At 38.9% G+C, this 288,358-nt stretch overlaps 4 protein-coding genes and 1 long non-coding RNA gene across 21 annotated transcripts; 3 read left to right on the top strand and 2 right to left on the bottom strand.

Annotated features, from left to right (window-relative positions):
• Positions 1–78,288: 78,288 nt before the first annotated feature.
• On the bottom strand, positions 78,289–154,678 carry dysf (dysferlin, limb girdle muscular dystrophy 2B (autosomal recessive)). 12 transcript variants are annotated; one of them, XM_079605188.1, is made up of 57 exons: positions 154,330–154,678; positions 146,386–146,441; positions 146,156–146,247; positions 144,553–144,658; positions 142,311–142,425; positions 141,914–142,131; positions 140,714–140,842; positions 140,545–140,607; positions 140,409–140,459; positions 140,171–140,201; positions 139,326–139,441; positions 139,081–139,207; positions 138,899–139,002; positions 138,029–138,097; positions 137,910–137,953; positions 137,502–137,584; positions 136,439–136,471; positions 136,042–136,157; positions 135,227–135,340; positions 134,939–135,116; positions 133,801–133,925; positions 133,587–133,693; positions 133,304–133,499; positions 132,136–132,282; positions 131,891–132,022; positions 131,049–131,215; positions 130,822–130,936; positions 130,550–130,655; positions 130,293–130,435; positions 128,315–128,488; positions 126,577–126,664; positions 126,410–126,487; positions 118,530–118,711; positions 117,422–117,562; positions 116,939–116,968; positions 116,379–116,414; positions 116,215–116,256; positions 113,513–113,614; positions 113,190–113,351; positions 112,329–112,494; positions 111,885–111,958; positions 103,872–103,928; positions 95,445–95,543; positions 93,061–93,189; positions 90,294–90,449; positions 89,613–89,704; positions 89,126–89,296; positions 88,149–88,291; positions 86,497–86,636; positions 86,244–86,332; positions 86,061–86,156; positions 85,636–85,777; positions 83,617–83,716; positions 82,596–82,768; positions 81,580–81,689; positions 81,285–81,432; positions 78,289–80,534 (listed from the first exon to the last, which is right to left on the bottom strand). In XM_079605188.1, the coding sequence occupies exons 1-57, from the start codon at positions 154,415–154,417 to the stop codon at positions 80,481–80,483; spliced, it is 6,345 nt and encodes a 2,114-aa protein (XP_079461314.1). In that variant the 5' UTR covers positions 154,418–154,678; the 3' UTR covers positions 78,289–80,480. The 12 variants fall into 12 exon arrangements, with proteins under 12 accessions (XP_079461314.1, XP_079461311.1, XP_079461309.1 ...); XM_079605185.1 differs by having other exon boundaries at positions 128,315–128,485; XM_079605183.1 differs by lacking the exon at positions 154,330–154,678 and adding an exon at positions 151,889–152,274.
• A 3,983-nt stretch (positions 154,679–158,661) lies between these two features.
• Positions 158,662–164,694, top strand: LOC306994584 (zinc finger protein RFP-like). Its single transcript, XM_079605182.1, has 7 exons — positions 158,662–159,578; positions 160,102–160,682; positions 161,093–161,188; positions 161,346–161,579; positions 161,660–161,816; positions 163,244–163,636; positions 163,727–164,694. Exons 2-7 carry the CDS (start codon positions 160,104–160,106, stop codon positions 164,293–164,295), a joined length of 2,028 nt encoding a protein of 675 aa, XP_079461308.1. The 5' UTR covers positions 158,662–159,578; positions 160,102–160,103; the 3' UTR covers positions 164,296–164,694.
• LOC306994585 lies at positions 160,146–165,437 on the bottom strand. Its single transcript, XR_013796705.1, has 4 exons — positions 165,284–165,437; positions 163,710–163,770; positions 160,473–160,653; positions 160,146–160,261 (listed from the first exon to the last, which is right to left on the bottom strand). It is a non-coding gene; the product is annotated as an uncharacterized lncRNA (long non-coding RNA).
• On the top strand, positions 164,922–260,083 carry LOC306994582 (uncharacterized protein). Of its 5 annotated transcripts, none has more exons than XM_079605177.1 (6): positions 164,922–165,083; positions 169,502–169,618; positions 227,379–229,022; positions 255,920–256,042; positions 256,178–256,250; positions 257,258–260,083. In XM_079605177.1, exons 2-6 carry the CDS (start codon positions 169,598–169,600, stop codon positions 258,265–258,267), a joined length of 2,871 nt encoding a protein of 956 aa, XP_079461303.1. In that variant the 5' UTR covers positions 164,922–165,083; positions 169,502–169,597; the 3' UTR covers positions 258,268–260,083. The 5 variants fall into 5 exon arrangements, with proteins under 5 accessions (XP_079461303.1, XP_079461304.1, XP_079461305.1 ...); XM_079605178.1 differs by lacking the exon at positions 169,502–169,618 and adding an exon at positions 166,334–166,529; XM_079605179.1 differs by lacking the exon at positions 169,502–169,618.
• Positions 260,084–262,949: 2,866 nt separating this feature from the next.
• mtm1 (myotubularin 1) lies at positions 262,950–286,891 on the top strand. Of its 2 annotated transcripts, none has more exons than XM_079589640.1 (15): positions 262,950–263,093; positions 266,310–266,398; positions 275,592–275,664; positions 276,186–276,280; positions 277,360–277,470; positions 278,192–278,293; positions 278,501–278,584; positions 278,798–278,947; positions 279,691–279,876; positions 280,326–280,511; positions 280,591–280,794; positions 281,020–281,112; positions 281,718–281,831; positions 284,359–284,535; positions 285,260–286,891. In XM_079589640.1, exons 2-15 carry the CDS (start codon positions 266,336–266,338, stop codon positions 285,440–285,442), a joined length of 1,821 nt encoding a protein of 606 aa, XP_079445766.1. In that variant the 5' UTR covers positions 262,950–263,093; positions 266,310–266,335; the 3' UTR covers positions 285,443–286,891. The 2 variants fall into 2 exon arrangements, with proteins under 2 accessions (XP_079445766.1, XP_079445767.1); XM_079589641.1 differs by having other exon boundaries at positions 262,963–263,093; positions 266,313–266,398; positions 285,260–286,790.
• The last annotated feature ends 1,467 nt before the right edge of the window (positions 286,892–288,358 follow it).

Here is a 288,358-nt window from a genome sequence, read left to right as displayed (position 1 = left end):
TACAAATTATAACAAATGATATTAAAATCTTGCCTTTATAACAATGTGAAACCCCTGTCAATGTTGTACTTAGATTTTACTTAGTCTTTTTATTTCTGCTATTCCTCTGTGCAGGATGAGGGCAAAGAAGGTGCCAGTGGTCACCCCCCTGCAGCAGAGCAGCCTCTTGACCAGACAGACAGAGCAGGAGCAGAGCTGAAACAACCTCCTTCCAAGAAAACAGCATTGGAAGATCTCCTTGGAGGGACTTTCGATGAACCAGTTGAACAGCACATCAGTCAGATTGATGCAGAAATTAATAAGTACAGAGCTGAAACATCCATTTCCCTCAATAGCTGTCCACTCAAGTGGTGGAAAGAGAATGCTAGGCTATACCCACTGCTATCCAGTATAGCAAAAGCATATATCACCACACCAGCCACCTCTATAGTGAAAGGGTTTTTTTCCAACAGCAGGGGACATTGTGAATGTGCAGAGATCTCAGCTTCTGCCAGAAAATGTGGATATGCTGATATTTCTTTAAAAAAAACATGTAAAAAAAAAAGAAAAAAAAAGATTCTAAGCTAGGAAAGAGCACTGGCAAAGCCTTAATTTGTTTATATGAAAATATTTATTTTATTTGTATTATTTATTTTATTTGGGATTTGTTTTAATATTTCAATTTAGTTTTGTTATTTTGACAAAGATATTTCAGTTTCAGAAAGAAATGTACAGCATTTTGTCTGAGTGAGAATTAAATAATAAAAGGAAACTTTTTCATTTATCTGTCTTAAATCTCATTTTGTACAAAAAATATTCTCCTGCGTGTTCTCCTTGTTCATTAAAAGACTCTTTGTTTATCTTTGACTTGTCCGTGTGTGACTACACGTGACGCCATGCTTTCCTGAAAGATCTGTCCTATAACGGCGTAATAAGAAATATGTTAAAAAGACAGTTGACGTTACGTGACAACGTTAGGGCAACTACAGACAATTCACATTGTGTGTAATAAACTTCAGATTGCAGTACAAAAAATCCTAATAAATTCCCGAAAGTAAACCCCGGAAAGTTGGTGAATAATTCCGATACAGGAAAATACAGGGGTTAAAGAGTTTTTCTCATTGATGCTTCATGGTATCACTTCTCTTCGGACTCTCTTTGTGTGGTCGCTTTTGAATGCATCAACCTTTCAGTGAACCTACAGAGTCGCACCTCAGTTTCCCATGTTCAGCAAAGTGTATCACACACACACACCATCTCCATCTCTTGTCCTTCTGATACGTGTATGTGTGTGTGTGCCTTTCTCTAATGTGAGGGAAAAGTAAAAGGAACGTCACCACAGAGAATCCGATAGAGCCGTACAAAGGGAAAGTTGAGGGACAGATAGAAGACAGGAGAGAGATACAGGGCGTGGAGTCAGGGGAGAGGGAGAGAAAAGAAAGTAGGGGCTCAAAAGCAAGAGGGTCAGAGAGATAGACAGAAAGAAAGACAGGAGAGATGAATGAACAGTAGAAAGGCGTCTGGGGTCTCAGCGGCCTTGAGTAGCTCTCTGTCTCCGAGCCCAATTAAGGGCACAAAGATAAACCGGTGCTTCTTTTGTAGAAAAAGAGGGAGGGCAAAAGAAGGGGGAGAGAAGAAGAAGAGGAAGGATCTTTTTACAGTCTGGAGACAGTTTTTATCTGCTAACTACCCCACTTTCTAAAACAGCCCCATTTGCTGTTGGCCTCCCCTTCCATTCAGCGTCTTTCTCTCTCTTTCACTTTTTGGGCTAGAGTGTTTGTCTCCGCATGCCCGCTGTCCTCTCGCTGGCTCTGGTTACTCTTTAAAGGGCAATGGGAGAGAAAGGAAGAACACGGTAGCAAGAGCTTAGATGATAATACAACCACTTAAACCTTGTGAATGAAAGAGAGAGATGTGCACAGGAGACACAGTGACCTCTGACCCTGCTTCTTTCACTCATTTCTTCCACAATCAACTTTGTCTTGCATGCAAGCATGCAGTTACATTTTGCCCAAACTAATTATTCAGTGCGATTATGTCTGATGTTTATCTTCTTTTATTTTCAATTATTAATGAAATGTCAATTATCTGTAAACCATAAATGTCTCAAGATAAATGACACCACAATTAAACTGTCTCTTCAGTGCAAAAAAAAAAAACAAGTTGATGATAATGTGAGGGACAAAAGGCATAGTAAGTACCAGATTGAGGAATTACATCTAGATTTGTGAAAACAATGGACATGACAAAAGCACAAAAGACTGCATTAGCGCCATCTCATGGTATTGAGGTGGAACAAAGGTAAATTGCAGGAAATACAGCAGCATGGAGAGAAGGTGTCTTTTGAGAACAGTGAATATGAATGAGAACTCGACTTTAATTAAGGGTTTACTGAAGGTTTTTTTTTTTTTTAGAAAATCAGTTAGAAAGTGTAGGCTATTAAATCTAGTTTAGATACTTGATTTCAAAAATATGAAAGGCGTTTTCTTAATTTACACCTTTTTATGTAAACATTAAGAGTAAGTAGGTACTCTACAAACATTTTAATGAGTGAAATAATTGGTTCATCTGCTGTACAACACTGGGTATCACTACATTTCTAAACAATAGCTTTTTCTGCTTATGAAACTATTTACAGGCTTACTTTAATGGCAGTTACACTCGTGTATCATACTTGAGCAGATACATTCAGTGGTTAAATTGAGGTTTATGTTTATATCCATGCTTTACTGGGTGTAATTTGTACTGTTTTAGAGGTGCATGTCTGTTGAAAAAAAGTGTGGCGCCTTGTAAAGGCTAATGAAAGTCAATTAAAACATTCAGTTTGATTACATCTAAGCTGTAAAGTTTATGGGGTGGCCACTGGACAAGCTAGCTAAGTAATATAACACACCAGAGAACGGCACTAAAATACAACTGCACTAGAACTATAGCAAACCATGACATTACATTTTTGCACAGACATGATTTACATATGGCAGTTTAAATGTATTGTCTGTGCAAAAATGTAATGTCATATTTAAAATACATCAAATAAAGCAACCGTGTTTAAGTCCACATTAATTTCAAGATTACTGCTGTTCTAGCAATTTCTTTCTGAGATAAAGACTGTAACAAGTTTCTTGAACTCCCTGACACACACACACACACACACACACACGTCAAAATTTTAAGTTTAGGATTGGAGATGTTTTGTTGCTCCTTTCAAGTATTTTGCAATAAAAAAATATTTCCTGAAAGGGTTGGTTCACCCAAAAATGAAAGCTCTAGCGTAAAGTTCTGCCAGGAAGACTCAAATGTTATGTCACTCATTACTTTCTGGTCTACCTAATCACTATCTAATACTTGGAGCATAAAAGATTGTTACTTGAGTTCGCAGATGATGACGCAAACATTTTCTGAAGAGACGTGATCATGTTTATGATGAATGGATTTAATTTAGGCTATTCACATATAAACATTGATTAGCGAACATAAACAGAAGCTCAACAGTACTTGCTTTGAAACTATGCTGGAGGATATAGAGAGCCTCAGCCAGCCTGACGGTGAGAAGAAGTGCAAACATTCTAGACAGAAACAAGACAGAAGCGCAGATGTAAGCATATGAAACGTTTTTGCAAATTAAAAAGAAATAACACATCCACACGTGGTCTGGTGTGACTTGTTAAATATCCTCTGGAGCAAGCCTCTGGCTTATTTGTTTACAAGATGAGTTCAGTCAAAGCTACGGAGTTGATGTTTAAGAGGGTGGCATTCTTTGTAGTCACCAACATGAAATTAAAACAACATTATGTTCTTACCACACAAGAATTTTTATGCTCACCCATAAAAGAGGTCAATAAAAGAGACGCCTAATGATTCCTGCACACAAAAACGTATTCATATACACACCAAAAATTCTCTGTACACACTAGATGTATACTTACTGATCTCAATTCTTTACCAACGCTTGGGATAAAACATTTGGAAAAGTGATGGTTAATGTGAATTAATCTTCGATATTGATTTTGCCTGTTCAGATGAAGGTCTAATAACCAGGCACATTAGAGTGGTGGCTCTAATGGTGTATGTGTGAGCACATATGTGTATTAATAAAGCTGAATAAAGTGACTCATTACCTCTCTGTACACGTGCTTGTTCATTAATTCGTTCATACCTTTCTTCATTTGGTCGTTCACACATTGGTTCCAGGTGTGAGAGGCAGGGCTGAATGTGGGCTAAGGTATGAGAATGTACTTAGTCAAGAATGTGTCTACATATGTGTGTATGTGTGTGAGGAGTCAAATAAATACCATACACTGCGGGGGCCGGTTTTTGTGGGTACCAGGGTGTTTTTTAGCCCAAGAAAAGGCGTCTGTACCGAGCTTAATTGCCCCTCATGCCCTGAGGGAACCTAGTATCCAATGTGGACATAGTTTGGTGGTCTGGAGGGGGTGTACAGTGTGGAGACACAGAGTGGGGTACTTCCGTTGGCCCCTGTAGTCCACCAGAGTGGGATCAGTGTGGGATGCCTGTTCGGGCATTGGGCCCCTGCTTCTGAATATCCCACTGCTACATAGCCTAAGGGTTCAGCGACACCTGGCTAGTGAAGAGAAATATGCGGTTATATGGGTGTACACACCAGAAATCTGCTATAGACGCTGTTCAGACTGACATGGGCACGTAAAGCACGTAAACAAACTTCAGTTTCAATCAGAAATACAAACTGTAACCCTGTAATACTCAATGAATCAGAGTATTAAACCATTACTATCACAGTAAACCACTATTCCTCAATTGAAAAAAAAAACAACTTATTGTGGGCCAACCACATGCGCGCACACACGCCATTGCAGGCCTGAAAAGTTGCTTGTGTGCATTGAGGCCGAGTGAAACGCGAAATAGCCGCATCGCTCTAAAAGAGCACAAATAAAATAAAGTGTACCTGAGTGTAAGTGGCAAGAGTTAATGATTTCCATCACTCCTCAGATCCATCCACATGAACCCGTCATCAGTTAGCGAACTCTGTGATGCTCCCGCTACGCCAGAGAAACTAACCACTCGCGATTAGGAGCGATATCTGGATTCCTCCTCAGCGGATTACTTCATCACGGTCTCCTTTCCACCAGTAAGCTGGTGTGTGGTGGGCGTTCTGGCGCAATATGGCTGCCGTCGCATCATCCAGGTGGATGCTGCACATTGGTGGTGGTTGAGGAGATTCCCTCTTCCATGTGAAGCACTTTGAGTGCCCAGAAAAGCGCTATATAAATGTAACAAATTATTATTATTATATAATAAAGAGTAAACTTCATATAATCGCATCTTACTAAGATACAAGTCAGTATTTGAACCGCTTAAATTTGATTTTTACATTTCTATCATTAGATATTTGAGTAAGTTGAAACCCAATACTTGGATTTAAAAAGTGTAATTTAGCAATTTCTCAAAAAAAGAAAAAAAAGTCCTGTCGTCACTGGCGCGATGAATTCTGGGGTAGACAATGCCTTGAGGGATTCATCTGTTGTATTCTTCATTTAATGGGAAACGAAGGCCGCATCTGAATTGGGACGCAGCTCACGAGTATGGTTTTGATACAGCAATCGGACTACACTGGTCATGCTGCTATATGTTTTTGACTCAATATAAATAACTGGTTCAGTTATTTCTTTGGGAAACGGATTGCATCTTTCCAGCTGTATGCTTTGCTTTGTACTGTAGATTACACAGCATTTATTAGTGTAGGGGGAACTTCGGGGAAGTACTACATTTTTTTAGTATGGACCCACCCAATTAATTAATTATTTTCTAGAGTGTCACAGTAAAGCACAATCTCTCAGCATTATCAGACTTGCATGACAAAACAAAACTGGCAGTGTAACTGAGCCTCTGCGCCTGAGAAACATTGGGAACTGTATGGGTTTTTCTCTCCCTTTTTATCAGCGTGCAGCACACACACCGCAAGATCCCACACCCCTGCTTTTGTGCTCTAGATCTCAAACTTTTTCCAGCGCCGGTGGCTTAACGTCCCCGGCAGCGATCGTCCATGGCACCATCTGAATGTCCCCTTTGTTCAAAAATCCCAGTTCCAGTACACACAGACAGAGACACACACATATATATATACATACACACACATATACACACATATATACACATATATATACACACACACACACAATTTAGAATTATGATTATATGTCAAGGCTTAACCTGAATTGGAGAAAATTAGATCTAGAGCATCATACTTCAAGAAAAACCCATAGACGCTTAGGAAAACCAATCATGCAAGACAAATAAAGTGGAGTTATGATATTTTCTCTGGCTGGGTAAATGGAAATGCATTATGTTGAACGTGTATGATGCAGTCAACAACTGGAGAGCTATTTGTACTCAAGGAGCCTCTTACTGCTTCACTATTGTAGTGTGCTTGGATCTGCTGGTGTTCATTGTGTGCCCACAAATGTTGTATTTAAACCCAGTCAAACACAGTTTATAAAATATATTAGCAGACAAATAATCAATGTGCTTATAACAGCTGTGACGGCCTGTGTCTTTAATGGGGTTTTCCCTCATCATTGGACGGATTAATCCACCCTCCTACCTGATTGCACCGGTGACACCTGTTGCCAACTTCCCTTTTCACCTTTAAAAGAAGCAAGACGGATGGCAGAGGCGGGTGGCCTATTTGATTTGATTGCTTTCGATATTTGTTTGGTTATGTTTCTTTTGCATGCATCATGAAACTAAAGCACATTACATGTCCATGCATTCATCTAGCACGACACTACTGATACCTGACTGTATAGTTTCCCTTCTGTTAATAAATAACTTTTTTTTAAAGTTTGGCTTTTCAAAATTTTCCCAATTTTGTTGCATCCCTTTTGAGACACGAGGCGTAACAGCACAGGCATTGTCTGGTTTTTTTTAGGGTGTGCTAAATAAATATAATTAAATGTTTCTAGGGGATGCACTGATATTAAAATTCCAACAAGCCAATTATTATTTTCAAGAAATGGCCAACAAATGACCAATGGTCTAAACAAAAATGCTGTATTATTTTGTAAAAAAAAGATTTTTAAAAACACAAAAAAATGTAACTAAACATTTTAAATGCTAAATTTAGGCATTATACAGTATAATATGAAAAAATTATATTTAATTTATCAAGATGTTCTGCCATGAAAGCCAAGACATCCATCTGACTGATTTAATTCATCATATCTAATTACGCATTGCCATGACAACCTAATGGACAGATCCAACTGAATGTACCCGGCTGCTGGATATAGTACACAGACACTGATGATATTCATCAATGCAAAGAGGTATGCCTGTCTCCTGGCACATGGAGGGTGAGATCACACTGTTCTGGTTTCAAACCTTTATAAAAACATACTAGAGACCATCTTTTGTAAAATTATGTGCATGCACGTCACTGTGTGTGTTACGTGAGTGGTGAGAAACAGTGCTAGTGTTAGAAGAAATTGGACAGACGTTGCTCTTTCTGAACCAAGCACCACTGGATCTGTATTTTCTTTTTTACTCATCTTTTTCTGTTCATTTTGGATCTACAACCGGAAAATATCTGAGAGCAGGTAAGTGACAGAGAATTTCTTCAGTGAATTTTAGATTTAAATAGGTCTCAGCCTTTACCCCAAGATCAATGGTTTGGGTTTAGTTGTTTTGTATACAGTATATGGGTGTGCAAGAGAGATGGAAAGCATATGAAAATTATAATTAAATCTAGAGTCCAAGCCTGCCTTTATGTCACACTTTGTGTTCCTGAGGGAGAACTACCTTCACTTTCTTTTTTTTCTGTTTTTGTCTTTCTGTGATGGCTGCGATTTACAACATAGCAGCTCCCAGTTTGTTTTGCTATGTTGTTGTATTGGTTACTGGCAATGGTGACTCAATGGAATTGAATAAAAGGGCCACTTGTGGTTCTCTTTACAAAGCGTGTTGCTGTTCAGGCTTAATTTATTGCTACAGACCTCTAGTGTTGTAAGGCAGTCAGCACATTAGATATATGCCATTTGGTGGTCTCTATTACACTGAATTATTTTCAGTCTGTGAGGACTAAGATTAGCAAGTTTATTTCTGAATATTAAATTGTGCTGAAACACAGGCCTTAATGTATTTACTAGTTAAACTATTTGAAAATGCAAGTCACTTCAGGTCAAAAACATCAATTACATCAATTACACCAGCCCACAACAGTAATGGTGGCTCCTTATGTAATATGTTATTGCCTTCGTTGCCAGATTAGGATTGCCAAGCGCTGCAAGGTCTTTCCTTCAAAAATGATCTTTCATCTCAGGGGACAGCTTGGTTGGAGAAAGGTTACATAAATAGGTTAAGTATGAATAAAATTAAGCATTAGCTTTAACAAGGCCTCATTCAACGGTGTCAAGATTTTTTTGGAACCAAGAGGGGAAAGAGTCAACAGCCTTGAGTAACACGGCAGCTCTGGGCTACGCAGCAGAGAGTACGGGCCTGGTCTCCAGTCTCCACTAGGTCAAGGTAAATCACGTCCACATATGATTTTGATCTGAATCTGGCAAAAAAGATGACATAAGAAAGGATTTAGAGAAAAGGCTACTTTCTTTTGACTCAAGATGAATTCAAGGAGGATGGCTGTCATGGTAACCCCATGCAACAAACATGAACTGAACTCTCTGCATCTCCTAGATCTGTTAGCCGCAGTATTTTATAGTATTATATGGTGGTGTTGTTGTTGTTTTTTCAAAATCTAAGAGGAACGCCCTTAATACTTTTGTCATCCAATGTGTTAAAGGTCCTAGAGAGAGGATGAGATGAAATATGCATACAATGTTTTTTACAAAATAAACACTGACGTTCAGCTATTCCCATATACACATACTTGTAACAACAAAAAAGGAAGACATATCGAGAGCGAAGAAAACATAGATGTTGAAATACAATGATTGATATGATTTTTGCACAACACAATATCAATGCTTTAATAATCTTACTCAATCGTTTTTGCCTTTAAATTATATAAATACAATTCTATAAATAATATTATTTTAGCTGTCAGGACTATGTGTTTAGTAAAAATCTAATTGAGGCCTACTTAATTAGTATTTGAAATGAGCAAAATCCTTTTTCCCCCAAAAAACATTGATCCGTTGATATGCAAAATCAGTCTAAGTACTTTATTGAAACACTGAAATTTTTTTTTTGTAAAATGAAGATTATTTAAAGGGGTCATGACATGTTTTTTTTTACTTTATTATTATGTTCCCTTAGGTGCAATTATAGTATTACTATAGTTTTTTTTACAAAAAACTTTTAAAATGTAGTGATTTATGACCTTTTCTCACCCTGTTTCTCATCCTCTGATTCAAACAGTCTGTTTGGGGGGTGTTTCCCCTTTAAGAGTTCAGTGTTAACGCCCACTGTTATGATTGGCTAACGTCAGTGCCTATGCATCAATTATTAACGCCCCCACCCAGAACATTTGCGGATTCGGCGTATTTAAAAAGTAGTTTAAAGTTTTAAATACATTACTTACAGTTTGCGTCGTCGTTGTTGAGCCCAAAATAGTCGACACGGACTTATCTTTGAGCAACAGTTTTCTGGCAAAGGCAGCATCATTTTGGGATTTGTTCTCAAAACAGTCATCCTTCAAATGTATAGAACAAACGCTTAAACTAACACTGCCGTGACTGAGACGTCCGCAAAAAATAAAGTGCATCCATTTTCCCCTGACGACTGGATCTTTCGCAGCGTATTCAAAGATGTTGTTTGTCCACAGCCAGGAACAGCACATCTGCGCGGCATCTTAATTTCCCTGTACACAGACCCACTCGCTGTCCGTCGACTGAACATTTGTGAGGCGCACAGCGCGCGGGCGCGACAATGATACGAAATGAGCGTAGTTGCCTTGCGCTTTAAGCGTAGTTGTCTTGTGCCTGGAGGCGGTCATATGCAAACGCTGGAACGTCACTTTGTACCGTGACGTCACTTCTTACCATGGATCCAGAACGAGCTGTATTTAGAGCTTGATTAAATAAATGATTCGTTTATAATGGGGAGGACGTCTTAAGCTATGAAACTTTCAGGACGTTTTAATGGTACAAAGACCTCTTATATACCAAAAGATCAAGGCAAATTTGGTTTCTCATGTCATGACCCCTTTAAATATATTACTGTGGCAGGTTAAATCATTGAAAAGACATGAAAGATAAAAGTCAATATATTGTGTTTTTTAATTGTACAACTTGATTATTTTTGTTTTTGACCTAATGCCATGCCAGCCCTAATAAATAATATGCTAACATGGCTTTGCCAAACATGATGTAGCCTCTCAAATGCTTTTAACTGCTCAACCCAAAATACAACCAAAACACCACATGCTGTGTTCCATGGCGTCGCACGTTCATAAACGCCTTGTGCAGCGGGGTTCAGGATCGCATGTTTTCAGTGCTGATCTCATGCAGGCTGTCTGGCGGAGACGGGCAGCGTTCTATGGGCTGTAATGTTTCAGTTTGACCAGAAAATATGTGGGAGCGGGAGCACTCGCCGCGGTTTCACTGCCATGGCACTCTACCACAAACCACTGGGGCGGCTGTCCATGGCACCAGAGCCAGAGCGGTGGCAGAGGCTTTCCCCTGTGGAGCACCTCCATGTCGGGCACGCAGGCCCACGGAAGTCCTTATGCCATTGGTGGAATTCTGCCTAAAACTTACCACTTCAAAGATGAACCAAACAGCTAAAGGACAACCTCCTGGTAAAAAAGGACAACCTCTATGTTTTCATACAGGTCATTTTACTCTCCCTGATGTCTTCCCCCACTTATTCCCGGCGTATTATTCCCCTCTCAGAGCTGAAGAGATTTTCCATGGCATTTGAACTGGAAAGAGTGGCTTCAGCCAATCCATCAAAAGAATGTGGTTGAAAACCGAATTTGGCTACTGGGAAAACGAGGCAGTCTGATAATTTAAATGTGTTGTAGCCATTATATATTTATTTACCTATGCATTTCAGTGAAGAGATTATAAAGAACATGGTCATGTTACCATGGAGAATGCATAATAATCAGTAGAGTGTAGTGTTCAGAATCTGTTTTATTTCTTTAAACTCAGTGGCAGACTGTCTATTTATTTCCTTGTCCTGAAGACTTTGACACTAGTATGTATCAAAGCCTCTTTTTGCAATTTAAATAAACTTTGGTCCAAGTTTATAAAACCTCAGTATGTGTCTGTGTGGTAACTAGGTAATAGAGAGGGTGAAATAATGAAAAGATGGAGAATCTATGTTCATTTTAGGCTGCACAAATTAAACTCAGAATGTAATGTAACGCAAGGAATTAAAACCGAGAGAGGACTTTGAGAGATCCAACACACACCGTTTAATTTGACCAACTCACTGACGTTAAGTACACAAATGTAACCAAAAAGCTCTTCTAAATCTTCTAAAGCATTTACCAGAGATTAATGATTCATTAAGAACACATCAAGTCTTTTTAAGGCATTATGTGAATGCGGCTTTTATAAAATGTTAGACTGAGAATATGTCTGGAAAGTGTGAGAGAAGACAGAATGAGAGACAGAAGAACTAGAGGTAAATAAGGAGATAAATGTTATAATTACACTGCAGCCACAGCATAATTTGATGCAGTCAAGTTAATCAATATGGGTTTTGTTTTTTTAAGTCAAGGACATAAAATCTAGCATGTGCTTTTAGCTACTGGGTCCATGGGCTGCCAAGTGCATGTAACCACTTCTGGAAAGAGAACAGGGGCCTTCCCTCAATTCCACAGAGACAGCCTCTGATGCAATGTGGAGACCTTAATACGACAAACCCACACAACCACTCAAACGACGGTAAACAAAACTTTGGTGACTGGTAATTTGATGGTGAGCGCAATCTTCCAAGATAGGCCCAGAGGATTCTGTCATGTTTCTGGTTAGTTTTCATTCAGGGTAAACGGCACGAAAACAGGCGGAATGCTTGACCCAGAAACTTAAAATTGGTTCTTCACATCAAACTGGATGGAAATATCCTACTTACCAACACCGTGATGGTTTGGGAGTGATGACGATCGAGGCAAGACGAGTGGACGAAATTGAGCTGTGACGTAGTTTGAGGTGTTTGCTGTGGAAACCATCAAAGGGAGAGTAAGCTAAAATGCAAAGCTGTGGCTTGAACAGTGTTATATAACAGCCGGTCAGTTTTCTATCCATCTTCATCTGTCTGTTGAGGAGTAGAATGACATCACAGGTCATTTCAGGGTCAGTAGAGCAAAGTTACACGGACAACTTTCACTGTAAAATGTTACCAGTGTACACATTATTCTGCTGTTTCAGCCTAATGTATCATTGTCTACTGCAATTCAATCATACTCACAGTTAGAGAATGCTTCATGTGAATCATTATGCTAAATACTGATGCATAAATGCACTTATTTTTAGAACAAATCCTCTCCAGAATGCAACAAATTCTTTGGAGCTTTTCACCACATTGTTTTGACTCAATGAGGGAATGTCTTTGTCGTTCGTTTTGTCGTCGAGTGATGTGGCCTCTTGGCTTAGTGTTTATTTTAACATATAATTACAAGTGGAGAGGGCAGCGGGTGAAAGAATAAAGAGAGACACAGACAGACAGAGAGAGAGAGTAAAGGGAGCATAAGAAAAAATAATTGAGTAATATCACATTTCCAGCTTGCAACAATCCATGGAACACACATATTTTGTAAAAGCACAAAGACGTTGTTGACTGAGGGATGGGATGTGCCAAGCTACAATAAACACTATTCATCTTAGATCTTGAGGACTCAGACTTCTAACTCATGAATCCTTCCCCTTCCTATTTCCACAGACTATTCCAGATCTGTGTGAAAGAAAGGGATGAACGTACCAAGAAATATACAGTGAATGCACTAAGAAATATACAGAGGGATCCAAAAGACACTAGTGAAAATACTTTTATGTTGCCCTTTTCTGATTTACTGCATTTTTTCCCCCCATTTCCCCCAATTATAAACATAACAATTTGAGTGAAATTTGAGATGAATGTCTAAGTACTCACCATAAATGTGTTTATTTGATTAGTGACCTAAAAATAGTGCAGAATAATATATACTTTTTTTTACATCCTAAATCGGTTTTAAATTTGTAAAAAAAAAAAAATGAAAAAACTGCACACAAAAAAACAGATTTAAATAAAGATTATGAAGGCCAGATTTCCAAAGTTGTCTCCCACTCTACTTCCCAGTTTCAAAATAGTGTGTGGAGATTCATTGTTTATGTCTTTGGGTTGGGATAAGTGCTCACTCTTTTCCTCAACTTCAGACAGGCTCTCTGCAGGGTATCACTGAGTCGGGGGAAGCCTCTGGAAACTCGCCTCAGCTCACTAATCATTTCTGACGGCTTTTTGGAAACAATGTGGAGAAACGCACTACCAGTGCATATACTGTACGTATTCAGATATCTTAAAGGTCCACATGTTCTTTCAACTCTTTTCACTGTTCCCTTTCAAAAGCTACAATCGATGCTGCGCTGCTTAGCGCATTGGGAACGTCTTTAATCGTGACCTGCTGTGAATATAGTGTGTAAACACGTCGATGGAATCGACCGGAAGTAATATAGCCTCGGTCGGTGACGTAATCGGCGCGCACCCGCGACGCGAGGCTATAATTAGATGAGCCGCAGGTGCATCGTCAGGTCTTTTGTCTTCAGAGACCTCTCTGTGTTTGGTGTGCAAGCATTTATCTCCTCTCTATCTACTACAGATCTTTGTTAGGAGTTATTTAGTTTATCACTGACAGTGTGCAGATTTTCTCTTTCTCATCTCTCTACGATCTAAAAAGGAGTTTAGAAAAAGTAAAGGAGAAAGAGAAATGTGTCAAGGAAGTGAGCGCTGTGTCCCTCCATGTTTTCGTCCTATTCAGAACTGGATACACACGCTTACTGCTTTGTTTGTTTGGGAAAGAGCATGCTGCCCTTGCGTTTGAGCATGGTGAATTCGAGCACAGTGGAATGATCACAGTTAAAGTGCTTCGCGTTCGCTTTGCTTATTTCAAAGGGGTGGCACCCACAATGCGATTGTGGGGCTCGCGTGTCGATCTGGCTGAGGAGCGAGAGACGGGTGCGTCCTTTTCGCTTGCTCTCTCTCCAGATCGCGATGTCCTTTTTGCCTGACTACCGAAGCGTGCCTCGGCGCTTCTTCGGCTCGGGCAGAGGACATTTAATCTCGTGAGTTTGCCGCCTACGAGCGTTCCTCCCGTGATAATAAAAGGAGAACTGCTCGGGGCGATCGTTCGTGCAGTGGCCAGACTACACTGATCACAACAAAAAGACACTCAAAGATTATAAATAAAGATGTAAATATAATATATATATTTAAACATGACGTGTCTTTGTGCCCTCGACGTCGATCAATTCGACTATCGCGGGTGCAAAGGCACGCGATTATATGATGCGTCTCAGATTGGAGAGACGCGCGCGAGCTTTCTCTCCCCTGGGATCGTATTATCACATGCATTTTCAGCGGGTCAGGCTGGTACTGCGCTGTACACTACAGGCATACCAGGCTGATCTTATGAAGGATTTAAATACAGCCTGTCATCCAGACCGTGTCTGATTGATATTTGGCTGTATTTATTGCTGATGAATTGAATGATGATGAGAAATCAGATATTCAATGCAATATATCAAATGCTTGTAATAATTTATTGTCTGGCTGTTCTTTGGCCACATTTAATTCTGAGGGATTAAATATTGTAAAAGCCATCTAAAAAATATATATATATATTATGATGGACTTTGAGAGTACTGACTCCGAGCACTTCTCTCGTTATGATAAGCGTGTGAGTGGTTACTCGAGTTGGTGACTCGTGCAGTGGCCAGATTACAGCTAGACTGTCCTCCTTGAGGATCTCCATGACGTTAACTCGTGCATGGGGAAAACCTTATTATTTGTGCCCTTGACGTCAATTTATTAGACTATCATGGGGGCATGTGCATACGATGATGCGCCAGTCCGAAGAGACGCTCGCTGGCTATCTCTTCTCTGTGGCTCATCGTCATTTAAGGAGTCAGCACTCCCCACCATGCTGTGTATAAGGACATCCACGCTGGTGGGGGTCAGACTGGTGCTGCTCTGCACACTATGGCAGTGTTGCAGGCGTACCAGGCTGATCTGATTTAAAAAAAAAAGAGGGCTCAAAAGCAGAGTGTGGCGAGTTGCGTTCCCCCTCGTAATGACTGGGGACCGGTTTGTCGCGCTCAGCAGCCTCATAATATACCAGAGACAGAAATCCTGAGTTTTTTGTCCCAGGTCTGTGGGGGTGTGCCCCTTCAGGATAGGGCATGTAAAATGCATCAATCAGCTCCTACCTGACACCCTCACGAAACCACTGTTACATCCCTGCCACCTTTGGTGATTCAGGGGGTAGCGGTTTCCAGCGAAATGTTGAAGGTTCTGTTGTTTCCTGTTATCACCCAGGACACAGAACAGTTAACATTCCCCCAATTCGAAGTATTAAATTTGGTACCCTTTAAAGAGACTTTGGCAGCGTGAAAGCTACTGCCGGGTATCTCTTTTTGTGTCCTAAAGACAGTAAAAGGAATATGTTGCCCTCCTCGTTTTAACGGTGTGTTCCCACTACCATAAAACAGAAGTAGGCGCATCTGCTGTCACAAGAAGAAATGGGGGACTGCGTCCGTTTTTAGATCTTTGAGGCTTGAACCGTTCCGTCAGAACGCTCAAGTTCAAGATGCTAACTATCAAATAGATCGTGTTGCAAATTCAACATCATGATTGGATCTTCACGGTCGATCTTAAAGACGCATATTTTCACAGAAATATTGCCACAACACAGGAAGTTCCCGAGGTTTGCTTTTGGGGGCGAAGCCTACCAATATCGGGTTCTTCCATTCGACCTAGCCATGTTACATAGACGATTGACTGATACTGGCACAGTCTCAGGAGCTTGCGCTTTCGACATTAATATCGATCCACGCTTCTTTCTATGGGGTTGAGTTGCAACGCTAAGAAGAGCGTTCACTCTCCAACGTGCTTGGGGTTTAAATGGGACTCTGTCACCATCGGGGGCACAACTGTCCCCCGCTTGTCAAGACCATTTTTAAACACCCTAAAGCAACATCTGGCTAGGTCAGGATAGGTCTCATGGCAGCTGCGTCCACAGGGATCCCTCTGGGCCTTTTGCACATGAGACCACTTCATTTGTGGCTCAAATTCCCCAAGGGCAAATAGAGGCAAGAGCACGCATTGGGTGCTTTGTGTCCTTTCTAAAAATCCATGTTTATGGTAAGTCACGCGCTGAACGCTTCGTGTACTTTCTAAAATCCATGTTTATGGTAAGGGTTACGCGCTGTAGCTTCGTTCCCTTTCTACGTGGTTCAGACCCCGGTTCCTCACCTTGGGTCCCACTCTTGGTGCGTCTTCTCGTCGCATAATGCTAACGACAGACGCCTGCCTGTCGGGCTGGGTAGCGGTCTTAAGTGATCGTCCAGCCCAAGGGTTTGGGGAGGCATCATCTTGACTAGCAAATCAATTGCCTCAAGTTGATGGAATATGTATTTCTGGCCCTGAAATACTTTCTCCCTCAGTTGAGAGGCTGTCATGTCCTAGTGCTAGAGCGGCAGCCTCTTACTTAAATCACCAGGGAGGTCTACGCTCACGCAATCTGTACAGAATAGTGAGGCAGATTTTCTCTGGGGTCCGGAAAAGTTCCTGTCACTCAGGGCAGTGTACATTTCCAGGGCATCTGAATGTGGGAGCAAATTTACTGTCCGGACAGAAATTACCAATGGGGGAGTGGAAATTCCACCCAGATGTAGTAAAACAGATCTGGACCAGATTTTATGAAGCGGAGGTGGACCTCTTCGCCGCCCAGCGGACAGCGCAATGTCTCCTCTTCTCTCTGAGTCACCCAGCCCCCTGGGTCTGGATGTGATTGCGCACACATGGCCCAAAACGCGCCTGTATGTGTTTCCTCCAGTGGCTCTGCTCCCAGGAGTTCTAGCCAGAGTTCGCCAGCAAGGGTCTTGCCTCTTACTGATAGCGCTGCGTTGGCCGAACAGAGTATGGTTCTTGGAGATATTTCTCTCCTCAACGGCTCGCCATGGGCGATTCCGGAGAGGAGGGATCTTCTCAGGCGGAGGGTACGATATTCCATCCCAGGCCCAACCTGTGGAATCTTCATGTTTGGCCCCTGATGGGTACCAACTGAGGGACACTGGGCTTTCGCCTGCCGTTATTGAGACCATTCTAAGTGTTAGGACTCCCTCCACTAGAAAGAGTTATGCCAACAAATGGGGTGTCTTTGAAAGGTGGTGTGTTGTACATAATGCAGATCCGGTCAACTGCCAGATTGCTTCAGTTCTGGATTTCCTGCAGGAAAAATTATCAACAGGTACATGCCCCGCCACTCTCAAGGTTTATGTGGTCGCTCTTTGGCTTGCCACGCCTTGGTTGACGGGGTGCCACTCGGGAGACATCCTCTGCTCGCTCGCTTCAATATTGGGGCCAGATGACTGAGGCCTCCCGTAAGAACCAAAGATCCCTTCGTGGGACTTAGCAATAGTCCTAGAGGGTCTGGTTGAGACCCCCTTTTGAACCTCTAGAGTCAGCGTCTGATAAACTTCTGACCATAAAGATGTTTTTTTCTTATGGCTATAACCTCTCTAAAAAGAATCGGGCACATGCAGGCTCTGTCAATATCGCCATCCTGCTTAGACTTTGCCCCAGGAATGGTGAAAGTGATTTTGCATCCTCATCCTGATTACCTGCCTAAGGTACCATTCTCGGCTGTACATCCGGTCACTCTAGAGGCCTTCTGCCCTCCACCGTTCATAACGCCGGAGCAGGAGAGATCTCACAGACTGTGTCCAGTCCGTGCTCTTCAGGCCTACGTCCACCGCACTAGCCAGTGACGTAAGTCAGAGCAACTATTCGTTTGTTATGGGGGCAGCAACAGGGGTGCTGCCGCCACCACTAAACAGACCATGTCACATTGGGTCAGGGATGCTATTGCTCTTGCCTATGAGGCGCGCGGCCAAGCTTCGCCAACGGGTCTAAGGGCTCACTCCACCAGAGGGGTCGCCTCCTCTGCTGCCTTGGCAAGAGGTGCCCCCTTGCAGTTTGTTTGTGATGCGGCAGGCTGGTCCTCTCCGCACACATTCATAAGATTTTATAGTTTGGATGTTCATACCACTCCGGGCTCTCACGTCCTTGAGTCGACATCGCAAGCTAATGTCTAGGGCTTTCCTGCGTTTCTTGTGAGCACACCTACACAGCCGTAGGGAGTCCAGACACCTTCAAGCACGGCGGCGTGGGTATTCTCGTTCCCAATGCGCTAAGCAGCGCAGCATCGATTGTAGCTTTTGAAAGGGAACGTTCCGGGTTACTTGACTGTAACCCTGTTCCCTGAAAAAGCGGAACGAGATGCTGCGCTACTTTGCCGTGCTGATGATGTCCCAGGACTGCTCTTCAGACAAAATATCCTGACGATGCACCTGCGGCTCATCTAATTATAGCCTCGCGTCGCGGGTGCGCGCCGATTACGTCACCGACCGAGGCTATATTACTTCCGGTCGATTCCATCGACGTGTTTACACACTATATTCACAGCAGGTCACGATTAAAGACGTTCCCAATGCGCTAAGCAGCGCAGCATCTCGTTCCGCTTTTTCAGGGAACAGGGTTACAGTCAAGTAACCCGGAACGTTTTCTGTTATTAACTTCACAGAGAAAGTAAATTGCACCAGTCAAAATCCTATAACATTTCAGTGAAAGCTTCAAGTGAAACAGACAAGTTGACTCATAAAAGAATCATACATGCTGAAGCTCAAAAGAGTTCAGAATGAAAATGTACTCCATGGCATAAAGCAGAAACAAAGACTCTTTGAGACCTATTTTATGTTATGTGCGTTGGCAGTGCCAAATATAACAGTTTATGGCACAGATTACCAAAGTCAGACCTAAACTTCTTGCATTCAACAGTTCAACAGTTCAAAGTAAAGCTTTTCCATTACCAGTGAATGACTTGCGGCATCTTTTTCTGTTGCTTACTTTATTTTTGAAGAAAGTAGGCTAAGTGCATAGACCAATTGCATGCCTCAAATCAGAAAGATATGTAAAACTATTACTAGTAATAGATCCCCTCCTCTGAAGTTATCATCATTGCCTTGGCGCTGATGTTGCTGGCCCAGTATCATGGGTAACAAACTGTGCTTGGGAGAGAGCTACTGCTCGACCTCAACTAACACCAGAATAATACAGGAACCAGAATAATAATATTCTTCTCATTCTGTAAAGAGCTCCTCACATCCAGCACTAATGCAGTGCCTCTCCGTGGCAACCATGGCAGCAAGTGAGCAGCCGATGGTATGGGGGTGCCAGCTTGGTGGCACGAAGACCCCCCTGTGGTCAGAATCCTTCAGAAGATCGGCCGGGTAGGCCTGCAGCACTGCCATGGCTTGCAGGGCACCACCAGCCAGGTCCGCCAGCCGCATAAGCCATGACCACAAGACGTAATGTAAATTGGCAGGGCTTAGAGGGCAAAACAGGAGCCTTCCAGGAGGAAGCCGCACCAGCAGAGGGTAACCAGCATGTGGTTTCTCCATCTGGGGCATCCTCACATACCCGTTCATCCAACCCCTTCACGTTGGAGTAATTTGATGAAATGGGTGGATAAACATGTGCAGAGAATGGTTTCCCCCATGATCGCGACACTTCCTTGTAGACATCAAGGAGAAATGCTAGGCTTGTGGGGGGTGAACATCTGTTTTTAGCATATGTGATGCACACTTTTGTAACGAATCATTCGAAAGTTATTTACTTACTTTTTATTTGTATCTGTCGTCAGACTATCTGAGACGTTGTTGCCATAACATGTTGCCGTTGCATCTTGCTTCGGATTTGAGTGACAGATTGGCTTTCTGACACTGCAAGCTTCATGCTTTCTTAGGGATGCACCGATATCAATACCAGTATCCGATACTGCGCTCCTCTACTTGTACTTGTTAAATGCTCCGATATCAAAAACTGATACCACACAGAGTGTGTACAGTACAGTGTTTGTGTCCAGACAAAGAAACATTGACAAACATTGACAAACACAGAGCAAACATATAGCATAATGGAGATATCAGAGAAAGCCTAATTATCCTAATTATCAGAATATTAAACAAATGAAATATTAACACATAGCTTCTGTTTGCATGTTGATCAGTGAAAGAGCTTTTTGAGTGCACATCCCTTTTTTACAGACGTCCCTGGAATTTGGAATGTTTGTAGTTCGGGCAGATATGTCAAGAGCAAAGAAAGTCAATAAGCAACATATTACTAATGTTAACTGACAGTAAAGAAAGAGCATGCGCTCACTTCTGTTGCATGCTCTTGGTTGCTGATCGTTCACTCAGCACACATGCGTCATTTGGATTAAAACTAAACCGTATATGAAAGTAAAAACATGAACTGTTAAGGCCAATTCACACCGCACAGACAAACACCAACAAACATGTGTGTTGGGTTTTGTTGGTTACCCCTGTTGGTGTTGGTCGGAGTTTGTGTTCACCTGACTTAACATGTTCATTCAACATTTGTTGGTGTCTGTTGGGGCAGTGTGAACATGAGTTATTTTTCATAAAATTCTAAATCCAATGACCAACTTGTTTGTTGGTGTGTGTCTGTGCGGTGTGAATTGGCCTATGAGTGGTTCCCTACATTATTACAGGAAACCGGCACAGTAATCACATGACGTTTTCTGTCCGCAAACGAAGCGTGCACCCATAAAGCTGCTTCTCAGACTGAGTGCAAATAGCCTACTGTCTTTTACGTCTTCTTGCACCTAAACGGACAAATTCTGAAAATTCGCGTCACACAGCCGGTTAAATCAACTTATATTTAAGTGAACATAAACAGTTCAGAAAGAAAATGTGGAGATATGTGCAGCTCTTAAAGTGCCAGCAGCATAATAAACCTACTGCTGTCTTTGTTCTTATGTTCATTTATCAACAAAAGCCTAAAAGAAAAATCACCCACTGTTCTTGACCGAATAACTTCTGTAGCTTTGATAAGGATTCATCTAGATTTCATTTATACAGTGAAGACTATGCAGTGTCATTTTACATTTGATTACTTTATTCAATAACCTCAAAAGTGTAATATTTCACATGTATTTAAACAAAAAAAATTATATGGGCCAATTCAAATCCCTAGCATTGAGCCCTGCTGGAGCAGTATCTTGAAAAAAAGATACAATATGAAAGAAGGAAATATCTATTTGCTAAACAAATTAAGCCAACTAATTTGATTCATAATCTTCTGGTTTCTCTACCCAATATTTAAAAAAATTACAAATGCAATAAATATACAGGTATCGGTACTCTGTATCAGCAAGTATCAAAAATGTAAGTATCGGTATTGGACTCGTTCCGGAAAAAGTGGTATCGTCTGCAAAGTTACGACGCTCAAAGTTCAATGCAAAAGGAGATATTTTATTTTACAGAAATCACTTTTTAAGGACTTGGAACACACAAGCAACAAAGGGGGTGAGGCAGAGTTGAGAAGAAGAAGAGTTGTAGTAGAGCACATTTGGAACATCGGCAAGTCGTTGGAGGCGCCGTGCGATACAGGACTCAGCGACAGCGATTTGCGTGGACAGAAGTGGAATATTCGACAAGGTAAGATATTTTCTATTTTTATAAATGATTCAGACTTCAACATCAACTGTTTTTATCATTTAATCAATCTGATTTAATTAACATCTTAGTTTCCCCTTGACTGCACTTCAGACGAATTAACTTTTTCGGCCTTTCCAATTATATAAAGAGTAACGTTAACTGATCTTTTTTAAGATTTATTGTTGACTGACTATGTGCATCATTTTTGCATTTAGGCAGATTACGCGTATAATTTTTGATAACGGCTCCGTGATCTCGACGTGCATTTTACGTAAATATGCCAAAACATTGCACAAACACAGTCAATCGAACATATCCCTATGAAGGTTATATACAGGTAAAATTGTATAGGAATTCTTATTAAAACAAATATCTTAAATATTTGTAACTTTGATAATTTTCAGATATAGGCCTACGGTTGATGGACTATATGAGCATCATTTTTAATAACAACTTGTCATCTCGACATAAGTTAGGCCTACAGTACATTTTACTTTGCTTGAAAAATCCTTTGAATACGCCAAAACGTTGCACAAACTTTGCTCACTCAATTACGGTATGTGTTTTTTTTATTATTTGTAAATAAAATTCAACTTGACTTGTTTAATTTCTTTGCAAAAGTGTGATGTCTGTTTTCTCTCTCTCTCTCATTGAATTTCAGGTATGTGAGTTTTGGGAATGTGGCAATGTAAAGTGTGTGGCACATAATAATCCAGTAGGTATTGAAACATTCTAAGCTTAAACATGGACATTTTAGGGCGTGGTTCAGGAATCCTTGTGTATAATTGTCCTTGCACATTTAGGACAATTGGTGTCTGATTTACAAACCAGGTGGCCTGCACTGTTCACAGTAAATGAAGTAGGCCTAATTGTTATTCATATACACAAGAATAAATTGTAAATTACTATAAATTCCTCCACAGTAGGCCTATATTTCATGCCATCTTTATTTCCCTTTTTTCCCCCAGATAAATGCAGAATTGATGCGGATAACAACTGTGCCACTTATGTCAAAGTTATTGGCGCAGCTGGACAGATATACACTGTTAATCTACACAAGGTTTTCAGCAGCAAAGGTGGTGTTTCTGGACAGAAGATATCACACGTTATGGCAATTGCAGACAAGGTGTGGTAAACTGCATTTTTTTTATAACCAATTACAAATATTGTATATATAAAATATACTATAATCAGTGTATTTTTATATTGTCATAATTGTCAGTGTGATGACATATACATCAAATGAGATTGTGTCATAAAAAGTCTGTGTGTGTATCACAATGAGGACATTACAACACTAGTCAAAGACATTGAGGTTTGTATAAGTACTTTTTGTAATGACCTAAACATATTGCCAGCCTGTATGTTACCAACATTTCAGTGAAACTGAACAAGGTGTTATTTAAAAACAAATTTTTTTGGGCTTAGGACTGCAATCCTGAAGAAGCAGAGAGAGGAATTTCTGAGACCACTCTGGGACTTTTTGTGATCCGTAAACAAGGTGCTGGTGCTGAGGACGAGCCAGAGGATGTTGGAGTAGTGATAGAGGGCGTGCAGCTGCTACAGCACTTAAAGAGTGTTTCCTTTGGATTGGTAATGCTGTTCGGACTGATCTACGCTCTCAACTTAAGCTACCCTCAGTCTCAAATTCACGTTTGAATTCTTTCAAAAGGTACTGATGAATTTGGATGGCAGCAAGCTTTCCCCAAAGGTTCAGGCACAATGTTTCAGTGAATAGGACATTCACGTCCTGCCCAGATGTTTCCAACAACTGAAGGGAGATTGAAAACTTTTAAACTTTTAAGACAGGGATGCCCTGAAAGGAATTTATCGACGGACTGATGACACTAACTCTAGCATGCAAGAGACTGCACCTAATGCACCATTCCTGCTTTTGTAGCTCTGATACTCTTGACACGAGAGATGTTAGACCTAGTGCTATTGGCTCAGTCCAGGATCATTTGAGCTCCTGCCCCTGAGAAACTCTGTACAGCTCTGTATACATTAGAATGATTTTAAAGGTCCTATGACATGCTGCTTTTTGGATGTTTTTATAAAGGCCTTATTGGTCCCCTAATACTGTATCTGAAGTCTCTTTCCCGAAATGCAGCCTTGGTGCAGAATTACAGCCACTACGAGCCAGTCCCACAATGAGCTTTCCTTAGGACGTGCCATTTCTGTGTCTGTAGCTTTAAATGGTAATGAGGAGGAGAGAGGCGGGGCAGGGTGGGGGTGTGGCCTTGACCAGCTTGCAGCCACGGTACCATGCGCTAATGTTTACAGTGGATGTATCGCAATGGCTCGTAGACACGCAGTCGTTCAAGCTTTCTAGTTTGACCCAGAATCTGATCCGGATGGAGAAGCACCTGAAGAAGTTGCAACTCAGCGGCTACAGCAGGACGTCTCTATAATACTACTACTTCTCTTCATCCCCTATGGCACATAAGGCTTCAGTGAGCACTCTCCATTGCATTCGGTCCCTGGCAGCATGTTGGGCCTCTCCCCATGACAGGTTCATGTGTTCCAGCTCTTGTGTCACAGTTCTGCGCCAGGTGGTTTTGGGCCTCCCAGGTTTTCTTTTGCCTGGTGGTGCCCGAATGTCTCCGAATGGTTAGTTTAAAATATTGTGTCTGGATACGTTACTTTAGTTGGTTTGTTTATGTATGCTTTTACAGTTATTATCATGTAGCTAACGCTAGCCTACGTTGTTGGCTTTTCATGTTGATCTGATTTGCTATCGTTCTAAAGCTGTATTAGCATCTATATCAGTAATCTTTGTAGTTTAGAGAAAACTATACTCTGGCTCATTTTTTTATGACAAAGTTCTCCATGTCCATGTGTATTGAAGTCATGTTACTCATAACCCATGATTTACTCCTGAAGATTTACCTCTAAATGATATAGTGCAAATAATGTATTCACATTAATTGTAAAAATTGAATGTATATGTGTGTATAGACACAGTGGTTCATGTACCGGTAGGTTGTCTACGAACCGGAAGGTTGGTGGTTCTATCCCCGGTTCCACCTGACCAAGTGTCGAGGTGTCCATGAGCAAGACCAAGAGCAAGGTCAGAGCATTGTGACCTAACCCCAGCTGCTCCCGACGAGCTGGATGGCGCCTTGCAGGGCTGACAATGCCGTCGGTGTATGAATGAGTGAATGAATGGGTGACTTTGTGAGGCAATATCTAAACCGGCCATGAGTATGTTAAAGCGCTATATAAATGCAGTCCATTTACCGTGTGAGTGTAATAAACATTCTCCACCACATGTTGCACTCTATACACTCTCATATATTGGTACAACAGCATGTTTCTCTACAGGGAGATTAATAATGGTCACATAACAGTAAGGAAAATAAAAATCAATGAGGGGAAATGGTACAAATAAGCCATTTTACAAAGTAAAAAAATAATAATAATTGAACAAACAGTTCATGTTTTGTCATCTATCAGCAGTTGATGGATGAAACATTGGTTGCACCGTCCTTCTATGAACAGAAAGGTTATGTCTGATATTGAGCTCATGAGGTTAGGGAGAATTCTTTGGAGCTTGTAACAGAAGCTTGAGTTTTTGGACATAATTTTCTTGGAGGCTGTCATCTCATGCAGACTGGTCAAGCTCCAGGCTCAATATTTTCTCTCATATCAGTCAGAATCAGAACCCATATCTGCCAGGCTTCTGTCTAACAGAAGAAAGATGACGTGGGTTTAAAGTCAAACACACCTTACTGTCCAAAGCATATATTCAGGAGGCTTTAGTGGCCCATGAAACGTGAACTCAAGGGTAATGGCCGTCACCAGGGTATTGGACATTCACGGCGGTTGAGGGCTGTGATCCGGGAAATATGTGGCGAAGCAAAGAGGAAACAGAGTATTGTAATCTGGAGAGAACCATGCAGAGAATTTGGACACTTCTTTATTCTATTATGTAGGCAGAAATTCCCCGAAAACATTACACATTTAATTTATCTTAGTAGGGGTAAACATGCAAATAATACCATCAGTATTTACAGTATGTACCATTAGTCTGTGTGGCCAAATTGAGGGATACAAGCAAAAACCTTGTTTCATGCAGTTTTGTGTGCGTGCGCGCGTGTGTGTGCTCTTGTTTACGTCATTTATGAGGACACTATTTGTATAATGACATGTGTATTACACTGGTAAATTACAACTTTAACGTGGTTTATGAGGACATTTCATGAGTCCCCATAATTCAAATAGCTTAAAAAACATAAAAAACAATATTTTATTAAAAATGTAAAAATGCAGAATGTTTCCTGTGATGGGTAGGTTTAGGGATAGGGGCAGTGTAAGGGGATAGAATATACAGTTTGTACAGTATAAATATATATATATATACCATTACGCCTATGGAATGTCCTCACATGTGTGCCCATAAATAGCCCATACTTAAATATTATCTTTGTGTACATAACTGTAACTTGACACAGTATGTAACAACATTCTAACTTACAGTGGTTTTGCAAATTTGATTACTGACACATCTCTGGCCTAGTAGTGTAAAATTGTGGTAACTCTCAAGGCCATTTGTTTCTGCATGGACCTAATACACCACTCCTGAGGCAGCTATAAGAAACTCACTGGCAGTAAGTGAGTCCCAGAAGGCCACTGAAAGCCTTGACTCTTCCACCCCCACCACTCTTTTCTTCTATTCCATCTCTTTCTTCCCCTTAGTCATTTTTAACAGGACTGTAAAACTTCCTTGCAAGGGTGTGAGGTCGGCTTACTGGTCTCCTCATCAGAGTCATGAGTGTTTACTTATGCACTAGTCGCTTGAACATAAGTTTGTTACATTCAGGGTATCTACATCTATTAATTAGACAATAATACCACATATTACAGTTTGAAATTTGTCACAGTAATTAAGATAAAATGTTTAATGTACGATTAAGCAATGTAATGAAATTTCTGATCTTACCCTACATCCAGCATTTCATATCACCGGCACACTGAAAGCATCAACTCTAAAATGTCAGAAGATGGAACTATTCACAAAATATTTAGTTCTTCAAATGACTCAGCCTGGCAGGTTAACAGGCTTTACAGCATGGTATATTATAACATCCATAAACACGCTAATTACAAAAAGCAGCAATGATTGTGGCTTAATCATACCCGTGTTCTTCTGTCCTCCATGGCTTTCCATTGACCAGGTAAAGCTTTTATGAAGATACTAGGACTCTTTCACTGCAGTGGAAATGATGGCCCTAAAAGTAGCCATCATGACAAAATAGTCCAAAACATCTGTGTGGATGAAGCCACTCGAATTATACTTCATCTACAAAGTTGCACTGAGACAATTAAAAGTTTATCCAAAACACAGAGAGAGAAATATGATAGAATAAATGATTTTTTCAGACCATCAGCGTAAGTGATCTTGTCTAACTGGGTTGAGTTAGTGCCTGTCAGAATTACTAAGAAGCACCGGTCCGGCTGCTGTTGGGCCCAACTTCTGGTTTGGACTGGATAGGGACTGAGGGCGGATACTCAACCCGGTCAGTGGTTTCATGCCGCCTGCGGTCAGTCTTCAGTCCAATGTATTGTAGGCTGCAGTGACACACAGTGTGTGTGTGTGTGTGTGTGTGTGTGTGTGTGTGTGTGTGTGTGTGTGTGTGTGTGTGTGTGTGTGTGTGTGTGTGTGTGTGTGTGTGTGTGTGTGTGTAATCCACAGAGGTCCCTGACCACCCAAGCACATCCATTCTCAAATGAGCTGAGAAATGTGTTATTGTCTGTCAAAAATGATACACGTTTGACAGATTCGAGGTTAACGGAGGTTGAAAGCTAAAGCACGCAAACTCCTGGAAGTGCAACGGCTGTTTCCTGTAACGGTGTGATACTTTCTTATTTCTCATGACCAAATCAGGAAAGTAACAAGCCAGGTTTAATAATTTCAAAACGTCCCCGAAATACTTTAAACATACGATTTTGAAAAAATAAACTTTACTGAAAATAAAGATGTTCAGTGTTAGCATTAGCTAATGACAACATTATAGTAATGTAAACTGATGTTATTTAAACAAATCCTAAAAATAATCTTACTTTAGTCGATTATTATAATCTTACTTGTACTAACTCTACCTCAGTTCATTCACATTTTTGTAGGGAAAAAAGTCAATTTTTTTTTCTTTTTTTCAGTGGGTTTTTTCCCCATTAAAAAGTAAAAAATTATGGCATTTATTTGAAATAGAAATATTTTGTAACATTATAAATGGCTTAACTGTCACTTTTGAGCAATGCAATACATTCTTGCTAAATAAAACTATTTCATGAACTATAAACATCTTTATAAATTAACAAATATAGATGAATAAATATTATTTATTAGTTCATGATGCACTAATGCACAAAAAGCTAAATTAAATGAATTGAACGTCATTCATTGCCATATTACCAATGTTTATTAAGCATGTACTACCAATTACTAAACGTATTACCAATTTGTTTACCTATCTTACAGTACTGTACATCTTGTATTACTTAAGTAAATCAAAACAGGCAGCTCAAAGATTCATACAGTAGAATAAAAGTTATGGTTGGGGGCTAAAAAAGACAGTTGTAGAAATTAAAGAGGTGCATGATGTAGCTTATTGTGCGGTCAATAATTATTTAATTCTCTAAAACAGACTTAAATGACAATTTACAAAAGTAACCCTACTGTTTTAATTCAGCCCAGGGATAAAATGAGTTTAAATTCAAAACTGATTTATTTTACTTCTGTGAAATTTTGAAATGCCTTGGGAATGGGTTTGAGAATGCCTGAATAATTATATCAACTTTACTACAGTCAGGGGACAGAGGAAAACAAGGATGAAAGAACATAGCGTAATCAAATAGTAGCAAAAAAAGCACATACCAGCGGTGAGGAAAAGGAAAGGATATCTTTAAACATGTGTCACTCTGCTCCGGACGTGTGGGAGACACAAAACTTCCCACCACTGTAAAACGAGGGTCCTTTTCTGTAAAATCTACAGCGGCATTAGTCAGTCCAAGAGTGCATGTTTTTGGAAGGAACACTTGGCCTTGAGGTCAGAGACCTTTTGCCCACACAACACAGCTTCATCCTGTACACGGCTCAAAATCCCTCTGTATATTTTTCTCAGACATTTATGACCGCAGTTAACATTGCATGCAGTGAACGCTTACAAATGCCGCATTGCTTCCCATAACACCAAAGTTTATGGGCCCAGTCTATGAAAAATACACTAAACATTGGCTCTGACGGTAAAAAGTCACTTCCGAGACAGAAAGCTGCCCTGCAGCCTGCCACTCAGATCAGAGGTCAACTGCTCTAACCGGGATTGTTACAACACGATCGGTTAGACTTACCGGAGCAGTTGTTAAAAATTAACCAATTACTCAGACCTAAAAATCACGGCTGCGGGCTTCCATAAATATGACCTCTTCACCTCTCCAAACAAGCTGTTTCATCCCCTCCCTCATCTCTCTCTCGTTTTTTTCTAATGAGAACAGGGTGAAAAGTGCAAAAACATACCACAACAGAGCAATAGCGAGTATTTACTGTGAGAACACAAGCCATTATTTTAAAGCACAGAGGCCTGTGAAATTCTGCCAGAGGACGATGGCGATGTATATATGCGTTTGTGTATGCGTGCATGGGGGGGGGTAACAGATTTACAGCTCGAGTCAAACGGCCCCAGTCTCTCATTAGTCCTTATACACACATGCAGAGAGAGCGTTCCTCCCCTGTGATAGTTTTAACAGACCCCGGCTGTATGAGCCTCGTGAGGGACACCCGTGGGTCAAAGGCCAAACAAATTTTCTGTCAGATTTACAGGCGGAGCAAGGTTGGTGGCGGTGCAGTAAAAATGTTCAGCACAAGTTCAGCGGTGCAACCCGACCATGCAGCCTGCAGAGGCAGATGGGGTTGGGACAAAGAGTTTTAACTCTAAATAGATCCGTTGCGGCATTTACTATATGGATTTACAGTCAAAATGGCTATAAAGGATGTTCATAGAGTGGAAAGTGCATGTTGGGTATCATACGAGCATGGGTGTTCTGTATGTTAACATTATGATTATGAGTTGGTGTCTACATTAATGAGCGTCTGGTGACCTGCCTTTGACCAGTGGACCTCTGATTTAGACACAGCCTATCGCTGACCCTAACACACACACTCATGCACACACACACACACAGATCTGTTAATGGAGTGCTGATGAGGACATGGGTATAGTGTTAACCTATCGCTGACCCTTGCCAGATTTCTCTCATGGGAAAGAGTAACACACATGGACACTCACACACAGACATTTAAAGCTATAATCAAGACCTCTGCAGTAGTTTTCATACTGAGATAAACCTAAAGGGACATTATTAAAGGGATAGTTATATAGATATGTGTACGTAGACGCCACATTCAACTATCCCAGACACGTCAACGTGGGACGGTTGGAACGGTTAACATGACATCACTCACACTTACAAATCAATGAATTTATCGAAAATGAAAATACAGCCCATGGCTGTAAAAGAAAATCCAGACAAAATGGGATAACCATTAAGAGGTGAGAATTTGCTGCTTTGTGTCATCCATAACTCAAAAAAGCAATATCATCCATATGCAGAATTATCACATTAATGATAAACTAAATGCTGTGAAAATAATTTGCTAATGTCTATTGCAGATATAGGTATTTATTCATTCATGTGAATAACTAGGTTTCAGATGCAGTCAACTTGCTCTCAAGTGACCACGGATCAGATTTGACCGTTCCAATATGGAGGGCAGCTTACATACTGTATTGCAGCCCATAGAAACTGAGGAATCTATATCTATGAATAGTAGTAATAGTAATCATAATTTAATTTACTCACCCTGAAGTCATTTTATGTTATCAAACTATTTTATCTTACAGTAGATTTTTTTTTAAAGATATTTCAAAGAACGTTGGGGTCCCAAATTTTTTAAGAGCAAAACAAAACACAGAGAAATTTTCTAACAGAAAAACATGATTTGGCCAATGTATTGGGTATTGACACAAATGTCATGATACGATTACATTTCGATTCACATACATTTGGATATCAAGTACAGTACATGGCAAATTTTCGCAAGGATAAAAACAAAAATTCTCAATTAATTCTGTACACTACACAGGGAGTCAAGTTGTTACTACATTACAATAATAATTGAAGGGTAAAATTAACTGATTTGTATGCAAATACTTAAATTACACACAATAAAGGTTTGTATAAAAATAAAGTTGTAATACCAACTTAGTAAAAATGTTGTTTTTACCCCAATTCATTTTTTAAATATAAACTTTTTCAAACATGCATTAAATACTGAAGAGCAGTTAAAAAAATGTATGAATAGTGTATATATTTAGCGAAATGTTCCTCTCTTCTCTAGAAGTTAATTTTTCTAGCTGACTGAGTTTATGGTCATTGAATGGCTTTTCTGGGGTACAATCTGTTTTTTCATCAACTGAAAAGAGCATAGACTAAAATATTGATTATTGGGATTTAAAGGTGATGTATGTAACATTTTAACTCTACTAAAGCATAAAAATACCATAATATGTTTGCAGATATTTAGGAAACATGTTAAGTTCACATACTCGTTTCTCTGAAAAACACTTCTACAGCCAGTTATTTTACTTACGGTATTATTTTACACATTCCCTGTTGTCAGTCGGTTTTTCTTTTGGTCTGTGTGATCTCGCCCACTGCCAGTTCACCCAATAGTATTTCGACACTCTGGGATGCCAGTTGGCAGGAAACCCAGCGTACTGCAGCCTTGGAAACGAGCAAACAAACTGGGTCAGAGATTGCAAATTCCACACAACCTAAAAAGCCTCGATTTCCATCTAAAAAAATGAACGAGAGCATATTAAACTGCGGATAAATAAACTCATTAATTACAGTCTATAAGTCTCCTTTGCTTTCGTTGTAAATATCGCTCGTTTCTGTTGCATGTCCTCAAACTGGCAACCCATCGAGTCTGAGGAGGAGGGGGCGGGGGAAACAACAATCTCTGATATTTAGAATTTGGACTGCAGTACCTATTTCGACCAATACGCCTTATTCAGCCTGCCGCCATTTTGAATCCAGAACGAGGCTGTGAGGGATAGAGCATTCGCAATGGCGTACTGTTGTGTACCGGATTGTCGGTCGTTCAGCCGTCAAAATAAAGAAAACACATCTTTTCACAAATTCCCACAGGACAAAGACCTTCGGAAAACATGGATTATTAAAATCAGACGTAACATTGGACCTAATTTTCAGGTAAGATTAAGTTACTGAATTGTTTATATAATATCAGTTAGCATAATAGCTAATCGCTCATTTCTGTTTTAAGCAAGTTTACCTTCAATTAAACACTAATACATTGCTAGTTGCTACAACATTATATTTTACAACAACTAAGTGCAAATATCTCCTATTCGTATAGATTACAAAAAACACAAGAGTGTGTTCCAAACATTTTTCTCCGGAGAGTCTTTCAAGAACATTGACTGGGATCAGGAAGCTAAAAGACGGTTCAGTCCCGTCAGTGTTTACATGGGCTCGACAATCGCGTGAAAGGACATCCATGCGATCGTAAGTAGATATATGTTTTACAAATTATATTATATAGCAACAGTTGTTTAACAATTTGCGAAAAGACTATTTAGCTACAATCGTTATTGCCGTTCATACCTTTTATGGGATTAAGATAAACATTTTATCAAAACCATAAACATGGGACTAAGTTTATGTCTGTAAGTTAATGCAATATTTACAACAGCAGTTCTTCGCATCGAGCGAAAGGACCGGGCCCTAACACTACAGCCTGCTTCGTTTCTCTTCACTGTAAACCACAGGTATCACATTCATCAAATACTACAGTTAACTGTATTTGAATGGGCTAATATTGTCATCACGTCGGTACATACTTTCAGCATAGTTATAAACCCATCAGACAATATTACGTTAGCTCTGTCAGCTCGCTAAGCGCACAAAAAAGCCAAAAAAGTAGATTTTACCTTCAACATCGTGGATATACCCCTCAATCCAATTGCTGTATCCCTTCAGGAGGATGGACCTAGGTATTTTTGAGTCTTTGTCCGCCCATGACTCCACTAGGTTGATCGTAAGAGGAGGAAGAAACGTTAAATTGCTAGTCCACACGGCCATGTCCTGTTGTTGATATTTCCGGTTTCCCCTCACAGCCTCGTTCTGGATTCAAAATGGCGGCAGGCTGAATAAGGCGTATAGCTGTCATTCTTACAGACAGCACCTTTTATGCTGCGTTCACACCGAACGCGAATTGAGCGTCAAATTTTCGTATAGCGTCTAGTTGGACGCTTGAACATTTTGAATCCACTCGTGCGTCTAAAGCAAATTGGACACGCGTATAAAGTGAGCGTTTGAAGCTAAATAAACGCATGTTCGAGGTGAAATTCGCTTCTTGTGGGAGGGGCAAGTGCTAGGCGGTTGTCTGTTTGCAAGATGGCTGATGTTGATCAAGCATTCATCGAGAGAGTCACTGCTCTGTATTTGCTCTGGAGATATATAGCTCCGTATTACTGCTCACTGCCAATCTCAATATGTCGAATGAGTGACTTTTTTTATTCAATGCCACAAGAACAAGAGGTTTTCATTGCTTTTTTGTTTTTAGTTTGTTCCAAAAGATGTACATATAATGTAAAGTCATTTATAACATTTGGAAAATTTGGTTTACCTTGAGCCCACTTCTTTTTATGTACCGGTATATGGTATTTCCCAATAAAACACATAACAGTATAATATGTTGTTCTTTATGAATTTGTTGAATGAGTGACTCCGGCGGGCCTGCACCCATTTATAACGTCACTTCACCACGTGACAGCAGCAAGCAGGCTCCTGCTTGGTTAATGCGGCGCGAACAGACGCCAAAGTTCAGATTTTTCAACTCTGGCGTCAGACGCGAATTTGCTTCAAACGCGTGAATGCACAAAAAGCACCAAATAAAATCACTCGCGTGTATCGCGCCAGACGCTCAATTCGCATCTTTCGTGCGAACTGGACACGTGAATGAGGCGAAATCGCGTCGCAGGACCTCCAGACTGGAGTCAACGCGTCTTTACATCGACTTAACATGGAAATCACTCGCTCCAGACGCTCGGATTTGGTGTGAACACAGCATAAGAATTGAAATCGGTTCATAAAAAAAGAGAATCGATCCAGCACTAATTTCTAATTTAACTACAAATGTCCTCGCAAGTTCGTTTTTAACATGTTTTACTTTTAGTGAGGACATTTTCAAATATTTGTCCATCACATAAAAAAATGTACCTGCTCATTTGAGTTGGATATTTTATTCAGTAAGAACTAAGAAGACAACTGCATCAACCATGTTCCTGAATAATAATAATTTTTAAAAAGTCATGTGACTTTGTGTTCAAGCCGACCGCTAAAAAACAAGTTTGTCAGAGTACTCTAACTGCAATTTTTACTTTGCATTGAAGCTACAACGACTTGCAATGAACAGGAATGTTCTTTAATAGTTAAAAAAAAATCCTGTAATTAATACACAACCACATTGAGCTTGAGTTTCCATCAAAATTATAAATGTTGATATGTGTATGTTGTTTATAAATGTTTTGCATTTGTTTCTATGCATATCAAATAATGAATGTGTGGTGAGAATCCTTTTTTTATTGTCTTCTAGTTAAGCTCCGACCACTGTTATGCTGACTGGGCAGGCCAAAGTAAAGACAGGAAACACATTTCCATTGACGTCAAAATGCGAATGCTTCCTACAAACTGTGGTTTTGTTGTGGGATTCTTATATACCACCATTATTAGGGGTTTTTGGAAGGGTGATATATATGAAATAAATATATAAATAATCAATCCTGCAGCCAAAAGCCACAACAAAAGGCTCTCATTAGGAATAGAACAAAATGAAGGAAATCAACGTCGCCAAAGTCCATTTCAATTATTGGTAATTGGTAAGTGCAGGAAGAGTTCACATGGGATGCTGAAGTCCCAAAGGATCATTGCGTGAAGCATGCTGAGCTCATCAAATACCAATAGAAGAAGGAACTTCAAATCAATATGGCATGTTATCTAGATGAGCTGAGCAGTACAAGCAAATCTGTTGTTTTGCTCAGACCTTCGTCTTCAACAAAGTAAAATATATATATTTTAAATCCTTTCACGCAACCAATCCCAAGAGGATTTTATATTGTATTTATTTTTTGACACTGGTCTACGCTAAGATTTGTGTTGAGTCTATTGACTTCTAAAGACCCTGTAATCACACTGTCTGCAATTGACAGACTGTCTGATAAGTAGTATCACCTGTCAACTCCTAAACCAGAAGGCTAATAAGAAAAGATTGACCTCTGTGTTGCTCTGCAGTCCTGGGTCCTCTCCTCAACTACCTATATCTGACTCTCACACCTGGGCAAGTCATCTTTACATCACTCATCATCTTGGCATATTACTACCCACCTGCTGAGTCTGATCAAGACAGCTCATCACAAGAAGGTTTCATTACAACCAAAGTATTTCAAGTCAAACACTCCTCTTTGATCACTAAGAGCATGGATTTTTTTTTTTTTTTATGTCAGCACTCCAGAGATGGTGAAAGGTACAGTACATGCAAGGGGCTGCCAGGAATGTTTTGTAGGTGAGCAGGTGGAGTTGGAGCTGTATCACACCACACCACACACACACACACACACACACACACACAGTAAAGCCTCTGAAATCCTACTCCACTTACACCCTGTCAGCCTGCCCCCATCCCAACAGCCCATGAGGCCTGGATCCAGCATACAATCAAAGTCACTGGGATCCACTGTTTTTTTGGACAAACTGTGATATTACAGTGTATAGGACGGTGTAAAAAAAAACACACCGAAAGTTATACAGGTTTCAAATGGCGTGATGGAGTAAATAAATAATGACATTTTCTTTTTTAGTAAACGCCACAAACATTTAATTACATGGATTTAATTAAGTAATTTTTTTTGTTTTTGAAAAAAAGTATCTTATGCTCAAAAAGGCTGCATTTATTTGATCAAAAATAAAGCAAAAACAGTAATATTGCAAGACATTACTACACTCTCTCAGAATGTTAGTACAGTATTAGTAGACTGGTAGGGTTGGGGTTAGAATAAGTTGACATGTACTTACAGTCAGAATGTCTGTTGGAGGACCATCACAATAAACAGTTAGCAGATATTAAGCAGACTGTCTGCTAATACTTAAATGATGTTACAGGTTGGGTGGCTTAGAAAGTGCACGACAAAGGAGATGGTGACAGATACAATGTCTTTAACAACAACAAACACAGGACGATGATGACCACGTTCACACAAACAATAACCGCCAAGGACTGAACAGAACAGGGAGTATAAATACACATAGTAAATGAGGACACTAAACAGGAACAGCTGGACAGAGATGAACTAATCAGACACCATGGTTACTAATGAGAACTAATGCAGACATGACAGAAAACAACTAAACACAATATAATTGTGACAAATGAGAGTTAGTTGTACATGTAGTTGCAAAGTTACTTATAGTAAACAATGTTCAAAAGGGACCATCAAAATAAAGTGTTATTGATTCTAATATGCGGTTTTGGTGCACAAGGTTAAAATTCGTATTTTTACCAATTGAAAACAGTTGTGTTGGTCAATATGTTTGTGGAAACCATGATAAAAAAAATTAAGGATTCTTTGATGAATGGAAAGTTCAAAAGAACAGCATTTGTCTATAATAGAACATTATAAATCTCTGTCTTTTGATCAATATATTGCACCTTTACTGAATAAATCTCTTCTTTTTTTATCTTTTTTTTATCTTACTGACCCCAAACGGTAGTGAAAACTGACATTCCCAAAAAAGTATTAAAGTTACAAATATAAAGATTTCTAATTTTGTTGAAAATTGTCATGTATATTTGATGTATATACATTTGAAATAAGTTAAGACGTTTTTGTGTCTGATAAACAGGATTTGTGGACAAGCACTAAACTTTACAGTCTCCTTCAATCCTCTGTCATTACGGTTCAAGCTGCTCTGTTGTTAAATGTCTGCTTTGGACCTCTGTTTGAGGAGAAATGGTCAAATGCAGCCAGCAGATCTGTTTACTAGCCACTGCTTACTATCAACTGGGAAAATGGGAAATATGATGTTCAAACAATTAAGCTGTTTGGATGATAAAATCTTCTTTCAAACACTCTTTTAAAGTGGTATTTTAGGAAATTAGGCAAATTGTAAACAAGCATAACCTCCAACAAGCAAGCTGCATTATTTAAAATCTGAAGTACATTTAGCCAAGCGCAAAAGTCCATACTAGAAAATGGGGGTAACGTGTTTTATGAAAGGTTTTCACCACAGTCACATGAAGAAAATCTTCCTTGTAACATCATAGATCTAGATAAGATAGAAGCTTTAACACACACAACCTTTATTTACAGAGATTACTAGCAGAGCTATCAGTTAATGCTCTTAACATAATTTAACACAGGGCATCAGGCACTGAGGATTTACAATCCCTGTTTTAAGTGAAGCAAGGAATGGAAGACGAGTGAAGTAAACGAATGGAATGTTTTAATTATATGGCTCTGATTGGTTCGGTAATGAAACCACAACACAATATTATGGCTGGCAGCAGGTCAAGGCACTGATGACCTAATCCTTGAGAGCTCTGACTTATTTACTTTCCTCCTCCTGTTTCAGGATTGAGGGAGATGGAAATGAAGAGAGCAATGGAGCGCCAGGCACCAGTGTTGCGGAAGCCCACCCTATAGCTAAGGCCATATTGCATTTTTGAACAACAGACAGTTATTCTGTCAAATGATGCTCGAGTCTACAAACACTGGATAGTTTCTTCCAAAAGCTGCTTTCTGATATTTGATTCACTTGAAATACTGAAGCTATTCTGCTCTTCATAAAAGATTCCTCATCAAAACACACTCAGGCCTCTTGATGACGGATTGCAGCGTCACAGCTGACTTGAAGAGAACGTCAGACTTCTGGTCCTGGATCTTTTCAGCGACCACTCCATAGAACAAATTAGAGATCAGAGGGGATGAAATTAGTATGAGGGGCAGATTTTTTAAAAAAAGAGGAAGGGTTCAGAAATAGCCTGGGGAGTCTGATGGAAAAATCAACAGAAGTGGTCTACCAGAACTCCTCTAGATGTACAATTAGTGCCTGAACAAAGGTGAGAGGGTTAAGAAATTCCAGTAAGAGGAACCTTGCTTTTAATAACACAAAAAAACTATAAGAGAATTAGAACTAAAATGGTCACTCATACTGTATAACAAAAAAAGCTACAACAATCATTTAAAATGGCAATAAAAAAGGCCACAGGAAAGTTTTGAACGAGTCTGCTTCGTCAAATATCATATTTCAAAATTCATATTATTAATATTTATTAAAACTACACGAGTGTTTGTGAAAATATTACTCTAATAACAGGTTATTTTTTTAATTAATCAAATGAATTAAATTAATGAGTCAAATTTACTGTCTTGTTGTAAATATACTATAAAGAAAGATGCATATTTACAATAGAATTTTGTTGTATAAAATTCATTATGGTATTCTATCAACCTTATTTTGCAACGCAGTAGATATTTTCTCTGAATGTGCAAGACTTCAGATTCAGTAGCTGCCATAGGTAAATAACTAACTAATGTGTTTATGATTTTGATTTCAATTAATAATATGATCATAAATACCAGTTTGCAACATCAAGTAATAGTGGTTCCCAAACAAAATACTTTAAAACTCAGTTTTTTTCCATTCCTTTAATTTTACCCCATCTTAAAATGATTTTAAAACGGAGCATGTATTTCGAACAGACAAAATGCCACATTTAATGTAAAATGGGAAAATGGTAGTGTCGTAAAAGGCCAAATACAAGACATCCAATCAAATTACCTCATCTTTTGTGGGTCAAAACTTACAGCATCCAAGCAACGCACATATGATAGGTTTGCGTGCAGACTACGCTGCCTTAGGAAATCACGCTACATTACTGCCATTCTCGACAACGTACCTTTGTAAAGGTGGGGATTTATGCTAATAGCATGAAGAGACAGACACAGAGACTGCATAAAGATCAATTTAAGACTCAAACTCTCTGCGATACAGAAATATATGTGTGAGTTCTTGTTTTTAATGTTGATCATATATTATATATTCAGGCCACCTCGGAGCAGCATTAAACGGTGTAAATGCATCTTGTGCCAAGATGTCTGTACTGGTTTCATTGATTGAAATTATTGATTTAGTTTAATTTATTGCTTTATTTATTATATAAATAATTACATTAAGGGAATTTTTGTTAAATGCCTCAGGGGGTTTGCCACTCTAAAAAGTTTGGAAACCACTGTAGTTGCGTAACGGACTGTTTTTGTACAGCTAAAATAACTTGCCGCTAAGAACTGAAGCCTTGTACAGTCAAGTTACAAATGGCCGAACCCACTTGTCTCTTATGTTAAAAATAAGGTGGACACTATGGAATTCTAAAATTCAAATATTTTATAGAAAGGTCTGGTTCCAAAGATATTTTCTGTACAGTATGACATGAAGAATATGAAAGGAGGACATGACGAGGGCAGACACTGGACAGCACCACAACCTAAATGTAAACCAGTTTTATAACTTCAGAGGATGAAGGTTCCTCGCTGGAGCCTTTCTCTCTCTCTCTCTGTGTCCTCTCTTCCTGCAGGGTTCTGGAAAGTTCAGGTTTAATGCTTCATTGACTGCAGATGTTGCAACCATTGCGAAATCTGGAATCTCCTTTCTCTCAACGCCAGCACATCTCCATACTTAGTCTGGTTTGGTCTCCTCTCAAAGCTCCTCTGAAGGCTGATTGAGCTCATCCCCTCAAATCGATTCTCAGCTCGTAGGATATGTTGTTGTGGTAATGATGAAACAGCATGTTTGCTGTTTCAAGTCTTCACTAGCTAATGTGATTCTGGTAAATGAAGCCACAGGCCTAATTAGGTTCTTTAGTCTGTATAGGTCATCTTGAAGTAATTTGTGGACTTTTGAAGAAACTGTATTAAAAAATGGGGGGAGGGGGGGATTGAACAAAGCAATGCTAACTCTTTTTAAAAGAACATTTGAGTTGAAATAAGATGGATATGCAATCAGATAATTATCCCAATACAAAAGGTCACATTTACAGTATTGGCAGTGTGTGTGTGTGTGTGTGTGTGTGTGTGTGTGTGTGTGTGTGTGTGTGTGTGTGTGTGTGTGTGTGTGTGAGAGAGAGAGAGAGAGAGAGAGAGAGAGAGAGAACTATAATGTATGGCGGAATAGCACTTGGAGCACTTCGACTCGGCGCAGTAATATCATCACTCCTGATACATTATAGTTATCCTTTTTAACCCACTTAGAAAAGTGCCACGTTTTATTTTGTGTCACCATACTTGGTCGTGTAACTACTCGTGTAACTGTATTTAAATAGGGAAAACGTGGAGGTGTTTGGTCGCTTCTAACTTCAACTCTGTTTGGTCCCTATGAATGAACTGGGCTAAGCGCTATCAAAGTGTCGCGGGCCCGCGGAGCGCCAGAGCGATTAAGCGCATGCACTGAGATGAAAGAGATATGTATCAACTCGTATTAGTTAAGGGAATAACATAGTTTAATATGAAAAAACGGTGGAGTATCCCTTTAACGGACACATGCACGCAGTAGCCATTGTAAGTGTGCCATTTGGGACAGGGCCACTTTTCCGAAATGAGGCATGCAGCCAACAAATGCAACCTCTGGAGGGCACAGCCTTCGAAATGGTACATAGCAACTGTCAGCTATTCATTATTGTAAAAATCACCGGGGGATCTTGTATCTTCCTGTGTATTCGAAAGGGTTTATTTTGTAATAATGACCAGATGACTTGACATTACCCTACTTGTAACATGGCTACTCACTAGAGCCGACCAATTTATCAGTCTGCCGATTTTATCAGCCGATATGAGCCTATGGCAGATAAATCGGCATCGGCGTATATGACGCAGATATTAACTTTTTTTTTTTTACTGAACATATAACGCAGATTAAATGCTTGTAAATTGTGTAACTATGTAGTTTGTCTTGCAGAGGGCGCTCCATTGTTTGCTACTGGCGACCCAGGTTACTGTAGTGACACCAGCCAACCCTTTCACTTCAGTAAGGAGTTCACACTTACAAATTAGTCAGATAGAATAAATAGTATGCATATTTGGTGTGCTGTCCGAGGAGAGGGCTCCGGGCTCGGTATTTGGACCAAACCCAGAGTACTCCCCCCGTATTCCTGGCTGTGGAAGGAACAAGCCAAGAGTGAGGTGTCGTGGGTGGTGGAGGGATGCTGAAAAACTGTCAAGGAATGTAGGTGAGTTGACTGAGTAAATAAGTTTCCTCTCATGCTGATGGGATAGACATGATGATTGTTGATGACAAGTCAATTGGATTGATTATTTGAACGTGCTCCTCCTGAACTTTGTTTAATGAAACATCAAGTCCCTACAGACACAGTGTAAGATGTGCACACATTAGCTTCCACTCCACTGACAAGGTGTGAAACATGGCTAGCTAGCTAATGTAGCAAACGAGTTGTGAGTAAAAGACGGGGACATTGTTTATTTAATTTATAGCATCTCACCAGGTGACAACGTAGTGTTAAAGGGCACCTATTATGGAATTTTGAAATTTACCTTTCATGTAGTGTGTAACATAGATCTAAGTGAACAAAAACATCCAGCAAAGTTTGAGATATGAAAGTGCACCGTATATAAAGTTATTGTCTTTCAAAAGTAAGAGTCGACTCGGAGTCATTTTTATGAATCGTTAGAAGACCGAAGCTTTTTCTCTGACTAGATGACGTCAACTTGTCAAGTTATTTGAATACGATACGCCCACTTATTGCGCTCCAAGGCCAGGGAAAACATCAGGGCGACGAGACGCTGTGTTCTGAAGTGCGACTCAAAAGCCAACTTTTTTCATCTGCCCAAGGAGGAGCATTTGAAGACTAAGTGGCTACAATTCATATATACAACCACAGAAGTATAGTCCGAGCCTTGTGCTTTGCTCGCGCCATTTTGAAGACGATTGCTTTAAATGCGATCAAGCTTGGATTCGCGAGCCGGATGATATTGAAGGAAGGTTCAGTTCCAAGTGTATTTGCATCAGCTTCCTCCTCCGTATCACAACCTGTAAGTGTTATTAATAATTGTTGCTTTTATGTTTTATGTAGCATGCTTAATTATTTTGTTTGTTGAGTAAGCACCGTTTAGTTTTTAGGTATTCAATGACAATTGTATTGAGATATGTGAAGTGTTTGTCGTTGTTTTCGGAGTTGTCTTAAAGAATAGAGTAATACCTCGTAGTAACGTAACTGCATTTTTTATTTTTTTATTTTTTTTTAAACGTTATGTTTATGCATCGGCCTAATGCAAACAAAGACTGATTGTGCTTACAATATGAACTCTGGGCTATGCTCGCTAACATAACATTAAATTCTTTATCTTATTTTTAGTTTTTTACTACAAACTACAAAGCAGTGGACTATAATCATTATTATAACACAATTTAATTGATAAAAGCATCATTGAACTCCGTGTTAAACAATAGTAGAGTATAATAATAGAGTAGAGTAATAGAGTATTATCTCTGTAAACACTGCTGGGTCATCTGACCAATCAACGCAGATTAGCGTCGCGCAAAGGAGGGGTTTGGAAAAATGAGTCGTTGAACGAATCATTTGGGAGTCGGTGAGCAAATCAGGTAAAAATAAATGCATATTATACGACAACAAAAGTGTTTTTTGTCATTGCATGCATGTAAAACTGTTGTTGGGGACTCCCTAAACAACATTAGGAACATTTTAAATGTCATAATAGGTGCCCTTTAAAACACCATTCAACAGACTCAAGCCACCACCGCACTGGTAACTAGTTAGCAACTTACCTTTAAGGTACCGCTTGAATGAATAGTTTCACATTTAGTACATTAAGCTGACTACTTACTTATTTAAAATAGTATTTAAGTAAAAGTACTGTACATGTAATTTAATCATGTTTTCATTATGGTATTATAACTTTTACTTTAGTAAAAGATCTGAGTACTTCCACCACTGGTAGAGAGTAGAGGAATTAAGATTAATAATAGAAGATAATAAGGTTTTGCCAGTGACACTTTTGATATATTTATTGATACAAGTTATTTTTTATATAACGTGACGTGACTAAATAAAAAGACAAAGTAGTTAGTGAAGATAATGCATACCGTATTTAGAATATAATATAGAAAAGAACATGCAATGCAAACTAGTTTGGTTACAGCTCAAATGTATCATTCTATCATTCATCCTGCCTCCATTACATATCTTTGTCACAAGTGTTTTATCACCACATTTGTGATCATTGCAAAAAAATGTGTTTATATATATATATATATATATATACTCGGTTTATGTATACTGTATTCTATATAAGGTACCAGTCAAAAGTTTGTACACATGAATGGGAAAGTGTGGCCAATATGTACTATAATATACACATAAATAATATTGTTACTGTATTATGATTAACCCAAATAATATCAGCTGATATATCGATATAGGGCTTTTTTTTATCGGTATCGGCCCCCAAAAATCCATATCGGTCGGGCTCTACTACTCACAAAATACCAGTAAAACTATTTTATTTTAAATATATTTTTTTTAATTAAATAGGAATTATTATTTTAAAATTAATTTATTTTATTATCTAATACATTGGTCCGTAATATGAGAGCCACTAAATTCGGTAGCCAAAATGGTCTGTATAGTTAAGCACCATTTTACAAAATTTTACCACAGAATTCTGTGACTGACAAATCAGAATCAATTTTTCCAGAGAGCTGTACGTAATTAAAATATTTACAGTAATGAAGACTTGACTTTTGACATCCATCTGGTCTAATAGCAGTTTGTGTGAGAGTCAATGAGAAAAAGCATTACCTCACACTTAAATGCAGCCCCTTAAACGATACGATAAACCTTCTTTGACTCTAGACTCAAGTTGGACTTGATCTCACTTTCAACCCTCAACAGCTTTTGTAAATTCCTCAGTACCCCCTTCATAGATGCCACCCTGTACTGAATTCATTTATTGGCAGAACGCCTTTTGTGTTTTTAGATCTCTCTCCTCTCTTCCCTTGGCCTTCTGGATGTTGTTTTGAACTCAACAGGGAATGCTGAATTTTTTTTTTTTTTTTTTTTTTTTTTTACTGCAGAACATGCCTTGAGCACATTGTTAGCGAGCAAGATTTAAAGGACCCTTTTAATCAAACCCAGATCACGGTTCATGGCAGGGTCAGCAGTCCTTCTCTGCAGGGCACTCAGGACTACACGTCTCTCAGAATCTGCAAATCTGTCCTTCGGTTGGACATTCAGGTGTGAGGATGAGATTTTAGGTCATAAAAGCTGCTGTGCACCACCCCGCCCAACAGTCCTATGAACTGAAACTCTGCAACTATATAGCTCGACTAATTACTGCCTATTGGCCTAGTATTTTATCAGATGCATTTTACAAACCATATTAACAAGAGGTGAATAAAAAGGAAGAATGTTAAAACGACAGTAAAAAGAAGTGCTGACGGGCTCCAGCCGCTAATGAAGGTACAATTTGTTCTAGTTGACTATTTGTGGGAATTTTGTAGGTGTCAAGAAGTTAACAACCAGATTTACTGTAACCACTGCAATGAGAATAAAGATTAATTATTTTTCATCATTTACGCATGATATATGCAAGTAACCCACATGAGCACCTTTCAAAGGAATTAACAACATTTAGTATCTAGATTGAGGATAAGCGTTTGCTTACTTTGCTAATGTGGAGCACAAGCAACAACGGTAGCTGTAAGTATATAAACAGCTCCATAAATATACTGAGTCCAAAGTGAGTAAAATAATAACTGCAAATGTTGTGCTCTCTACTGGTGTCACATTCCTCACCTCCAGACCCTCCTGGGTGAAGCAATGTACTAATAAAGAGTAAACGAGATCAAGCCGCTGGAGCTGGACACTTTTCCTGACTGAACTGCGTGAGATCCAGATGCCTGGAAAGCCATCAAATGGAGATGGTCATTTAGAGCAGTATTTCTGAAATGGTGTCGTGACCCAAAAAAATGGGTCACAGTAGAGCTGCACGGTTAATCGTTAGATTGCAATCTTGATTAAAACACCCACTCATTGGCTTCATCACTGTCTCCTCTCCACCAGTAAGCTGGTGTGTGGTGGGCATAATGGCGCAATATGGCTGCCGTCGCATCATCCAGGTGGATGCTGCACATTGGTGGTGGTTGAGGAGATCCCTTCCATGTAAAGCGAGTATAGTGCCGAGAAAAGCACTATATAAAATGTAACTAATTATTATTATTATTATTACTACTCAATGATTCTCCGGCGCTGCCACAGAGAGAGCAGTTCGTCATGTGAACAGCTTCACACACAGTCTTTTCAACCACACAGTAGCCTATCGTTATTTCTGTTACAAATTTAAATGATCACAGAATTAATTGGATAAAGTTTATAGTTCAGATTTAAAGGGCACCTATTATGGAATTTTGAAATTTACCTTTCATGTAGTGTGTAACATAGATCTAAGTGAACAAAAACATCCTGTAAAGTTTGAAATATGAAAGTGCACCGTATATAGTTATTGTCTTTCAAAAGTAAGAGTCGACTCGGAGTCATTTTTATGAATCGTTAGAAGACCGAAGCTTTTTATCTGACTAGATGACGTCAACTTGTCAAGTTATTTGAATACGACACGCCCACTTATTGCGCTCCAAAGCCAGGGAAAACATCAGGGCGACGAGACGCTGTGTTCTGAAGTGCGACTCAAAAGCCAACTTTTTTCATCTGCCCAAGGAGGAACATTTGAAGACTAAGTGGCTACAATTCACTATACCACAGAAGTACAGTCCGAGCCTTGTGCTTTGCTCGCGCCATTTTGAAGACGATTGCTTTATCAACTTAAATGCAATCAAACTTGGATTCGCGAGCCGACTGATATTGAAGGAAGGTTCAGTTCCAGGTGTATTTGCATCAGCTTCCTCCTCCGTATCACAACCTGTAAGTGACGTGTTATTAATAAATTTTGCTTTTATGTTTTATGTAGCATGATTAATAATTATTTTGATTGTTGTGTAAGCACCGTTTAGCTTCTAGTCTTCAATGACAATTGTATTGAGATATGTGAAGTGTTTGTCGTTGTTTTCGAGTTGTCTTAAAGAATAGAGTAATATACCTCGTAGTAACGTAACTGCATTTATTTTTATTTTTTTTGTAAAAACGTGTTTATGCATCGGGCTAACGCAAACAAAGACTGATTGTGCTTTTACAATATGAACTCTGGGCTATGCTCGCTAACATAACATTAAATTCTTTATCTTATTTTTAGTTTTTTACTACAAACTACAAAGCAGTGGACTAATCATTATTATAACACAATTTAATTGATAAAAGCATCATTGTACTCAGTGTTAAACAATAAGTATTATCTCTGTAAACACTGCTGGGTCATCTGACCAATCAACGCAGATTAGCGTCGCGCAAAGGAGGGGTTTGGAAAAATGAGTCGTTGAACGAATCATTTGGGAGTCGGTGAGCAAATCAGGAAAAAATAAATGCATATTATACGACAACAAAAGTGTTTTTTGTCATTGCATGCACGTAAAACTGTTGTTGGGGACTCCCAAAACAACATTAGGAACATTTTAAATGTCAAAATAGGTGCCCTTTAAACATTTATGTCTACAGCAGCGATCAAAATAGAGCAAATCACCTTTTAAAAGTAACTTGGCGCTTCAAATAAGGATTGTTTCGATTACATGACAAGTGACTGAAAACAATTATTTATCATTGAATCATTCATTCAAGAGATTCATTAAATACGCTGATTCATCCAGTAATGAAACAAGTGAAGTATTTATGAGTGAGTCATTGAATTATTCATTCAAAATGATTTTTTAAAAAGAATTAATTTAAATTAATTACGTAAAGCATTTTAAAATGACTGCAGCAGTTAACATTTTGTCAGAACCTCTAGTAAATTACGTTATATTTTTGTCTGTTCAGAATCATGGGAGAATCGCAATCTCTATTTGAAAAACAAAACAAAAAAATCTAAATTTCCAGAATATTGTTCCTCATTGTTCGGAAAGAGTTGTGAAAAAAATTGTGAATAATGCTAAAAGCAAATAATAAAATAAAACTAACAATATTTTCATGCATGTTAAGGTAGCAAAATAAATAGGCTTAAATAGGATAAATAGGAGAAAAGAAACTGCTTAATGTCATTTAATGTCAAATATTCAGATTTATGACCACCTGGCCCATCATGTGATGATGATGATGGATGATTATTATTATTATTTATATATAGGCAACATGTTGCAATAGAGTAATACAAAAAAGTTGATTTTGGTGGTTGCTGTTGTGTGTTATACATAAACTAGAAAACATTTAAAGGCCATGCTCCTTAGCCATGTTTCTGCACTTACAAATATAACTGTGGTTGTAGTATTATGGTAAAGTATCAAATGGTGTATATGCATGCATGCATGCATGTATGCATGTATGCATGTATGTATGTGTGTGTGTGTGTGTGTCACTGAATGATTAACATGCCATGCCACTTAGACTGTGCTCCATTCATAGAGTACTGTATTACCATGGTGCCAGTAAAACAAAGCATTTCTTTCTACATGCACGAAACAAGGGTGAGTTCTAGTAACCTAAAATTGCCCTCTTTGACTACCGTCCTGATCAATCACATATATCGCACACCTTAAGTAGGGTAAAACTGGTAGACTGAAGATATCTGAGATGTTAAAAAATCGAGGTAAGAGAGAGAAATGGAAAAAAAACATTCATTCAATGTTCTTTCTAAATCTGCAATGTTCAATCGAGAACAGGCGCCTGTGTCTCAGGTATCTTGGACAGTATAGTGGAAATGTAATACTTTGCCAAACTGTAGCTATATGAACATGAATCAGAGATGTGGGTTTGAAAGCTGCATGCAGCTAGAGTGATGACAGGTGGAACAGAAAAGAGGCATATGGATCCACATGGAATCTTGCAAAGTTCTCAACACAAAGAGAAAATCCAGCAGTGTAACTTTCCTTGAACCCTAAGAGGAATATTGATTCAAAAGCATTCTCAAATGCTAACTATCCTCTAAATCAGGTCTAGACTGAGTCCTGTATCGTTGGGGGATGTAAAACTGGAACATTAATTTCGTAAAATAAAGGTGCAACGTTGATCATATTTCGCAGGATATGTTTAGATCATTAGAGTAAATTCTAGAAATGTATGATTATAAACACACACAGGCACAGTATCCGCCGTCATTACAACCTCCAAAAACATGTTGTTCGCGCGCAATGGCGTGTATGCCCGTCCGTTGTGGGCCAAGTTTCAGTACAACACAGGGTTGAATACACTAAACACAAAACTAACCGAGCCTATCGCACTCACAACAGCAACAACATCCGACATAGCCAACGCGTAAATTACCCAGTTCAATGTAGTCAAACCTGAATCTGAATCGGCTTACACAATATTATATAAACCGCATAACATACCTTTAGTTGCAGGATCCACATACGGCCATGTGATCGTCCTCAAAATATCCTTTCATTCGGTTGTGCATTAATCTCGTCCTTCTCCAACTCCAGCAGAACTAACTGGGCTCTCTCAGTTGCCGTAGAATCATAGATAACTTAAAATCGCAATTTAACTGACTTCGGGCTTGATTGGGTCTTAGTAGGCCGAATCGGTGAACTGACTGAATAATGACCCAATTTAATTTATGTGACGATCTGCAGAAACAATAACCCTACAGTAATTTTTTTTTTTTGTCAATTTTTAAAAAATATGCCTATACTATTATGGATCAAAAAAAGTTTAATTACACTAATAGCCGGCTTTTCATAATAAACAAAAATAAAAATCCTAATGGCTCCTAATTTTATTTTGGAGGTCTTCTAGGTTTACATGTATCAAAGGTCAAAACATTTTTTCATAATAGCCTATTTATTGCACATTGCATTTTTCACCAGATGAATCAGATCGCCTTGTCCAAATAATACCCACACTTTTGCGGTCTTGACCATTTGAGAGCGTGTGTAGTGTGCACGCAATCGGATGTTAGTGGACAAGACTCTCTCATATCTAAAAATGCTAAAGTACAGTGCCATTAAAGGGATAGTTCACCCAAAAATGAAAATTCTGTCATCATTTACTCACCCTCAAGTTTTTTCAAACCTGTATGTGTTTCTTTCTTCTGCTGAACACAAAAGAAGATATTTTGAAGAATGTTGGTGGTTGATGGACCCCATTGATTTCCATAGTATCTTTTTTTCCTACTATGGAAGTCAATGGGGTCCATCAACTGTCTGGTCACCAACATTCTTCAAAATATCTTATTTTAGCGCTTCAGAGCGGTATTCGAGGCTATAAAGCGTATCCCATCATGCATTATGTTCGGAACTCATGTGCCCTGAAATTCGCCTTTGGCTAAGCCACACCCTAGAATGTAGACTGGCCAATCACAGCGCAGCCAAGAACGAGCTCCCACAGAGGTCCGACACTTTTTCACAGCGCTCCATTTACTTTAACACAGGCGTCTCATATTTTTGGTCTCGGCAGGCTATTACCGTCTTAATTGATAGTTTTATCAGAAATATGGTTAAACGTTGTGTCTGGGGCATTTGTAACACAGATACGCGTTTCCCAGATAGGTTGAAGGGGGGTGTCTGTTTTTTTCCCTTCCCAAAACCGAAGTAAAATACTGACAAGTGTCGTTTTTGGATTAAACTGTGTGGACGTCCTCACAGTCAGCGAAACCCCTCAAGGAACAACAAGCTCACTTTTGTGTGCTCTAAGATACATTTTGCTTTTAACCTTACTGTGAAGTTATACTAGTTAGACAGTTTTATGCTGGTTTAGTTATGATTTCGGTTCTCTACCGTAATTGTTGATACGCTAGCACACGCTGCTAATAAATACAACTTTATACTCGCGTAGTCCGTTTGCTTTGTAACAACGATTATAGAAGTGAATAGAGACCTACCCAGCTTTGCATGAACAGTGTTGCTCATTGATATTGTTAGTCCCAGCCTCCATCTCGATTAGGATATGCGGTGGTTAATTTTTTGACTGTGACCATTATGCTTTTGCCTCTATTTGGATGCCTTGTTGTTGCTTGCGTTTCACCGGTATGTCTTGAATATAGCCTTCAAACGCACACTGCAGCCCCTTTTGCCTACTTCTATCGGACACTTTATTTGCTGCTTTATAAAATTTCAAGAGCTGTCACAGCATAAGCCATGTTGATACCAAACCAGAGCCCAGATGAAGTTGATGGACGTAGCAACACTAACTAAGGGGGGCGGAGCTTAGCCAAAGGTTAAATTAATTAGATGCATATAATTTGGTAGTAAAAACGTAAAGTGTTGCACATTTAAATTTTGTTGTGACAATGTTTTACAATGTTTTTACAATGACAAATAAATTATCCTGATTCTGACATTTTATTGGTGCAAAGATGGGTATGTGTAGGCCTATATTGTAAGCTACAACATTTGCAACTGTTTTTATCACTTAATTAGAAGCACCACAATTTTTAATTTGTGTCTTCTGTTAGTTACATACAGGTAGCCTATATCGACTACTGAACAGACATGTAGAAGTTTATTTTAAAATGCACAGTATTGAAAATATAATAAATAAAAGCTCTGTAAACACTTGCATTTTTTGCAAGACTTAAAGTGTGTCCCATTGAGTAAAATTTCTACACACACTTGCAGTCTTTACGCCTACTTGAACACTTGGGCAAAATATACGTCATGCAAGTAGACAAGTGATCAAGTGTGGGAATTTGGACAAGGCAAGTCTCTCTAAATCCTTCCTTTCCACAAGCCCAGAGCCGTACTCTGCTCTGATTGGTCAGATGACCCAGTCTGTTGTGATTGGTCTACTGCAAACAGCGCGTGTTTCGGAAGCTAAACGCCCATTAGCCACCATAACTGTGCTTCAGCTCCGTCCTCCTAAAGTTCAGCGATTGTACACATCGTAAAGACAGTAGGCCTAGCGATGACGTCGACTTTACCATATCAATCCGAGTGCGAGTCCAATGATGGAACATTGGAAGAACACTATTTATTCAACTCGAACCTCCATCGCAAGGATGACTTGAGCAGGACGTTTCCAAGTAATACGCTACTCATTTTGAAGTAGGCTACATGAGATGTTGCAACTATAATTCCTCACCGCATAATCACGTGTATGTTCATCAACAAACCGATGTGACTAATTTATTGCAGTGCACATGCGGGAACTGTCAATAACAGCGCATACATTAGCCCAGCACTAACGTGAATGACTGATGTAACATGTTTGTAAAAACAAATCTGGCTCCATCCTTTATCTTTACTCAAAGTAGTAAGAACGACAGACAATCTGCATTAATAGACACAGTTTTAGGTAATAGTGGCACACAGCTGATTAGGAGAAGGATTTCAGTAAGACAGTAATAACGTGAGTTAGCCAGAAACGTATAACAATAATATAAAACACAAAACTACGTATTTTGAGCACCCGGTAGAAAATATATACATCAATAATTATTCATACTTACAGGTTGTGAATCTGAGGAGCATGCTGTTTCAAATAATCTACTGGGTACTGATAGGTACTGATACTGACCCATTGATAAAGAGCAAGCATTTTGCAAATCCCACGTTGAACTCCGACATTTGATAAGCAATCGTCACTGACGTTTGAGGGCTTGTCAAGTTGTTCGGGGGCGGACAAAGTACAACATAGGAGAGCATTATGCAAATCTATTTTCTAGTGGCATAGAACCGTCACCCAGTAAAATTCTAAATACAAATGACTCACATAGCCAGGCGGTTCAGTGTCGATTCTTTCTTTTGGGAGACAATAACTTTATTTATTGTGCACTTTCGACTTTACAACTTACAGCAGAACATTTACATTCACAAACTATATTACACTGCATGAAAGGGAATATTTGAAAAACCATAATAGGGGCACTTTAAACTATGTTGCGTCGATAATAGAACATTCCAATAATAATGACTGAAGATTAGAGATGTGAATTTTGATTCAGTGAAATCATTTAAATCTGTTAATCGAAAACAATAAGCTCTGATGTGACACTTTCTGCAGGGCACAATGTTACAGTACATCAGTATAGTGGCGTGTGAACGTTTGTATTTTATGAATCAATAATTGATTGAATCATTCACTCCATCGATTCCTTAAAGGGATAGTTCACCCAAAAATCTAATTATTTCATCATTTACTCACCCACAAGTTGTTCCAAACCAGTATGAGTTTATTTTTTATTTGTTGAACACAAAAGAAGATATTTTGAAGAATTCTCTCATACAGGTTTGGGACAACTTGAGGGTGAGTAAATGATGGTAGAATTGTCAGTTTTAGGTGAATAGCTTTTTAAAAACAAAAAGTGGGTGCTTCTTAAACGGAAGGCTGCATATCTCTGCTGCCACATCATCAAGCACCGCTGAAGGCCGTCTCAGTTTGAAGGATCCTTGGGCACTGTTTGAGGAGCTTTCGTTTGAGTGGCACCCAGCAGTGTTTAAAAAAGAGTCATAAGAATGATTCGTTCACTTAAAGGATTTGTTCATTCATTCTGATTCATTATGAAAGAAGCAACCGTGCAAGCTCAGCTCACGTATCCAGTTCTGGCCTGGGCTCTGGTAAATGTTCCCAATTAGCATACATCATCTCTGCGCCTTGTTGATTATAATGGGAGATTTCAGTCAGCAACCAACAAAACACTAACGTTTGGAATTATGCTGAGTGGATTTCTTCTGTGTTGGTAGACACGGGTAAATAAAGTTTATTTTTGGGCATCAGTTGCTGTCTTAAAGCACTCATTTTCATGTACTGATCAGCACACAGAAGGGAAACATCATAACACAATGTGGATCAGATGATCTGCTGTGATTACAGCTTATAGACCTATTAAACTGCCTCTGATTAGTCATTGCATTCGCACGAACAACAGATATGTCTGTGATTGGTTACAAATCCTAAGAAACATGTTGTAAATAGAAACCTTTATGCCAGGGCAGGAGGTAAATTGAAGGCTTCAATCCACTCACAATTAATTAATCGCATGCAGGTGCAATCTTAATTTTGCAAATAGGCACTGACAACTAACTCTGAGATTATAACAGATGACCTTTAACCAACCAATGACATACTGCACTTGTAACCCTTAGAATGTAGCACTACTTTCTCTCAGACAACCATAATCACTTTTTTTAGAGCTCCAGACACTCTTCTTGTCTGTAAACCGATGCATTTGACTCATAGAACATCAAATGTTTCAGACAGGTACACTGTAAAAAATTATCGTGATTTTAACGGTAAAAGGCTGTAAACATGCTACAGTGAAAAACTGTTAATTGGTTAACAGAAAGTTTCCGTACTATATACGGTAAATAACTGTGATAGATCTAATGGTACATTTCATGTAATTTTACTGTAAAATACCGTTAAATTTACAGTTTTTGAAAGTGAAAAAGAACAACTCATTGTATAATTTACGGTGAAAAAACGTAAATTGGCATTCCCAAAATTCTCTGTGACACTTCACATTTTATGTATTTTTGTTGAAATAACTATGTTTCTTCGTAGTTTTCTTATTTTTTTCTAATCAGGTATTTACATTAGGGTTTTATATTACATTTAATGTTGTTAAATTAATGTTTATTGCATTTTTTAAATTTCATATGTGACCATGATGGTGTTTAATGTTTGCGTGAATGACACTGTGCAGCTTCCATGTAATAGTATTAACTTTCTAGTGGAAGAACCAATAACGTTGCCACCGTATTTTTGACGGTAAAGTTCTGGCAACCACAGCTGCCGTTTTTTTACCGTAAAAATCACGTTACATTTTTTACAGTGTACAGTACAGTTTAATGGTTTTATTTACATCATCTTTATACATCCTTGAATTTACTAATGCCCTCCATTTACACACACTTCAACCAATGTCTTACCTGGTGAACTAAAGTCTGCAGTCGTGCCCATCTTACTGTATGTGCATTTTTCATTCTTGACTATTTCGTTTTTCCAAACACAACTGGAGTTGAAGGGGAGGACACATTTAGCCCACAGGGTAAAGGATGGGGACAAAGTCCAAATCACCAGACCAAATGGGTTCAACCACTGGGATGCACAACGTCTCGGAACATTTAAAGAAGCAAGAAATCAAACAAAGCCACATCTGACTCGAGTACGGCTTTTACAGGGCCCTCAGGAGGAGTTTGAATCCATACAACAGTGTGGTCTGGAAGAGTGACCATCCAAGAGAGGGATTCTGTCATTGGTGGAGAAAGAACGGAGAACGTGAAAGAAAGGGAAAAGCCATAAATCATCCTTACAGGGACAGCCTTTGTGGTTCAAACCTGATGGGAGACTGTAATTTATCAAACATTTTATAGCAGAATGATGGACCTGTGGTAGGCTGAGGAGTTTTAATGGCTGATTTTACTTTATACATTATGGGTGTGGTTTCAACCTGTAAACTAGAGGACAATTGACTGAAACAAATGGAAGCCATTGAAGACATACAAAATCTTGGCATGAAATCTGTTAAGGATTTCAGATCAGTCATAAATAAAGACTTCAAACTCTGTAGGTCAGCACAGATGGAGACAATAATAAATGTGAGCTGAAGGTCAACAACCTCATAATTTTTCACATAAAGTCATCATTGTTACTGTGAGAGAGATGACGATATACATGATATATGCATTGTTTGAGTGCATAATTGTAATAAAATAAAACAATTTTTTGTTATTGTGTTGGTTGAGCCGGATTTCTTCATCAGGGCGTCAAACTCTGCGGTGCCCGAAATACACTGTAAGAAAACAAATCTGTAGAAACTGGATAATGTCCTGGCAGAAAATAATCAGTACCTTATTTTCCGTACCCGACATTTCCTTCAACACAACACAATGCAATGCATAACTCAAAATATGGATAAAACAACTGAAAAAATCAAGACAATAATATGCTGTAATGCAATGTAAAAAAAACTTGGAGCAGGAGGTATTATTTTGTGTTCATCTGAACAAACAATTTTATGTTAAACAATGTTTTGCAAGTTCCCAGCAGACATTGCAGCTGGAAATAATTATCTATTAAAAATTAGCATTGCTTAACATTTATCGGTCTTAATTTATACTGCTGCTGCTTCATATTTGTATAACAGGCTAATATATTTTCCTCTAGTTTTATGAGGTAAATAATGTCATGTGTGGCTTTGAAAATCAAACATAATGATGAGAGAATGAGATTTCTAGCTCCTTACATTGTAAAACGCTAAACAATCTTTAGTTGCATACTTGTCTTGACAGAAATATTCATGGTCATATATGAACAAAAGTTTTTAGTTGTTAGTTTAGTTAATAAATTGACTGTTCTAGGTTGCCATATTTTTAAAGTTACAAATCATAATTTTTAAGTGTTCCTGACTGTGCATCCTAATTAAAAAACGGAGAGAGAAACTGAGATGAATGAAAACTGAAAAGTCAAAAAAAAGGGATTAAGGACTAAAGGGGGGAATTGAAGAAAAAAAAAATGTTAAAGTTCAAACCTCGCACAGACAGAGAGAGGCGGTCAAACCACTTGCAGCGATGGTAGAATTTTCCATTCTAATTTGTCTGTGAGAATGACAGCTAATAACTTTTGAACTGAGGCTGTGTGCATTCACTTACACACACACACAGGCCAGTTTTTAAAAAAGACTGTTCTCTAGTAATGGAACTGGCTGATGCGTGGTCATAACCTGCTCCAGCTCTTGTGTTTTTCCTCTCTGCAATTATCATCCTCAATTCAAATCCACTCTACTCTCTCTTCTGCTTCTTCATGGGCCTGTGCCGCAGCACCCGCAGCAGTCCATGTCTGGTTACCATATGGAACAGTGACCTGCTAATATTATAGTTCAGCCAAATACAGATCACTTCTTAAACAGTATGATAAATATCCCCTCTTTTTTTTTTTTTAAGCCAAGCACAGTGGCTAATATTGTTGTAAATCTTGGTAAATGACAGATATTGTTCCTGCATCTCCATACTGGACCATCACTGTTTTGTTTTATCTGTGAATCATAGTATCATGAGGAGGCATTCGGGTCAGAGGCAAGGTGAGCTTCTGTACAGACATGACCATACTTTACTCACCTTGAAGATGGCATCTGATCAGAGCAGTTTAAAAGTCCTTAGTCTGCCAAACAGATGCCAGATGCCTGAAAACACCAGAAAATATTCTACACCAGTATTTAGCACAAAAAAAAACTGAAAACCATATTCTATAAAAAATAGGGTAAAATACGGACATTTATGTTTTTTTAAATCTCAGATTTGTTATTTAATTATTCAAACTGTAAGGTTGGAAATAATCCAAGATTATTTCAAAGGAACAAAGACATTTGCTTTTCACTCCGACATGTTCAACACAGCAGTGCTGATAGTGATTTAGGCCTGTAGGCCAGAGGTTTTTGGACCATGGGGAAGTTGTGATCATCTGATTGGTCAGTTTTGAATATCTCACACCTGGGTGTTAGTCACATGGTCGGGGGAAAATGACAAAAGAGGATTTTAACGGTTGTTCTGTCTCTTTCCTTTGAATCCTGGGCTGTTCTTGAGACAGAGGCTCTCTGCCTTTGGCTCTCTCTTTCTCTCTCTCTCTCTTTCTCTCTCTCAGGTAACATTTTACATTTATGCTGGGCACAATTAATGGTTTAAATGATCATTTCATTACATCCATGTTGTAACTATTTTAAGTGTAAACATAACTTATTTCACATTGAACCTTTTTAATTCATGGAATCAGATTAAAACGAGATAATTGCATATGAGAACGTGTTTTATTTAACCAAATTACTTTGAGACGCTGGAAAGACTTGAATATGTGTGTCCTTCACCGGCTGGTCGGAAACCGGAAATTGGGTTTCCGACCAGACAAGAAAAAATGTATGGCCGGACTGGATTCTGTCCATCGGGAATTGATTGGATGCTTGTGGTTTTCTATTGCTGTGATGTCATAATAATAATACATTTCATTTATATAGTGCCTTTCCCAAGCTCAAGGACGCTTCACAATAACAATAAAGAACAAACAATCAGTTCACACATAAATGGACAATAGACATTTGCCCAGTCCAAGAAAATGAGCGATTGCAGTTGCATATCGCATTACATTTGGAATACAAACAAAAATATATCATACTTGATACTAGATACTTGCCCGTCAAACCACACTGATTGAAGATTTATTTCCAAAGTCCCCAAGCAATGTTATCATGTTTCTATGGTGCTGTAGCTGATGAAGGTAAAATATAGGGAAATATAGGGAAATAATTCATTAGTTATCTTCAAGTTTCCTAAAGGAAAGATCGACTTTTCCCTTTCTGTGAATGAAAAGAATTACAGACCTGGAAATAAGACATCCATCAGTAAGAGGTAGTTTGGAAATAGCATGACTTCATGGGTGTGTATACTGTCCTGGGCCCACTAACTTCACCAGGAATGGCATGGCCTATAGAGAAAGACATAAAAAAGACGTGGAACTGAGTGTAATGTAGACCTTGTCTGGGAAGGAGGTAAATTGCACACGTCTGTTCGGAGCACTGTGACCAGCTTTTATAAGAATTCACCCGAAGTCTTGGTTTTGAAGGAAGGCTGCATCTGGTGCAAGCCTACAGGGATAAAAGTGTGTATGATGCACTTAAACTTTAAGGTACAAAGTAGCTCTTAGAAGGTTTACCTCTGTGCTGCTCTCTTGTGGATAATGCATCACGTGAAAGACTGGCTGCGTCTGAAATCACATACTCCCTTGAGTAAGTACTTATTCTGAATAATTACTTCATAATCCAGTAATCCAGACGTACAGTACATTCGCCATGTTGTCATTATCATGTGACCTTCCAGCGTCAGTGGCCTTATGGGGTAGTAAAGTGTCCATGTACACTTCAGAACCTCGCCGGAAGGTCATCTGGGTACTTTTGCCCACTCTTTTATGAGTTCTGTGAATTAGGACATACAGTAATACTTTTGCCACATACTGTTTTCCCCCTACTATATAGGGAAGTATGCAATTTTTAATGCAGCTTACAGTATGTGAGGCTGTGTGGGTCGTGGCACAGTGGCTCAGTGGATAGCACTGTTACCTCATAGCAAGCCAAGAAGGTCCCCGGCTGAGCCAGGAGTACTTTCTGTTTGCATGTTCTTGCATGGTCTGGGTGTGAGTCCTAAGCTATGTGGGGAAAGACCTGGCAACCTACCCTGAAAAAAAATAATTGTCAAGAAAATTCATGGACAGTCTGTGGCATGAGATGGCTATACAGCTTTGTCCCAGTAGTGATTCATTTTATGATTAGTATTAAGATGGAGTAAATTGCTTTAGTGTGATTTTAATGTCTTGTTCTGTTTATATGGTGTTGTCGTTTATATGTTTGAGAAATAGCCTGAACTTGTTCTCTGGAACTTAATTTACCTACGGGTCCAAATAAAGGAAAATCAAACCAAACCAATAGAATCATCAAGAGTCCAAGATATGTCCATCACCAAGATATGACTGAAAATAGTAACAGATTGATGTGTAGGTATGTAAATATGTAGATATGTGTGCAGGGAAACATTTATTCTGTTTTGTTTCACACTCAAGGTTTGCCCATAAAGACATGCATTGTCACTTTAAAAAAATTGACAATTTACATATTTATTTATGGAATATTGCAGTATTTATTATAAATAACTTATCTGTGCACATTATTATCTTTTAATTTGTGTGCCCTCATAATCTGTATTCAAATGAACTTGCCCTTCCCCTTGGAATGACATCTCTTCTCTGATGATGTTTTTTTTGGCAGGACAACCTGTCACTCACATGACATCACAGCAATAGCAAGCCACAATAATATAGTGATCAAATCAATTCCCCTTAGACAAAATTGAGGCCTGTCCTACATTTTTTTCTAGTTTGAGAAGCCATTTCACTCGTAATAGAAAAAAAAGACTATTGCAATTTCCTTTTCATGATGACTTTAAAGGACCATAAACATTAACTGTGTTTTTGCATTTAAAAGTCCAAGGCACATGTCAGTGAAAAAAAAAAAAAAACCCAGAAGGTCCAGACTTTAAAAGTTGAACTTGTTTTAACTTGATTGTTGTGTTTTTACAATGCAGCATGCCCGAGAGTGACAAGACACTACAAAAATCAATGGTCAAACATGTCCATCTAGCGCATGTTTATGCATGTATAAAGCTCCAAGATCACTTAAAATTTTCCATAGGTTATGTTGTCTGGAGTTTTGCATCTACTGAAATCATTTGGAAATATATTTTTGCTGTATTTCGTCAGCAGAACAATAAAAAAAAACACAGCTAACAGTTCAATCCACTTGAGAGATGTATGTCTATCCTCACAGTCTCGCTGTCATTTGTATTAAAATTCAAAGATGTCTGCTGTGAATACAATCTATTGACCTTTATCTTTAGTCCGCGTGTCGTCACATCCGGCTCGGATCACTAGCGTAAACTAATTTCCGCCTGCATTATTGTCAATTGACAGACGCCAGTTTTGAGATAGTTAGAAAACGTCAATATTTAAAACTGTTTATTTAGACTCATATGATACTCTGTATGTCATCATCTTTTATTTTATTTTGTAACATTATCTGAGAGATGTGATATATGTTAATGTTATTTTGTTTATTTTTGCATTGTATTACCACCCATTTTTGTTTACAGTGTAATGCTATCCAATCATTACACTCAAACATGGAGGACTCGCTTACGATGATCAAGACAGTTATTTTTTAATAATCGTATATGGGTTGGAAATAAAACTTTATTTAAACAACTTCAATTTGATTTAATAATTGATGATTGCATTGTAAATGAAGTGTATAAAAATGCAAACATTACAGTTTAATACATTTCCCCCCCAAACCTTTAACTTTATTCCCTCCAAAGTAGACGTTAGTTGTAATTCATATTTTAAGCTGTCTTATTCTAATACTCTTTAATGTGATTTGTTGTTTGTATTGTATTCTTTCAGTTCTGTAATAAAATAAGGTGATCAGACTCTGAAGTATTGTGCATACACAGTATGGCTTTAATTAACGAAATATGCGTCTGAATATTATGATTTTTTTCTTTCTCTCACAATACTCAATTAATGATTGTAAGTTGGTGTCTTTAGAATAAGAAAGGGCATTAAAACAAAACATTTAATAAACACGCCTTAAAATGGAAGAAAAAAAGTGGCATATGTGTAAAAAATTTGTTTGAAAAAATGTTGCTGGTCTACCCTTAATTTTTTTTATTGTTCCTCAGTACAGGAATGCAGTCTGCTGCTTGAATAAAGAAAGTATTGTTCTGCTGAATGTGGGTGGCTAACAGGGACTCCTACACCCACATTGCCTTCACTTCCCCACAAAATGTAAAAAAATACAAAATAAACAATATTGCCAAATTGTGAGGGGAAAAAAACTAGAGAATGAGGTAGAGGAATGAAAACAGACATCCAGTAATATAGCGTCAGAATGACATGTTTTGGGCTCCATTCTGAAGCAAAGTAGCCTGTAAAAATGGCAGGTCAGGTTTTCTTCACCTCTTGGTTTCATTTTTGGAGAACATTGGAGTGTATGGAGATGAATGAAAAGAGCAGAAATTGGCAAGAACGAAAATTTAACATGATACATAAAGCTGGAAATGCACAAGCTGATTTTCAACAAATGTTGTACCTTCAATTCATGCATATAGAGGGTTATCACTACACGTCATCAATCCGGAAGTCGAACATTTTGGAGGCACTGAACGTAAACAATGCCACTGAACTGAACGGACTCGCAAATTTGGCTGATTATTGCTGCTGAAAAATGGTCGAGTTTTGGTCTGTACTAATCGGTCGCATCGGGAAAAAACATTTAGAGTTCTATAGACTGTCAAAAGTTAAAGACAAGAGTGCAAAAAACTGATGAAAGAAGGCGTTTGTGGTTGAGAGAGGTACAGCATCAGCCACATGTGTAAATGAAGCGTTGACAACGGGTAAAATGTTGACGTAGTCAACTATGGCTACATTCACACTGTCAGTCCAAATCCGATTATCTTTGTATCCGATTGGAATCTGATCTAAAATGATGTCCACACTGTGTATCACAACTGTTCAGATCCGATTTGTGTGTCCGTGCAGCTGTTTGGCAATATGGCAATGACGTTGCGTTGATGGAGGGGTTTGCATTTGCAATAGAGATGTTGTCTTATTCAAATTTTACAACATGGAAATGTGCATCCGCCGCGCTGGACTACTGCGTTTTGAGCCTGCGGCAGAACTGTAGGAGGCTGTTATGTATAGCTTTTTTTACGCGCTCTTGTCTGCGCCGGTTTCAAAATAGGTTTCAAAAATAATCATTTTCTGCTCGTCCGGCACTTTGCAACAACACAGCCTTGTTTCGGCAGCGACTTTCAGCATGTTCCCTATAACAACGTCTGACGTTTACATTTTACGTGGCGCATAAAAAAAGAAAGTCACATACCACGCGAAATCCGATCGGAGCGTTCAGACTGAAGCTGATGTCCTGATATGCGATTTGAATAGGATTTCGAACCACATATGGATGTAGCTTGAAACGGATTTCATGTGCTTTTTTGGACTGACAATCTGAACGTAGAAATATAAAAAAATATAAAAATATTTTATTATAAATATTTATCCATGTGTATTTTAGGCCTCCAGCATATTCTTTCTATTTAAGAAAAAATCACTTTTCTTCTCATTTATCAATTCATAGCTTCTTCAAATATTGTGTGGGAGGCAAAGGACTGTGTTTTCTGTTGCAGTTCTGTTGTTTCTTTGATTTATAGGTATTGCATCAGCACAGCCTTCTTGAAATACCAAAGTGCAATCGATCATATCATTTCAGACACTTTGTGTTTAAAAAAAAAAATAAGGCTCCCTATTGGTTATTGTGTAGTTGTAAATACAAAGCTTGACTTGATGGCTTGCCATATTAAAATTAAAAATGGTGAATATAATGAATGTTCTGCACTTGGTTTGACCTTAAAAATACATGCAAGCAGAGGCCCAGGACACATTTAGGAAAGCAACACTTTATTACCCAGACATCCTCAGGGTATCATCAGTCACTACATGACCAATCGATCACCTGCTTTTGGCCAGAGTACCTTTCCCTTTCCACACACACACACACACACACACACACACACACACACACACACACACACACACACACACACACACACACACACACACACACACACACACACACACACACACACACACATGCACACCTACTGTACGTATTACATGTATATGTATGTAGTACAAATAACCACATAGACACACTGGCAGCAGAGGACTAATCAGTTGTTGCGTTTTAGCACATAAACTCGTCTCCATCGTTTAGACGCACATTACTAACACACGCTCAGACACACACACACACACACACACACACACACACACACACACACTGAGTAATATCTCAGCATTAATATTCCTCCTGAGACACGACCTTTCTAAGTGGAATAGAAAACAAAGGCAGCGCTTATGTGCGCTCTCTTGTCCAAGTTTCACATGTGATTTATTGTGATAACAGCAAAAACGTTCGACTTGGCAGTCTCCGCTTTACAATTTTACAAAGGTGATTTTTTTCCCTCCGCTGTTTGTTTTGGTCGTAAGCTAATAGCAGGGCCTCCAACCAGGGTGCTTTGAATTTCCAGCTACTGAGAACATGAATTCAAGTATTTTTCTAACTGCGCTGGTTTCTATCAAATAAATGATTATTTTTAATAGCCATTGTATGAATTTAATCTTATTTTAACTTTTTTTTTTTTATTATTTTTTTTTTTATGTTCCCAATATATTACTTTTTGTTTTGAGAAATCAGATACTCTACATCTCAAAGATCAAACAAGGAGATGTTTTCTACTGCCACACATATTTGATTTGAGGTTAGAACTGAAATAGTTTTATTACGCTGATGACATTTATGTGAAAACGTCTCTGTGGCCTGAAACATGAATGTTTTATTTATTACTAAGCTGGAGTTCAGACAAGCTTAAGGTTTAATTCCAGAAATTTACAGCCATTCTAATATTTCATAATTTCTCAGGAGCTAAAGTATTGAGAGAAAGACTGGGAGGTCCTGCAAAGAACCATTTTTTTTAAAAACTTAAGACAGGAAGAGAATGACAGGAGGGATGAAACTGAGGTTAGTGCAAAGAGACAAGTCTAGAAGAGTTGAAGTAACGCACATCCGCATTAAAATCGTGCCATTAATTCACACCTTTCTCGATTTACTTTTACTAATGTGCATACATATTAGGAAACAATTACTGCATATCTTCTAAAGCCTCAAAAGTTGAAGTTAATATTCATTCAGAATTGATTCAAACAGCTACTGCAAAGTCCCTGGAGTTCTGCTTCTTCCACTCAGTGCGCCCTGGCCAAACATGAGAGCGTTTCAACAGGCCTGATTGAACGTGGTTTTTTTTTGAAGATTGGTTTTGTTTATGCTGGCTTTCCATTCATCGTGCTAATGGTCCATAGTGAAATAGCTGAAAAGACGAGGGCATGTTCCAGACATACTGTAAGACTAAAGTGAAGAGAAATATGGTCTGAAATAATGATTTTCTTAGCCAAATGTTCTGTTGCCCTGAACTTGTGACATTTCCAAAAGCTAACAGTGATGTCTGTCTTGTCACTCACTTTTCGTGGTGGTACATTCATATATATTCTATATTTCTCTGCAAAATGTGGACACTTTTTCATCATGTGATCACTGACGATCATGGATATGGAAAACTTTTTGAATTAAAGCAACAGTTCTACTGAACATGAGAAGTCATCTTGCTCCAAAAATGTGTTGTGTGGTTCGGTGGTACATGCAATTATATGAATGGAGCCCAGAGCTTTCAAGTTACAAGAAAGGACGCAAGCACACAATAAAAGAATCACTAAAGTGGTCCACACTATATTTCAAGTCTTCTGAGCTATAAGCTGTGAGATATACATAAAATACTCATGTCACACATTTGATAGCCTTTTATCATTAACAGACCAAAAAGTCATTATTAACTGATAATCAACTGTTAACTGCTGCGTACGGATTGAGTCAAATAACTGAGTTGAATTCGAGGACCAAATAGGTCTGATTTGTGAATGAATCATTTGCATCTGATTCATTGCAAAGACCTGTCTCAAAAAAAAAATTTGTTCTCAGATCAGGTATTGCATGAATCATATCGACTACTTTTATGATTGTGCTTTTTTTGTCATTTGTGTTGCTTGACAGCTCCAGTTCTTATTCACTTTCATTATATTCAAAAGAGGGATCGAGATATGCTTAACAAGTCTCCTTTGTGATTTACAGAAGAAAGACATACATGTTTGGAACGACATGAAGGCGTTTCCTTTTTTGGTTGATCAAATTTTTCTTTTTGGTTGATCTATCCCTTTACATGCTGCATAGTTCATAAATAATACAAATACCAATGTCAAAAAGACCTCTCATTATTTGTATAATTTATAGGCTAAAACACAAAACAATTGAAAATGCATGCCATGGTCCAAATCAAACATACAGTAAAAACTAAAAATATTTCCTTTTTCATTCTTTGTAATGACCATGCTAATCTTTATATGTCTAGCATATAATGTGAATATTATGACTCGACTGTAAAAAGTCCACACCCAAAAGTTTTAGCATTTACAGAGCTGTAACAGATTAACTAAAATGTGGCTTAGCACTGAACTCTAATAAATGCCTACCTTATTAAGAAATTGCTATTTGTGAATCGTTCCAGAAATCCAGGAGTACCACCCTGTGAGAGGGCAGTTGCTGGGACTATGAACACGACTGTGAACCTTAACCCTGGCACCCATGTTGATTGCTTCTCTGGGTTGATTATTGGGTCTCTGCCAGACTGTAAAGGACCCTGTTCTGCACAGTACCTCGACTTCTAACGTTTTTAGCCCAGCATGCAATGAAATGTTTTGTGGCCTTTTGGGAACGACTTATGGAAAATCAGAGGAGGCGAGTGGCCATTAGGCCTGCTTTGCAACCAACTGGTGCCAGAATCATGGCTTTAGAAAGGCAGAGTGAGACAGCAAATAGATTTTTCTAGTGCTCTTGGGAGCTGTTTTCAAACCCCTGCACTGGGACCAGGACTGGGAGTTGATTCTCTTCCTTTCTGGATTCAATTCTTTGTGAAAAGCTTGTCAGTTATTTTATGTTTGGCACTAAAGGTTCATCTCACCCTCTCTTTCCCATCCCTCATGTTTTAACATGCGGTAAAAGAGAAGCTGTTGTCATAAAGAATTCTTGCAAATTTTTCCATTTCAATAGCCCATGGCGTCATTGTAACCACACAGATTCTTGAAAACAGAATGTTAAGACTAGTACGCTGTTCGAGATGGTGGGATCAGCATTGCTGGAGGATGATGGGCTTTGTTTTAGATTGAGGGGGACAAGACAGCGTTGAACTGTGGTTTGTGTGCGTAACACCAGCCCCGGGAGAGTTGCGAGTAGGATTGGAAACCGAGAAACTAGTACTTGTTCAAAACCGCGGTTCCGTAAAAAAATAAAATAACAACCGTATTTTTTTAATGACGTTCGGTCCGTTAAATGTTCTCCTGCGCGCATTCTTCATGCTCCATTCGTGCTATAGTGCGAACGGAAAGTGTTCTTGGCATTAATATTCAGCGTGAAACAGACAGCGCAGCCAGAAAAATCTGATTTCCGAGCTAATGATGCAGTCATTTTTACTAAATAAAAAAACTTATAGTGCCGCCAGTGGTGCCTGATTCCAGAGTTAATTACTCTTATGAGTCGCTACTTTTTAGTGAGTCAAAAACATACAACGTGATAAGTAATGACAGATATCCAAGCAAAAGTCTTGTAGCCTAAGAGCTGATACTTTTTAGTGAATCAAAAATATATAGACTGCTGAATTATGATTATGAAAAGCCATGGATTTTTTTGTGAATCACAAATGCTGCAAATTTCCATATGAAGGAAATTTCCATATTTATTTTTCACACGTGTTTTGCCCACATTTTGAGTTATGCATTGCATTAGAGTTAAGGGAAATGTTCATCCTGGCAGAAAACTACCAGTAGCTTTTACATTTTTCTACAGTTTTTTTATGAATCAGTTGAAGCAGTTTCCCAATTAATCTAACTGAACTGTAATTTATTAATTTTGTCATGAACCAATTGTGTAGTTAAAGATACAAATCATGGGTTTTGTCACTGGTTGTACTAAAATAAACAAATGAATGAAATATATTTGAAATAACATTTTTGTTCTATGTTGTTTTACATTTATCAGGCTATTGAAATGATCCCAGCATTTGGCAACTGAATTGCCATTTTTCTTCCCTAAAGGTTCACAATGGAACATGGAATTATTCAATTTGCTATGATTCCCTTTCCAATTCTTTGTTCTTCTAATGAACAAACATATTTGTAATTGGTTCCAAAATTGCTAGCTTTACCTGTTTTGACAGACAAAAAACAGTTTTGATTTTTATGTGGGATTTTATTTTTATTATGTGCTCATGTGGCTAGGATTAATGAAATAGCTTCTGCTACAAAATACGCTCATGTCTGTAAGGTACAGTTGGCACGCAAAATATGGCTACTAAGCTTTTTTTATGAGTGTAATTGACAAGAGCAATTACAGGGTGCTTTATAAGGCCTAAGTCTGTATGGCGCAGCTCACACATTGCTTTCATTCAATAATTATAATTTGGAAACACTCACTGTAAAACAGTATTAATATATGATGGTTGTGCAATAAAACCACGCAGAAACACAATGGAGCTCTGGTGCAGTTTTGGGGGACCAGCACTACACAAATTCCATCTGGTTTAGCATTTTATAAAATGTGTAGGGTCTATTGGATAAAGCTACAACCCGGAGTTAATCTAAAATGCTTGGCTGATAAACTGCAATGTGAATCGTTACTATCAAGATGCTGAAATGTTTGCACAAAAAGTAAATAAATAAAGAGATAAACATCTGGTGCAACATGGAGCAAGACATACAAGAAAAAATCATTTGGACAGTACAGTATTGTGCAAGTACGGACATGATAATTACAGTGAGGGGTGTCTCTCACTTCTACTGCAAACAAGTGTAATCCCATTATGGTTTTAATGGAATTTAATTTCATTCTAAAGACACTGTTTGATTGTGCTTGGTAGAATCGAGGACATGTGCGCTGTAGATTTGGGATTTTTTTTAGTTCTACATAGAGCAAAGAGCTACGATTAGCAGACACTCTCCTTCTGAGCTCAACGCTCCTACAACTCATACTTTTGATGTTTGAAGCCAGGAAGAAAAAAAACGTACTCCTGGTTATGATTAATAACCTCTGACACGTAAGGTGTTAGTCTTTTTCATTATGGAAGCACTGGCTCAAGGCGAATTCCTTTGCTCGGGATTCAAAGGAATTCTTTACAGGTCAAACACTAACTGTTTCGAAAGAAGTGACAGATTTTGCTCCCATTATGGAATCAATACCTTGTTTTTGATCATACCACGTCTTGAAAGTATTCTTTGAAAGTCAGAAAATGTTAACTTTACAAGCTCCACATACCAGGGCCTAATGATTCTGAACAGGGAAGAATACCAAAGGATTTTCCCCCTCTAAAATGAGGGGTTCACTGGTTGGCAGATGCAACACACAAATCCTAAATTAATTTATTTTATGAAACATAATAATCACCACTATAAAAAAACAGAAATATTGTTTTTGACATTTTTTTCCCGATACCATTCCCCTTCGGTTTTATAGAGGTGACTGAAAGGTTGAGGAAATTTGGAGGGAACTGCATTCTGCAGAACTGGAAACAAATGTGAAACAAAAAAAGAACATCAAACAGCAACAGGATATTATATCACAAAGTAATGTGAGTTGCCAGTCATTTGATCTATTAAAGTGTTTTGCGATGCTATGATTCATAAAGTTCATAGGTCATCTCTTTTTGGAGGCAGCATGCTAGAAGAAAAAGTCACAGAAACTGTAATAAATTGATTAGAAAAATAAAAAGTGAAATTAACATGGCTCACAAACTTTTCCAAGCCACATTTTCAGACCGGACAGCATTCCAGCAGATTCCAGTATTTCTCTGAATGGTAATAAAGATGTTAACCACGTTATTACTTGAAAAAATAGTTCGCCTTCGCCACACTGTATAATTTTCCTTGTTTTACATCAGTAAAAAATGGAATGATGAAAATGTCCTGTCCAGAACTGATTGCAAAAATTGCTAGTTAAACACCACTCATGCCATAGTCTTTTGTCTTTGGTTTAGGAAAGCTTCTCAGATCATAGTGTGGTAGATTTGGAAACGTCATGGTGACCAATCTTTAGGTCATGAAGAAAGCCAATGGTATATTAATAAAAACAGGTACCAACGTGTAGACACAAGTCATCATTACGAACGGGATTAGTCAAAAATGTAATTTTTCGGCTTCTGGTTCTGATTCCTCTTATTGATAATGGTGGCCCCTTAATTGTTATATTAACTATTTTAGTGCTTCTAAGCAATAGATCTTTTTTTTTAAACATTACTAAAATATTTGGGGGGAAAATACAATTTCATATTGCCAAATGATGATGATATAATTTCAATAATAATTTAATTTAAAAACATTTTCCAAAAGGACTTTTTCCAGAGACGGCATAATTGTACTCAAATAATGATTTGTAGTCAAATAATTGTACTGCCTTTAAAGCCGCCCGTGTTTGATTCACTAACAAAAAACGACTTCTTCAAGTCATTCTTTCAATCAGACTACACTGGTTGCGCTGTAGGTTTCTGATTAACTTAAAAGATCTGGCTCAAAACAGTATTTTGTTTGTGAATCAAATTACTCTGGTTGCACAGATTCAGGATTGTGCCAAACTCTAAACTCTGTCAAGATACTTTAAGGCTATGTTCACACTGCAAGCCTTAAAGCAGAGCTATGCATTTTCGGGAATTTCTTCGCTGTATTCTTGCTTTTTGCTCACAGGTTTCTCTAAAGAGCTCCCCCTACAGCTTCGGAATAGATAATTGACAACACTGTCGAAAAACTTGTTGTCGACTCTCAGATACCAGAGGCTAATAGATCAACGATATCAAAGCAGACAGGACATTCTTTAAAACGTCTTCTCTATTCGGGTTCGAACAGCGTGAGGGAGCGCAATAATTACATAATTTTAGCAGATTTTTTTTGCCGTAAAGCAATTCGTTACATCGTGAGACCTGATATCACCCGATACTTCCTGACGCTGTGGCCCGCCGGCCCAAAGTTGCAGGGGTGGTTTTTCCAATGGTTATTCCACTCACAGGCGATAGGGGGTGCGAGACGACAACCATTCAACCCGAAAAAAGTAATATAACCATTCCAATGACTCCGAAGCTGTTCAGTTAAGGTAAAAAACCTGCATAGGTCACCTTTAAAGGTATTTTTTGGATAGTTCAGCCAAAAATTACAATTTGGTCATCATTTAATCACCCTCAAGTTGTTCCAAACGAGTTTCTTTCTTCTGTTGAACACAAAGGAAGATATTTTTGAAGAATGTTGGTAACCTGCAATTGACGGTAGCCATTGATGTCCATATAGGAAAAAAAATACTATGGAAGTCAATGGCTGCAGTCAAGTCTGGTTACCAACATTCTTCAAACTGGCGGTCTTTATGTTCTAAAAAAGAAACACATACAGGTTTGGAACAAATTGAGGGTGAGTAAATGATGACAGAATTTTAATTTTTGGGTAAACTATCCCATAAAAGCTCAATTCTGATTTATTGCTCAGATCAGATCAGATCAGATTTTTTTTTTTTTGGCTGGTCACATTATCTTTTAAATGTGGACAATATCAGATTTAAGTGTGAACTGGTTACGATCCTGAACTGACCGTATGCGCAAAGGAACGATAACAAAAAAGGCACGCAGCACGCTGTCATCTGGAAGTAAACACAGAGGTTACTGAAGTCATCATTAATGTGTTCTTTTATAAGGTGATGTGCCACAGAAGCCAGTGAATTTGTGCGCAGGCAATAAGGAGGACGCAGACAAGGATGAAGAGTAAGAGAGCAACGGCGTCACCGTAATACTTATGAGTTTAACAGCTCCCGTCCCTCGATTAACTTCGCTGCTGCCTTCCATATTCAAAGAACTGCCGGGATATATAATCTTTGGAGTGATGTTCATCAGCACAGATTTGTGGCGAATGTCTATCTAGAGGGACGTAAGTGTCACATCAACTCCAATATGATTGTTCAGGCTGAGGTCGCTGACCTGTATCGGATTTAGGACCACATATCATATGTGCAGAATCGAAAAGATCAAATTCCATGTGGTTTATGGTGTTCACACAATCAGATCGGAGTCGCATATGAGCACGGATTTGGGCCACTTTTGTCTGAAGTGTGAACATAGCCTACGTTTTTCTGTCCTGAAAAATTGTGAACAGAACTGAATGTCATTCATAATGGGTTTTGCATAAGTAGTAGATTAAAACTAGACGACACTAGAGGTCATTTTTATGATTTGTCAGTAGAAGTACAACATGGAAATGACATACTTTCTCCCTCCCAGCTGATCGGAAACCACCAGAATGTGTTATGAAGGTTTGGTCAGCTGCTCAGATGTTTCCCTAATTAAAATAAAATCAATGTGAGTGTAATAGAGGGCTTTCAGCTGTAATTGTAAATGGGAACATTATACACTACTGATGCTACATGTTATTTAGCACCCTGTTTTGCTGGAAACAAAAGAATTGTGGGCACATCTAAGCATGGGTAAAATGAAGTGGTAAAACCAAATACCACTGGGGACGACAATGCAATTTCCCACAACAAAGGAACACATTGTTCTAGCTGGAGAAGACGACCCAAAGGGCTACATGCTTAAAGCTAAGAGCTTAAACTCCCACATTACAGCTTCAAAGAAAAGGGCATTTTTCACTTCCTGTTAGCTGACCTTTAATGCTTCCTCCTGCTGCAATGAGAGGAAAGAGGCCGTCTGTGTGGAGTTTGGTTCCCAGGCATCATAATGTGAGACTGATGCCTTTACATCTGAAATACAGCCAGTAACAACGAGTGGCCACAAGCCACACACTTGTCTTCCATCACTAAAGGTCCTGTAAGGACTCATCTGAGCTCATCTTTCTTGTTGTCGTTCAACACCCTCGGCTCCTTCCGTCTTCATAATCTTGGAACCACAAACGGTTAATTTAATGTCTTAATAATCAGCATCCCCCGCGTTCCGCAGATTGCGTTTCGGTGACTGTAGATGTGATTTTCCCAGCAGTTTTCTCCTCTGCTCCCTTTCTTTTTTCTCATCCTGTTCTCTGCCGCTTACTGTCAGGCACTGTGGTAGGTCGAGCTAATAGCCAGTTTGGAGGTTTTGTGGATGAGAACTAGGCAGACCTGTAGCAGGAGCTTTTATTGTCATGGTCCAAACTCAAGGATAGGCTGTGAGCCAGACCCGTCTCAGTAGGGCATCACATGTGTGTACCACCCTGCTGCTTGCAGAATGCATGGAACGGGGCAAACAATTATGCATACTGCTCCATAAAACCACCTCCTTTGTGGTTCCCATGAGTGTACAAGGGTGAGAGGGCACAGTAAGGCCACCTGGGAAGAACTAGAATACAGAATGAAGTAGGTATTTATATTGTTAAAGCACATTTGCACGTATGGATATGCTGAAATGTACAATATGGACATACTGACAGCATCTGAAGCATATTTATAAAGTAAAAAGCATCTACATATGCATAGAAACAAAAATCCAAACCCTAACCCTAACCTATATACAGTTGTAATCAATATAAAATCTACCCCCATTGCAAAATCAGGTTTATTGGCCAAATTTACAGATGTTCAGCTGTTTGCAATGAACAAATAAAATAAAAGTAATTGAAATAGCTCAACACAACAACTGTTTCAAGTGGTTTCCCCAAATTCAACTGAACATGCAACTTTTAATCACTTCTGCAGTCTCAAAATTGTTTAGCCCCTACATGGCAAGCATCTTTAGTACTTACAGTTTTTTTCAATTGCTTACACACAAAATTAAAAATTTGGCTCATTGTGTCAAAACTCAACACACAAGATTTATTGACACAGCACTTGGAGATCAACATCTAACTGCCAATGCAAAATAACATTCTGCAATCAAAACATAACACTTTAACTTGAAAAGGCCCTCTTCGGATCGATAGGAAACACACATGCACATGCAATATAAACAGTCAAAGCAAACACAACACACAGGTCAACTGTACTCAAGACACTGCCTACATTTATAGTCTGTAAACCGTGTTTATTTCCACAACCAAAACTCAGTGTACAGGTGCAGAACTACTATAAGTATTGAACATCTGGTGTAGGTGTTTCTATTGCAGGTCCATGTCAGGGATCTCGTCGTCGATTAGGGTCGGGCCACAGCACCTCGTCCACATCACAGGCAATGTCTTCCCTTGCCAGGCAACGGGGAAAATATCTCTGTGTGTGGCGTATCCACCCATGGATCGACCCCACCTCGATGTCCCCACATGCCTCCTCCATCGCTCGCAGGAGCGGCACGCGTACATGTGGTAGGCGGTCATAGACCTTCCACCGCCATGCCGAAAATAATTCCTCGATCGGATTTAGGAACGGGGAATAAGGGGGCAGGTGCAACACCATGAAATGGTCGTGGTTGGCAAACCAGTCCCGGACCAGAGCAGCCCGGTGGAAACTGACATTATCCCAGATGACAACAAACATGGGCTGCCCTGGTCTGTCCTGTGTGACCACATCATGTAGTGCATCGAGAAATGCCAGTAGGTGTGCAGTGTTGTAGGGTCCTAGGGTGGCATGGTGATGGAGGACCCCTTAACCACTAATGGCGGCACACAAGGTCATGTTGCCCCCGCGCTGCCCGGGGATGTTCACGATGGCCCTTTGGCCAATGATGTTCCGGCCCCGACGTCTGGTTTTTGCCAGATTGAACGATTGATTAAATTACAGTAACACTGGAAAATGTACTCTAACACTAGACAATTTGCTGTGTGGGTACTGTGCAGTCCTTTGGCGTTAATTCAGGACATACCTGTTTTCTTGTCGGTATGTCCGAATGATGCTGACTACCGTGAAGCGGCTGAGGATGGGCCGGACCCTCTGCCCGGCCTCCCTCATAGTCAGGCCATGGTTGATGACATGGTCCACCACAGTGGCCCTGATGTCGTCAGTGATAGTTGTGCGTCTGCCTGGTTCCCGTTCAGGTTGGTGCCATTCTCCTCTCCCTCTTCCCACGTCTCTTCCTCGATCTCCTCTCCCTCTTCCCCCATCTCGTTCTCCTCTCCCTCTTCCTCCATCTCTTCCTCCATCTCCTCTCCCTCTTCCCCCATCTCTTCCTCGTTCTCCTCTCCCTCTTCCTCCATCTCTTCCTCGATCTCCTCTCCCTCTTCCCCCATCTCTTCCTCGTCTTCTCCTTCCCCTTGGTCCTTCGGCCTCTATATTCGCAATTGTATCACGACAGGTGCGCATACCTGAGTTCTATACCTGAGTGCTACAGCTGTGACTGATTGGTGTTCAATTACCGGTTAAGTGTTTTACTGTGTGTGCGGGGGTGTTGCTATTGTCGCATGTGTTTTTATTATTGAATGGATGTGCTGTATGCAAAGTGTTTCCTCATTTTCAACCGTGTGTAACATACAACACTCTGTGTGTAGTGTTTTGCACCGTGTGTTGCACAATTGTTTGCAGTGCAATGCCTACAATGTGTTTATTCATTTGGTGCCTGTGTGTAAGACATGCATGCAAACGGTACGGTTTTGACGCTTTGATCTGGGCATTCACTTTTTGTGTTTTAGCAATTGGGAAAAACTGTAGTAGAACACACTTTTGCTGCTCTGACCTGTTGCAGAGATGTATAACAAGACAACAGGCGTGTTTCTGAGGAATCTTGGCCCATTCCCCATGAGCAATGGCCTCCAGTTCTGTCATTATTTGGTTTTGCGTGCTGCAACCGCCTTCTATAAATCCCACCAGGGATTGTCTGGGGTTCAAGCCAGGTGACTGATGGCCACTGTAGAATCTTCCAGGACTTCTTCTGAAACCAAGCCTTGGTGGAATTTGAGGTATGCTTGGGATCAATGTCCTGTTGGAAGGTCCAATGACGCCCAAGCTTCAGCTTCCTCACTGGCGGCATGACGTTTTCTCCTAGAATTTCCTGATACTTCAATGAATCCATCTTGCTTTCCACACGCTACAGGTTTCCAGTGGCAGAGGATGCAAAGCAGCCCCAGAGCATCACGAGCCACCACCATGCTTAACTGTAGGCAAAGTGTTTCAACAAACACTTCATTCCTCTTCCTCCAGACATACCGCTGATCCATAGGGCCGAAAAGTTCCAGTTTCATCGCTCCACAGAACAGAATCCCAAAACTTCTGTGGCTTATTTATATTATTTTGAGCAAATTGAAGCCACATTTTCTTGTGCTTTTAGGACAGTAATGGTGTACGTCTTGGAAGTCTGGCATGCCTTTCTATGCCTGTTGCCACCAGGGAGGGCAGTGGTATCTTCTCTTAACTTTTTGGACAGTCTTTTGACTTAGCCATATTCCTAACATGCAGATTTGTGCTGTTGTAAAGGATTCTATTCAGGGGGCTGAATAATTTTAAGGCTGCAGAAGTCATTAAAAGTTGCATTTTCAGCTGTTTTTGGGGAAACCACTTGAACATTTGTTGTGTTTAGCTATTTTAATTTCTTTTGTTCAATTTGTTCATTGCAAACCACTGAAAGTCTGTACATTTTGCCAATAAACCTGATTTGCAATTGGGGTTGAATAATTTTGATTACAATGGTATTTGTAAAGTTACATTATATTATTATTACTCTTTTCATTGAATTTATGAGCCTGTACGCAGAACCTGATTTCACCAAGTGCAACATGTTGCTGGATCAATGTCTTTCAATCAGACCAATCAGATTTGAGGGACAAGTTTACAGTTTATGTCAACTAGGCTTACAACCAGGGTTAGGTGCTTCTACATCAGTGTCCTTCACCTATAATTTCCCTCTGATTTCAGGTATAAAATCTGATGTTTTGTCCCTCTGACAAAATATATTGACCCAGGAACGTGTCTAATTTGGCAAAATCAGGACATGCATGCATGACAATTTTAAGCAGGAATTTTGTGAATGTACCCATTATATGAAAATGGGTAACATACATTTGATCATTAATCTTGATTAATTAATTAAACAACCTATTAATTTCATAAATGTAATATTCTTGGAACCTACAAGACTTTTCTAAGGTTTATATGTCTCTAAAGGTTTAAAGGTGCTGTCAAGACATTAATAATGTAGGCTATGGTTGAGTGTCTTTGCACATTTACAAAAATGTAGAACCACACTTTATGTATATGATTACTAATTAAATAATGTTTGATGATTGAGTAATGTCTCGAAAATATTTCTTTATTTTTTTAAAGTGAATTATTTCACTATTTAGAGAGAGCAAACATGCTAAAGCTCAGGCATTGTCAAAACAAGGGCAAGAGAAACAAAGGTGACTCAACACATCAAAAATCTAGTGATTGCTCAGCTTGTAAAATTATATAGCTTTTTCCACTTCGCAGTTCAAAATTCCACCTTGTTTATTCAGTTGATAATTAAGTGTAAAATGAGATAATACATATGTATATGCTTGCAAAAAAAAAAAAAAAAACGCTTTAAGAGGCCACTTAGCAAGACTATTATGTCGTTAGCTGCCATAAAGGCAGAGAATAAACATGCAACAAATGCAAATCCAAAGATGGCTAATTATCGAGGACCCACGTCCAACATCATCCATTTCTTACAGCACCCATGATGTTCCCATAGTTCTGGGGTTATTAATCCATTAATTCTGTCTACGTGGATTTGGTCTATGGACGTGAGATAGTGGCTGGGGGCGATCTTGGCAAGATCAGAGCAGCCAATGCAGATGTGGTTTTATAGGAAAGGCTTTTTGATGTTGATTGTCTGAATTTTTCCATGTTCTCACTCAAGAAACATTAAAAAATAAGTTCTGTTAAGCCCAATGATCCTTTTCCATGTGGAGAACAAGTCACGCCTTTCCCACAAACATAGTAAACTTCATTGCACATTTGAAAAGGACTGTATCTAAGGCCTATTCTAAACTATGCTGTTATTAAGTATTATGGATATCAGCGTCAATTTAAGCAATATTTCCATATTTCCTAGCTGCATCCAGAGCCTAATTTATAGGAACCCCTCAGCTGGTGACATCTGATATTTCCCCAAAACAAAGGAGAGACCAAAAGTGGTGACAAGGGTCTGGCTCCTGCCTCCCACCCATGCAGAATGTGGACAGCGGTCAGGGAGCACAGGAAGTTCACCAAGGCTGAAATAACACACCCAAACCAAGCCTGACATTCACGTGCCTGTTATCTACACAGGGTGAAGTGTAGAAAGAGGGAGAAACGCAGCAGCAATTAAGGAAAACTAGAAGACCGTTGAAACAAAGTTACAGTCAACGTTTTGCAGACTTCACAAGTTCACATACAGGTCGGTGAACAGAGAATGTTATTCACTTCTTTTTGCTGTTTAAGAGAAGAGTTAATTGTCTTGTAAGATTGACATAACTATGATGTCACTTCCTTTACAGAAAGATGGTGCACAATTCAATGCCTGAGCAAAATTGAGTTGATTTGGTCCATGGGGATATTGCTTTTTTCTCCTATAGAAACAAAAATATGTCCTTCTCTTGTTCGTATTTATAAAGTGTCAATGAGCACGTTTTTAAGCAACTGAATATCAACTTTTACATTAATAAAGCTCTCCTCGAGCTGGATTTAATCCTAAATTCCTACATTAAATGCAACAAATAAATAAGCATGTATAAAGTCAGAAACTGACATGGAATTTTTTTTTATATGTTTGCCGAATTACTACTTTGAATACTAGTCTGCCAATAATGTGCACTGACCTGATTTTCTGATTACTTTTAGTTCTGTCATGACAACTCTCTTAGGGACTACTAGCATGGTAATGGCAATGGATATGGCAATGTTTATGTATTTGGTCTTTGCGGAATAGATCTGTTATGCTGCTGCTGCAGAGCAAGTACAGAGACTTGCTACTGCTAACACATTCACAGACATTGCTGTGAGCATGTAATACAAGCTGCTGCTGTTGCACATGTAATATACATGAATAACCCTCGTAGCAGATCTATACAGGTGGAGCTAGGGAAGTGGAGGGTTTCTGAAAGCGTGCTGAAGTCTGCTAACAGCAACACTACCGGTATTTGTCTGAATGTTGAGCCGCAGCTCATTGGCCACTGATGCAACAACAACTAATCGGCTGCGCTGTGAAGATGATGATTCGATCGCTACCAAATGACTTAAGGACCTATCAGCCTGCGCCATCTAGAGTTTCATTCGCAAGTGCGTGTCTAAAAGTGGACTGGAACGCAGCCATAGTTGCGCCCTTGAAGGGCACTTCGGGAAAGGGGATGCCATTTGTACTAGGGGCGTTCCAAACAAGTCTTAAATGTAATGTGAGAACACACAAAGTTGACAACAGATGCCCCTTGTGGAACACAGTTTTGAGATTCCAGCTTCACTAACTGTCTGTGACTTCACTAAACTAAGTAGAAGAGGAGCTCATGACCTGTTCATGGAGAGAAAATTATAAACAGCAATGTTGCGTCTTTGAAGGGCACTTCGGGAAAAGGGGATGTCATTTGAAGAGGTGTTCCAATCGAGAGTGAACAACTGAATATGCCCTTCCTCAAGTCAGTTAGTGAAAGATACGTGTGATGCTTACTTCAAGTATTTTTATCGTTTATGGTCATGTGACCCAGGGTGGCGAATCCTCGTGATTCATAGGGATGCTCACTTCCGATTGGAATTTGTCTTATACAGTATATAAGTTGCTGAATGTTTTGCAGCCATTACTCCAGTCTTCAGTGTAACATGACCCTTCAGAGATCATTTGAATATGTTGGTTTTGTGCTCAAGAAACATGTATTATTATTATCAATGTTGAAAACAGTTGTATACTGCTTATTATTTTTGTGGAAATGGTTATTTTATTTCAGGAATCTATGATGAAAATAAATTGTGTTCTTTTGAACCTTTTTTTAAACAAATTTAGTATTTACTGCTTTAGTGCCCTTGCCGATTAATGTATTAATTTCATTAAAAACATCATAATGACTACAAACTTTTGAATGGTTGTGTGCATATATAATTATATTCATGTAGATACAAATATTTTCACACATATACACATGAACTTGTGTCTCTGGTCCCATTCAGATGGAGCATTACGCAGAGCTACACTGTAAAAAAATTTGCTGCGATTATTTAGCACAACTTAAAATCCAACATTGTTTCAACTTTAAAAAGTATGTGTTCAAGCTTGACTTAAAATATTAAGTTTAGTTAACTTAAGTTTAGTTTGGTTAAGTTGGATATTTAAGTTATCTCAACAAATTTTAACTAATCGCAGCCACATTTTTTACAGTGTACAGTGAGGATGTGGTGCCAAATCCACCACTCTGTTAAAACTTGCACTGGATACTATAATATGGCTATTTCTCTATATGGTGTAACCTAGTTACAATGAGTGAAAGAATACGAGAGCGACACAGTGCTCCTTCAAACCAGTGTACTCACCAGATTTACAATGTTATAACATTTATAATTTCCTCCCTGCACTGTTATGAGTTAACAAAACACATGTAAGAGCACCCTACAAGAAAAGCGAACCCAGAACACTGTATTATTGTATCAAAATATGTGCTGCATAACTTTTTTAATCACTCACTTTACCGAACAGCTGGTAGAAATGCAAGAGTCAGTTGCCGTTGGCTCCATGAATCCCTGGCTAGGCACTGGAGTGCTTCTAATTTGCTCTCAAGTCAAACACCCTGACCAGTCTGTTGTGGTTTGGCTTTAAAAGGTTAAATCTTCACATAAGGTGGTCTGAGAAAAAAAATCTAATCAAAGCAACACGGTTCTTTAGAATAGACTTCAGTTACATATGACTCAAAATGGCTCAATCAGAAAAGATCAAAATATACAGAATAGAATATATATAGGTATATATTTGACCATAGCATATTACACAGTGCTCATGAGGAGATACAAATACAGTCGATTTAACCCAGTGAATTCATGATAGCAGAAGCTTTAAGGCAATTAGGCGGCATGCATCATTACAGTAAAACGGCAAAATATAATTCTTAAATTCAATAACAGAAATATCCATCTTGATTGTTATAATTAAGAGACTTCTCGTGAAACTTGTATATGAATGACAACTTTTCATAGATGCTCAGCATTACCAGAGAGGATTTGTGTTTGCATAAATCCAGTTATTCAGCTATATACTGTACAGTGATTTGGCAAGAGAGTGTGTTTGCTTCAATGCAAGGATTTTTGGTTGTGATGTGCATAAAATAGTTATAAACAGAAAAAAATTATAACTTGAAATCACTCTTTTTGTACTTTCTAGGAATAGGACAGGAATGCATTCTCTTTACTGTCAAATCAGTGACGTTTATGGAAACATCAAATCCTTTCTTCTTTACATTTACCCAACTTTTTTTAAGAATAAAATGTAAACATTTCTGGAAATCCTAGATTATGTCAGATTAACCCAGATCTCCGGACATTTCCTGTTCATAGAGGAGATAGTATGATTCTTGCCATCAGATAAATGTAATGTGAGAACGCACAAAGTTGACAACAGATGCCCACAGTTTTGAGATTCCAGTTTCACAAACTGACTGTGACTTCACTAAACTAAGTAGAAGAGGAGCTCATGACCTGGTCATGGAGAGAAAACAAACAATTTGTGTATTTTGTCATGTAACAGCTCGTTCACAGGCATGTTTAGATGTCTGGCAACTTCTTCCAGATGCGTCTGTTCATTTTCATACTTAACAGAGTAAAAAGCAAAAAGGCACAAAGGCACCGGGCGCGAGCGTAACATTTACACAAATAAACAAGTCTTTTTTTTCTCTTGTTCTCGTTCGCAGCCCACATTCCACACACGTACATACATTCACACACATGATGCGAACCCACAGTTGACCTCGAATCCATTTAGTAGGGATTTCGCTAAAGCCAAATAACAGAGTTTGATAGTAATCAGAGAGGTGGGCTTGCTGACAGCGGGGGCTCAGCTAATAACCAGCCTGCCTTGGACCTTACAGCCCAACTGTACAAATCACGGTAGAACCTAAAGGAAGGAAAGGAGAGGAACGAATGGATGGTGGTGCGACGCGGCTCTGTCTCCCTCTCTCTGCGTGAAGGAAGAAGAAAGAAGCATCTGGCTGTGAAGAAAGAACCCTGTTTTACAGGAGACATGAAAAAGGATTAAAAAGGCAGGGAGATGAAAGTGTAAGTGGGAGTTAAAGAGAATACTGAGAGAGTTCAGGACCGGGTCAGAGAGCTTGATGTGTAATACATGTACAAACACACACACAGACGTTATGCAACTTTCATGCATATAGGACTAGAACAGGCTAACAAACACATGAAGGCACACACACACACAGACTTCATTATTTGAAGACTTCAAATAATCTCGGCCTGTCTTCAGCTTGCACATGTGCACGAGAAAGCCAGATCTCTCCAGCAGGATTGAGTTGTGGATTTTGATGGATTTTTGGTGAGGTTGGTTTTGAACGTGAGGGTCTATGTCCTCTTTCTCACAACAGTCTTACTGTGGTCCCTTTCCACTGAAGGGTCCAACCATCTTCATAGCAGCATAGTTCTGTAAAAAATGATAATAATATTTAAAAATACTAAATTCTGACATGGGTATATTTACATGTATGCATTTCATTAACGTTATACAGAATTAAATGAAATCTCTTAATATAATATACACTACAATTGGAAAGTTTCAGAGTGTTTTGGGGGATTTTTTTGAATGTTTTGAAAGAAGTATCTTGTGCTCACCAAGGCTGCATTTATTTGATCAAACATACAGTGAAATTACTCCAGTCTTCAGTGTTGTATGATCATTATAATATGGTGCTCAAGTACATAGCATTTCATTATCAATTTCGAAAAAAACAGTTGTGCTGCTTAATTCTTTTGTACAAACTGCATTTGATTTTTTTCCAGAAATATTTAAATAGTTCAAAAGAGCAGTTTATTTTAAATAGAAATCTTTTGTTACATTATACATTTCTTTACTGTCACGTTTGATCAATGTAATGCACCTTGTTGAATAAATGTATTAATTATATACTTCAGTACACATTTTTTTTTTAATTTAATGACAGTACATGGAGTAATATATTACACAGAACTGTAGGAAATGTCTTCAATGTGCAAGACTCCGTGTGTCTGCAATACTGAATAACACATGCCACATTCCTGAACTACGATCAGAGACACACATCTCTGATCAAACATTTCATGGTCACAGAAACCCCCATTTTCACTTTAATCCTCTTCATTCATTGACACAATTACTACCATGAGCTTGTACACACACACACACAGAGATACTTACAGGGAAGGCGTAGAGAAAGACTCCAAGGAAGAGAATAATGAAAAAGAGTATAAAGAAGCCCAGAATAAGCCACTTAAACCTCCTCCACACAATGAACCTAAACGTCTTATATGGGGACGAGAACCAAAAGAATGAGGTCTCAGGACGCCTGGAGAGAGATACAGACACTATATTAGCAACCTTATATTTCATTCTATAATTCCCACCTTGAGATGAGGACCAATAAAAGTGCTAATACTGAAAGCAGTTTTTTTTCTCGTTGTTATTTGGTAAGAGGAATGACTGCTTGACTTACTGTGGCTCTTCTAGATGAGGATTCATGTTGGGCTCATCTCTACCGTGTCCAGCAGGCCTCTCATCCTGCTCCTGCTCCGAGACGATTTCCAGTGACATTTCCAACTTTCCCTGAATGACAGAGACAGAGAGAGAGAGAGAGAGAGAGAGAGAGAGAGAGAATACTATAATATTTTTAAATATTTAATATTAATATTTAAATGTTACTATATAAAATTTAAAGTATTTCATATTTAATATGTAATAATCTTATATCAAAATATTGAACCAAAATAAAAAAATCGACTAAGCTAAGCAAACTATAAATGTGTATTACGCTATAAATAAATAACATATAATAGTGTCCATAAGGGATGTCCGGCTTAGGAAAATTGCCATTTTCACCCTTTATTTGAATGCTGTTAAAAATGAGTTAAAGGTTTTGTAAGCATAACGCATAGTTGTGTTTGAATCAATTGTTTTATTTGTGATAACGTAATGAAACATGCCAAATTGTGTGGACATCATTTTTGTTTAGGCTGTCATACAAAGAAATTATGAACATGAAATTGAATTTTGTAGTCAGTGTATGCTTTTTTTCCAGTGAGCTTTTTGCTTTTCAATTTGTGTGTGTTTTCTTTTGTTGCATAGTAAAATAAAAACCTGTAACTGTAGCTTGCATTTTTTTGACAAATAATGTTGTTGTTTTTTTGTTTTGTTTTTCAAATATTTGTTAATATTTTGATGGATTAACTGAACTTGTAGGCTTATTAAAACAAATATCCCTTCCGGATATCACCTTTGGCCTCTACTGTATTTACAAGAAAATGACTTAAGTATTCATACTTTTAATCAGTGCATTACAGTCTGATTGAATTATTCTTCCAGGTGTAGTGTATGTTGTATTGTGTCAAAAATACAACAACTGCTCAAATAGATGTGATAGGGCTGAATTGATATGATACCAGACATTTTCTTTTTGGTATGTAACAAAATTTCTCAGCACAATATTAACCCTGCTTTGTGTGTAACTCTTACAGCAAGTATCTTCTCGTTTTCTCTGTCACACACGCAAGGCCACCAGCCTTTCATTGTCTTCTGCTCAAACAAAGACACCAGTCTGTCCTGGGACTGAGAGAGCATGTCAAGGCCACACTTCTCTGGAGACTTTGCTGGACTCCGCATATGGTTCAGGTCCATCTCCAAAGAGCCTTAGAAAGAGGGAGACAAGAAATTAAGCGCCACAACCCTAAAGTTCAATGATACACTAGAGCAGTTGACTTCACCTAAGACTGCACAATAAATATAAGAAAAGAGAATGTCTGTGAATTTAACACAAGAGGAAAAAAGAAAATGTATGTCATCTATGTAAAATAACAGTACAGAAGCAAAAGTTAGCAAGCATTTGATTTTTTTTCTAATCGTTTCAAATAATATCAGTCAGAAAAAGTGTTTGTCCTTCAGACTTTGCTGCTGGCAGTCTGTCTGTAATTTACTTTGAGGTATTCACATTGTGGTCAGATGCTAATTATTTTACAAATGTACATAGATCAGTGTATTTTATAGAGGTCTCTAAAGAGTCAGGTCATAACTTATTTCTCTTCTAGTTGTGCTGACATGATGGAAATTAGGTTCAGCTGATAATAATAACATTAGCAGCAAAAAATGTTATAGAGGACTCGTGTGGTCTGAATGATGTATTTGCGTTAAGGTTGTTAAGTGCATTTATGCTGACGGTCACGCTTCACAGCAATGTGGTGGGTAACCTCTCACAGGTTAAGGAGGTTCAGGTTTTGGTAACCATCTCCCTGTGCACTCATGTCCATATACACAGACGTATAGGTTAATGACAATAAACCACACACAGGGTACTATCAGTGTGGTCCAGTCCCACAAAAAGTTTTTCATCTGTCATGTCAAGGATGAAAAATATGCTTGAAATACAGCCTTGTGGTGCTGTGCAAGGTTAACACGGCTGAATTTGCTGAGGGTGGCAAAGTATGGGAGGGAGTTGAGGAGTGATCTGGCTCAAGGGACGACTATTAGGTTTTGGTCTTACCAAGGAAATCGTCAAAGGAGAACTTGTCGTTGTCCCAGATCTGGATAGTAAGTTTAGGAGGAAGTTTTGTTTCAAGTTTATCCAGACTCCAAAAATGCTCCTGCAGAAAAAGAAACATGATGAGATTCACAGAAGTACAATCAGAACTTGCTAATTTGTCATTTTACTGGTGTAAGTGTAACCGTTCCTTTCATTGTGTGTTACTGTAACCATGACACGTGTAAATTATTTTCTGTTGTAATCGACATTATGCAGCAAATGCTGTCTAGAAGCCTAGCTTGTATTGAACCTGAAATGTTCCTTTAAGCAACCTGGACTAGGAGCTAAAGACCAATATTAACATTTTGGCTGATAACGTTGAGCCAATAATTGTTTTCATGTTGATATATAAATGATTATCCTGATTTTATATACTGTGTGTATTTATATATATATATAAAATATTATAGAATTGTAGTATCTATCATATACATATATATATATATATATATATATATATATATTATATATGATAGATACTACAATTCTATAATATTTTGTCTAAAAAACTAAACATTTTAAATACTACAAGTGAATTTAAGCATCAAAACTTAACCTTGTTCAATAATTATTACATTAACATAAATATTAGTCTTTTAAATATTAACTTAATGGATTGTTAGATAATGGAAAAGGTCATATAAATGTAGAAATAGGGTAAATGAGCATGCACAATTAAATATCCAAATTTGAGTGATGCCAACCAATTAAAGCATCATTAAAATCGACAGATAACTATGGAAGCATGTTTCCGCCAAGGAATAAAATATTTAAAAGATAATTCCGACTTTTTCTCTCACAATGACTTTTTTCTCAGAATTGCGAGATATAAACTCGCAATCGCAGGTTATAAAGTCAGAATTGCGAGATATGAACTAAAAAGTTTATATCTCTTAATTCTGACTTTATAACTCGCAATTGCAAAGTGCCTTACTTGTGAGATAAGACCCAACAACCTTTTAGTTACCAGCCCTAGAAATGAGCTACACCACCTCTAGGAGAAACAGAGAAGCAGAAATAAACTGACAGACCAAGACAACGACTGAGAAAGACAGAGCGAGGAAATGATGGCGTGAATGTGCGAAGCAGAATTAGAAAGAGGGTGAGAGACAGAGAGAGAGTGAGAGCCACCGAGAGCGACAGAAACGTCCCAGTCAGAAAACAGTGTTAGCGACTCCCACTACAGCCCTGATTCTGCACCCCACCGCCAGACAGGATTCCATCTGCGTGACAGCATTCCTACTGTACTGTACCCGTGATGGATGTGTGGACAAACACATGGAGGATAATGAACTCCCGCTTCACAGAGCTGAACTGCTGCCGTTCATCGGTAAATAGGCCCCGTCGGTTTGCACATCCTGCCTGACAACCGCATACAACTCCATCAAAACAAACACTGCAAATAAGGAATCACTTTCAATTATCACTGAGAGCCGCGTTTCATGCAAGAGAATCCGTTTCACCGTGTATCGGTTCTATTGTGTGTTGCTTCCAACAAAGCTCAGCCAAAGCGGATCTATCGTTTGACAGCTGTTGCGGGCCGCCCTCGGTTTAATGGGTGGAACCGCTATCTTCAATCTTACTATAACTGATCTCTTGCCTGCCAAAACCTCACTTTAAGTGCCTTGTCCATCACAGCTGTTTTCCCTGAGCTGGCTTGGCTGAAGTCTGGACTGTCTTGCTGTAACAAGATGTTCATGTACCACGTTTGGTAAGTGGAAGCGTGCCAGATGCAGCCAGCAACATATCTGGGTTTGAAACATTGCATTAAACACCTGCCAACTGCAGTGATATCCTTCAAAATGTGGGCGTTAGACAAAACCTCTGCAAATCACGCAGGGTGACCTGGGGATCACCTACTCAGATTCAATCAAGGCAGAAGATTTTTGGATAAAGTGTAAATGCTGACAGGGTTTGAGTTTCCCTTTCATTTCTTTCTCACTTGTTCTTTGTTTCCTCTAAGCCTAGATCACACCTCACCTTCTTATCAATGGTGCAGAGCTGTTCTGCAGGTAAATAGTGGAAGGGGTAGAGGAAACGCCAATTAAAGTTGCCTTCACCTCCCAGCGATCGATAGTGCACGTCTGTTTTCTGCTTGTTCTCTTCGTGGCCGTGCATCCAGCTAGGATTGAAAAAATAACATTCGCAATTACCCGACACATCATTTCTAACACATTAGAAGACAATGCAGCTTAGCTGTAATTGACCTACAGCTAGGGTCTATGGTTGCCTTGCAACTGTGTGTTTGTAGCTACTGATCGATAATTTTTGCATGCCGTTGTTACTATTGGTCACAGTGGCAACAGACAAGCAACAGGCCCATGACATGGGAAACAATAACAACTTAATCTATCCAGAGCTCATATACACAAACCCAGCAACCCATTTATGACACCCAGATGTACCCTTTCACATAAATGTCACTCATCTTCTCCCCAGTAACACTGACATCATCCAAGATAACATCTCTCGTGTTCCATATAATACAGCGCAGGAAGAACCTATGGGAGCAGAAAAATTTACATGTTATGCTTCTGGATGTGTTTCGAGACAAAATGATAGATATTAAACAAAAGCGATGAGTTTACTTTTTAGCTTTGCGTGGTGTGATGTTAAATGGAGGTCCTGGTGGACCTAAAGATTTAGGGAACAGGTCCAACCACATCTGTAACCGCCCCTGTGTGTTGGAAAAAATAAAACAACTCCTTGAAGACTGACAGGGCAACTCGTAAAAAAACATGAAAAATAAAAATAATAATTACATCAATATAAAATAAAAAGATAAAATCATAAATATAAAAAATATGTTTTAATATGTTTAATATGTTATGAGACTGTTACCTGTTCTATATCTGGCTGCAGGGGGCTGTAGAGGGGTCGAGTCTCTACATGTTCAGGCACCAGACCCTGCCTTCTCAACACCAACAGAGCCAGACGCTCCAACACTGGTCCCAGGTTAGGGTTCAGAGGTTTCCCTTCATCTGAGGGCCAACCATAAGGTCATTGTAGATTATATTCACACTGACGCAGAAGGACCCAAATATAATTTTTTAGCTTAAAATTGTTTAAGTTATAAGGAAGATTCATCATAATGTTATTTTCCATTAAAACCATGAAATGGAACCACTATTTAACCTTTGATTTGATATGATGAACATTTGGGCATTGGATTTTATGAAGTCATAACCGAGAGCAGAAAAGAGCCAACATTCACGAAGCATTCCACTTAAATAGTCGGAAATGTTTATCTTTCCCCTTTTCTCAGATGATGCGTTGATTTCATTGCTGTTGATCTAAGAAGAGAGTTTCCCCTTTCAAAAAGCAAAAAGAGAGAGCGAGAGAAGAAAAAAAATAAACGTCCACTGTTGAGTTTATGGTTTGAAACCCTGTGTCATGTCCCTGAGGGAAACATGGTCGGAGTGTGGAGAAAAGAGGAAAAAGACTGAAGTGGAGGAAGATCATTTCTGCCATGAAGTTGGATGCCCGAAACGGCCACCTGATAATTGCTTTGACGCGCGGGTTGCCGCAGTTACGTGGGCCAAACAAAAAGTCTAAGATGTAGTATTCCTCCGCGGCGAGACACGGGAGCGGGAGGCTGAGAAGCCCGCCACAGTGTTGACCTTGGCTGAACATGCTTATATGCTAGTTCCCCATAAATCTGAAGCCGGCCTCATCCCAAAGCATCATGGAAGGGAAAATGACTGGAGGGCTTGGCTTTCTGTAGGCCCTGTGTGACATCTGACTGGTAGAAAGACGGCCATGGGACTTTAATGGCTTAGAGGTCAAACCAGAAGTGTTGGGAGGATCTGATCAACATAATACACACCTAATGGTGAACTAGCATTGTCATCCCAGGGGCACACTTTAAAACAGGAGGGGACGTCAGGTTGCTGTGGCAAGGAGTGATATATTTGCTGTGAATGAATGACTATGTCAGAGGTGCTGTATGTTTACACAGGTCCTTCGTCTTTACAATATCGCACTTGTTTTTCTTCACACAGAGGAACAACTCATTCTTTCCGCTCATAGCGCCCGAGCAAGAACAGCCAAGCGGCCTCCCCGACAGCTCTGTGATCCCACACACACAGATATGATGTATGGCACAAGCCGAGACATATATCGTTATTCTTTTTCTGTCAGTGTTTTCACAGAACCGCAGCCGATCTCGTGCTCGGCTCACTTTTTTTAATGACGGAAGATGTGATGGAGTCAGGCTGCTGCTTTGATTAGCTCTTACTCGTGACTAATGCTTTCAGCAGCTCCAAAGAAAAGACTTCCACTTTCTTTTTTCGCCGTCCAGCCGGCGGGTTTGATAGGTCATGATGCCAGTGTTTATTCGTACGTACGCGTTCATGTGCATTGCTGCGCACAAAATTCTCCAAGAAGCCGCTCTTTGGGAATGACAATCGCAGAATTAACGATCAAATATCATGAACATTAAATTGACTGGTAGGAAACTAGGTCGACTTGGAGTGTGTGTTTAGGACACTGACCAAGGTCTGCGATGGTGTACTCCTGTCCTCTGAAATAGACTCTATCCTGCTTGTAGACGGGCAGTTTGTAGTTTCTCCTCTCGCACAAACGATGAAGTAACTGGGATGGTTTTAGCTGATCTCGCCACTGGTTAACTCCCGACCTAGAGTCGGGACAGAAACATAAAGAGTTCATTTATTATGCAAAACCAATGGTGTTTCTGAGCCGAATGTGTTATCACAGTTGTTGTGACAGCCAACAGTTACAATTGTTGTTGTTTTTCTTCGGGGTTTTTTTTACATTTAGAAGATGATTACTCTGGTGGTTAGCTGGTCTCCTAACCAGGCCAAGCTGGTATGTTTTTGTATAACACCCCATTAAACAAGTTATATGAGACAGCATGGCTCTGCAAAATGGAAAATATGCATTACATATTTAAAATAAATAAATACAATAAAAAATGTAAATAATAAAAAATACATAAGTACATAAAATAAGAAATAAAGTAAAATATGCAATTCTTATATTTAATATAAATAATTTAATTAAGATTAAAAATATAAAAATGATGTAATTTGGGGAAAAAGATTATGAGACTGTGTAACCTAAACATGTCAAAAACCAGATTGCCCAAGCAGGATCACAACATGATACAGTATTCAAACATATATTCAAACAAGGTGGTTTGCTGGTCTTCGCAGCTTAGGGAAACTGGCTTCAACTTGTTTAGCTGGTTGTCCAGCATCACAGACTAGTCTTAACTGCTTGACCAGACTAGAAGACCAGCTAACCATCTTAGACTGGTTTAAGCAGGGTCAGAGAAGATGGAAGTCAGGATCTGAATATGACTGAATCCGATGGGATTCAAAGGTCAAAGGCTAGGTCACGGCTCCAACATGGCTTTAACATTAACTACCTGTTCTTTACAGATTTCATAATCACTACTAATAACTGTGAGGTGAAAGGAAATAGAATAAGAGACAGAGGCATTTCTTACAGACAGTAGGACTGTGGCAGCCCGCAGCGAGCGCCATGGCGCGACAAGAAGCGATTCTCCAAATCAATGACGGTCTCTCCGATTTTCTCATCTTTAGTGACCATGTCATAATCATACAGCATGATCTTTAGGTCCTTCTCAAGAGGCAGAGAACACGTCAGCTCAAACATCCTAAATGAGAAGCAAAAGACACACATTTCAATCTTCCATCATTTTCAGAAATTATTTTGCTTAAAAGTTCTCCAAGGTAACCATCCACATGCTCCGTATTCTGTCTCTGTATCATTTATCCACCAGATCACTTTCCTTCTTGCAGGTATCCGACAGCAAGACTCTTAAAATCAGGGGGGTCATCATTATTATGAGTGTGGCGACCCCTGCTGGTACAATCAATCCTTGCCATGACGTGTTTCTTTATGTGTGTGTTAGAATCTGTTCAAAGAGACAGACAGAAAGAAAGAGAGAAAAAAAAAAGACAGATACTCACTTTCCAAAGACGGGGTCCAAAGTACAGGGTATGTAATTGTCGTGGTCATCGACTGATTTCTTGCCAAGTGTGATCTTAACATAGGGGTCACACTAAGAAAGAACAAGAAGTGCTTGTTAGTATGTGTTAACATAGCCACACACTCACACATATATACTATAAGCAACAATATCCAAAACAGCACGCCCTCTTTTTGTACTTAAAACAGCCGCTCTTTGCTCTCGCGGTGGAAAAAAGCATCAAATCTCTGTGATCAGTGCGTGTTTCATAGGCAGCGAGTACATGTGTGAAATGTTCCATATCATAACTCCTGGCCTGAGTAAGTGATGAAAGGACGTCATCTTAGCATATTCGCAACTAATGAAGGGAAAGCCCATCTGACGCAGGGCCAGCGTTGGTGGCGTGTTGGCCCGGTCTCGGGCAGCGATTGAGAGTTTATGGTTGTGGGTAAAAGGGTGGCTCCATGTTTTCATAAAGCAATTTCTCGGCTCTCTTATGACTCTGGCACTGCAGAGACTTCGCAAAGGGCTCGTCTGGCTGACGAAGATTTGTGAATGCATGTACTGAAAATACAAGGGCTGTTGTATACAACCCTGATCCATATACAAGGACACTGAAAAGCAAACTGCTAGTTAGCATGTTCCTTTCCTTTTTCATGTATTTTGGTTGTGTCGTACCTACCTTGCCATTGGCATCTTTGGGCTGTAAGCCATAGGCCTGGATGATGTAGACGCGTACCAGGCACTCCTCTATTCCGTTCGGGGGGAGCTTGGAGAACCGACGTGGGGGTACAGAGATCGAGGGATCGTCAGGCAATGGATAGATCTTAAATGAACCCTGAAGGAGGACGGGACAGGAGTCAGTGTAACTCATGGTGCAATTTAGTTTTACTTTTTTCTGGAGACCTGCTGTCTGGGGCCTCCAGACAGACCTCAAATTACACTTTAATCCCTCAAATTTAGTTCCCTCAAATCCTACTAGAACTAAACCAGTTGTAATCCAAATAAACCATGAAAAAGCATCTACACTCTTCAAATTAGAGGTTCCCATTAGAATCAAAATGGGTTTTAAAGCCATATGCCAGATGCCATAGGAGAGTATTTTTAAAGGTGCACCAAAAAATAAAAATCATTTAATAAAAATGTTTTTTTACAAAACCAAACGTTTCTACCCAATGTTATTGTCATTCTTTTTGTTGGCTCTTGCTTCTCATATGACCGATCGCAACAGATTTCAACAGGATTGAACTTCAAATGAGATTTGATACTGACAGCCAAAGGGAAGATTATCAGTGAACAATGACTTTTACTTGTTTGGTTTTGACACAAAAATATTGCAAGCTATCTTCAGAAGACTTTTCTTGTAAAGTATATAACTTGTGTAAGTTTTTTGGACTACTTTTATGGGATTTTTTTGTTATATATCTATTTTTGTTGTATGGAGAAAAGGGTGTTATGTGTTGTATTGTTAACTGAAACTTTTCATTCATTTAAATGGAGCAAAATTAAAAGCAAATAACAATAAATATATATAAATAAACTTTACTTACTATAATAGTATATAAATATTACTAAAACAACACTAGTCTGAAATTATATAAAACATGACCAATTGTTTTCCACAGAAGACATGATGACAAAATTAAAAAATGTGTGTGAATTAAATTTTTTACAAATGTTAAATTAAAAAAAATTATAATAATTTTTAAGTTCCACAAAAAAACAAACATTTTATTCGTAAGTTCTTCAGAAACGATCTATGTTCTGGTGCTTTAAAGGGACACTAAGTAGGAATTCCTCCCATCTAGTGGTGAATTCGTATTTTGCATCCAAACTAATTTTGCTCTCCAGCGCCTCGCTTTTTCAAATGCGCATTGCATCTACGGTAGGCGATATGTACCAAAAAGCTTTGACAGGATGTCTTCTAATAGCACTTCGTCGAGGGGGGGTGTTTTGAAACATTGTTATTCATAAAAATAAATCATGAGAACATGAACTTCATCACTGCATGTGCAGGAATTGTAAAATCTTTTTTCTTATTAACTGAAGTAGCCTAACGCAATATTTTTACTCTAATAGCTTATCTTTCCCCACACATATGAACTGTGATCATGCAATAACGTTAACTTTACATCGCGATGCTGAGCTACAGTGAAATGATAGAAAAGACATTATCTGTGATAGCAATTCGCCTCATTCGCGCAAACTGGAGTAGTATGAGGCTCGCGTCTACCGAGCCGCGCTAAACACCGTGCCGCAGGACCTCTAGACGCACATAAACGCGTCTTTACATTGAAATCACTCGCGCCAGACGCTCAAGAGTGAGTGAGTAATCATTTTAAAATAAAATTGACTTTAATCAAACCACGGATCCGTGATAAGTTTTGTGATCCGTCTGTTAGCACTATGATCACTTTGAGGGGAGGATAAATTTATCCTATAAAAATAATTAAGCAGAGGTGGAACTACAATAAAAGCTGGAAATCCCACGCATTTTACGTTCTATTTTTGACTTTTTTGGCGACGATGTTTTTTTTCTCCTGTGGCGCGGCATATGTATGGTCCATAATAACAATGCAATCCAGACTTTTAAACTTGCCGGTGCAGTTTCAAGCGCCTCTCACTGCTCTGCACCTGCGTTTCTGCTGGTTTCGGCTGGCTCTGAACGAAAACGCGTTGTGGAAATGCGTTGGCTTAGTACTTTTTGTCCCTCTCTGCTATTATAGTTTTGCAAGATGGCGGAACTACATGGAAGCCTCCGTGGACCTACCCGTCCCATGTATATAAAGATAATTAATTCTTCATTTAGAAGGATAAGTCAGATAATTGGCCGAGGTATTTGTACACCATTGAGGACATATTTATGAATAAAAATATTGATTTTAGATAATAAAATACCTAAAAAGATACTTAGTGTCCCTTTAAACACAGAAACCAGTACAATGACCCGAGGAACCCAGAATGTATCTTCAAGAACATTTTAATCTCCAATAAAACCATATAGCCACCCCAAAAACCCTGTACAACATAACATGGTTCTTTATAAGAGGGTTAAGGTTAGGGTTACCTATAGGTCCTGCAAAGAACTATTGAAGACGCTCTGTATTTAAGAAGCAGTGTCTGTAAAGAAGGCAAGGAGACACATTTTGGGAGTTCATAGTTCACCAAAATAATGGCACGAGACTCTCTGTTGCAGAACGCTCTAAATTAACAAATTATTCAAAGGTAAATTTGACAAAGAACAAACTGAACCTGCCAGATGCAAGTATGTGATCTGTTAAATAGAAGGCCTGATTCAATGATTTTTATTGGCTCAGCTAATAAGCATCAACACCCATCCCTTGCATCATCTGGCGACGCCTGAATGTTTTCCCTCTTGAAGACTGAATGAGAGCACATGTGATATCAGACAACTGATAGTTATAACTGAGATGTTATAATGACCCTACCTTGAACTCTCCAACAACAGAAGGGTCTTCACTCTCATTCTGGGTTCTTCCACGGTAAAGTTTAAACGTTTGACAGAAATCAGCAAACTTCTCAAAGCCTTCTGTTTTCTCCAGTTCTCTGTCATACACCTGAGATAGGAAGCACAGGAGAATGTGTATTTTGTGATATATGATTTGCATTGCAGCTCTTTAAAAATGTGCTTCAATCAACTCAAAGGGCTGAAAGGACACATGCTATATACAAGACATCCATTGTTTGTCTTGCCAAAGCAGTTTTCTTTAAGAATCTTGGACTCTGGGATCTTTAATTGTGGGTTTAACATTTCAGGCACAAGTCAAACTACCTCAAATGCACCATTAATGCAAAAAGATCTGGCAATTCCTGATTATGAGAATGTTTAAAAACTCCAATAAAATGCGCAAAACCGATTTGTGCCCAAGGAAAATATGCTTTGCCGTGACATTACACAACTTTTAACTAGCGGCGCACAACTCTCCAACCAAACGGCCACCCAGGAGACAACTTAGTGACAAAAGTATGAAGGAATCCTCGTAAGCGAGTCGATCTGTTTTTCTAGTTGACTCACTCAGGCCCGGTCCCTGAACGTGTGACATGACACACATCACATGAAATCCTCTCCCAGTCTCTTTTGCTCTTTCCCTGCCTTCAATCTGTCCCTCAGGCAGCATAAGCCCAAAATAACAGCTAATCTCAGCAGTTTTAGGGAAAGTGTTTTTGTCTGCCGCTCCTCCCGGTGCGTGGGACACTCTCACACGGTGGCAGCCAACAACTGGGCCCGTTCCTCGCAGGTAGCCCTGAGACCCGAGGCCCCTGCCAGATGACTAACGGACACATTATAGATTGGAAAGGTTGGAAAGAGTGGCTAAGGCGAGTAGAGAGAGAACGTGGTGACAGGGGAGATCGCTGACAAACCGGCCAAAGATCGAGGGATGATAGGGAGGTGTGGGCTGGGGGGAAAATGGCTCGATGACGTCAGTAACGGAGCCCTTGTCTGCACTTGGTTATCCCCCTGCGGCAACCCCGACATGAATTCATCGGAAAAGTTGGGAATCTGGCAGCCACTGGCTCTATTATAAATGGATAAGTTTGTGGGAAGTGGGCTGGAGTGGACTGGAGTCGGGGTGAGTGAGCATTTGAAAGTAGGCATATGCACTCCCTAGGGAGACCGCAGGGCTTTGAAGTTCGGCTGTGTGTGGAGCTGATGTTTCTGCGACCTCGGATTCTGGCATCCTTATGTTGGTTTTGCTTGGGCACTGATAATGTCACTATAGTTCTGATGAACTTTTGCTGTTAATCTCCATGTACAGATTTCATACCGCTGGGATCATGTTAGACGTGCCAGTGGGAAGACATGAGCATGAATAAACAATGACAAAATGTTCATTTTTGGGTGAATTATTCCTTCAAGTTCCACAAAGAACTTTTTATTCTCTAGCTCTGTAGGAAACCATGAACTGGTTCTTCAAGAGGATAGTTCCTCCCATATTGAAAGTTACTCATGTTAATGTCGAACCAAACCAGACTTTCTTTCTTCTGTGGAACACAAAATAAGGGCTTTATCTATTAAACCCTGGGTAAATATCATCCTGGGTTAGTTTGTTTTTTACGTCTCACACTCATACCTTATCCAGGGTTAAAAAATAATCCTGGGTCCTCATGTGGTGAAGTTTCACACTGGGTTAACGTTCTTATCTGCATATTTGCAGTGTCAGAGTCATTGACTGGAAGAACACAATAGCCTACGTGACCTGTTTAAATAAAGGCTCTAGCATTGTGTATCGTCGTATTATATATTGCCCTGTGACCTGTATATATTGACCCATATCAAGTCTGTCCCGAATTAGACTTTTTGGACTAGAATTAAGAATAAAACAAGTTTCCCCTCAAGTATTGAAACAACACAACAACACAGTGTTTCTGTGACTAATACTATCCAAAGCATGTGAATATGAGGCATGCAATTTGGCATGCAATCACAGTTTCTAGCTGTGACATTCTAACATAGCATTGTTTCACACTGCACAAGTTTGGCACCACAGAGTGGGTTACCATTGCAAACGTGGTGCTCACACGGCTCCCGGAGTTTCTTAACCCCAGGTCAAAAGGAGTGCAAACCCCGCTTCACAAGTGTGAAACGTTCTATACCCTGGGTTAAAAGCAGAGTTTAGAACACCTACTGTATACCCCAGGGTTAAGTTCAGTGTGAAAAGCCTTATAGTGTTTTTTGGGGGGTCTAATGTTGTTTTGAGTCCCATTGACTTTCATTGTACGAACAAAAATCTTCTTTTGTGTTCTGCAGAAGTATGAAAGAAAGTCACGCATTTAGAACAACATGAGGGACAACATTACTGTGATGCCTTACCTGCAGTGTATCGAAGCCCTTCTCCATATAACTTCCACACTTGTTCCTCTCACCTGTGGAGGCATAAAACTTGCTCCACCAGTCCATAAATTCATCCTGCTGTAGACACAGAGGAAGAAAATAAGAGAACAGGAAGATTGAAGCATTACAAGCAAGGAGGGTCTATACATATCTGACCCCACATCTCTCATTCAATAGACCTTTGCTTAATTAAATCGGTAATTTCATGAATAGGAGTGTCTAGTCTGAAAGCAACGAAGGCCTTAACTTACCCACCGCCCCATCTAAAGCATGTCCGACAAATTCAACACAAACAATAAGACAAGGTTAGAAAAAGTGAAGACAGAAAAAGAGTCAAGAGAAAATACCCTCAAATGTCAAAACATTTTAAGCAGAAACATGCATGAGTGACAGTGACACCATCCACAGACCAAACGACCAGTGGAAACAACCCTTTCCATAACTTAATCTTTTCCATAAGTGACTGATCAATCATTCCTCTGCTGTAATGCTGGTAATTGTAAGCATATCAAATGAAACTAGAAAGAAAGCGTTCATATTGTCATTTTTCTGGTACTTTCACGGGTATGAATCAGGAGCGCTGATGTTCTGCAGCAATTTGATGTGCTAATCACCACTGATACTGCAAGTCTCGCCAACGCTCACTCATTCCACGTGGAAAGTGTGGGAAATTTTTCAAAAAGGTACAATCAGGCAGTTCCCACCTCAGCCAGCACCACATTCCCATCCAACCAAAAGACAAAAGAGTGTTGTTAATGAGGACACAAGTGACACTGCCTCAAAACAAGACACAAAAGTGTAGTCTGATTATGATGTGAGTCTTGGGCAAATACATGTGTGTGTGTGTTTGACAGATGGATGGATGGATGAAAGACAGACTGACCCACCACGGCATAAAACACAGTGTGTTTGGAAGAGAAGAGATCCCTCCATTGGCTGCACCCACACACACTTCTCTCTCTTCTAAAAGGCCAGTTTCGACTCACCCTGAGGAGAGACTCCAAGTTTCGCTTCCATCGTTCTTTTAACTTTTATGATGAGAGAGGAAAAACAGTAGTGATGGAGCAATGCCGGGATATGCTGGGTTTTTTCCTCGTCTTAGTGGTTGGGGAGTGTGGCGGAGTGGCGTGCATTTTGGTGGCCAGGCAGGGGGGGCCGACAGTGTTGTTTAATTAACCCACATGCCACTGCCGTGCCAAGGAATGTGCGTGTACTCGTGTCAGAGTGTGTCATATACTGTAGGCTACCCCTGCTGTACATGATTATGTGTGACAAACTCTGAATAAAATCTTTCATAAATACAGTTTGTTTTTAATCAGTCATAGTCTGCGAAAATAAAAAGGCAATAAATGAGAAGAAATAAAAAAACTTTCTGTTCAAAAGTTTGGGGTCAGTATTGTTTTTTTATGTTTTTGAAAGAAGTCTCTTATGCTCACCAAGGCTGCTTTTATTTGATCAAAAACAGTATAAACAATAATTATATAAATATAAAATATATTCTAAATCAAAAATAACTGTTTTATATTTCTAGACGGTTTTAAATCTGAAAACTCCAAAAAGCAACGAAATTGTCAGACATCCATTAGTGCATGTTCACAGAGGAAAACAACTGAAATACAGCGCTGATTGTTCTCTCGAACGATACTCGACGACAACGGCGGAATCCAAATGGCAAGTTCAGCAGCTGGAATTTGGTGAGGTGAAGTGACGGCTAACCGGCTAGCATTTACATCAGCGGGAATCCTCCTGTCACTCAAAAGTGGACACACCCTTAATTTAACAGAACTTTAAATATTAATCAACTAAACGGGTGAGTTATAAATAAATTAACCCCCCTCACAGTTGTTATGAAGGGCAAAATTAGCTGTATAGACCAAAGCCACATAGAGAACCAGGCTGTAAACATGTTTTTTTCTGCTGCAAAGTTGGGCATTTTAACATGGGGGAGATACAGATTTGACTCACTTCTGCAGCCAGCCTCAAGCGGCCAGTCGATGAATTGCTGTTTAATTCGCTTCCGTGTTGGTTTCAAGAGAGAGACAGGGAGGTTGCCGCTTGGTTCTGTCATGAAACTCTATATGGCACAGGCTTATTAGTCCTTAACTCAATTTTCTTGCAATAGGGAACCGCTGATTGGTTCCTGGTGTATCAGTAGCCAATGAGCTTGCTGCTCAACCTTCAAATTCGTGGTCTGCATAAGCGCGCTTACAGAAACCCTCAACCTTCCCCAGCTCCACTTGTATAGATCTGCTAAGGGCAATTCATCTACGCTATATTGTACAGCAGCAGCATGTCTTGCTTGCTCACAGCAGAGTGTCGTGTATACATGTATGTATCGGCAGTAGCAACTCTAAAGCAGCAATAACCAACAGCAGCGTAGCAGATCTATTCCGCCAATACCAAACATATCAATATAGTCATGTTAAGCCTTTACTGTAACTTTTGATCAACTTAACGTGTCCTTGCTGACCCCAAATTCTTAAATGGTAGTGTATTTCACTCTTAATAACTTATAAGATGCTAATAAAGCTATAGTACTTGCAAATAAACAATCCTATTAAAAAACAAGCCTTAATATTAATATAAACCAATAATAAACTAATAATATTTCCGGGGAGATACTGTAGTAAGATGAGAAGAGTCACAAAACAAAGCTCCAGAATTTCTCAGAAAATGTGAGACTCCGTAAAATTTAAAAACAACAGAAATTTTATTTCAGTAACCTGAAGTCAGAACAGGTTAAAGGACTATGGCATGTTAGGAGAAATTAATCAAATTTAAAATAAAACAAAATTAGTAAGTCCAATCATTTACAAAAGACACAGTACTCAAAATAGGCTGAAGGGCTGTAACCTGAAAGCTCTAGAAGTTAGAGTTAGACATTTTGGTCTCAGTGCAGAGATTCTGAAAAGAACGCAAATTTATGCAATTATTTCAAGTCGACATAACAAAGGAGAGAAATGAATGACTCAACAACCCATACACAGAGAGAATGAGAGATTAGAGCGTCAGAGAGATGAGCAGGAAGGTGAAGGTAACATGAAGGGAACGTTTTTACGGGGGAGTGTCCCCTGGTTCCTGCGTCTACCCAGAGACGGCACACGGGGTCGATGGGACTGGGTGTGCGGTAAGTATCTGCAGTGTATTGTGAAGCTGCCTTCAGAATCACTTAAGCTGAGTTGGCCTGGCTGTGCGGCAGTCTAACGGCCCTGAATGGTGCTTTTCATAGTACTGCCACATGTCTCCTCTCTTTGTCTGACAGAGCTATTAAAGCGGAGACTAAGGACGCCGTGACAGCCATGTTTCCATCCGAGTTACTGTGTGTGCGTCTTAGGTGTTTGTGCGCAAGTTTATTAATCGGATTGCATGTGACCAAGGAAATAATGTTCCATTTTGCCTCTGAAATGATGTGTAATGAGTGTGTGTGCATGTGCGTTTGGTCACCCAGACACTTCGAGTGCACCAGATGTATGTGTTTAGTTATTCTATACTCTACCCAAAGGTTTTTGGGCTTAGGGGTATTATTAAAATAAGTACTGCTCCATATAAACCTGGGTGTATATGTGCGTGCATGCTCGCAAAAGGGGAACGCACTGTCGAAAGAGATGTTATACAGATGAAAAGATAATGTTAAGTGTATGATATGGTTTCAGACATTAGGAACTTTGAAATTTATGAAAATGAGAGTATTTATATTGGTTGCTATGTCCCAGGGTGGATTGGTACCTGAAACAGGGTGGTCGGGAAGGCAGAGGGAAAACAGGGAACTACACTGCTCCTCCAAAAATTCATTCATGCAAAACCTGTTAAAATGGTTGCAAACATTCTCAATTCCTGAGGTAAAGGTTAACGCAGGGCACTGGTAGTGTTAGCTTTGAGTCTAAAAATGCTTGTGTGCACTAGTGATGAAAAATAACCAAATACAGTTGGTAATAATCGAGCACTGAACAGACGTTTAAATACACAGCACAGACATTCCATGTGTTTTGATTGACGGCTCATTCAGAAATATAAACAGTATCCAGCATGGCTTCAGGAATTTGCGACATGGAGTTGGTGGAAAACATGTAGGTTCTAAAGCAGGTGAAGTTTATTCCACAACTTTACAATTCAGTCTGTTTTTTTCATGAATGCTGTGATGGAGTGCAGTAGAGGCTGTATATTCATATAGCATACATACTATACAGTATACATTGATTAAATTCTGAAAAGTACAGTATACTTCTGTACTGTTCTGCCTGGTAGAGTATACAGCCATGCTGTTTACTAGCATAACTTCACTAGTCTGTTTAGGTTACATTCACACAGTCATTGTTTGAGGATGACTGCCGTATTTACTAGTGTTTATTTTCCTACAATATATAGAAGGCAAAAATTGAGTGTGAAAAGAGAGGTACCGGTATGTCCATATTAATAAAACAGTAGGCAAAAAGTACCTGGATGACCTACTACTTCCATCGAGCAAGGTAAGGTTACATAAATGACGTAACTGGCGCTGGCACTGGCCGAAGGTGGTTCAGTGATTAACCCTCCGCGTGCCATAAGGTTGAGTTGCCACATGAAAAGAAATAAAAAAATCCTGAAAAAGGGTGAAAGTTCGGTTCCAAAATGCAGTTGTCACTCTCACTAATAACCATAAGGCAACCATAAATACACACACGCACGATTCCTATTATTTGCCACTAAGTTTAGACTGGTCTTAAGAACTAGTCTGACCAACTAGCAATTAGCTAGGGCTAATCAGTCTTACTTTTCAGATTTAAATTAGACCATTCAACTTTTTTATGTAACTGACTTTTTAAGCTTAATTTTGAAAAATTGTCTAGCTTGTTTCCTAGTCTTACTTTCTAATAAACTATGAATATATTTGGCTTTGTGACGAATTGCATGCTCCTCTTCTGTAAGTTGCTTTGGATAAGAGTATATATGCATATACTATGTAAATATTCAATATGTGCAAAACATAATTGTATTTAGCATCCATAATATCACATCAATATTACACCAATGCTGGCCTTCTCAATCAGAAAGTTGGATAGACCTAAAGGGAATTTTCAATGCAAGTATACATTTATAACTGAATTTATTCTGGTTTTGGGCATCTCTTGTTCACTAAGAAGTGTGTTGTATTCCTTTACTCTCTGCACATTTCAGCAAGTCAAGGCAGTCTTTCAAATAACCTCCAGCATATTTGCATGGTCTGAAGAAAATAAAGCCACCAACCAATATTCCATTTTATGAGCAACCACAGTTCGGCATGTTTCTTTTTCTCCTCTCAAAACTACTGATGCGTTTTGGATGTCAACTGCAAAGACCGAAAAACTGGCAAAACTGTTGAAATGCTATTTGTCCTCTGCAATGTCTGAAGGCTTGGCAAAGACTTTAGCAAACACTGCATCATCACGGGGCAGATATGTGCATGACAGTTCTCACAAAGAATAGAATAGAATAGAATAGAATAGAATAGAATAGAAAAGAAAAGAAAAGAATAGAATAGAATCTGGAAAATATTTACTTTGTATTAAGCTGAGAGTGTATCTCATTTTTCTATCTGCTTTTCACAAAAATATCACTCCAAAGCAGTAGTTGTTTTTTTGTTGTTGCATTAAACGTATTCAATAAATACTTTAAGTTATGTAAACTTTGACAGGCCTAAAAACACATGTTGTAATATCTATCTCTTGATTTTGAGCCTCTCCAAAGGCACCATGACTGTTCCATGCTGGTGGAGTGACATGCCTATCTCCTCCCGAGTCTTTTTAAAACCATTTTCAAGAAACTGCTGAATATGCATCTCGCCAACACTTCACCCATTATTACTAACACTTGCGATTCTATATCTATTAAAAAAAAAAAAAAAAAAGGGAATAGTCACGACACTTATATTTTTGCCCTATTGTTGGTTTGATTGCTCTCCTCAATTGTAAGTCACTTTAGATAAAAGTGTCTGCTAAATGATTAAATGTAAAAGTAAATGTTTTATCTTAAATATTTTCCAGAGCCTCTCGCACCCCTTTGTGGATCCCAGACCCCAGTTTGAAAATCCCTGAATTACAAGACCTCAAAATAGTGAAACAAATCTCATCATAAAAACAATTAGGAAAAAGTGTGACGAACGGCTCTCTCACTATCTTTTCTCTCTCCCTCCTGAAAGCAACAGGACAGGACAAGCTCATAGAAGGTCTGCATCTTCAAAATTTCATTAGTGGAAAACTGATTGAATACACATTTTTCATCCCTCTCTCTCTTTCTCTTTCTCTTCCTTTCACTCATTCTTTTTCTTTCTGTTCTTGACATTTGGCAATGAGGGGAAATGCACTGGGAATCTTTTAACAGCCCTATTTACTTTGGCTCTGGTGAGAGAAAATTTGGATTTTTGATCATCTGGTTTTAATGTTTTCTAATAAAATAAATATCTTTGTTTGCAAAAAAAGAAACCTCCATGTCTTGGCAAGAGGAGGCAAAGAGTACTACATTTAGAGTGTGATATAAACAAGAAGTGGTATCAAAGGATTATGCTTAGTCTTAGCCTGGTGTAATGTAGTCATGAGGACTAGAACCAAAGCCTCAAAGCTGTGGAGATCATTTGACTAGAAACAAATTGGACCACACTAAGACCTGCATGACTTCCAAGAGTAGATGGGCCTAAGAAGATGACAGAACACACCTTTCTCCTATATACTTGCTTCTCCTTTCTATGTCCCTCATTCATGATCCTGACTTTTCTTTGTTGGAGAAAGTGCAGAAAGAATGATAGCTTGAATTCAATAAGTCTCCTTGATCTTAACACAAAACAGGATTCGTGTTCTGCAACCAATCTGAAGCGTAACAAAGAGAACTTTACAGAGTCGAAGACAAATATGAGAGCAAATTAGCTTTGCCTAAGAAATAAATAAATAACAATCTAACACAAAATAAATGGGTCTGTCACCCAAAGTTCCTGCAGTCAGTCGCATGTACAAAATCCTTCATTGAGTTAGAAACCTAGAGTAACCACTCACAAAGCCAACGAGATCTTGCAGATCTTCATGATTGGAGGCATCCGTTAACCTAATTAGACTGGTGTAAATATCATTTTGAAATACACTTTATGGTCAGAAGTATGTGGACTCCCTAACACCACACCCATATGAGCTTGTCTGAGCATTTCATTTCAAAACTGTATTGACAGAGAGTTTGTCTTCCCTTTGCAGCTATAATAGCTTTCAATCATTTGAGAAGGCTTGGAACATGCTGTGGGAATGATGTGGAACATGACTGCAGGAATTTGCACACATTCAGCGTGCAGGCACCGATATGGGGACTGACTAAGTTTCAATTAATCCCAAAACATGTGGGAATGGGATTCAGGTCTGTACTAGGCCAGTCAGATTATTTTTCGACAAACTCAGTAAACCATTTCTATATGGACCTCACTTTGAGCAGAGAGGCATTATCATGCTAGAAAAGAAAAGGTCCTCAGACAGCTGAATGCTTGATTTTACACACTTAACAGCCAAATCGATTCATTAGAGGGTGTCCACATATTTTTGTCCATGTGTACTTTACATTACAGTGTCTGCCGTACACATATTATGCAAATACAATTGCTTAAAATTGCAATTGTAGTACTGTACCGTATAGCTCTACTAAAGTACAAGCTTTTGTAAAGTACAAAATTCGAACAGAGAAAGTCACCCTAAACCTTTTTTTCTTCTGTGGAATCAGTGTTGTTATTGTTAACTAAAACGATCATTTGTGGGAACGTAACCTTAAACAAACCTTAGAAATGCTGCCTTAGCAATTAATTGAAATAAACTACTAAAGTACTACAATTACTAATACTGAAATAAAAATAAAGTGAGTCAATTTAAATAGCGAGTAAGAGTAAATGTAAATTGAGTATTTAAAGTATATTATATAAATATTTTAAGTATTTAAATATCATCTTAAAAAAAATCTCTTAACATCCTTAAAGTAAGATAAAAATTACACAATGGCACAATGCACAATGGCTTATTATATTAAGACTTGTTTTAAGAGAATTCATCTTGACATGTATTTTGTCATACTGTTTAGTATAAATTTTTATGAAAATGTCAGACCTTGGTCTGGGTGATGTCACTTGTCCATGCATCATCATACACCAAGGGCATGCAGCACAGGACTCAAGCCACATCGCATGTGTATTCCGCTTGTTGACTTTGTCACAGCTATTCTGACTGAATAAATGTGACATGCCATGAGCCACAAACACATAAAGACACAAAAAAAAAAATCCAATATTATTTTCACACGTAATGAGGGCAAGAAACCCTGGACTCAAACCATAACATTATACACTCAATGACCTAGTCACAATGAAATGAAGGTTGCAGAGAGATGGAAAGAGATGTGAAAAAAGGTGATGATGTCATACATACGTACATGGAGGCTGGACTGAGAAGGCGAGATGTTAATAATGGCAGAGCTGGTGCCGTCTGCCTGTTATAAACCAGAAGCATTGGTTAGTTGGTTAATGTTAGTAAAGACCCTTCATTCGCGAATCAACACGCTTTCAAAAACATGCAATCATATAGTAAGAGGAGCATTCATAGTTTCTCAGAAAGCCAAATCTTTCAATTTCACTATTCAAAGTCTAAAGCAAAACAGTGTTTCAGGTTTAAATGATAAACGTTTGAGGTTGTAATTGGAATGTATAATATTAAATATTCTTATCAAGACAAATCTAACTGAACTACACGTTATACCACACTCTACCAGCCAACAGTTCAATCCTGGCCGCAGTTATGATGAGTTTTGCTTTATAACATAATGAGAAATGACATGAAAACAGAGCGACACATTAGATCAGCAGCATATATGGATGAAGTAAGATGACAGCATATATTACGGAGCAGACAGTGGATTGGATCGCCAGGTCTGGAACTCCCAGACTAAGATGCAACAGAGAGCATCAATGAGGTACAGATGGCAACCATACCGAACGCTCTGACTCTAACCTGCGGTTTGTGCACTCAGACAGGACTGCGTTTCTAGCTGATAGATAAATCATTACCAAGGTCAGGACCGTGAAATGTGATTCCCCGATGAAGAATGACACCCCAAGATTGTTGTTTTTCCTGGATGGGGCTCAAAAGTGGCTTTATTTCCCCAATAATAGCTCTAACAGATGAGGAACTCTACAGTAGGATGAGTTCACGCTGCAATGTAAGCGCTAACGCTAATTAGCTGCAGACACAACACAACACGCATTTATATTCCGCAGCGCTGTGCCTCCCGATGCTAAATAAAACCATTGTTTTCAATAGGAACGTGTTGCAGCGAAAGGACCACGCCAAACATTAACCAACTTGGGCAATGCATTTTGCGGATTGAACAATGGAATAAAATAATTAAATTCTGAGGAGAGAGCTCTCCAAGGAGTAACAATAACCTAGCGTAGCAGTAGCATTTTAAAGACGTTTGTCCCTGTACACATTAGGAAATGTGTTGCAATAAATAACATGCACAGGACAAACATTTAATACAATTTAAGTGCAAATCTTATTACATCTACATACAAAAGGATAATATATCATGCAAAACATAACAGCAGTTTTGCTGTTACATGGAGAATAATTGTAATTGTTTGTTAAAGTCTGGGGTCAAAATTGGGGTGTAACGGTAGCCTCCCAGCTAACACACGACGCATGTATTTGTCCCGAACGATCACGGTACGGATGTCTTGGTTTAGTGCATACAGTCAGAAGACGAAAACAGTCAGTCACAGGTGATCCACACTACAATCTTGCAACAAAAAGAAATAGCTTGCTAGTAGCCTATATGCTGAGTTTCAATTTCTTTTTGTGACACTCAGGAAATTCAGGAAACCGGGAAGGCAGAAAGCGGCATTCTGTTTGTTTTCTTTATTTTACAAAAGCACAATGGAAGAACCAACCGAGTCAGTTTCCTTATAATTGGCAAATAGAGCTGGTTCTTAATAAAATAAAAATGTCAAAAGCACTATTGTATTTTACCCAAAATCAATATCTCCTCATAATTCCACATGCACGTTTAAATATTTTCTGCATAACTAAGTAGCACAGCTAAATATATTTTGTGATAGTTAGATGTTAGAAGTTAGATGGCAATAAATAAGTGACACACCTATCTCTATTAGGGTAATTATTTATTTAAAAATAAAACTATTAAAATCTTTGTTAATTAAAATAAATCTGGGAAGAAAATGTATGTAATTATTAGATTTACTTCAACTAAACAAACATGATAAATGTGGCCTGAAATAAGTTTAAGTACTAGAATTACCAACTAGAAAAAAAAAAAAATAAAAAAAAAAAATAAATAGTAATAAATAAATAAAAAACTAATAAAAATGACAAAACTAATAAAAAAACTAATAAAGCCATTTCAAAATATAAATAAAACCTATTAGTATGCAAACAATACTACAGTAACATTGGTCTCTATCTTGTGTGAATTGGTGATAAGCATTCCATACAGTACATATTTAATTTTTACATACATATATATATATATATATCATGAGAAGTAATCCAATCCAAAAATGTCTTGCGAGAAACAGCAGCTTTAGCTAAAAGCATTTTTTGCAGAGCAATTTTACACATCTCATCCTGATGAGCCTGGGAGATCGCATTACCTCACCGCATCTGTCACATGCAAATCATGCCGAAGCATTCCTGATTCCTCTGTATTCTGATGCACATGGTATGGGTGATTACAACGCTATGGTAGGCTGGTGTTACAAACAGCAGAACCATGCCAGACCTGTGTCTTCCCATGCAGCAACCACATCCTGCAGAAATTATGTGAAATCAAGCTTACTCTTTTACACATCAATCTAAATACAATCAAGAATGCTGGATGTGATGTGAAACGTCATCAAGAAAACTGGCTAACTGTTCTAATAAGTGCAAGACATAAGGACAGTTCATATTGTCTATGCAAACTTTTTCAAATAGACTCTTACAAGAAAGTCACAAAAATGTAGCTCAACAGGCCATCAGACTGGCTGCTCATAAACAGGGACCTGGTCGCAAAGGCCTGTCATCGAGCGCTCTCGTTCCCCAGAGTCGACCCCTAGCAGGGGAGGTGTGGGGGTAGGGGGTGGCAGTTATTGTGGCGCCGGTGGTGAGCAGTCAGGAGCGGGGGGATGCAGTTGCCCAAGACGAGGACTTACCACATCAGAGGGAGGACTGAACCCTCGCAGCGCCTTTTGCTGTGTAGTGCCAGGGCATAATAAATACAACAAGAGAGAGGGCTCCACGCAGCTACTCGGTAGAACAGCTAATTAGGACCAGGCCGCTTTGTTTGCTGTTGTCCTCCAACTAGAGGAGTTGCATTACAGAACATTTTGAAGTACACACATTAGTAGGGCTGTTTGACTCTCTTGCTGTCTAAAGGGCTTTGGGCGAAGCCACCAAGACGTAGGATCAAAATCAAACCTTTTCAGTAGTTCTCCCTCAAGTTTAACCTCAGAAACCTCTTCAAAGCTTCTCTACATGGGCACTTGCTTTTAGCGCCCTGTTTCTGAAGTATATCGTTTAACCCACTCAAAACCGTGGCAAATCCACAAAGCCACCGGATTGGTGTTACTTTCCCCTATGAGGTTGTGTTTGGCCTCATCAAAAACCTGCTTTAAGTGACGAACCTGATCCAGGGAGCGTTTTTTATGAGACCGCTAGGGATAGTATCAGGGTCTGGGCCAAGCCAAAGTAAAGTCTTTGGGGAGATGATGGGGTTCGAGTTACATTTAATGCACAGGGGAGTTCAGACCAGCTTGATGTACCACTCTGTACACCACCAAACACAAAATACAAGGCATTAGAGGTGAATATATTAAGTTATAATGCTTAAGGGGGAATAAAGAAAAACAAAACAATATATTTCAGTCCACTGGCACACGCTGTCTGTAGAATGCAATTTGCATGTCGCAATTCTCGATCATGGAGGCCAGTTATGAGTAAAAGGCTGTGGGGGATGCAACTGACTATCAAGACTATACAATTGTCATGTTGTGTATGGTCCACTGCAAAACTATTGAAGCAGGTACCATTTAATCCACATAGAGAACCACTCAGAAGAAAAATAGAAGTAGCAGCAACAGCATAATCCACATACTAACTAAAGACAATAACTGACAGGGAACAACTGTAACACAGGACTATATTTACAGGGGACAAACAAAGGCATCTAAACTAGACACAGGTGAAAATCATTAGTAACTAAGGCAACTAACAAGGGAATTAACTAGACTAAACTGAAAGGAAACTTTTTTTTTAGATTGAAAAGACTAGAACACTGAACATATCCCTGACAACATCACAGCTGCGATTCAGGCACCTGAATCAGGACATACAACATAAATGTACAAAAACAACTAAACCATTCGAAAGTTTTGGGACAGTAAGTTTGTTTTTAAAGAAATTAATACTTTTATTCAGCAAGAATACAATAAAGCAATCAAAAGTAAAAGTAAAAACATTTATAATTTGACAAAAGATTTCTATTTTAAATAAATGCTGTTCTTTTTAACATTCTATTTATCAAAGAATCCTGGGGGGAAAGCATCATGGTTTCCACAAAACATTGAAAAGCTGTTTTCAACATTGATAATAAGAATTGTTTCTTGATTCAAGATTCTGAATAAAAAAGGATCATGTGACACTGAAGGCTGAAAATTCAGCCGTCAGTACAGAAATTAAACACTTTCAAATATATTACAATTTAAACGTTTATTTTTAATTTTTTATTGTAATTGTATTTCACAATAGTACTCTGTTTACTGTATTTTTGATCAAATAAATTTAGCCTTTGTTAACATAAGAGACAAAAACAACAACATGTTTTTACCCCAAACTTTTGAATGGTTGTGTGTTTTTTTTTTCCTCGCTTAAATACGATAAAAACATTACCGGTATTTAAAAAAATCGTGAAGATTTTTGTGCATTCTGCACTCTTGGAAGTTTTATTTTTTTGGTTAATTGTGTAAAACATGGTTACTGGAATCATTCTCATAAAACAAAGTCTCAAGACAAGATAAAAGATAAGGTATTTTAACCACACTCTAAAAAATGCTGGGTTGTTTCAACCCATGTTTGAGTCAAATATGGACAATCACAAGGTTTACTTTTTTGGGGGGTTTGTCCATCCAAACATGGTTTGAAACAACCCAGTATTTTTGTGCATTCAGCTTGAACATGCAGGCTTTGTCATGTTTTTGCCATGTGTTTGTGTTCTGTTTTTAAACAGTCAAAAGTTACTGTGCCCAGGATATTGATTGGAGATATTGAGTATCTTCTTTCCAGATCTCACAGAGTGAGTATCAGACCATTTACTGCAATCGGGTTCCAAACAGTAGCCACATAGAGACGATCATATTTTCCTCTTTGGCTTTTCCTGGTTTCCTGAGTGGATCACAGCAGCCACAGGCTCCCACTGGAATGCTAGAAGTCATGCGGGATTGTGGCTCATGGATCAAATTGCTTTTCCTTCTAGTGCGATAGACCCCTGAAACTTTATTCTGAACCAGTGCAGCTGGCCGGTAAGAAAGACCGTGCTACTGTATGTCAAAACCACGCTGGAGGAAACTGAGGCGTCTATGAATGCTACATTTTGTAGTATTAAAACAGAATACGTAAAAAGAAGATGAGCTGCCAAAACTACTAATCAAATGCATGTTCTACATGTACAAAAAAACAACAACTACACCCTCGAGCAAAAACAAAATGTGATGTGCATCCAAGCCCGTGAAACAATAGCCCTTTTTTTCCAAAAATGAACAGTTAACATACCCATTTTCCCACAGTTCCTTCACTTCCTACATTCCATCAAACATTTCTGATAGACAAAAATTAGGGTTATTGGGGATTCTACCACAGATGACTGCGGTTGTGGTCCCTCTTTTATTTATGTTAGCAAGAATAAGCCATTTGATGGCAGTCCTCATATTTATAAATCAAGCCCAAAGTGCAGTGGTCAAGAGACATCTGAAATCAGGAGCAGAACTGGAGGGGATGTTTACTGAGTATTCAGCAATACATTTTCAAAGTTAAACATGTGGTTATTTCTTGAGTATTCAACTGATTTCATTAAAACCACAAGTGGTGTCCCCAATGATGCCATCGGAATTGCCTTGAGTTTGGACTGACGTCCAGGACCGTGCACGTTAGTAACATTTCAGGTTCATCATTGGATTACAAATAGATGAAATTAGGGTAAGAAATTGCAGGTAAAAACATTACTTTGTCGCATACAGTGGAATACAAAGAAATTTAATCTTGTTCTCAGATTAGATCAACGGAAAAGGTAGCAAGTGCAGAAGAATAAAAATCCCCATTAATGACTCTTAACTAGAGCTGGGCGTGGGCTTATAAAACTGAGCTCAAAAGGGCAAGCGTGAAGTATTCCTCTTTCCACTCGGCATACAACAGAACATCTCACATCCACAGGGAAGCACTGCCAGCCGGGCTGGAAGGTCAAAAACCTAAATAAACTGCCGTTTGTGAGTACGATGCATTTCCAAGGAAACCAAGTGGGCCATGCGGGCCCGGATCTGATATTCTAGTCTTGTTTTACTTCCAGTGACTGAACAAATAAAGGCTGAGAGGTTAAAGATGAGACATGGAAACAATTTTTCAATTTTCCTAATCCCCCTTGATAATTTTTTTATGTTGTTTTTATTTATTTTTTGGGAGTATTTTTAGGTCGTAGTTATGAGAGGGAATTGATGACAGCTCGAGGAGGCGTCATTAAAGTTGGCCTCTCTTTTCTCAGAAAGCGAAGCGTGTCATTGTCTCAAGATGGTGTAAACCTTCATCGTACTACACACTAGTGCCAAACAGTATTCCATCATGTTACTGAAATCATGATTTCATCACACACACCCCCAATTATGCCGTAAGTTGACTAACATGGCACCATAGCAACATTACAAGGCTAGTTCGGCCAATATTTTACATCTCATAGTCAAGTCAAGTCACCTTTATTTATATAGCGCTTTTTACAATACAGATTGTATCAAAGCAGCTTCACAGTGATAACATGAAAATAATACAAAAAAACAGTTTCATCATCGTCCACCTTTAAGGCAGATCTATAATATTGTTGAATATTAAATGTCCCCAACTAAGCAAGCCAGAAGGTAAGGCAACAGCGGCAAGGAACCAAAACTCCATCAGGTGACAGAATGGAGAAAAAAACCTTGGGGAAACCCAGGCTCAGTCGGGGGCCAGTTCTCCTCTGGCCAATGAGTGAACAGTGTATTATTATGATTCAGGAGCATTACAGGTCAGAAGTTCAGAATTAATCTCATGTTGAAATCACAGTCTAAAAGTAAATTCAAGTAAAAGATTTCAAACTAGATTTAGAAACAGCACTTATACTAATACCTCATTGAATAAAAGGGAATACTATGATGCCCATTGCAATCTTGCCTCTCAATCCTTCAAGAGGCAGCCTTTGACTAGTCTACAAAAGCTTCACTTTCTTAGTGCCAAAGACATTGTGTCCCTCTGGGGCAATGCCGTAACCCAGACTTTATAATGGACAGGATGTGATTGTCATGTTTCACAACTAGAATCACACTTTAATTCCACCATTAAAGGCATGGAGAAAACTACCCCTAGAAGACCTTATAAAGTGGTGTGTATAACTCAGAAGTGCTTAACCTTGCCATGACAGCATACCTCATATTCTAACAAGGCTCTAAAGGAAACCTGGAGAAACCCAAGCTATGTGACCAATGAGCTACTGACTAACAGCCAAGAAGATTAACATCATAACAGAAAGAAGAAGAAAAAAGTGTATTCATAGCTACAACGCAATGGTTCTCAACTTTTTGACTGCATTGTCCACAACAATATTCAAATACATGACTTTTCCAGTTGCTCCTGATTTACTGGAAAAGGAATAAGGATACATATTTTTACGTGTACCTGATAAAATATTTCAGAGCTCAGCAAAACTAGGAAAATGTATAATCATTAAATGCATAAAATGTCCGGGGAGATATTAGATTTTATTCATTTAAATGATATGTTGAGGCTCCCTTAGAATATAGCACTTTCACAGACCCAATGGCCACCAAAGCACTTTACATTTAGCCTCACATTCACCCATTCATACACTGACGGCGGTGTCAGCCATGCAAGGCGCCATCCAGCTCGTCGGGAGCAGCTGGGGTTAGGTGTCTTGCTCATGGACACCACAACACTTGGTCAAGTGGAACCGGGGATTGAACCAACAACCTTCCGGCTTGTAGACAACCTACATGAACCACTGAGCCACTGCCGCCCCATGAATGACTGCTATAAAGCCATTTTTCCAAAGAGATCTGGATATAGCACTACATGTCACCAAGTCAATCAGCGAAAGAAAAAGAAGGACATTTTAAGTTGCAGGTAAAAAGACAGATCATACCTGTCCAGGAATGAGAGGCTCCTTGTCATCGATATCAACCAGAACTTCATCTCTAGGGGTATGAGCAATGTCCTCTGTTGATTAAAATATACCATAAAATACTGTACACATAAAGTATAATGTTTCATCTACATTATAAGAAGAATGCACACTCTAAACTGTTAATAAAACCGAGGATCAAGAAAATAATTTGATTCTTGCATTTTTTTTAAAAATTGGATCCAAATAAGAACCAGTTCTCATATCCAGTCCTAAACAAAAGCTCAAAATAGATCTACTTTTATCCAATATGATCAATTGATTGATTCCCTTGGCAGAAAACACGTACCTTTAAATGTTTCTGTTGTGTTTACAATAATTCTAATACAGTATATTTTGATGTGCAGTTAGGAACAATATGGTTAAAATGGTTTTTAAGTCATTTTCTTATTTCCTCCGTCTCACCGAATTCCTCTTCTGTAGGGTCTCTCTCCAGGCTCTCTGACAGACAGCGAAAGTCATTCAGTGAGTGAACTGTGCACTGGCCCACCACAGGCTTCCTGCCGAACTGTCGGTTGTCTATAACCTTGATGACCAATGGGGGCATGTAGAGCTCTTCCTTGGGCAGTCGCTAGAGTGTGGGAGAGATTATGAAGGGCAGAGATGTGAACATACTGTAAAGAGATGCAAGACTTCCAAACTTTTAACTTGCAACATAATGACTTGTTTATTTCTCCATTTCAGTTGTTATTCCAAAGAACCTTCCTCTCTCTCTCTCTCTCTCCTCTCGTCCTCTGTGAAAGTATTTCACACCCTAAACGGAGTCAAACATGACATGGTATGGCACAGGACTGACCACGACTGACATTGCAAATAACTTTCCCAGTCATTCAGCATTTTTTCCATGCGATGCCTCCCAGTCTTAGATGAGTATTGGAACGGAATCCAAACTATCTTACGTTTTAGAATTAAGAACTGACGCTCATTGCTGGGGAACATTGTTACTGTGCCAGTCATCACTCATGAAACATCCACCATGTGAAGGACACCATGACCACATTGTATACAAGTCTGTCACAACTGGTTAGCAGTGTGCTGTAACAAAAAAATGTGATATCTTAACTGTTTTTTTACATGAAGAATCTACAAGAAATCTCTGAAGAGGGCTCAGGCAAAGGTCAACTGCATTTACTATTAACCTTTGATAGTTACAATAGATTGATAGAGAACAATAGATTTTTAAAGTTGAATTTTTTCCAACTGCACCTGCTTTATTGCAACAAAATTATGTATAAAATAACTGACAAATCAAAATCCAGAGCTTACGACATCAATGAAGAGGGTGTTGACTTCAAAGTTAGGGTTCTTCTTAGAATTTCGAATGACGCACGACTGAACCACACTTGCTCCACATTCCACCTGAAGACTGGGAGATGTCACCGTGGCCAGCTGGAAACTCTTCAGATTACGCAAACCCCACGCCAGTATCTAAGAGTTTAAAGGTTAAAAGGTTGTCACGTCAGGTGCAAAGGCCTAAAGTAATCATAAAAGGGAAATCGCATTTTGTAAGGTTGAAATCAAGTCTATACTGTGCTAGAAATGTTTTTAAACTGTGTAAATTGATAACTGAGATTAGGTTTTGGGCTCACCTCAATAGCAGTGCGCTGTAGGACAGGTTTTATCCCCTGTGGCACCATGTAGACATTAGGTTCCCTCAGTGGTGGTGGATAGGGCAAATCAGAGTCCTCTGACTAACAATAAAGGGCAAAGCATAAGTTAGAGTTATTATCGTTAACTAAACCTAAAACTATTAAAAAATGTTTGTTAATTTAACTTAAGCTGAAATAAAATACAAATATTAGACATTTTGAATTGTTGTACACACTAAACTAATAATAATTTAAAAAAAAACTACAAATGACAATGAAATAAAAATATATAAAAAAAACAGTAATATTAAAAAAATACTAATAACAATTACAAAAGCACATAACTTAAATGAAAACATAAAATAATTTATACTAAAATAACATTGATAAGGATAAGGATATTTCGTATACGTATATATACTATACAAGTTCTTGTTTTATTGCAAACATGCATTAACAGTTTCAAAAACCATGTTATCTTCTTGTAATTGAAGGAGACAAAGAGTGCATGTAGAGGGATCAACTTCACAAACACTATGTTTCCGTTCTTCTCTACAAGTACATTTGCATGACGCACCAAATTTGAAAATGGGTGTGAAAACAAACTAGAAATTTGTTACTAATAGCAGTCAAACATCATAACTTCACATGCCAATCAAAGTTAGCAATCACGTCACAGTGCACACAAGCACACACACAATGACTAGCCAGGACTGCGTTTGAGCCAGTGCAATTGTTTGATGAATGGTACTACTGTTGAATACAATGGTGCTCTGTGCAAAGGGACCTTTGGAGATATCTTTCAGCCATGACGAATTGTAATGTTTTAAATTCTCCATGGCTGAAACCTTCTCCATGGTTAAAAACTTCATTACGTTGGGTTTAAAAGAGCGCCATTAAAGTCGGCATGGAACAAAAGTTGCGATAGTCTTTTCTTCCCTACTGTGACGTATATCTGAGCGAAACAGCTTCAAGAAATGTAGTGCAGAACTTGATTTTGTCTATCGGAGTTGTTCGGATCGTTGGATCAATGTGATTTACTATTTCTGTGATCTCGTGTGAGTGACAGGTTGTCCCGCCCACACACCAGTAAACACGTCATCAGAGAAGTTACGTTGTTGCAAAGCGGGAGAGAAAGTTAATTTGAACACATTAACGAGGCACATTTAAAATAATGATGTGTGCATGGATAAATCATTTATAATCAATGCTGCAATATTCCATAAACAAAAGAGAATTGTTCATTTTGATTTCATTGAGACTTTAAAAAAGGAACATCTTTAAGAAAGCATTGTTAATCTACTTCACAGATTAACAAACTCAGCGCTCAACATGCTCAAGCCTCTAGACACAAACATAATCGGAAAGGCCACTGTATTCAAAGTTTAAACAGAACTTATAAGATCTTAATAGGGATGCATATATATATATGGATAATTTTCTTGTAAATAAAATATCAAAAGGATTAACAATGCAGATTTATTTTTTAATAGACATCTTTGATCATATTTACCAAGGGGGCAAATAATTCTGACCAGCACTGTATATATACATATATATGCATAATATATTGCACTTACATTTATTCATTTGGCAGACTCTTTTTTTTTAAGTGACTTTCATTGCATTCAAGGTACAATTTATTAGTCCATGCATTCCCTGGGAGTTGCTAGTGCCATGCTCTACTGTTTGAGATACAGGAATGCACTTACTAACTCACTTAAAGTTAATATTTAAAAACACAAATAATTTAATAACAATGTTATATGTAATATTTATGTGCATAATAAAACAGTATTTTCATACTGTACATTATAATGCTGTGATGCCTAAATTCACTTGTAGCATTTAAAACAATTGATTTTAGTTTTTAGTGTTTGATTTGTTTAGACAAAATATTATAGAATTTTAATATCAGTCATTTAAGTTAATTGCATTCCTAGATCTTAATAATATCATGCAGTTAGTTCCAGCAAAAAAAGTACAGTAAAGTGGAGTACAGAGGAAAAGGAAAAGTGCAAGACCATGAACCCTTGTTTTCAGCGGCATGTTTTCCATGTATTGCCAATGTTTTCATTTACTATTGGCGACACAAAGCACATGTACTAGTCCAGTGTGTTAAAGTCCCTAGTGTGTTTGTATCTAATGAAGAGCAGCTATTATGCAGTCTAATAGCAGCATGTTAGTTCCACCATCAGCCCATCACTTTGTTTCTTTTTGAAATGCCACTGCAGAACAATACAAATCTTTGTGCAGATGAAGTAGAATCCAGTAGTTAGGAGAGCTGGGAATACAGACAGATCAGAAAGGGCTCTAAATTTCCAAGTCACCTCCCACAAGATCTTGTCCTTGGCAGGCCTCGTAAAAATCGAGGAGGTGCGTATATAGTACATAGAGTTCTGGAGGAATCTACCCACCAGGGATAAAAAAAACCCAAAACAATGTAGATCTCAACACCCCATATCTACAGCCTAATGAAAACCAGTGGGAATGACAATTTGGAGCTAACTACTGGTTCCAGCTATCTTCCATATTGAGTTATGTTTTAACATTTGAAGAGCCGCTTGGCTGCTATAGAGATCTGAAGGACTTTTAGAATCCTTTTGGTTTAATATGGTGGAACCACATGCCCTTTTGAGTCATAAGTTCCTGCTTAATACAGTAAAATGTGTTTGCGTATGTGTGTGCATGCTGAATTGTACCCATTGCTGTTGACTGTCAGAGAGGAACCCTGGAAGCACAAGCTTGAAGATGCCCAAAATAAACAGAGAGGGGAAAAATGAACAAGAGAACAGGAAAGAGATGCTCTGGGACAACTGCAAACAAGATTCATTGTCTATTCACTGAATCCTTTACCAACACTTACCTCATCCATGATATGTGAGGGTGGTAAAATATCCCCCTAGGGGCAAAAAGAAAAAGAAAATAAATAAAGTGTTACTGTGTGGGCATTTGTTTGTGTGTGTGCGTGGGTGGGTGGCTTGACTGTTCTCTAAAAGTTCACTTTAATTCAATTTCCCTGTGATTATCCCACTCTAACAGATGCCAGCTGGTCCGGTCTGGACTGGGTGGGGCCTCTGGCACTCTTAAACTCCATTGGCATCTCCAATCAGTCTCCTGGCTGTCTGCATTGCCCAGACAGGGCCGTTCGCCTGAACTGAGAGTTGCAGAGCGGTGCCAGTCTCCAAACAGACAGGGCTAGTGAAACCGGTTCAGATACAGTGATGTTTATGTCATTTACAGCAGCTCTATCCAATTACTCAATCGTGCCTGACTGAGAGAACAGGGAGTAGCGGTGGCTTAAAGGAGAACAGAAAGTGTGTGTGTGTGTGTGTGTGTGTGTGTGTGTGTGTGTGTGTTTGTACATGTGTTTTTTAGAGAAGATGACAAAAAAGAAGGGATTAAACTTAAAGAAATATGACTAACCTCTTGACCTGGGATGTGATGGACTGCAGGCTGTGAGGAGAGAAAATAAATGAATACATTATTTCAACACACATCACAGATGCACTATAAAATCTGAGAGCGGTTTTGCATTTTAAATCATATGTTGTCAGACGCTATGCATACAAATGCAACTGCGTGGGTGAAGGAGCCACTGAACTTCCTCTGTGGTGCTGGAGAGGCTGTGATATGTGCCATGTAAACACTTGTGGGTTAGACTCATAACAAAAGCCTCTCTTTCAACAGAGATGCTGCAGACAACAGCTGTGCTAGATGTGTCTAGAGGACGCAACGAATCCCACAGAATCATCATTGAGGTCATCTTAATTATGATGGCTCTTTATGGCCTTATATTTGACCTTTATGGCCTTATATCATGGTATCATGACTGTATCCTTCACAAGGAGCACTGAAAATTAGTGCAGTATCACAATGGCAATGACTACGAATGGATAATAATCTTACTTTATCTCTACGGATCAGTTCGAAAGCAGCAAGCAGTTCTCCAGCAGCCTTCCCAGCTTTCTGGATGGGATACCAGGCGAGGCGAGGGGAAGATACCATTGAAGGTTGGCAAACACATCGGCCCATAAACTCATCAGCACCCTGCAGAGGTCAAATAACGTGTCAAGCATTTTCTGTTTCAAGACCAGGTTAACAGGAGGAAGAAATGGACTGTTCCTGGGGAAAAGCTAAACACTGGTTTTGTCAAAGTTTGCCAGACTCCAGCTAGGTTTGAAACATTTGGTAGCAAGCAAACTTGATATCCATAACTGTCTAACTATCTGTGATATAATTGAATGAATGTTTTCAGTGTTAGTCAAAGGAGATTTAAAGGCTCAGTAAAAAAAATTTTTATGTTCTGTTGTACAACTGTGTTGTGTTGGTTTCCTTTTTCTGTTTAGAAGCTAAATGAGCCTTTGTAAATGCTTTACAAATCACAAGTAGTCCTCACTTTAGATGAGCTCACAAAAATAGTTAACTGACCACTACTAAATGCTTTATAACTACCTGAATTTACTACATTTACTTACACAAGTGATCTTATGAATCAAATCAAGAATAAAGCATTAATAGCTGTATTTATAAACTGCTTATTAATGTCAATTAATGCTTTATACATTATGAATTAACTGTTTACTAATGATTAATAGCGTGCAGTTATTATAGTGTTACCAACATTTTTCATCAACATTACCAATAACAACACTGAGAAGAGCAATTTTTTATACTGTCATTGTCAGATTTTAATAATTGAATCATACTATTTGATAAACGTAATTGAAACGTACATTTGTCAAACAGTTAAATGGATTCAGTCTTTCCATATTCAAGTAGATAAGAGCTGTACTTGCTTGGCGTTATGAATATGACTTTGAGTGAAATTACTTGCTATAAAAGGAACTTTGGTCAGATAATCTCTACCTGACAAAGTTGGCGGTTCTCAACCAGAATAAGTTGTAAATCGGACCAGACTTCATATCGCTGGTCAAAAGTCTGGATACGCAAGGCAAATTTGACATGAAACACACCTGCTTATAAAATAACACATCCCAACACAACGGAAACTCACATAAGTGTCTTGATCGTACAGCTCCACCACAATGTGCGGAGGGCTCTTCTCAGTCACTTGATGGTCTCCAAATATTTCCACTTCGTAGAAGATGAGGGTCTGGTCCCAGGTGGGATTGAGTGTGTTCCGAACAGTCACAGTCTTCTGGCTCTGATGCAGGAAGGACACAATGGCATAGGGATCTAATCAAAGAGTCAAAGATCAAAGGTCACTGAATTGCATCGCATTTTCATGTCAGGATGAGTGATGAAGTATGGCATGAGTTGCAAGTTCACATCGAGTGGGAATAGCATGGGTAATGTGCAATTGTATACTGTCAAAAACGAGATCTAAACTGTCAACTGAAACGAGAAAGGCTTCGGCAGGTCAGATGGAGGTTATTGCCACGTAGATGGATAAACGCAATGGAAAGAACTGCATCAAGAGTTGGGAAAGATGTGCAGCCATCAACTCATTGAAGTCTGTTTGCCATCAAGACTGAGGCAGTGATTCGGTACGTTCTCCTCAGAACAAGACTTTCAATGCATCAGTAAACATAATAAACACAAGTATTTCTGTTTTTATTTGGTTCTGTAATGAGGGTGACGTTGCCAAGAATATAACATCAATTATGGACCTGAAAAGAACCAGAGATACCCTGAGTTATAGTGCAGGGAGGGTGAGACCATTTTTGGTCTATGTAATGTCTGAAAGATGATGTGTGGTTGTGAGACAGAGAAAGGGGGAAAAAAGTGAGTGATTTAGCAAAAGCATGTGCATGTGTGAGTGTTTATGTATTTAAGTGAGTGTTTTAAACAGATAGTTCACCCAAAAATAAAGAATTATGTCATTGTCATTCCAAATCTCTATGTAGTTAGGTTTCAAATTACAATTTTCCTGTCAAATACATGTTTGACATGTAGTCATAGTAGTGATAAATTTCAAATTTGTGAGCTTTGTCAAAACAGGAATTTGACCCAAAGCTTCAGTGTGATTTAAAGAACACTAGTAACATAGCCCACAAGTAGTGTTGATTACTTTTTTGTCCTTTGTGGGACATGACAACAGTACTGTGGTCACTATGAACGGTCACTGAAAACAGTGTAAATTCTTCCAGATTTCTCTGCATTAAATAACAGCATATGAGATTTTAATGCCATGAGGGTGAGAAAATAATGGCATATTTTTTTATTTTAGTAAACTACTACTCCAAACATTTGTGTGTGCGCGTCGTGTGTGTGTGTGTGTGTGTGTGTGTGTGTGTGTGTGTGTGTGTGTGTGTGTGTGTGTGTGTGTGGAAAAATAATGCAGTGACATCAACTACTTAGGAATGCCAGAAATTGGAGGGACAAAGTCAAAGTTTATTATTTCAGTCGACGTAAAGCAGCCTCAGTGGGATAGTTTCACTAGGGACGGAGAAATAGACACTTTTCCCAGCTCTTAATAAACTAGCCCAGTTACACACATGCACACACAACTTCCCACTTCCCACAAACACAGTGGCTCAAATAAACAAAGGGATAAACGAGCTTTGGGGAGCGTGCACTGTTACCCAGGAGCCAATGGGAAATAAACACAGGCAGTGTCTAATCTGCCTGCTTACAGTGAAATGTAAATAAACTGTCTCCCCCAAGGGCATTGTGGGACTGGACATGTCGACGGCTGCCCACGTGTAGGACTCAAACATGATGCATGACCCTTGGGAACAATGACATGCTCAAAGAAAATAGGGAAAGGTTTTTGGCAATGCATTATTTCCCATATATCAATACTATACAGGGTTTAAACTCTTTGTATATATAATGTGAGCCTTTAATTTGATCTGTTTTGTGGATGTATAAAATGTACAGTAAACAATAGTTCGGAAGATCAGGAGACAGACAGACAGATAGACAGACAGACAGATAGACAGACAGACAGACAGACAGACAGACAGACAGACAGACAGACAGACAGACATAGACGGACATAGATAGACATAGACAGACATAGATAGATAACCAGACAGACATAGATAGACATAGACGGACATAGATAGATAACCAGACAGACATAGCATATTGTCACATTGTTAATGTGTTTTCTGTTGTTATCATGGACTTTTAGTTTGTTTTCCATCTTCAGTGTTTTCATCATCTCTGTCGTCATTTTCATTAGTTCATTTTCGTCACCTGTTTAGTTAATTAGTCATTGTTAATCATCATCTTCATCACCTGTCGTCACTCGTTGTCATCTGTGTATTTAAGTTCCTGTCTCTCACCCTTCAGTTGTCGGTCAATGTTTGCTAATGCTTATGCTTATGTTTGATTATGTTACAGTGTATCGTGAGTGTTTCCGTTTTGTGTAAGCTTTATTTTAGTAAAAGTTTGAATTGGAGCTTTGTGCCTTTGCCTTTGTCTTCATCCGCACCATACCCGTGACAGATTGACCGACCACTGAAACGCTATGGAGGCATTTCTGTTTAATCAGAATGGGAGTTCTTTGGAGGAGTTTGTGGAAGTTTACCTTCATCTTCATCTGGATGTTTACTGGGAAGAGGAGTTTTTGAAGCAACGGTTCTGGAGAGGACTTGATGATCCACTAGCCCAGATATTGCTGCTCAGGGACTTAGATAGACCTTTTATTGAGTTTATGGACAGAGCACTTTGGGTGTGTGGTTCCTCACTCACTGTGGGAGACGTCCAGCCAGATCTTGAGCCCGCTGACCCTGCTCCAGAGCCCTCGTCGCTGCCCAGCACAGAGCCCTCATCGCTGCCCAGCACAGAGCCCTCATCGCTGCCCAGCACAGAGCCCTCATCGCTGCCCAGCACAGAGCCCTCGTCGCTGCCCAGCACAGAGCCCTCGTCGCTGCCCAGCACAGAGCCCTCATCGCTGCCCAGCACAGAGCCCTCATCGCTGCCCAGCACAGAGCCCTCATCGCTGCCCAGCACAGAGCCCTCATCGCTGCCCAGCACAGAGCCCTCATCGCTGCCCAGCACAGAGCCCTCATCGCTGCCCAGCACAGAGCTTCCTGCACCGCTGGTCCCGTCCAGCCCAGAGCTTCCTGCACCGCTGGTCCCGTCCAGCCCAGAGCTTCCTGCACCGCTGGTCCCGTCCAGCCCAGAGCTTCCTGCACCGCTGGTCCCGTCCAGCTCAGAGCTTCCTGCACCGCTGGTCCCGTCCAGCCCAGAGCTTCCTGCACCGCTGGTCCCGTCCAGCACAGAGCTTCCTGCACCGCTGGTCCCGTCCAGCACAGAGCTTCCTGCACCGCTGGTCCCGTCCAGCTCAGAGCTTCCTGCACCGCTGGTCCCGTCCAGCCCAGAGCTTCCTGCACCGCTGGTCCCGTCCAGCACAGAGCTTCCTGCACCACTGGTCCCGTCCAGCCCAGAGCTTCCTGCACCGCTGGTCCCGTCCAGCCCAGAGCTTCCTGCACCGCTGGTCCCGTCCAGCCCAGAGCCTTCGCCGCTGGTCCCGTACAGCCCAGAGCCTTCGCCGCTGGTCCCGTCCAGCCCAGAGCCTTCGCCGCTGGTCCCGTCCAGCCCAGAGCCTTCGCCGCTGGTCCCGGTCAGCTCAGAGCCCTCTTCGCCGCTGGTCCAGTCCAGTGCTGACCTCCCCAAGAAAATTTTGGGGGGGGGGCAATAAGTCCTCTGAGGGGATCGTGGAGGCCCTTCCGACACGGTCGCCATGGCCGCCCGAAGGGTCCTCACCGCCATGGCCGCCCGAAGGGTCCTCACCGCCATGGCCGCCCGAAGGGTCCTCACCGCCATGGCCGCCCGAAGGGTCCTCACCGCCATGGCCGGCCGAAGGGTCCTCACCGCCATGGCCGCCCGAAGGGTCCTCACCGCCATGGCCGCCCGAAGGGTCCTCACCGCCATGGCCGCCCGAAGGGTCCTCACCGCCATGGCCGCCCGAAGGGTCCTCACCGCCATGGCCGCCCGAAGGGTCCTCACCGCCATGGCCGCCCGAAGGGTCCTCACCGCCATGGCCGCCCGAAGGGTCCTCACCACCTTGGACGCCTGAGGGTCCGTCTGCTCCGCCATGGCCACGCCCTCATCCTGCTCCGCCCTGCCCACCTGCACGTCCTGCTCCGCCCTGGAGGCTTCCTGCTCCAGATCGGCCACCTGTTCATCAGCCTCCAGGGCGCCCACCCTCCCACCCCTTTGGATGTTTTACGGCGCGAGGACGCGCCTGGGGGGAGGGGGGGGTTCTGTCACATTGTTAATGTGTTTTCTGTTGTTATCATGGACTTTTAGTTTGTTTTCCATCTTCAGTGTTTTCATCATCTCTGTCGTCATTTTCATTAGTTCATTTTCGTCACCTGTTTAGTTAATTAGTCATTGTTAATCATCATCTTCATCACCTGTCGTCACTCGTTGTCATCTGTGTATTTAAGTTCCTGTCTCTCACCCTTCAGTTGTCGGTCAATGTTTGCTAATGCTTATGCTTATGTTTGATTATGTTACAGTGTATCGTGAGTGTTTCCGTTTTGTGTAAGCTTTATTTTAGTAAAAGTTTGAATTGGAGCTTTGTGCCTTTGCCTTTGTCTTCATCCGCACCATACCCGTGACACATATAGCATCTGGCAAAAACCTCTGATTTCGTCTAATCCCCCTCCAGTAGCCAAAGCACTGATGCAGCTCTACATTTTCCCCTCCTTTATAAATATTGTGGTCCATCGATCATTTCCCTTTACCAAACTCCTTCTCAAGCGCACCAAGGACAAGTGATTTCTACCTCGAGCTTGATTTATTCATTTTCCTCATACCTCAGAACCCTGTAAAAGATCTAGGCTGGGTTTTGTGCATCAGGAGACTGACCCAAAACTATTTGTAGATTTGTAATCAGAGCGCCAGACTGGCCTGATTTATACCAGGCCTGTATTTTTAAAAGGATCCTCAATGTTTTTTCATCTGTGCTTGCGGGTTCAGAATGAACCTTAAAGGCATAGCCTGGGTAGCTACATTTCCAGGATTTCGCAAAAACAAAAAAACAATATACTTCAGATCTTTCTCCACCTTAAAGTCTCTTTTCTTTTTTCTCTTCATCCTTGTCCGCTTTGTTCCCATTTTTAGACTACGATTTTTCCATGCATAGGATATTTATACCAGACATCTCTAATGGGTGATAACCAGCAGACGTATTTTGCCTGCATTTTAATGATGTGGAGCACTCTGGGTTAAAAATTTCACTACCGCAACTTAGAGCTTTAGACCATGGCAACACTCGCTATGGTTTAAAGGCGGTGAAATACTGCTCCGGTGTTGCCAAGAAAGCTCTTTTATACTTTACTTTTTCAGGGACTGTTTTTTTTTTTTGCCAACATCAACAATCAGTGTCACATTTTGAATGAAAACTCACCTCATATTTATTAATAGTTTATATTAATATAAGGTAATAACAAGGCCCACACGGAATCTGCACATTTATGAGGGGAATTCTGTGGAATGGCTTACACAGAGCAGAGAACACTACACATATTGGTGGCTAAAATACATTTACATAACTCTTTTTTTTGCCATAACTCTTTTTTAAAATTACACTTATCAAAAGAATAACCAATAAACAAACACACAGGTGGCAGGGTGGTGTAGAGCTTTCGGAATGAAAAACTCTTTGGATCTGCCAACAATTCCACAATATTCACTACACAACTATAACAATAAAACATTACTGAAAACCTTTTGTGGATTTTCTGAGTAACTTCTTCTTCTAAAGAGGTAGAGAAAACCTCTACAAAATATCTATAACCAATAGCTAATAGATACAGCATAAAATATATGATTATAAAGGAGACGGAAGAACTTCTACAACAGCAAAACCAGAGAATGTTTCACCTAACGTGTGTGTTTAGACAGTTTACATAACTTTGGGAATGTGGTCAGACCAGCCGAAGTTTAAGTCCCTTTGACCCGGCAAAACGTCACATGTGCATCTTGAATAAAAGAATCGCATGCAGTGCACATGCTTTGCGTCCACTTGTTTTGATACTTTCCAAGGACACAAGTCATGGAAGATTATTTCTTATGAAAAAAATAGCTTGGCAAATAAGCAACCGGCACCAGTAAATCAAAGAGAAAAACGGCAGAGCAGAGCAACAAATTCAGCATATAATGTCTCATTGTTTTCAGGGCTTTTCACTTTTTTAGAGTTCAGAGAAGACAGGATGTGATGGGGAGAGAAAGAAGGGGGTAATGGGATATGTTTCAAGCCAGATTCAAACTTGCTTCATCCGTAAGAGCAAAAGCATCAGAGCTCATGCACTAAGCACTAGACCATGGCTCCGACTTGATTTGTTTTACTTTATGTACCACCTCTCTTCTATACAAATGACATTTTTTACATCTTCGCTGCCAACGTCTTCTCTCATGGACACCATTGTAAATCTACTTCATTTCGCTTCTCTCTGGGCTATACTTGACCCAAACTTCCTCGGCCCAGCCTGTGCCAGGCACAATATTTCACCCCCTCTGACGTAAGCTCAGTTACGCTTCCTTTACCATTTACTCTCAAAAGACTTCACTTTTATGAATTTTTTATTTATAAAGTGCTCCTATTATTATAGGCAATACTGACCCTTTTTTTAACAGAAAATCATAAAATCATAATTCTGCCATTGCTCTCAATATGCTTCACATTAGGACTACCCATTGACCTCAATTTGTGTCACCACATGACCTGGAAATATGTATCTTGTTGTATGTTAACTTGAACAAAATGTCATTGGAGCTGGCAAAGCGCTCTTCATGCCATGCCATGTGGCATTGTAGTAAATGTCTTAAAAGGCTGATTTCGCCGATGCCTGCTGTGTGTCTGAATGTCATGCTATTAGTGGATTCAGGAGAATATATTACTCAGAATCCATACAAATAACCACACGTTCGGGATCTGAAAGGTCACAGTGCAATACATGTAGATTCTGACAAAGCTGCTTTACAAAATGAATGACTGCATATATTTCTTGGTACTTTTATTGCCCAGAATGCATTGTTGTCTACAGTACATTACTGTTTTAATGAAAAACAGTATGTTACTGTCAGAATATGGCCCTTTTTTTTACTGTGTTTTATACACTGAGATGTATAAAACAATGTGACATTAAAATGGTTGTATGGAACTGATTCATTCTAATGAATCAGTTCATCTTAATTGACTCTCATGTTTAGCAGTGGATTAATTGTAATGAATTGGTTATTCTTAAACTGCTCTCCATCTCATGTATATTGAGCTGGATATTGTGGTATGATTCATTTTAGTTAATCGGTTCACTGTAAAAATAAAATAGTAATATCTCTCATATGTAGAGGTAAAAAGTCAGATTTATTCTAAAAGACTTTCTCTCATATGAAGCTTTGGAAAGTTATTCCAATGAATAGGTTTTTTTTTTACAGTGTTTTTACAAGCTTTGATCAGATTATACCCAACAAGATTGAGTAACCTACAAAGCTTTTGTTGATTTCTTATTGTCACCAAGGATGGGCTGAAGAATTGGCTCCCTAATTTCTCCTTTTTCTTTTTTCAAGCAAAAAAACTAAAATATATACTACCCTTCAAAAGTTTGGAGTCATTGGGTCATTTTTAAATTACCGGTAATACTTTTATTCAGCAAGAGTGCATTAAATGTATCAAAATTCAGGTTAACACCATTTATCATGTATTATAATACTTATAATAAATGCTGCTCTTTTGAACTTTCTATCCATCAAAGAATCATGACAAAAGTATTATCAGCATATTAGAATGATTTTTGAAGAATTATGTGACACTGAAGACTGGAGTAATGATGCTGAAAATTCAGCTTTGCCATCACAGGGATAAATAACATTTTAAAAAATATTACAAATTAATAAAAAAATCAATTTTGAATTGCGCACAACCCTGATTTACACAAACCTTGATATGTTTGTAATAGTTGGTATGCTCACCTGAGAAACTGTCTTTATCCATTGCCAGCAGGTCTCTGGCCTGATACAAGTAACATCGCAAATGATACAGGGTCCCATCTGAAGAATCAAGAAGCAGCATGGCAGTGTAGTTTCAGTCATCTGTCATTATTTTAAATGAAGTGAGAAAACTGGCATGTTCAACTTACTATCAAAGAAGCAGGAGATGGTTGGGCGGTTGACACCAAAGGTTGTTGTAACTGACTTATCGTCATTCTTTTCATCAGGAACACTGCTCTGTTGAAAACACACACACACACACACACACACACACACTGTGAGACAGATTATGTTCCTTCAACCTAAACAGTAGACTCACACATTTTGGCGTTCAGACAAGACAAGGCATTCATGTTGGATCAAATATCATAATATTCCGACCAAAAGGGTAAACAGAGTATGTGTTAATGATAACTGCTGTCAGTTGTGGAAAGGGCAACTGTATATGCACCACAAACCACTGGCATGAAAAGATTACATCACCACCCAAAGACACTCGAATATCATTTTGACACATACAAAAATCCTGATCTTCTCTGAATAAAATGCCTGATGATGTCTCTTAACCAAAACGAAAATGCTATGTCATTTGTGGCTCACAATATTTACATAACCCAATACACTTGTATGGTTTTGGAGAAAAAAAGAAAAGAAACACACCCTCCAAAGTGCCCTCTAAAAGAAGAACAGAATTTGGAATCCAATTCCAACGAGTAGCGGTGTAGCGCAAACCTATTTTTAATGTCACATTGTTCGCACATGCAGCTTTTAGTGCCAAGCAAGCTGATAATCGAACCTGATTTTCGGTCTCTCATATTATGTGGGGGTGAAAAGTTTGATTCGTTATAGTTAATCAAATCATCCTAACTTGAGGTGGCAAAAAGGGTAATTCATTCTAGTGAATTGGACAATAGGTTCATCCTAAATCTCTCTCTCTCTCTCTCATTCTAATGAATCAGTTCATCTTAATTGACTCTCATATTTAGCAGTGGATTAATTGTAATGAATTGGTTATTCTTAAACTGCTCTCTATCTCATGTATATTGAGGTGGATATTGTGGTATGATTCATTTTAGTTAATCGGTTCACTGTAAAAAAAAAAAAAAAAGTAATATCTCTCATATGTAGAGGAAAAAAGTCAGATTCATTCTAAAAGACTTTCTCTCATGAAGCTTTGGAAAGTTATTCCAATGAATCAGTTCATTCAGACAGTCTATGTAAATTATCAGCGTATGCTTTAGCAGTGGAGATACAGGAAGAGCAGGATTTTAAAACGAGGTTAAACGCTCTATATCATATGAAAATAATTGAAAAAATTACTAAATTAAGCATTTGATGTGATTAATTGATGTCTATGGATCTGAATTTTCAGGTGCCCCAGAAGGCAGAGCAAGGGAATCATCTAGTAGTTCACCTCTGTAAGGCACTACTTGCACAATGGATCCGTTCCAGACCCTCATCAACTCTCAATTCTCAACTCAGCCAAGCCCACATGGCATCTTGTGCCAAAGCTGCCTGGAATAGACCCGTAACAAAGGACCCAGTGGACCAGACTATGAGTAAAAGAATAAGCATACTAACTAGGCTTTATGCATACACCGTCCTTCACACTCACTGCTCCATCTCTGTCTCCCTGTAAATGATATCCCACGATGCCCTTATTTTACCAGACTGATTCCACTTTGCTTGCCCAGTCTCTCTCAGCACCTCCGGTTCGTCCAAACTCAAAGCCCTCCACACCCATTCTCGCCTTTGCCTTGTGTAAATTGCATCTCGCCTTCGTTTGATTCAGTCCGACCACTTTCCTTTTCTTCCATAACTGTCTCTGTTTCTAAATCTCACCCCCAATTCCAGCTCCACATCACTCAAATAGTAAACCCTCATTACCAGCGAACACTCCAAGGCAAAGATGGCCGCCGGCCCTGTCTTTTCTAATGGTTCCATACGACATCTCCAGCGCCGGCGCCGGAAGGCGTCCGTCTTCTTCTGCTTGAGGTGAAACTTCCAGCCAAATAAAGAAGCATACTCCCAGCCCTCACGCTCCGACTCGTCCGGACGCTGCTGTAGAAGAGTGAGCACACACAGAAAAAGACTAATTTACATCATTTAAATTGATTGAATTAAAGCATTTTTCTCATATGCATGTTCTGTACGATCCTATCCAGTGGTGCACAGTGCAATACGCATTAAAAAAGACAAATAGCAGACATGAGTTTTTTCAGATTAGTGAGGAATTAAAGTTATCTAATAGAGTAGAAAGACGGGAGGTACCACAAGAGAAATGTTTCTAATTCTGTGCTTAAAGAGTGCCACCATGAGGACAACTGATTTTACTCATAGTAACCCAAAAAAGTATGTGGACACTTCAAACATATATAATACTATATATTATATACAAATATAATAAATATATATTACTAATAATCAATCTATCTAAAAAGCACACGTTTCAAGCAAAACTAGAATGTAACATTTAATTAGTATAAAATTGCAAATTTGCTAAGTTTTAGAAGTTCTGGAAGAATTCAGAATTCAGAATTTTGCAGATGGCATTTGGTTTCATAAAAATGTAATTGCATAAATAATACACATTCAGAAGTTTGGGGTAAGTGCGATTTTTTTTTTAAAGAAATTAATACTTCTAGGCAAGTACGTATTATATTGATCAAAAGTGACAGTAAAGAATTTCCATTGTAAATACAGCTGTTCTTTTAAACTTTCTACTCAAAGAAGAATGAAAAAAGTTACACAGTTACAATCAGTACAACAAACGGAAATGCTTCTTGAGCTCCAAATCAGCATATTAGAAGATTTCTGTAATATTGTGAAATATTATTACAATTACACTAACTGTTTTACTGTATTTTTGTAAATAAAATAATTGTAGCCTTAGCATAAGAGCAGGCATCTTTCATAAATATTTTTAAAAAAAAAATCTTACTGACCCCTACCTTTACCCCTAACAGTAGTGTATTTTAGATTTGTATGTTATTTAGTTAATATATTAAATATATATAAAAAACACCTTTTGAACCCAAACCTCTAACTCAAACACATTATCCTTGAAGTTCTTTACCCAGTTTTAGTAGACCAATTTGTTTCTTGCGCAGAACCAAACGGAAACACACTGAGCCTCATTCAGGAAGCACGAGCAGAACAAATTTGTGTGTAAATCCTTCATAAATCCATTCTTATGTAAACTGTCCAATTGAATTGAATGTGACAATTTACATAATGGATTTGCAAATGATTTTGCCATTCTCTGTAACTCTAAAAAGGAAACATGTTGAAGTTCTTCAGTCAAACAACATCATTATTGTTATCAGAAACAGTGATCTCCAGAATTTAATTTTAGATCTTTATTAGCAAAGTGTGTTTTACCCAAACTTGTTTGCCTGTGTGGAGAAGGACTTTCACAGATTGAAACAAAAACGCTTTATCGCTCTCTCATGTCGCACACACATGCCCCTAACACGCACCCTCACACAGATGATGAACATTAAACGTATTTGCGGCGGGACTTTAAAGTTGGACCTGTGTTTTTCTGCCAAGTGGATTCGAGGTGTGGGATTGATTTCAGATTATTCTCAGATGGCATGATTAATTAGGTGTCCTCTCGAGCTCCATCTGCCTCTCACCAGATGCGTTCAGGGACAGGGGAAGACCTCCTGAGACTACACAGAGCTCTTTATGTCACGCCACCCTGAGCTTTACCAGAATCCCCCCAGAATTCAAAGGGAACGAAATGAAGCTTGGGGCCAAGATTCCGCTTTTGTTTACAAGCTGCTCTCAATGTGAAACTTCGTTATTTCTTTGACTGAAAACAAACCGAGCGGGAACACTTCGCTAATGACTGATGATGTACTTTTCTAAGCGCCTCCATTTTCTGCATATCTCTACGGCGGAGTCGGATCCAACGTCTCCGGCGGTTGGTGTGGTACATCTTCTCGGCTGGAACCCAGGACTTCGGCCGGCGGTCCGGGGGGAGGGTTATTCCATATTCCCACCCTACAGGTAAAAGCAAATTTATTGTAGAGATACATTGCTTTTGAAAATCATCTCTATATACAAAATAATGAAGAGCAGAAGTCAGTGGCATAAGACTTCTCAAAGTTTCCATACCTTGATCATCCACTGCACGCTTCAGATCCTCGCTCCACTCAATATCCCCCCACACCCAGCCCGGGGGACACTCGATCTCATCTTTAGGCACAGCCTTTTCTCCATTCTGCCCCCCAGTGGACACATAAAGAACAAAAAGGTCAGTTCCTGGCCAACTGATTTTAATGTAGAAAACATTAAACATTTGTGCCTCATGAATAAAACTAATAAATTCACTGTACTTAAAAAGAACTTAAGTTTCATCAGTTTTATCACAATCCAACTTCACTAACCACATCTGTGTACCCCTCTGGCATGCCGATCCACTGTCCTCCTGGCAAACGCATCTGATTTTCAAACACCTCCTCCAAAAAGCTTATATGACCTGCATCAGCGTCGTACAGCATTCTGGGCATCAAGACACATTCATGTTATGCCATTTCACACGTGTTCAATGATGCTGATATCACTAATACTTTAAAAAAATGTCTGAGTAAATTTATGATAAGGTGGTACTCACGTTTTCTCTGGGCTGACATACCAGTCTCCTGCCCAGCTCCATCCTGGAGAGGGTTTGAAGCTCTCCTTTGGCAGTTTGATTCTGCCAGTCACGTCGGTGAACTTGGGGTATGTCAGACCCGTCGTACCCCAGTTCCCCACCAGGGCCAATTTTGTCTGGTTCTCATACTGTGGATCAAAATAACTCCATAAGTAGCTCAGAAGCTCAAACACACAATGCTACAAGACATAACCAACTCAAAAAGAATATATTTAAGAAATTCAACCAAATAAGCTACCGCATAACACATGTAACTAATGTACTGTATAAAAACAAAGGATGAGCTTCTGTGATTTTTGTTTTATTTTACTACCATTCAGAAGTTTGGAGTTGGTAAGATTTTTTGTTTTAAAAGAAGTATTTTATGCTTATCAAGGCTAAATATTGTGAAATTAAAATAACTTTTCTATTTTAATATATTTTAAAATGTAATTAATTCTTATGATGGCAAAGCTGAGTTTTTTCAACATCAGTATTCCAGTCTTCAGTGTCACATGATCATTCATGCTTGCTTCACAGGAGATTCAATAGATTTCAACTTTATAAAATATATTATAAAATATGAATTGAAACAAGTTTAAAACTATGATAATCTAAAAAAAGAGTGAAATAAACTATTTTAATGTTTATTGTGTGAAATTGATTTCCAAATCATTAAGTTGTATGTAAACTGCTGGAGGTTGTTAATAGAGAAATTAATAAATTAGTGATAGAGTGAAAAGTGTTCACTAAAAGTCTACAAAGCAAAGGCCCATAGGTGAAGAAACGCCAAACAAATGCATGTTGGGTAACTGCCCACTCACCGTTTCTGCAAACACAGATAGTTTGCCCTCTGCAAACTGGTTAAAGGACTTGACATCAGCAGCGAGTCCAAACCACAGCTTGACCCTGAGCTGAGCTGGGATCTTACTACATCCCACGTCTTCCTGCGGACACTGAGCACAACATTACACACAGAGAATCAGAGATTTATCACTACCCCTACGGTTCCATTCATCATTTACACTGTAGCATTAGTATGTGCTTTGCCTCCAAATAGTGTGTTTACCTTCATAAAAACCGTCTGAAGTTGTCCACAATGCTTGCCACAGTAACCCTGGGAAAAGAGAACTTGATGGGTGGGGATTCTGTGGTAGGCCACTCGTCTGTCTCCCTGAAGCATCCAGATTATTATATCTGGAAAACTGTTCTGGGGCTGAAAGAAAGAAAGTACTGCTGTCAATCGATTAAAAAAAATATCTAATTAATTGCACATTTTTAGTAATTATTCAAGGTTTTTTTCTTTTTGTGAACATAAACAGTTGGGAAAGTAACTGAATGCTTGTCAGTATATTATATCTGTGCATTTGGTCTTAAAGTGACAGCACCCTTAAACCTCCTGCTGTCTGTGTCATTTAATGTTAATCAAACAACAAAAGAAAAAGAGAGAATCATTCACAGCTCTTCACTGAATAACTTTAGGAACTTTAATAAGAATCAATGTATATTTAATTAATATGGTGAAGACTATTAAGAGTTTAATTTTGAAATTTTATAACTTTATTCAATTTCTGTAGACTATAGGCTAAATTGTTTGTTTAATTTGTATCTTTTTTTCTACTGTATTTGTCATATTGTTTTTAATGTTATTTTGTATGATATTAATGACTGATTCAACTCACTGTTGTTGGTTGACAGTGAAACTGCTCTGAAAGAAAAGATTAAGGGGTTGGGGGTAATTTTGTAGTTTTTATGAATGCATTGGCAGGGGCCCCCCTACAAAGTTTTGCTTAGGGCCCCCAGAAGTCTGGCACTGCATCAATCTTTTACATACTGTATCAGTAAAATATCAATCGGGCGGCCAAAGTATACTTTGGACTTTAGCCTAACTAATATAAAGTTTAAACATGTTTAAAGACAAGTAAACAGTCAGTAATAAAATAAGAACAAATAAACAAATTACAAGCGACAACACAAATAAATACAACAGCACATATTATTAATAAAAAATTAAGACTTTTAGGTAGGTCTAACAGTAGTACACTATATAAATAAATAAATTATTGATTAATCCCTATTAAAGCTATTAATCAGTCATATTAATCAGTCAAGAGCAGTGAATGAATCTCTTTTTCTTTTGAGTGCAGCAGGAATATTAGGCTGATGTCACTATCAGGTGCAGGTAGCATAAAAGCACCAAAATATATCATTTTGCATGCAAGCTACAGCTGTTTCACCTCCTCAGCGAGGTGACGAAGTCTCACGGTCCAGTCCTCAGCCTGCTCCAGCACCGCACTCAGCTCGGTCTCTGGTCCGTGTTTGAGCGCCAGTGCCGTCTGCACGATCTGCTGCATGTTAATCTTGCGCAGATTCCTCAGAGCTTTATCCAGTGGAGTCACACAGGGCCATTTATCCACCTCGGGGAGCTCCTCACTACAGCACATACACACACAAGAACACTTTAGTCGCTCATAGTGAGTGCGGTACAGCTTTACAAAACACTTGAGAGCACATCTGCACCTGCAGTCGGCTATGACATCATCAAGCAGCTGGACAACCCTCTCTTCCACTTCCTGCTCGTCACTTCTTGCTTTGAGCTCCAGCTGTACCTGCTCTAGGTTTGATTCCTATTATGATAAACGTATTAGGAAATACAATTAGAACTGATTGTGCTTTGATATATTTTGATGTGTTGACCGAAGAAACACATAAAGTAACACATAGTTGACCTCACCAGTCGGTCAACTATGCTGAGCAGCATGTTCAGGGCCTCTATGCGAGGGCCGATATCTTCCCACTCTGAAGACAAGACCACCACAGGTTTCACATTTCCCCATGGCAGATAGTAGTAATGGCAGCCTAAATAACAACGTAAAACAGTGAAAGTGATGTTAGATACTTGAGTATCACTCATTGGCTTATAGGTAATACGATCCTTCTAAATATTAATATAAAATTAAATGTTACTGGGCAGTTCATGTAACATGAAGCTTCAATCCTACTACTTTGTTTTTTAAAATACTTAAAACTGTTTTTTTTTTTTTTTTTCACAAAATCACATAGGGCTCTGCATTTTTCCTTCTACTGCACTATCGGTCAAATGTTTAGACTGTAAAATTAGTAAAATGTTTTAATGTTTTACAAAGAAGTCTCTTTTGCTCATCAAGGCTGCTTTTATTTGTAAATAAAACAGTAACTTAAAACAGTAACTTAAAATAACAGTTTTCTCTTTTAATATATTGTATAATGTAATTTATTCCTGTTATGGCGAAGTTGAATTTTCAGCATCACATGATCCTTCAGAAATCATTCTAAAATACTGATTTGGTGCTCAAGAATCATTTCTTATTATTAGCAAAAAACAGTTGTGCTGCTTCATATTTTGTGCACACCGTGATACTTTTTTTTTTTACAGGATTCTTTGATGATTAGAAAGATCAAAATATATTTTTTTCTTTTGTAATGTTACAAATGTAGTAAATGTCTTTACTGTCACTTTTTCTTCAAAAGAAATTAATAGTTTTATTTTCAGCAAGGGTGCATTAAATTGATAATGCACTCTTGCTGAATAAAACTATTAATTTCTTTCGAAGAAATGGCACATACTGTACATACACACATATATACACACACACACACACACACACACACACACACACACACACACACACACACACACATGCGTATTATATTTATATATAATATTTAAATTTAACGCAGAAAAAAAACATGGTGTTTCTATTAAAGGAAGAACAAATGCCACAAGAATCCACTTCAAAGTGGAATAGCAGTATGGACATTTCATGTGGGGCATTCCAAAATGTATGGTTGATCTAAACATTTCGAGTCTAAATCATTAGGTGGTTTCTCACCATCAAACACAGCCCTGCTGAACTGAGTGGTGGAGGGCAGAGGCAGACAGGTGTTGTCGAACTTGTTGCCGTAGTTACCAATACTGACTTCAAACTGAATCGCATCATCCACATCCTGAAGAAGAGTGGCTGAGTAGAATGCAGCAAAGAGGGAGAACTTCCTCTTCCGCATAAATTTCTGTGCGACACAACACAACTGTGGTCTTTCACGGATATTAAATGATGCATTCCTGTGTCGAATGATCTCATGTCTGATGCTAAACCCAGGAGGAATAACTGTGACCTCACCTCTACCACCAGCAGGTCATCAGGGTGTATGTCTTCAATCTTTTGCTCCACCTGATCAGACAGCTTCGTAATGAGTTCTAACAGCACACGTCCTCGATAGGCCACACCCTCTCCCTATGTCAAAAAATTACAGTAAGTAATATTAATAATGCATATTGTTATAGTGTCCATAATGTTTCGGATAATGCAGAATGAGCCATTCTGTACTGTAATGTCAATGTGTCATGCAAAGAAAAGTGATTAATTCAAACTATAGTCTCACATGGTCAGATTTATAGTCTATTGTCTCAAATGTACTTTATAATCAAACTATCATAACTATAATTTGAATTACCTCATCTGTCGACATGATGCCTGTGAATTGCAGAGCTTGTACAAACATATCCACATCGCTATGATCAAATGCTTTCTTACCTGCTGTTTTCTCACCGCTGTCATTTTTGTTGTGTGTGTGTTTATTTTTTGTTATTGAGGGGAAAGCGTGCACATATTTACATATTAATTTAAACGTCACTCTCAGCAGCGTGGATGATGTCTGGATGTTCTTTGACAGTATATTGCTACAAAAGGTATTTCCTACATATTTTTAGTTCTAAGCAAAAAAAAAATGCATTCGCATGCATCTAACGTAATCGCAAACGTTCATATAAAACAGAACATAGGTCAAAATAGTTTTTTTTTATTAATTTGGTGCTATTATGCACAGCTGAGTACAAACTTGTGTTTACTATATGTGCGTCACATTTTACAAACAAGCTTTAAGAAACTCTGCAAAAGTATAATTTTATTTATATATATATATATATATATCTCACCTTTCCCAGGTTTAGTGCCTCATGTGGGTCCGAGAAGGCTGTGAACTCTCTAGGGCTCCCATACATGTTGACAAAGCAGGGGCCAAAGGTCGGAAGAAAGCCTATATTGTCATCAACTTGTTGATATAAAAGAGCAAGAATTAGACACACAGCAGTAACCTCTAGCTTTAGTAGCAGTAAAAATAAATTGCAAATTGCAAACGTGTTGACACATTCAATGGCACATACATTTGCCATTTAGTCAACACACCTTATCTAAAGACTAGCTGAATAAAGCTATAGACAACTTATAAACTACAAGCACTATATCCCAACAAAAAGCTAAATCTGACATAGCCATTGGTGTGATCTACAGGAAGGGTAGCACAGATTTTTGAGATCAGAGAGACACACATACTGGTGCTGTGGAAGGTCCTGAGAAGGAACTCATCTGAGTGCAGAGAGAAATAAAAGTTGAGACAAAATAAGGATAGATGAAGTGAGTATTGCAGGCCGAGCAGCCGATGCCATGCAAACGGACTCATGCACGAGGCTTTATTATTCATATCTGTACCAGACGTAGAGTTAAATTTGCACACCAAACTCACTCTATGCAACACACAAAACATCACAACCAACTGCTAACATACTGAAACCAATTTCAGTTACACTAAAATATACTACAATCACTTGCAAATGCAACCAAATGCAACAATACTACCATTTTGATCTGTCATACCTCATTCGCAATAGCATAGATGTCAAAGTTTTTAAAAAGTAGCTAAAAAATAGTCGTTTGTCATCTTTGTCTCTAATTCAGAGTAAAACATAATTTTAACACAACACTCCCCCAAAATGCAGTGTTAATTTCATTCTCGAGTTTCAAATCACTGCCAATTCATTACTTACATGATGACAATACAAAGTGATACAAAATCAAGGCAACAAATCAGCTACTGTAGCAAACAACAAGTAGTGTTTTCCTTACTACAACACTGGAACCAACACATTACTCCAAAAATGTGATGTCCCTCAACATTGACAAATGCACCTAAAGGTGAATAATATTTTATTTTGATGATACGTTACTAACACCTACTAGATAAATAGAGTAGACAGACACTACAAATACATTTCTTGATGCTGTTTGACTTGCCAAAGAGTGTGGCAAACAGCACTGCTGTCTGAGTAACTCAACATGTCAACCAATGTGAGTTTTGGGAAGGACTGATTGTAACAAGCTCTTGCACTGGGAATTGACAAGATGTACTATTTTGCAGCAGGTATATCTGATGTTGTTAGTTGTGCAGAATTAATACACCTAATACACACCAATTGACAACCACTGATATAAAGAAAACAAAGCAAAGCAAATTGCAAAGCAAGACAATGAGCCTCTAGATTTGCCACTGCACTTAACAAAAGCCTTCAATCAAACTGTATTTTGAGAAGTAATTCGTACACAACAAAACACTGCCTACCCTCAATATCTCCTCCAGGGGCTGAGATTTTGGACATACATAAGTGTGTAGTGCCAATAACGTCATTGTGGCTAGCGCGATCCCTGCGAGAATGAGAATGGGAAGGTATGTAAGATCACAGATTTTCATCATAAATAAAGCGATCCATATTAACATAATGGTGGTTGGTCTATTTATTTATATAGCTAAATAAAACAACTGTCACTGTACACATTTTTTTAAAGACAACACCATTTAAAACAATAAAATAACATAAAAAGACATTTAGAAACAGAAAACACAAGCTCAAATAGACTCATAGTATGAGCCTTCTCTAAACAGGTATGTTTTGAGTTTTGTTTTAAACAAATTCTGTATCGATTACCCTACAAGTAAGTTTTAGACACATGAAAGAAAAATGTATCTCACCAATCTAAAATGCGTATCCTCATCTTCTCACACATGGATGGAAACTGGATTGAAAAACAGACTGTTAATAAATCTGTTGAAGGACTTGTTAGATTGTTCTGTGAGTGTATGTAATTTACCCTGATGGGCAAAGTGAGGCTCTGGTTCCACTGAGGGTTGGCGTTTTTCTCCAGAATCTTACTACTCATCTAGAAATAGAAAAATATAATATCGGTACCTCTTGAGCAAATTATTAATCCTATAAAGCATGACATATAAAATAATAGTCCAAAAAATAATATCATATCTGATACATTAGGCTTTTATGGCTCATATAATATGAGGTTTAATCAGAGGCCCAAACTGAGCAAAAATATGCAATATTTATCCAATCATTTAAATCAATGAGATCTTTATAACAGTATATGTAGCAGACTTTTTACATAAAATGCACTTAAATTAAATATAGGTCTCACTCTATATCTGACAATAATATATCATAGTAAGATGATATTTAAATGCTTAGTTTTATGATCAAAGCCAGAGCCAAACATATAATGCAGTGCAATGTAATACAATGACAATGAAAGATGTACAAATAAACATTCCTCAAAAGCCTGATCTGTCATATTTGATAGTCACATTTCAACAAGATTTTTCTAAATAAAAAAGATATATGCATCATCAAGTAAACCACCGTTGCTTTAGTCCAGTAAATGTTCATCGTGAAATATTACTAACAATAAAAAATGTATTCCTACGTTTACTTCATAAAACAAGCACAAAGACTTATGTATCTCAACCTGAATGGAGACATTTTTAGAATTATACTAAAATGCCTTTTACTTGCTTAAAAGTAAGATGACAGAAGGCACGTAGTAGATTCTGAACAACAGGTATTTCAGCATTTGATCATTTTGATAATTTAGAAATTTGAATATCAAATATGATACGGTGAGTGTTATAGGCTTTATACCTCATGGTTCAACTAGTTACAAAGACAGAAGTACCGTTTTTCCTGCAAAGTTGACCTCCACCAATGGATCCACCAGGTTCTTACGATTGGTTTCAAAACCAAGGAAGTGTTTGACATCGTCTATAAGAGCATCATCCACTGTCAAAGGAGAAGAGCAGATCAACAGAAGCAAACAGAAAAGGCACACACCTACACACAGTCGTGTTTGATACTCACTCTGAGGCAGATCATCTGCCCTGTAAACTCTGACAGTAAACGAGGCTCCCCTCAGGGTAAGACCAGCTGGTCTCAACAGGTTCCCCTCTATATCCTCTTTTTCTTCCAGACCCTCTTTCTTATCCATCTAACACACAGAATTGATGTTTTCAAAAGAATGAGAGAAAAATATACAATAAGGTTCAATTTGTTAACATGTTGCTGCTGCTGCTGAATCATGCTCGATCTCTCTCTCTCTCACTTACCGGAGGTTCATCACCTGCAGCCAGCACACACATGCTGACCTTCAAATAACCTCTGGCCCCTGCAGAAAGATCATCAGGGTCTGACAGCAACAACCATTTCCTGAGAATAGCATGTCCTGTTCAGTGGATTAGAAAGAAAAAAAACTGTTAAATATAAAACATAAAGCATTTTAGCTTCAATTTTAGGGGCAACAAGCTTAATTGACCCTTCGCAGGGAGCTTGATTGACAGGTGATCTGACCAATCATACTTCGCCATCCGCCATTTTGTCCGACAAAGCAGTCAGGAGAGTTAGTAGATTAACATGGGAGGATTTGAACTTGAGTGTACTGACGCCTTTCCGCGGTTAAAACAACATTCCTTCTTATGTTCATTAATGTTTATTTGATGCTATAAATGAACTAGAAGGAAGAGATGATCGGTTCACGAGCAGCTTTAACTGAGGCTCTAAAGCGATCTGACAAACACATGAAAGAGCCACAAAATGGTATTTTTGTTTAAATTACTTTAAAAAAATTACTAAATTTTAAAGGTGAGACTTTGTTTAATATGTTTAATATCAAAAGTAACCGAAAAGTAACCTGGTCTGTCCTGTCTGTCAGCACGATGTCAGTGTCCTCTCTGCTCCGCAATGTATTTTTCACTGCGTGAGAACACGGTGTGGCGTGAGAGCGGCGTAGCTTGTCAGACATAGCGACAGTAACTAAGGGGGGCGGGTCTTTGCGAACGGTCAATTGAGTCTAAAACAACTAACATGTCCAGAGGTTTGTTTGTTCTGAGACACAATCAAAACGGTGCTTTGGAGAAGAGCAATTAACATCACATTATGACTATGTGGTACTTACGGTGTTCATTATGCACCATGCCAACATCCAGCTGAAAGAGAAAACACAAAACCAGCACTATTATTAGCTAAGCCTGAAAATGATAGATCTAAGAAAAAACATGCATGTGACCAGTAAAGAAAATCAAAATAAAGATATCCTGGAACTCACTGGAAATGAGAAGAAACCACTAAATGAAGACAGTGATTAACAAGAGAAGTACAGAGGGAAGAAAAATAAGAAATAAGAGCAAATCTACCTTGAATTCTCCAATAACATAGTCTTTCCGTAGTGACTTGGAGTCAAATACCTTTGGACGGACATAGACAAGATAACTACAGGTTTTTGTTCAATGACACAACAACGACATTAATAATGATAATAATATAACTTACGGATAAAAATATAGGTTCATCAAAAAGATCTGAAGGTTTCTCGTAGAAGTTTAGAAAGAAAGTCTGAAAGGAAAGAATATATGCGTATAATTACATCTGAGCATTTACTCAATTATTTACATAATTTTTATTCCCAGAGTGATAAAACAGGGGGGGGGGAAATAGTTACCTCATCAAAAAATGGATTATTGCCCTTCTTGATGCGTGTTCTCTTCGTCTGTCCTCCAACTGTGACCTTGACAACTGGTTTAATGTTGACACCAGGGAGCTGCCTTCCCTCAATAATGCGCACCCGTACCTAAAATTAACATTCAATAAATAAATGTTTCTGGACTTTTGAAATCAAAACAACTCAAATATATCAGCTAACGATTGAATTATCACATAGGAAATTAAAGCACTTTTTTAACTTATAAATATCTTTGAATTATGTGAAACAAAATCTTACATTTTTAAATATCTTTGGATAAAACCTTTGCTAAATGCTTAAATTGGTGGTTCACGGCTGGTTTTGTAAGTTTACATCAAATGGTGACAACACAGTATCATAACTGTTCATGATACAAAAGTAAACAAAACATCCTTAAAATTAGAATTTTATTATAATTTAATAATAATCATTATCCATATTATAGTTAATTAATACTTAGTATTAATAATAAAATGTCATGTTAAATGTCACATTTTATTAATAATAAAATGTCCATGTTGGAATCTGCCTAATTCAGCAGGCCTCAACCAATGGAAAATTAATTTTACTATAAATTGTTTAGTTAGTTGAATTTTATTGTTTTTATTTAGCCTTTTTCTCCACAAATCTTTCATTTGAGTTGAGAACTACTGGCTTAGATTGTAAAAAAATAAAATAAAAATTGTCCTGTCAAAATTTTCAAAATCTAAATTAAACTCTTTATTATCCTTGGATGAGATCTATTCTACAATCCAACTTTTATGAATATATTGTCTTGCCGTGAGCAAATAAACAAGTTCACAGCCAAAATAATTTTTCTACTTATTTCACAGTACTTTATATTACCACAAGGTGGCCCTATTTTCAAAGCAGAAGCCCAGTGAGAACATGACAATTGCAAGAGTAGACAGTGATTGTCATGTGAGTGATACAGATACATACTTTAATTAGGGAGTCCATTCTGCACTGAGCAATAAGAAAACACTATTAATCGGATTTTTACAATTTATAGACAAAAAGTCATTTTTGTTGTTAGCATATGCTAAAAAAAATATACCAAAGAAAAAATGTATTTGAAGATTATGAAGGTGGCATATTTTCAGACTAGCCACACATGACAAAGCAAATTGTGGATTCATAGACACACACAGAGATGCACACCAAAACAAAGATACACACCTGGAGGTCCTGGGGTTTGTCAGACACAGAGGATTTGTTTCCCTGGCGTTTCTTTTTCTTAAGTCCGTGGTTAAAGTTTGGTGGAGCCTTCTTGGGTGGTGCTGTAGGGGCCCCGATGTCCTGCCCCTGTGGCCCTGGTGTAGGTTCAGGCTCCTCAACCACCTCCATCATCAACATGCTCTCAGTGTCATCCTCGCCCAGAGTGTCCAATGAGAAAACTACAGTCATATACACAAGTCAAATTAATCACATTACACAAATATGTCATAATGACGCAGCCCTTAGTAAACAAATATTAGTGAAATCAAATCTAGGCAATGAAACTTTTGCATCCTCTAACAACAGTACATGTGTGTATGAATGGGACCTACTGTGTATATTATGTTAGTAGACTGACCTGTAACTGTGTCCAGCTCCACTGGGTTGTGCTGGGCCTCTGGGTGTGGAGGAGGCAGGAAGATGGGCACCATCCCTGGAGGAGGGGTGTAGGAAACCTGCAGGGTTACTGTGGCCTGGCAGAGGGAACACAGATTGAAGATATTTTGACACTTCTCAGAAAGACTGAAGAAAAGAGTACAATGTCTGCAATGATGCAACAACAAATGTGCAACAAACATCTGTTTCCAAGAAACAGATAGATGATAGATGTAATACTACAGGCACTAATCTGCACTACCATACAAAAGTTTGGGATCAGTAAGATTTCTTTATAAAAATAAAAATAAACTTTTATTCAGCAAGGATGAATTAAAGTGGAGTCCCCTCCATTATTCCCTGTTCTGGTTTCTCGGCATCACAGAGAGCCACTTCGTTTAATAAGCAGGCTGATCTGAGAATTGTAGTGGAAACTCTCCTGCTGGGCCAGTCCCCACATGCCTCCCACTCCTCACACACATCGCGAGCTGTCGAGCTTCCCGATAAGTCTGCGGGTCCATCTCATGGTGTCTCATTTGAAGCTCCAGCGAAGGATGATATGTCAATCGCTGCATCAGAGGGCGAACTTAAGTCCTCTTGGGATGAAGAGTCAGCAGTGCTGCCCCCTTCTGGGAGAATGGTGCAGGTTGAGTCAGACCCAGAGTTGCCATGCGGACCCAGAGTTGCCATGCGGACCCAGAGTTGCCATGCGGACCCAGAGTTGCCATGCGGACCCAGAATTGCCATGCCGCTGCGAGCTTCAGGCTTGAGTGGAACCCTCCACCCTGCCCTGAATGTTGCGGTTGGATGATTGTTTTGGCCCTCAACGCTCAACCTCGCTGCCCGCCGTATGTGCGTCTGTAGTTCCACTGATGCCACTGGCACTGAGTTTGGGGGCCTGGCTAGTGCTGCCCAGCCCAGCCCATCTCATTTGCACATTCGGAAGATGAGACTTGGCTATGCAATTCAGTTCGCCTGGCGACCCCCAGGTTCAGCGGCATCCTGTTTACCTCATTGGCAAACAAAGACCCCCCTGTACCGCGTGCGGAGATTGCGTATGCAATAGAGCAGGTGCCTCCAGCCGAGATAGAGTCTGGGTTTTTACAGCCCGTACTTCATCGTACCCAAGAAAGTTGTGGGTTACGGCCGATCTTGGATCTGCGAGTCTTGAACCGGGCCTTTCATAAGATCCCGTTCACCCCCAAGATTGGTTTGCAGCGACTGACCTAAAGGACGCGTACTTCAATGCTTTGATTTTGCCTTGACACAGACCGTTCCTACGGTTTGCTTCCGAGGGTCTGGCATACCAGTACAAGGTCCTCCCTTTTGGTGGAGGGTGCCCTTGCCCTGTTTAGGGAAGTGGGCATCCGTATTCAGAACTATCTCGACAACTGGCTCATTCTAGCACACTCTCAAGATCTGTTGTGCGAGAACAGGAATCTGGTGCTCAAGCACCTCAGCAGTTTGGAGCTTCGGGTCAACTGGGAAAAGAGCAAGCTCTCCCCTATGCAGAATATCTCTTTTCTCGGCATGGAGTTGGATTTGGTTAACATGACAGCCATCTCACTCAGTCGGTGCTGAGCTGCCTGAACTCATTCAGGGGCAGAACAGCTTTTCCACTGAAACAGTTTCAAAGACTCCTGGGGCATATGGCATCCGCAGCCACTGTAATGCCACTCGGATTGTTGAGATCGCTTCAGCTCGGCTGAGTACCGAGATGGGCATGGGCATTGTTCATTATTTTGTAGCATTTTGGATCTGTTTTGGGAGGGGTGGGAAAGAAAAGCTACATGATGGAGTTGTTTTTGAGATAAGGCCGGCGTCAGGGTGATACCTTATAATGTACTTTCCTGTGATTATTTCCGGTTTCAGCTATTTAAAGAGCACACGGATGCAAAGGAGCTAAGAAAACCAACTCCACCTTTCCCTCTCCTTCGTTCTCTATCACCCAACGTCAAACTACACGCATAAATAACCACACAATTCCAGGAAGTGGCACTCTGTTGTGTAAGAAATAGCCTTCAAAATGTCTTTCTTAAATGATATGTGGGACAGGGTTGGCATGAATTTGAGATTCAAGTGAGGTACAGACTGTGGTAGACATGAAGGTGGGATACTGCTACCAACAATGAAGGTCCAGGCTTCATGTAGTTCCATCATTCAATGTAAATGTAAACATGTTAGACAATGTAAAATGAAATGTGAAGACAAACAGAGAAACACACCCCAGTGCTGTTCCTTTTGGTGTCTACTAGGGACACAGTGAAAGTAGCAGCCAGGTTTGGAGAGTTGAGCACATCTCGAAGAGCTACTCGACACTCCCCCAGAAACCTGTGAAGATACACAAAAGGTCATTTTAAAAACTGGCATGCTATTAAAGATGAGGATTAACAATCTGATGCCAAGAAATAAACACACACACACACACACACACACACACACACACATTACTAGAGCTAAAACAATTGTGACATGACAAATCATCTGACCCTGAATGACAGATTTTTCATTGTCTGGACAGCTTTTCTAAAAATTGCTGTTCTTCTGTTGCTTTCTGAGGCTCAGATAAGCTTTAAAAGGAAAGAGAAGACATGACAAACCGCCCTGACTCACTTCCTGTGGGCATTCCCTTCAATCCAATTGGCTTTTCCTTCCTTTTCTTTTCCTCCTCTCCTATTACTTTATTCCATCATTAAAGTGACAATATTTCACCCAAAATTCGGTTATGCTGATATAGTATTCACTGACCCTATTTCCATCTCTATTATGTATTTGTGAGTAAGTATTTACTGAGTGTGCAGTATATCATATTCACATGACATTTTGAGACAAAGTCTATGAACAGTTAATACATTTTCCTAGGTCTAACATTTGTAAACATTGAGAGTTAAAAGACAAAACTGAATATCAGGTCTAATTATGTAAAAAGATGCTTTAAATGAATCAAAAGTGACAGTTATGTTATAAAAAAAATCCATTTCAAATGAATGTAGTTCTTTTTAATTTTCTATTCATCCAAGGATGCTAAAGGAAAATGTTGCACGGTTTCCACAAAAAAAATTAAGCAGCACAACTGTTTTCAACAATGAAAATGTTTCTTGAGCACACAATCAGAACAGTAAAAAGATTTCTGAAATGTGTAACCAATTTTGCGTAGCATTCACAGGGTGAAACTACATTTTTAAATAAATAAAAAATGAAAAGGTCCTGCACATTATCAGTACTTGCACACGTATCAAAATAGCTTTATTAACAACATTTCGGTTCCATGACCTTCATCAGGCATATGAAATAAAATAAAGTAAAATAGAAAATAATATTTCACAAAATGACTGGTTATTGCCTTGGTGAGAATAAGTTATATTGCTTAGAAACTTAATTTAAGTGTCAGAGTGGGATTCTGTAATAGATCAAAGACTGTGTAATGTAATATAGATACTAACAGGATAATATACTGTAGATAATGCCTATGATTTTAAAAACCTTAGCCACTCATTAGGGTGGCATTCAATACCTTTACAGATGTACAAAGTGGTCTAAAATCAGATTTAGTAAGTTCTATATCAGCCTAATGTCATGGTATTAGATACAGAAAAAGGATATGGGAACGCACAACATATTGCGTGGCTGTTTACCACATTCCACACTTATACCACTAGTCATTTAAACAATGGCACATTCCATAAATTCTACAGCTCTCCCAACTGAATTGTTAAGCAATTGTTTTATGTCGGCAGAGAAGTGGCTTTTGCATATTAGTACACTCTTAGATTCTCACGAACACAAAGTAAAAAGATAGAAAATGAGAGAGAGAGAGAAAGACCTTACCTATTCCTGCCCATTTTCTCATGGTCCTTGACAACAACATGAAGCTCTGCTGCAGAATCTAAAGGAACTCCCTTCAAGTCCCACTCAAAGCCCTGGAAGAAAGAAAAGGGAATGATGAAAAAGGAACAGAATGACGACCTGGAAAGCATTTATAAAGCTCATTACGGTAACAACAAATATTAGTGGTTCATTGATATTAGTCAATTAGATATAAGAATCAATTAACCAACCTCGTTCCAGACAGGACTGACATTATTTTTGATGATTTTGGTCTTCTTTTTTGTTCCTACAAAAACATGAAAAAAGGAAACGTACAGTTGTTGTGTTTGTGAGTTTTTCATGAGATATACACTACCGTTTAAAAGTTTCAAAATAAAGATTTAAACAACTATTTGATCAGGAAAACATCTTTTCAGATAGGGCATATGAGGACAGTCTATCTGACGTAATTTTTTGCAGTGGCTGGCCTCCAATAAATCCGTGATGAAACCGTTTCAGTGAGAGGAAGATGGACAATGGGTACTAACTTCCACCTGACAAATACAGATGAAAGATTTCCACAGGAACACAGATTAGGCTTGACATTGAGCCTGAATTGGTGTAGGACATCTAATAGTTGATCTAATGAGCAGACACACATTGTCAGTGTGTTTTAAGACCTCTTGCTACATTAGAGCTACAGTAGTCACATGCACAAACAAGTAGGCTACCAATAATATGGCATATCCATTGTATCCATACAAATCACCACTGGTCAGTCACGCTATAAAGTGTTTTAGGAAAGAGCTCTGTTTATCTTCCTGTTTTGATCGTAGATGCCAAGAGGTGTGAATAAAGCAAAAACAAGGTCCTTTGGAAGATATGAACTCAGTTGCATTCATTGTAGGAAAACCCTCTTTGCCTTCCTGAAATAGACCTAGAGCCAGAAGAGGACAACAAAAGATTGAGGGAAAAAAGCAAACACTGGCATGCTATGACATCCTCGACCAGAATGTGATGGAAACTGGTTGGAATGTTCTTAACCATCTGACCCTCAAAGTCTTGGGCTTTATTTGATGTGTATTTCAAAAACATATCCGATACTAGTCAATGGGTGGATACAATCTGAGAAATAGACAGGAAACCATACCTTTGAGAAGTACGAGTTAAAAATAACAAGACTGAGATGCTGGAGTTTCAGGCCCAGTCTAAATACATTTATTCAGTTAGTGTTAATATTGTCAAAAGAACCAGTTCTTCGGTACCAAGTCAATACTTAAATTTGAAAAACTGTTGTCAATGTCATCAGTGTTAATACCAGTTAAACTTTTACTAACTTGTTCAAAGCCGTCACTTTTTTGACTGGGTCAGCCTTGATTATGATGCATATTTGTCAGTCACGCGTTTATTTGTACTATATTTCAAGTTTTGGTGTATAATTCCATTGCTCTTTTCTCTTCTCTTTTCAAAATGTATGTGTGATGCGTCAATTTAAAATACCTATTAAGTAATTACAGATATCTTAAACAGTATTAAGACTAGTCAAAACATATTTAGAGATTTCTCAAATTTTATTTCTTGTTTGTTGAGCGTATGAACTAGGGCTATCCGTTAAACGCGTTATTAACGGCGTTAACGCAAACCCATTTTAACGGCGTCAATTTTTGTATCGCGAGATTAACGCCTAGCAAACTTTGTATTTTTTTTCACATGCTTTTGCAACAACTAGTAACGTTATTAAAACTACAACACCACACCGGATCTAGCTAGACCAGAAACAAAACAACAGGCACGCCCCACACATTTGTTTGGGCTTGCGATGCGAACCGGCCAAAGAGTGGACGAGAAGCGCAGCGCCGAGCCGCGTCTAGGACAACTCGTATCGCACATCGGACGCGCACTTTCTCAGTTTATGGCCAGCAATAAAAACGCCGAATGGCGCCGCCGGTGTGTGTACACTCATAGAGAATAATGTGTTCGAATTTTAAATACGAGGCGCTGCGCTTCTCGTCCGGTGTGCGACCCTCTTTAACGTTACGTTTTGAGTGGATGAATGATGAGCGCGAGACGCCGAAATGGATGCCAATAAGATTCTGAATGGAAAGTTTACTTTTAAAAAGTTGCGAAATGGTTCAATTGACAAGACCAACGTGATCTGTGTGTTTTGTCATTGTGAACTGAGCTATCATCGCAGCACGTCCAGTCTGAAAAATCACTTGATGGTCAAGCACACACACAGCTGATGCGTTTCTACGCCCACTCGTCAATATCAGTAACGTTACCTCGTCAGTATTTCTTTCACCCTTTTATTGATGGACAGTGTTACATTGTGTGAGAGATTATTTGCTCCAAGTGAGAATGTTAGTGTGAAATTGAACACAGTATCCCAATGTTGTTTTCAATAAAAAACATTTGCACAAAGCAAGCCGATCCACTTTTCCATGTTGAGGAGCATTAAAATGAGAAAATATAATGGGACAAAAAGAAATCAAGAGACATTTAGAATAGATAAAAATATGCGATTAATCGCGAGTTAACTACGACATTCATGTGATTAATCGCGATTAAATATTTTAATCGTTTGACAGCCCTAGTATGAACGCAATGGCCAATCGACTGGTTTTGTAGTCCAGGGTCACATTTAGTCTGCTAACCAATGCCACTCCTACACCAAGGTGTCGAAGTAGCCAGAGCAACTTTTCTCTATTTACGGATATGAGAAACCATCCCGTTAGGTCTAAAATATAAACACTTTGTAACGAGGTATGTTGTTATGGGAAGAAGGAGGCGGGAATCAGCAAACATTCACAGACCCTCGCGGACGACTGCTGGCCACACAAAACAGAAACAAAACATATCATAAGTCCAAGTCTGTTCCTCTCTCGATCCCCAGGGTCGTCGCTCCTCCTTTTATGCTTCCGCTCCTCCGTGAGAGATACGAGACCGGTGCGTTGCGCACGGGTCGCTCATTATCAATCACGCCACCGGCCTCGCGCCGTCCTCCCACGGCCCTCGACCTCGTCGTGCTCGCCACACACTTATATTGGGCTTATCATCGTAAATCGGGTTGAGACAAAAACACGTTTTGGAAGAAGGATTGATGATGTATTCACATTTAAATTTGGTTAATTTTGAACAAAAAAGTTACATAGTGTACCTTTAAGTTAGTCATAATCTGTTTGTTTTTTTAAAGTCTGAATAGATCCGTGCATTGTGTCTTGGAGTGTATTGAGCAAGACCTGCCACTTGCTCTTTACCTGGAATTTGTTTTTCTTTTTATTACTTCTTTTTTTATATATATATTTTTAAAGCCATTTTTAATGATTTAAATGATATTTAAAGGCTACATGCTAATGTTTTAATGTATAATTTACTTTTGAATGGCATTTATAAATCAAACATTTTCATTTAATTCATATTTTTAATTTTCAAACAATTAAAAGAATAGTTACAATAGAGTTAAGGTACCCAAATTGGTACAGAGAACTGTACCATTTTAGTGGTATTGGTACTGTGGTATTGTGGCAACAAGTGGTATTGTTGGTATTGTGACAACACTAGTTTGTATTAAACACAATATAGATATCATCTCTAGATGCAGAAGATTCTGATACCATTTCAGCACTGCCAATAGTCTACATTTCTCTGTACAAAGTCTTATTCTGTATCTCTCTCTCTCTCTCTCTCTCTCTCTCTCTCTCTCTCTCTCTCTCTCTCTCTCTCTCTCTCTCTCTCTCTCTTGTGCAGTCATTGTTGCTTACTCAGAGCTCAAACTAAGGACGCTGGGCAGTTGGACCGGGAGGATGATTTGCTTCTGTGATGTCTATAAATGGATGATGGTATTTGATACCGTGCCTGAGGATAAAAACACTTACTGCAGCTACTTTTATGTCTTCCATCCCCCTCACCCTAACATTCACATAGACCGGAAGACACACTGTATACACAAACAAATAATTAAGAAAAGACAAGATTGTTCTGATTACAATGCAATCAGACCAGTTAGTAAATTGGCAGCAGTCTGAAACTCAAACCTAAAGATGCATATCTATAGAATTATTAGAACAACGTGAATGGAAAAACAAATAATAAAAAAGGTTGTGTGACCGCGAATGTGTTACAACCACAAGCCCTAAAGTACTAATTGTTCAACTCAGAATAAAGCCAGAACACCTTATTTTCCTTCAATTGTTTGGTGTCATTGTTTATAGAGTGGATAACGTGACTCAGTATCTGTTTCTGACAGAATGAGGGGGAAGCCATTACATCACATGACAAAGAGGTGGAAAAAGAGATGACCCTCACTAATGATACAGAGAGGAAGTTCTCAAGCTATGGCATAAAGTGCACGGAAAAGGGGGTTTAACAAAATTTTTATAAATAAAATGAACAAAAAATTAATAAAGTAACAAGAGAATGGAATGAACAAACAAACAAACAAATTAACAAATCAGAGTTAAAGAGTTAGTTCACAAAAAAAATGTAATTCTCCCATTAATTGCTCACCCTAATGTCATTCCAAATCCATAAGACATTTGTTTATCTTCCGAACACAAATGAAGATATTTTTAATGAAATCTGAGTTTTCTGTCCCTCAGTTGACAGCAACTACCACTTTCAAGCCCCAGAAAGGTAGTAAAGACATGATCATCATTGAAGAAATCGATATGACTGCAGTAGTTTAACCTCAGTTATCAAGCAACGTGAATGCTTTGTTTGCGCAACAAATAACAACAGTTTACTACTTATTTACTAAATATTTATCTGCAACGTGTTCACGAGAGCACCACGACACGTGTAGTTGCATAGGCTGTCAATGGAGGAACAGAAAGCTCTCAGTTTTCCTTGATATTGCCGAAAACTGTTTCCGAAGATAATAATCACCAATGATCTGCTAAATAACACAGGCAGGAACTGCATTGTTTCTCTGAGCATCCTGCAAAAGCATATCAGAAAATAATAGAATGAAGTCATACTCAAAACAAAACCTCAACTTTATATTTATTAACTTAATTATACTCGTATGATTTTGTTGTTTTGGAATAATTGAGAATCAAATGGGATCACGATATAAGAAAGAAAGTGAAGAAAGGATTTTGTTGCTATGGCAACTCGGAATACAAAAAACACTTCAAGCTCATCAATCCCACACACTCACAAACGCATGTTCCTGTACATCCCTGTGCTGGAACAGGAAGCATGGAACAATGAGAGGAACTGCCACTCAGTTTGCGAGGTAGTCTAAAACCAGTTGCCGTCACATTCATTCATTCATTCAAAACAAGAACTTATCCAATGATTAACAGAGCTCAGATCTATCCAGAAATCTTTAAGAATATCTAGCATTCTCCAGTGATATACAGTAATAGCGTCACTCTGCTATTGACTGTAACAATCTATTGATCTATCTAGAGTAAAGTTATCAAAACATTTGTCAAATATTTGTCAGAGATCTGATATCTCTACCTCTCAACAAATGTCAGAATGACCTGTCAAAAAGGTCCTTCTAACTCTAACATGCAATTATTGAATCATTCATTGTGTAAAATAGTCATATTTTTAGTAAAGGGGAACACTTTCTGTTCTGCTCTCCTGTTTCTTTTCCAGTTTGAAATTACAATTCCTGATAATTTTCCATGAGCATCCACAATTAGCATCCATCAACCCAAAAGTCTCAAAGACCGAAATCTGAAGATCTTACTTTTTCATCCACTCAAAAAGCCTGTCTGTCATATTTTTGGTGTCAATTCTTACCTCTGAATGTGATGCTAGCAAGTGGGTCGCTATGCCTCTCCCCCTTTTCTATATTTCTCAGGTTGGTCGCCCTCTGTAGCAAACACCTCAACATGATGCCTTGATGCCCAAACTCTCCAATAAGAAACAGGCCAAACTAGCATCCGACCAAGAGGGACAGATCCCGGCAGGACCCCCGCAAAGGTTTCTCTGAAGATAAACGCGTCCTGTGATCTTTAGGTCCAAAGCTGAAGATGAGCGTGATGTCCAGAATGGAATGTATCAGAGGTTGTGAAAAGCCCACCACTATCCTGAGAAAATCTATTTCTGCCTGCGTCTTTGATAACGCGTCTGAATTGATAAATGAGTTTCACAATCTTCCCTTCCAAGCACTTCTTACGTGTGTACACAGACACTGTCATGTAGGAACTTAGCGTACTCTGGACCACACTTTCCTCTCCAGTGACCCTGCCCATAACTCAAGAGGAAATTTAAACATTTCCTGCTGCTTGTTCTTCTCTCTCCTTATCTACATTTTCTCTCTTACTATATTACTTTTACTCGTATATAGAAACCTTAAAGAATATAAAATCTTTATAAAATGCAGTGAACAACATTTTGTAACAATTAGTGTAAGCAGAGGTATTTTGGGATTTAATGTAACCTGTAGAGCCTACATCGATATACTAAAACCCACTCATTTAGGCACTTGCGCACATCAGTTTAGCATAGAGAGTTATTATGTCAGTCTGTTATACTTCAAGAGTTTCTATGGTCTCGTTGTAGGCTTGATACTGGTTATCTGACATTTCCAGTCGAGGAGCACCACCTACTGCCATGACTCAGTTACTGAAGCCTGAATCCTCATCTCCCTGAATCCTAAAGCTCGTTTTGTTGTTATGTTAAAATACTTTCAACTATCCTTAATATATAGAGACAACTAGAAGTTGATTAGCTGAAAAAGCAGAACACTTTGGCCCTAAATATAGAGCCTCTTAACCAGCCTGACACAGCAAAAGTGGCTCAGCCAATTGCTTGAGTCTGGGGAGTGACTGTCCATTTGACCGACCAATCGCAGATGGAGGGAATGTTCACGAAAGTGAAGTTTTATTTTTGCAAAACATTTTGGTTATGCTAGCCTACACTTTAACATTTAGCTTAGATAAACCATCCAACAAAAAATGGATTGAGATGTTATGCTAAAGTTACACAAAGGTGGCACTTCTGAAGTGGCATTTACATCTTTCCACAGACTTTGTAATGCTGCTCAGAGGTGGAATTAATGCATTTACACAGCAAAAACAGTTTACTTTCATAATAGACATTGAGATGGGTCAGAGAAAGCATAATTTAGTCTGACATTGCAACTTTACACTGAATTTTGAGCAGGCATAGACCAGCCTTAACTTGGCTGTGTATATACATATGAATGAATTACAGGAGATTTAATCAAAACATGGGCCATTAGTATCTAGATTTCTGTATTTGAATTGATATATCTTCCAAAACCTCAGCAATAAAAGACGCAGTAACAAAACAGCATGGATAAAATCAGTCAAACGAACACACTCTCATTATAGTTTAAGTTATTCTAAAACACACCACTGAATGGATGAAATGGAAATCTAATATGGTGGTTTACAGTAGCACTTTAACCTAGCCATCTCTGATTGTGCCCGCTGGTATATGATTGCCTCATGACTACAACAACGACAAGCCTTCTATTGAGCAAACAAGCTGCATTCTCCAAGAAACACAGAGGGTATAACCCCTTAGGAGGAATGAACTCCTACTCGTGTCTGTGAGGGGGGAGATAAACAACATTTGGTGCTCAAGAAACATTCTTATAATTATTTATCAATGTTGAAAACAGCTGTGCTGCCAAATATTTTTGAGGAAACCATATTGCAGTTTTTCATTATCGTCTTTACTGTCACTTTTGATCAATTTAATGCATGCTTGCTAAAAAAAAAAGTTTTTGTCTTAATATTAAATGGTATCATCTCAATATATTTACAAAAAAATAGAAAAAAATCACAGAAACCAACGTCCAGAACACCTGGCTGACACAAAAGGAGCCTCTCTGGCCCATTTCATGAATTATGGGCCCTAAAAGCTTTTAACGTAAAGCAAACAGGAGCCCCACATTGAACCAAACTGTGATGACATAGCATCTCTTAGAAACACAGAGCAGCTCTGCAGCACTCATTCAGGCACACATATTCCAAGTGCAACAGGACACCCATAAACATACACGAGAGAGAGAGAGAGAGAGAGAGAGACTGCAACTGCTTTTCCAATAATAGCCCGCTTGATGGAATGTCGAAAGTAGGAAGACTGACAACAAGGCAGTGAAAGAGAATGATTGTGATTGTGCAGAAAAGAAAGTGCCAGTCTAAGCAAACTCCCTACAACATATTTGATGTAAAACCCATCCTCATTTACCCTGGTCTGGCTCCTACCTTCATAAGTGACGGTGCAGTAGGCATCGCTAATGTCCTCATCATGCGTCAGCACATTCTCTGCGCACAGGATAAACACACGCAGCATTACAGCAGGATCCGCTACTAGTAACACTTGTGAGTTACAGTACAGCGCACTGTGGTCCCGCACAGAGATGGACCACTGGGGGTGTGTCAGGATCCTAAATAAGTCCCCAAAGAATCAATTTCACTCCAAGACTAGAAAATGAAAATAGATGAAGAGAGTAGAGAGAGAAAGAAAGAAAAGCTCTGCTACAAACTGTGCAGAGGACAGCAGTCTGATGGGACTGTGGCTGGTGTAGTTGCTGCCCCTCTTCCTGGCAGCTTGCACACACTCACACACACTGGCTTTAATGCCCCCGAGTCTGACTCATACACACTCTGTCCTTTCAATCACAGACTGCAGCTCCTCTTAAAGGCACAGGATGCTTTTGGTCAGCACCTGTTAAAGCAACTGTGACTCAAAAGTTTTGGGAAGTTCACTTCCCCTGCTGTCTATGTCTCAAGTAAACCTCTCCTTTAGAAAACAACGGAGATCTCATTATAAATAGATTTTAACATTAATACCAATGCCATTAGGCCATTACTTTATTGTTCACTATACAAAATATTGATGAGGTTGTATACTTAAAATGTAAGTCATGCAAGCAAAAATGGTTTGACAGTGCCAATGGCCAAAAAACATCTACCCAAAAGTTTGCCATTTTCCTGACACTATTAAGAATGTGTGATTCCAATTTAAATGATTGAGTTTGAGTATATTAACATTTCTTACAAACACGAAGCCATCCATCCATTCTCCAAACCGCTTGTCCTCTGTAGGGCCATGGGAAACATTAAGACAATATTTCTAAGACAATGCTACATTAGTGTAGCGACTCAGTCTTAAAGTTATTTAGCATTCATTTTTATTATTTTAAAAGCATTAAATAGCGCTGGTCAATGTCCTATAGAATACCTGGGGTTATGGCTATGTACTGTACATTGTAAGAGAAATATATTTTCTTATGTGTATTCGATCAATGCCACTGCTTATACATGATCAATTTAATCTTACACGAGTTAGATAGGTTTCCTTACGTAACTATTAAATCATGAACAGATATAATGTGTTTTTGACACATGTGTGTGTAAAACAGTATTTTTATTGTATGTATTGAAAATAGATTTTCTACCTTTATAGTTTATTAAGATATGCTTCTAACAGAGGGATTAGGGAAGGAGGACTAAAGTAATGGTTTCAAAAAAAAGTGTTAACTGTTTAAGAAAGTAAGGGGACGAACTGAAGGTTAATTGTCGCTGCCCAACCGAGTTTATGGCATACATGTAAGGGTTAGATTTGACTGATAAGTATGGAGATGTTGTAAGTTATCTGAGGCCTTTCATTTAAATACTTATCAGTTCAAATGTACCCCTTACATGTACAGTATGCCATTACCCCTGTTGGTCAGTGATCTGCTTGAAACCTTCAGTTCAACTATTGAGCACAGGCCCCCTCAATTCCATCACACTCTTGGTAGAAGACTCAAGATATTGTCCTTTTTATCTCTTTTCTCTTTCTCTCCCTCTCTGATGTTACAAGTTTGATATACGCTGTGAGAAGCAACTTGCGAATAATGGCTCTTTCTGCAGTCAAGGTCAGTAGGCCTGGGGAGAGTCTAGGGAATCAGATAAAATGTATTTAATGTCAGGTGGACATATTATGGAATGTTGAGGAAGACCAATGTGGATGAAGATGAACCGGAAAGTGTACATCTATGATAAAAGGAAGTAGTAGGCCTTATGATAATCTCTTAATTTTTTTATCAGATAATTTTTGTCTTTGTTCAATGAAAAATGAATATGTGTGATTTTACTGAATAAATACTCTGTTTTGCTTTTTTTGTAAACCATACAAGGTTCTGGCATCTTGTGTGTTCGGTATCCGCTCTTTTTGACCCAAGAAATATTGCAGTGAATCTTAACTAAACCACCGTCAACAGAGGCATTGCGTTTTGTATTGGAAGGCTGCTTAGAGCGCTTTCTTAAAGTCGGCATGAAACTGAAGTTGTGATAGTGTCCTCTTCCCTATTGTGAGGTACTGTATATCCATGTGAAACGGCTTCTCGAACAAGATAAAATGTAGGGCAGAACTTGATTTTGGTCATTGGGAATTGATTGGATCGTTATTTTGTTATGGTTTGCTATTGCTGTGATGTCATGTGAGTGACAGGTTGTCCCGCCCTCACACCAGTAAACGCATCATCAGAAGAGAAGAGATGATGAGAAGAGGGATTCTGATTTTGATTAAAGACTACATGGACACATGAATTAAAAAAATAATGATTTGCATCGATAAACCATTTACAATAAATACTCCAATACTCAAAATAAGTCAATTTTGATTTCATGGTGACTTTTAAGTGTTTCCAAATCCTCTTATTTTAAGCATTTTGGGCTCATTTGTTTTTGGCTTATAAAACGATCAAGTTCATGGAGTTAAAGTGGGCAGGTGTGGGTTGGGATATTTTAGTCTTGTTTTCAGTACAAAGCATTTGGATTTATTTCTATTTATTATGGGCTTGTTCGCTGTTTTGTCTAGCAAGATCTCTTTCCCTCTTTCCCTGTGTTTTTATTGCAGCGTACCACATACAGAAAAGACAAACAATATCTGCATGTTTAAATACGTAATTACCAAGTGACCATTTTTAAAATGCGGTTGTAACTATCAGAATGTTTCGTGAGTTAATTTGGTTTTAGACTGCTGGTGTCACTCTCGTAAATGACACAATAGTGTACGGGATTAAGCACTAAAAGGTGAATTGACAACCGAATTTACCAACGGTAAATTGTGGCCTATAAGGATTTAGACTGTGATAGGGCCTATACTTTTTATAGACATGGCACTGATTTAAAGATGTTTACAAAAAAATATTAAGGCTTTTTGCTCCATCTCACGCTCGTCCATATAATGGCAGTAAATAGTGTCCAATGCGACTTGTGCTATACATTCCAAGTGTTTTGGGGGTGTATAATAGGGTTTTAATGAAAAACAAACCAAAATTGTATGTATTATTTAATGAAAATCCTGACTTTGGTCGCTGGTCTTCTGTGCAGTTCACTCCAACTTGCCCATTAAAAACAAATTGTGACAGGAAATGCCTTGAAATCCCCAAAAATGATCTGTGTACTTTCTTCACTGAGGTAAATCTCACTAGACAAGCACTCTGGTTGTCAGCTGGGAGTCAGAATGACAGTTGATAGTTATGAACACGATAACTTCTGTGAAATATGTGAACAAATACCTCAGAGAAAAAAGTACACGGAATGTATTTTATGTCACATTATTATTAGGTTGATTTCTCACAACTCTTTTTCTGGGTGAGTCGGAGTGATCTGCAGCTCTAATAGAGTCTCATAAATGTGTGCCGTGCAGAGACGACCAAGGTCTTGATTTTCGTTAAATAATAGGTTACATTAAATTACAGTTTGTTTTTCACCAAACCATATACCCCCATAACACATGGAATATATGACACATATCACATGGGACTATTCTGTGATACTTTTGCATCTTTTTAAAGCTTGCTGCTGGTTGCTATTCAGTGCCATTATATGGACGAGAGCTAGCGGGACATTTTATTAAAATTCACCCTCTATGGTCCAAAAAAGAATTAAGGGCATACGACAATAGAACAACACCAGGGTGAGTAAATGATGACTTCATTTTCATTTTAGGGTCAACTATCCCTTTAAAAGTTTGGTTTTAAGCTAAAACTCCAAGGAACTCTTCCGATGACTCCCATAGTGGTAAAATAAAAATAATGACATAATGACAAGGAAACATTTCCGATTGCATTTCGGGAGTTTACATTTGTGAAATGCAAATACTACAGACAAATACAAAGACTATGCATTTAATAAACAAATTATTTTTTTTAGCTGTTTCGTAATGCCACCAGCACCAGCAAAGAAACAACAAAAGAATTATAGGTAGTCCTGTTGACATTTGGGATCATATGACGTAAAGAGGATTTACTAGCACACACCTTTACAATAAACCGAAAGTGAAACTATATCACCTTAAAAACCTTACCTTTACTGAACATTAAGTTATTCGATCTTTGGTTTTAAATATCACGGACAATCAGTTCTACTACAGGTATGTATTTTCTTCTGAAAGTCAGAGGCAACACTAATACACAGATGAGAGAAATGAGAAAACACATTGTGCACTACTGCCAAGCATCGCAGCGTTAAATGAAAGATAAATTAAATATGTATTGTATTTAAATCAAATATAATCACGTAATCAAAACTCTTTGCTCAGAGGATGTAACAAGAGCTGGATCAGGAGATCGCTGAGCTGAAGAGGAGAAACACTGAGCTGGAGTGGCTCTCACACACTGAAGATCACCTGCACCTCCTACAGGGCAGCGTTCTTTACTCAGTAATATTCAACGATCTTTAACCAGAGCAAACCACATGCTCAGGGATCTCCTCTCACTTACATTCCTGCATCTGCATCTACATCTGCATGCAGCCCTCCACAAGTCAAGTCCTGGACCAACAACAACACTACTACTAACCACTACTACTAACCACATACTATGTATCTGTACCTAACTGGGGTTGGAGCAAGCCTGAATAGTCTGAAGACAAGAGCCACTATTGTAGCTTCTCCTAAAGCCAGCAAGTTTTAAATGCCATTTTCTTTATTTTTATTATAACATAATAATTATAAACACTTAATATTAATAACACTTTACATTTTATAATAACTATGTATATATTTAAGTTTCACATTTTTTAAATGTCCTTTAATAAGGAGACTGTTTGTTTGAATGCACATAAAATGAAGCAATAAATAGACAAACTAATTCAAATATTATTTGCAAATAATCAATCAGGTTATACTGTCACACTCTGCAATGATACTCCCAAAAAGGACAGCTATAAATAATAAAAGAACAAATTGAATTGGTCTAGACTCAAAATATCCTCAAAGATTTAAGTGACACTCGTATTATAGTCTTTAAGAAAGCATGACAAAGGGGCAATGTCTGTTGACAGTATTATGTAAGATTTACAGAAAGAAAACCAACCTTTACAGTGAAGTGAAACTGAAACCAACCTTACCTCACTATAAAAACATGCCGAGTTCTTGGTCCTGAATAAAGGAGGAGTAGAGATCTGATGTGACTGTCCTGCATTCTTCTCCTGAGTCCGGAGGAAACAAGAACAGACAGGTGAGATTGCGTAGACCAAACCTTAAAGTGATATATTGTAAAGAAATGATACGATATAATTCTTAAGAAGAACAGAACAAGCGCCAAGTTTATAGGCTATAGTTAGAACAATTCTTAAATAAATAATACTGATCATGTGACATTTGACATGCATTAATTATGTAAATGGCTATTTTTTCATAGATTTTACAGACTTAGTACAATACTGGTATTCAAAAATATTATTTACCTGTTTTTCAGTGGCATTTCACATGCAAGTCAAATTAGATTGTGAAGAATTGCCAAATCATACGGTATTTTACCATTAGCACTGTGTTTTAAGCTATTCATTACCTATGCTGCCTATATGGCAAAACAGCCAGTGTTCACGGCCTGAACATAAAGTTTAAGATCACAATGCAATGTTTGATCTGTTTACTGCTTTTCTTACTTGTTATATAATGTAATGATCCTGGTAATGTAATGATCCTGGATGGTCAGTCCGATATAGAGCCTCATGGTGTCACTGTTTCTCCATTAACAGTCATGAATTCCTTCAGCTCATCACTCTCTGGTGAGCTGCTCCAGTGCAATATATGTCTGGAGGTGCTCACCGACCCAGTCACCACTTCATGTGGACACAACTTCTGTAACATCTGTATCGAGGCATGCTGGGAGAGTGGACATCTCTTTCTGTGCCCTCTCTGTAAGGAAGACTTTGAAAGTAAACCAGAATTGAAGATAAATGCAGCATTTAAAAAGGTTGTCGACCGTTTCAAAGTGCATCAACAGCCAAAGAAACTTCAACACCAAACGAAACATTTTCAACAAATGTTATGTGATGTCTGTTCTGAAAACAAGCAAAGGGCAGTAAAGTCTTGTTTGCATTGTGTAACATCTTTCTGCGAGACTCACCTTGACCATCACAAAACAGCACCGAGGCTCACAAGGCACAAACTGATCAACCCCGTGGAGAACCTGGAAGATTATATCTGCAGGAAACATGATAAACCACTGGAGATGTTCTGCAGAGATGATCAGACATGTCTGTGTCTGTTTTGCACTGAAACAGTACATAAGACTCATAACGCTGTTCCTATAGAGGAAGAAAGTGTATACAGGAAGGTGAGAAGCTTTAGAAGATATTTTATCATATTTATTCCATTCTACTTAAAGGAATTGTTCACACAAAAGTGTATTTACTCATCTCATGTCATTCCAAATTCTGTGAAACAAAGAGCAGCTCTTTTCATTCCAAATCCAGTCAATGCTTATGTATAATGTAAAGCTCCAAAAAGAAGAAAAAAATGGGGGTTGGGGTCTATTCCTATCCTATAAAAAAAAATTACAACTAAAAAATTTGAAAATGAACCGCACTGCCAAAGTATGAATCAAATAAACCAAAGTAAATTAAATTGGTGAAATCCAAAATGACTGAAAACAATATTTTCAAGACAGTAAGAGAACAGTTCAATGCATGTTTACACTTTTTGCATTTACTTCAACATAATATTGCTTTCGGTTTATGTCCTCAGATTCAACTGGAAAAGACACAGGCAGAAATCAAGGTGATGATCCAGGACAGACACAAGAAGATTATGGAGATAAAAAACATAGTAAAGTCCAACAAGGTGTGTCGTTATAGTGAAGTGACAAGAACAATACTATAAAAACAAACTGAATGACATATTATTTGAGTACGATTATCTACTGTATAGAGCTGGTGGAAAGAATGGTTTGGAATTTGACTGTCATTTGACTATCTAATATTCTTCTCAACATAACCAGAGCGCCAGAGAGAGCAATAAAGCAAACACAATTGAGCTGTTCACTGCTCTGATCCACTCCATTGAGAGATGTCAGTCTGGGGTGTTTGAAGGAATGGAGCAGAAGCAGAAAGCAGAAGAGAAACAGGCTGAAGAGCTCATTAAAGAGCTGGATCAGGAGATCACTGAGCTGAAGAGGAGAAACACTGAGCTGGAGCAGCTCTCACACACTGAAGATCACCTGCGCCTCCTACAGGTCAGTGTCCCTCTGTCTGCTCACATCACATGACAACACTCCTCGTTCTGAAGCATTTCTCCTCTCCTGCATTGCTCCAGGTTTACTCATCTATGTGCAGCCCTCCACAAGTCAAGACCTGGACGAACATCAACATTAACACTGATCTACTGAACACAGAAAATCTGGAGAAAGCTCTTACTTGCCTCAAGGAAAAAGTCAACAAGGAACTGGAAAAAATCAATAAGCATTATGGAGGTGAATTTATAAATGAAGCAGCATTCTAAATCCATTCTGAATGGTAACCGACATGCTTTATCAGGCATAAAGAGCGAGAAAAAAAGACTTGGTATTGTGGCTATATTGATCTTAGATATTGACTGACTTGATCCTAATTATCTAAGAGGCTTATAAAGTTCAAATTCCTCAAGAGTAATCACAATTAGCCCACTGAGAGATTTCTAAACAAGTAATAGTAGGCCAACTTTAAATTGCTATTAAAGGTGCAGTGAGAAATTTCTGAGAACTGCTGTTGAAAGTGGATTGGACCGAGCGCCATAACAAACTTGTAGCCAATCAGCAGTAGGGGGCATGTCCACTCATATTGGGGGAGGAGAGAGTGAGCAAGAGGGAGATTTGAAGAAGGACTGTAGAAAGAGAGATAGCTGAGAGACATTACAAAAGAGAAAATGTCTCAGAAATATCACTGGAAACCGACGGGTTATGATCAGGCCAGAGATTTAGGACCCGCGTTAATATTAGAAAAGCATTCCAGCACTAGAGAGACCTAAGCAGGAAGGCCTGAAAATGGACATCAAGGTTGAATTGTTTCTTCTCAATATGTGAGTAACATTGTTCTTTCTTTGTTTCACAGAACCAAGAAATGCTGTTGTTGTAATTTTAGCTATATAGTGGCAGGACAGTTTTGAGTGTCATTTTTACATCCAACCAAATAATCTGTTAGTATTATCAATCGGACTGAAAAACCTTCATGTAAACACGTTAATCGATCCAACTGATCTCAATCTGAATTAAATTTCGATCGGAAAGGGGATGGTTTATTCCTTTTCTAATCCGATCGAGAGAACATGTAAACACTTGATCGGATTGAAAACCGAAACTGAAAGGACTGCGCATGTGCAATGACGTTGAAATAGCGTGATGACGTATGACGCGCAGAACGAGCTGTTTCTTCCTGTTGAATAAAGTGTCATATGAATGAGTCTCCCGTCATTCTAAAAGTCTCCTTTCACTCAGCGTCTGTGAAATGGAGCAGGACAACGTCCCACCAGTCCTTGTTTCGGACTCTCATCCACAGACGAGTGGTGCGGGAAGGGGCATTTTTACAGCGTTATAAATATAAGCAGCAGGGCACAACAGTTCATATGCTCATTGTCTCCAAATAATGACTAGAAATGGATAAATATTAAGTCCGCTGTTTAAAACAAATAAAGAACCAATGTAGGAGAATGGTTATTATGCGCAAACAGCAGGAAACTCAGTTTTTCTGGTCTATCTGGTCAGAATTCTGATTGGCCAGCAACATTATTTAAAAGCTGCAACTGTCTAATGGTGTGTTTTGCTCAATTCTTGATCTAGTGATAAAATAAGGCTTCCGTCATGTCTACTAAATAGTAAATACAGTATTAAAACATTTCAGTGAATTTTCACATTTACTTTCACAGCTCAATCTTCTGTTATTCAAGGATTCAACTTCATTCAAGCAACATCACAGCCTTCAACCAATAGGATATTTGTATTTGGCAGCACTAACACAGATTCTGTTCCCTCACTTCCTTCACGGGTACCTAAAAGTGCATCAGTGATTGAGAAAAAGAATGCGACTGTTACTCTGAGAACACAGCAGGACACCCTGACAGAGATTTCAAAAATGAAAACAAGCAAAGTTCAGACAGAGGGCAAAATCTACTTCACTCTGGGTAAAGCTACAGACTGCAGCACTCCCTCAACGAAGATAGTGGAAATGATTAATAAACAAGTGAGGGTCTCACACTTCGGTGTGGGTAGGCCTACTTCTCCATTGCCAGATCTGAGCTCAATACAGAAACTTTATGCAGGTAAGATATACTGTAAATATGATTAATAATAACATGAGCTTCAGGTTTGCTTGTAATGCATTCATCACTTTACCTTTCTTTCTCCTGCAGTGGATGTGATTTTGGATCCTAGCACAGCTTACCCTAAACTCATCCTGTCAAAAGACGGAAAACAAGTGAGTCATGGTGGATCCTGGACAGATGTTCCTAATAACCCTGAGAGATTTGACTCATCTGCCTGTGTCCTGGGAAAGGATGGGTTTTCCTGTGGGAGATTTTACTTTGAGGTCCAAGTCAGTGATAAGACTGAATGGGATTTAGGTATGGCTCGAGAGTCTGTTAGGAGAAAGGGGAAAATAAGAGTGTGCCCAGAGGAGGGACATTGGTGTATATGGCTAAGGAATGGGGGTGAATATATGGCTAATGAATCCCATCCTGTTTCCCTATCCATGAAAGACAAGCCCCAGAAGGTGGGGCTGTTTGTGGATTATGAGGAGGGTCTGGTCTCCTTCTACAATGTGGAGACCACGGCTCTTATCTACTCCTTCACTGGTCAGTCTTTTACTGAGAAAATCTATCCATTTTTCAGCCCTTGCAACAAAAGAGGTGATATGAACTCGAAGCCCCTGATTATCCCGAAGTCTAATTATGCATCCTATGTTCCTGAAGAAAACAAGTAATACAACAAATGAATATTGTCATATGTGAATATTGTCAGTTATTGTGAACATTGCCATTGTTTAGTGGAAAGTGGACACAATTTTTCATTCAAATTTGAGCAATTAAGCTTACTATAGTCCTACCTTATTAGTGTTTATTGTAATTACCATAGAACAAAGGTTGTTAGATAAAAACACACTACTTAAAAGTTTTACTGTTAAATAATGTATTATTATTGTAGTAGTAGCCTATTTAATGGAAATTTTGTACGGTACGACTTGTATAGTTTTCTTCCTTAAATTAATTGCTTCTTCTTATCCTCCTTTGTGAGGGGGGGTCTGATAAATGAATAGCCTAAATGTAAATGTATGAAATTAAATGAGGTAATTCTATGTAATTTTTGTTTGTTCTTTTACTTTAAACAAAAAATTAAAATCTCAACAAAACAGAGCATCACTCTTTACACGTGTCCAACATAGGCCTAGCTATGGCTATCCCTTAAAATACACACACCAAAACACAAATGGCTTCCTAGGTTTGTTTATTTCAGATATCCCTGATAGCTAGAACTGGTGAACCCTTCAGCACCCTAAATTAGGTAAACCACCTTCAACTGAGAAAAATAAGCCGCGGGCGCGCGCTTGAGCTGCGTGGAGGCGTCTCTAAACTAGTTTCTAGGTTACGAAAGTTACTTACCGGCCGTTGAGAGTTACAATTTGATCATAACATAATGTAATTTACAGAAGGACGACCACATTTACATCCAAATACGGAACAGCATCAAATTGCAGGATATAATGTCACGTGGGTGAGTAACGTTAGTTCACTTCATTCGATAATTCTTGTGTGCTAGTTCAAGTCTGTATTTGCAAAAGATGGGATGTTGATATGGCATTTGCCTTCATATTTGTGCGCAGTTATCTGCAGTAAATCAGAATAGATGCATATTTTGAAGCGAAACAAATTTTACCAACAACACTGAACATGAATTCATACCAAGTAACTTACCTGGCTAGTAATTGTGGAGTTCAGCAAGGCACTGTTGTGCCTAACTGGTTTAGCCGATATTTTCATTTCCATGCTTCAACAGAAGTAACTTTAAGTTACATGTAGAATAAAAACGTCCCTTGACAGCGCCAATTGGTCGCGCTAAAGTATAAATTGCTAGGCTTTTGGTTAGCATGACACGCAGTTAATTTACAATAATATATTTTGCAAAGTGATATCAAATCTTAAATCTCATTCCATGGTCATAAAGCAACCTTCAACTCCCAAGCATATGTAAAATACTTACTATTTATTACTCTGTTCAAATGATGACCACGCACGCAGGGATAACGATAAAGGTCAGGGACGTCACGTGACTTAGTCATATTTAAAACGAATAGCATAATATTATGTCGTTTATATTTGGTAGAAATAGAGAAAAGCCAACTTCATCCACCTTGAAAAGAAGTCCCGCTGAAAAAGGATAATTTAAACAACTTTACAAAATAAACACATTTATTGAATAATTTTCGTAACTATTTTAATAAAAATGAGCTTCGCGTTTTAGCTTTTAAACCCTCCGTTATCACTCCTTATTCATAAGTGTGTTACTCCATTTTCGCTTAAATGAAAATACTCACCTTCATCTTTTTTTAAATCATATTTCACAAACATGCCACTAGATGGTGCGCTAGTACTGTAAAAATTCTTCATCTAATTTGTGAAACCTGTGTTGTGTGATTTAATAAAGGAAAAATCAATGTACAAAGGACTTTTGTCACAATTCAGAGAACGTCAGATAACATACAGAACAGCCACTCTGGTTCAGGAATGAAATACTATTTTTTGTCTCTAACAGTGAATTTGTGTCATTTGAGTGGCCTATATATTTTAAAGCAATTCACTGTAGATCGATATCAGCAGTTCTTGAATTTTACGAATTTTTAATTCTAGCACATCAGAAACTCCCCATCATACCCCCACCCTCTTCTTTTTTCTGCTCTTCCCTCCCTCCCTGTTCCCTGTTCCCTGTTCTTTCCCTTCCCTCTTCCTGGGCTGAATGAATGGAAGGTCTCCCGCAGCACAATGGAAGCTGGTCTGGTTGGAATGACAGAAATGTCTGGAGTCAGCAGGAGGCTGGTGGCTATAGGGAACGCACGCCCCCCATGACATCACAGACAGTACATTCGCCCACCTCTAGTCCTGACTCTCCCCCTTCCCTCGGTTTTCACAAAGTAAAGCGGGACATTTAAGGACTGAGACAAAGGTGTGAAATGTTTCTTATCTTTTTCTTGGGGAAATGCATGTGAAACTGTTTTTTCGGAAGGAAGTGTGTGTGATGTTCACATTATGCATGTTTAACATTGTTTTGGTTTATTGCACAGCTCGATAAATCCAACCGTTTCCTCTTTATAACACTAAATATATTCTAGGTCAAACAAACAACGCATTGACCATGTTTCCACACAGCCTTTCTCTGGAACATCTTTGTGACAGTAACCCAAGGCTAGGTTTTAATTCTGTTCTCTACAGAGCAGCATGTGTGAAGGAAAAAATCTGGAGTGCTTGTCATATGGAGGACTATCCATAAATGGAAAAGCACAGCAACAATCTGCACTGTTTGATTCATGCGATATTGGATTTCTCTCTTAGCTTTGTACAGATCCTTTTTTCCCATTCCTTTTCTCAGTTTCCCCCACTCAGCCTCTCTCTTTCTGTCTCACTCTCTCTATTCCGTCTTCCCTCATTCTTTCTGGCAGGCATTCAATTTCACACTTGGGGGAGCAGAATGAGGGGAAGGTCAGGGCTGTGTCAACAGAGGCCAGCATTTTTTTTTCCTTTTTTTCTTTTTTTTTCTGCTGATACAGGGAGAATGAAGGGAGAAAGAGAGACCTAAGTGTCCCTTTTCTTGTCTCCTTCACACGTTCACCTACTTCTCTCTGCTCTCTCACACACTAGCAGACACTGATTCCTTCCCTCGGGTCTTTCTTGCTGCAGTTCTTGCTGTCTATCCGAGCAACAACTAAGAGTTACTAGTGAAAATGACCTTTCTTTTATAACACTTCAACCTTTCGATGATGAATACCATGGAAAAAAATGGCACGCAGGTTAACAGCTTGTCCATTTATCGGCTTTTATACACAAGCTTCGGAACTATTAAAATCAACATGAAATTGGCGCTACCCAGCTGACAGGGAACGTTCTCAGAACTTTTGACTAATGTCTCACAAAGTTCTGAACAAACGTTAATAGAACGTTCGTTTAAAGTTGTCACAAAAACATTAGCACAAAACCGTTATTCATATATCATTCATGGAACATTTTTTCTGGAACGTTTTAGTTGGACATTCGGCTGTTTTTAAACGTTTTTACTTACTACTTGTTTCAAAACGTTCAGAGAACATTCAAAAGTTACGTTCCCATTATGTTTGAAAAAAATATGTTTTCCATAACTTAATGAGAGCATTAGCAAAACTTTCTTAAAACATTAGTTGGGTAAGTTTCTATGGAGTTTCTAAATATGAGATTGTATTTCAAAGGAAAATTGTATTCATGTTTTTGCTTTCGCTCGCAAAACTTTTCGCATTCTCAAGCAAAATTATTGTGTTCCCCTGAGAAACTTTGCATTTGCTAGCATCCCAACGTATATTAATTCTATTACAAAAGTTTTGCAAGCAAATGCAAAAGTTTCTCAGAGGAATGCAACATTTTTGCGCAAGAATTCAAACAGTGTTAACTCAGTTTCTTGGGGGAATACAAACTTTTTTTGTGAGAGAACGCAAAAACATTAAAACAGAATCTCATAATCAAATATTTTTTGGGGGGGGGTCATGTCCTCTTAGGCCAGGGGTGTCCAATCCAGCTCCTAGAGGGCCACTGTCCTGCAGAGTTTAGCTCCAACCTTAATTAAACACACCTGACCAAGCTAGTGAAGATCTTATAGGCCAGGGGCCTGTACCATGATGGTAGTTGAACAAACTCAGGGTTACGGGATTAGTTTCGAGTTGACGAAACCAAACCAATCCAGTCAGGCTTCTCTGTCAACTCAGGCTTTGATCCTGAGTTTAGGGGTCATGTTTCTAGCGAACAGCCAATCACATGCTGTGAAACTGTGATTCACTTCTCTCTTCTGCAGAATATAACATATAACAAAAATATTAAGAATTTACACCGCAAAAAAAACAGCTGTCTATGAAAGAGGACAGCTAAAGGGAAAAATCTTGCAATATCAGTGCAAGTAAAAGTTGTGAAGTTAGTTTAAACTTTATATAGTTGATATATAGGTACAGAGAGAATTGAACATATATGTAGTATTTTTTTTTTATTCTAAAGCTTATTTGTATTACCTTTATATATTAATTTTCATTTAAACTAAGTGCTTAATAACAATTGATAACCTAAAATGTAATAATATTTTAAATAATAATAACATAAATAATATCTAAATCATAAAAATAATATAATTATAAATAAGCATTGCTAAAAGCCAGATGGTTTTGTCTTTAAAAAAAATCAAATATTAAATAATAATTTAAATAATAATAATATAAATAATATCTAAATCATAAAAATAATATAATTATAAATAAGCATTGCTAAAAGCCGGATGGTTTTGTCTTTAAAAAAAATCATTTGCTATCTAGTGATCTTTAATTTGGAGTATAAACAGGGGGAGTAATTTAATTGCATCAGACGTACCACTTTGATCACAGCTGATTGGTTCAATTTTGGTTTGCGATCTCTTACCTGGAACATAACCTGCCCCGTAGCAGGCTAGCCGTGGTCGCAAGGTACTATGACAATGAACACTGCTAAAAGTGGGTGTCCCTGTTCCTGGAAATCTAGTACCTTCTCAAACACAACTGAACCAGCTAATTCAGATCTTCAGGAGCACCTGATCATTACAGACAGGTGTGTTTGATCATGGTTGGATCTGACCTCTGCAGGTAGAGCTCCAGGAACAGGATTGGGCACCCCTGCACTTGATGAACGGCTTTGACCTGTGCACAACTCTTTTTTTTTTCTTTTTTTTTATAACGTAGTTATTATAACGTATTAATGTAGATATGAATCTACAGCGCAACCAGTGTAGTCTGATTCCCAAATATCAGTGCAACCAGTTCACCGAATGACTCCGGTGTAGCCAACACATTTTAGGTCTGTTAAATATGTTTCATTCAGAAATCACTCAGTGTCACATTACAGAAGTACATTGCATGACCCTGCATTTTCTTTCAGACCTATCAACTGCTGTATATGTGTGTTTGCATGTACATGAGCAAAGTTCATGCGGTGATTTTCTGACACACCCAACTGACTGACTCACATTGGCTTATGAGTGCAAAAGCAAACAAGGTGAGGCAGATCAACAGATTTAGTTACAAGTCTCATTCTACCATACAGTGCCTCCCCCCCCCCCTCCCCCCCCCCCCCCCCCTCTCTCTCTCTCTCTCTCTCACTCTAATTACTCAGTTGTTGGCAGTGAGTTTTGTAGTGTGGCAGTGCCAGCTTTGCCAGCAGGGCACAAAGGATTTACTGACCTATTGCTAACACTGGGAGCTTCCTCTAGTAAGCTCATAAAACGCTGCACACACTTACACTTCAGAATCACACCAAGCAACCCCAGTCCCCAGCATATGGCACTTAATGCAGATGAAACTTTGTGCGCAAAAAACATTATGCACATTATAAAACATTATAGAAGTGCTGTTTTAGGGCTCAATTGAAATTTGATATTGTAGCACTTCTTGTGCTTTCTCTGTATTTCTGACTGTGCTTGTTTCTGCTCATATTGTTCTCTTTTGTAAGTGATTTTGGATAAAAGAATTCGCTAACAATCTAAGAGTAAGTATGTTCTCACCAATATGGCTCCAATTAGGAGTGTTTTCTGAACCATAACAATAGTTAAAAACAATCATGTTTTCTCTGCATGCTATTATTGCAAAAAAAAGGTGTTCGTTAAACTGCCATTAAAAGCGCTGTCAAACACCCTCTCTACAAAAAAACACCTTCAAAGACATAACAGGAGCAAACCCAAATGCACAAATTGATTCACATGCACAGAGTGTTTGTAATTGGTTAAGTTTTCTGATTGGCTGTGGAAAGAATAGGTCCGCCCCTTTATTCTTTTTTTCCTGTTACAGAAGCAGGTGTGATTTCTCAGGAGATTTATTTCAGCCATTTCTGTCAGGTAGTCTCAACTTATTTTGTAATCATAGAACAGTCTGGGATCATACGTGCACCTGGGACAACACAAGGCTGCGCTTATTTTTTACTCTACACAGATATTTATATATTGCTGATACTGTAGAAATCGCTATGAATTCCTAATGAGAAACGCTCAAATGAAGGTCGATATGTTACTTTATATCATGCTGTGTCTGATTGGATGTTGCCAGTTGTTTTTGCCTACATCTTTGTGTGAAGAAGGGATCCTCCTTAGGAAAATTACATGATTGGAAAATTATTGGGAATTGAGAAAATTCACTTAACTGTCTGTAGAGGAAATAGTTTGATTACTTGATTGTTCAAATGATGCGTTAGTTTTGAAAATCCCAGGCAATCATTTCCAAAGAAAAGAAAGATTTCAATAAGGATAAATGAGGGATGTTTGTGAGACTTCCAGAATAAATAATACATATTATTTATTTTCTTTATTGCTTATTTCTATACTGTAAGTACAGTTGTGATCGAAATTATTCAGCAGTGGGCCTATCACTGTAAAAAAATATTTTCATGATTTATCACAACTTTTTATCTTTTGTCAAATCAACTTCGATAACTAATGTGTGAAGATAACATATTTTGAGTTTCTGTTTATTAAACCATTCTTCTTCATTGTATTTTCTCAATTTTTTTATTACAAGGAACTCAAAATTTTAAGACAACATGGCAACTTGCTTTTTTAAGTTAAAACAATTTTTTTTTTTACAGTGTTGAATCAGCACATGTACTGATCAGGGTTATTATAGTTTTGCATTATTCATTAGTTTTTATTTTTATTTCGTTTTAACTTTGTGTTTTCAAATTCAGTTTAGTTTTAATTAGTTTCTAACGTGGGTTTGCTAGTTTAGTTTAGTTTTTATTTTTTGAAAATGCTTAGTTTTAGTTTAGTTTTAATTAGTTTTAGTATTAGTTTTAGTCTTTGTCTCTGACAGGCTGCCCGACGCGAAGCGGAGGGATCTTCAGCAGCCTGAAGGGGTTGTATTCCCAATAACTACCGACTCGCTATACATTATCCCGCTTATTACATGGCTACCTATCAAATAAATCACTACTTTGAAACAAAATATTGATTTAAAAAGGAGTTTATTGATAGTTTACGATTGTATTCAGTGTTTCCGCTACATTCATTCAGCCGTGGTGGGCCGCCACACCAAAAATCCTCCCGCCACGGCTGCAGCTTCTCAGTGAGGTCCGTCCGATATTGTGCATACTATTGTGTTATTGTTAAGCCCCACTAAAGGCATACAAAACATTGTAAAGCACCATAAAGTTTTCGTGCACTATATTCCAAGACTTCTAAAGTCATTCGATAGCATAATGTGAGGTAAAAAATAATATTGAAGTCGTTAAGTTAAAGTTAATGAAAACTCATCTCTCCTCAGTCATTGTCCATTCAGCATTCAAACAGCGCGTCACCTTCGGTTACGAGTAACACGATACTCTCCAAGATCAATGTTCACATTATTATACTTTATTTGTAGATAAAGGTCTATGGTTTGCATAAAATTACTTTATCTTACTGTTACTGGAGTTTATTGCGTTAGTTCTGTTAGATTACAGCACTGAGCGCTCTGAATTCGAATTGTTCTTCATGCGCACTGTAAGTGAAATGTAAAACTGTTAAAAGAAAAGGCTAAATAAACTGTTGCATAGATATAATACAGTAAGCATCAAATATCTCTTCGCTTTCTGCTTTTAAATAAAGTGTGCCAGTCAGAGAGACTAGTAGTTGTGAAACAGTATTTCGTGTGTTGTCTGTGTACTCTGCTAACACTTTTCAATGCGACGCGCTGCACGCTGTGACTTCGAGTTGCTTCAAGTGCATCATTCGGCGCACGGGATGCGCATAATCGCATTGCCGCTGTAAATTGGAAACTTTCATATTATAACTAGAAAAACTATTTTTCGATTAATCGTTTTTTAAATTGTGGTTAATTCAATATCGATTCTCAAAGGCTATGAATCGATTTTTGTCCCCCATATTTATTTATATATCACCCAAAAGCCAGTATTAGTTTTCCTACACTTCATAGGCTTGCAGCCTCCATGTTATTCTAATGCAGTGAGATTTTATGTTTGTTTTATCTTAAACATAAAATAACCTGATCCTGTTTGATCAAGGCATGAGACTGTTCTGACTTTTTCAATAATCAATTTTTCATCTTGCATCAAAATCCTGTCTATTCATTGTATGCATTTGATATATGCTGTTTTAATGTACCCAAGTGTACCTAAAATAATAAGAGTTTAATATACTGGCTCTTAATTTCTTTTTATTAATTAACCACTCGTAAACTTATGTTCACTGTTCTTTTTTATAAATATAGGTTGTGTTAAATCTACAGTATATTCATTGAGTGGAATCGAGAATCGAAATTAAATTGAATTGAGAGCTTGCGAATTGAAATCGAATCGGAACATCTGAATCGATACCCATCCCTAATTATAATACTTAGGGGAGGTTTAAACACCTGGGGCAAGGGGGCGTGGCCCATGAGAATATCACGCATGGGCGAAGCCCCCTCCCCCTGGGGAAATGGGCCTGCCACCACAGCTGGAAAAAATCCTAGAGGAAACACTGGTATTGCTTCCGCTAAGCTTCCGCCAAAGAAAATAGTGCGCTCCGTCTACGGTTAGAATTCTGTGAGTCCATATAGCAACGCTCTGTTTTTCATGGCAACGGTCTGTTATACTCCGCAGCGGTCTGTTATCAAGAAATAACAGACCGCATTCTACATTGGAATTCAACCAAGCCATGTAATAAAACAAAATATAAACTTAAAAAGGATGGGACAAATGGGCTGCCAATGTAGATCAGAAGGCCGTTGAAAAAGAAAAGAAATAAAGTATTAAATCCCGAGATGTATCGAATCAAAAGGTACGTCGGTCCATCGGGCATTTGCCCGGAATGCCAGATTACCATTCCAGCCCTGCAGCTTATAACGTTAGTGTTTTGACAACGACAACACAAGTGCATTTTAAGTTACCTCAAACTTGCGACTAGTTAACTTTTTAAAGAAGGCCCAATTGCTTCTCATATGAACATTATATTCAGAGAATATAAAATATTTGTAAACCACTTTTTATGTGTGTGATTGTGTAAGTGATTGTGTAAAGGTGTTTAGATACCAACCTTTTGCGAACTTGCCTTAACGTCGCGTCGAACGCGTTCACATGGAGACGTTCTCTGGAGACTTGAGGGGAGGGGTGTGTGACTGTGTGTGTGTGTGTGTGTGTGTGTGTCGCGCGCATGCATGCGAGTGACAGAGAGACGGAGGGAGAGCAGGGAAAGGAAACACAGCTGAACGAATTCTCTGCGTGTTTTTAAATAGCGTCGAAGGAAGACATTGACAAAGACGAAAACTAAGGACATTTACTCTATAATCTTATTTTATTTTAGTTAGTTTTGTCAACCACACATTACAGTTTTATTTAGTTATCGTTTTTTTGTTTTGCCTCGTTTTTATTTTTATTTCAGTTAACGACAATGTTTTTTCCCATCTAGTTTTCGTTTTTTCGTTCGTTTTCGTTAACGATTATAACCCTGGTACTGATATAGAGGAGCCTGATAAAGAGCTGGATCCATGTGTCGCTCGCTAGTCAACAGTTGTCTGTAACTCAGGAAAAGTCATTCGTCATTGTGTCAGGAAAAGACTGCAGACTTCGCAAGCAGCCGAGAGATTAAGCAGGCTGTATTACAGGTGGCTTGTCAAACAGAACAAAGAACAGGTGCTAACAAAGAACAGAAACCATGACAACACAAATAACATTTTGCAGTAACAACACATTTTGAGCTCTTAGATTATGAACTATTTTCTGCGACTGAAGTATTTGCCGCAACTGTGCTCAGATTCAGAGAACAGAGAATGTGAAAACTGTTAGCAAAACAATAAAAAATAACATATTTTAAGGTACTGTGTTCTAGCTTTGTATGTGGACCTCCAGGAGGGTTGTTGATAATATACATTGGGCTTCATCCATCTGGTTTGGTCAGTGTAGGACAGATGTCTTTGTTGTCTTTGCCATTTGGAGCTCTTTTGATAATGTTTAATGTTTTAGCAGAGGTAGGGAAATGGCGTATCATGTATTTCCTTCAGATGGTGGAAAACATATTGAAATGCTAGGTGTGCTTCAGTAGATTAGTAACATAAAGCATTTATACACTTTTCGCAATAAAGTTGAACATGAAAATGAGAAACAAAATGAAGAAAGAAAAGATCGGCATTCCATGGTACATTTATTTCAGTTTAAGAGCTGCCTCATAGCAGGGGGTCTTTATAATCACTAATCTCTCTTTGGCTTAAGAGAAAAGTTCTACGCTCTTGTGTGTGTGTTTGGGGTAGATGGAAATTACAATTCAATAATGGGAGGCCTAGGAGTGGAGCTGAATGCAGTGGCAGACTGGTGGCTTGGAAAGTTCAGTTCTTGTTCTTTTGTCAGTTCTTTTGGTTTTGTGCTAATGATGGTTTTAGGGGGTGTTCTACCCTGCTGTTCAAAGAACAAAACCGAGAGAGAGAGAGAGAGAGAGAGAGAGAGAGAGAGGAGAGGGAGGAGAGAGAGAGAGAGGAGAGGAGAGAGGGAAAGAGAGAGAGAGAGAGAGAGAGAGAGAGAGAGAGAGAGAGAGAGAGAGAGAGAGAGAAAGCTGACCTTGGCGAGTGAGCGGAGAGGTGGGTAAATAGATTGTATTGAGGTTACCTTGACAACTGGCTATGCTGATTTTGGCCATCTCTGGGCCTATGGGAAAAGAAAAGGGGGAAGTAGGGAGAGAGAGATGGTGAGGAGGAGTCAGTTATTTTATGTGTTGTGTGTGTGTGCGTGAGTGTGTATGAAGGAGAGAGAGAGAGAGAGGGGCTGCCAGGCATGGACTTCATATTAATCATTAACACAATGTTCCCGAAAGTTCCTGCCAAACTAATACGGAAGAAATTCATGATGCATTTTTTTTCCCTAAAAATTCTTTCTCTCTCTCTTTGTCTGAGACAAAATTCTGTCTCTCTTCCTCGTTGCTTTTTCTTGTTGCTACACCATGATAATTGTAGTGGAATTTACGTGCTATTCTTTTCCTAATATAACAAGGGAAAATGTAAGCGCTGACTTTGGCCAAGCAATAATGATTTATCCCATGACACATGTAAAGATATACACAATATATACACACGCATACATTTGTTTTTCTATTATGGTGGGGAATTTCCATTGACTTTATACTTAATACTGAGCTAATGATATTTTAAACCTCTAAACCTAACCCACCTTCACACATACCTTTCTGCATTTTACATTTTGTGACTTTTTTTATCAAGACTATTATTTACAACAATTATTTATCAACAATTAAACATTTTGGATCAGTAAGTTAAAAAAATGTATAATGAATACTTGTATTCAGCAAGGACACATTAAAATGTGTCATTTGATCAAATGTGACAGTAAAGACATTGATAAGGTTACAAATGTTTTATATGTTCAAATAAATGCTGTTCTTTTGAACTTTCTATTCAGCAAAAGAAAAACATGAAAAATAAAAGTATCTCAGTTTCCAGACAAATATTAAGCAGTTAACCTAACTGTTTTCAACATTGGCTGCTAAAAATTTGAGATGGTCCTCACTGCAGAACACAAAATCCAGGGGGAGGAGTTGGATCCAGATCCAACTCCTCCCACCTTACATATACCTAACCCTAACTCCACCCCCTGATCCCTAAACCTACCCATCTCCACCCCCTGGTCCCTAAACCTACCCATCTCCACCCCCTGGTCCCTAAACCCACCCCTAAACCTACCCATCTCCACCCCCTGATCCCTAAACCTACCCATCTCCACCCCCTGATCCCTAAACCTACCCATCTCCACCCCCTGATCCCTAAACCCACCCCTAAACCTACCAATCTCCAACCCCTGATCCCTAAACCCACCCCTAAACCTACCAATCTCCAACCCCTGATCCCTAAACCCACCCCTAAACCTACCAATCTCCAACCCCTGATCCCTAAACCCACCCCTAAACCTACCAATCTCCAACCCCTGATCCCTAAACCCACCCCTAAACCTACCAATCTCCAACCCCTGATCCCTAAACCCACCCCTAAACCTACCAATCTCCAACCCCTGATCCCTAAACCCACCCCTAAACCTACCCATCTCCACCCCTTAGATCTAGATCCAACTCCGCCCCCTGGATCTCGTGTACTGCAGTGAGGTGCTACTGAAAAATTCAGCTTTCCCATCACAGGAATACTTTACATTTTAAAATATTGAAATAGAAAACAGTTATTTTATATTGTAATAATTTTGCGCAATTTTACTGTTGTTATTTTTATTAAATTAATTTTTACATTTTTTATTTTAATATAATAATGGCACCTAATGCTCATCATGGTATTTATTTATGTTTATAAAGGTATTATTATGGTGCTCTGAAGAACATTAAAAGAGTACAGCAAAATTAGCAAGTTAGCATTAGCATGGTAAAACCATGATTCTTTTTGGTACATTGTGCTGGCGCTGCGGTGCTTGTCTGCATGCATGTGCAAAGTGTGTGACTGCGCTAAAGTGTTACTTTCGGCCCTCTAAGACTCTACTCAGCAATCATCAGCTTAATTGAATTCGCAAGGCATTGAACAGAGAAAATGTAACTAGCATTTTGCCTGTATCAGCTGTCCAGATGATGAATGAGAAAGGAAGAAAGAGAGTGTGTGTGCACTGTACACCCATTCCACATATACGGCACGTGTATATAAGGCTGTAGAGGAAAGACAAAGGAATTAAGGGAGGAGAAAATCTGGAGAACTCCCTAACACAGCGAGGCCTTAACCTTCATGTCAGCCTAACTGGAATGAGTGACTTCACTGCATAAACACAAAGTCGATGGAAGGAGCGTTCTTGTTTAGACTATCTTGTTGAGCAGAACCCTCTCTCTCTCTCTCTCTCTCTCTCTCTCTCCCTCTCTCTCCCTCTGGCTGTGTACGACATTGTGATAGCCTTAGTATGTATGAGTTGGAATGCTCAACAATGCAGTTGGACACAGGAAGAGAAAAGGGGGTGGGTTTAAGGGTGAAGAAGAGGTTTAGCACATTTGTAACCTGATGCGTATAAAGGAGTTGCAGGGAGTGTCTGAATGCTTGAGATTGCTATCACTGTGGGATTGCGCTTTTTGTGTATGTTTGTGTGTGTGTGTAACCATATGCACTGGCATGAGACTTGTGACATTAAATCTGAAGCACAAACACAGTACTGCGATAAAGACGAGCATATACGACAGAAACTGTTTTGAAGTGATATCGAAACCTCACGCTCTAGGGGCCGTATCTTCCCAATGCTTGTCAAAACATGAAAAGTGATTAACTTTGTATTGTAGGCTTGTATTTGAATGAGCAGGGTGGGGGTCTCCTCTGTGTGTGTGCATTGTGTGTGAAAGAACTTGGGAAGGGGGGGTTGTGTGTGTGTGTGTGTGTGTGTGTGTGTGTGTGTGTGTGTGTGTGTGTGTGTGTGTGTGTGTGTGTGTGTGTGTGTGTGTGTGTGTGTGTGTGTGTGTGTGTGTGTGTGTAACCTAAACTCTCCTGACTCCAGGTGCAAGTAGAGGATTAGAGTCCTCTTTCTCTCTTTCTGTGTTTGTGCCAGCATTGATATGAGACTGTTTTGTAGGTTATATGTAAATATGTTCACTGAATCTCTTTGAATAAGAGCTGGTGCAATGACTAATTTTTCATGTACGTTTTGTACTTTCTTAAGAAGAAATGCCCATGAGAATAGAAATATACACTTTATCTAAATTTAGGGATCAGCTCTCAGCTGTTCGGATGATAGATATATTTTAAAAGCAGAGGGAAATTATAGGTAGATAACTCCCTTGTTGTAAGCCTAAGCTTGACATACATTGTTAACTTAAATCTGATTGGTTGATTGGAATGCTGTTCCAGGATCAACAAAGATGTTTATCCAGGAACATGTTGTACTTGAAGTAAGGAGAAAATAATGTTTTAATGGAAACAAGCCATTATTGGGCTTTTTTAGTCAGTTGAGAAACAAAGTTTTGCGTTTACAAAAAAACACATATTGATGAGCACTTTTGAGTAAGAACTAATCCCCTGCAGACGTTATCAGATTACTTTTTTCAAGTAACTAGTAAAGTAACACATTACTTTTAAATTTACAACAAACTGGTAAGTTACTTTTTCAAATAAGTAATGTAAGTTGTTTTCCCATTTATTGACTGACACCTCTTCTGTCCACATGTTGAGAGAAATCGTAAGTGCGGCGATGTTGTGTGCAAACATGATGGTTATTGTAGTTTTAGACTAAATGTGAGCATGCATTGATTTACCAATCTCACTTGCACAAAAACAGATTCAGTATTCCTCAAAATGAATAAAATGGTGAAATGCAGACTGACAATACTACACAAACCTGCAAAAATTAAATATGTGAAATTACTCAAATATACTTTATGTATTACTGTAATCTCGCTTTATTAAAGGGGTAGTTCTCCCAAAAAATAAAAAAAATTGTCATCACTTATACTCACCCTCAAGTTGTTCCAAAACTGTTTGAGTTTCTTTCTTCTGTGTGACACAAAGTAATATATTTTAAAGAATGTTGGTAACCAGACAGTTGACGGTAGCCATTGACCTCCATAGGGGGGAAAAATGTATGGAAGTCAATGGCTGCAGTCAACTGTCTGGTTACCAACATTCTTTAAAATATATTATTTTGTGTTCAACAGAAGAAAGAAACCCATACAGGTTTGGAGCAACATGTGGGTAAGAAAATGATTTTCATTTTTGGGTGAACTGTCCCTTTAACCAATGTCTTTCCTGCTGACCTTCAACGATCCAATTCTACCCTACTATAAAGCAAAAATGTCTTTAGATTAGATAAACATCACATTTGTTTTAAATTTGTTAAAAAAAAAAAAAAATGATCCAGGATGCCAGCACAGATGTTTGTTTGAGCTGCGCCCTCTACTGTATAGGTGCAATTGTGCATTTCTTTCAGCCTGAGGCTTATTCATTTCACTTTTGGTTTGAAAGGACCTTTATATTTGGCAAAAAAAAAAATTGTTTTTGTTGTTGCTATAAAAAAAATAAAAGAAAAGCAACCCCAGCCCAGGTGAGAAAAAGTAACGCAAAAGTAATGTATACACAATAATGTAACACATTAGTTGTTACATTAGTAACACAATATTGTAATTCCATGACTTTCCACAACATTGATCCCTGAACCGGGTAGATTACTTACAAATTGTAGTGGGTTACTGATTCCAAATTACATGACAAAAATGTGTAGTTAGTAACCTGAACAATTACATTTCAAAATTAAGGAAATATACGGTAGTTGGACTCCTTTTAGATTACTTTTTCCCTAAATCGACCAGGATTGGAGCTGAACTTTGCAGGAAGGTAGATCTCCAGAAACAGGTTTGAGCATCCCTGATCTTCTAGGCTATTTATTTTATGATTCGATTGAATTAATAGTTCAGTGACTCAAGCATAACACAAAAAGAAGTTTGTTTTTGTTTGTTTTTTGGTGGTCAGATTTAAAAAGATTCGAGTCACAGGGATAAATCAAAATCCCCAAGCACTATTGTGAAAAGTCCATACGCGTGTGAACTAGTGCACTGAGTCGCCAATCAGAATCGCTGTGTTTGGACGTAATGTCCCTTTAAGTGCGGACGGCAAGTGGAACATCTGCGTCTCCTCCTCCTCTGTGACATCGCGCAGAGGAGCGTCCTATAGACGGACTGACTCCGCCCACCAGTCAGGAAGATACAGAGCTCTCTGATCGTAAGTGGCCGTGTAGAGCGAGAGCTGATACAGACGTTTGTGTTATTAGTCCCTGTTCAAGAGAATCAACATGACTGGCGCTTGAACGGAATGTCAGATTAGCTTGCGTTTGGACACAATCCTCATTCCTTGTTGCTTATCGCGCACACAACTGGGCGATAGCACAGTTGCCAGACTTATATTAACCATATTTTAGTAGATTCCCAAATCAGGCTTTTCTTTGTAAGACAGTTCACACATACTGAAACAAAGTGGATTTAACAGTGGCTACGTGGTTTACCCGCACTCCAAGATGCTTCTGGTCTCCCAGCGGCTAGACTCACCTCGCATGGACCCATTAGTGAGTTTATGTGTTTCATATTATTGGATTGCTTTGAATGGTGGTTCGTAATAATGTAACGATCATTTGGTGTTTACTACTAAACCCCGCTTATGTACTATGTCACTTTGTCAGTACGCGCACCCCGTACACATCCACACTGGCTTTTTACGCAGTAGTGCTTTTTAAACTGTAACACTCCTACTGTTATGCTTGAGGTCCACAGTGAAGTTTGGAAACTTGAGTGGAGAAATCCCATGGTTTTGTGTGTGTTCGAGATAAAGCAGACAGAGATTAGATGACAAGCTTGAAGACTGCATCAAAGATTAACTGACGCTGTCTCACGCATTTACGCACACACTCCGAGGAAGTTCCATTTAGCTATATTGATTTTGCTAGTATTTTTTGTTGAATTATAAAGTAGCCATTATGACTAGTCATGACAAGTAACATGAAAGCTATTTTAACAAAAGAGATGCTTACTGGTAGCAATTGAGCTAGAGATGAGACTGTCTTTTAAATAAGTAGGCTAGTAAATATGCAATATACTAATAATAACTACTGCTATGTATACTAATAAAACTACAAAAAAAATTAGACGGTGCAGTTTGCCATTGTTAGCAATGGAATGGTTATTTGTCACGACTGGGATAGGCTAGTGACTAGCAGGCAGAGGAAGTAGCTGGTGACTAATTGAATAGATTCTCTATAGGAATAAGAGGGCTACTTAGCTAATGAATAGATCAATTTGATTACTTTCAAAAAAAATATGCACCCCTAACATAATATATACAAGTTGGTTGAAATGCTTTCCATAACTGCAATGAAAAACTGATTCAGCAGGTTAAGACTAGAGGATCCTATCCATTTAAACGGGTAGCACCATTGCTTGCTTTATCGATGCATGCAAGGCAACATGACGATTGATAAAACCTTTGTTTTCATACATACGGCTGAAGGCAATGTAGAGTCAGAGAGGTAAAAGCCCCACACTGTTTAAGCAGCATGTGGTCTGCTTGTTGGAATGAAATGGCATTTATCAGACACTCAGCGGGGCTGCGCTCGCTAACAAAAGACTGAGAACTGGGGACTTGGACGAGAGCGCGGCTCCGGGGCTGCAGACGCTTTGCAAATCATCTCAAAATGAGCGATAATTTGAGTTTTCACTGTCGGAATTGCGGCTGCGTTTAAGCCTATGTTTAACAGTTAATGTGGATTGCTGAGAGATAAGAGAGACAGACGGTGGATGAAATGCGGGACAGGACTGCCAGTGTGTCCAGGATTAAGCCGAGCTATAGCAGAATACGTAATGGGATTATAAAGGTGGCGGAGGGCTCGTATAAGAAATAAGAAAGACTAGAAGGCAGCATATATCGCCGTTTTTCATTTAAATAGCCGCGAAGTGTCTATATGTCTGTCTGTTTTAGAACACGCTTGAGATCCCTCGTAATTCCGTTTCTTGTCGATCAATAAACTATAAAGGAGAACGTTCAATGACGAGTCTGATTTACGCGCTGCTCCCCTTCGCCTTCGCTTTGTCATGGATTTGCCCAAACACATTTCCGAAAGCTATTATTGTATTTCCACAGATACAGCATGTTTACCCCCGCTGGACAGTCCCAGATTCTCAGTATCATAAGTTTCCCTTTAGTTCAACGGGGAGTTTCCTCGGTAGGCTATAGGATCGTTTTCTCTAACATTTAACAAGCAAGTGTGCCTCAATTGTCATAAAGAATAAAATTGCATATGGTTATTAATAAAAAAAAATAATCCAATGCAGTTGTGGGTTAGGCTACAACTGGCCTATATCAATCATTTTCGGAGAATGTTTCTTGACATGAGAGTCATTTATAGCCTATACATTTTCTAGCAGGTCCCGCCCACGTAACCTCGTTGTCCTCTTTATCCCAGGTTATGGGTTTCGATCTTTTCAAGTGGGTCATTGATAGTCGCCTGCTCATTCATTATTTGCCTAGATATAATATGATTGATTAAATCTAAATTATTAAAATTATACATTAATACTTTAAATGTATTTTATACACTAGCCTAAATGTATTTATTTCATATTAAACGTATAAGTATTTATACAAAACTCTTCTGGGTTAAGCTAATTTGTTTCTCTGGAAACAAATATCACAGTTGTAGATTTCCTGCACCGGATCTTTCTGCTCCACTCGATTTGAACTGATCTGTGGCCAAATGAGTCAGTGCGCTTTGAAGCTGCTGTTGACGGATGAATAAAAGAGCCGGAGTGGAATGCGCGCGCTAGTCTTCAGATCTCGTGCACGCACAGAGCGGTTCACTGTAATGCGAGCAGCGCTCGTGAATACACTTGGATCTCACCTCAAAGTTAGGCGAAAGTTTAAAACAACACATCCAACTTTTATCTTACCGACGTTTTTAGGATGAGATCACTGAGTCAGGGCTTGTGCGAAGGAATTTAACTCTGAGGGTTTTTTTTTTTCTTTGTAGAGAGATGGTTTTTGTGAGTTCAAAAGCAGTCTTCAAAGAGCGAGACTCAGCACACCCTCATACCACAAACAATCGCTCTGTCATTTTCCCGCGCTAACTAAGAATCGTTCTCAGTGCATCACCTTGAGTGACTCGAGTCGTTTTCCTTCGTGAGGAGACAAGGATGAAATTGTGCTGATTTGCAGAGATAGCCATATGGTGGATCGAGGAGACAGATAAGGATGGGAGGGAGAGATAGAGATAGCAGGGTGTTGAAGTGATTCGGATCTAGACAATAAAGAAGAGAGAAAGGTTGGACTGTCCTAGGACAGGTGTTTTGTAGTGGTTGATGGACATTTCTTCCTCATTGTCATGAGTGTTTATGCTCAGGGTGGGCATGGGTACCTGAGTCGTCTGAGGTTAAATAAATAATTAATCATAATACTTTATTCAAAATCAATCAAAATACTTTAATTGAGCATTTAATTACTTTAATTAAGCATGAAGACCGACCCATAAACCTAACTGTCAGTGGTATGTAGGCTATATGAAAACGTACAATTGAAATTGAATTCATACATATTATCCACCAAATTGCCATAAGAGTTATTTTCTCAGCTTCAAAGCTTCTGATTAAAGTCTGGGAGCATCTTCTTCCAGGATGTATATAGATGCACACAGTTTGTGGTCTATAAACATACGCCTTTTCATAAGTAGATACATAGCCTATCTAATCAATCAAAGTATCCACAGATCATGAATAAAAGACAAACATCATGGATTCATTCATAGAGTTTCTTTTAGACATATTCAAAGAAACACAGTCAGTTCCAGAGCAGTTCGTTGGTATTGACTCCTTGTAAAGAAAAGGAACTGAGAAAACGAGAGGAGAAACTCATGGGCCGTTGGCCCGTGAAGGGAAACCCTCATGTGTTTCTGCTATCTCTCTGGCTTCCTGATTTAACGTCAGTTAGTGAGAAGGACAGAGAGAGAGCAAGATAAGGTGAGGAGAGGAGAGAAAAACTGCGTCACTGTGATCAGGCAAGACCTCACCAGGAAATAACAGTGTTGCCTAGGGATGGAAAACAAACAGGAGCACTTACAGAATATTTGGTTGAGTAATTCCTTTTCCTCTCTCCAACACTTTGCACAAAAACAAAGAGCTGAAGAACACTCACCTCAGAGTTTTGCCAGCTTTAAGTGACTCTCTCCGGAAACCGCTGCGTCTCTCTGACACATGGAAGAAAGCTTGCAAGCACCTGATTCTTGTAATATATGAATGCGAAATCAGTGGCACAGCTGTGAATGAGAAGATGAAGTCTATAATGTGTAAGCCCAAATTATTGAATGAATCAGAGAAGCAGAGCTTAGCAACAAAGAAACATATGCCGCCTCTGGAGAAAATGTCAGAGGACGTGAGGGCTATAAAGATAGAGACTGCTTACTTTATCTCTGAAAATCAACTACTGTAAAGCCCCCTGTGAACCCGGCATCTGTTATGGCTCGAGAGCCCAAAGGAACATCATTCATTTGGAGCTTCATTTTAGCTGCATCAGCAGCTAAATTGCTTTAAAAAGTTGCTTACTCTCCACACACCGATTTGGGAACGACCGCCGCCAAGTTTCTGTTTCTGTGCATATATGTGGGAAATTTATGACTGATTCCAGGCCTCTAAGTGGAGTTGTTCTCCTTCTCAAGTTAGTGCTTATTCATTGAGGAAGAATTAGGCTAAAGTGTTTTAAATATTAAAAATGAAAAGTTCCCAAATTCAGTTCTTAATGCTGGTTTTACTTGGCACCAGGAAAAGGGGTCATTTGAACGTGTGCCATCTTTAGAGCAAATCAGTAACTTATTTTAATTTGTAAGATTGAAGTTAAACTATAGCATACCCTAAAAAACATCTGAAATCAAACTAAGCTGGTTTGCTGGTGTTGCATCTAAGTTGGTATAAGTGTTTTGATCTTTTTTCTAACTGCATGTAATTGAGCTAAAATAATGCTTCACGATACATAAAGTGAAGATGACGAATGAACAGCTAGGAAGAAGAACAAATTAACATACAGTACGCAAGAGTATAGACCAATTTCGAGCCAATGTCACAATTACGTCATGACCTTAGCTGGAGGGAAAACAAAGGGGAAACTGGAGGCGGCCAATACAAACCAGCACAGATTCGGCTACATAATAAGGAGCTTAAATTATTATTATTATTAAATGTCATATTGTTGTGTTGTTGGGTGCAAGAATTGATGAAAAATGTATATGCTGTAAAGAACTTCAGAACTTCGGATCGTACCACACAAGTCTTGTACGTGACCATTCAGCACATAGTTATAGGCATCTAAAGATTTATATGCTCTCAGTTTCTCTTTACACTCGGTTTCTCTATCGGGTAGGTGTATAAGTCAGGCCACTCAAGGTAGCGGTAACGTTAATCCTGTCAGATCGTTCATCCATTGACTGAACGTGTACGGGTCAGCCGATCTGGTTCCGTCCGTTAAAATGAACTTTTGCAAATAACAATCGTGGTCCTGGACAGTGAGTGACCTTGCACATTAAGAACATTTTCTCATTTTCTCCAGTCATTGTTAAAAAACAAGCTAACAAAACTTGGAAACTAACGTTAGGGAAGCGGCCAGAGGGATCGTTCTGCCACCACCTATGCTCCGCCCACAAATAAACGTCACCATGTTTACTAACTGAAAAGTTGTCTATACAAGCAAGAGTTCGTTAGCAGCTCACCAACATTACAGAAACGGCAAAAAACTATTTTACTTGATCATACCTGATCATCAGTGGCGACTGCTGGTCTTTCAAAGAGGGGAAGCTCATTTTCGGCCTACATCCTAAAAATGGTCCAAAACTTCCATCAAAATATGTGTATCGTGATTGTCAAAACATTAGGTAATTAAACAGAATTTTATTAAGTTTAGTAAAAACATGTTACAATGTTTACATGGTACAATGACTGTAGGCTACTGATTTTATTATTGCATTGCATTTCAATTCAATTTTATTCTTTTGATTTGATTCGGATCTTGATTCAATATCGATTCATTTGGATAAATATTAGGTAGCCTAACTTACATTAGCCTAATTTTTTTTTTCAAGAAAAAAAAAAATCTCATGTAATGCTGTAAACATACAGAGAGCCCTGTCAGCTGGTATTATTATTAAATGTTAAATAACATCTCAAATTAAATATAATACAAATATAATATAAACATGTCATAGTGCACATATTTAGCAAAATACTCCTCTCTGTAGCAAATTGTTCTAGCCAACTAACGTGCAATGGTTATTAAATGGCTTTCTTGATCCTGAGGTAACGTACGTTAAACCTAAATGTTGTGCCATTTTTCTTTCCGCGTTGAAAAACACTGATTGCTCGATATTAAGTATGAGGGATATACATTTTGGTAAGTTGTACTGGATCTTTCAACATGCTGATGATTTGTGTTTATTTATTATTTACTAACGTTAGTTGTAAAGAGTGAGAGATGATCTGTCATGTCACATTTACAAGTGCTAAAGCGATATTTATTGTTTGAATTTCGTAATACAATTTACAGAATCGGAGAGCTGAGAATTTGCTTATCAAAAGTAACCTTCTCTTTGTTGTCTGTCAGTGTCAGTGTCCTCTTTGCTTCGCGATTTTTCCCTGCGTGAGAAAAGCGTTTTTCAGTTTACTTTTCACTGAGCTCGAATAGCTTCAGCTATGGACAGAAATTCTGTCAATCAAAAGGAGATGACAGACCCTCCAATCACCACGCAGACGCTCGGAGTCCGGGCCCGCCCACTCCTCCATTCCCCCCAGAGACGCTGAGCGTCCGTGGGCGGGACATAATCGCTGCATTTATCCAATGACCGTCTAGTTTCGGAGCACTGAAAAAAACTGTTCAAAGCAGCCCCATTGAAGTCAATGGACGCTCGGCTTCAACAGAAAAATGCACTGTGACGCTGCGGGAATGAATGAGAAGGAAATCGAGTCAGCTGACCAGCTGCTGATTCTGAACTAACTCGTCTTCGAGATGAACGCGTTCTAAAGCATTTTTAGTCAATAAAATGTTAACAAAATAGTACATATATTTGACCATTAATTGTTGACATTATAGGGGAAGCCGAGCTTCCCTTGCAGTCTTAAAGAAATCGCCACTGCTGATCATAATTTTTCCATAACCCTTTCTCTTTTTTAATGTCTCTCAACCATCTCTCTTTCTACAGTCTTCAAATCTCCCTCTTGCTCACTCTCTCTCTCCTGGACATGCCTCCTACTGCTGATTGGCTACAAGTGTGTAGTGGTGCTCGGTCCGATCCACTTTCAACAGCAGTTTTCAGAAATCGCTTACTGCACTTTTAAGTAGTGTTTTGTTTGTAGATCATGCAATGCATTCTCCAGAGTGAGAAAGGGAAGGTCACGTGAAAAAGATTGGGGAAAAAGCAAAGCAAAACAAAACAATGAGAAATGGAAATCTCCACGTACCCACTAAATGACATCATGCCTACAAAACTGCTTGGATACTGTTTGTTCTGATTAGTTTGTATTGCTCTAGGGGAACAAGACAGTTGCCGTGGTTAAGCTGTGTTGGTGTGGATGTTTAGCATTCCGTTTTGTCTCTCTGCCTTTCTTTGCGCGTATCTCTTAGTTTCATAGACCTTAGCACATCTGATTTGCATGGCTAATTTAATAGTTAACATAGAAGATCATTCAAGACCACCTGATTCCCTCTTCTCTCCTCTCATAATTAGACAATGTTGCAATACTGTCTGTCTATAGTCTCACCACATGGAATACAGGTCTTTGTTCGGCACCAGCAGTGGCCTCCCGCTTGCATCATCATTACACACTCAGACTGTAATGAACCTGTGGCTCCTTTTGGAGAATGTAGGCATGTGCTCGGGGTAGATGAGATACAGTTTGTTTTACCTTCCACTATAAGCCCTATAAGTCGCTAACAGTGATGAAATAAACTGCAACCGTTCTTTGATCAGATAGACAAGCGAGAATATTGAACATTCCAGAAAGCATTCTCAGAATATCATCGCAGAAAGTGTGTGTACTGTTGAAGGGCAATGAGACAGTGATTGAATGAGTGACATAAAGAGCAGATCCAAAGTCTGTAATGTGTTTGAGTATTGTTCACTGCTCAGCACTTGGTTAGCCACGTTTCAACTGTTTCCATTTCGTGCTGGCCACATTTTCGAATCTATATAATCCGACTGTTTATTCTTTATAGGGATTGGTAAGTTAACACAAAAATGTCCATTCAAAGCCTGCTATACACTATATATATTTTTTTAATTCTTTGAGATAATGCAATGTCTAGATTGTTCAATGTGATCTTGGGTTAGACAATGTTTACAGTGCTTCATGCCTGTATGATAAATTGTAGCCAAGACGTTTAGCCATGATTCAGCATTGACAAAGCCAGTCGAAAAACACTGCGATGCAAGACAGCTCATCGTATCACACACCGGGCGAGTCATTCTGTACTTGCGTTCTCAGGTTCAAGATGGCAGTAAATGCATCAAAAATATAGTAAATGCACAACATGCAATATTTCAGCCTAGGGTGAATTCATTATGTACATGAACAATAATTTGGGACAAATATTTAGTGGAAAACTCAAAGCAGGACTTTGAACAGCCATTGTGCATGCGTACGCTAATAGAAAACTGTGCAAAATATTAATCAGCCCTATTGGTTCTTCTTTGGTTCTTAATTTTCGGAAATCAGAGGCTAAGATTCATGAAAAGACCATTAATTGGCCATTGATGAACATGTCACTCTAGGCGATCAAAGGCTGCGTTCAGACTGCAGATAAATGTGACCCAAATCAAATCCATATTTTTTTTGTGTTTTTGTACCAGTTCTGTTTTTGTTATGACAGTGTGAACCACTCAAACCACATGAAATCTGATCATTTAAATTCCGATGTAGGCCACTTCCATATGTTGTCCTAAATCCGAAACGGGTCAGATATTTTGCAATGCCACCTCGGTCTGAACAGTCATATCGGAATTCATGCGACTTTTACGTCACTCTTGACTAGAGAAACATTCGCCACAATTCTGCGCTCATAGGAGTCACTTCAAAGATTTGATATACCCGAAGTTTCGAAAGGTAGTCAGTGGAAGGACAGTGTTGTGTGTTAGAACTTATAGGTATTTCAGTGACAGCTCTAGCAAAATCATGATCGCTCGTATCATAAGTTTATAAAAAACTATTTTATATTATATTAAAACCGTTTTATATTGCCTGCGCATAAATTTGCTGGCTTCCTCGGCAGATCATGCTATAAATAAGCACGTAATCGCTTACTTTAATGTCCTTCCGTATGACTTTGCTGCGTGGCATCTTTTTATCGTTCTTTTGTGCATGCGGGTCAGTTCAGGAAGATGGTCTGTTCACACTGGAATCTGCTATTGGCCACATTTAAAACAACAATGTAAACAGCTATAATCGGAATTGAGCACGAAGACTCGCAGTGTGGATGTAGCAAAGGATACATATTTGCCCTACGACAATAGAATTTTTTTTCTCCCCTACGTCAATCACTGCCGATATCGTTCTGCCCATACAGTGTACATATGGCCTGAGTCAACATGACACTACAAATGCAATCTAGTATGTTACTTCACATAATGTGAAATATTTCTGAGTGAAACAGGATATTAGATGAGCTAAAAATGTAAGGTTGGATTTGTGCTTGAAGAATACGAGAGCTAGGTGTTGTCATCTGAAAAGGAAAGACCAGAAACGTTAAAAAAAAGAAAGGAAAAAAGATTAACAGTCAATTTTGATTTCATGCTGACTTTTAGAGAAATTTTAAACTTTAAAAAACTGATGGTTGTTAAACGTTTTTCCAAGAGTGCAGCTGAACACAGATTAATCAGTACTGCGACTCACACAAGACTTCAAAGAAACCATGTTGCAACAAAAGGACAAGTAAATGTTTCTCGTTTGAACGTGTCACTGCGATACACCGTGATGAATGGTCCTGAAAAACAGTGTTCATGCCCACTAGAACGCACGCGAACGGCTGCGCTTTCATCTGCGGTCCAAAGTAAAAATACCCAGAATTCCTGGCACTTCATAATGGCACTTCACTCATTCCCAGAAGCAGTTGTCGTAGTAACCTTGGCAGTTTTACACAAGTCCGATCTTTTTCCTACGTCTTTCTAAGGGATACAAATGGAATAGGGTGTAAATTATTAATTACTGGAGATGGTAGGGGAAGGATTTTATTTATTCATACACAAAGACATTTTTATCTATGTGTTCTCGATGGAAGAAACAAAGTAATATATGTGGAATTAAAATGATCTATGACTGTGCGATTGTGGTAACGATCTATCTGGTAACGGCATTAATTTAGTGAGTATTATGGGCTGTCTTCTGCATTGTTTCGTTGTTGTCTTGTCTGCAAGTGGTATTCTAGGTCACTCCCTCCTCCTCCCTCCTCCCTTGTGTCATCCATTAACAGAGCGTGTGTGTGTGTGTGTGTGTGTGTGTGTGTGTGTGTGTGTGTGTGTGTGTGTGTGTGTGTGTCTGTGTGTCTGTGTGTCTGCGCTCATGTGTGCATGTCTACGTTTGATCACAAGTGTGTGCTTGCCACTTTCATGTACTTGCTTTCTGTGAAGATGGATAGACACCTACTTTTTCTAGGTTTCTTTCATTGTTCCTCTAGCCTTCATCAAATACACCCACATATATTTTCTCTTTTTTGTTTCCTTCCTTCCTTTTATTATTTCATCCATATTTTTGTGTCTGTATGCGTGTAAGTGGTGAGGTCAGTGAGAGTGCCACTATGGCAGTAATGGGCCCATTCTGGAACACAGGTGTCCATTTGCAAGCCCATAGTAACAGATTGTGGTGAAGGGTTCATTGAGTAACTTGATCCGGACATAATGTTTTACCACGGTAGGCTGTGGTTTGCCCAGTGACTCGAGTTACATACACATACAGGTGTCTCCAGCCATTTCATCCACAGAGCATGATCTTCTTGACCCTGGTGACCCCAGCCAGTGGAAGGGTGGAGTCTCCGTAATTGATATAAGTGATTTATAATAACTCGTCATACACTCTGATCAATTTAAACATAATTGCCTTTTCATTTTAGTTTCAGCTTGAAGCCTCTCAGAAGGCTAAACTTAATGATAAAGGCCTGTCCTTTCTGTGTCACACCTTTCCATCGCATCTCATTGTAATTAATTAAAGAGGTGTAATGAGAATGCAAATGTTATGGTTTTTGTGCATATATGTGTAATGTTTTCTGCCTGTCCATAAGAAGCAAATGAGACCATGAGATGAAGGAATTCCAAGGTCACTCCAGATGGAATCTGCTCAAATTGCTTCTGAATTACACTATACCGTTGTTTTTAAAGAGATGGATACTTTCATTCAGCAAGCATGCATTAAATGTCAGGTTTTGGTAAGGGAAGAGGTGAGGACTTAAATATAACAATAAAACAAACACAAAAACTACCCCGAGGGGGAAGTCAGTGACATAAGGAAACGACGATCTGGCACAAAACTGCAAACACAAGGAGAATAAGGGAAATAAGGGACTAAAAATCGAAAACTTTTTATGCATTTTGACGATTCATTTACACGACAACAGCGTTTTGGGTGCCTATAAATGTAAACTTTTAAAAAAGGGTTGCAAAGTGCAAGTTTTTAAAAAGTCTCTTTGTAAACTACAAAAATCGCCATCTAATGGCTTGGCAGCAGAATACAGTGTTTTAGTCATTTTCGCGGATCCAAGGGAATGTGGATCGTTTTGACAATGGTATCGTCTGTACGCGGAAAACTCAATGGAAAGACTTCTCTGTTTTAAGCATATCATTGTTGTGTAAACGACAACGTATCCTAAATAGGGAGCAAACAAGGCAGTAACAAGGAAGGACACGTGGGGCAACTGAGCCAATAATCAGAAAACAAGATGGGCGGGGTTAGACAATCAACAGGAGAGCACATGGCACAAGGAAACATACATGACAAGAATGAGCACATGGCCAGCGAACAATCACGAGCCATGTGACCAAACAAAACAAGACACGAACACGCAGCTAATGAGAACACTCATAAGCCGAGTGCTCACACAAAACATGACAACGTGAAACCACGCAGCAAGTGAAAAACACCAGCCGTGCTACACAGAACACAACAACACACGTGGACAAAAGAGCTTACAGCCTGAGCGGACTCAAAACCGCATGCTCACACAAGACAGAACGCACGTGAACGAGTGAATACTCATTCCGTGCACTCCCAACAGATGACAAACACACGGAGCATGAATGTCTGAATCCCGACACAGAACAAAAACCAAACTAGACCGAAGTGCCGGGATCCGAACACCACGCTCCGCACACAACAAAAGACGATAGCAGTGTCAGAGCTCTGTCCCAAACCCTAGAATAAACAGACCGAAGTGACAGAACCCTGATACTACCCCCCTGACCTGGCGTCTCTAACGAGGAACACCAAAAACAAGACGAGGAAATGACAACACAAGACCGACACACAACAACAGAACAACACAAGATGGGAGGAACAAAATACAGAGACAAAGAGGGGAGGAATGGAGGGGGAGTTAAGCCAGTGCTGACGGAACGGTCTGGATTCCTGTCAGAAGGCCAGGGCGGAGCTGGGGGACGGACCAGGGGGGCTCCGGCCAATCAAGAACCCTGGCGGACAACCAGGGCGGAACCGGAGGGACAAACCAGACGGGCTCCGGTGGATCAGGAGTCTTGGCAGAGGGCCAGGGCAGAGCCGGCTTGGCAGGCACCAAGGGCGGAGTCGTCAGGGCAAAGTGCTTGGGTGGAGCCGGCAGGGCAAGGAGCTTGGGTGGAGCCGACAGGGCCCCCGGACCGGCAGCGGTCTCTGGGACGGCCTCCAGGCCTTGTGAGGCGGAGGAAGCCTTCTTCCTCCTCCTCTGTTTGTGAGGGCGAGGCAGTGGCATGAAGCTTACCACCTCTGGGGGCGCTGCAGCGTCGACCTCAGTAGAGGTGCCAGATGAGGCGGACCCATTCTTCCTCCTCCTCCTTCTCTTCCTCCGTTTACGGGTCATCGGAGGGCTGGGGCTTTCACTGATTAGATATTTAGAGAAAAAGAATTAGCATAGCCCCAGGAAGTGTGAAAAACAAACAAGTGCGCCATTATTATTATTCACAATAAACGGTCCACATTAATCACAGAAAATAACAAAAAAAATGTCAACTCTAATATAGGCCTAAATTATTGAAAAGAACATAAAATGGCTTGGGAGTTGTGAATAATGGCATTCCAATTCTGTGGAAATCTGCGCTTTCTGCAGAGTTGTGCAGTTTCCAAAATAATTGATTGCCTGTGTCAAGAAAGACCACTAGTGTTTTGGACACATTATACTTAGAATTTGCTTAAATTGCTACAAATGTGTCTACACAATAAATGTGCCTATGCAAAGCCACTGGAAATCCTAGATATAGACAACAAAAGCAATGGTAGATAAACTGTTTATTTTTGGAATCATTTATTTGAGAAACTCTACACATCATGTCATGACAAATGTCTCTGGCTCTTGTGTTTTTTGTTTCCTCCACTGTTTAGTTATTTTTAGAGAACATGGGAATTGAAAGCGTGAGATGCTCATTTTGGTGGAGGGGCAAGCTCATGTCGCAATGTGATTGCATGCCAGTGACAGTCTCTTTATGACAGGAAAGATGGAGTGAGGGAGAGAAAGAAAGAACATGTGTGTGTGAGAATGAGAGAGAGAGGGATAATGAATCATTCACTACAAAAACCATTTAAAAATCAGTCATACTTGTCTGACTCTCTTCCCTCTCCGGCATTCTTCAGCCATTACCAGAATATTAAAACATTTGTTTCCAGAAGCAGCAAACTGAGAATTCCTACATAGGTTTATAAACGGACTGTAAATCTGATTGCGTTTGTAGAAGTCTGTATTGGCTACTCCAGGTAGTGGTTAGAAGGGTTTTGCAAGTATCTTAACCTCTTGTCCCATGAGCCCTACAAACAGATGATGATGTAATTGAGAGTCGGGTCATTAGGTAAAGCTGGGTTTGCCAATGCTCTGAATTTTATGTGCACTAACACATATCACTGCATGTTTTCTATTACATGCTTTATTGAATATGCTAGGAGTTCATCAATGTAGACAATCCAAATAAACGTCTAACAAATCACCTTTTGGTTAAAGGGGTCAGACTGTTGTGAGTAGAGGACAGTAAGTCATTCATGCTCTTTGTCCCTAATTTTCCCTTGCTTTACTTCATCTCATGTAATCATGCACACCCTGAAGTATTTTTGAAGGGGTTGCTCTAATGGCTTCAATCACTGTTTGGCCCAGATTTCCTAAACCCCGGAGAGCTCTGAGATGAATTAAATCGCTAAAGACCCTGCCGAAACCACAAAATAGGGCGAGACATCAAAGTGGAGAATTTCTTGTGCATTTGTTATCGTGCTCACTTCAGAAATTAGTGTAGCCAAAAGTCAGTGGTGGTGTTTTGCACGTTTTTTAGGAATGAGGCAGCACGTGGTTTTATCTGCTATCAATTTGACATTTTGCTCATAAAGAGTTATCAATTGCGTTACGGTAAACATTACCATAATTTGTGTCAAAACCGAATGCACAAAGAAAAAACGCACAGGAAGACGACCACAGACGACTTTCACTTCAGCTACTTGGCTGTCAAATCAAATATAAGATCAATATCTGTCTTGATGTAGGTGAGATTTCCTCATTGGAAACAAAAAGCTTATCTCGCACGTATCTCCTCATAGCCGACTTTATTCTCCGCGAGTAATTGGCTTTAAGTCGAGCCGTATCCGTGTTAACAGCGTGTCTGTGAAAACGCGACGCTCTCTGAAGTGGCATGGCGGCTGTCTCGCGGTGCGTTTAAATGTGCCGCGCGGGGTTGTTTGCTGTTGCGACAGAGCTGTGGGTGGAAAGGACTGGAGGAACATATTTCTACCTCACTCAGACATCCAAAACAAACAGCGCTATGAAAGCTGGAGCTACTCTCCGTTAGGACCAAAATTCCACAGCTACCACGCAGCCAGGGAATCTTATTGCTCTCTTTCTCTCTCTCACTCGCGCTGAGATTTAAATACTTTTTTTCCAATGGGTTTTGAAAGGATTCTGCGGCCAACATTGTTCTGCTCTAGCAATAGATATTGCTTTATCTGTTCAATAGGACAACCGCTAACAATCATCGGTCAGTGAAAGGACAGCATAGGGAAAACATTATGGGGAAAGGGGGTAAATGATATTAGCTCTGTAAAGCTCCCACTACATCTGCTTGACAGGGCATCACTAAACCTAACTAAACAGCTGTCTGGACATAGGGATGGGGAGGGGGGGCTTTATTGACAGCTTTTTTCCAGAGGTTCAGTAGGAAATATTCTGAAAGAAATGGAGGGATTCAAAGTTTTAGGTGAGTTCATGAGGAGAAAGTAAGGCCTGTCTTGTTTACCACAATCTTTCTGAGGATTCCAATTTAAATTGGCATGATAAACAAAAACACGTGCGTGCATGTGTGTGTATGTGTGTATGCATATATAATATTAGGGATTTTTTTATTCTTATATGCTCACCAAGGCTATAAAATACAGTAACAAGTAATATTATGAAATTAAAAATGTCATCCTGATGGCAAAGCTGTAATGTTAGCAGTTATTTCTCCAGTCTTCAGTGTCATGTTATCCTTCAGAAATCATTCTAATATGCTTATTTGGTGCTGCTCAATAAATATTTCTTCTTCTTATCAATGTTGAAAACTGTGCTGCTTAATATTTTCATGGAAATCATGATCATTCAGTAGTCTCTTATTAATAGAAAGTTGTTGTTTTTTAAAACAGCATTTATTTGAAAAAGAAAAATTCTAACAATTTAAAGGTCTTTACTGACACTTTTGACCCATTTAATGCATCTTCGCTGAATAAAATTAAGTATTAATTCAATGACTGCAAATGAGAAATAAAAATAAATTTCAGTCAATGTCACAAAAAATTAAAACAGAAACCCTTGCTTTCTAGATACTGGCAACTGGTATCAGGCTTGTTTTACAAGGTAGTTGCTCTGCCATTAGCTGGACAAGTCTCTTAATTTACCCCAATTTGGTAATTTCTGCTGAACGCCTTAAGTGTTGTCTTCTAATAGTACGTGTTCTAGTTTCATTGAGTTTCAGTTTGATGTGAGAACAGAGCTCTAGGACTAGCTGGCTGAGGTTATGTCTCTTCTCCATGTCTCTAGGTTAGATCTTTCTGGATTTTTCTCACTCACACTGCTTTCTATTATAACAGCTGGGCTGGGCTTCTCTACGCTGCCACATCAGGACCTAATAAATGTGCCATACGCTCATTGATTTCCCTGTGCATGTTTGTGCAGCTGCTGGTAATGACATCACTTTCTGAGTACATGTGGTTGTGTAGGAGTCAATGAGTAAGACAGCTACACGTGTTGCTCTTCAGTAGGAACAAAACGACACAGGGTAGATGCCATCGTTGCCTCTTCAAGCACCCAGCTAGCGGTAACAGTAGCGTCGTCTCTCAGTCTCTGTTATACAACAAGACTAAATGCCACTCGAGCAATAGAGGCACTTTCTCCCATAATGCTCCCTGTTCTCTGACCTACTGACACAACAAAATATTGGCAGCAGCGCAGTGGTGCAGTCGTTGTGTGTGCGTTTGTGCTGATACAAAGCATTTTTGTTTTTCGCCCCCCCTTTAAAGAGTTGCTGGCTGCAGGAATACATTCTTCCTCTTTTTATCTGTCAGAACTCCCCTCCTCCCTCTCTTCACCACCTCCTTTTTCCCACTATGTTAAATTGTTGTGACACTGTAGCACTTGAGCGTCTGGTGTTAAAATATTCCTTCTTAATGACAAATGAACATGTGGATAGATTCCTCTCCCTGGCAGGTCATTAACATTTGACACATTGGAAGCGGCGCCGATGCCGTGGCGCGGGCACAGTTCTCTCTGCATTGCAATAGGGTGATTGCGACGCTAAGCGCCTGGAGTATTAATGCATTTATTCATTCCATCAAATCCCTCTTCATACAGATTATCAGACCTCTCTTTAACCAAGAAGATGATTTTATTTTATCCCACAAGTTAACAACTGTGTGTGGCTGTCTCTAGTATGTGTGCTCATACTCGAGTGGTTCTTATGTCTCTTGAATTGCCTTATTGCTGTGATTTCGGTGATGGTTTCAGGCTTTCAAACATAAATGTCAAGCTATCATTGCTGTCAGATAAGTGCATAGCTATCCATAAATATTACAACATATGGAAATAAGGTCATTATAATTAGTAATGAGCTTTGATAGACAGATATATCAGCTTAGGCCGATTAAGGCCAGTATTTTGGCATTTTGAGGGTATTGACTGATAATAGTGTCCACTATACAAATAAGAGCATTTTAATCAGCCTCTCTGCTGTCTAAATACTATTGATTGACCAACATTTTGGCATGCTGGTATTTTAAAGATCATGGAAGTCAACGGGGTGTCATCAACCGTTTGGACATTCAAAATATCTTCTTTTGTAGAATATTTTCTTTTGTTCTCTTCAGAAGAAAGAACTTCATACAGGTTTGGAACAACTTGAGGATGAGTAAATAATGACAGAATTAAAATTTTTGCTTGAACTATCCCTTTAATGGCTATTTTTCTGTATTGCGATTTTTTGTTTTTGTTAATTGAGTTAATATTTTAGCATATTTGTACAGTTATATTAGCCTTTACCAGATAAATTGAGATTATATCCACCATTGGCCAGCTGGTTATTGCTACAGCATTGGCCTTTGAAAAAAACATCTATATTCATCACCCCATAATAGGAACCATCTTGATACCTGTTTGTCACTAGAAAATTCAGAATACTGCATGATGAAAGCTCTTCTTTATTGCTGTTTTAATAAGCGTTTGGCCCCACACTACATCTGGTGTGAGACATATGTACATCCTGGCTGGCTGCTGTAAAGGAAAAAAGTCTTTGGCAGCTTTTATTAACAAATGTTACTTCCAGTTGACATATGCGGTGCACAGTTCTTTAAACAATTTTACTTAACCTGCATTACGTTACTTTACATTTGCGTTGTATAACAAAATATCAAGTGCAATTTATTTGACGTGCATGAAAAATTAAAATGAATGTTATAGATCTTATTTTGAACGGTTCATCCATGCATTTTTTTTTTTCAATTTTCATAAAGTTTAATCAAAATCTTCATCTAGAGAAAACGACAGATTTCTCAGTGGTGACACAAGGACTTCTCCAATTAAATAGTCTGCTTTAACCCCGGCCCTCCACAATCATCTGCATTCATTGTTGATTTACTTCTCAAAATCCAATCAACAACCGATGGATAGAACCAAGTCCCAATTATATATATAATTTATTTCACTCAGATGTACATCACCATACGGCAGAAAATACCTGTCACTTCTGTTTCATTGCCACTTTAAAGACATTGTCACAAAAAGAGATTTGGTTATGATTCAAATATTTGACCATCCCATGAGGCCACCTGAAAGAAGAAGTTATAAGTGTTAATTGCTGCTAAAAGTATAGACATGACAGTGCTAACATGGTGGATGTAGTATTGGTAAACATTGCTATGGAAATCGCTATTTGCTTTGATCTTTGTATCTAATGCAGTGACATTTTGACACATTTTTAAGTGTCAAAATACCAAAAGCAGGTGTGGTGTGTCTCCAATGCCATTGTGAAAGTATTGACTCTAAATTACACTCAGGACTTACATAGCTGCTGGTGCTTAGACTGGTTTTGTGGCATATTAAAGTGTTTTTTTTTATCATGCAATCTAATGTGACTGTAGAAACAGTCAAGAGTGTGTCGTTCATTGTGATGGTGTAGGTGAGCATCAGTCAATAGTCCACTCTATTTGACTTTGTAGAATACTGTTTTGAGGACAAGGCAGAAGCAGTGCTTTACAAGAGAAATCAAAAGCCTATGTGTCGTACAGGGACCTCCAATCAATAACCAGCTCTTCTCTTGCCCCCTCAAGGACGTTATCTCACACACAAACACACACACACACACACACACACACACTGGGTCTAGGTCTATATGGCGCCGTTTTATGAGTGCTGTAATTGCTATGACGCGTTTAAGGGAGAGCTACTGAGAGAGAACCATTCATGAGATTTATTAGAAAGGGGGTCCACCAAAAGAGAGAGAGAGATGGAAAGGTGGAGGACAGGAGGCAGAAAGAACAGATGAACACATTCAGTCCAAAAGGAGGAGATAAACAAAGGAGGAATGGAGCATCAGAGAATGAAATTGAGCAGTGGGCTCTGTCCGCTTGTGCTGGCAGACATTGATCAGAGTGATCTCTGCTCTAGAGAAGAGACCCAACTAATGCAAGTCCATTATTTAGCCTACAGAGATAAAGAGACAGGAGGCTTCTGAGATGGGAAGTGAGGAATAGAGGGATACACCTTAACCGAAGAGGACAAGTGTATGCTCAAGTGCGCGTGTGTGTGTGTTGAATGAGAGAAAAAAAATAGCTTTGTGCAACTGTCGCTCTCTGTCTGGACTGTTATCCATTTAGAGACTGTTTCTGCTTTGGCTCAAAGTCTCTCTATCTCACACACACAAACACAGTGACCCAACCCTGACCTAAACACACACACACACATACACACCAGTGCCTGTTTGGAGTCAGTATGATTTTTCAGAAGACTTTTTTTTGTAATACTTTGATTCATCGAAGACACATCAATTTATTAAAAGTTACATTAAATACATTTATAATGTTGCAAAAAATTTAAACTAATGGTTTTCTTTTCATCAAAGAATCCTGAAAATGGTATAATGACAAATTATCACAAAAATATTAAGCAGCACAACTGTTTTGTTTTTTTACGATTAATAATAATAAGTATTTCTTGAGCACCAAATCGGCATATTAGAATTATATTGTGAAATATTATTACAGTTTATTTGATCAATGTAAATCCTGCATTGGTGGGAATAAGAGACTTTTGTTTACTACGTCTTCTGACATGTTGTGTCTCGTCTATGACATCAACCTTGATGACGTCACTTTCTGCAGCCATTTACAAATAAATCCTGCATTGGTGTGAATAAGAGACTTCTTTCAAAATCGTTTAAACATCTTACTGACCCCCCAACTTCACTACATCACTGCTTACATACTAGATAAATCACTTTGACCTAAACCTTTATTTATCTCTAGCCCTGAAGTAGCGTACTTCTCTTACTGTTTCTTCCATATAAAGATATGCTATTCTGAATCCAGCTAAACATGTGTGAATACAGATGCTTCCAGCTTTGCCAGATTGATTTCATGTGTTGTTGCTTTCCATGCCAGTGGAACAAGTATGTTTTGCATTCTCAGCGCCTCCCGCATTAGTGTAACTGTCTGCATCTGCGGTCAAGTTTCTCGACTGTCATTGCAAAGAGAAACTTGTTAGGTAAATTAGATCTTATAAAACATATTTAGATCAAGCCACCCCAGATAATAACATATTGGGACCAAGTCCTGTGTTTGTTTTTGTTTGTCGCTTTTCACATACAGGTTGTTTAGATGCGTTTACACTACAGAGAAGTGGGTTTTTTGTTCTTTTTTCTCAATATCAAGTTTAAAGATGAATCACACCCACCTCATCAACCAGAACTGAGAAGGAGAAAGAAACTGTGAGAGAGAGAGAGAGAGAGAGAGAGAGAGAGAGAGAGAGAGAGATCAAGGTAATCTGAATCCCTCTGTGGCTCTTTCTGAACAGCCATCTTTATCAAGGCAGATCCATTCTTGTCTGTGAGCAAAATCAAACAAGAGATTGGAGACACGCACACACACCAGCTCCAAGTCTGCATAATCAGGAAAGAAGGGGTGAAAGGGGGAGAGGTTAGGAGACGGAAAAAATTGAGGAAAAGTGTGCGTTAAGAGAGAGAAAATGAACGAAAGAGAGAGAGGAAGGCCTTGAAGTCACATTCTTGTATTGGATAAGGAGAGACCCCATGGATTGGATCAAGGTCGGAGTCTTCATTTAAAACTGCCTCACTGACAGCAGCAGCCCTCGACATGAATATTAATACTGCTTTAACAACTAGCACAGGATGGCTGAGACCAGCAAGACAGCCAGTGTGTGTGTGTGTGTGTGTGTGTGTGTGTGTGTGTGTGTGTGTGTGTGTGTGTGTGTGTGTGTGTGTGTGTGTGTGTGTGTGTGTGTGTGTGTGTGTGTGTGTGTGTGTGTGTGTGTGTGTGTGTGTGTGTGTGTGTGTGTGCACTAACTCTGGCAATTTGCACTGCTTTTATTCCCTTCGCTCTCTCGTTGGCTGGACTTGGATTTAGTGAACCTTGGATGCAAAATTCCTGCTAGTTCTTTCTTCTCACTCACTCACTCACTCACTCTCACACACACACAGAGAGAGAGAGAGAGACACAGAGAGAGAGAGAGAGAGAGAGAGAGAGAGAGAGAGAGAGAGAGAGACACACACAAATATTCACTTTTCTTTGGTCAATTCATTTGTTTGTTTATGTGTGGGCGAGTTTTTTTTTTTTTTCTACTGAAGTCTTTAGAAAAATCTCTTCCTGGTCTAAAAATAAAAAAAATGGTCTAATAAGATTGTTTTACAGAATATGTTTTTCTTCTGATCACATTAGAGGGTCCCATGACCTAATGACTTTCTTTCTTCCATATGAACACAAGTTAGGATATTTTGCAGAAAGCTAACACTACTATTCCAGTTAAAGCAAATGGGGATAGAACTTTATTTTATTTGTATTATTTAATTTTTTGAGGGGTTAGAGCTTGTGCTCCCTTCTTAACTTAATTTTTTTTTTAAATGACATCATAAAATGATATGTATCATTTAAATGTTCTGCTTAGCGTGTTCCTCATATAAAGGAATCACATCATTCAGAAGAATTGGAATATAGTGAACCGGTTGTTTGAGGTTGCTTTTATGTCATTTTTGGAACTTGACAGCATATGTATCCATTCCATTCACTTTCATATGGAAGAGAGCAGAGTGAACATTCTTCAAAACATCTCTTTTTGTGTTCCACTAAAGAAAGAAAAGGGTTTCGACAAACATGTGGTTTAGTAAATGATAACATTTTGAATTTTAATTATTAGGTGAACTATCTCTTTAAGTGGTTCTGTTTGCCTGGACAAAAGTCATTTTCTTCAAGAAAGGGTTAAATTTGTGTAATGTACTTTGGTTACCAAACCTCACACCCACCTTCTCTTTCTCTCACTCTCTTTCTCTCATTGTCCTTTGTTTGACTCTGAGTGTTTGAGTCGTTCCGTTGGGAGTTCCCTTTAGTAATGGTCTAAGGGCAGCCGGTACAACAGACACAAGCACTTCCTCTTTTTCTCTCCATCCTTCACTACTTCCCTTCATTTATCATCTCTCTATCTGTTCGTCGGCTCATCTTTACATTCTATCCTCAGTTTAAAGCTCTCTCACAGACACTTTTAAAAGGCTCTCGCACGCAGTGTGTTTTCATCTTTGGATTATGTGGTTACTTAGGTTAATGTTTGTAGGAATAAAGATTTATGATATTTAGCGTGCATGTGTGTGCTCGCTAATGTGTTTTATGATTGTCTGTATAACCATCCTGTTGATTTATGTGTTTGTTTGAGTTATGGGCATAAGCGTGTGTGTGTGTGTGTGTGTGTGTGTGTGTGTGTGTGTGATGGCAGACAGCAGGTTGTGTTAATGTCACAGTGAGGTGAAGCTCATTAGTGTTACTTTCCTCACAATCTGAAGACTAGCCATGCACTGGTAATTAGAGAGCTTGTGTGTTTGTGTACATTTGGATTTTGTGTTTAAACCATCACAGTGTAACTGAGATCAGAGCTGCTGCATGCGTTCAATAATATAGAACAAAATCATTGTAATTATACAGCCTCAGTATTCATTTGACTTTTTTTTTATATATATACTTTTTTTCTCTTTTGATGAAAATGTCTTTAAAATGTTGTCATCATTTGTTAATTTTTTGGACAATTTTAATTTGACTAATACAATGGCATCTAATTATAGTCAATAAAAATATAATGACATAATTACACCAAATATTCAGAATTTGTATATTTTATATATTCATTTGAACTTTGACTAGCCTATTATTTGAATTTGTTTCAATGAAAACATTGTTAGTGCAATGTTGATACCTTTCAGTTCATTTTTTGACAAAACATTTAAATGGTTTAATTATCATCATGATGTACATTTTTGTCTCGTTTTGTTGATTAACCAAAAAATTGTAAAAAAAATAGTCAGTAACTTTAATTGGCGAGATTAACACTGAACAGCCTTTAGCATGTAAAATCCATTATTTCTTTGTGTGTAGCCTATATGTTGAATCTGCATTTTCTTTTGAATTCTTTTGTGTAGATTGTGGAATATGCCTGTACGTCTTTGTCTTTGCTAGCAGGGAGGTGTGTATGTGGCGTGTGTATATGTACACATGCGTGTGTGTGTGTGTGTGTGTGTGTGTGTGTGGGTTTGAGCCCCAGGGCTCTTCTCTGCTTGAGCTGGGCCTAGTGCCACTAAACCCAGTCTAAGCTGACCTATTTCCAAAGCACCACACACACACACACACACACACACACACTCGCATACATATGTGCACATGGTTGCTACTTCTCGTCTCTCCTGCCTGTCGGAAACAATCAGACATGCACACACATGCGTTCACACACACACACACACACACACACACTCACTCACAGTGCTACTGCATGTCGTTGATCAGGACACATGTGCATTTGTTTAGCGGGGCTGTTCTCTTTGAATGTGCTCATGTATCTGTTAAATCCAGGTTCCTGCGTGTGTGTGTGTGTGCGTGCGTGCGTGCGTGTGTGTGTGTGTGTGTGTTTGTGTTTGATCTGTCTCCCAGTGAAAGTGCCCCCTGAGCTGTGCTTTAACCTTGTGCACCTGCATTCAAACTGTAGGGTGTGTGTGAATGTGTATCTGTGATGAATATACTTATCAGAATTGATCAGTATCTGCCCATATTGGATATTTATTGGCCCGATATTGAATTGTTTCTGCCTACTTACATTTTTAAACTCCTTTTGCAACCATCTAGAATTAATGTAAAAGAATAATCATAAGTAGAAGAAGCAAAGTCGTTACATTTCTTTATTACCAGAAATAAATTCTTTATTGCTTGAAATAGTCACAAATGCAATAAGCAGTCGCAATTATGATATAATAAATTGCATGAAATAAAGTCATAATTACAAGAAGCAAAGTCGCAATTATGAGAAATAAAGTCACAATTGTGACAGTTACAAGTACAAGAAAATTGTATTTGCAATAAAGTAACGTTGTTTCATCGCATTGCAAATTTGTTTCTCATAATTCCTTGAAATGTTTGATATTGGATATTTATTGGCCGATGTTTAATTGTTTCTGCTTAATTTAGACTGTGTTTGCCATCATCTAGCATTCATTTAAGGGGAGTGTGATTATGGCAAAGATTTAACCCTTTTACAGATCTTTCCCTTTAAGAGTGCTTGTTTCACTTGTAGCATACAAACTGTTACGGAATTATGTAACTCCGTATACTGTTTTGATTGTATATTGTTTGTATACTTTGTTGTGTTTTGTTTTGTCTCTTTCGTTTTTCTTTCATTTGTTCCAAGCAGGATAATACTGATCAGCTGTGAGATGGCTCCACCCCTTTGGTTACCGCGGGCTTAAAGGAATGCTTCCGGCTTCTGAAGGCGAGCTGTTGCGATTCCGGGCCGGTCGCACTTCTCCTGTCTCCTCCCCAGCCGTCAGATCATTTTTCCTGAGTTTGCTTATGTTATGTTTCTGTTATTTTCAGTGATGGTGTTTTTGTAGGGTTGACCTGCCCTTTTCTTTGAAATCCCGTTCGTTCTGTTTTGTTAGTGTATTTAGGGAAATTCGTTGGATTTTGATTTTGGATACTTTGAGGGAAGTTAGTTTTGATATTTTGTTTATTATCCGTTTTGTTTGTTATTTTGGGCCTTGGGTCTTCCTGAAGATTTTACACCCACTGGTTTGTTACTTTGGAGATATTTACATTTTACGTGTGTTTGTTTTTTCATATATTTTCTAATAAAACGTTTATCGTTTTTCTTACCGAAACGTCGGACTCATTGGTTTCTTTTGGTCTGACGACTGGGAGTGGGAGTCATGTCTATTATTCTTTTTACGATTTAACCTAGACAGATCGTAATAAATGGGGGCTCGTCCGCTGCTTTTTATTCATTTTTTTTGTTTGTTCTTTAGGCCATATTTTGTTTGCTCATTTGATGTTTTCTTCTTTCTTTTTTTTTCTTCTGTCTCCGGGGAAAATTTGTTAGAATATCTTGCTGGTGAGTACACTATTTGCTAAATGCATTTATTGTTGTTTCTGATTGGCAGTTTTTACTTGTGTAAAGGGGTTGGAAATAGTTATATAATGGAGTTTAGCATTGAATCCTTTAGACTTTCACCTACTTTTGAAGCATTGGAGAAATGTCGTAAAGCTGACTTGTTTTTGGTGGCTGACTTTTTTAATATACCTATTCAAAGAGCTGGGACAAAGGAGGTAATTCGAGAAGCGTTGCGTGAAAAATTAGTGAGGATTGGAATTTTAGAAGGAGTTGAATCCAGTCCAGAGTTACGAAATGCCGAAGCGGGTGTGCAGGGTGCGGAAGCTACTTTTGAGGAATCTGTTGATGGAAACGCTACTGCTAATCCGCTTGTAGGTTTGAACACAGAGGATCTTAAATTGGCAGTTAGGCTCAAAGAACTTGATCTAGAAGTTAAACGGCAGGAGCATAACACACAGCTTTTGAAGATGAAGCAGTACGAGCTGGAAAGCCAAGGCGCGCGTCGTTTGCCGGTGAGTACTTTTAAAGTTCCTGTATCACCTGATAGGCCTACTGTTAATGTTGATTCTCATGTGTCACCTTTTGCAAATTCAAATGAATTTGACATTAGCAGACAAATTCGATTGGTTCCTACGTTTAGAGAATCCGAGGTTGACTCTTATTTTAACGCGTTTGAACGTATAGCTGCCGCCTTGCATTGGCCTAGGGAAATCTGGCCGCTTCTACTTCAGTGCAAGTTGGTTGGGAAAGCGCAGGAGGTATGTGCCTCTATGTCAATTGAAGAGAGTCTTGACTACGATGCATTAAAAGCGTCTGTGCTCAGAGCTTATGAATTAGTCCCAGAAGCGTATCGTCAGAAGTTTCGTTGTCATATAAAAGCTGCCAATCAGACGTTTGTGGAGTTCGCCCGTGACAAGGGAGCTCTTTTTGATAAGTGGTGTCAATCCAGCAAGATAAGTGATTTTGGTAAACTTCGTGAATTGGTATTACTAGAAGATTTCAAGAATTCGTTATCCGATAGAATTGTGGTTCACCTAAATGATCAGAAAGTGACCACACTTTCACAGGCTGCTGTTTGTGCAGATGAATTCGTTCTGACGCACAAAAACAATTTTTTTCCACCTAATCGTCGGGAAAATTCTCAAATTAGTGTGGGTAAAAATGTGAAATATTCGAAAACCGTGGTTCCAAATCAAGTAGAAAATCGTGAATGTTTCTACTGTCACGAATTTGGTCATTTGATCGCTGTGTGTCCGGTACTGAAAAAGAAAAATCAGTCACTAAGAGGGGACAATCCTAAAAGTGTTGGTTTCGTTCGTGTGAAATCGAAAATTAACCTCGATGAACAAAAGGTTGATTCAGTTTATGATCCATTTATTTCTGAGGGTATAGTGTCTTTCGTTGATCAAAAAGAGATAAAATCAATTCGGATTCTCCGTGACACTGGAGCAGCTCAATCGTTCATACTTGATAGTGTGTTACCATTTTCAAAAGATTCGTCATGTAATTCTAATGTCTTGGTTCAAGGCATTGAGCTTGGAATACTTGAAGTACCTTTGCATTTAGTGCATATCAAGTCGGACCTAGTTTCTGGTCCTATTAAAGTTGCCGTACGTCCGCAGTTGCCTATTAGAGGAATTGATCTGATCCTCGGCAATGATCTTGCCGGAGAAAAAGTTTTGCCATTACCCGAAGTGATCAATGATCCGATTTATGAACTTCAAAATTCAAAAGATTTGGCTTCTGAATTTCCTTCAGTGTTTCCTGTGTGCGCGGTTACGCGAGCGCAAGCTCGTAAGTTCGGAGATGTAGTAGGTCTTTCCGATAGTTTCTTGAATCTAACTGAACCTGTTGAAGAACCTCCTAATTCTTTTGATGTTCAGGTGCTGGAGCGCTCTAAGCCGCTGTCCACGCATTCGAGTGCTGAAGTTGACCTGTCACTGTTCATTGACAGAGCAACATTCATCACTGAGCAACAACAGGACGTTTCTCTTGCTCGTTGTCGAATGTCAGCGGTGGAGAAAGATGATTTAGATGAGAGACCTATTGCTTATTTCTGGGATGATGGCTTATTAATGCGCAAGTGGTCATCAATTGTTTGTGAATTTGAATGCAATTCAGTTTATCAGATTGTGGTACCTGTAAACTCGCGTTCTCACGTTTTGAATTTGGCTCATGACCATAATTTTTCGGGTCATTTGGGCATCACGAAGACGTATAAACGCATTTTAAGACACTTTTTCTGGCCTGGCTTGAAATCGGATGTAGCGAAATACTGTCGGTCCTGTCACGTCTGTCAGCTCGTTGGGAAGCCAAACCAGACGATTCCTCCTGCTCCTTTGTGTCCGATACCCGTTGTGGGAGAACCGTTCGAACATCTCATATTAGATTGCGTTGGTCCGTTGCCTAAGACGAAAGCTGGGCACAAATATTTACTCACGATGATGTGTACTGCTACTCGTTTCCCAGAGGCTGTGCCATTACGTTCTCTGAGTACTAAGGTTGTTTTGCGGTCTTTGATTAAATTTTTTTCTACTTTTGGGTTACCAAAAATAGTACAGACCGATCAAGGGTCTAATTTTATGTCAAGGGTGTTTAAACAGGTTTTGACGCAGTTGAATGTAAAGCATCATGTGGCAAGCGCCTATCATCCAGAGTCGCAAGGCGCTTTGGAAAGATTTCACCAGACTTTGAAGTCTATGTTACGTACTTATTGTGCTGATTCTGCGAAAGAATGGGACGAAGGCTTACCATTACTATTGTTTGCTATTCGTGAAACCACACAGGAATCCTTAGGTTTCAGTCCGGCAGACTTGGTTTTTGGACACACTGTCCGAGGTCCGCTCAAGCTTTTGAAAGAAAAGTGGATGTCTAAGGAATCCATTCCTACTAATGTGCTGGATTATGTGAGCTCCTTTCGTGAGCGGTTGCATAAAGTTTGTGATCTGGCTCGTATCTCTCTATCGTGTACTCAAGCGAAGATGAAAGCCCATTTTGATCAAAAGGCTGTTGCCCGTGGTTTTGATAAAGGCGACAAAGTTTTAGTTCTACTCCCAATTTTGGGATCTGCTTTGCAAGCACGTTTCCATGGTCCGTATGTTGTCGAGTCTAAGCTCAGTGAAACTGACTATGTGATATGTACTCCTGACAGGAAAAGGAAGACTCGCCTATGTCATATTAATATGTTAAAATCCTATGTGACGCGAGACGATGACAAAGAGTCTAATAACCCTATTGTCCCGGTAGCTTCTGTTTCTGTGCATGCGACATGTTGTCCCGACGAAGATGGTTTGACTCTACGAAGTATTCCTGTAACTGGCGTGCGATTGCAGAATTCGCAAATTTTAGCAGATTTAGAATCCTTTCTGTCATATCTGCCTAGTTCGTCTCGAAATGACGTAAGTGAGCTAATACAATCTCACAATGCTCTCTTCTCAGATGTGCCTTCTCGTACTACTGCTGCATTTCACGATATTGAAGTAGGAGATCATACGCCGATTAAGCAGCATGCTTACCGTTTAAACCCCACCAAACGTGAATTAATGCAATCCGAGATAAAGTATCTTCTTGACAATGGTTTTGCTGTCCCTAGTAACAGTCCTTGGAGTTCACCTTGTCTTCTGGTTCCCAAGAGTGATGGTTCAGTTCGTTTTTGCACTGACTATCGAAGGGTTAATGCAGTTACGAAAGCAGATTCGTTCCCCCTTCCTCGTATGGAGGATTGTGTGGATAAAGTTGGTTCTGCTGTGTTCGTTACTAAGTTAGATCTGCTTAAGGGTTACTGGCAGGTACCCTTAACACCTCGCGCTGCTGAAATTTCTGCGTTTGTCACTCCTGACAACCTATTAGAATACACCGTTATGGCTTTCGGACTTCGAAATGCTCCGGCCACATTTCAGCGCCTTATGAATTCTGTATTAGCCGGTGTTTCTAATTGTGAGGCATACTTGGATGATATTGTGATTTATTCCACCACTTGGGATGATCATCTGAAAACCCTTCTCGACGTTTTTAATCGCTTCCAAGAGGCTTCACTTACTATTAATCTCGCAAAATGCGAGTTTGGTAAAGCTACAGTAACTTACCTGGGAAAGCAGGTGGGTCAGGGACAGGTTTGCCCAGTTTCTGCTAAGGTGCAAGCTATTTTAGAATTCCCAACGCCAAGAACGAAAAAAGAACTGAGACGATTCTTAGGCATGGTGGGTTACTATCGCGGCTTCTGCAGAAATTTTTCAGATATTGTTTTGCCCCTTACGAATCTGCTCTGTCAATCTCGAGACTTTGTCTGGTCTGATCTTTGTCAAACAGCTTTTGATTCAGTAAAAATTTTGTTATGTAGCACCCCTGTGTTAAAAGCCCCAAACTTTTCATTGCCTTTCAAAATTGAAGTGGATGCGAGTGCGAATGGAGCTGGTGCTGCCCTCCTGCAAGAAGACGATCATGGCATGGATCATCCCGTGTGTTACTTCTCGAAGAAGTTTTTGAAGCATCAATTGCATTATAGCACTGTTGAGAAAGAGGCTTTGGCGCTATTGCTGTCTCTTCAACACTTTGAAGTATATGTGGGTTCTAGTCCGTTGCCCGTCAAAGTTTTTACGGATCATAATCCACTAACCTTTCTTGCAAAAATGCGGAACTCTAATCAACGCATTATGCGGTGGGCATTGATTGTACAAGAGTTTAATATTGAAATCTGTTATAAGAAAGGAAAAGAGAATGTGTTAGCAGATGCGTTGTCACGCTCTGTATAGGAATGACGTTGACTCTTAGTGGAGGGGGTGTTACGGAATTATGTAACTCCGTATACTGTTTTGATTGTATATTGTTTGTATACTTTGTTGTGTTTTGTTTTGTCTCTTTCGTTTTTCTTTCATTTGTTCCAAGCAGGATAATACTGATCAGCTGTGAGATGGCTCCACCCCTTTGGTTACCGCGGGCTTAAAGGAATGCTTCCGGCTTCTGAAGGCGAGCTGTTGCGATTCCGGGCCGGTCGCACTTCTCCTGTCTCCTCCCCAGCCGTCAGATCATTTTTCCTGAGTTTGCTTATGTTATGTTTCTGTTATTTTCAGTGATGGTGTTTTTGTAGGGTTGACCTGCCCTTTTCTTTGAAATCCCGTTCGTTCTGTTTTGTTAGTGTATTTAGGGAAATTCGTTGGATTTTGATTTTGGATACTTTGAGGGAAGTTAGTTTTGATATTTTGTTTATTATCCGTTTTGTTTGTTATTTTGGGCCTTGGGTCTTCCTGAAGATTTTACACCCACTGGTTTGTTACTTTGGAGATATTTACATTTTACGTGTGTTTGTTTTTTCATATATTTTCTAATAAAACGTTTATCGTTTTTCTTACCGAAACGTCGGACTCATTGGTTTCTTTTGGTCTGACGACTGGGAGTGGGAGTCATGTCTATTATTCTTTTTACGATTTAACCTAGACAGATCGTAATACAAACGTTTAAAAGTAACGATTCATCCCTACTGCAGTTATACTCATGTAGGTTTAATAGAGTAACTCAGTCCAAACGATTTGAATATATAAATGTCAGTATTTGTCAGTTTTAATACATCAATACTCTCACAAATATAAACTAAGGCTGACTAAGAAGGCTTACGTTGGAGGCTGTGAGCTCTGACATCATGAATGACGAGAATCCAGTGAAGGTCGGAACAGACGGGAACATGGTGTGTGTGTGTGTGTGTGTGTGTGTGTGTCCACTGTCCATGTGCACTTTTGACAGTCTCTCTAAGTGAGGTCAGGACAGTTTGCCTGCTAGTACTGCAATGTTCTCTATTCTGCCAAGGCCACTTTCTCTCTCTCTCGTTCTCTTTATATACACGCAGACATTTGCGGAGAACAGCATAATCCATTGAAAACAGATTCCAGAACCTTGCACTGAAGTAAAGGAGTCTGCTGATAGTCCTGGCACACTTGAAGCACAAAAAGTCAGCTTGTGACACCCTCTGTCCTCAGTGTGGTCCTCGGAGACAGTAAACGCATCCAAACTTGTCAAGAAGTAACCCCAGGTTACTTCTGTTTAACATTACAAATTCTAATGTAGATTTTTTTTTTTTTTTATTGTGTATCGATTTCTTATTCTCACAGGGATTCAGTTGCTTTTTGGAGAAGTGAATTCAGAAAAATATTCAAGTGATTATTTAGAACAAAGTTACTGGCTTCATTAGGCTAATTAGATTAAAAATCGGTTAAAACTGCCCTTGTGTCTGTGGTCTCCCACTGTTTAAAAATCATCTATTATGTCCCAGGCCTTAGTTAACAGAAAAGTATGGAAAGACAAAAATAGCAAGTTAAAATTTATGAAAAATTCACAATTGCTGGAAATAAAGCCACTATTGCGAGAAATAACTTTGCCGTTACAAGGAGCAACGTCGCGCAATTACAAGAATTTGTCATTCTTTCCCAATCGCAATCGTAATATATATTCAGGGTACGTTTACATGACAACATACTAAAACGTAAAAGTTTTTCCTTTGTGTTTTTTGCGTACAGATGACAGTGTTGTCCGAACGATCCCCATTACACGGATCTGCGAAAACCACTAAAAATGCTGTATTATGCTGCCAGGCCAATAGCTGGCGATGTCACTTTGTAAAAACACCTACGCGCCTATAGACCGTAGTCACCTCACCGTTTTCACAGATTAGTGTTTTTGTAGTTTACACAGAGAAGATAACGGTGTTGTTGTCAAAAACTTGCACTTTGAATTCTGTTTTCAAAAGTTTACGTTTTCAGGCCCCCAAAACGCAGTTTTCGTTTCAACGAACAGCCAAAACGCATAAAAAGTTGTTTTTTTGTGTGTGTTAAATACGGTGTTGTTTAAACAGCCCCTTAGTTGCAATTAAGAGAAAGAAATGAGGAGAACTACTTCACGTGAGGTTGCGTTTCCACTGTCCCGCATTCGCATGTGTGTGGAAGTCAATAGAACGAAAACTGTAGCATGACTGCCCCTTTAGGGCTACAATCCCAAAAACTGAAAATAATAAGATTAGGGAATGCAGAGGGGATCAATAAGCAGAGGAAGAGCCTGATGATGGACAGAAACAAAGAGAGGAATAGGGAAAGGAGAGCAGCTGCGTCTCTGTGGCCGTAGTGCTGCAGGTGGGACTTCATCAAACAAAAGACACTCAGTCTGAGCGTGTTTCTTGCTCACCCCTGCCTTTTCACATCTTGGCAATATCGCCGTCCGTTTTCCAGCCATGCAGCAAATGAGTTTGTGCTCAAGCTTGTCTGAGTGAGAGAAAGAAAAGGTTTTTTTTTTTTTATCCTTATTTCAATGCTGTCTTTTGATCATGGTGTGACACTGGCTTCAACTGCACAGGAGATTAAGGCACCCGTACACCTGTTCTGGACACACACACTGACACTTACAGGCTACTGTAATTGGCTCAGTGCAGGTTAGTTCAGGTTTGTTTATGCAACAGTTGAGAGGAGTGGCTGCATTGTTCCAGCTAGATGCTGTTAGCCACTAAACACAGGACACTTTCATAACCCCTCTGATACGTCTCTTCCTGTCCCCGATGATTAGCAGCTTGACACCTGATAGGTGAGCACGATATGATCGCAGATCAAAAGACAGGTGTTTAAAATAAACGATTGAGGTTTTAGCAAAAGAAAAAAAAGTATTAGGTAGGTCACCTGTCTCACTCTTCTTTTATTTGAACTTCTCCTTTTATTCCCCCCCCCTAAAAGTCCCTTAAGGTGACTCATGGTTGGGTTGAAGTGTGAATATGCATCTGTTTTCAGTGTCTGTATGTGTTTACTGTTTGTGCATGTGTTGGTGTGTGCACTTTTGTTGGCTGTGAAGGATAGAACACACACGCAACCACCCTGCGCTATAGTGTTTCATGGGCATGAATGAGGTCTTTATGAAAGGGAGTTTCCTCTGGTCAAGCCGATCCGCCCTGCTAATATCCTGACATCTGGAACAAACCATATGAGTTTTCTAAACTCTCACTTTACCCCATTCTTCCCATAAGTGAAGTTTTAAAAAAAGTTTTTTTTACTATGCCCCCAAAATATCAAAATAAATTTCAATTAGAAATTAAAATTATGTTAAACATACAAGAAGGTGTATTTAAGTTGTTGTACATGAATTGTGTGTGTGTGTGAATAAATGAGTATTTCTGGACCAAAAAATGTTGCTGACCCATAAGACATTATCTATGTTCCAACGCGTTGACCACTATAGGACAATGGCCCTCTTGAGTTTACTCAGTCAGTTCAGTTTGCGATTGTGACGTTTATGTTTAGAGATGATGAAGATCCACCAGGTGTTGAAGCAACTGAACTAAATATTTATGAAGCAAATCCCTGTTAGCCTATATGCAAGAATTTGAGTTTCTTCAATCAACAAGCATATCATATTGTATGTGTTTTTTACTTACAGAATGGTAAAGGGTAAAGCCACCATGCTTTGTATATATATATATATATATATATATATATATATATATATATATATATATATATAGACATTGGGGCATATATATATACTGTATATATGTCATTCATATTCATATTCCATGTTTTTTTAATGGCTCTTCAAAGACTAGCACCAAAAACACAGCATTACCATAGCATACATTTTTGATACATTTTAGTGCATTTCTGGTAGCATGCAGGCTGAAAATAATTGAATTTCTAAGGCTGCGAGCTGGTGGACAGTTGGCGGATTATGAAAAGGGATCCGGAAGTGCAATATGAACTGATAAATAAGACATAAAAGACATTAACAGGCCTATCCATTTGAATGAGTTTAAAAGAAAAAGAGGCATATGTGTTTGTGTGCTTATCTGCAGAGGTTTGTAGATATTGGGCGGTCCTGCAGGGATCCTCGAGACTGTGGAGTTCAGCGATGGTCTGCTCTCTGTGGGGGAAGGGCTCTTGCAAAGCCATTTATTTTATTACTCTTCCATTCAGCCCTCAGAGGCTCTGTAATCTGCCATTAAACCATTACTGCAGGAAGAGAGAGAGAGAGGGATAGAGATAGAGATTGAGGTAGGGGTGGGTATAGTCACACTCAAGGGGCCTTCCCAGAGGGCCGGGCTTACAGTAAAGCAGCTGGGCATAGACACACACTCGCTCGCTAAAATCGCTATGTTGTGCCTGAATACACTGACTACCATTTGTGAATGAGAGCATTTGGTGTAGCAGCTCATTATGGAGTTTAAAAGGTCATGACCTTTGACCTTTTATGTTTGGTTTCACATGCGGCTGTTCTGTGTTCACATATTTGATGAATAAGGATAGCAGTATAGCTGAGGGAAAATGTTCATGATGTAATGTATTCATTTGCAATGCGATGTGCCATTTATTCAATCCCATTTCACATACATTGTAAAGTTTGTGGTCATTTTGAACACTTTTATTCAGCAAGGAGGATTCAATTGATCAAAAGGGAACGACGTTTATGTTACAAAAAGATCTCGATCTCAAATAAATCCTGTTGTCTTGAACTTTCTATTCATCAAAGAATCATGACAAAAAGTATTTTTCCACAAAAATATTAACCATCAGTTTTCAACACAGATAATAATAATAAGAAATGTTGCTTGAACACCAAATCAGAACTGAAGACACTGAAGACATGACTGCTGAAATTTTAGCTTTGCCATAACAGATTTTTATACAGTCAAATTGTGAATTTTTTTATATTTTTATCAAATAAATGCAGCCTTGCTGAGCATTTTAAAGTGATTTCTTTCACAAACATAAAAAACATCTTAATGACTCAACTTTCGAATGGTAGTCTACGGCATTTTGCCGTATAATTACTGTGACAAATGTTCCTTTTGTGACAGCAGGTCATGCAAAAGTCATACTCTGTGGCAGAAAACATAGTGTATAGTGTAAGCGCGCAGTGTATAGGATGCAACTTTAGTTCTTTTATTGAAAATACTTCTGTAGCTTTCTAATGTCAAACAGATGCATCAGCACGTGACCGCCGACATTTAGACGTCAACAACGTCCATTCTTTGTTCAGAAACTTTGCCCACCCAGTCACTGTGAAGTAATAAGGAAATAAGAAAGAAGGACTGATGTTAAGAGTAATATGTGAGAAAGTCTATGTTTATGGGCCCCGATCATTTCAGTCATTTCACAAGCTATGAGGCGTTTATAAAGTCTTAAAGTCGGCATGAAACAGAAGTTGCGATAGTCTTTTCTTCCCTATACTGTGACATTTATCTGAGTGAAACGCTTCTCAAAGAGAAGACGTAGGGGAGGACTTGATTGTGTTCATTGGGAATTGCTTGGATCGTTGGATGGTTGTGGTTTGCTATTGCTGTGATGTCATGTGAGTGACAGGTTGTCCCGCCCTCGTGCCAGTAAACGCATCATCAGAGAAGAGGAGAGATGATGATGAGAAGAGGGAAGGGAAGTCATTTTGATTAAAGATTATGAGGACAGATGAATTTAAAAACAATAATGATGTGCACAGATAAAACATTTATAATAAATATTGCGATATTACATTGTAAAAATGGTCAATTTTGATTTCATGAAACATTAACAGCAGCAAAAAAAAAAAAACGGCGGAAAATGGCCCATTTCATTCTCAGGGTCAGAGAGACAAATTTTAGCTTTAAAAAACATTGACAAACATTCTGTGGATCTAAAGGGGAAAAATACAATGATAAAAAGGGAAGATATTAAACTATGGCTTTGGTTACATGCTGAATATAAATGGTATCGGTTGCTTATTATTTTGGCAGAGTGTGTTCTTTTTTTTCTCCAGCAGGATCAGCGGTTTCCCCTCCCTTCCCATCCTCTCTCTCTCTCTCTCTCTCTCTCTCTCTCTCTCTCTCTCTCTCTCTCTCTCTCTCTCTCTCTCTCTCTCTCTCTCTCTCTCTCGCTCTCTTACTGCTTTCAGATTGTCTGTCATTCTTCATTCAGCCTTGTATTCATTTTGATTCTGCTCTCGCAGCTGACAAGTGTGAAATGAATACAGTATCTGTTCACTCCCTCTGTTCCTCCCTCTCTCTCTCGCTCTCTCCGTCTCTCTCTCTCTCTCCTTTGTGTGTTTTGGAGACTAGATTCTGAAGATTTAGAGAGTTGATTCTCTTTAAGCCTTTTCTTATCTGAGGAAGACATACAAAACTGAGTGTCTTCCTTTAAGTCTATTTGCTCTTTCTCTCCTGCTCAGGGGGATAAAGTGTGTGTGTGTGTGTGTGTGTGAGTGTGTGTGTGTGTGTGTGTGTGTGTGTGTGTGTGTGTGTGTGTGTGTGTGTGTGTGTGTGTGTGTGTGTGTGTGTGTGTGTGTGTGTGTGTGTGTGTGTGTGTGTGTGTGTGTGTGTGTGTGTGTGTGTGTGTGTGTGTGTGTATGAAACTACTGTAAAGGCAAGGAAAAAGGAGATTTTTGGATTAAAGGGTCATGAGGTCAAAATGTCAGAGGGTTAATATCCTTAATGAGAGGAGAGGGTGAGGAAAAAATAGATAGATATTTTCTTAAGTATTGATTCCTTCAGATTTACTGTACAAGACACTGTACATATATTGTGTGCCGGTAGCGCCTGTTAGGTATTTCATACAAATTTCATCACAAATACACAAAAAGCACACGATCTCATGCACACCAGTGTTCATGAGTTAATCACTTACAAGTTGCAGCACTACTAGTTGAACCAGTATGTTTTCAAAATGTCCTGTAACAACGCAGATGCAAGAACCAAACACAATCCACTGTCATATATGGGAAAGTTTGTTTCATTTTAGTGAATGGTTCATGTTAAAAAAAAAGACTCATTTGACCTGTGATTACAGAAACACCGTCTCTCTGTGTCTGACCACCCGCAATTAGGCTACACCTCAAAAACATCCACTCATTGTTCAGAATTGAGTTGTGAATGTTGCCATTTTACAGTCAATAGATGGTAAACTGACAGTATTGATGCAGTAAAATGGCAAGCAGTGACCCAAATGACTCTTATGAGCGAGTTATTTTAGTGAATCAAAACGCGCAGCATGACTAGTGTAGGCTAATCCGACACTTATGAGTCAATTACAAACATACAGTGCGACCAGTGAATAAAATGTACAGAAATTAATGAGCTGGATCTTTAAATTAATAGTTTGAATCATCTGTTTGAATTCACACCTACATTTATGAATTTGGCAGACGCTTTTATCCACATTGAATTATATGCATTTTATCAGTTAATGCATTCCCTGGAAATAAAAACCCATGACCCTGGCGTTGCTAGCGCCATGCTTTACTGTTTGAGCTGCAGGAATTGAATTACCGTAGTCTAAAACACTGCAATGGGTGATTTACAGCATTAGCAGAGCGAGAATGAACATTAGAAGAACACAATCAAATCGAATTGAATCTGAATCGAATTGGGAAAAACGATTCCAGTTGCCTTCCTATGGCCATATACTGCCTTACAATGTTTTGTTTAATATACCTATGAACTATGTTAGTAGTTGTGTTAGGTCTCATCTTCTTGTGTGGTCAATGTTAAACCCTAAAGACAGGATTCTGAAGTGTGTGTGTGTGTGTGTGTGTGTGTGTGTGTGTGTGTGTGTGTGTGTGTGTGTGTGTGTGTGTGTGTGTGTGTGTGTGTGTGTGTGTGTGTGTGTGTGTGTGTGTGTGTGTGTGTGTGTGTGTGTGTGTGTGTGTGTGTGTGTGTGTGTGTGTGTGTGTGTGTGTGTGTGTCGTTGCTTTGACGCAGCTGGAGTGTCCAGTGAGACTAGCAGAGCTGCTAAATTAGCCCTACCCTGCAGCTGCTCTTATATATAGCCACACACACACACACACTTTCTCACGCACACTCTATCTCTCTCCTGTTTTATTAATAAAAGTGCTCGGATGGACGTTCAAACGGGCTGAGGAAGACAACGGGGATCGCTGTACGTTTGGTCAAGATGACTAACAAATGCAGCACACACTGAATGAACACTTCCTATCTGCGTGAACACAGATGTGCCTACATGCACGCATATCCAAACAAAGACGGGCTGTCTTGCATTTCTTTTCTCTCCCGTTTCCTTTTGTCTTTGTCCTACGTTTATCTTTCACTATGAAAAGGCTGTGCATCTGTCTCTCTCCTCTCACTCGCTCGTTCCTCGCAAGTTCATTGACATTCATTGAACACAGCAACGAGCGCTCAGACCTTCCGGCACTCAGAGACTGTGTGTGTGTGTGTGTGTGTGTGTGTGTGTGTTCATCGCTCTAGCTCTCTGATTAGGATTGTTATTCTGTATCAATAAGTAAATTAAATAACAGTAAAGCTTTTATTAGAGGAAAAATAACAGATGGAACGGCTTGGTTTGGTGTCAATGTGTTTAAACTGCAAAATGTTCTTTTTAATGAGTGTTTTTGTCTTGTTTTTCAGTGAAAACATATTTTTTACACAATAAACAAGATAAATTCACCTAATAAACAAAACTGTGCAAGATATTAAGACTTTTTAGAGATTGCTGCTTGAGGTGCCAGAATTTTCACTTTCTTATGCTTAATATATTTAAAAAAAATAAACGAGCTTTTATAAATAAACGAGGATTTCATGCTGTGTTGCTTATTATGTAAATTTAACTTTATCTTCTAAAAAGATGATTTTACTAGAAATCATGACAGAGAAATTCTAATAGTTTTTGCTGGAAAACGCCACTAATATACTTTATTATATTACAAGTTGTTCTTTATCAGGTGAATTTACCTTTTATATCTTCTCAAAAGATGATTTTACTGAAAAACACTTTCTTTGTTGTTGTTTTTTACATCGTATGCAGTGTTACTTGTCACGTGAATTTAACTTTTTTTATTTTGAAGATGTTTTAGGTGAAAAATATATCAAAGATGCTCAAAAGCTTTTTTGCAGTTATTTATTACAATAACTCATATGTAGTGCCGCTTATCAGGTGAATAAATCTTGTTTTACGATATTTTTACTGGAAAGCAGGACAAAGATTCTCATTACGACAGTGTAGAGAAAGTGAGCGGAAAGAGCGTTTAGGGTATTCCCTCAGTCTGATCTCTCTGTCACTTGTTGCTCGTCATTTACTGAAATCATAACCGGAAAAACATCCTAAAGGCGCACAAACAAACATTCACACGTACGAGAGTGGTATGAGAGTGATTATCGAGAAAGGAAAGAAAAACAAGCGGTGACTCAGAGTAAAAGTGCCCCAGTTATCTAAATCTCACTCTCTCTCCCTCCTGATGAGAATTCAAGGACTTCTTCTCACACATGAGCTTGTATGTGTCGCCCTACTGCTGCGTGCTCATTTCAAGCCTGTAATATATAGACATCGACTTTTTTTCTGAATGGTGGGAGTGAACGAGAAATGAACCCAATGAGCAGAGTGTGATTTGGTCAGATGGTCAATATGACCTGTAGGCCGACTAATATCTTGACTAATCAATAGCAAAGATGTGGTATTTTATTATTTTAAGGTGATATACAGGTGTGAGAGGGGGGAACATGTCTTTATTTATGCCGATTAGTTCACTTGTTGGACATTTTTTGAGTGTGATCTGCATGATCGACAGAACAAAACATAATTACGTTTGTCTTTCTTTGTTTTAATGGTGATTTCCTCTCTTTCTCGCTCTCTGGGGTGTTGGGGAAGGGCTCACTCCCCGCTCTCCTAATCCCCTTTATCCTGTCTGAAACCTACCCCACCTGTCGTTACACATCTGGACACACACGCACATTATCTATGACTGTGTTACCATACATTTCGGCTACAGACGTACATACTACACTTGTAGACGATCTATGTACAAACCTGTTTATACAAAACATGGTTTGTTAGGAGTCCAGGCTGTTATATTTTATACATATAGATTCTACTCTGTCATGTATGGGTAAGATTTAGAGATATAATATACATAGTTGTCATATGGTAGTAGGAATAAATACAAGCTGATTGCAAATAGGCTGCAAATACATGAAAAGACAATTATCCTAATATGGTGTAATATTCAATCATGTGGTAAGACAGTTGCTGAATCAGTCACACTGTAGTGTTTAGATTAGATTCAAGATAAATGACTGCACAGAAATTGTAATCAGTTTATCTCCTTATTCAATTATCCACACAATTATCGCTTTCTAATTAAGATTTGAACAGCATTGCAGGTTTCTGTGTGTTATGGGGGTGGTGGTAGCTTAGAGATTGAAGATCAGGGCTAGTAATCCGTCGGTTAGTGGTTCATGAACTGCAGAATTACTGGGATCCCCCATCACCAGTGTGCCCTTGAGCGAGGGCACTTAACCCTGGGCTGCTCTGGAGGGAAGAATCCCTGCAATAAATGTGCTGATAGTCTTTTTGGGTAAGAAAATGTCTGCTAAAATGACAGTATTAATAAGTGATTGTTAGGTATTTGCCTTTAGGGATGCACAATATATAGGCCACCATATTGGTGTTGGCCGATATTGGATCGTTTTTTATGTTATCGTTATCGGCCCGATAAGAAAATTTGGCAGATATATTAAAGCCAATAAATAATGGATTATATCCTTCAGCTGAGACACTTAAGATCTGCACTGTTCTCCATGATGTTTTTGAATTGCTTGAAATTATGATTCCCTTCAAAAAGAAAATACAGTTAAGTGCAACATGTGTGCAGCGCATATCTGTCATATATAGGCTACATAAAATGATGATGAGAACATTATAATTGTGCGCTTGGGACATGGATTTTAATGGTGAGACTTTTGTTTTTGTAATCAGGCTCTTAAAATTTTTATAAAAATTTAGATTTATTGGCCAATATATGTTATTGGCTTTCAAATATAAAGAGTTATCGGTTATTGGTGTCAGCCAAAATGTTCATATCTGTTCATAATAATTGATCAAAAGTGTCTTTTGTAAATGTCGTTCTTTTAAACGTTCTATTCATCAAAGAATCCTGCAAATAAAAGTTTCACGATTCCATTATGATTTTCAAATTATGTTTGCTGAGATTTATTATCCACAATGTAGAACAAAATGACATTTTACTCATTTTGCCTCCTTTTTAAAAAGCTTCAACGAAATGAGTGTGATCCTTTTTATGTGAAACCTCCGTTTATTTGCGGAGAGTTGGATTTATTTCTCATTGTTGAGAGGAATTACTAATCAAGCTGTATTATATTTCCAGCTGCATGTGTCAAATATAATAGAGAAACTCTACTTTTCATTCCGTCTATTGTAGCTGACTAGTTTTATTGATTGGAAGATATTAGCATTTCAAGTTTATGGAGGCTACTTTAATTAGCAGTGGCGCTAGCAATGCTAATGTCACAAGTCCAGTTTTGATCAGATGTACATCTTGATTGTCGCTTTGGACAATAGCATCTGCTGAATGCATAAATGTAAACAACACTTTAACACTTTATTTGGCAAACTATCATTAATATAGTAACAAAGATAGTTCTTCGTTAACATTTATCAAACTAGACATGTCACATCTGAACAAATGGTTATTTGCAAGGTCATCTTGTTTGTGTGTGTACAAGATGAGTGTTTATGTTTGTGCTGCAAAAGACAGAGTTGGAGGCAGAAACCATCACCCGAGCCGAGCAGAAGACACTAACACACACATACACACGGTGCACGCTCACACTAGCGCAGTGGCGCATGGCTGGCGGGCTATTCTTTGTTTATTAGCATATCTAGATGACAGTGGCATCGCAGAGGCAGCGGTAATTAAGGGCACAACAATGGAAACAGTAATGATGATTGGCATACCATTACATGCCACAGGGAAGGAGGGAGGGAGAAAGGGAAAGAGAAAAAGAGTGCAGTGGGAAAAGAGATAAATGAAGAAAGCTTGCTCTTTTAATCTCAGCAGGGCTACTACCTCTGTGTGCATGCGGGTCTGTGCGTAGGTGTGCACGTGTAAGTTTGCTCTCTTGTTCGCATGTGTGTAAATATGCACTAACTCGTTTACTTGCGCTGGGAAGTCGCTTGTTTTCCTTTCCCCTCCCTGTCACACAAGCACACTGATTTCTTTGAGATGGCTTATTCAGAAAGGAGGGGTTTTCTTTCACCCTGTTTCACCTCTCTTCCCTTTAAAACGCTTGTTAAATTGCATGCTAAAAGTCTGCTTTCGCTCCCTGAGTATTTGTGACTTTTCATTTGTGCTAAACAGTGCTAGCATGAAATGTCAAAGTTCCAGATGAAAATTTGTTACTGAAATGTTATTGACATAAAGGTGCAGTAAGCGATTTCTGAGAAACACTATTGATTGAAGTCAGCCCAAACAAACACACACTCCCTTCGTTGCTCTGCCCTTATAATGCACAAACACTCAATGCAAGAGTGGATGTCTCTTTATCATAGCTGAAGCAAAGCAACAGAATGCTTCGCGGAAAAAAGCGGAGATGACAAACGAATCAAAATGAACATACAGTACACAAGAGTATACAAGCAAGGGTTGGTTGTTAGTCGCCAGCAGCAACTTTTATCCAAGGACATATTAATTTAAAAAAAATTAAATTACAAAATATTTATATTTTAAATAAATCTGTTCTGTTGAACTTTCTATTCTTCAAAAAAGAATGAAAAAGAAATGTATCTGATGTTGAAAATTCAGCTTTGCCATCGCAGGAATAAATTTTACATTTATTTTAAATGTTTTAAAATGTATTATTTCATAAATATATTTATTAAATAAAACATTAAAAAATATATTAACTATATTTTACATTTTTATTAATATTTCACAATATTACTGTTTTTACTGTGTTTTTGATCAAATAAATGGGTGAGCACAATAAAAGTATTTATAATTTATTTATTTATTTATTTATTTTACCAAACGCACATTTTTTTAACAATAGTGTAAATAACAGAAATTAATGAGAACTGGGGCTTTTAAGCCACAAAATGATTTAAAAAAAGAACATCAACGTTTGCTTTAAGTGATCATACATGGCCTAGGCTATATTTCAAGTCATGTGATAGGCTAAATCTCAGTATGTTCCTCACCAAACTCCTACATCGTTTTTTTGAATATATTCACAGATAATCGTCCTCTCCATTAACCACTATGGCCGTGAATGTGATGTGATGTGAACTGTAGCAAATGATTCATTGAAAATATCTGACTCAGAAGAACAATTTGGTCACAAATCTGATATCACTGCTTCTCTCATGACATCTCAATGAAGTGCCGAGATAACAAACAAGTGCAGATAACAAGATTTTCAGTGGAAAAACAACTTACACGTCAGTCTGTTTCTCTCACAAATCTGAAGTCGTATGGACCACTTTTATGGGGCTTTTTTCATAATTTTACATCATTTTTGAGCCTTCAGCCCCAATCCACATTCACTTTTTTGTTATATTGAAACTCAGGATATTCATCAAAAAGTCATCTTTTGTGTTCCACGGAGGAAGTTGACTAAACAATGACACTTTTGGGTTTTATTTTTCCAAACAGGGATCTGTACTTCTGCCCATCTCAGCACCTTTTCAAGGGTGTTTGTCTTGGTGAGCGTATGAGAGGTTGACTGTGTTTTCCGGCGCACACACACACATTAGGCGTGTTTATGTTGGTCTATGAGACGAAACTCTGTTCATGTGCAAAAAAGTGTCTCCAGACCCCTCCCATTTTGTTTCTCTTGGCACAAACCCTCTCCCTTCTCTACTCTGTATCTCTATCTTTCTCTCTCACACACACACTCATCCTGTTTCTGTGTTCTCTAACAAGAGGGACTGTCCTTAATTACCCTTGTTGTACAGTGAAACGTACGGGTAGCTGTAGTTTTTCTCGAAATCTTCCTCTTAATCATTGCTCAGATAACCTTCTGCACCCTCAAACTAAAAGTGGATATTTTTGGAGCCAGCAATGTTCAATGAGTCGAAATTTATTTTTTCTAATTAGTCACTGCATATTCAGTAATGATGAATGGTATAAAATAACATAAAATAAATTTAGAATTTCGGTCTGTGAAATCTGGTTAGTTGATTAATGGGTCGTGGTTGAAGCTGTTGAAACCTTTTATAAATCAATCATTTTGTCTCTGTATGAAATACGGAGTGAATCATTTTAAAATAATAACGTGTCAAAGATTCCATAACTTTGTCTTGGCATCTGTGAAGAGGCCAAAAGCTTCTGAATCATTGATTCGTTTCAGATGACTGCACAGACAGGGACACCATGGTTGAATAATCAGCAGTTGCAGAGGTTGATCGATAGCAGCCGTCATGGAAAGCTGTGTGTGTGGACATGACAGCCAGGTCTAGACACAAGAGGAATGAACGGTGAAGAGACAGATATCATAGTACAGCATCGAAGGACGTGCAGACTAGGTATACTGAGTAGTTGGAGTATAAGATGATCATTAAGTAGTAGTTCCAATAATAATTTACATATACTTTTTAATTAGAAGCATCATATATACAACATATTGTCTGTATGTATGAAATTGAATTCTTAAGTTTGTCAAGACAACGAAAGAGCCGTTTTTGAAGTGTGTGCATGTGCGTAAGTGCTCAAGAATTTGAGCACGGAGAATATTAGAAAGGATCCGCAAATAAATCAAAATCTGATAATAAAGCAAAACAATGGAGAACAAAATAGTGATTCTATATTGTTGAATGACGGATGTGTGACCGTTACTACAGTTCTGGGAAATAGTTGTGACTAGTTAATTTCTCCAAAAATGCATTTTACTGTGGTAGTTAAGCAACGAGTTATGTTGTTTGGTTGTGCTGTATTTGTTGATCTGATTCACTACAGAACAAATGACTCTACTGAACTGATTCTTTTTGGTGAATCAAAATGAATCAATCATTTTAAATCAAACTAAACTGGTCGTGCTGTAGGCTCTGTTGCGGTGTTGTTGCCGTGCTTCTGAATAAGTAAATCAGGGAACTCTGTTAGAATTTGTACAGTATGCATTGACGGAAGAATGCACATGCAATAATTACTAACAGAACCAAATGTCATTCATATCACCTGATGTCAATCATGGTTTTGACGTGGTATCATGTCTAATAAACGGGTTTTTTTGTTTGTGTTTATTGGTTACATAGTAGTAGTGGTGGTCTGTTGTGTTGTGTAATCCTAAAATGTAAATTCTCTTAGTTATGGTGGTGGTAGCGGTATTATTTGTTCTGGGCATTGTTCAAATTGACACTTTGGTCTCGGGTACTATTTGATGACTTTTATTTTAATCTCAATACCCAACAAATCCATCATCCCAATTATTGACATCTACCATTAAACACACTCAGACTGCACTAATTTATTAATCCCCTCTCATCACTGTACCATTCTGTTTGTTTAGCGTCCTGTGTGAACGTGTGTGTGATTGTGTATTCAGTGTGTGTGTGTGTTGTGTATGCAGTGTAGCTTTAATGAGAATCAGAACAATGCAATCAGATGTATGCCTTACCAGCCATAATTATGAGGAATATGCACAGCAGTGTGGATGATAGGTCTGCTCCCTCTCTCTCTCTCTTTTGCCAGCGCTCTCTGTGCTGACAGATGGTTGTGTCAGTCATAATGGGACAAATCCGATCGCTACCGAATGAAAGGCGTCCCTCCAGCAGAGAGAGAGAGAGAGAGGGAGAGAGACAGTCGATGTGTCTGTATTGATGTGTTTACTCAGGGTGAAATTGGCATCCATTAGAGAGAGGATTGTGTGTGCGTGTGTGTCAGTGAGAATACAGGCTCTAAAATGAAGGCTGCATTAATTCATATTCTGTTACACATGCACAGACACTCTTCCTTTACGTCACGTGTTCACACTGTCTCTTTTTCAAACACAGACACACATACGCACGGCAGGGTGGACTGCGCAGACAGCTTGGCGATGCCGGGGAAGGTGTGTCTCCAGAGTTCCATTGTTCTAGACGGAGAGGAATCTATGTGGGAAAACCTCCTAGATAAAAAGGGGGTGGGGAATGGGGGGATGAAGGAAGAGAAAGGAGGAAAGAGTGCTTTTGTAGGAAGTGGACTAGCAGTGTCCACAAGCCAGCTTCTTGGGAAGGGCGTGAGGTGTAGTGTTTATTTATTCCTGTATCTTATCTAAGCGGATACAATGTAGGGAGCTGTCAAGAATGTTTTTTCTATATGATATGTACAAGGCAATATTCTGTAATGGTTTTCCCAATGGCTTTTACAAGTCTTAGAAAGAGCTTTAAAATGGATAATGGTGTCAAGATCCATATAAAAAAGAGAGAATGCAGAAGAAGAAACAAAAATGGGAAAAATACTGCACATTCTTCTGCAGCTGGAATGTTACAGTAAATTATTCATTCCGTCAAGAATCTGTTTCTTAGGAGGTCTCTCTTCAGTCGTCTCCCTCTCTTTCTCAATCTTCTATAAGGTTAAAAGTGGCATGGAACACACAGGATTTCTAGCTGCACTGGGACTAAAATCCACTACACTCAAATCCAGCTACAACAACTGACTTTTATATTATGTGACTTTTATATTATGTGATTTGCGAGTTTGCAAACATCTTCATTCTGAATGTGAATGAGGTGCTTTTGATTGGCGGCTCTTTAGTCTTAATCTGCTAAGAGGGCTCTCCAGAGGGCATTGGAATTGGGAGGATGGGGTAAGAGAGAAGGCGTTCAGGGTTTTGACCCATGCATTAATGGAAACGGTCTGCTGAATGATCCCACTTCTGGCACCATTGGACAACAGCTGGGCCCTTGGAAGGCTCAGACCCAAAAAAGCCAATTTTGGAAACAGGCATTCATACTGGTAATGTTTGAAAGATAGAGCCCTGAGATCCCTACAGACCATTTGTGGGCAGTAACGGACCAGTCGGCTCATAGTAACACAATTAAGTTGTTGCCAAAAAACCTAAATATATACTTGAAGAATGTGAGCGAATGTCCAGATTTAGACTGTTAGTAAATGTTGTCATATACCATCAACTGATGTTACACAATTCTGGTTGATTGGCAATCCTTTGTTGATGTTTTTTTTTTATTGTGACATTCATCATTCTGTTCTCCTTGAAGCAACTTGCAGTGATAACAAGCCTGTGTCTTTCTGTTTCTCCACAGCTGCCAGGATCCCTGAAGAGGAAATTGACTGGGGCCGTCGAGAGTTCTGCATCGCTAAACGGGGTCTCTGACACGTCTATGACCCAGGGAGGTGGCAAACGACTATGTCTGGAGGATGTCACCCTGGCAATGGGCCCCAGCTACCCTCAGCCCCCGTTCCCCTCTGGGATGGGCAACCAGGGGGGTGTTCTGGAAGCTAACCGACTGAACAGTAACAACAACAATTTGGGCTCTCCGTATTCCGTACCCCCGAACACTAGTCCTGGATCAACTCCGGGGACTGGGGGAGGCTCAGGGGGCTTTAACCCAAATGGGAGTTCTGCCACACCTTCAGTGGAACAGGAACTGCAGGAGATTTTAGATGAACTTACAAAGAATCCTGATCCCTCTTTACCAGAGCTTGACATTGACAAGATCTTAGGAAAAGAAAGTGATGACCAGGCAAGTAGTGCTGGAGGTTTTGTCCACCCGGAAGGTAACGGCACCCCTAAACGATCCCCACAGAGACAGTCGCACCTGGAGGCCCACCTCACTCAATCCCCTGGTTTCTCTCAAGCTGGTTCCCCTCAAGTGGGTCCAAGTCCTGCTGGGGCACCATATACGCTACCACACCCTTCCAAACCAGTTCCGTCTCCACTCTCAGCATCACCCCTATCGTCGTCCTCCTCACAAGGGCAAAATCAAGCACGATCACCCATGCTTTCTGCCGCCCTATCAAGCCGTGCTGGTTCCAACTGGCATGAGGTGTCCCGGGCCCAACAGCTTCAGCAGATGGCATCCAATAGTAAGCACCATTCTAACAACAGTGCTGGTCCCCCTCCTACACAGTCGGGGTTGTCTGGATTGGGCCAGCAGAGTACTTCCTGGGCTGGTCCCTCTCCACCCTACCGACCAGGGGATAAACTGCCTAACTCATCACCTCATCAGCAGCCCTTCAGCCCAGCAGGTAATATTCAGAGCCCCCAGAGCTCTCTAATCTCTAGCATGGCTCCAGCCCCATCCACCGGACCTTCACCAACCTACAGGCCAGAAAAGCTTGCCAGCCCAGCAATTGCTCAGCCCCCTTTTAGCCCCCAGAACGGCCTTCTGTCTGGAAATGCCCCACCAGGAGTTTCAGGCACTGCAATCCAAGGTTCTCAGGCAAGTTATCTTCCTGGCGTGGCCCCAACATCAAACAACACTCGACCATCACCTCCTTACAGACCAGATAAACATCCGAGCCCAGCTGGGCAATGTCAACCAGGAACACAACCTCCCACACAAGGACATCTTTTCAACTCACAAAATAATCAAGCACCTGCAATGTCTAGTCAGCTGTTCAAGGCCATCACATCCAACCAGCCACCACCCAGTAGCCTCAAGCTCCTCATGCAAGCGCAGGGAAAACCCTCACAGCTGCAGCTAAACAAGACCTCCACAGCTGGTATGGGTACAGAACCGTACTCCTTCAATAACACCAAGCCATTACGACATTTTGACCCCGATCCCTCTGTGGCCAAACTGGGTCCTCTAGCTGTGGGAGGATACCGCAATGCTAGCATGCAGCCCACAACGCCCACATCGGCCACAGGACATGGACATCTTCTGCCACAGCGCATGCAAAGGGGGATGCCGACTGGTGGTATCGTGCCTCACTGCAGAGATGTGAGTACCATCACTTGCTTTTTAAACTGATGTGTGGAATGTCATATATTTTAAAACATATTTCGCAAATAATATCAGACAGGTTGCATTAAAGTCAACTTTTAGTATGAGCTTTATGAGTTTTGTAACCTTGAGGATTAGTGGTTTCCCAATGTGTAACTTGAGTTTTTTTTTTCAAAATTGGGGGAAAAACATTGGATAAAGAACAGTCTCTGGTAGTCATCTTTTATACAAGTTTCAATATACTGTTAAAATATTTTCTCTTTCTATCCAGGTTAATGTACTGCATGTAATGAATTTCAGCTGTTCTTGAGTTGACTCTCCAAACTGTAAACTTTGTAGCTCTTAGATAATTTCAAAACTCTTTTTGTAGGAGTTATCCACCATGTCATTTTCTGGCTGTTGTGTGAGTTTAGGGCAAAACTACAGGAGCGGGGTGGAAGGAGACAATTGTTGTGCCTCTAATGCAGAACTGACACACTTTACCTTTAAGTGTAGGCAATAGATACAACTACTTCTGTAGTTGTTATTTTCACCGACTGGAATGTGTCTAAAATTTCCGTGCGTTGGAAAAGAGACAAAAGATGTTTTAGTCAGGGCTTTTAGAATTACATTATTAAAAATCCCAATATATAAGATGGGGGAAGTACAGTCCTGTGTTTTTCCATTAGCTTGTGGAGCTTTGGGTATGCTCACTTTATAGACTGTTTCTAAAAGGTGGAGTGGAGTGGGCACCCTGTGGTGTGTGCCATGGGAAGGGAGGGGAGTGGGTGTTCCAACTCTGATGTGTGTATAAGGGGGGCAGTTAGGAAGCTCCAAAGGTTAATTGAATGGACAGCTGAACATAGAGTGAAGGAATGTGAGTCTTTGTATACGAGTAGCATTCATGCTAAGAGGCTGAACATGCTCAGCCCATTTCTGTTAATTAGGATAGGGCTGAAATTACTGTTTTTATACTTGTCTTGTTAGTGTTTGATGTCTGATGATTTCAGTTTTTTTATTTTGGTGGAAAGAAAGAGAAGAAAAATAGGCACATTTTAAGTTTTGTTTTGTGCTAACTGAGAGAAAACGATTTGTTTGCTCTGAAGTGAGAGAGTTTGTGTGAGTTTGTTTACGCAGTGAAGAGAAAAGACTTTTTTTTGTGTGTATCCACGCTAAAAAGAGAAAGACCGTGTGTGTAAATGTGTGTGCCTATAGAGTTTCAAAGTACCGCTGTGCATTCTGTCTCCCTGCGTGGCGGTCTGTTTGAAGACAGAGTCCCCCTCTTTGAGCCCAGTAGTCCTCTTTCATCACACCAATAAAAGATAATGAATTTTAGAGGAGAGGGAGATTTGAGGAAGAAAGAGAAAAGGGGGCCAGTTTCTTTAGTGTCTTGGCATGCATGGTTGCAAACTAAAGAGGGACTCAAACCTTCTATCCCCCAAACTGACTGGCTCTTTCTCTCTCTCACACACACACACCGGTTCGTTTTTTGTTTTTTATGGGGACATTCTATAGAAATTATGATTTTTAAACTGTTCAAACTGTACATTATATCCCCTAAACCTACCTTTCACAGAAAACTTTCAGCAAAAAACATCACTTCGTATAATTTATAAGCTGTTTTCCTCATGAGGACCCAAGAATGTCCCCACAAGTTCAAGGATTTTATGCCGTCTTTGTGGCGACATTTTGTCCCCATAGCGTACGGTTTACCAGGACCACACACACACTCTCACACAGTTTTATTCAATTTAACTACTCAACTCGCATAGTAATTTTTAATAGTGGGCATTCTTAAAATGTTATTGGTTGATTCAAGTTGTATAGTTCTTATTATAACTAATTAATTATTATATATATATAAACAAGAAATGCTTAATAGGAAAGTGTTTGGTATTGATATGGTTCGGTAAAACTTTGTGACGCTTCTTATTATGAACTGAACACGTACCTCTATTTCCTTTAGGAGCACAAACAAGTAGAAAACAAAAGTTTGATTATTATCAAGACTCATGATTCACAAGAACCCAACAGCAACACAGGTATTTTCCCAGCAGGAGTAGCTTTCTCGTATAGTCGTTGACTCAAGTGGGGATTCCCTCCTCCTACATCTCTCTCTCTCTCTCTCTCGCTCTCTCTCTCTCTCTCTCTCTCTCTCTCTCTCTCTCTCTCTCTCTCTCTCTCTCTCTCTGTCAAGCTTACAGTTTGTGGAGGAAGTCTGTTTGCCTGTGTGTTCAAAAGCAGAAGTGAGAGTGTCTTTTTTATCTTTGTAACCTCGCTGACACTCCTCAATTAGAGAAAGTAAGAAAGAATCTTCAGAGCGATTAGTTTATTGTAAAAAGCCCAGAAATAATCATTGTAAACCAGGAAGAAGCAATAGAGAGAGTGGAGAGTGGCAGGGGCGGTTAAATATCGAGAAATTACATATCTGTGTGAGATTATAGAACAAACACATTTTCTCCCCCATCTTAATGTCTGTTTGTAGTCAGTTCCAGTTATCTAGACATGGAAAAAACCTTTTATCCCTCTCTATACTTGCCTTTTTGACATCAGTGACAAATTCTTTGTTTCAGTCCATCTCTTTGTGCTTCTTTTCTCCACCCTTTTTGCTCTCCTCTGTGACTTGGTGTGACAGATTGGATAACCCTAGAGGTGTGTGTGCACGTGCATGCGTGCGCGTGTGCATATGATTTATGAGGACACTTGAGGAAATTTGTATAATGACATGGGTATTACACTGGTGTTACAACGTAAACGTGGTTTATGAGGACATTTCCTGAGTCCTTGTAATGAAAAGGGCTTTAAAGACATGCTAAACATTCTAAAAAAAAAAAAAAATGCAGAAAGCTTTCTGTGATGTGTAGGTTTAGGGGTAGGGTGCGTTTATGTGTGTTTAAGTGCTTTCTGGAGAAGCACAGGTGTAGCTTTGAGCTGAATGGTTCATATGACTAGAGACGTTTTGATGCCGTTTCCCTAGTGCCGGATTGATGTTGAAGTGACTCAGTAAATCTGAGGTCAGAAGGAGGCGCGGTGGAGACGTGGTTTTCCGAAGAGTTGAATTGATAAGGGTTCAGTTAGGAACTGTGCTGTCTACACTGTTACTGTATCAACTTTGATGTATCCTTTTTATCCTTAAAAGTCCTTAGGATAAATTAAAAATAGAAACAAATTAGGTAGTTGTTGACACTCAGATTATTTGGTTTTTGAAGAATTTAATGTTGAATGTTGAGACTTTTGTTTATGAAAAGTTCATGTTGAGACTTTTGGTTGCACACTTTGGTATCTGACCACAGATATACGTTTACATGTGCATAATGGCACTACAGCAGGGTTTTTGCTTTCTTAAGCTGAAGTGTTTATCTCTCTGTGCAAGTGCATGGCGCAATGCATAATTAAAGTCTACAGGAATAAATATACATCTTTCAGAGCAAGCACACAGCACTGAAGTCAGTTGTGGTCTGATTAACGTGTAAACATGCTGCAAAGCAGTGGTTCAATTGCGTTATCTAGGTCTGTTAGTTCGACTAGTCTTTAGTTAGTTCGTAAAAACCAGGCTGGTATGATTTTAGTCGGACTAGAGTGTTTGTAATAATTATGACAAATTGCTATTTTAGTCTGACCAGAGCTTTTAAAGTGCGTTTAAATGCACGCATTGTTGATTAGAATGCCTTGCAAAAACAAGCATTTGCTCTCCATTTAATCTCATTGTGATGTGAGAAACAATTGAGAAGATGAGTGTACGGGGCGGTTTTTAAGGGTTATGTTAGGACTGGGTATTGATTGTACCCTCTTTATAGCATGTATTCATGAACATAGACAGCTTCTCTTCCACCATTACAACAGTCAATTTTTCAATGAATGAATTTATTTGATCTCAACTTTATTTAAATTAGCGAAAATGAATCTGAATAGTTTTAGTTTCAGTAAACAATAACAACACTGATCGCCACTCAGCCCTGTTGGTATGTATGAATCGCTGTCTTCTCTCTCTTGTTTGTCTGTGTGTTCATGTCCTTCCTTCAAGGCTGAAGTGGTGGGTGGGTGGGTGGGGGGGGTTGGCTACATACACGGGAGAGAATATTTCATGCCAGTACCACACACACACACACATCCACAGCGATCTTCCCAGCAGGGTGTGGAGAGTCTAACCTTGTTTTGCGCCTCTCTTCTGCTTGGGCACGTTCACTGATTTTAACCATTTTTAAAAGCTCTAAGTGGGTCAGCTGTACATAAATGTGTCTGAGAGAAATACGAGACAGATAGACAAAGGGAGAACAGGTCACTGCTGCCACAAGAACACATTTGCCCACATTTTATCAGTTGGAGTGTGTGCCATGCTTGTGTTTGTGTTTGTTCTTAGGTAGTTTACATTTAAATACTTTTAGAAAGTTGATGTGTCATTCGGTGTGCTGTAATAGTCCATGTAAAACTACGAATCGTGAAATAATGACTCTTCTCAAACAATTCTTTTAAATAAGTTGGTCAAAAAGATGAATGACAATTCTCACTCTCCCTCACTAAACCTGAGTATTTTTGTTTTTTTAATCTCTGATTCGAAACGAACCAGGAAACATTTCTGTGATTGGTAGTTTCATACACTTTAGAGTTTTGGTGTATAAGTTTTGGTGTATAAATGAATTATTATATTTTATTATAAACAATAGTGTTCTAAAGGAAAAGTGAAATTATTTACTAAAACATTAGGCCTGTTGGTTATTGTTTAACAATAAGGTGGTAATAAGCTATAATGAAAACTTTTTCGAGTTATATTTAAATGGTACAAACACAATCAGGATGACTGGAGTGACAACATCAAATTGGAGCTAATTTATATTAAATACAACTAGAAAACAACCCTATAGTTTATATAAGTTAAATCATTGCAGTATATACCAAAGCATCACCTCATCATCATAGCACTCAGCAGTGACTGGTGTTAAAAGCTAAAGTAGAAAAATGTGAGCTGACTGAAGCAAGTCATTTGGCTCTTAAAAGTTTAATTTTTGGATCCAATGGCTCACATTTTATTTTATTTTAGTCTAGTCTCCTGATGCATCAACTACCGTCTTACAGCCCTTGCTGGAGAGTTCATATTGAGGACACAAATGATATCTTGATTTATTGTAATGAAACTGACAAGGAGGTCTTAGACTAAATGCCTCCTTTAATTTTATTCAGTGTGTGCAAGAAAGAAGCCTTGTTGTGTCAGCTTCTGTGCTTTGTGCCCAGAGGAGACAGAAAAGAGAGACAGAGATAGAGAGGACATTCAGCAATCCAACCCCTCATCAGTATTTTATTAAGAGAACGAAAGGGTTTTGCAGCCGAGACATGCTTTCCACACGGACAAATGCATATTCCTGCTCTTCATACTCACATTTCCATCTGACAGAATCTACAGACGTACTCTGTCAATGTCAAACACATTCACCTATCCTGTGTGTGTGTGTGTGTGTGTGTGTGTGTGTGTGTGTGTGTGTGTGTGTGTGTGTGTGTGTGTGTGTGTGTGTGTGTGTGTGTGTGTGTGTGTGTGTGTGTGTGTGTGTGTGTGTGTGTGTGTGTTCGTGTTATGTTGCTGTTTTAGCAAGAACAGCAACGATTAAATCCATCTGCACCAAATGCTCACTCTCTGTCTGTTCAAAGGCAGCTCATGTTTAATTCTCTCATTTTTTCATCTTACTGTGGAGGGAGGGGGGATGAGAGAGAGAGAGGGGAGAGAGAGAGAGAGAGAGAGAGAGAGAGAGAGAGAGAGAGAGAGAGAGAGAGAGAGAGAGAGAGAAGAGAGAGAGAGAGAGATTGTCAGCATAGAGACACTGAGAGAGTCTGACTCCAGACAGGAGAATGAGGCAGACGTACAGAAAAAGCATAGTGTGTGAGCGTCGCTGGGAAAGAGAGAGTATGCGAGTTTAGTGGTGAGGGAAGAAGAGAGGGAGAGAAAGAACGAGGGAGGGAGAAAGTGGAGGCGGAAAGGGAGAGACAGACAGGAGGCAGACAGAGTGAGACAGACTTGGCGACTGAGTTCTGGGAGCTGCTCTGCACACAAACACACACACACACACACACACACACACTCACTCTCTCTCTCTCTCTCTCTCTCTCTCTCTCTCTCTCTCTCTCTCTCTCTCTCTCTCTCTCTCTCTCTCTCTCTCTAAAAGTATCTAAATAATATACACACTCTCTAAATAAATCCACCTACACAAGAACTCTGATTGTTTAATATCAATGGACTAGCTCAGATTTATTCAGGGCCGAGGCAAAAACAGCATCTCTGTTCTTGTTAGTCATTTTCTTCTGTTTAGGATGTGTTCAGTTACAGTATGAAGGTTTGTTAAAGCAAATTACGTTTATCTTTAAGAAAGCCAACATGAGCACACTTTTCAAGCATTTAGTAAATTAAGTCTTGAATGTAAAGACAATAGACACATACTGTATAGCCTACTATCTGGTGGTCAGTCTGTGGATTAAAAGCCAAAATGAGAGTAATGTATGGTAGCCTGTTTCTACATCAATTATGACATAAAAATATGAAATTATGAGATAAAAAGTCATAATTATGACAAACATCATTTACATAATTGTCGAAATTGAGATAAAAAATATTAATTGACAAGCCGAAATTGGCCTGAAAATGACCTTTTTTGTCATAATTATGCATAATCTGCATGATTTAGAATTTTTTGTGTCTATACTTTTAACTTTTTATTCCTTAATTGACTGAGTATGTTATAATTTCAACTTGTCATAATTATGACTTTTTTGTGTTTTCATGTCATATGATTTACCGAAGCAATTTTTTTTCTTACAGTATGTGGTGGAAATGGGCTTCCATAATAATGCAATGCCAAAAAGTCACCAAAAAAATTAGTTTAGCTGCCCTTTCTTGCAAGTCACATCGTTGTGCCAGTAGGTGGCGACGACAAGTGTCTGTTTGAGTGCTTTTAGCCAGTGAAACATTTTCTCATTGATACAAGTCAATCATTGTTCACTATACCGAAAACAAGTATTATTATCCTTTGTATCATTTGCGTTGTGAGTCATCTCCTCGTTCATGAATGAGATGCTTCATTCAGCGCCGATTCGAGTCTGTAAATTCACATTAAAAAAAAATGACTCGTTCGTTCAGACTATTGTACATTCATTCAATAGTTCCAGCCGTTGAAATGCTTGTTCAAATCCCATGCTCAAATGCTATTGACTTGTGTTCTAGTCCGTCTTTGAACACAGGAAAAGCCAAACAAGTGCTTCAAACGGGAAAGACCGTTTTACTCTGTAGCGTCACACTGTAAATTCCTGTTTAGTCTAATTCCAGGCTGAAGTTGCTACACTGCTCTCTTTGTATATTTAGCATCAGTTTATACAAACTAGGCTACATGACCAGCCACGTGTGATGACTTTTGGATTTGGTTAGACACTGTGTTTGTGTTAAAGCGGGTTATATAAATGTCAGATTGAGTCTAACGCGGCCTTGTGTTGACAGTGATGAAGCCATGTGTTGACAGTGATGACTGGCTGTTTGACAGCTCTAGTGTGTCTGCTTGCCAGATATGGTACATTTACCTATAGATGGTGCTTTTTGTCAAACCTGTCAAACCTATATTTTAATAGTGACCATGCTAGCTCTGTTTAATGTCAGTGCCTCTGTATGTGATGGTACAAATGTGTATTTGTATCTTGAAAGACAAAACTGCATTCAAAAATGCATGTAACTAGAGATAATGTGATATATCTATAATTGGAACAGGAAGGAACTTGATTTGACCCATTGGGATTTGCTTGGATCATTAAAAGTTAAGCTTTGATATTGTAAACTACCAGCTGGTGGCAACGTTTGCAGAAAAGAAACAGTTTTAGAGGCATTGAACGTACATTTTGAGTAGCAAAACCTTTAGTTTATGTCTGTTCTTTTTTTATTTCCATTTTTTATCATAGTTGGATGTTGAAGGATCATGAGTCCATATTTAAATAGACTGACATCCTCATCCTCAGAAATCATAAACAAAACCACACAAGCTAAAAGAAAATATGACCCAGACAACATTAAATACTGGTACGGATTCACTTTCAGTGAGGATGTGCTTTGTTTAGTGAATTATTGTCTGCTGCTTAATACCATTTAATGTTGGATTTCAGGACATTTTTGTTTACTTGTGCGCAATTTTGGGTCTGTGTTGGGTCACCACTTCTGTGTTCTAATATAAAATGTGAGCCTGAAGCCAAAGCAGTTGAGAAGCAGTGATCTAGACAGCAGCTCTTGCTGTGGTGGATGCTGATTCAGTCTTTTCTCCTCTCAGCGCCTTCCTGCTCCTGTTTGGGTGTTTCTCTCTCTCTCTCTCTTTCTCTTCTACCATTCATTCTGTCTGACATGCAGTCGTTTGTTGTTGTCTTTTCCTCGCCCTCTTCCAGACACCCTGTGGAGAGAGTGATGGAGGAGAATACAGGAGAATACAGAAGAGGGAGAAAATGACGAGGAGGGAGAGGAAAAAAAGAGAGTGATGGCGTAAAACTAGCGTTGAGCGTTTGAGCCTTTGTTCTACTTTTATGTTAAGCAGGAATGAAAAATGCTGCGGTGCGGTTAGAGAATTACCAGATCTGAGTCTGATCTGTGCATTTAAATGTGTGCTGTAGCTTTAATAAGGACATGTTGTCTTGAGCAGGTTAAAGATATCAGTCAAGTTGAAGTGTGTCACTGTTTCCACATAATTGATTCTCTCTCTTTTTTTCCTCTCTCGTCCTGTTCTCTCAGCCTTCCCCATCCATCTCATCTGTCCCAGTAATGCACTCCCAGCTATAAATATATTATTATAAGGGTGTAGAATACAACAATCACAAAAGCATCTATAAAATTGCAATCATTTACTGGTGGTAGTAAGAAACAAATGTTTGAGTGGCTAATATCAGAGCATCATATCATTGTGTATGTCAACGTATATCCTTCTTTTAGATGGAAAAAGCAATTTCAGGCTATTTTGGAAGTAGCTGGGAATTTTAAATAGTTTTTTCAACCATGCAAAAGAGTAAAAAGCATTGGAATGTCATGGGAATCTCTGTAGTGAAGATGCATTTTGTAGTTGCGCTCTGCTCTAAATATTTAATCAGCTAGATATTGCTCTTCTGTAGAGTAAAACGTGTTCGCATAGTGATGTCTGAACATTACAAACCATTGCTTTGACTCATTCTTTTGAACAAATCAGTCAAAGTGGTTCACCATTTGATTATGATGATTCATTAACAAATTGATCTAAATTTAAAAAAAAAAAAATGTACATTTCATATCTTCTAACCACAGATAACTGAAAAGGTCATTGTAAATCCACTGGTCATTAACATGAGCAGACTGTCACCGTCTAAAAGATTTGCATAGCTGATTTATTGCATCTTTTCAAACAATCCAACCTATCAGCACCCACATTATATACAAACATCCTCACAACTAGAATTTATTCTAACATGCATATTGTTGAGCACAAAGTGAATTCTATCAGATTGTGCAATGCTTAAGGTTCAGTCATAACACTGGTTTATTTTGTGAAATCTTCTCGATTCATGCCACAAACTGTAGACACACCCAATCCTTTACTCCCATTGGCTGAGGAACACACTGAGGGGCGTGGCTGGGGTCAACTAAGCTAACAAGTCGACCACTTGTAGACATTGCGGCCACATATGTGTTTGTTCCTGTCTCTGTGTGTGTGTGTGTGTGTGTGTGTGTGTGTGTGTGTGTAGGCCTATATGATTTATTAAGGACATTTGTAATGACATGGGTATTTTACATGTGTGTGTGTGTGTGTGTGTGTGTGAGAGAGAGAGAGAGAGAGAGAGAGAGAGAGAGAGAGAGAGAGAGAAGACTGATGAAGAGTAGTTAGACTGATGTTACTTAAAAACCTCTCTCTGCTTGACCTGTGTAAACGAAATATTAATTATACAGTGGGTAAAAAAAAAAGCTGTGTAGTTGTAGATACTTAGACTTTCTTAAAGATACACTAGCCAGCAATATATTGTTTTAAATAGTTAGTTGATACACTCCCATTCAAAAGTTTGGACTCTGTCATTTTTTAAAATGTTTTTGAAAGAAGTCTCTAGGCTGCATTTAACATTTTTCAATTTTAATTTAATAAGCCATCACTCCAGTCTTCAGTGTCACATGATCCTTTGATCATTCTAATATGCAGATTTGCTGCTAAAAAAAAAAACATTTCTGATTATTATCAATTTTCTATTAAAAAATGTTTTGTAAAGTAATTTTCATCAATTTAATTCATCCTTACTAAACTACCGGTAATTACTAATTAATAAATTAATAACTGACTACAAACTTTTGAATGTATGTCTATTTTTTTTCTAAAACTGGTAGTTTATGATAATGGTGGATGAATATTACAGTGTAACACAAACATTTTTTGCAATAACATACTTTACAGAATCATTTAGACAAGATTAAAACCCGGATTAAAGTTGTGAGTCCAGCAAATGTTCCGAAAGTGAATCCATCTCCTACATTCTATCCCTTTTTTTTCCCCTCCCCAACAGGGGATCATCACACACGTTCTCCATCCCTGCCTCCTCTGTCGCACTCTTGCAGAGGAACATATGGACGAGAATGTGGCATGCATAATTAAACAGATCCAACAATAACATGTTAACAATTCTGCCTCATTTTTTTTTTTCAGCATGATTTGTTCTCATAACTTTAAGAATCCTCATCGAGAGTTTCCCTTGAATCATTAAATTGTTGTACAAGAGTCAAGTACTCTGTATAATGCCTTTTAAATTGCACATGAGGTACTTGGCTGTGTTTCGGCTCTTAATACAAGTAGCTAATGACGGAGTAAGAGGTTGAATAAAGAAGCTTCGTTCAAGTTTCCTTCTTTAAATAGCAATAAATATACGTAATGCTATGCCACTGCGGCCCCTTAGCGTGGGATTGGTGTTTGCGTGTTTGACATCTGTCAGTTTTAATAGTGGCGGCTCCTCCACTCATCCCATGAGGCTTTATCTTCCACTCAGCACACAAATCTCCCAATCAATTTACCAAATGAAACCGGGTGTGCAGTGCTTAAAAGAACAGTCCATGCTTACTGAGCATGAGAGTGAGATGGAAAGAGAGAGAGAGAGAGAGAGAATATTGTTTATGTGACCTGTTCCCCGGCATTAACCTAATTCATTCATCCAGGATTAGGATGCTTTATTAAAGGAACAACGGAGGGTAAAAGAGAATGAAAACAAGAGAAGAGGCTCAAGAAACTAAGACAGAATAAGAGATTGAGAATGAGTTGAAGAGAGCTGGGTCGTTCTTGAAATATCTGTATATCCGAGGTTGATTCTGCATTAAAAATTTGTTTTTTTTTAACACTAACCTACTTTTTATTAAGTAAGAACGTTAATGTATATTATAAAAAATAATAAAAAATGACCTTGGCAAGAAATGCTTCATTTTATTTCATGTACATCAATAAAAACCAAGCTAAATATGAAATTTTCCTTAGGTTATTAGGTTTTTGCAGCATTTATAATAGCAACTCTACACTATAGAATGTGTTAAATGATTGATATTTAATGTTAAAGTTTTTTTTTATTGTTCAACAGCTGATTACCCGTTTAATCACAAAGATGTAAAAGGATCAGTTAAGGTATCGCTATTGATATTGATATCTGATTGATCAAAACTTATTACCACTATTATTCTAACCACTATTATAGTTTTTGATGTTTTGATTGTTTAGTGGATTTAGGGTCGGTTCACACAGAGTGCATTTTATCATTCCACCAGGCTGCTTTACCATTGTTTTCACACACACTAGATGGACGTGTTTGACCTTTTTCGTTCACGTCTCACATCTATTCCACTACCCGCGTTTTCAAAGCAAAAGCACATTCTTTTATATATATAAATACACACACACATATAAGATCCTCTCACATTTCTCCATTATGACAAGAGAGATCGGAGTGAAACTGAAATACTGGATAAATAGAAGGAGAAAGTGCTCAAGGACATGTTGTGTGTGTGTGTGTGTGTGTGTGTCTTATGTTATCTGTGGATTTAAATTGCTAAGCTTGCACAAGGAAAGCCAAGAATCGGTGGATCCCAAGGTCTCTCTCCAGTAAGGATGACAGAATACCTTGAACTGGCTGCAGGCGTCATGAAACACACACACACACACACACACACCTCACATATGATTATTATTATTTAATATGATTACACATCTCGTTGAAATACTTGATTCTGATTGATCAATCTTAGCATGCTGGTGTCAGTTTCCATATAATGATTACCTGGAATTGTATATTTGACAGGTTCTTATAAGTAATAGTAATAATGGGTTTATTATTGTCATACAGTACCATTCAAAAGTTTCGGGTCAGTACAATTTTTTTTAAGAGTGTTATAAAGAAATTAATACTTTTATATAGGATTCATTATGATTCATTAAATTGACATTCGAAAGTGACCGTAAAGATATTTATAATGTTTCAAAATGGTTATTTTTATCCTGAATCCTGAATAAAAATAAAAGTATCATGACTTCCACAAACAAATTTGCAGAACATTTTCAACATTGATAATAATAAGAAATGTTATTTAAGCACCAAATCAGAATATTAGAACGATCTGAAGGATCATGTGACACTGAAGACTGGAGTTATGATGTTGAAAATTCAACTTTACAATTACAGGAATAAAATACACTTTCAAATATATTCAAAGTTAAAATAGTTATTTTAAGTACCGGTAATCTTTTTTTTTAAATCAAATAAATGCAGCCTTGGTGAATTTCGTTATCTTTTTTATTCATGAAAAGAGAAAGTAAACAGTCCTGACCACCCTGTCAGGGTTTCTAGTTTCAAGAGGTTTTAGCCAATATTCAGGGTTTATGGTTCAGCTTTATGCTAAATCAACTCAAAGATTTCAATTGTTACTTTCTATTACAGAATTTCACCATTCTGTTCTGAAATGGAAACCGAAACTTAAGTACATTGCAACAACATTTGTGTGCTTAAAGGAAGATAAAGCCCTACAGAATGAGTGTTATTTTAGGGCGACAACCTGTCATGGTAGCTTTGTGGAGTGTCTTAGAGGCTAATAAGCTACGATTACAGGTTTAGAACGAGTGTCTGAGGTGTTTATAAAGTGTTTGTAAGGGATTGCCTGTTTCATGTAGCTTCTAGCACTCTGATTTAGACAAGGGTGAGTGGTCTAAGCAGCTGATCTATCCTGACAGCAGTAATCCCCCCACGATCCCTCTCAGACTGTGTGTGTGTGTGTGTGTGTGTGTGTGTGTGTGTGTGTGTGTGTGTGTGTGTGTGTGTGTGTGTGTGTGTGTGTGTGTGTGTGTGTGTGTGTGTGTGTCGGTGTGTCGGTGTGTCGGTGTGTCGGTGTGTGTGTGTGTGTGTGTGTGCAGATTGTATAGGGATGGAGTGAGGGACAGTTAGATTATAAAAAAGTCTCATAATGATGACCGGGGTATGAAGGAAGTGTGTGTGTCTGTGTGAATAACCTCTAGGGAAGGTGTTATTCTGGTGCTCAGACAGAAGTAGCACTGCCTGATATTCATCCCTCTTTGCACGCACACACACACACACACACACACACTTGTGGTCTACTACAGGAAGGAAGTTCTGGTGTGCTGTTGACTGTTGCAAAGTGAAAGCCAGAGGAGAAGCAGCATGTTCGCTGAGATCTCTCAGACCACTGTGGTATTGCAAACAACTCTCTTTCTGCCTCTAAACTGGGGATGAATTATTAAAAACTCAGCTAAGTTCACTAATAACTGCACATACGCTGTTTGATGTGCTGCTGAAGAAGTGTTTGTTTAAAACGTGTTTTTGTGCTCCAGTGCTTCTAAAACTGAAATGTGGATACTTAGCATTATCATGTGTATCCCAGAGGATACGGACTGAACCTGCTGGAAAGTTTTGTTGCTTAATATTGTGTATTTTTTGATGTGGGGAAGGCTCAATAGGGAGATTGCATCACATATCTGTTTTATAGAGCCAACTGTTCTCAATTATTTTCTTCTATGAAAGATTTGACTTGCTTTTTGCAGACTAGCCAGCAGTTCATATGAGTTAACAGCTAAAGAAATATACAAAATAAAGCGTTAAAGGGTCAGCTCACCCTAAAATCTGTCATAATTTATTCAACATAATGTCGTTCCTGCGAAGCACAAAAGAAGATATTTTGAACAATGCTGGTAGCAGTTTTATACCATTGAGTTTCATTGTAGATTCTCAGAAAAGATGGGCAAAATGTTAAGCTTCACTGTAAAAAAATATTTTCATGATTCATTAGAGAACAGAGTCACGTGATGAGGTAACATGTGAGGCACGCTGCGTCTCGCGCTCTTGCAAATGTTTGCCCAATAACCTCACCGATTGTAACCTAATTCGCTCCTAAAATCTAAAAGTGGTGGATATACATCTTGCTGATCTGCTGCAACTATGCCGAAGGCTAAAGCAGTGCAAACCGACTCAAACGCCGAAGCGGTCACCATGGCGTCACTCACCCACCTGCTTGAGTCTCACCGAACCGCCATCTCCGAGGACTTCAAACGAACTCTCTCAGCTCTCGAGACCAAATTGAACGGTGTCATAACTACAGTGACAGAACATGCTGAGAAACTCGAAATTCTTGAAAGTGAAGGTGACGCGCGAGAGACATGCCTGAAAGCTGCCAATGAAGCTATTGTCAAGCTCCAGACGGACCATGCTAAACTAGCAATTAAAGTTGTCGACCTCGAATCACGAAGCCGGCGTAACAACATCAGGGTAATCGGTGTACCTGAATCCGTGGAGGGGATACAACCGACAGTTTTCTTCGCCAAGATGCTCGAGGAGGTCTTTAGAGCGGTCATCGATTCGCCTGTGGAGTGTGAACGGGCTCACAGAGCCCTGGCCCTTAAACCACCACCCAACCAGCGGCCAAGACCGGTCATCATCCGTCTCCTCAGGTTCCAGGTAAAGGACAAGATCATCCGTCATGCCCGGACCATGAGGGGTAGGCTGAAATTCCGGGACCATTCCATCCTTGTATTTGAGGATTATCCTCCAGAGGTTGTGCAGCAGCGGAACGAGTTTAAGGTGGTCATGTCGGAGTTGTACGAGCGAGGGTTCAAGCCGGCCCTGCTGTACCCGGCCAGGCTTTACATCAAGATGGAGTCGGGAGGTAAGAAACACTTTCCAACTGTTGCTGAGGCCAAAGCCTTTATTGTCTCCTTGCCCTCACGGAACGCATAAGATCATGGTCGCCTATATTCATGCTACGAGGATGCTGCAGGCTACGACTTGTTACTGTTGTTTGAAGTAGAGTTCCTATTTTTGCATCCTCCATTGACAACGGTGATTTGCACCCACTTTTGCTGATTACGGGAGACAGTGTCTCTATCTTGACTCTATCATGACTTAATGTCTCCAATAGACTACTCCCTTTTACGGGAGGCTTGGACAATGTTTTTCAGGACGGAAAGGTGAGACATTTTACGGGGTTTTTTTTTTTTTTTTTTTTTGCAAGTTGGCGCTGATGACTGCGGCGTGGTACAAATTACTACACAATGGTACTACAATATTTCCGTATGTGTGTGTTATGTGTATGTATGTGTGTTTTGTTGCTACGTTTGCGTTTGTGGCTACTGCCGTGTAAATGTTTCAATGTAATTCCAGAAAATTCCATGATCAAGTTGTACTATTTAAATGGGTTTTGATGATCTTAATATCGTTGGAGAATCTCAGCACTGCATTGACATGGGTGACAATATAACTTGTAATGCTTTTGACCTTGATAATCTAAAACCATTAAATTATATATATAATTATTCACTGTTGCACTTAAACATCAGAAGCCTAAACAAACATCACTCTGATTTAACCTCCCTATTATCTAATTTAAGCTGTCATTTTGATGTTATTGGATGTAGTGAAACCTGGCTCAATGACTTTTCAAATGCCGATTTATTTAACATCGATGGGTATAATCTACACATTAAGAACAGACCAAATAGAACAGGTGGAGGGGTCTGCCTTTATGTTAAGAGCAGTCTACGAGTTAATATCTGTGATTATTACTTGGAGGATGACCACTGTGAGTCTTTATTTATTGAGATTAAAAATTCTGACAAAACATTTATTGTAGGTGTTATTTATCGTCCACCAGATTCTGCTTTCGACACATTTTGCAGTAAATTGGAAGACCTATTACATAAACTAAATAAGCAAAAAAAAGATTGCATAATTCTTGGTGACTATAACATTGATATCTCTAAGGAAGACAGGGCAAAACATGACTTCATGAACACATTGCATTCCTCCTCTTTTTTTCCCACCATCAATAGATTTACTAGAGTTACACTGACATCCAAAACAATTATTGATAATATCGTGACTAATATTCAAAATACTAAGATGGAGACAGGAGTCGTGCAGTCTGACATCACAGATCATTTCCCCATTGTAATATTTTTTGGCTCTGGTAAATTATCCTCTCCTTCACTTTCAAAAACTAAATTTAAAATCACCAACGAGAGAAACTTACAACAGTTAACTGTTAATTTACAGGCCAAGCCATGGGACTCTGTCTATGACAGTGTGACTCCTGATGCTGCATATGACAGTCTGATAAAGATCATTCAAGATTCCATCCATGACACAATTCCTGAGAAGACTGTCAGATGCAGCACTACCCTCCAGAGCCCTTGGATTACAAAGGGGATTTTGAAGTCGATTAAATATAAAGGTAGGCTCTATAAATCCTACATAAAAAATCCTTCTATTTTAAAAAAAGAGAAATATATTTCCTATAAAAATAAATTAACACAGATCATAAGAAAAAGAAAACGATTTCACTACACGGAACTGTTAAGAGCTTCGCAGGGGGACTGCAGGAGGTCATGGAATGTCTTAAATGAAGTTCTTAATAGGAGACATAAATCGACTGTTCTACCTGACATCAGTGATGCCAAAGCTGATCTAGCACAGACTTTTAATAATCATTTTGCTTCAATAGGCGCAAATCTGTTTAAAAAGATAAGCCAACCCCAGGGTGTCACCTTCAAGCATTTTCTCTCTGGTAGCTACACTCACTCATTTTTTATGATGCCAACAGACGGTGCTGAACTCCTCAAGATCATCTTAGACTTGAGGAGCTCATGCTCCGCTGGTGTGGATGGAATATGTAGTAGGATCATGAAGGCCATAGCGAACGTCATTGTAGAGCCATTGGCTCACTGTATTAATCTTTCTTTATTAACTGGTATTGTACCTAAAATGACAAAAATTGCTAAAATAATCCCAATCTTTAAATTGGGCGACAAAAATGATATGAGCAATTACCGGCCCATATCAATTCTACCCACTTTCTCTAAAGTATTGGAGAAAGTGGTATATAATAGACTCAGTGGGTATCTTGACAAATTGGATATTCTTGTTCCTTCACAATATGGTTTCAGGAAAAAGAGCACAACCTGTATGGCAATACTCGACTTATTAGAACAAATTAATGACTGTATTGAAGAGGGAAAATGCGGTGTTGGTATCTTCTTGGACCTATCAAAAGCATTTGACACCATCGACTTTAATATCTTATTGCACAAATTACATCACTATGGTATCAGAGGTCTCGCACTTGAATGGTTCAGAAGTTATCTAAATGAGAGGGAACAGTATGTCCATGTCAATGATCAAAACTCTATTTGTAAGCCTATCATTTATGGGGTACCCCAGGGTTCAATCTTGGGGCCACTTTTATTCATTCTATACATAAATGATTTTATAAATTCCTCTAAAATATTTCATAAAATAATCTTTGCTGACGACACAAATCTATTTACATCACACAGGAATCCACATATGCTACAAGATATAGTAAACTCAGAGTTAACCAAAGTTGACACCTGGTTTAAATGCAACAAACTGTCATTAAATATCAGCAAAACAAATTTCATTTTATTTAATTCGAACAAAAAATCGTCTTTTTTTAAAAACCCTGCTCACTGCCTGATTAAAATTAATGGGCAGGTGATAAAAAGAGTGTACTCAACGAAATTTCTGGGGGTCCTCATTGATGATTCTCTTAGCTTTAAATGTCATATTGACCATCTTGTAAGTAAATTATCAAGGTATGTTGGCTTGTTTTATAAGATCAGACATTTTCTTCCTCTATCTGCCCTTATGATGTTGTATAAAACTTTGTTTGAACCACATCTCAATTACTGTAATGTTATATGGTGCAACACCTTCACAAGTCATCTAAAAAAACTTGAATCGTTGCAAAAGAAAGCCATACGGGCTCTGTCCTGGTCAGAGACAAATTCTACGACCCGCCCTCTATTCTATCGCTTTAAGTTATTGAGACTAGCTGAGCTAAATGAATATCATAATGCTTGTTTAATGTTTCAAATTGTAAATAACATGAACCCTAGATTGAGTAATCTTGTTCCTATCTCCAGCTCCCAGCATATATACCAAACGAGAATCAAACCACTTATATTTGGAAAATATCGCAGACATGTGCGCGCCAGTATGAGTGTTGTTTGTAGGGGGCCGCAGATTTGGAACAGGGTTGATGATGGTATTAAGGTGTTACCCTCTATCTCCAACTTCAAAAGACAATTAAAACACAAGTTTTTATTAACCTATATCTAATTTTCCAAAACTGATCTTCATGGATTACTGGGATGTGTGTATGTTTGTATGTATATGTTGTATGTATGAGTAAGTATGTTGTTGTAACGTATGTTATAGTACATTTTGTGTGTATCTATTGTGTCTCACTGCACATTGTCTGTAACTAACCATTTAAGAACTATGGGCCCCTACTTATAAGCTTTTTTTTTTGCTTCTTTGGGAGACCCATTTCACTGTACCTAATCTACTGTGTACCTTAAAACAGTATTATTGTAATGTTTTGAAGAGGTAATGAATGAATAAACGAAGTGAAGTGAAGTGAAGATTTGTTATCACAACTTTTTATCTTTTGTCAAATCAACTTATGTGTTATATGCAAATCAACTTATGCGATAATGTGTGAAGATAACAAACTATTTTGAGTTTCTGTCATTCTTCTTCATTGTATTAACTCAAATTTTTAATTACAACGAACTCAAAATTTTAAGGCAACAAGGTAATTTGCTTTTTTAAGTTAAACCAACATTATTTTTTTTCAGTGTACCCCAAAATTTACACTTTTTACACGCTTTTTTTCCTGAGAGTGTATGGACAAAAAAAATATTTCACAAAATATCTTCTTTTATGTTTCACAGAAGAAAGAAAGGCATTCAGGTTTAGAACGGCGTGAGGGTGTGTAAATGATGACGGAATATAATTTTTTTGATTTTGGGTAACATTTTACAAACAAGGTTTCATTTGTCAACATTAGTTAACATTAGTTACAAACAACCTTCTAAGCATTTATTAATCTTAGTTGAGGTTAATTTCAACATTTATTAATGCATTATTAAAATCAAAAGTTGTGCCTGTCAATAGTATTTAATTGAGATAAAATGAACTAACAATGAACTACAAACTAATAATAAAGAATAACAATTACTCTAGCAAATGTATTGCTCATTGTTACTTAATAATAGTTGATGCATCAGATAATGTTCACTAATGGGACCTTATTGTAAAGCGTTATCTTTAGTGGTAGGGCATAGAAAATATAATTAGCTCAGTATAAAACAATAGAAGTCAATGAAAAGTCTAAACTATGATATAAAAACTAACGTGTGTGTTTTAATTTAGAGGAAAAAGTCTTCAAATAGGTGAGGGATAATGGTACATGGTAGCAACACACACTGCTGTTGGTTTCTTTGTTTCCGATAATCTCTCCCTCATTATTAGATATGAGCCGGCAGACGTGTGTGTGCTTGGTATTCTGCACCGCACTCATACATATACACCTGCAAGGTATCAGGATCTCAGGAGAACTACATGGGAATCAAACTTTCTCTCCCCCTGTAAACAGTTCACGTCGGAAACAAAGCCCTCCTGTCTGTGTAGTCAAACAGACACTGTGTTTGCCCAGTAGATGAGAAACGCAAAGGCAGAACATGTGAGCGGATCAAAAAAGAAGAAATGCCAGAGGTCTGTCCCCCATCAGGGACCGTAAGACATCAGGGCAGCGAGCAGACAGTTACAGGAGCCTGTGCTTTTCATGGAGCAGAGAAAGTGGAAGACACGTTGTAAATGCTTCATGTATCAAGTAGTCAACCATTGTTACATTTTCAACTCACTTACCGATAACTAGAGAGGTGGGTGACCTTCTTATATGTAATGCAGATATATGCTGTTTTGCTATTTATTCTCTTTATATATAATATAAATATATATAATAATAATACGTTTTATTTATATTGCGCTTTTCTTGTACTCAAAGCGCTACAACAAGTACAGTACAAAAGTAAATACATTTAAATAATAATAATAATAATAATGCAACAACAGGTAGAATACAATATTCAGTGTCACCAATTAAGACACAAACACCATCTTAAAAAAGATGGGTTTTTAACTGTTTAACTGTTTATATATATATATATATATATATATATATATATATATAACATTTTCATTAAATTGTACTGTCTATTATCTTTTATATTTATTTATTAATTTACTTGTAATTTTATTTAAATATTTTTTAAATGCAATAATTATTAAACATATCTAAATGTAATAATGTATTACTTTAATTTAAAAATATTTCAATAGAATTTTATATAATATATATATGATTGGTTATAGTATAATAATAATATGCAAATATATATATATATAAATAACAGTTAAATAAGCTATATTTATTTTACTTGTATGTATTTTTGTAATGTTGAATTAAATTGTACTAACCTCTATCATTTGTTTTATTCATTTAAATTATATTTAAATATTTGTAATTAAATGAACGAACTTAGTGTAGAATTTAAAAATGTTTAAATTGAATTTTAAATATAGATAAAACATTTGAAAATGTGCATTATCCATTGAGCAAATACATAAGTTGGCCATCAATATAACAATCTAAACATGATTTGATTATGATTAATCTAAAACTCGTGCATTAAGAATTTTGACTGATTACATTTCTATAAAGCTGCTTTTTGTGCTAGATGTCAATAATTAGAGTAATTGTCTATTCAGTTAACATTATTATTCAGCGTTCAGTTAGAGATTTAAACAGTGTGGAGGGTATTCATGCTAACAGTGTAAGACACAATAACAGTAAAATGGCTTAATAAACAGTCAGATGCAGTTGAAGGCCGACCGTGTTGTCTTTGTGTTGTAGTGTATCGGCTAAGCAGAGCCCGTCCCGAGTGACCTTGCCCTGAGGTGGAATGGAGGGAGGAGGGTGGACAGAAGTGGGGTTGGGTGGGGGTGTACACAGATGGTGGAGAATATGGTTCCAGGGTATTTCGGAGGGGCCTAGCTTGGACAAACGCAAATAAATAAGCCTCTTCACCCAGCGCAGAGAAAGAGAGCCGCATTGTTATAGAACTGCTGAGATGGATCTTTGAAGACAGCCAAGGTAAAGTAAAGCAATTCAAGAATTTACTAAGCAATAATTAGAACGGTCCGCCAGGGCCGAAGGTGAGGAGAGCTGTGCAGACGATATCGGGTGGGAAGGTTTTGACGTAGCCCCATGCGGTTCTGAGGTTCTGCGTTCTGCAAGGTTGAGGACACAGAGCCCAGCTGCGGCAGGAATGAATGCTGAATAAATTAAGCATTCTGCCAAGTTAACACTAGCCTGGCAGAGGCTCTTTCCCTCCAAGCCCAGGTGTGTGTGAATGTGTGCACTGTACGTGTGAGAACATTTTTATTGTGTAAATATGTTTTGTGCGAAGGCAGTATGTGTGCATGCTTTATCGCACAAGTGTGTGTGTGTGCACATCTTACTCTTTCCAGTGTCTGGCACTGGTAGGGGGATGTGTGTGTGTGTGTGTGTGTGTGTGTGTGTGTGTGTGTGTGTGTGTGTGTGTGTGTGTGTGTGTGTGTGTGTGTGTGTGTGTGTGTGTGTGTGTGTGTGTGTGTGTGTGTGTGTGTGTGTGTGTGTGTGTGTGTGTGTGTGTGTGTGTGTGTGTGTGTGTGTGTGTGTGTGTGTGTGCGTGCGTGCGTGCGTGCGTGCGTGCGTGCGTGCGTGCGTGCGTGCGTGCGTGCGTGCGTGCGTGCGTGCGTGCGTGCGTGCGTGCGTGCGTGCGTGCGTGCGTGCGTGCGTGCGTGCGTGCGTGCGTGCGTGCGTGCGTGCGTGCGTGCGTGCGTGCGTGCGTGCGTGCAGAAGTGCGTGCCAGGAACAGTTCGGGAATTTGAGGCGGTGTTTCAAAGGGTCCCAGGATAGTTAGCAGGCTTCAAAGCAGCAAGACTGGAGCTTGTTCTCTCCTTCACATCCATCCACCCACACACCTACAATCTTTATTCGCTTTCCCCCCTCAATAACAGGATTTTTTTTTTATTTTTTTTTTTACCTAAAATCTATTTTTACATGTCTGAACAAAACATGTGGATATCCTCAGCGCCCCAAGGATTTTTTTGGGATGGGGTGTATATGGTAGGCATGGCACAATGTGGTTAACCAGGCTGGCATGAAGGCTGGCTCTTGTCTCTGAGCCACACAAATAGAGAGGGAGAGACAGAAAGAGAGAGCTGATATGTGTTGTTGTGGAAGTAGGTCAGGCGTCACATTCATTAACATCCTCCTCTCATGCCCAATGATGTGAGCCTCTCCCACTATCACACACACATGTACATGTACATCTCGCTGTGTGTGCGCACGCATAAATCAGGGCACGCATAACTTGCATATTAAATATTATCAGAGCTTATCAATTCAAGGCAGACGCTTATATTCAGCATGGATTTGTAAAAAAAAAAAAAAAAATGTTGGTACATTGTGTCAGTCATCATTTCATATCGCTTTAACCCCACCATCAAGGCAATAGACGTAAACAAACTTGGTTACCGTGGAGATAAAAGCAGTACTTAGTGTCTGCCTGCTCTCTGGACGACTGGACTTCTGCCAGAGCGGCACAGCGGAGCGCTCTACACAACTCTGTCCCACTTTCTTTCGCACGCTTTCCTCGCATGCACTCTCTCTCTCTCTTTCTCTATCTCGCTCCCTCTTCCATTATCCACTCCACTTTCTAATTCTACCTGCTTAGCAAAAGTTGTGTGCCTGAGTCAGTCCCTTTCTCTCCTCTTATGTCGTCTCCTTCCTTGCTTTCTGCCCACTCCATTCATCCTTGTCTCATTCTTTCCGAAATCTTGCAGTCATAAGCTTTCCCTCTTTCTCTGTCCCTCCCCCTCTCTACTCTCAGCAAGGTCACTTGGAGTTGCATGACAAAGCGACTTCACTGACATTCAGCAACAACCCCTCTCTCTCTCTCTCTCTCTCTCTCTCTCTCTCTCTCTCACACTCTCTCTCTCTCTCTCTCTCTCTCTCTCTCTCGCTCTCCTTACCTTCCTGAAGTCCTGCACTGCTGCTTCTCAGTCATTTTCCCATGACAATTAGCTAAAGCCTGGAAAATGGACCTAAATATAGATATATTTGACTTTTCACTTGTTTTTTTTGGCAAATAAAATCTTACTTGGTCTTTAATATGGGATCTCAATCCAAGGATGTAACCAAAAGTCCAAGATTGGTGGAACAGTTTATGAATGAGTTTCAACCCAACACTACATCACAACTTCTCCATTGAGTTAGGTTTGTAAACCATAACTCTGTCCAGGACAGCCAGGAACCCTGGAGTTGTGATTGATGATCAGTTAAACTTTACAGAACTGCCCGGTCCTGCAGATTTGCCTGCTTATACAACATTAGGAAGATCAGGCCCTTCCTATTGGAGCATGCTATACGCAACTCCTTGCCCAAGCTGTTGTTCTATCCAGACTGGATTGTAATGCTCTCTTGGCAAGCCTTCCAGCATCAACTGTCAAACCTCTGCAACTGATCCAGAATACGGCAGCAATAGTGGTATTTAATGAGCCAAAGAGAGCGCATGTCACACCTCTCCTCATAAAACTGCACTGGTTGCCAATTGCCACTCGCATCAAATTCAAGGCACTGATATTTGCCTACAGAACAACCACTGGCTCTGCACCCCACCTTACCTCACTACTTCAGACTTATATGCCCTCCAGAAGCTTGTGTTCTGCAAGTGAACGGCGCCTTGTGGTGCCATCCCACAAAATCACTTTCACAAGCCTTTACCTTGTACTAGTCCATGAATGACCTGCTTATCTCAACCCAAGCTGTTGAGTCTTTAGCCATTTTCAAGAAACAGCTGAAGACTCATCTTTATCGTCAACACTTGACCCACTAACACTTACTATATCTAGCCTTTTTTTGTTGTTGTTATGTGCTAGACTAACTGGGACTAGTGACCGCACTTATATTGTTGGTAAATGGTAATGGTAAAAAACAACAACCATAGTTCACTTTTTCTATGTGAGGTTTTGGATTCAATTTGTAAATAGTTCAGTATTAACTATAATAACCCTTGTTTAGATGACAAAAGCAAAGTCAAACATGCATGCTCTGGGTTAAGTGATAGAACAACCTTCCATGCTCTGTCACACGCAAATGCATAATTGTTTTTTTATTTTTCTTGTTAGCTTGATATGGGTAATTATGTCTCTTTTATGTGGTTTATGGCATATTTAGTGATGTTTTTCATTGGTAACCTTTAACATACCTTGTAATTAATGCCTTCATCTTTTTGCCTACATTTGCACAGTCTAAATTATATTTTGCATTTCTAATTATAGCCTATTCTTTTTTTTATTTGCTTAATTTTATTTATTAATAGCCTACTATTACTTCACTCTATTGCTATTGTACTTATTTTGCAATGCAAATAGGCTACAATACTGCAAAACCGAGAGAGAGAGAGAGAGAGAGAGAGAGAGAGAGAGAGAGAGAGAGAGAGAGAGAGAGAGAGAGAGAGAGAGAGAGAATCCAAATTTACATCATTCTTTCCACCCCGATGGATTTGACAGGGTTAAACATATCTCTCTTTCTTTGTTACCGTCTTGTACGCACAGGAACGGTTGCATTCTGTTCGACAACAAAGGCAGCGGATTGCTTTGATAACCTCTGCTGCTGTGATATCTAATCTATTAAATGCACGCTGAAATGCGAGTTGCATGAAAAGCTGAGTGAGCGCGCGGAACGGAAAGGGGAAGCGGCTTGACGGACTGCTTTACTTGAAACGTGTGTGTGTGGCTGGATGCTCTGGAAAGCTTGTGAGGTGTTGGGGTGTAGCGCAGGACAGAAGAAAAAAAAGAAAGAAAGACTTATCGAGGGCACCATCGGAAACGCTGTTTAACTTGGCGAGCTCTGCCGGATTGAGCACAAGCTGCGTCCTGACTGACTAAAACGTGTCGTCACTACTTCTAATGAGCACACTAATAATTTATATTTATCAATACACTAGGCTGATTGGATAGAGAGCAGACTGGTTTGTTTTTTCAATAAGGGGATCGATAAAGACAGGCGACAGAGGAGCTCAGCGTAAACTCTTGAGGAGGATCAAGCGGTTAAACGCACCGAGCTGTTTTTGTTTAGGACTGTGAGAGTGCGCATGCGCCATCTAGCGTTCGCCTAGTGAAAAATATTTTTTTTTACTCGTATCTCTTTTAGATTTGTGAAAGAGTTGCTGATTATCATAGTAATCAACTTACTGTTTTATTGCCTCGTTTTTTGCAGGTATTTGAGCGGCTGATGAAACAGAAATTGTTTAAATAGCCTAATGTTTAACCATAACTCATAAGATTTTAAGGAACAGCTCGCCCAGAAAGAAAATTCTGGCGACATTTACCCTTTATTGTTCCAAATCAAAACCCATATATGAACTTAAGTGAATGGTGAACAAAGCTGAGTAAATGATAAGAATGTTAATTTTTTGGGTGAACTGTCACTTTAAGAAGTAACAGATGTGAGTGTTCTTAATAATTATTAGAGGTTTTAGCTCTTAATGGCAAACAGAATCATGCATGGACAATTCAGAGGCACAGCCCTAATACAGCACAACCAACAAAAGCATCTAAACCAGCTTTTTATTCCTGCTGCACATACCCAAGTGCTGGATCAATATCCATTACCAGCACTAGTGCTGCAGACAAGCCATTCATTTCCACTGCAAAGCACCACGATATTCCCCTTGGGAAGCCGTTTCATCACTCTCCCTGCTACAAGCAAAGATGATTACACCAGATTCATGCTAGGCGTGTCTGTTAGTGCCTCAGATTACCTCTGCTTGTTCTCCAGCTTGATATTAGCTATGTGTGATGCTAAGCATATGTAGTTTAAGATTTAATTCACACAACATAATAAACCCAGTAATTTCATTTTGTGTTTATGTTTGTGTCTTTATGACGTGAAGCAGATCATTTTGTTTTGCCATGGACTTTTTGTAGTTATCTCTCAACGTCTTCATAATAGTCTATGATTAATGTTCTACTCCGGTTACGCATGAGTGCGAGGTGTTTTCAGGATTCGGATGGGAAGAGGGTGGGGAGCATTTCTTCTGTGGGAATGGGAATATGGGAATGCCTAGCTGAACTGTTCAGGGCGGAGGGGTGCATTTAGACAAAGCCAACAAAAACAAACGTCCATGGCTCTGGGAAGGCAGGGTCTGGTCTGAATCCTCTGTGGTTATTTACAGATGTTTACGACTTTGCTAAGGAAAGAAGCCCTGTTAGAACATGTGGGCTTGGTTGAGATGACCTTTTTAGCGGTGTTGAGTTACGCTGAATGGCTTCATGTCTTTGATCACGGTGAGATTATGTGTATTAGTTACAGTTGTTTGTGTGGGTCAAGTGAAGGTGAGATCATGTCTGTGTGGATATGATGGCCATTGTTTTGACACGTTTTCATTTGAAAAGTTTGAAACTGAATGCAGGTTTAATAGTCTTTTTTTATCTGTCTGTCTTAGGATCAAGGTGCAGGAATGGTGCCTCACCTTCAGGACGCCCCGTCAGCAGTGCCACGGCAGCCCCAGAGCAGCAGTTACAACATGATGCTTAAGAATCAGCTAATAAACAAGCAGCTTCAACAAGTCAGTGTTCAAATTCTCTTTATCATTCTCTTAGAGTGCTTTTGTGGTTTCTGAATACCTTTTCATTTGCACTACTTTAGAGGTAGAGTTTATTTGCTTTAAAAATGTTCATAAATTATTGTCTATTTATTCAAGGAAAAACAAAGGCAAATGGAGCAAATGAATGGAGGGCATATCACAGACTGCCATCAGGTGGCACCGTTTCAAGGTACAGTAACATCCCCACACCACCTACAAGAAGTCATTTTCCATAGATATTGGTAAACATTGGGTCTCATTCAGTTTTGAATGCATACATTTATTTTCATAGAGAAATCATAATTTATCAGTAAGTTTGCTCAAAAACTGAAGGCTAAATTTATGATACAGTTTACAACCAATTGAAACCACTCATTCAAAAATCACATACTCCCAGGGGCCATAGAAACAAGTCATTTATTTATATAGACAGTTTATTTAATATACATTAATAGAAATGAACTAATTGACTCTAGAAATAAATAACATATATATATATATATATATATATATATTAAATAGAGAAACCCCTATGTGGATTAAGTTTGTGCATGTTTTATGCAAATTACTAACTGTGTTCCCACTTATTAGTGGAAATTGCAATACATTTTTATGTGTGCACACATACAGGATTTATACAAAAGGCCCATTGTTTACTCAGTGCCAAATTCTTGCTATATCCAGTATCATTCAAAGATTTGGGGTTAGCAAGATTTTCTTTTTGTTTGAAAGAAAATGATATTTTTATTGCGCAAGGATGCATTAAAATTATTAAAAGTGACAGTAATGAGTTTTACATTGTTGCATTATATTCCTATAAACTTTCAATTTATTAAAAATCCTGAAAATAACATATCATGGTTTCCACAAAAAAACTTTTTTTTTGCAATGATATAAGAATGAATAAGAAATCAAAAGAAAAGCAAATCAGCATATTAGAATGATTTCTGAAGGATCATGTGACACTGTAAGTGAGTAATGGCTGCTGAAAATTCAGTTTTACCATCACAAGAATAAATGATATTTTAAAATATACTAAAATAGTTATTTTAAATTGTAATAATATTTTGCTTTTTTAACAAATAAATGCAGCCTTGGTGAGCATAAGAGACTTTTAAAAAATCTTACCGACTGTGTAACAGTAGAATACACAAAGGCGTGCTCAAAGTCACTTAACTTCTGCTTTCTGTCTTGCAGGTCCAGGTCGACCTCTCCCTCCGGAGTGTGGTGGTTATCCTATGGGGGCTTCTCAACAGTCAAATTCCACAATGCTCTCCCATAGCGGTCCTTTACCCACAAACCGAATGGGTCTTTCCTCCAGCTCGGTCTCCCAGATGGGCCCGTCGGTTGGAGGATACATGTGCAGCAAAGGTTCTAAACAAACACTCTGCCACCCGTCTCAAGACTTCGGAATGGCGATGCAGCCGGGCCAGAGCATGATGGGAATGGGCGGCCCTCCACGTCAACCTCTACACCCGGCTCACGGTGTGACGCGACCAGGAATGCCGTGTCCCAACCTAACCGGTGTTCCCGTGCCGACCCACCACCTGCGGCAGGCGCTGCACCAAGCCGGAGCTCTTCCGTCACGTATGATGTTCCCTTCCCAGCAGCAGCCCACGTCACAGTCCCAGCTCTGGCAGCACCAGCAAGGGGTGCAACCGCATATGGACCCTGCGAACCACCAACATCCCTTCCCCGCCGGAGGAGCCCCACCTGGATGCGGGGGTCCTCAGTTTCCACAGCGAATGACCGGTATGCCAGCCAACTTCCCTGGTTCCCGTCCACCACCTAATCAAATCCCCCCTGGTTTGGTTGGCAGACCGGACCAGAAGATTCCCACCGCCCAGCCTCTCTCCTCCATGCCCCAACAGAGCCTCAGAATGCGAGGTCCCCTTTCCGCTCTAGCTGTTATGAAACCAGGAGGTCCATCCATGATGCACCCGGCTCATGGCATGGCTCCTCCTAGCTACCAGACTGCTTCCGCAGGGAAACACTGTTCACCACAGGGCTACAACCCCGGACATAAGCTGCCCTCCTACGACTACACGTCACAGCATCAGAGCAACGGGGCAATAACTGGAGGGCTGCAAGGACCCGGGGGAGGTGGCGGTGCGGAGGTGGACTTCATTGACACTCTGGTGGGAAACAACGAAGACTGGCTGAACAATCTCACCATGATTGACGAATACCTCGAGCAAAACTCATAGGGACTGATCAAAAGCTTCCTAGGTTTGAAAATCACTACACACAGCACCAGAACGAGGTCGTGGCTCCGTCACCCTGCAAAGGCACGTTCACACCAAGAGCGATAACTGTAACGACAACTATATTGTCCACACCAATGGAAGAGAACATTCTGTTTATTATAAGCGTGCACGCAGTTACGATGTCTGCTGCTTTAAATGCATAATGTCTTTAAACTCTAAATTTGTCAATCTTTTTGAGTGGAAAAGAGTGATTCCAAAGATATTGCTCATCTGTGTCGTTATCGTTCTAGTTGTGGTGTGGACTTCCCTGTGCTCAAATAATTAGAACAATTATTAGTTATGGTCTTTGGTGTGAACAGGCCTTGAGGTCATAAAGCATTTTTTCGTGGCTAGCTTAAGTGAGAATGTATCGCACTGCTGAAATGATGCACTGCTGAGCCCCTGAAATGGCTTTTGGCGGCCAATAAAACATGCTTATATTATAAGATGCCCCCATCCTTTTCTCAAAGGTTGCTCTTCCAGTGCTCTTTGCACTGTATTTTAATATGGAGTGAAACACTGTTTTATGAAAACATGGGCTTTCCCCAGCAGTGTCAAAAAAAGTTCTCATTCAGTTAAAGGGATAGTTCACCCAAAAATGACAATTCTGTCTTTGTTTACTCACACTCAAGTTGTTCCAAATCAAAAAAAAAATATATATTTTAAGACCTGCAATGAAAGTGAATGGGGTCTTAAAACAACACAATTACTGTATTGACTACTTTACATGGGGTTTGAATAAAATGATGACAGAATTGTAATTTTTGGTTGAACGATCTCTTTAAATGCAGCGTGATAACAGTATTGTTGGCAGTCTCATGCCAGACCAAGCAAATATGCGCAGCTTTTCATTCTTGCTATTTGAAAAGTATATGAAATGATTTCTGTGACGAACTTATTTGAGGGTATTTCAAAAGGGGCTTGTCCTGTACATAAAGTATTTTGTAAAATATGGTTTCTTAAACTGTAACATACAAAAGAGAAGTACACATATTTATGCTTCTTTTCTGCTGATGAATTCTTCAGAATTTCTTTGTAAATAATTATCAAAAGAATAAATAAAACAAAAATGCAATGATGTAAAGAAATGAGTGTCACGTGAAAATTGCAAATGAAATATTTTACACTAGGAAACTCTATTGTAATTTGTATTATGCAAGACGGTATGGTTAGTTTTGGAGTAATACTATGTATTACAATGGTGAAAAAATTGTTATGTTTTTGACATAACTGGACTTCTGGTACTCCAGTCTGGCTTAAGAGGGTTATTTGTTTTGTGTTTTTAAATTGTGAGGTTTGGAGTATAATGTTTCTCACAGCATTTCATTCTGACATCAATTGCACAGTCTAGAGGTTCTCTAAATTGTGTCATATTGCCATAGCATAATACATTTTACACTAGACACTAGTGTCTTTGTAACAATCTGTTCCAGCTTACAATATGAGGATGTTGACGTTTTCTGGACCAAGGACACTTTTCAGCATTTCTAGGAATGTCTTTTTGTAAGTGCACACCAGCTACACTGAAAAAGCAGCCTCAGAGTAGCAGAGGGACAACAATATATGATCACACCACCTATTATCTAATACAACAGCAACACCTGTCACAGTGAGTGCATACAACAACCCACAGTCCTTTGTGCCAGAGTCTTGGGTTTCCAGTAGTTCATGACCATGTAGTTAATGCCATGAACTTTAAGACATTCTGATTTGTGATTAATTGTGATTTATTATATTTTGTCTTCATATTTTTAGATTGGAAAATAAACTGTATAAAATCAAACAAGTCTCCTTTTTTTTCCCCTGTTCTTTATCCTACTTCCATTTCCACAGGTGGTGTGACTCACATTTATGACTACAGAAATATTAGCACCACACCTCATTTAGTGTCCAGATGCCTGATAACAACTGCTCTAGACTGATCTATAGGTACAAGAACAACGGGGATTATAAAAACAAGGCTTGAATAAAGTACTATATGAGAAAATGAGAAAATATGTTCTTAAACTTTCACTACTTCTCACTTTCATGTTCTAGTCTGTTTTAACGATCATAAAAATGTATTTATTGGGGCTGAAGTTATTATTATTTATTTATGTTTTCATTATTATGACAAATATGTTCATATAAATTCTTTGTTGTTTTCTTTTCTTAATCTTACTTTTTTTATATAAATTCAAAATATATATATTACAGTTTTTTTCAGTCGCTTTGGTGCATTTCTCACATCACTATTTACATTTGCACAACAGTTAATGCATTTCTCAAAACAATTAGTACAAACTGCAAAACCTAGTTGATAACCTGCAAAAGCGTGTCACTTGCTCAAAATGGATCGCTCATTCCTCAAAAGCAAGTAATCATGTCAATGAAAGTGTCAGTGTCATCAAGATGAAAAGTCTTGACACCAATGCTTATGAACAAGATAGTCAAATGGCTTTGTCATGTTTTCATTATGACAGTTTACTCTGTAAATGTATTTCAATGCAAAAAAGTCAGATATTGGTGACACTACCTGAAAATGCTCAAGACGGCACTATATACTATTTGCACAGCCATTTGAAAAATACAGTGAAGTTACACATTACTGTATTTAGTGAGGTAACTGAGTACAAGACACTGAATGTTTCACATTTTACTGCATATGCTCTTTGCAATTTGAATTTGTTCACAGCATTGTGCAAAAGAAAATATACACCCTTATTTACAACAAACATAAACTCCCTTTGGGTAGAGCTGTGCACAACTGTAAACAACATTGCAGTACATATTGGAACTGAACATACAACATACATAGTACTGTAATCATTCATGCACATCCAGATGTTCCTCTCTGTCTGGCAACATAATTTCATCTGCATCACAGCGAATATCATCTCTTGCAATGCAATCCAAAACAACAACAAAAATGACTAAATGTTGTGTAGGTTGAACTAACTGTTGTGCAAATGTAAATAGTGATGTGAGAAATGCACCAAAGCGACTGAGAAAAACTGTAACCATGCAGTGAGAAGATAGTGGAGTCATCCAGGACTCAGGGAACCACACATTAATATATAAAACATTTGTTTCAAATATTTGATTTCTGGTAGGTTAAAGATGCATAATCAGATTCTGTTCTTTTGAATCCCTTACAAATAGGTAAATTGGCATTTTCTTTGGTACAGTTCCTCTTAATGGTATTTTATGGTTTCGTTTTTAGATCAGCAGTTTTGCTTCTGCATATAAAAAAAGTGGATGTTTTTGCACCAGCAGCTGGTTCAACATATTTACCTCTGCTACTGCAGGTTCATGTATCACGCATGCAGTTATGGATCAGAGTTATTGCCACACAACAGAAGTCTAAAATCAAACTTGATTATCCACACTCCAAAAGTCACAACTTAAGTAATGCTAAATAATACAAAGAAAACCTTGTGTGTAACTGTGTGTTCCACCCCAGAGCCATTAATTCCCACAAAATGCTGTGTGGACAGGCTCTAATGAAGTACAGTTAACTGCCATCTGCAAGAACTGGTGGAATGATTGGTATTGCACAGCATTCAGCTATAGACCTCTCTGAGCAAGACTCTTTAGTTTGCATTTTTATGATAGGCACTACCAGTTTAGTGCCGTTAATGAATACAGAGAGCTTAATATGCAAGAAAATGAGTTCATTCATTATGTGTCAAATATTAATGACTGGTAATAGAAAAGAACATTTGTGAAAGGAGTAAAATAGTTGTGGGTGATCTACATTAGCCTATTTAGGAAAATAACATCTCTAGGTCTGCGCTTTTAATGCGCTGTTTTTTTAAGAGATAAACTGAGGTTTTCATGGTTCAGCTTTGACAGAAATGGGCAACAAGATTGAACACGCTAAAAAAAAGTTGTTTGTTCATCAGGCAGCAATGGAAACAGATGTAGGTTGTTTGTCCAAATACCCTATTTCTGGCCCTACAGTTCTTTCCAAGTAATGTTGACTTGACAACATAGAGGAGAACGCTGAACTGGCTTGAGCTGAATAATGACGCTAATGTATTTTTAGAGCTGCTTTACAGCAGAATTTGAATCGGTCTCATATTTGATGAAGATAGATAGATAGATAGATAGATAGATAGATAGATAGATAGATAGATAGATAGATAGATAGATAGATAGATAGATAGATAGATAGATAGATAGATAGATAGATAGATAGATAGATAGATAGATAGATTGATTGATTGATTGATTGATTGATTGATTGATTGATTGATTGATTGATTGATTGATTGATTGATTGATTGATTGATTGATTGATTGATTGATTGATTATTAACTTAGGATACATTTTTTAAACTTTTTTAAATTATTTATAATTTTAATAATTCATTTTGTGGACAAATACATCAAATTTACTGTGACCAGTGATTATCAGGGAAATTTAAACAATATTCAAAAATATTTAAAAGTAATATTTTTAATAGGCCTTATACCTATTAAGATTTATAATCAAAATGTAGCCTAGTGTAAAAATACATTTTGTTTAATGAAATTATCAACAAAGATGCTTCGTTTCTTCAGTATTTAAAGGCAATATTTAAAATTAGTCAAGGAACATGTTTGACAGCATGTTTTCAGAATGGCTCTCTTATTTTACCGCTCTTATCAAAAATACAACTCCCCAAATTCCTTGCAGTAGCTTCATGGTTTGACAAGTAGCCAATGAGCGCCGTGACCGCTGTCACGTGACTCGGGCTGAGCGCTTCCTGCGGCGGTGCAAAACAGACTGGCGATCTGAGGAACGGAGAATTGCTAGTTTCTGGGTAAGTAAACACATTTGCAAACCCAATATTGCTCGGTTTGCACGTTATGACTTTTCGGCGAGGGTCTGGTCTGTATTTAGGGCTGTTTGGAGCGGACTCCGGGGTAAATGTAGCACTTGAGAGCTGCCGTAGAGATAGGCCCGAGCTATTTCCTGGTCACAGTCCTGTGCTTGGAATACATTCATAGAGTAAGTGCTCACTCGAAAGCGCTAGAAGTTATGAAAGTGGAGTTTTTAGACTCTTGCGAACCTTATTTCGATGTGTATGTCCTTATCTGTCACTGTTTTGACACCATTAATGGAAGTGGATATGTATACACATGGGCCAGATTAATACTGATCATGATTTTCCATCACATCATCACACAAGTTAGTGAAAGTGTGTAGCTACTTGTTTCATGTTTGATCCGGGCATGAAACCCCGCTGGCTGAGAGTTTATGTTGGTGTAAGTGAAACTGCCTTGGACAGATTGTTTTCATCCTCTCTTATCTCTTTGTTAAAATGTATAACGTTGGCTAATCAACTTTTCTATACGACTTTAAGGATATGGGATTTTGTGTTACGCGTGCTGAATATTAAAGTGCATGATGAATGAAGGGTGTGTAAATGTGTCCCGTCATGTCAGAGCCACACCAGTCCTTCCTGTCATCGTTATAAATACCCCTCTCTCTCTCCCCCCCCCAGACTGGTGCTATAATCATTTACATCTCTATCTCTGACCGCTAACCTCATGTGTCATGCCCTCAGGTGTTCATGTGAACCTCTGAGCTTCATTCTTGCCCCACAAATGACTCAAATATCTGGTTTGTTGTGTTTTCTACATCACTGTTCATTACAAATGTGTCAATTTAGCCCATATAGTGACTTCACGCTCTGATGTCCGGATGTGGTCAGATATTGTTGAAGGGTTTTTGGTGTCAACAATTAAAAAGCTTGCTACATGATTGTGTTTTTGGGTTGCTTTTATAAAACAAAAATGTTTCGTATTTGTATTTAAAAAGGTTTATTAAACAAATAATTCACATTATTTAACTTTATATTAATATAATAATTCGTTACTTTTTTAAATAATATAATTTACATTTCAGATTAAAAAGGCCAATTGAAAGAATTTTATGCCCAAAGGATCGTGGTTAAAAATTTACAAAAAATCAATTTAATCAAGTAAACTCTTTTCAACATCTGTCCCTCAATGCATCACTTCACAGGATGTTCTTGCTCTCCGAGTGAATTAATCGCTCATTTTAATGCTGTCGATCGAATGTATGCTTCATGTTTTCTCTCACTTCCACTTACTGACACATCTGTGGTAGTTTCTGCTAAAAATATATGAAGATGACTGTAGAAACAGCAACTGTGCTTCTTGAGAACATTAGGGTTCATAAAAAATACAAGGTTTTATTGAGTAAAGCAGTCGGTGCTTTAGTTTGCTTGTGACCAGCTTCACTTTCCAACCATATTCCCCTTCTCTCTCCCTTTTCTTTGCTGCCTGTCGTACTGCTTTCAACAAGTCAAAAAGTCTATACAAAGCTCAACAATACAGATAGTCAGTTGACACCCGCTCTCTAAATGTGTTTTTTATACTTTTTTAGACTTAAACATTTGGTTGTCTGTGATGTAGGGCTGTGACAGTGTCAAATAAGATGCAATGCAGAAATTATGCTTGTAATGTGATTCAAACTTTTAACAATGCAAAGTTCTTGAATGTGGAACACGAGAGAAATTACATGACGTTTTGGCACCAAAGCAAAGTTGAATTATATGTCCACACGCTATAGCGCTCTGCGCTTTGAGAGGGATGTGGGACACGAGCAGGACAAAGGTATCTGACCTACAGCATTTTTCCTTTATTAGGATAGGAATTACCACAGTAAAGGATGCAAATATAATACGAACTAAAGGAAGAAAACTATAGTTTACAATCCCCTGTGACAATGGGTGAGACGTGAGTGAAGATTTGGGAAAAGAAACCCAGTGTCCAGTGGAATACATGGAATATTGTTAAATTCGTGGAAAGTCGGGTGATCAGATTGGAAAACCGAAAACAAAAATGACAAATGGCTTAAATTTACCTCTCTCATTCGGCATGAATCCAAATATTTCCATGGTTGCGATGTAACATTTAATTGCTAACCTATTATTTCTTTTGTATGTAAACAAAGGTTTGTTCTTCCCTCTTGTCATAAAATTCACGTAAAACAGCATTCACATACAAAAAAAAAACGTGTTTTGGCGTGCCACTGCCAGTTGAGCAGTAGTCAAGTTGACAAGCACAGCCCTACTGTGATGTTTTTGTTTTTAATTGTTGCCATGGTAAAGTTATTAATTGGCTTACACACACTGTTCAAAAGTTTAGGGTCAGTAGATTTGTTTTTGATAGAATTCAAATCAAGTATTTTACTTGGCAAAAAAGGATGCATTAAATTGTTTTTAAGTGACAGTAAAGACATTTATAATGTTAAATTATAATTTGTTTATAATATAATAATATAATAATGTTAATTTATAATGCTGTTCTTTTGATTTTTATAATAATGAAAGAATCTGGAAAACAAAGTTTTCCTCAAAAGTATTAAGCAGCTCAACTGTTTTCAACAATGGTAATAATAAGAATTATTACTTGAGCATCAAAACAGAATATTAGAATGATTTCTGAAGGATCATGTGACACTGAAGACTGGAGTAATGATGATGAAAATTCAGATTTGCCATCACAGGGATAAATTACATTTTAAAATATATTAAAATGGGGAAATTATTTTATATTGTAAAATAAATTCGCAATATTACCGCTTCTATTGTATATCTGATCAAATTAATGCAGTCTTGGTGAGCATAAGAGACTAATTTAAAAAAAGATTTTTATATTACCGACCCCAACCTTTTGAATTGAAGAGAAGAAATCGAATTTGTGAGAATGGTTTGTGATGGTCTTTGAAGCACTGTATAACATATTATTGTCCAGCAATCTGTTGCTGTCATGGAGTTTTATTATAGCTGTGTAATTTCAAGTCATAATTAAAAACCTAATACAAGTTGTTTAACCTATTTTTTTTTTTTTTTAAGGAAAATTTGAAAATGAATTTGAAATATATGTATATTTATTTACATCTAAGCAACAAGTGTCTACACATTTAAACTACCAGCCAGCAGAAGAAAAAAAAGTCCTGATTCTTAAGCTGAAAAGAAAAATGACATTTCTCTTGTGTCTTTCAGTAGCGGTGGAAGAAGCAAACCCAGTGATGGCCTCGGCTCCTATAGCACCTTACAACTCCAGTCCTCTGGGGAACAGCTCCAGCCAAAACGTGAGTGAAGCCTGTGTGCAGATGTGCTATAACTGTGCTGTCCTCATGTCCTACGACTGTAAGAGAATTAGGGATGGGAATTTCTACCAAAAATGCCATTCGACAAATGAGGAGCAAAAGTCGAATATCGAGAAAAAACGGGGGAAAAAACGCACCCTCACAATGACAGAAAGGGAGTCCAATTTCATCTTTAGCGATTTGTCATCAAACAAACTTTTTATTAATTGAACAAGTAACATGTTCTCGTAGTTTTTTCTTTTTTTTACATAGTAGGCCTATGGTAGGCTAATTGGAAGAAGAAAAAACAATAAGCATGACAGTCCGTTTGTGCATCGCCAAACCAGATGCTCGTTAGATCAAAAAATAAATCATTGTCATAATGATTTTATGCAAACCTGCCTTGTTACCGACAATAGCCTACTTTTTAAACTAATTAGTTTCCATCAAACTATTCATAGCCTAACGCTTAATAGGCATATGTCATATTCTTGTTAAAAAAAATAGTGTTCTCTCTCTGGGAGGAGCGTAACGTCCAGCCGTGACCCGCTCGGATGGCACAGAAGGCGCAGGCACACTCAAGTAGGAGATAGCTAACTTTGCCAGGCACGGCATAATTTACACTCGACTTTATCATTGTTAATCTTAAACGAATCCCACACGGAGCTTCTTGGTTGTTGCATGATTGGTAGCAGAGTTAACGGTCACGAGATCACGACTCTCTTCTGTTGTTTGTTTACACTGTACACAACGCTGGTAGCCTAGATCGCGCAGTAGAGGGTTTCATTCATGTTAGCGACACCTTGTGTCCCCGACAGGAAAACACCCTGCTGCGCGATCTGTGACAGTAGGCGCCGCGTCAATTATATAGAACACATTGGAATTGTGCGAAAATATAACGATATTCGAAAAAGCTATTTTATGATCGTATTTCGCACGCAATTCGACTATTCGAAGATCGCGACTCATCCCTAAACAGAATGTTTCTAATTTTTCCCTCTTTGCTTTCATACTACATGATCCTATAAGTGTGCAATGCTGTTGTAGGAGGGTTAGACTTTCGGCTTCTGCATGAATAAATTATATACTACACTGGTGTCATTAGAGCTGCCCTTTGCTCTGCTTTCCTATAGAATTAAGCAACCATATAGATGCTATAAAACACAGAGACATTGATAGCATTCATATGCTTTATACTAGCTTTATCTTTGTAAAGCAACCTTGGGTGTTGGAAAGACGCTATATAAATAAAAAAAGAATAGGGCAGCATATAATAATTTTATTTTCCACAATTGTCTTTTTTGCAGTTCATGTAAATAGGCTTGTGTGTGACAAATTACTTGTGTATATATATATATATATATTTTTTTTTTTTTTTTTCATGATGTCAAAAAAGAAAGTTGATGTCCAAGTTATTTGTCAGGTATCCAACTGAACTATTTTAAGATCAGAAAGTGCATTCAGTCCAGCATAGCTATTCAGTACATTTATAAAGTGATAATAATAATAATACGCATATTGCATAGGGCTGTGACAGAGGCGGTTTTTATTTATTTATTTATTTTTATACCATGGACCAACTACCAGCGGTGGAGGGGATGTGGTCCGTGGTTTAAATAAAACACTGTACCTTACCAAGTCTAACAAGCACAAACAATGTTAAATAGAATTTGATAAGTGAAGTAAAAAGGAGTCTGTCCTGCAGTAGTTTTCTTTTTTTACCACATTAAAGGATGCGAATATAGCAATTAAAAGCAAATTAAAGGAAAAACATTTATAATACCCTGTGAAAATGGCTGAGACAAGAGTGAAGGTTTGAGAAAAGAAATGAGATTCCATGTCCAGTGGAATAACTCATGTAATATTGTTAAATTCGTGGAAAATCTGGTAACCTGATCTAGCCTGGCTCCGCCCTCCTACGTACTTCCGCTCAATTTTCATTTTCCTTCAGTACATCGTCTGGGTTTGCGGTATATACCCGGGTTTTCTCTGGTAAATTTTTTAACGGTCCAATCAGCGTACAGAGAGGGAGTGGCTTAAAGCAACGGTCCCCAACCCCCGGGCCGCGGACCGGTACCGGTCCGTGGGTCATTTGGTACCGGGCCGCACAAAAAGAATAAATAACTTGCATTATTTCCCAAAAAAAAAAAAAAAAAAAAAAAAAACATTTAGGCTATTTATTTTATTTATTATCTGAGTCTGAACGATGTTTTATTTAGAAAAAGAATACATTTTAAAATAATAAAATCTCTCCGTTACATCCGTCTATGAATCTCTCTTGGCGCATAGCAACGCTTGTCTCGGTCACGTGATACGTTACCGCTAAAAAATAAACACACAAGCTAGCAAAATGAGTAAAAAACAAACGTCGCTGGAAAGTTTCTTTGCGAAGGGGAAACGGCCCAGTGAGAAAACAGAAGAAGAGCCTACGACTTCCAAGAAAAAGAAAGCTGCATTTAACAGACAATACCAGGAGTCCTACTTGAAATATGGATTTATCGCAACAGGTGATTCACACGCACCAAGCCCGCTCTGCATAATATGTGGCAACCAGCTCTCTAATGAGGCAATGAAGCCTTCAAAACTGCTTCGCCACTTGGAGACCAAGCACCCCGCATTAAAAGACAAGCCTTTTGAGTATTTTGAAAGAAAAAAGCAAGAACAAGAAGGCCAGAAGCAATTGCTGAGGGCCACCACATCAATAAATGTGAGTGCACTGAGAGCATCATACTTGGTGGCTCACCGTATTGCTAAGGCTAAGAAACCATTCACTATTGGTGAAGAATTGATCCTTCCCGCCACAAAAGACATTTGCCGTGAACTTCTAGGAGACGCTGCGGTTAAAAAGATAGCACAGGTGCCTCTCTCGGCTAGCACCGTCACTCGGCGCATTGACGAAATAGCAGAGGACATTGAAACACAGTTGTTGGAGAGGATAAATACATCACCGTGGTACGCACTCCAGGTTGACGAGTCTACAGATATTGACAACAAGGCAATACTACTTGTTTATGTGCGATATCTTTATCAGGAGGATGTGCATGAGGATATGTTATGTGCACTATCGTTGCCAACCAAAACCACAGCCGCAGAACTATTCAAGTCGCTGGATGACTATATATCAGGAAAACTGAAATGGTCCTTTTGTGTTGGCATATGCACAGACGGAGCTGCTGCCATGACTGGACGGCTGTCTGGTTTAACTGCTCGAATTAAAGAGGTTGCACCTGAATGCGAGTCTACACATTGTGTCATTCACAGGGAAATGCTGGCTAGCCGAAAAATGCCACCGGAACTTAACAGTGTATTGAATGATGTTGTTAAAGTTATTAACCACATCAAAGCACACGCCCTTAACTCGCGTCTGTTCGAGCAGCTTTGTGAGGAGATGGACGCGGAGCACAGGCGCCTTCTCTTATACACAGAAATAAGATGGTTATCCCGAGGGAGATCGCTGGCCAGAGTGTTTGAATTACGAGAGCCGCTGCAGAGATTTCTCTCAGAAAAAAAGTCACTGCTGGCAGCACATTTCAGTGACGAGGAATGGGTCGTAAAACTCGCTTATTTGTGCGACATATTCAACCTGCTCAATGAACTCAATCTGTCACTTCAGGGGAAAATGACAACAGTCTTCAAGTTGGCAGATAAAGTAGCTGCATTTAAAGCCAAACTGGATTTGTGGGGACGGCGCGTGAACAGAGGTATATTTGACATGTTTCCAACATTGGCGGGGATTTTAAAAGAGACTGAGCCCGAGCCTTTATTCTCCCAGCTGGTGCACGATCACCTGTCTTCGCTTTTAAAAGAGTTTGAGCGCTACTTCCCAACCACAAAAGACCCACGAACTGCCAAGGAATGGATTCGCGACCCATTTGTCAACAAACCCGGTGAATCCAGCATGTCTGTGCAAGATGAAGATCAACTGCTGGAGATCGCAAGTGACGGCAGCCTTAAAAGTGTGTTCGAGACAACAACTCTGCCGGTGTTCTGGATAAAAGTCATGGCAGAATACCCTGAGATCGCCACAACAGCACTAAAAACCCTGTTGCCATTTCCGACATCCTATCTGTGTGAAGCGGGGTTTTCGGCAGTGACAGCAACCAAAACAAAACTACGGAGTAGACTGGACATAAGCAACACACTTCGGGTGTCCTTGTCTCCCATTAGCCCTAGATGGGACCGTCTCGTTAGAGAGAAACAGGCTCAGGGCTCCCACTGATTGAGCGTCATAGTGAGTTGTATTTTTCATGCCCTTTATATTTGTTTTTGTGGTGTATCTTATTTTGAAGGCACGTTTAAACGTTACCATAGCAACCAGAGAGCGTTGGGGGGAGGGGAGGGGGGGGGGCAGAGAGGATGTTATTCATGTTATGTTGTTGGCGCGATGTTACGAAGACGCTGCTAATAAAATTGCGAGTATCAACACATTGGATTCACGTTTATTATTATATTCAGGGTGCGATTTGCCGGGGGGGATGCGTGGGATTTCCCCCTTTCTGGTCAATGTATCCCTGCCTCTGCTTAATTATTTGTATCCCCGGTGGGGATAAATGTATCCCCCCCTCAAAGTGATCATAGTGCTACTCCATTAACGGCGAGACGGATCACAAAACTCATCACGGATCCGTGGTTTGATTAAAGTCAATTTTATTTTAAAATGATTACTCACTCACTCTTGAGCGTCTGGCGCGAGTGATTTCAATGTTAAGTCAATGTAACGCGCGTCTAGAGGTCCTGCTGCGCGGTGTTTAGCGCGGCGCGGTAGACGCGAGACTCATTCGCGCATCCAGTTTGCGCGAATGAGGCGAATTGCTAACACAGATCATGTCTTTTCTATCATTTCACTGTAGCTCAGCATCGCGATCAGTGTTGTGCTAGTTCATACTTAAAAAGAACTAGCTCAAAGTTCAGTTCACACAGATGATAATGAACTAGTTCATGTTCATAGTTCTTTTTTTTTTTTAAATGAACTAAGTTCACATATCTAAAAATGAACTAGTTCACGTTCATTTGTTAAATTATTTTAACAAAGATGTAGGCTATTATTAATAATAATGTTATTTCAACACAATATCTCGTTATTTCGAAATAATATGTGTGCGTGCATCTGTAAATCCGGTGACGCGTGTATTGATTTGTATTAATAAACAAGTGTTTTCTCTAAAAGTGTCGACTCAGCTGCAAAGATGAAGTTGACGATCGCCATCTCCGTGTGAACGCGCTTATAGAGAGAAATGAACATAAGCCTAATAATGGATTACATAATCAGAGAGTAGCCTTTTTCTAATTATTTCGTTTAAAGACATTTCAAGCTTTGTGTATTTGATGTATTTGTCATGTCTGTGTGAGGCATACACTGAGTTTCGTTAGGATGTGCTGTAGTTCACGTGCGCATGTGAGCGCGCGGGCGCCTCCGTTAGGCTATATTTGTTTCGTCGGCCTATTCATTAAATACAGGCAATTGGTTGATGAACAATTTATTAAAATTAAGATACAATTTATACAAAACGAAATTCACTTTAAAGAAAGGCTTTCTATAACAACTTCAACTTCAACGGTTAAAATCATGTCTGACCCGCGCATGTCCCATATTGCGCATCCTATCTCGGTCGTGCTGTTCACTTTTCATAAATCAAATGGAAATCAATGAAAAAAAACAAAAAACATTATAATATTTTAACAAATATGAAACGCGCTTTTTTAATGGCTTCAACAGTAAAGTAGGCCTACATATCCTACTCTCTATTTGTACACATTTCTGCACATTAATTTAATTCTGAATTTTGCACACACAAGTTGAAAGGCATTTGTTCAAATCAAGTTCACGGATAATTGTGCATGCATTTATTAGCCTAATCATTATGATACTAAAATCCTAACAAATAGGCTATGCTATGTAGAAAAAAATCAGATGAGCGCATAATATGAACGGTTAAGCATTTTCCTCCCATAGAAAACCATTACTGCACCCACACACCGGACGCGAATAGCGCGTCAGGCGCGAATGATTTCAATGTTAAGTCAATGCAAAGACGCGTTACACGCGTTTTACGCGCGTAACGCGTCTTTGCATTGACTTAACATTGAAATGACTCGCGCCTGACGCGCTATTCGCGTCCGGTGTGAACGCACCATTAGGCTATAAGAACGCTTAATGTGGCTTAATGCAGATTAGAACGTCCCCTTATTTATGTCGAAATAACGAGATATCGACACTAGGCTACTGTGTCCACCGTGGTCTCCTTTTTGATCAGCGGAAACGATGTTTGCTTGTTTGGGATCTGACTGTCCAGCGTATTTGAAAAAGTTAAGCAAACTTTCCTGTCTTTTTGACATTTTCCACTGAGTGAAACGATCGAGGATTAAGCCCTGGTAAAACCTGACTTTTCAAATGAGCGTGAACGTGAACTGCGCGTGCTGCTCATTCCTGCCAGAGCGCCGCTCTCGTTCACGTTCATTGCGTTCATGCACAACACTGATCGCGATGTAAAGTTAACGCTATTGCATGATCACAGTTCATATGTGTGGGGAAAGATAAGCTATTAGAGTAAAAATATTACGTTAGGCTACTTCAGTTAATAAGAAAAAAGATTGTACAATTCCTCCAAATGCAGTGATGAAGTTCATGTTCTCATGATCTATTTTTATGAATAAAAATGTTTCAAAACATCCCCCCCTCTGTTTTTTTCACAAATCGCACCCTGATTATATTTAAATAATACCCCAGTTTTTATGCCGATCATATCATTTTATTTTGTTGTATTTATCCACCACACATTAAAGGCCGGTCCGTGAAAAAATTGTCTGATATCAAACCGGTCCATGGCGGAAAAAAGGTTGGGGACCGCTGGCTTAAAGGACAAGTTCGGTATTTTACACTTAAAGCCCTGTTTACAGATTGTATCTGATGAAATAGAACGGTTAAGATTAAAATTTGGACATGCTCCTGTCCCGAGAATTTTAGGTTTATTTTGCTTTCCACCCCCCCACCCCCACAATGGTTGTCTATGTGCACTGGAAGATTCCTTCCTAAAAACACATTAAACTTTCGTTTACAAAGTCGTGAAACTCACCGAGTGGTCAGGGGTGTTCACTGATACGGTCCCAAAAAAAATCGCTGAAAAAGATGCATTCCAACAGGTTTTATCGTAGTTTTTGTCCAACTCCATTGACTTGTACTGAATGTGCTGTGTGAGGTACGGTATTACTCCGCCACTTCTTCTTCTGCTTCTTCTGTGTATTCAATGAAATGCCAGCGGTTTGCTTGCAATTGGCAAAGGTGCTTTATTGCCACCAACTGGGCTGGAGTGTCTATTATTCAAGCTCTCAACGGAAGAATCACGGGTGTGACGCGTTTGGCAAAATAGGTCCACAAAAGCGAAATAAACCTAAAATTCTCGGGACAGCAGCATGTGTCCAAATTTTAATCTTAACCGTTCTATTTCATCAGATACGATCTGTAAACAGGGCTTTAAGTGTAAAATACCGAACTTGTCCTTTAAAACGATGATGTTGAGGTTGTGCGCTAGTTTGAGTTGAAGTTTCGTCATGACCAAACGTTAGCGATTGGTTATGGCAGATCCAGAGTGGCTCCGGGCAGATCCAATAGTTTTAAACTTCAACAGAGTACCCGTCTACAAGGAAGTTAATGCTTGACAATGGAGAGTGGCCAGACTCTCTGTACAAATGAAATGTACGAGAGTCTGGTAGGACCAGGCTAGACCTGATCGCCAAATGGAATTCAAAGACAACAAATGGCTTAAATTTATGGGCTCATCGCTCATGTACCCCTCTCATTTACTCTCATTTTGTATACAAAGCTTTGTGCTTTATCACTCGTGTCGTAATATTCACATAAAACAGCATTCACAAGCAAACCACTGCGGTGGGGCGGCTCAAATATTGCATGCTGCTATGTGTAAAAAACCTTGTAATTCAAATGGGAATTTGTAATAGTGGTTTAAACCAAATAGATTGTTTCCTTTAAAAGCAGAGCACCCCTCCCTACATGAACAACACATGCATATGCAGTGTCTGGTTTGGCACATGTAACCTCTCTGGGCAGAGGGGATTCCAGGCAGACAGGGAGTTGGCACTTCGCTGGGGCTTAAGCCAGGAGACTGCTGCTCCATACATATGTTAGTGGAGCTGTAACACCTGGCAGGTGATAGGCAGCAGAACACGACTCTTTTTTTAGGGTCCCTGAGGACAGCTAGAGAGATTTTGTACAAAGGACCGTCCATCTGTCTCTGTGATTGCCTCTGTTTGTCTCTTTTATCTTAGTCTTTCTTTCTTTCTTTCTTTCTTTCTTTCTTTCTTTCTTTCTTTCTTTCTTTCTTTCTTTCTTTCTTTCTTTCTTTCTTTCTTTCTTTCTTTCTTTCTTTCTTTCTTTCTTTCCCAGCTTAATATGCTAAAATTACTATAACTAATTAATTTGGGCTTGATTTCCCAGAAGACTGAACAATTGCTGATGAATGTTGTAGAAAATACACACTGTACCTTTAAGATGTTTTTAACAGTGTTTCTTTTAATCCTCTTACTAGTTGGGCTGTTTTTATCTCTCCCCCTTTCTCGTCTGTCATCTGTTTACCCAGCTACCTCTTATTTGTGTGAACCAGGTTAGTTTCCCAGCTAGGATCACTGTTTGTGTGTGTGTTTTGGCTGCTCCATTTGTCATCTCGAGAACACGGACTAGACCATTACCCAGAAGCCCTTGCTTCAATCTGCCCACAGGGTTGCGCCGTGCAAAACACTGAACAGCAGCAAAAGGCCGACAGAATAAACGACTACACGCAGCGAATGGCACTCTTAGCTCGCATTCCAGTTCACTAACCTTCAACTGGCAGCAGGAAAATAGCCCAGGGAAAGACAATCTGGATCCCTGATCTCACACACACACACACACACACACACACACAAAGCATCAGACTGGTGTTCACAGGCAGAGGGTGAAAGAGGACAGTGACTCTTTTTTTCCCTCTCTTCACTACTTCCTCTTCCATTACTTCCTGTCACTTTCAGATTTTTCTCTGCAGTTATTTTTTCCTCCTATCAGATGCCACTGAGTACAGTACTGTCTGCTCAGAGATGTAGTGTGTAAATGTTGAAGCGGTTGTGATCATCCTTATATGAGAGCGTTTGTGCATGTGTGAGGGATGCACTCATGTCAACTCAATGTTCCTGCATGTGTTGACAGGCGTCCAGAGAGAGCCTGAAGATGGAGCCGCTGGCAGATGTTGCCGTGCTGCCGGGAGAAGAGCGAGTGATCGGTGAGTGAGAGCCTGTGTGTGTGTGATTGTGGGCTCTTATTGACTTAAAATGAATATGATTGATATCTTCATAAGCCTTTTGTGTGTTTTAAAATGCACTGTTTTAATATTTGCACTTTAAAATGTAATGTTGCCAGAACTCGATTCAGTATGGCTGTTAAAGTAGTATATATTTTTTATATAGTAAAGTTGTTACATTGCAGATTTGTTTCTCATTGCTTTGTTGTTCATTTGGGAGACATCCATTGCTTCACACTCAAGACCAGTAAGTGGCGAAAATGTGGCCAACATATTGGCAATAATGCCGCACCACACAGTTGTATTATAATATATATTGTAGTATAATAATAGGGAGCTATAAAATTAAAGTACTATGCTGGTCATGTGATCTCAAAATGGCAGCCCCAGTGAGGGAGGACCACTTTTTTGTTATAAAGCTTTGACTTGTCCACTGATATTACTGTCTGCATCTCATGTGAGTTTACAACATTTTGTCTTTCCCTCTCTATTTTACTCTTCAGATAAAGAGATCATCTATATCTGCCCCTTTAATTCTGCAGTCAAAGGAAAGGTGTCCATCACCAACTATAGACTCTACTTCAAGAACACTGACTCAGTAAGAGAAACTTTCATTTTCATTTTTTAAAATCAACGCATTAGTTCTCTTAAATGTTCAGGCACAGTAATTTTGAGACCATGCCAGGTGCTTCTCTGTTTTTGAAAACCATCTTATTCATTTCCTTCTTTCTTTCAGTTTTCCTCATTTTGTCCTTTTAAAGACTTGTTTCTGCATTATTTTGAATACAATTTTAGCTATAAGTCTGTGCTACCATAGAAAAGAGTGGGATATGAGAGGACGGGAAGGAGGGATTTTGTATCGCATCATATCAGAGAAAGGCTTTCATCTTGTTTCTGGCTCTGTCCTTGTTTGGCACATGGTAGTGGGCACCTGCAGCCCTGTTTTGTGGACGTTTTGACCGTTGCTGGGGTCCGTTGCCATGATCTGTCAGCTTGGCAAAGTGAGGGCAAAGAAGAAAGTTGGTGGTACACAAAAGTTATGAAGTTATGAAGTGTTGATATAATTTGCATATTCATGGATCCACATACGTATACTAAATGAAGCAAGGGTGTAGTTGCATTCAAGCTATTTTAAGGCATGAATTAAAAAAAATCACAGGAAAAAAACATTTTAAATGTAATTTTGGTGATCAAAGAGTTTTAAGGGATAAAACGATTGACTATGGGGGACTGTACCTTGCTATTCTTGTTATGGTGGAGCCGTTGCTTACACATTACATTTACTAGAGCACCCTCATCAATTTCAGGTTATTGTGACCAACAACACGACGGGAAAGGTTGTGATCACCATTGCTAAAATTACAGCGCTAGTAGAAAGATAGTACAACGATTAAAGAAAGATGGATTCTAAAAAGTTCTGGGAAAGCTAAGACGTATGGCGACGTACACTGTGCGCAAGTTGAACCAACTTTGAACCAGCACCAGTTCTGAACCAGTTCTTTTTTGGTGGAAACGAGGTATCAGTGATTTGATTCTGGAACTGGGCCTGGTGTGATATGTATCAGGTCTTTTACTATAATTGTGTGGAATGGAAAGCGTTATTTTTGAGGTGTTTATAGTACATACATGTGTGTAAGATTGTTGATATTTTGTCTTTCCGTCATTTCCTGTCTTAAGGAGACACCAGTTACCCTGAACGTGCCCTTAGGGGTCATAAGTCGTGTAGAGAAGATGGGCGGAGCCTCCAGTCGAGGAGAGAACTCCTACGGGTTAGAAATCACCTGCAAGGTAACGCTCACACAAGGCTTAGGAAATCCACATTTCATAACAGCTAATGAATAAAGAAATCATTTAAAAGGTTTGAGGTTTATTACCACACTACTGCTTAACATTTTGGGGTCAGTAAGATTGTATTGTAAGAAATAAGTTTTATTCAGCAAGGATGCATTAAATTGGATCAAAAGTTAGACATTTCGGTAGCACTTTACTATGAGGTTCATTAATTAACATTAGTTAACTACATTAGTAAACATGAACTAATTATGAACAGCACTTATACAGCATTTATTAATCTTTGTTAATGTTAATTTTAACATTTACTAATACTTTATTAAAATCTTGTTAACATTAGTTAATGCACTGTGAAATAACATGAACAATCAATGAACAGCTTTATTTTTATTAACTAACATTAACAAAGATTGACAAATACAGTAACAAATGTATTGCTCGTGGTTAGTTCATGTTAGTTAATTCATACTAATGAACCTTATTGTAAAGTGTTACCAACATTTCTAATGAAATTAAGATTTATATAGTTAAAAGTAAATGCTGTTTTTTTTTTTTTTACTTTCTATTTATCAAAGAATCCTGAAAAAAACATGAATCAAGGTTTCCACAAAAATATTAATATGAAATGTGACTGATTTGCCTAGAGCAGGAGAACCATCCCCTTTTTGAAAGTATGACATTTGACATTCTCAAATAATTTTGTGTGTGTGTTTATCAGGACATGAGGAACCTGCGATTTGCACTGAAGCAAGAAGGCCACAGTCGAAGAGACATATTTGAGATTCTTTTCAAATATGCTTTCCCACTGTCTCATGGAATGGTCAGTGTTTAACTTGATTATCAAATGCTTCATTTCACACTCATTTAAAATGATTTGAAACAACATTAATCTTTGCATTTTATAGAGTGCGATTAAGTGTTGTCAACTTTTCAGCATTTCACAACTGGCTTTCATCAGTAGCTGGATGTATGAAATACTGGTATAACTGACTCTTTCACTTTTTTTCTGTTTCTTTGACTCTCACAGCAACTCTTTGCCTTTCTGAGTCAGGAAAAGTATGAGGAGAATGGCTGGAACGTTTATGAGCCTTTGGAAGAGTACAGGAGGCAGGTGAGGACCAGATGCTAGGGATTTGTGCTGGTTTAGAAAGGGTCGTGCTGCCCTTGTGCTTCCCGCTCACACTCACCATTCACTTATAATTGCCATTGATTTGATATTCCATGATATGATATATGTTGCCAATGTAATTGCATAAGACAATGCATAGTGCACAATCTACTTGTATTAAAGATTATGTGTTGTTGCTGTTGTTTTGTTTATCAGGGTCTACCCAATAGTGAGTGGAGGGTCACTTTCATCAATAAGAACTACGAGCTGTGTGACACTTATCCCACAATTCTTGTTGTTCCATACAAGGCCACAGACGAAGATCTTCGAAGAGTCGCTACCTTCCGTTCCCGCTGCCGCATTCCGGTGAGCTCTTTTACAGATGAGCAGTATGAAAGGTCAGAATAATGGTGTGATTTTTGTTGGAAGGTCAAATTCAAGCTTCTGTTGCATAAGGAAAAGGCTGTGTAGTGGAGAATGACATGCGCACGTAAAAAAGAAAGCAGGGCTTTTCAGATTTATACATTTGAAGGCAAATACATTTACCTTCATGTACATTATGTACTGCGATATGTGGTTGGATATTTATATATCTCTGTATGATGAACATCATAAATGCACTAATATTACACGTCTCTGGCTGATAAACCAATAATTATTTTCATGTTATGGCTGATAACCAATAAATGGCCGATATTAAAATTCTATGCTATTTTGTCTAAATAAATCTAAAAATGAAACATTAAAAGCTGCAGTCAGTAATTTGAAATGCTACAAGTGAATTTACGCATTACAAGATGTACATTTTTTTTTTAAATATAAATGAAATGTTAAAATTAGGAAGTAAGCATACACAATTAAATATGGGCAATTTACAATATCGACAGATACCAATAAGTAAAATGTTTTATATTGGCAAATAAACCGATATGGTACAGATACATATTTTGCATCCCTAGATGTTGTTAACGTTCTTTCATTTTTCTTGTCTTCTACCTTTTTAGAGATTCTTACAAAAAATGTTTTATTATGTTCGGTGATGACCTTACCATCTGTGATGATGATGATGATGATGATGATGATTATTATGGGTTTCCTTCCACTCTCAGGTGTTGTCGTGGTTCCATAAAGAGAACCATGCTGTGATCACGCGGTGTAGCCAGCCGTTGGTGGGCATGAGCGGCAAGCGCAACAAAGATGATGAAAGATATTTGGACGTCATCCGTGAGGCCAATGGCACTACCAAACTTACCATCTATGACGCCAGGCCTAACGTCAACGCTGTGGCAAACAAGGTTAGGTTCCAGAAGGTCACTAATAAATGGGGATCATTGGCAGACCTAAGATATTCAAATTCATCTCCAAGAAGTTCTTGAGAGTTTTTGAATATGAAAAAACACTTTGTTTACCTCATTTCTAACATATGGCCTTATCCACTAAAGGTATGGGCTGGTTACTGTTTCCCAGTCAGACTTGGACTCTTGGTTTGTATTAAATAAACAAAACGGTGTGCTTGCACGAGTTTGTTTTCAGTTTTTGCGTGTTGCCAGACTAATTAAAATCAAAAAGTGGACCACCACAGAGGTGCTTGGCTGACAGAGCATTTTGAAATGGCATTATTGATCCAATAATTTCTCTTGCACAATGTGTTTTGGTACATGAAGTGTGAATGCAAGTGTGCAGAATTTCTCGTTTACGTGATCACATATCATAACCGGTAGACCTCTCTACCTTTACCCTCCAGGCCACGGGCGGGGGTTACGAGGGCGACGATGCCTATCAGAACGCTGAGCTGGTCTTTCTAGACATCCATAATATCCATGTCATGAGAGAGTCACTGAAGAAGCTAAAGGACATTGTCTACCCCAATGTAGAGGAGTCTCATTGGCTCTCCAGCCTGGAGTCCACCCACTGGCTAGAGCATATTAAGGTTTGTTTTTTTCATGCATACCAATATATATGATAAAGCTTAACATCATCTAATGTAGCTATCTACCTTCCTGCTCTAGTTGGTGCTATCAGGGGCCATCCAGGTGGCTGATAAGGTGTCTTCTGGGAGCTCTGTGATGGTGCACTGCAGTGATGGCTGGGATCGCACAGCTCAGCTCACCTCTTTGTCCATGCTGATGCTGGACTCCTACTACAGGACTCTCGGTGGCTTCCAGGTGCTGCTGGAGAAGGAATGGATCGGCTTCGGACACAAGTTCGCCTCTGTGAGTTTTAACTGAGTTTACAAAGTCTTGCATCTGCAAAACCACACAATTTAGTGATGGAGTTTGAGTTCTATCAGCCATGTTATCAGGGTGATTGCTTTGATAGTTGATAGAGTATAATTAAGGGTGGACTACAACCTCTGTATTTGATTTTGTATTGTGTAAAAAAAAAAAAAAGAATCGTTATCCGTTGGTATTTATGTCATACTTTGTATGTTTGTGTAGAGAATCGGCCATGGAGACAAAAACCATGCAGATCAGGACAGGTCACCAATCTTTTTGCAATTCATTGACTGCGTGTGGCAAATGACTAAACAGGTATGGATCTAATTGTCTAACTGCAGGTCATGTTATGCTGCTGCAAACCTTGTTTTTCTGTAGAACACAAAAGGAGATATTTTTCATAATGTCTGAGCTGATGTTTTCCATCTAACCATTGTGGATACTGATGCTAGGACCCCAATATGCACACAGCAAAGTTTTTTTTGTTCTTCAAACATATGTCCCTATTAAAATGACTAGATTTCACCCCTGCAAAAATCCTTGAAAACAATGGTAAATGTGACCACACCTTAACACATGAATGCTGCGGCAGTCAGCATAATTGACATCAATCCATTTTAATGTGGCATAGTTTAATATATGTAAGATTTAATGAGAGTAATTACTTAAATTTCACACAAAGCTATTATATGTCTCCAGCTGAAGTACTCTGTTTTTGGAGCTACTTTCATTCATGAAAAACAGCATCTTAAGTGGCAGCTATTTCATTCTAAATATCTCTTTTTGTGTACAGCAAAAGAAACCAAATCATACAGATTTGGAATAAATGTCCTATGTGTTTTGTTCTTCAGAGTTTACAGCTGTTTAGAGTTTAATGCGAGTAAATCTGTTTAACTTTTATCCCTCTCCCACATCTGCAGTTCCCAACAGCGTTTGAGTTTAATGAACGTCTCCTGGTAGTAATCTTGGATCACCTGTACAGCTGCCGCTTTGGCACATTCCTCTACAACTGTGAGAGCGCTCGTGAAAGTAATGTAAGAAATACAAACACACATCATTGATACGCATTGATATACAAGCCCTTATCTTTAATACAAACTGGACCATAATGTGTAGAGCTACACTATTAATCGTTAAAAGATCGCAATCTCGATTCAAACACCCATCTGATCTCATTCCTAAATGATGAAATTATCCTAAATGATTCGCCTGTCTGGTAAACCTTTCACAAAATCATACCAGAACATTCAAAAAAGACAGACAAAGCATTTCTGACGTGTAGGTATGAAACTATGGAAAGCTATGGGCCTATGGAAGCTATAAAATAGAGCAAATAAGAAATGTATTTGTCATTGAATCATTCATTCAAGAGATTCGTTCAAAAATGCTGATTCATCCAGTAGTGAAACAAGGGAAGTCGTTGAATCAATCATTCAAACTGAGTTTTTGAAATAATTCAGATGAATTAAATATTTTAAAGTGCCCCTATTATGTATTTTTGAAAATGACCTTTCATGTAGTGTGTAACATAGCTCTAAAAGAATGAAAACATCCTGCAGTTTTAAATCTGAAAGTTAGTTCACCGTATATAAAGTTATTGTCTTTCAAACGAGTCATAAGCCGCTTCGTTGTGACGTCAAGACGAAACATTAGCATATTGCCTGCCCACATATTGCGCGCGCAGACACCAGGGAAAACTTGAACCCCCTCTAACAGTCAACTGATTCCTGTGGATACTGGATAGCATTATGTTGAGAAGATGCTGTGCTCTACAATGTGAAGGTAAAGACAGTTGTTGTTTTTTTCACTGCCCAAGGACGAGCTTGTGAAGAATCAGTGATTAAAATTCATCTTTACCATGATACCACAGCAGTAATCCTAAAGTTTTGCTGTGTTACCTTTATTTTACTGACAACTGCTACTCAAATCTCAAAGTTCAATGCAGGATTTACAAACCGCTTGCTCTTGAAAGATGGTGTTCAAAATACTTAATTTTGAGTTTTATTGTGTAGGTCTTCTGCTAATTCACATTATTAATACTTCTGCAAATCAGCTGTGTGCCACTATTACCTAAAACGGTGTCTGTTAATGCAGATTGTCTGTCCTTCTTACTACTTTGAGGAACGATTAAGCATGGAGCAAGATTTGTTTTACCAACGTTTGTTACATCAGTCATTCATGTTAGTGCTGGGCTAATGTATGCACTGCTGATACAGTTTCCACATGTATATTGTTCACCGCAATAAATTTGAAAAATACTCGGTAAATAAATAAGTTCAAGTAAAGTAATCGGTTTGTTTGATGGACATGCACTTGTTAATGCTGATGGTGAGGAATTACAGTTGCAACATCTCATAATGTACCTCAAACTGAGTAGCGCATCACTGAGAAACGTCCTGCTCGAGTCGTCCTTGCGATGGAGGTTCGGGTTGAATAACTAGTTCTTCCAATGTTTCATGCTCGTATTGATATGGTAAAATCAATGTCATTGTCATTAGGAAAGTTTAAAATAGCATAATAGGGGCACTTTAAAGACTGCAGCAATTAACATTTTGTTTGAAAACAAAATAAATTGTGATTCTCAATTTATACAGAGTCATGCAGCTCTAATCTGTCGTAGACAAAAAAATATATTTTTTAATATTAAATTTTTACTGATTATATATAGTGCCCAATGAATGATGTATCAGACGATGTAAGCAAAATACTGATTAATCGGCCATGATGATACAGTAGGCTAAAGATGTAAGACCACTTGTGAAAATGCTTCCATTTTTGCTTTATTTTTATATATATATATATATGAGTGAAAAGTTAATTTAAGAATCTAATATATTTGACTATTTAATATCATAATATAGGGGGGAAAAAATCTGGTTTAAATTATTTTTTGAACCTCAAATTTCAGATTTTCAATGTGGTCTACCTTTTGAACCTCACTCCTCTATATTGATCTGTCACTGATGCATGCATTGTGGAAATATAGCCTAGATCTATTAAATTGTGCTCCACTGTACTATTCTTTCTTTAACTTAATCACACCTGTGTCTCTTAATCTCTAAAATCCCATCTCTTCTTCACTGCCTATTGGAGGCCACTTGTCATCAGTAGGATAGTATATTGGCCTTTTGCTTTCTTTCTCCCGCATGCACACATTGCCTTTTATTTCTCTCTGCGCTCATTGTGTGAAGTAGAGCATGAGTAAAAGGGATGCTTGACTGACTCTCAGTCGGAGTAGAACGCACTTTGGGGAGATGAAACATTCATTCTGGTGGCCCTCTAGAGCCGTCCACCGCAACAACAATGTTAGGGTGCACAGTCCCACTTTATCTTCTGCTAACCGAAGGATTTGACACCTTACCATCTGCATTACTAATATAATATATTCAACAGTTTAACAGCTGATTCTTAGTGACCAGTATATTAAATCACCCATACTTTAATGTAGGTATGTGTGTATATATTATATATAATAGTTCAGATTCACTTTAAATAATAGATTAGTGTTTATTCAAAATACCAACTCTCTGATTTTTCTTTTTGTCCGTATTGTTTCACTAGAATGTTCGGGTGAAGACGGTGTCTCTGTGGTCTTTGATCAACAGTGACACATCCTTGTATATAAACCCCTTCTACACACCAGAGTCAAGTCGCGTGCTTTACCCTGTAGCCAGCATGCGCCACCTAGAGCTGTGGGTGACCTATTACATCCGGTGGAACCCTCGCATTCAGCACCAGGTACGGACATACATTTCACAATCAGGTTGTAGTTTCTTTGGCTTTTGTATGATGGTAAGCAGTATTTAAGCTGACATATTTGGAGTAAATATTTATACAAACCGATCTTGGAAAGGGGGAAAAAAAGCTTGTGCATCTTTTCTATAGTGGGTGTTTTTTGCCTCTGGGTGGGATTGAGTGTTTATCTGTGTGTGTGTGTGTGCGCACCCGATTCAGCGGTGCAGAAAATCCTCTCTCTCCAGTTTAATTACGTTCTGGCACTGCAGTGAACTGTCACTCAAACTGCCCTTATCACCACACACACACACACGCACGCACACATTCTATCACAGTGGTTTTGCAGAAGCCACTCCAGCATTGGCATGCATAAGAATTTTGCCACATTAGTCATAACAATGATTAATGCTGTTTACCAGTATACAGATGCTACAAAAACAATAGACCAATGAAAACATACAAATGTAATGTGTACAGACCAAAGTGCCATTTTTGAGTATTAAATTGCATGTTTAAGTAAATTATCCAGCAAATTATAGATTGATTAAAAAATGCTTGTCTGAGAACTAGTATTCCAGCATCTTATTAGCATCAAAAATGTTTTGTGATGCAGATGTGATTGGTTTTCCTTATTTGAAGTCAAAGAGTGTTTTTGCTGCCCTCTGGTGGATTTTCAAATCGGATGTCACTTCACATCTATGAATGTTTGTGTATTTGTGCTCATCAGCAACAGAGTCCAGTGGAGCAGCGCTATAAGGAGCTACTGGCGTTGAGGGATCAGTACCTGAAGAAACTGGAGGAGCTACAGCTCTCAGACTCCGCCCCTTCCTCCACCCACTTGACAAACAGCTCCACCCCCAATGCTGCCACGCCCAATCAGCACATCACACACTTACAGACACCGTTTTGATCACACTCGCAACCTGTTACAGACATTGGACATTTGTACATAGCAATAGTGATAATTACGGTAACACGATTAGTAGTGATGTCGGCGATAACGAGTAACAAACCAATTATGCAATAAACCACAGTACGGCCTTCATTGTGCAAAAAAAAAAAAAGTTTAACGAAAAGAGAAGCCTTAAAGTGACAGTGCTGTTTTTTCGTGCCGCATACCATGGACGAAAGTGAGTCAAATAGTGTGTGTGTGTGCCAGAAACCACTTGGATACTGTTTGGAATGGTCATGTGACGAATGAAAGCGATCAAGTCAGACGGACGTATGTGCTTTGTGTTGCATTGTGTGTGCTGTTAGGGTTCTAAAGTGTCTAGATCTGAGTGGAGAACATTTCTGAATGTTGAGGAGTGGTAATATTCTGTTTAAAAGGTATTCAAGGAGTGCTGGTCTTGTTTACGGAGTTGTAAACTTTAGTCTACATTGTGTCCAGTCAATCTAGTATCAAGCAGGGTCTTCAACCTTTGGTAGAGCAATCATTTCATTAGTCGCTATGCGAGGTTTAACTGCTTGACTCACATGGCTGACCACATAAGGTAAAGGAAGCAAATATGTTGTCTAAATGTCTTATTTTTTCTCTCTTCTAAAGGTCATTCGCTGCTCATGTGAGTGTACTATATGGAAGGAAAATGTTCTGAAGTGATTAACAGTAGTTTAACATTAATAACAGAACCAGGGTTTTTTTAAGCGAGCGACACAGATACCTTTTCGGTGCCTTTACTCATATTTGAGGTTTTCAGGTGTATATTTTATAGAGAAACATTGTTTTTTTTCCTTTATGGCAGCATCATCCACTGTGCGTTTGAGCGACCGGTTGTTTTCTCCCCTGCTGAGGTTTTGGAGTTGAACAATATTAGGCCCTACATGCTAGTGGCTTTGGGTTATACCCCTTAAAACGGCATGCAGTTGCCACGGAAAGCAAATATTTTGTTTCTGATGGAGCTGACAGTATTGCTCCCAACGAGACGTAGCATAGTCTGCGAAGACTTTTGGGAAAGACGGAGTGGCTGTGATATTAATTAGTGTGTTTGTGCTGTTCCAAATTCAGTCTTTTCTTGAGGAAGAGAGTTGTGACTGACACGGGGGGGAATAGAGGAGAGTCATTGATTATGCTGCCTCGGAAAACTGAACTTCTAAAGACTTTGACCTCAATGAGGATATGAAGTTTAAACCGTAGTGTGCAAAGAAGACAAAAGTTCAATAAACAAACAAACCATTTGCGGTTGGTTGTTTTTAGGGGGGGAATAAGACAGAAATCTATTTTTTATTTTGTACAAGTACCAGAACTATGTAATTACCTCAAACAAAAACCTATTTTACTGTTGAAAGTTCTATTGTTGTAAAATATAATTATTTTATTCAGTGTAAAATTTGACAGTTTTATAAAAAGGAAAGTAATTAGAAAAAAATTGTTTTGGTTGGTTTTGGTAATGGTAGGTAGTTTGTTGAACATCCTCTCACAAATATATATATATATATATATATATATATATATATATATTTCTTTTTTTTTAATGGGCATTTAACTTTGCTTTGTAACATTTTAAAGATCCGAAAAGGATCTGATTCTGTAGTAGGGAAATCTTTTTTCTCAATCGTATTGCTCAGTGCATGAGATTGGGTGAAGGAAAGCTGCACTCTGATTTTTTTTTTGTCCTGACATTATCTTAAGTTAGACATAATAGTTTAAAGGGATCTATTTGTGTTTTGTATTCCCACATGTATCATTTATTTGTTGGCCAGCTATTGTTCTGTACATAATGCTGATTAAATTAATTTAAAGAGTTCACATGGAAAAGACTGTATGCTGATTATTGTACTCCCAGGCATTCTGATTGTGACATAGCCGTCTGTTTAATGGTTGCTTACAGTGCTATAAAACGCAATACTTCAATTGTATAAACCAGCCCTTGCTATTTATTTATTTTTCCTAGTGTGAATCTGATAACATAAAAAAAAAAAGTTATTCAAGACCTGCAAGCATGCAATGACTGAAATGAAAATGCATACTCTAATCGCCAAATTAATCACCATAGCCTATCTACCATGGCAGTGATCTGAATACGGTATAGTTATAAAGATGGAACAGATGTTAACTGGGTTATATTAATGACGTACATGCCACAAATCATCTATTACAATGTTCTTTTTTTATTTAAAATCACAGAAATGTACAAAAAGTGAGTTGTCTGTGTTTTTAACCGACGATGCATGCAATACCATATCAGCAATGCATGGAAATGTTCTTCAGTAGTTTTTGTGTTTCAAACTCACACCAGTTTAATATCAGTTTTCATAAAAAAGGTTTTGAAAAAATACGATAGATAGATAGATAATGTTAGTTTAACCATAAATTCTAAGGAAAATAAATATATACACTTAAGTACAATATGTATGTATGTATCTATCTATCGCCAAAAAAAGTCGCTGTTTGAATTTAAATGGGAAAACAGTCTATGATCAGATCTTTATTGCAATGATTATGTTTCTCTAGCATCTTATATGTTGACAAGAGTTCTTCTAACCCTAACTGAGGGAGTGTGTAGTTTTTCATTTCTTAAACAACCATGTAGGAAGACACATCATTCCAGGATGACGATGTCAAGATTCATCAGGCTCAAATTGTAAAAGAATGGTTGAGGGAGCATCAGCAAGAATCATTTTCACACATGAGTTGGCACCTCTGAATCCAGACCTTATTCATTTAAAAGTCTTTGGGATGTGTTAGAGAAGACTTTGCTGAGGGCTCGACTCTTGCATTATCAATACAAGATCTTGACCAAAAATGTATGCACTTCTTGATGGAAATAACTTCACAATATATCGCCATCAAGATGTGCATACATGTTTGCCTTTTCAAATACACACA

This window comes from Phoxinus phoxinus, assembly GCF_949152265.1.
Source record: "Phoxinus phoxinus genome assembly, chromosome: 2".
Taxonomy (NCBI): domain Eukaryota; kingdom Metazoa; phylum Chordata; class Actinopteri; order Cypriniformes; family Leuciscidae; genus Phoxinus; species Phoxinus phoxinus.
This window is presented reverse-complemented; position numbering and strand designations above follow the sequence as displayed.

What these genes read in the sequence shown, in the direction of transcription:
- dysf (XM_079605183.1), bottom strand. Translation starts at nt 151,982, where the DNA reads ATGTTGAGGTGTTTGCTACAGAGGGCGACCAACCTGAGAAATATAGAA. An exon ending in ATGACCTGCTGGTGGTAGAG is followed by an intron (nt 135,117 to 135,226) that starts GTGAGGTCACAG and finishes TGTGTCGCACAG; the next exon opens with AAATTTATGCGGAAGAGGAA. An exon ending in ACACCACGCAAAGCTAAAAA is followed by an intron (nt 86,157 to 86,243) that starts GTAAACTCATCG and finishes CTGCTCCCATAG; the next exon opens with GTTCTTCCTGCGCTGTATTA.
- LOC306994584 (XM_079605182.1), top strand. Translation starts at nt 160,104, where the DNA reads ATGAATTCCTTCAGCTCATCACTCTCTGGTGAGCTGCTCCAGTGCAAT. An exon ending in AATCAATAAGCATTATGGAG is followed by an intron (nt 161,817 to 163,243) that starts GTGAATTTATAA and finishes TTACTTTCACAG; the next exon opens with CTCAATCTTCTGTTATTCAA. An exon ending in AATACAGAAACTTTATGCAG is followed by an intron (nt 163,637 to 163,726) that starts GTAAGATATACT and finishes TTTCTCCTGCAG; the next exon opens with TGGATGTGATTTTGGATCCT.
- LOC306994582 (XM_079605176.1), top strand. Translation starts at nt 180,563, where the DNA reads ATGCTTCTGGTCTCCCAGCGGCTAGACTCACCTCGCATGGACCCATTA. An exon ending in CACCTCGCATGGACCCATTA is followed by an intron (nt 180,611 to 227,378) that starts GTGAGTTTATGT and finishes GTTTCTCCACAG; the next exon opens with CTGCCAGGATCCCTGAAGAG. An exon ending in TCAGGTGGCACCGTTTCAAG is followed by an intron (nt 256,251 to 257,257) that starts GTACAGTAACAT and finishes TCTGTCTTGCAG; the next exon opens with GTCCAGGTCGACCTCTCCCT.
- mtm1 (XM_079589640.1), top strand. Translation starts at nt 266,336, where the DNA reads ATGGCCTCGGCTCCTATAGCACCTTACAACTCCAGTCCTCTGGGGAAC. An exon ending in TCAACGCTGTGGCAAACAAG is followed by an intron (nt 279,877 to 280,325) that starts GTTAGGTTCCAG and finishes TTTACCCTCCAG; the next exon opens with GCCACGGGCGGGGGTTACGA. An exon ending in ACCCTCGCATTCAGCACCAG is followed by an intron (nt 284,536 to 285,259) that starts GTACGGACATAC and finishes TGTGCTCATCAG; the next exon opens with CAACAGAGTCCAGTGGAGCA.